This window comes from Nilaparvata lugens, chromosome 10 (genome assembly GCF_014356525.2).
Source record: "Nilaparvata lugens isolate BPH chromosome 10, ASM1435652v1, whole genome shotgun sequence".
In the NCBI taxonomy this organism is placed as follows: domain Eukaryota; kingdom Metazoa; phylum Arthropoda; class Insecta; order Hemiptera; family Delphacidae; genus Nilaparvata; species Nilaparvata lugens.
The window spans coordinates 38240943-38529300 of record NC_052513.1 but is presented as its reverse complement, the minus strand read 5'-3'; the positions used below and the strand labels follow the sequence as shown (position 1 = coordinate 38529300).

The 288358-nt window shown below is 35.0% G+C and overlaps 7 protein-coding genes, 1 long non-coding RNA gene and 1 other non-coding gene across 19 annotated transcripts in view; 4 read left to right on the top strand and 5 right to left on the bottom strand.

Annotated features, from left to right (window-relative positions):
- LOC111053224 (potassium voltage-gated channel subfamily H member 8) overlaps positions 1-35501 on the top strand; it is a 322102-nt gene extending 286601 nt beyond the window's left edge. For all 4 annotated transcript variants that reach the window (XM_039436822.1, XM_039436819.1, XM_039436820.1 and 1 more), the window contains 11 exons: positions 1171-1399; positions 13535-13698; positions 15381-15588; positions 18186-18365; positions 19590-19798; positions 22110-22206; positions 22777-22929; positions 24030-24334; positions 29473-29633; positions 32175-32292; positions 33586-35501. In XM_039436822.1, coding sequence (XP_039292756.1) covers positions 1171-1399; positions 13535-13698; positions 15381-15588; positions 18186-18365; positions 19590-19798; positions 22110-22206; positions 22777-22929; positions 24030-24334; positions 29473-29633; positions 32175-32292; positions 33586-34806 — 3045 coding nt within the window. In that variant the 3' untranslated portion in view covers positions 34807-35501. The remainder of the gene's footprint in view (positions 1-1170; positions 1400-13534; positions 13699-15380; positions 15589-18185; positions 18366-19589; positions 19799-22109; positions 22207-22776; positions 22930-24029; positions 24335-29472; positions 29634-32174; positions 32293-33585) is intronic.
- Positions 4485-11305, bottom strand: LOC111058807 (transcription initiation factor TFIID subunit 9). Its single transcript, XM_022346379.2, has 5 exons — positions 10944-11305; positions 10188-10324; positions 9015-9161; positions 7157-7340; positions 4485-5543 (listed from the first exon to the last, which is right to left on the bottom strand). The coding sequence occupies exons 1-5, from the start codon at positions 11068-11070 to the stop codon at positions 5362-5364; spliced, it is 777 nt and encodes a 258-aa protein (XP_022202071.2). The 5' UTR covers positions 11071-11305; the 3' UTR covers positions 4485-5361.
- On the top strand, positions 21933-22054 carry LOC120353460. Its single transcript, XR_005572417.1, has one exon. It is a non-coding gene; the product is annotated as a U5 spliceosomal RNA (small nuclear RNA).
- A 9473-nt stretch (positions 35502-44974) lies between the features above and the next one.
- Positions 44975-58000, bottom strand: LOC111053214 (immunoglobulin A1 protease). Of its 2 annotated transcripts, none has more exons than XM_022340067.2 (6): positions 57606-58000; positions 54392-54762; positions 52216-52530; positions 47967-49651; positions 47180-47419; positions 44975-45732 (listed from the first exon to the last, which is right to left on the bottom strand). In XM_022340067.2, the coding sequence occupies exons 1-5, from the start codon at positions 57821-57823 to the stop codon at positions 47267-47269; spliced, it is 2742 nt and encodes a 913-aa protein (XP_022195759.2). In that variant the 5' UTR covers positions 57824-58000; the 3' UTR covers positions 44975-45732; positions 47180-47266. The 2 variants fall into 2 exon arrangements, with proteins under 2 accessions (XP_022195759.2, XP_039292751.1); XM_039436817.1 differs by having other exon boundaries at positions 44975-45692.
- A 36222-nt stretch (positions 58001-94222) lies between these two features.
- LOC120353373 lies at positions 94223-111796 on the bottom strand. Of its 2 annotated transcripts, none has more exons than XR_005572318.1 (5): positions 111660-111796; positions 100858-100993; positions 99812-99903; positions 97766-97917; positions 94223-95259 (listed from the first exon to the last, which is right to left on the bottom strand). It is a non-coding gene; the product is annotated as an uncharacterized LOC120353373 (long non-coding RNA). The 2 variants fall into 2 exon arrangements; XR_005572317.1 differs by lacking the exon at positions 111660-111796 and adding an exon at positions 103451-103997.
- On the top strand, positions 108698-109177 carry LOC120353372 (ubiquitin-conjugating enzyme E2 L5-like). Its single transcript, XM_039436816.1, is given in 3 exon segments — positions 108698-108998; positions 109000-109041; positions 109043-109177. Coding segments are annotated over 3 exon segments (378 nt in total). The 5' UTR covers positions 108698-108719; the 3' UTR covers positions 109100-109177.
- Positions 111797-111940: 144 nt separating the features above from the next.
- Positions 111941-115587, top strand: LOC111060654 (PRKR-interacting protein 1 homolog). The gene is made up of 3 exons (XM_022348325.2): positions 111941-112276; positions 113124-113303; positions 114423-115587. The coding sequence occupies exons 1-3, from the start codon at positions 112178-112180 to the stop codon at positions 114615-114617; spliced, it is 474 nt and encodes a 157-aa protein (XP_022204017.1). The 5' UTR covers positions 111941-112177; the 3' UTR covers positions 114618-115587.
- An 11727-nt stretch (positions 115588-127314) lies between these two features.
- Positions 127315-279124, bottom strand: LOC111060655 (trafficking kinesin-binding protein milt). 6 transcript variants are annotated; one of them, XM_039436810.1, is made up of 17 exons: positions 278949-279124; positions 273971-274076; positions 271101-271277; positions 257650-257760; positions 253843-253947; positions 252014-252121; positions 161455-161531; positions 149621-149825; positions 144846-144987; positions 141682-141841; positions 139187-139521; positions 136654-136926; positions 133730-133943; positions 131891-132165; positions 130605-130829; positions 129058-129298; positions 127315-127904 (listed from the first exon to the last, which is right to left on the bottom strand). In XM_039436810.1, exons 4-17 carry the CDS (start codon positions 257741-257743, stop codon positions 127455-127457), a joined length of 2904 nt encoding a protein of 967 aa, XP_039292744.1. In that variant the 5' UTR covers positions 257744-257760; positions 271101-271277; positions 273971-274076; positions 278949-279124; the 3' UTR covers positions 127315-127454. The 6 variants fall into 6 exon arrangements, with proteins under 6 accessions (XP_039292744.1, XP_039292749.1, XP_039292746.1 ...); XM_039436815.1 differs by lacking the exons at positions 257650-257760; positions 273971-274076; positions 278949-279124 and having other exon boundaries at positions 271101-271272; XM_039436812.1 differs by lacking the exons at positions 252014-252121; positions 253843-253947; positions 257650-257760; ... (1 more) ...; positions 273971-274076; positions 278949-279124 and adding exons at positions 166929-168014; positions 196227-196484.
- Positions 279125-287058: 7934 nt separating this feature from the next.
- Positions 287059-288358, bottom strand: part of LOC111055467 — an 11369-nt gene continuing 10069 nt past the window's right edge. Inside the window, exon 5 of the mRNA XM_039436808.1 lies at positions 287059-288358. This exon is cut by the window's right edge and continues 509 nt beyond it. The gene's annotated coding sequence lies outside the window, so the exon portion shown is untranslated.

Genomic DNA, 288358 nt, shown 5'->3' with positions numbered 1-288358 from the left:
CTCTGGGAAGTAATCTCAATCCACTGTGATTAGATAGAACCTTTCTGTATGAATTATAAATATATTATAATTTATTCTTTCGTAATAAATTTTAAATGCTTTTGTACTACAGAGGGGAGCTCGGTGCCCCAATATTAATTATAGAAGCACTATAGTAAGACTTCCTAGCTCCTACAATCTACCCACAATCGTATAAGTCTAAGGGTCAAGCCTTACAAACCATTTTTCCAGGCGTCGGCGGGGCAAAAAGTTCTCCGTTTGGCTGATTGGATTGGCGTTCGGGAATCAGCTGATAATAATTATAGCTAGTCATTAGCTTCCTGCCCTGCCGTTTCGTCTAGAAAAACGCCTGAAAAAACGCTTCGTTTTGACTTGACCTGATCCGGTTTCTAGGACACTTAATTAATGTAATGGACTGATAAGCTATTATAAAATATTATAATATATACAGAACCTGGTTTCGTGGCTTTACCACAACATCACTCACAACACAACTGTGAGGATAAATTCTTGATATTTGTAGACAACAAATAAATTCTTGATATTTGTTGACAGCAAATAAATTCTTGATATTTGTAGACAACAAATAAATTCTTGATATTTGTTGACAACAAATAAATTCTTGATATTTGTAGACAACAAATAAATTCTTGATATTTCTAGACAAAGAATAAATTCTTGATATTTGTAGACAACAAATAAATTCTTGATATTTGTAGACAAAAAATAAATTCTTGATATTTGTAGACAACAAATAAATTCTTGATATTTGTAGATAACAAATGAATTTTTGATATTTCTAGACAACGTACCAATGTTTCATTAAATCTATATACGTCAAAAACTGAGGTCCATAAAAGAAAATGTTGAACATTTTTTGTTGCAAATTTCATCTATGGTAAGGGCTGTTACACCTTTCGAGGGTTACATTGTATATTGTACAAATTAATAAAAACAATATAAAAACTTTTAGTACCCTTTATTATTGAAAACTTTGAAATATTTCAACAACTAGTTTCAACCATAACTTAGGTCATTTTCAAGTTAAAATGTTGAAAATAAAAATAATTTTATAAATAGTTTTTTTACGGTATATTGTATACATTATTCTGTGTAATATGTTTCTTGGAAAACAAATTTAATTTGAATCGAATTTTTCTCTTTTTTTAGACCCTCCTTCAAGCCTCCAACGCACCCTTACCCGAGTACAAAACGGCAGCCATCAAGAAGTCTCGCCTGGTGTTGTCTCACTACGGCGTATTCAAGACGTGCTGGGATTGGCTGATATTGATCGCCACCTTCTATGTGGCCATAGTTGTGCCCTACAATGCCAGCTTCGTCAACTCGGACCGCCCCTCTATGGTCAGCGATGTCGTCGTCGAGGCACTGTTCATCGTAGGTGAGTGACAATTCGTTCATTTATTCATTCACTAGCCGTCAGGCTCGCTTCGCTCGCCATATCCGTCTATCCAGAGGGCTCCCTGGACCCCCGACTGGATCGTCCAAAAATGAGATCAGCGGGCTCGCCTGCATTTTTCATTTGAGCATGCTTCATTCCATCAGAAAGTCAAAGTACTGACAAAACGCAGAAAAGCTGAGAAAAACATTGGAAAAACGCTGATTTTGGGCGTATCTTTGATGAAACATTAAAGTCACCTCATCACAAAATTTTAAGACCCTAACTGAACCTCTGTACCAAATTTGAACATTTTCTGTCTATTACTTGATGAAAGAACGCTAATTTTTGGCGTATCTTTGGCGTTATTTTAAATTCCTTTCAACACAACATTATTACACCCTAGCTTAGCTTCTGTACTAAATTTAAACAATTTCTATTTTATTTGTTCTTGATAAATCTGAGAAAAGGCAAGAAAACGCTGGAAAAACGCTAATTTTAGGCGTATCTTTGACGTTATTGCAAATTCCTTCTATCACATTATTACACCCTAGCTGAGCTTCTGTACTAAGTTTGAACAATTCTGTTCATTTGTCTCGATAAATCTGAGAAAAAGCAAAAAAAACGCTGGAAAACGCAGATTTTGGGTGTATCTTTGGAAATTTTTCCAAATCCGTTCTTAGTGCGCCTCTAAAGGGCCAACTGAACATACCTACCAAATTTGAACGTTTTTGGTCCGGTAGATTTTTAGTTCTGCGAGTGAGTGAGTGCCATTTCGCTTTTATATATTATATAGAATATAGATTAATTTCTCTATTCATCCATTCAGACATAGTATCATTTATTGCAGTAGATTGCAAAGGAAATGTTTTAATGGATTTCATTAAATATTTTTTTGATCATAACCTATGTATATATTTGGACAATTTGAAACTAAATTAAGAAATTGAAGAAGTTTTGGACAATAGCCCGTTTTTTATTTACAATCTTTGTATTGTTTGTGCTAATCTAATAAATGAATAAAAATATTCCCTCTATGGTCAGTGATGTCTTAGAGGCCTTTTTCAATGTAGGTGAGTTGGTCGAAACCATAGAGAAGAAATAAGTAGATATCCCATGATATAGGTCGTTTATGTTCCAAATTTCACTATTAACAAAAGCCCATAGTCCTATAGGAAGGTCAACGTTATAATGGCTGTGTTTGATTAGCAATGGTATTGCTATCCTTGTCTATCATTCATCAAAGCAGATAGCGCTATCACTTTCACGCTTTGCTCTGTTGTCAGATCGTCCTTTAACTATGTAGAATTAATAATTAACAAAATATTTCATCTTAATTATGAAAATATTAAAAAATATAGTTTCTTGGTTAATAAAATATAATTGATTATTTTAAACGAGAATGAACAGTTAATATTACATCAATAAACCTGTATCAGCTACCGTCTATAGAAGGCATTGCCAAGACAGAGGATCAGCAACGTTGTTCTGCTATCTTCCTCCACTGCCATTATAACGTGGACCTCAATATAGTAGCTGTTTTCCATGAAGATATGTGACGCTGGTAGTCTCTCATACTGTGACGTTCTAAGGCTCAACTCACACTTACGCGACTCAGGTCTAGAAGAGACTCGACTCTAGTCGAGAGCATGTGTTTTCAAATGGTGACGTCGCAGAGACTAGAATCGACTGGTCTGTCACCATTTGGAAACACTTGCTCTAGACTAGAGTCGAGTCTCTTCTCGACCTGAGTCGCGTAAGTGTGAGTTGAGCCTTACACTCTCACCCGGCCAAAGCAGTAATAATAGACAGTAGTCGGCTTGAGTAAACTAAAAACCAGCTTGAAATTTGAAACATAAACTACCAATACCATGAGAAACCTTCTTATGTTATCTTTTCTCTATGGCAAAACTCTTCTGAAATGATATATTATTTAACAAATTCCAATTGAAATACTGTCAACCACTATGAATACTTGTGCTACTTCAAATATAGTTAGGCTCAGTCAAGGTTAAGGCTGTCAGTAAACTTTTTTCTATTATTTAAATTGGATAATTTTTTCAATATAATTGTTAAGATCATTATAAGAGTGAGAAAAAGTGGTAACTGAAATTTTTAAGTGGTCTAATAAGCGAGTTATGGGTTGTTGAAGTGCTAACTTTCCAGATTCCGTTTTTTTCCAGATCATAAACGGTTTCGACTACATTATTAGAACTTCTCTTAAAAATTCAAAATGTATCTTTCCAAACTAAAACATTATAATCCCCATATCGTTCATGAATAAAAAGTAACATTTTTGTAAATTCGATCACTTGTTTATTTTGGAATTAATCGCGAAAACCGCATATTAGAACAAAGCCAATGATATACTGAATGTATTAAAAAAAAACTCCAATGGAAAATTCGAAACCGTTTATGATCTGGAAAGAAAACTGAGTTTAGCACTTCAACAACCCATAACTCGCTTATTAGACCACTTAGAAATTTCAGTTGCCACTTTTTCTCACTCTTATAATAATCTGAACAATCATATTGAAAAAGATTTTCCAATTTGAATAAAAATAAAAAGGTGTACCGAACTGCCTTAATAGAAGTCTAGAAACGAGGCCATAATAATTATTGAAGCTCGTTAAAAAGTTTGTTTAATTGCTAGCCTGAGCTGATGAATAGCTCAAGACCTTGAGTGAAATTTGTACAAGAATACAGTCCAGTATAATATTACAGTATACATGGGTCCGTATGCAGATACTCGGTTTAAACGGAGAAATGTCAGCTGTTCGTTTAAACCCCGAATAAAACACCTTATGATAAATGCAACCATATCTACAAGTAAACTTGGGTTAGCGTTGAACGCAGATGGTACATATGGCCCATAGTGTAGTATATTTTTTATGAAATAATTTAACATTATGGAATTGAGACTCGCTCCAAAATTAACATTGGTGTCATGACCTCTATCTAGTATGATCCCCACACGCAGACTTGTTGTCTTTGTGGGGAATATTCATTATGCATATATCGTCTCTGCTGCTGTATTTTTTTCTTGAAAGATTATTTATAACTTGGTTCAGTGTAAAAAATAACACACTTTGAGATAGGATACATTTAATCTCCTTCTTTTTCTAACACATATTTTTAGTCACACAATATCTATAAATAAAAACTAATTGATAAATATTGAAAAATGTTCTACATTCTACAACATTCAGATACATTGATACATTTGAGTTGATAGTAAATACAAAAATTATGATTAAGAAAGATAAGAATATTACAAGCTATCAATTATTCCTTTTAAACTAAATTAACTATGTAGGCTAACAAAAACTAAAGTCAACACTTAATGTAAAAAAATATGGTTTACAAATAATCTGTGAGTATTGAACGGTTGATCAATGACGTTTCAACGATTAATCAACTTAACGGTGGTATCAACAATACTAAAGTACACACTCAATGTAAAAATATATGGTTTCTAAATAATCAGTCAGTTTTAGGATCATTGAACGGTTGATAAATGACATTTAAACGGTTAATCAAATTAACGCGGTCTAAACAAGTTTCAACTGTTTTTTAACGAACCAAGATTTCCACGGTTAATCAACTATAATTCAAAGGTGGTCTAGACAAGTTTCAATTATTTTTAACGAACCAAGATTTCCACGGTTAATCAAAAATAATTCAATGGAGGTCTAGACAAGTTTCAACTACTTTTCAACGAACCAAGATTTCCACGGTTAATCAACTATAATTCAAAGGTGGTCTAGACAAGTTTCAATTATTTTTAACGAACCAAGATTTCCATGGTTAATCGACAATAATTCAACGGAGGTCTAGACAAGTTTCAACTCCATTTTAGCGAACCAACTTCTTTAGAAAATTATTACACACATTACAACAAAGATAACACACAATTACAACACCAATCTTCTTTTTCTCCCTCTTTCTCTTCCTCTTCCCCCTCTTCACACACCTTGGTTGAAATCGTCGAATTGGGACTCATCTTCTCGTTTACGTTTCATCGGGTTGTCTTCGAACTCCATTTTAACGGTCTGCGCCAGCCTTGCAACTTCCACCTGTTGACTACTGGTCGACGGTCCTGCACTGATTTGGATCTTCGGTTTGACCTGCACTTTCTGGGCACCAGCTGGGGAAAAAAGAAGAAAATATACGTTACAATTTATTGGATAGAGCAAACAATACATTATCATCAGTGTTATCCTAGGGCAGGTCCATTCATGATTTCTCCTTCTCGATTCCTCCCTGTCATAGCCTCCTCTAATAAAAGGCCGCGGCCTACGATATTGCAACGTCGCAGTGTGGTGAAAAAGATTTAAAAAAAAAACCAGCTGATCTTTTTCACCAATCATGTATAAGATTCTAGGCCTACGCTACGACGTTGCAATATCGTAGGCCGCGGTCTTGTATTAGAGGTGGCTATGTCTCTGTCCTATGCTATTCTCTTCAGCATGAAGAGAATAATTTTTTGTTTCATCTGCTTCAACTGTAGTAAGTGACAGAACAAGTATTGTTGATGAAAAGTGTAAGTACATGTTTTTCTCATCTTATAAATCGATGAAGTACTTTCCCTCCTCTCAAACAATAGAATAGTCTGAAAACTAAAAACCGGCAATTGCCCAAAACTTCTTCTACTTCTTTTTGTCTGAAATCGTCCAAATATTATGTAGGTTATGTAGACCTACACACCAAATCATTAATCTTGAAATTACAAATTAAACTAGAAAACCCCCATTTTAAATTTAGATAGGTTGATAATTAAACTTTCGTAAAACGATTTATTATAGTTGGATAATAACGCAAACGATGATGAATATGTAGCAGTATGAGAAAATTATTGCATTTATTATTATTTAGCGTATGTCAGATACACAACACATATAAAGCTCATGAGTCTCAAATGTCTACATATACACTATATTTTTTTAATTTCTTCAAGATGTTGGGTAGTTTTTGGTCAGGAGAACATAAGTTTGTCTGACCGCCATTAATTGCTAGTCCATTTAGCGTTACCCAATGTGCACCATGGAGGCGAACTAGCGTTACACATATTCAAGTAAAAAACTTATTACTGGTACAATTTTGAAGTTAAAGAAGGTTAAAACTCAATTTCCAATTTTCACAGAAAAAAAACATTTTCAAAATTATCTTCACCATTACAAGTATCCAAAATTGCTTCAAATTGAAATTTATCACATAAAAACAATCCAAATATAGAATTTCTGTTTGAAATTTGCACCCAAAAAACGTTATTACAAATTTTGAAACATTGAAAAATAGGAAAATATGTAACGGTAGCAATACAGTAACAGTTTATTATTAACGTTATTCTTTATTCATTTATACAATAAGTATATTATAAAAATGATAGGGAGAGGAAAAATAAGGTAACCTTGTGCTATTCTTGATTATTATTAATATTATCAATATTAATATTACTAACTATCGGATTACTATTATTAATTTGATCATGAGAAAGCTTGATATAAATAAGTCTATAATTTATTGTAAGTTTAATGAGAATATTATTCCCATATATGATCTTATGGGATTATTCACACTCGCTGGACCGTGCTGTGTGGGAACAGTCCAATTAGAACTCATGGAAATTATTATTTCCACTGTGCCGGTAACTTTCACTGTCACTGATATGTGGAACCCAGCTTCATGGGCCTACACAAGGTGGGTTCCGAACCACCGGGAAGCAATTGTCAAACTCATAATTGAAACAGAAATACTCACTTGTGCTGAATTTAATCACATTCTTCGGAGTTGTGATGGACTGTGTGCGAGGTATGGTGGTAATATTGCCAGATCGTTTGACAACATTCACAGAAGTCGTCTTGGAGCTCATTTTCATTGATCCTGAGCCTCCGGCTCCACCAGAAAAGCCTCCAGCCATCATTGGTTGACCAAATTTGGTTGGCTAAAAAAACAAAACAAAATTTAAGAAAATTAGAAAATATAATATAGACTGACAGGAGAATACAAAGAATCATATGAGAATCCTTGCTTTTGGAAAAGGCTCTCATGACTTGAAACATGTTTTCCACTGATAAAATATTTATTTATTTAATCATTCAGAGTTACACAACTTACAGAAAATTACCACAGGCTTATAAGCCCAAAACGGTTCCAATTCTAATTTATACAACAGTCCAAATATAGCTAGGTTATGTGTCACCTAACATTCTTCAATTACACACTCAATTTACAATAAAAGGGTACTGAACTATATTTTTACTCTTATTTTTTTTAATAATAGTGTAGACCTGAGTAGAAACAGTGATTACTGACAGTCAAACAGACATCAATTATAAGTTTGGGAGCAATTAGAATCCCTGGAATATTTTGAATGTTGATCAAAATTATAGGATAATTTATTCGTACAAGTGATAAAGGTGTAGAATAAAAGATAAACGAAAAAAAATACGAAAAATTCAATTATCAGATAAATTTCTAAATCAGATGTAAATTTCTAGAATACTCTCTAATTTAAAAACAATTGTACGGTAAAATATCAAAATTCCTCAAAGAGGCAGTAGATTTTGCTTGATAAAGTTGTTTTTCTCCTAATCATGTATATTAGTTCATAATATCGGGGCACCGAGCTTCGCTCGTTATTTTCATTTATTGGTAAACAGAACACAATTCTTTAAAATGATCGTGTTTATATTTTACAGCTGGCTATACGTCAGCTTATGAATTTCGGGGATGAGATATTTTGATTTTCCACAGACGCACTTTTTTACTATCCACAGACGACGAAAGTCTCAGCTGGTTCTCCAAGGATGAATTTTATCCTTTTAATGTCGTTCAGCGAATTTTCCCAGGGATGAGACCTAGTGCAATCGAATTTTTATATCATGAACCTACTATGTTCCAAAGTTCGTGAGACTCTCAAAAGCTTTTAAGACCGAGATCCGGTAAAATACAAACATCTAAACATATAAACAGAAATTGCTCGATTAATAAAGTTCAATATTTTATTAATAGGATATTTTTGCAAGGATTGACATTAGTTTGAAAAACGGCCAATTTTATTCAGTCAGATAACAATATTATATTCAGAGATTTCCCTCATTCTTTATTCCACTTGATCGTTTTCTCCATTATATTGTCATTTTACACGTTCAATTTGTTGGTAAATAATAGTGAAGACTGATTTGGGCGTAATGTCTGTAGTCTTCCTTGACATTGTAAATAAATAAATATTCAATATTAGCCTATTATTGTCATTCACTGTGAATTAGTGTATAAGTCAGCATGTAATTCGCACGAATGAATGAATCTAAACTAATCATTGTGATGAGTCATGAATCATTAAATACATATATTGAGAGCTAACTAATTCAGAAACCATGGAATTATATCATTAAACTCAAGTCGCTTAACTAAGAGTAAATTTCAGGTAGGTAACACAAAACTAGTTTATTAAATTGTGTAAAATTTCATTGAAAATAATAAAAAATTATATTATATTGATGTTTAATTACCTGGGTATGAGAATCTGAAAATCACATATCATTTAATTTTCATGACTTCACATTAGGTGTTTACTTTCTTATATAATATTTTATATTAAATTTTATCAACTTACCTTCTTAGTACTCGTAGTTCCAGTATTTTTAAGCTTGTAATTGCATGAGTTGAGACAGTATCTGTCAGGTGGAAGTCTGATGCCACAGTGTGGCTTCACAACCGGCAAAGGTGTGCTATTTTTTGCCCTTGCAAGTTCCAACAGCATCTGAAATAATCAAATAATTAGGGATCAAAAAGAGGTTAATTTCAAGCATAGTGTTACCTGATTTGCACAAGCAGCATCTTGATTTTAAAAATTGAGGAAGAACAATTTCAAATATTTGAAATTTAGTTATATCTTTTAAATAATCAAATCTTATCACTGATCTGATCATTATCATGAAAATAATATACCCTGAATTCTGTGAATTTTGAGAACTAGGCTAGAAGATTTGAGCAAAACCCTTTTTGAATAAAAAGACAAATATGTTGTCAAATTCTACACAGTTTTATGCGGTACACGACCATGGTTTCGTGACCATACTGGTCACATTTCCAAGTTGACTAAAGCTGTGGTGACGAAACCATGGTCGTGTACCGAATAAAACTGTGTAGAATTTGACAACATATTTGTCTTTTTATTCAATTATGGAACGGTTCTACAATATTGACAATGACTCAGTCGAATTCTTCAAAACCCTTTTGTAGTTTATCAAAAAGTCTTTTTTAATAGTTGGATAAACTTACAGACTAATTGCAAAGACTCCTTAAGTTGGTGCCATTGGAAATAATCAAATAAAATTGAAGATTCAGGAGGTAATTGCACAAAACTTTTCTAACAAATTATTCATTCCTACGTGAATAGTTGGATAATCTAATAGATTCATAGAATAATAAATTGCACACAATTTCCTGGTTAGTGTCATTGGGAATATTAAATTGAATAAAATTAAAGATTCAAGAGTTAATTGCACAAAACGTTTTAACCAATAATTCATGCCCATAAACGGACTACAACATTATCCTCAACAAAATTTGTCAGTTTATTTTATATTATTGAGATAGATAACATGATTATAACCAATAGGTAATAAGTTAGGTTATATGAATCAAATACAAGTCCAATTAATAGTGCTATAAATCACTGAACATTTTAGATAGATGTTGGTATTGGAATTACTTGAAATAGGAATAGGAATGTAGACAATTCCCTGGTAGTTGACTATGGAGAAGACAACTAAGGAAAACTTACATCTCTGGAAGGAGGTGATGTAAAAACTCGATCAAGTTGCAATGTTGTGGCCAGTTTTACATCTTCAAGATCGATTGTTTTCTTCTTGGCATGGTTGGCATACACTCTGGCATCGTCTAGAACGCAGGAGACATAACCTGAAAAAATGTTAAAGTTGAAATTATGAACTGAGTTTTAAAAAATCATAAGTTGACCAGTGTTAATACAATGGATACTCAATTAATTTTATCATAACTCAAGCTGCGTGAATAAAAGGAGTAATTTTTAGGTTTAAATAGACACAACTATGATTTTTTTAGTATAATGAGTTTACTCTAAGCAATTTGTATGAATGTGCATTTTACAATATGAATTACAAATACGGTAGATTTTGATAGACTACATAACTATCACTATGAAAAAATGATTTTTTTTAACGACAAACGGGTAAAATCTGAGCGCTTTGAGCAAGAAATGCAAGTAAAATAACTTGACATTTACAGTATTGTTGACATAACCTAAAAGTTGGTATATCTCAATTTATATAATAGAACGTTGGCAATATCTTATTTTTCAATGTTCTATGCATCATTTATGTAGTTATAATTTTTTACTAGATTTCAATTGATGAAATAAACAGGAAACAAATAAATAATGTGAATTTGATTAACAAAAACATCGTCTTGATATATAGGTTAGGTGCCGGAGAAGGTCTCAACGATACATAGTTATGGAAATACGATAAATCCTACAAATTAGATAATTAAAAATACTTACGATAAATGAATTCAAGCAATTGGTTGATCACTCGAGGTTCATAATCGGTTATGCCCATTTCTTTCAGCATTGAAGTGATAACCCGTTGACTGGGCATCGTCTTATTACTTTGCGTTTTTCCCATCATGATGACTATTTGATAGACTTTTTACTTGTAAAGTGTGAGCAAATTGTTGACCACACTATTCAGTGCAGATAACACGTGAAAACAGATATTACATTTAATTATTACACTAGAAATGACTGCATATTGACAAGTAAACACTGAACAGAAAGCCAAGCCGAATGCAAAGCAACAGGCAACAAACGCCCTACAAATAATCAATAACTGACTGTCCCAGCAAGCAAGCAGCAGCTGAGTTGGTCGCTCATGCAGCCTAGCGGTGTAAATCTGTACTACTGTATAATACGATTCACTTTATACTGTCAGCATATATTGAGTTAGAAGCATCAATGTCGTTCCAAAGAAATACTGCCAGTCTAAAGAGTCATTCTCACTATTTTAGTGAGATTCTCATTATAATGACAGTGGAAAAAAATAGAAGATCAGCATTGCCGAGTCTCTGCCTTGCTACTCAAAGTAGCCAGCTATTTTTTCAACAATGTAGAAATATAATTAATTACAAAATATTCTCAGTTCTTATTTAATAATTGGAAAATAAATGATCTTGAATAGAACATAATTGATTAGGTACTTTAAACAATAATAAACAGTCAATATTACAAGACTTTGGATTATTTCTATTGAGAATAGCTAATACTAGCATATCCAAATATCCAAAGTCTTGTAATATTGAGTGTTTATTCTTGTTTAAAGTATTCAATTTTGTTCTATTCAAGATCATTTTATTTTTCAATTATTGAAAAAAAATTTAATAACTGAGATTGAATATTTTTTAATTAAGTTAATTATATTTATACATTGTTGGAAAAATATCTGACAACTTTTGCGGAGGTAGAAAAGGATAACGCTATCTGTTTTTTCAAATTATAGACAAGAATAACAACACCAATGTCAATCAAATACAGTTCTGCCATTATAACGTGGACCTCACTATAGTCGTTCGTTTTTAATATTGACGATCCATATTTCAAACTTGAACAAAAGGATTTGAAGAAAATGTAAATAAACTCTTCTGTTGAGAGTTTATAAATAATTCTATTGTCTATGAATGACCCCAAATTTCTATTTAAGAATTGGAACAGGTTACATTGTAATCAGTTAGAACAATAAAGTTATGTAATTAAATCTCCTTCTTGTTTTATTTTAATTCATCTAGCACAATTTCGATTCAGAGTTTAGACTTGAAAAGATTACGTTTATTATCTATTCATTCAATTGGTTGATGAGCAAAGGAAGACAGAACATAGAAAACATTATTTCAAATAACAACTAACCACCTAATGACTTACTAAATACTAACTAATTGATAATACACACAAAAAACTAACAAAACCTACTCTAGAACATGGTACGCCATAGTGGAGTAGGTCAATTTCCACACAGAAAAACTAAACAAGTAGAGAACACATTATAAGAATCTTTTGTAACTAACTATTGTATGTAATATTGTAATTTATCTAATATTTTTGTAATTGATGTTGTAGTTTTAGTTTTTTGGGAAATAAACATTTATTATTATTATTAATAATTATTTTATGAGATCAGAGTAGACTTCTTAAGAGTATATTTATTCATTTATTTTACAGAACACTATTTATTTTTCTAGCGTATGGCATTTTTGACAAAATAAAGAAAATTTCACACTATAAGTGCACGTCAAGGGTTGAAATGTACAGCATTGCCTGGGGACTGGCTACAGTAAAGTCGTTAGCCTCGCCAAGGTAGGCACGTCTCTCACATTCAAATATGATGTGGTGCACTGTCTGCTCCATGCTCCATCGCCCCACAGTCACATAGTGTGGAGTATACAAGTCCCCATTTGAAAAATGATGCATTACATCTCCCATATTTAGACCGAATTCTGTTAAAATATTCTAGATATATTCTGAATTCTAGATATATTCGCTGATAATTTGCGCAATTTTAGTGAAAAAATGTTATCAAGCTCTTAAATTATAAATGCTCAATCAATTTTGCAGACCAGAAAAAATTTAATTTCAAATTCTTCTCCTTGAAATAGGTTTGCTACCTATTTTTTTCAAATAATCTATTTTTTTATTATTCCTTTAGTATTTTTTCTATTTTCTATTGTGTCTTGTGTTATTTTCTATTTATAATGTTCCTTCCAAACTATTTTTATTGCTATTTTTCGTTTTTTCTATCTTACTAATTTAGTTTCAGTTTGTGCAAAAAACAATCGATTTTCAATTAGGCTTGTTTTGGCATAAAGCTGTAAGCCTCTATATGTTGTTGTAATTTTTCTATTGATGTAAATAAATAAATAAATAAAATATAAAAATATATTTACAGAACACTCTAATAATTGAGAATGACATAAATGTCCCAGAGATAGAAGCTCATAACTACTCAAAAATGTTATTGAATTGATTACAACTTTGCAATTATTGTATAAGCTATCATGAACTGGGGCGATTGAAAGTAACAGAATATTTTTAATATGTTTCAGATATAATTCTCAACTTTAGGACAACCTATGTGAATAGAAAAGGTGAAGTTGTCTCAAGTTCGAGTTCGATTGCCATCAATTACGGCAAAGGGTGGTTTGTACTTGATCTTCTGGCTGCTATACCATTCGACCTACTCTATGCGTCTGATGTCTATAGTGGCGAGGTAAATAATTGTACTCATCTATTTCACTAGATTAGAAATTAGTCTAACATTAGACTGTAGTGTTGTTGATAATAGCTCATAAAAGAAATATTTATAATTTAATATGATTCTGGAGTGTATCATCATCTACAAAATTTATTGAGATGACGAATATTTTTAAGTTTTATCTATAATATAATCTAAAATAGAGTAAAGAGCTGGCTTATACACGTACGGGATAGGTAAATTGTGTTTGACGCATCATCACGTGTGAACTACTGCACTGATTAACTTGAAATTTTGCATACAGATTCTCAATTAACCAAGGATGGTTATAGGACTATTTTCAAGATTTCTTCAAGATTTGAATTCTTCAAGATTTTATGACGTCAAGTTTTAAAATAGACACTTGTAGAGCACGGATGCTAGTCAATTATAATCTATTATCGACCTATCGCTAACAATATACCTGTAAAAAAGTAAATTCGTATGGCTTTTGTTGGTGGGGAGTCCCTTGCGGGAAGGCCCCACCCGTCTGAATATATAATAATTTAAGCCGTCAATGGGCCTTACGACTGTCATACTTCAGCCGGGACCGACAATTTAACGTGCCCATCCGATAACACGGAAGTGATCTGGTTAAAAAACATTTGGTAATGAGAGGGTTTGAGAACCCAGGATCTCTATGCTGCTACGCAAGCACTCTATCCACTAGACCACGGATCATTCCAATATACCTGTTAATACAGCTTAATAAAAACAATATGAAAACTTGTAGTACCCTTTATTATTAAAAACTTTAAAATAGTTCAACGACTAGTTTCGACAATAACTTAGGTCATTTTCAAGTTGAAATGTACAAAATAAATAAACAAGTTGATACTATATTATATGAACATATAAAGGGTTCTACAAGTTTTTATATTGTTTTTATTAATTTATACAAAAGTAGATCATAGAAGTGAAGTGTTAATACAGGTATAGGCCTACTACCTGTTATACAGATAGACTACTCCAGGGTAGTCCTGTCAATACATAGCTGAGAAGGAGTGATCCGTGGTCTAGTGGATAGAGTGCTTGCGTAGCAGCATAGAGATCCCGGGTTCGAACCCTCTCACAACCAAAAGTTTTTCAACCAGATCACTCCCGTGTTATCGGATGGTCCCTGCTGAAGTATGACAGTCGTAAGGCCCATTGACGGCTCAAATTATATATTCAGGCGGTGGGACCTTCCCGCAAGGGACTCCCCACCAACAAAAGCCATACGAATTTACTTTTTCATAGCTGAGAAGTTGAGACTTGTGCAACCTACAGCAACTATATAACCATGAATATATAGTAGCTGTCAGAACTTCCTCACATCAGGAATAAATTGGAGAATGAAGGCAAGAGATCGTGATGGATGGAGGCGCAGTATTGAGGAGGCCAGGGCTCAATATTTGGGCTGTAGCACCATCAAAGAAGAAAAATATAGTAAATATAGTGCAACTCTGTTGAGTATTATTAGTTATGTTATTATCACATGGGATAACAATAGTCTTCCCAATACATAATAGCCTATGATATATAGATTCTATTTTTGTATGACAGTATGTAATCTACATAACCACCAATCACTGATTTGTTTAAACAATTTGAAATACTAATTATAATTTGAAGTAATAATATAATTTGACAAATTTATTGACTATTTCCGTTCCTAGGAACACGGCCAAATACATCTGTTGAAACTGACTCGACTTCTGCGCTTGGCAAGACTGTTGCAAAAGATGGACCGCTATTCGCAGTACAGCGCCATGATTTTGACGCTTCTCATGCTGTCATTCACGCTGGTCGCTCATTGGCTGGCCTGTATTTGGTTTGTGATTGCTGAGAAGGAGCGATCCAGATACGACAACAAATGGGATCTCGGTGAGTTATAACGAGATAAATTCCTTGGTAGAGGGTGTTTATTATCTTCCAAATTTCAACTTCTTTACAGTTTTGGGCTGTGCCTGTTGATCCTCCACCAAATTATTTTGAAAAATAATTGTGTATCATTAAATCAATAAAAGTAGATCTAAAACTAAAATTGTAATTTTTCACATTATTTATTCATTTGTTACATTTAACAATACACAAATCAAATATATGATTAGAAAAGGATCAACAGGCCTAGCCCAAAACTGTTCCCTTTCCGAATTTTGATAGTAGTAAGCCAATGTCTAAAAGGTAGGTTATGTTGCTTCACTTTATACAGTACGGTAATTCTAAAATCACTTCTAATTAGGAATTAGAACTTTCTGATAATAATCATCCCCAACAGTCTCCAACACGTCATACGAACTATTAAAAAATTTCCGCTCGTTCCAAATGAACGCATCCCGACGTTCCACTCCCGAAATTGTGAAGAAATCCACAGCCAACACATTTGTCCCCAGAGCAACGGCCGGATCTAGAAACCATTCATGAATTTTGTCAGAATTTGCTTCAGCCTGTGTCATCAAATTATTCTTCGGGTGCCCAAGTACAGTCCATGAGGTCGCCGTCAGTTCAGCCATGACAGCTGTCAGGGTTTCCGAATTTTCGCCGATTTTCCAGTTGGGAACCGTGGCGTAGATGTAGTCCTTCAAGTCATCCAGTTTCTGCCTGTTGCCCCAAAATTGGTGGACAGGGGGCCAAACGATGTCTAAATGGTCCCTCTTGTAAAATTCTTCATCAATGTAGAAGATTGGCATATAAGCAATCAATCTATTCGTTATCTATTCTCCTCAAGTTTTCTCTGGTTTCCAGGATGAACTCACTGTTAAGCTAAATCGATTATCAACTTGAGTTTTGTAAATTACTTTCGATAGCACCTTGTGGATTTTTGACAATATTTCAAGTCTCTTCAATATTCTAGAATGAATTGACTCTCAAGGACACTCAAGAGACGTTACCACATAAGAAATGAAACAATTTGAAGTCAGTGCAATGTGCAACCACTAACAGAAATAATAAAAAATATAGATTGAAGTGGACAAATCACCTGCGCCGTATGCCACCAACTCGTCTTCCACTACAAGCTTGGAAGTTGCAGTTGGATGGGAAAAGAGACGTCGGAAGACCGAGGAAGCGGTGGACACCGGAACAGGCTTTACAAGCCTAGTCCATGATGGATGATGATGATGATGATGATTGAGGTTAAGGGCTACCCTTATTTTTCAGGGAATTGAACATTAGTACCCTTTTTAAAAACATCTTTCAACATAATAATTTTTATAATGCTTGGTGAAATACTTTATCAATAATACAAAATAATGCCAAGAGGTTGCATAAATTTTGCCCCTTTTCGCATAAACTATCCGCACTTGCGTGACAAAAGGGAATATTAATAATAATAAGTATTATTCATGCATGTACATTTTACATTCAATGTTTCGCATTTATCAGTTACATAAGAGAATCATACAATTTGTCAGGTCATCAGATGTCCGTGAATATTTGGAGTGAAAAATGAAGATGACACATCATATTAATTATTATAATTTCACTTTGTTCATTTCTCACACTGTGTAATGAGAAAAACTCCAGCAAACTGTAAAAACATATCTTTTGTACATATTAATGGCATTATCAAGTGAGTCCACTCAGTAAGTAAGAAAGCCACTTGATAATGCCATTAATACGTTGAAACATGTTGTGAATAGAAGTTTTTAAAAAGGGTACTTGGATGTTTAATTTCCTGATAGATTGAATGAGTTCTACATCTAGATCCCCAAACATGTAGATGTTTTATCTGAAAAATGAGTTTAAAAATGTTGAATATCTGACATGAAAACCTGAAATTTTTGTGATGTAACCCCAAATTTTATTTCATTTCACAGCCCTAATGCACGCAGTGGTGTTTGGCAACGTGACAGCCATAATCCAGCGCATGTACTCGCGTCGCTCACTCTACCAGACAAAATTGGTGGACAGGGGGCCAAACGATGTCTAAATGGTCCCTCTTGTAAAATTCTTCATCAATGTAGAAGATTGGCATATAAGCAATCAATCTATTCGTTATCTATTCTCCTCAAGTTTTCTCTGGTTTCCAGGATGAACTCACTGTTAAGCTAAATCGATTATCAACTTGAGTTTTGTAAATTACTTTCGATAGCACCTTGTCGATTTTCCTCAAGTTTTCTCTGTTTTTGAGGGCCAAGTGTAAGAGAGGGCCGACTGCGCCCTGACTTTGCCCTCCTAGGTCAAAAATAAAGGCAGTCATACTATTTTATTCTGGAGTGATCCGTGGTCTAGTGGATAGAGTGCTTGCGTAGCAGCATAGAGATCCCGGGTTCAAACCCTCTTAATACCAAACGTTTTTTAACCAGATCACTCCCGTGTTATCGGATGGACACGTCAAACTGTCGGTCCCGGCTGAAGTATGACAGTCGTAAGGCCCATTGACGGCTTAAATTATATATTCAGGCGGTGGGACCTTCCCGCAAGGGATTCCCCACCAACAAAAGCCATACGAATTTACTCATTCTATTCTTTTTTTGCAGGCTGGATTCACACTCTGGCCGAGAAACTGAAAGTGGACATAGGCAATGTGTCCCATTCAGAGGCGTACATCACAGCACTCTACTTCACCTGCTCCAGTCTGACCAGTGTCGGCTTCGGAAATGTCTCGGCCAATACCAGTGCAGAAAAGATATTCAGCATCATCACTATGTTGATTGGAGGTTGGTAGAAACTGATTGAAAATCATCGATAATATTCATTTCTAGCATAAAATAGAATGAATTAATTAAGTTTGTGGCATGAATATTTATTTTGTGTAACTTTCCCATAATTGAAGAGACTTAAAATATTTTCAAAAATCCATTAAAAAGTTACAGTTCATGATGTGTGAGCACACACGAAAGCTTGCTCCTGTAAAATATTAATTTTTATCAAAATAGAGTGGATTTTTGACAATATTTCAAGTCTCTTCAATATTCTAGAATGAATTGACTCTCAAGGACACTCAAGAGACGTTACCACATAAGAAATGAAACAATTTGAAGTCAGTGCAATGTGCAACCACTAACAGAAATAATAAAAAATATAGATTGAAGTGGACAAATCACCTGCGCCGTATGCCACCAACTCGTCTTCCACTACAAGCTTGGAAGTTGCAGTTGGATGGGAAAAGAGACGTCGGAAGACCGAGGAAGCGGTGGACACCGGAACAGGCTTTACAAGCCTAGTCCATGATGGATGATGATGATGATGATGATTGAGGTTAAGGGCTACCCTTATTTTTCAGGGAATTGAACATTAGTACCCTTTTTAAAAACATCTTTCAACATAATAATTTTTATAATGCTTGGTGAAATACTTTATCAATAATACAAAATAATGCCAAGAGGTTGCATAAATTTTGCCCCTTTTCGCATAAACTATCCGCACTTGCGTGACAAAAGGGAATATAATAATAATAAGTATTATTCATGCATGTACATTTTACATTCAATGTTTCGCATTTATCAGTTACATAAGAGAATCATACAATTTGTCAGGTCATCAGATGTCCGTGAATATTTGGAGTGAAAAATGAAGATGACACATCATATTAATTATTATAATTTCACTTTGTTCATTTCTCACACTGTGTAATGAGAAAAACTCCAGCAAACTGTAAAAACATATCTTTTGTACATATTAATGGCATTATCAAGTGAGTCCACTCAGTAAGTAAGAAAGCCACTTGATAATGCCATTAATACGTTGAAACATGTTGTGAATAGAAGTTTTTAAAAAGGGTACTTGGATGTTTAATTTCCTGATAGATTGAATGAGTTCTACATCTAGATCCCCAAACATGTAGATGTTTTATCTGAAAAATGAGTTTAAAAATGTTGAATATCTGACATGAAAACCTGAAATTTTTGTGATGTAACCCCAAATTTTATTTCATTTCACAGCCCTAATGCACGCAGTGGTGTTTGGCAACGTGACAGCCATAATCCAGCGCATGTACTCGCGTCGCTCACTCTACCAGACAAAATGGCGCGACCTGAAGGACTTCCTCACCCTGCACCAGATCCCCAAGGAGTTGAAGCAGAGGATGCAGGACTACTTCCAGACCATGTGGTCGCTCAACCACGGCATTGATATTCACGAGGTGAGAGAGGTAGGTCTGACGTATGCAGGTGTGTGTCTGTCGTCTGTCTGTCGTCTGTCTCTAGTCAGTCGTCTGTTGGCTGTCAGTAGTCTGCCTGACGTCTACCTGTCGTCTGTCTAACGTCTGTCCTGCGTCTGTCTGTAGTATGTCTATCGTGTATCGTCTGTCCGGTGAATAAAGACATGATGATTTCTAAATTTCATTTCATTCATTCGATAAATAATTGAACACAAGAGACCTTATTTCAGGCGAGTCGGCAGGATTTGACAGGATTGTTATCAAGGTTGGTCTATCAAGAATCAGCCAATCGTAGCACTTCCTGTCCTGTTGTACTGTGCCGACTCGTCTGAAAAAACGCCTCGTGTATATCTGCTCTATGATGGAATTATCAATTATTCTATGTAAGTTATACTATAGTCTACAATAAAGTAATTCTATATCCTATTATATTAAGCGAGCAAATTCTGTATATCTGTCCATATTTTTATATCTGGTTATTTATGTTCAACGGATCTCGAAAACGGCTCTAACCATTTTCACGAAATTTGGAACATAGTAGGTTTATGATATAAAGATGGCACTATAGGTCTCGCTGAAGGACATGAAAAGGATAACAGTTATTCATCCTTGGAAAAATAGATGATAATTTCGTCGTCTGTTGAAACAGGAGGATGCGTGTGTGGGAGAAACAGGATTATTTCCAGCTGTGTAATCAATCAGCAAGAAATATCGATAAATTCTAATCGACTTGATCAAAATAATCATTCTAAACTAGAGTATAAATCATAATTTTCAAAGTTATATTCATTATTTGACAGTTTTAAGTGATTAATAAGAATTATTTTGTTATTCAATTTGGTAATTTAAGTAATATAAATTAGAACTTTTTTGTTTTTAAATATTTGGACTGAAAATTGAACCTGAATTCAAGTGTATGGAACATAATCTACTTTTTAGACTATTTATAGTGTATAGGCCTAAATCAAAATTCGGGGAAGAAACAGTTTCGGGCTGTGCCTGTTAGTCCTTTCCCAATCATTGAAAACAAAATTGTGTTCTGTTTTCTCAGTAGTTGTAAATAAATAACTAGCGAAGCTCGGTGCCCCGATATTTTACTTTATAAAGTCAGTGGAAATGTCAGTGGATGCATAGCTGCCAAGTAGACTATTCCTTTTTCCTACAGTTACGTTGAAAAGTGGCCATTGCTGCACTGATTACAGAACGCAAAGAATCACTTTTCCGCTCTAGTGCGGGAAAAATTTTTCTGCACTCCAGATTTGCAACATGGCAACGCAAAATACTTGGTAGGTTATATGGAGCAACAGTGCAGCAAAATGAAAATGAAGTTGGTAACAGTGACTGCTGTGGCTGCTATAGTGAGCAGAGGTGCAACCAAGCACAACGCGCTAATTATTACTATTATATATTATAACCAAGGACAACATTTTTACTCAATCTGACAATAAATTAAGGTTTTTATCAATAATAAAATTACACAGAAAAACATTTGATGGATTTCAGGCAATTTTACCCATAATTACCCACTTTTCATATTCAATGGTAACTCTAGGAAAAACTTAATGTGAAATACGTGCGCAAAGTTCCTCTGCTGCACTCAAGAAACCATTCCGCCCTCGCCTACGGCTCGGGCGTAAACGTTTCTTTCCGTGCAGCAAACTGACACTTTGCGCACTAGTTGCACAAATAACTATTCCACCACCTTCCATATGGTAGATAGCTGGAATATCGGATATTGAAAAAAAATTAAATTAAATAACTATCAGAGATTATATGTGTCAAAAGGATGAGGTCATCAACTCGTGAGACTCACGTTATAAAGTCGGTGAAAATGATAGGACGGCATAGTTGTCATGTATTATTTCTCCACCGCCATCTATATAGTAGACAGCTGTGATTCAAGCAATCCTGATATAGTCTGTCTGATATTATATTGATTGTTGATTCTTGGTTATGATCAATAATAATTATATCTCAAATTAATATATATAATTAAATTCTATAAATGGACCTCTCTATAGACTAAGTGGAAGGTTTGCTTGTTCTTTACAAGACTTAATCGAATGTAAACCTTTAAGGAATAGAGATAACAAAGAGACAATATAAAATTAAGTATTATATTCACCAGCTCTGATTCCACTTGAAAGTCGAATAAATCTTTGGCCTTTTACTAAAGATTTCCGTGGAGTGGAAAACATGATGAGTCTAATCTGAATTTTATCGAGTGCTCGACCTAATGGGTTGGGCCATATTAAACCTATTCACCAGGTAAATGTATCTTTAATTCTGTTTTTGTTTGCAGACGCTAAAAGAGTTTCCCGAAGAGCTCCGTGGTGACGTGTCAATGCATCTGCACCGGGAGATACTGCAGTTGCCAATTTTCGAGGCTGCATCGCAAGGTACCATATTGAAAAATTCATTCAAGTTCATTCATAGATAATTCTGTTATTTAAATGGTACGGAGAACGAAAACTAACTTCTCCCCAACCCATTTTCACTAATCCTAACTATGGTGAGGTCCACGTTACAATGGCAGTATTTGATTAACATTGGTGTTGCTATCATTGCTCATCATTCGATTCAAAATAATAAACTTTGTTATGAAATAATAAATTGAAAATATATGGTCTTAATGGATGAAATATAATTGATCATTTATAATGTGAATGAATGACACCATAACATTGTTTCTGTTATCCTTGTCTATTTAACGAAGCAGATAGTGCTATCTTTTTCTAGCTCCGCAACGTTGCCAAATCGTTTTTCAACATGGAGAAATATCAACAAAATACTCAATCTCAGTTATGAAAATTAATCATTGAATCCTTGAAATGTATCAATTCATAGTGTTGTATATCATCCAAGTTGAGATACCTTTTCTAGCTTGTTCCAATCTAAAAATATGAGTTAAAAGATCAAGTCATGAAATCGAAGCGTATCTGTTTAGTGATTTATTTGTTTGATTCAAGGCTGCCTGAAACTGCTATCACTGCATATTCGCACCAACTTCTGTGCGCCGGGCGAATATCTGATTCACAAGGGTGACGCCCTCAGCTCCATCTATTACCTGTGCAATGGATCCATGGAAGTCGTGCAGAATGGAATGGTCGTCGCCATATTGGGTAAGACTTATTTTGTAATAGTAAAGCCTGGATTCCATTTTGGCAATTTCCAATATCATAACAACATGGTGAGCTGTGTTATCACGTTGAGCGATAGAGCTACGAACTTTTTGTCTATATAGTTTCCATTTAGGCGCAAACTGCATGAGAGTGGTTGCAATGACATCGTAGACACCAACTTACAATAAAGCTCTAAGGACCTTGTACACTATAGAAGTATATAAAAGTGACTAAAACTCCCTTAATTTTTTGTATTTCTATTAATATAAGCTAGAATTGAACCGTTCATTAACCAGTGATTTCAGTCAAATTACATTAAAAATATAAAAGTGACTAAAACTCCCTTAATTTTGTGTATTTCTATTTATTTAAGCTAGAATTGAACCGTTCATTAACCAGTGATTACAGTCAAATAAATAGAATTTTGGGGTATTTTCGGAAACCCAACTCACGCATGTAGAAAGCTTATTTGGATCCGAATCCGAAATTAGAATCTTTCTATCTTTATTCATAAGAAAGTTAGAATTTGAGAGAAAAAGAGATGAGTAGCCTAATCTATTGCAAAATACGGAACCGCAACCACACTTGGATGTAATTACCGTACACAACGGCACATTGGTCTGCCGCAAAAAACTGCTGAGTAGACCGTTTCTATTTCTACGAGTTCCCGTGATTCAATCTATACCCATATTGCTGCGTTAAATCTGTAGTAATGGAACAATCAATCAAGCATGCAACTTTGTGTGATACTTATTATGTAGTAGCCCATTTTTACTATGTTCTATCCATAGGAGCAGTATTTACTATCATCGCTAGATTTATTCATTGATTTCCATTAATATATATTAATAGAACTTAACTAATATGGGAATTTCATTGAAAGAGATTTACTATTCTACATTTACGTTGATTGCCTAGCCTGATTGTATTTTTTATGTATTTTGATTATTTCAGTGTGTTTTTGTGTTGATTTCAATAAATTGATTGATCGAATTTGGAAAATACATTACATTTATTTATAAACTAATTAAAACATTTACGAACATACGTGGCTCTGAAAAATCCTTTTCTCAACCCTCTTCTATTATGTTTGATTACAGGTAAAGGCGACCTAGTCGGCTGCGACATAAGCGGCTACCTGCAGGGTGGCGGGGGAGGTTTGGGGGTGGTCAGCGCTAACGGGGGTGCTTGTACGGGGGCTGGAGGGGCAGGGGGAGGCTCCCCCCTCGACGTGGTCACCAAATCCAGTTGCGACGTGAAGGCGCTCACCTACTGTGACCTCAAATGCATCAACATTCAGGGCCTCGTTGAGGTGTTGAGGCTGTACCCTGAGTACCAGCAACAATTCGCTCACGACATTCAGCATGACCTCACCTATAACCTCAGGGAAGGATATGAGGCTGAGGTAAGTCCAATCACACAAAATAGAAAGAAATTCAAATTTCAAATTGAAATTTATTGGATAAAAAACACTCGCTACTCAATCATTCAAGTAATCTTTATAAATAAAAATCGAGCCTCAAATTTTGACATTCAATAACTTTTTTATAAGTGCACCGAATTTGATGATTTTTTTTATTTGTGTTCGTTATGTTCAGGACCAGGTTTATGGCCTATCAAATTTATTATCCGACTTCAGGACTCTTTCCTACGGTCCTTCAAAGTTTAAATGTAATCCTTATAGGAGAAAATTTGTGAGCTGACCAAACATCTATATAAATAATAAAAATCGAGCCTCAAATTTTGACATTCAATAACTTTTTTATGTATGCACCGAATTTGATGATTCTTTTTAGTTGTGTTCGTTATGTTCAGGGCCAGATTTATGGCCTATCAAATTTATGATCCGACTTCAGGACTCTTTCCTACGGTCCTTCAAAGCTTACATGTAATCCTTATGGGAGAAGATTTGTGAGCTGGCCACGCACAGAAATAAAAATCAGCTGTTATAATCATTGCGTCATCCAACAGCCGTCGCTAGATTTGATTTTCTATTTACTTTCCACTGATTTACAAAATTTTAATTCTAATTTTAATAATAATGCCGCGGTATAAACGACATCCAAACTTGGGTCGAAATGCTGTGATTTTAGAATATGCACAGGAAAATCAGCAGCAAGGAGATATATCCTTCAATTTCTCAGCAAGCTGCATTCAACTATAATTAAAAATACAAACTGCTGCACAACTAACTAAGCACATAGGAAGTCCATATTGAGATATAAAAGTTAATACTGATTGTTGGATAATTTTCATAAAAATATAGTGCATCAGTTTCAGCTAAGGCTAAGCACACCTGAGGAGGCGCGGCCTGGTGATACAACGTGTTGATCTTATGGAGATTGCCTTATCACACCGTTCTACGCCATGCCCGATTCAGTGTGTGTGTGTGTGAATTCTTCCATTCAAACCAATATAAGCAAGAAGCACCTGGATGCAAAATGCCGCATCGCGCCTCCTCAGGTGTGCATCCAGCTAAAGTTTTACATGAGATGCTTGGCGGTACGAAGTTCGCCGGGCCAGTTAGTATCAAATAAATATGATGAGCTCAGAGATGATCCGAGTGGGGCTTTACAATAAAAACATGAAAAAAGAAACGTTGTTCATTACTCCTTGGTCCAATTTACTTAAATGATGATTGTTGTAAAGTTGATTTCAAATTGAACTTTATTAGATAAAAAAGCACTCTCCAATAATTATTCTCAATTATTTATATAACTATTCAATAATAATTTAGGTAACTTCAAATAAATATAATGAACAACCGAGATGATTCGAGTGGGGCTTTACAATAAGAAACAAAAAAGAAGCGTTGTTCATTACTCTGTGGTCCCATTAATATTATGATTGTTGTAAAGTTAATACCGCTTGTATGTAGTTTCAATACCTAATACCGGTAGGTCTATGTAATATCTGATGTAATATTAACTATTTATTTTTGTTTAAAATAATCAATTATATTTTATTCATCAAGAAGATATTTTAATGAATTGATATTAAATATTCATGATTGAGATTCAATATTTTTCGATTAATTATATTTCTAAATTGTTAAAAACTATTTAGCAACGTTGCGAGGTAGAAAAGGATGGCACTATCTGCTCTGTCGATTGATAGACAAGGATAGCAACACCAATGTTTATCAAATACTGCCGTTAAGTAAATTATAACGTGCACCTCTCTATAGATTAAGTAGAAGGTTCACTTGTTCTTTACAAAACGTAATCGGATGTAAACCTCTAAGAAATGTAATATACTTTTTGTGTACTTGAGAATTTGATATTGTGGTGATTATTCATATTGAATAAAAGACTAAGAAATTGTCAAAAATCACAATTGACAAGGACTTTTGACAATTTCTTGGTCTTTTATTTAATTTAAAATGTAATATACAACTAATTGATGTAAGGAGTACAATTTTCCAAAGGACACTAGTTCTATTCGTATATTGTCGATTTCAACGATCAACTTTTGCAGTAATAAGCAGAGTAGCTGAATTGTGAGACATCTTCTACTCTATCTATGAAATTTAAGAATTATCTTATTACTTTAATACTCGCCAACCAAGTTATCAAGTTGTTGTGACTTCATATTTATTACACTACAGTATTCTAATAATAAAAATGAGGTACTTCGGAAATTCGACTGAGTCACTGTCGATGTTGTAGAACCGTTCCATTATGAAATAAAATTTTCAGTCAGCTTGAAAATGTGACCTGTGTGGCCACGAAACCATGCGGTCCTGTACCAAATAAAACTGTAGAATTTGACGATATATGGGTGTTTTTATTTCTTTACTTCGGAAATGTTTGTTGATTTTGTTGAAAGTTTTTGTTGAGTTTGTTGAAAGCTTTTGTTGAGTTTGTTCAAAGTTTTTGTTGAGTTTCTTGAAATATAATATATTTAGGAGTCATAAAAAATGAATTACTTCGCTGGGATAAACACATCTTACATCCAACAGCTAAAATTAGAAAGTTATTTACAAATTCATCCAACTCAAACAGCTACAATAGCCTACTATCAACAGACATGATAAAAAATGTTTATTATGCAATAGTCGAGTCCATAGCACTTGTCGATATGGCATTTTGGCCTGGGGAGCTACAAATTTCTCCCACATCGATCCTATCTTCAAGGTTCAGAAGCTGATTTTGAGGATAATATGACGCAAACATCCACTCTTCCCTTCAGTACTACTATACTCGGAGCTCAGCGTCCTCAGCATCAGACAGATTTACATTCACAGACTTCTAACATTGACCAAAAAGAACCCATCAATCTGAATCACCCGCAAGGAACACGCAGAAGGAACATGGACTTGGCAATTCCCAGGATGACAACATCAGCTGCTCAGAGGTCAGCCCCATATTTAGGACCAAACATTTTAAATAAACTGCCAATAACCATTAATAAAGAAACAGTTCCATTTCATTCAAATCGAAAACAAAAAAGTGGCTCCTGGATAATAGAATCAATTATGGAGATCGATTAAGTTTAGTTCTATAAAAAATTTCTCCATATTCTTTCATTCTTATTTTCTTCATTTAAACGATTTTTTCCCCATTAGTATTATAAATGTTTTTATGTGTAAAATTTCTACATCATAGGTGATCAATTTCCTTTTTTAAATTTGTGTATAGAGATTTTGTTTTCATGAACTTCCAATGACACGCAAGATGTATGTATCTTCATTATAATTTTTACATCTTAAACAATGGCAAAATTAGTGGCATCCCGACACATATTCATATACAGAGTGTTCTGAAGAAAGGTGCCCATAAGTCAGGGCGTGGTTCCTCACATCAAAAGAAAGAAGTTCCAATTTAAATAGGTCCGAAAATGCTATTGGTTACCAAGTTGTACAAACTGGAAGATCTGGTCTGAATTTCAGTTCCCCTGCAGGAACGAAGCCCTACGGGTATTTGTTGCCTGTTAATTAAGATGTACAATTTATTATACTTCATACTTCTTAAGTTCTGTGAAAAAGTATTTTGTGTCTATTGTACACTAGCCGTCAGGCTCGCTTCGCTCGCCATATCCGTCTAGTTAGGGGGCTCCGCCCCCTGGACCCCCAACTGGATCGTCCAAAAATGAGATCAGCAGGCTCGCTTCGCTCGCCTGCATGTAAACCTCAGCGGAACCTCTGTACCGAATGTGAACGTTTTATGTCAATTTCATCTCGAAAATTTGAGAAAACGTAGAAAAACGCTGGTAAAAAACCTTTTACTATATTGGCGTATCTTTGGCGAACAAAATTCTTCCACCTCAGCTAAACCTGTGTACTGAATTTTTTAAAATATATTTCCATCAATTATTGGAAAAGGTGAGAAAACGCAGAAAATCTGAGAAAAACGTTGGAAAAACGCTGATTTTGGGCGTATCTTTGATGAAATATTAAAGTCACCTCATTCCAAAATTTTTAGACCCTAGCTAAACCTCTGTACCAAATTTTAACATTTTCTGTCTATTACTTGATGAAAGGACTGAGAGAACGCTAATTTTGGACGTATCTTTGGCGTTATTTGAAATTCCTTCTAACACAACATTACTACACCCCAGCTGAGCTTCTGTACTTAATTTGAACATTTTCTGTTCATTTGTTCTCGATAAACTGAGAAAGCGCTAAGAAACGCTGGAAAAACGCAGATTTTGGGCGTATCTTTGAAAATTTTTCCAAATCCGTTCTTAGTGCGCCTCTAAAAGGCCAACTGAACATACCTACCAAATTTGAACGTTTATGGTCCGGTAGATTTTTAGTTCTGCGAGTGAGTCAGTGAGTCAGTCAGTCAGTCAGTGAGTGAGTGCCATTTCGCTTTTATATAGATTTAACGTGGTAAATCTGCTCCAGAAACCTTGAAGGAACTTGTTTTTCGGGGCCAAGTTTTGCATATTTTGTCACATATCTTGAAAATTACTGTAGCTACAGATATTTGGAAACGGGTTTATTCAATTTTTCAGTTCATTTTACATAAAGTACGCTAAATTGTACATCTTAATTAACAGCCAACAAATACCCGTAGGGCTTCGTTTCAGCAGGGGAACTGAAATTCAGACCAGATCTTCCACAACTACCACAGCTTGGTAACCAAGCATTCTCCTATATTAATTGGAACTTTTATTCTTCTTTTGATGTGAGGAATCACGCCCTGACTTATGGTCACCTTTTTTCAGAGCACCCTGTTCATGAATATGTGTCGGGATGCCACTAATTTTGCCATTATTTAAGATGTAAAAATTATAATGAAGATTATACATATCTTGGGAGCCATCAGAAGTTCATGAAACAACATTTATAAAAACAAATTTGAAAAAGAAAATTTATAACCTATGATGTAGAAATTTTAGACACATAAAAACATTTATAATACTAAGGGGGAAGAAAATTAAAATCAGCAAATAATCAATCAATATTGTATTAATACTTTGTAAATAATTGTAGCTTATATGTTTTTGTAATCATGTCTATATTTTGAATAAACTCCTCTGATCGTGTTGTACCCTCAACCAGAGAATTTATTATTATTTTGAACTTAATTTTTGCAGCAAGAGTCAGAGGTGAACGGTGTGCCATCTTTGACTCTGCCTTCTATCAGTGAGGACGATGAAAATGTTCCTGAGGAGGGGGAGACATCCCCCCTCTCGCCCCACAAATCTCCCCTGCATCAGTCCAACATCAGTCCCCGCCATGCCAAGTTCAACTCAAGGTACAGTTGTTCAAACTCACTAAAATATCCTTAATTAAAATTTTTAGTACCTATTGGAATTAGTTCTCAATACTCTTGAGCTAGATTCTTACACAACAGTGACAGTGAACAGTGAAAATAAAAATATAAAACTTCAATTCAATTAAATCAATCTCAGAAAAGTTTACACCATTGTTACTAAAATAAGAGTAAACTCAAGATCTTTCTTCAATTCAAAAAATCAAAATCCCAACTATTTGCTAAAATAATTTGATTGTAGAGTTTTGGCTAAGACACTTGACAATATTACGAATATCAATGCTCAACATCCAATCAATGAATTCCTACCTTCTACTAATGATTCCTACCTTTTTCTAATTGGACTATTCCTAATCAACCTAGCCGTATGTGTATGAATAATCCCATTATAACTTTTAGGAATTATATTTTCTACAGATGAAAATTAATGATAAATTGATTTATTCAAATGCTTGTTATCGTGTGCTGTGGGGACGATACATATTGGCCGAGCTAGTGGCGGGAGAGTGATGGATCTTCTCGTATTCCAGTGATAGGAATGCCTACGGGGAGCCTGTTCCTGGGGATGAATGTGTATATAAATGTGTGTATAATTATGTGGCCCTGGAAAGGACCAGGGGGGAGGTAGTGGCGACTATGTCTATAGTTGGAGAGGATGAGAAGGCAGAGGGTGTTTCCGGAGGGATAGCCGGGGGTGGGGACGGCAGATCTAGTGGCAGCAGCCTCCAGGGAACTGGCTGCGTTGTCCTCTTCACTGGGCTACGGATCGGGATGACTGGGACGCCACTGAAGACATGTTCGAAATCGGTCTTCCAATACGCTAGGTCGGCCTCTTCCTCTGGTTATCAGCAGGTCCAGCAACGGCTTCCCCGTCCAACACTTCCCGGGTCTTCCCGGGTTGGCCGAGTCATAGGCCGTCAGAACTTCGGCACCGGCTGGGGAGGTCCCACACTAGCTACACTAGTTTCTAGTTACTAGTTTCTCATAGGTTCCGCCAAACGGTCTTTAGGCCGTGATGCCCCTAAGTTAGGTACCCTTCCGCGATTTGCCGGGTGTGCCTCACTAGGTACCGTACCACCTCGTGGAGCCGTTGGAGACTTCCTTCAGCTTCCTTGTCACCCTTGGATCCTGTCACCAGTGCAGCTGTGCCTCTGGGTTCGGCGTCGCTGACCGGAGTGTAAGCTCCGGTTCGTTTTGGCATATGTGACAGATTAGGAAGGAGAGGAAAACACAAGTTATGCTTCAACTCGGTTTGGCCCTATTTACAACAGGTCATTTCAGAAACAACAAAAGTCATTTTTTGGTTAAAATTGGTTTAATGCAGAATCTTATTCTTTGAAGGTAAATACAAAGTTCTCCTGAGAAACCAAATAAGTCAGGCTTTTCTATATAGGTGTTCTGGCCAGAGAACTCGAATTGTAGCGCCAGAATGCCAGACTGCAGTTCTGCCAATAGCAGGCTTGTGTTTGCGCCGGCGCAGACCGTCCTGCTGCTTTGGCTTTGTCAATTTCTTTGTAAGTCGTCTGTTTTGTTTCGTCAGCCCATCTTGTTGCAAGACCAAAATTGTGTTTGTCATGTAATTTCGATCAGAAATTTCTTGTAAATAATTGTTTGAGTGTCGTGTGTGTGAATTATGAATATAACAGTGTAAATAGTATTGAATTGAATTAATTTGAATCGGATTTGAATTTATAAAGAATCCAGTTTGAGCTTTGTTCAAAACACAGTGCATAGCCTGCAAGTTGAATGCGAAAAGGCAGCCCGGAAGCAAGAACCTATCTTCCCAAATTTCATCCCACCCTGAACCTGACCAAAACACCTAATAAAGGCTTCGAAGGGCAAGTAGTCAAGATTGGAATAAATTTGGTGAGTTTTTGCTCTTTTTTATTGTTCATTAATGCAGAGTTTAACTGTACAAATAACCTGGCTCAAATTGAAGATTAAATTTTGCCCCTTGTTTGTATTTGATTATTTAAATAGTAAATTACAGTCCTCTGGTAGCTCTAGCCTGAGCTTTGTTCAGAACAATAGGTTAGATTACAAGCCTGACTTATGTGGTTTCTCAGGAGAACTTTGTATTTACCTTCAAAGAATAAGATTCTGCATTAAACCAATTTTGACCAAAAAATGACTTACCGTATGTTGTTTCTGAAATGACCCGTTCCTTCCACCAGCTCACCACAAGTAAGAGGGAGCAATCACCATTCGGGTACCTCCACTCTGAGGTCCAACTGGTTCGCCAGGGGAAGAACTGACTTGTCTCGCTGAAGGAGCCCGCTTATAATAACAGGGTCTCCAGCGAGTGAGAGTCAGCTGATTGAGAAGTTGCTGCTCGCTGGAAGTGCGCACCAGCAAGTAATGAGACTGTTAGTTGCCTAGACTAGAGTTCTGCGCTGGGGCAGTGAGCGGTTGGTGCGATCTTGTATTTTCGAGCTGATGCGAGGGTATCATGCTGATTAGTGATTTCTTTAAAAAATCAAACAAACAAATTTTTTCAACCTATATTTTACCAATTTATTGCAGGATTGAACGTCTACGACAAGAGAAGCTGAGAGAAGCTGACCACGCTAAAAGCAACGTGGACCGTCTTGATAATCAGGTCACGTCGTTGCATCATCATGTGGCAACACTTAGCCAAGAGGTAATAATCCGTTTCAAACTTTGAGTTACAATTCTACTTTCTAAAAGGAAGATTCTTATTTTTCTCATAGAGGTTTTGTGTAATTTACTGGATACAGGAAGAGAACTATGCAGGTGTTATGTAAACTTAGTGTTGATTATGTAAAATTATTGACCTGACTTGTCTTATACTATATAACGGGAGTCCTTGGGACGTAATCTTGAACAAAAAAGAAAAACTTATTCAAAATGCCGCTGATATTCTATCAATTGTTCTATTGAGAGCAGTGAAAAATCAAGAGAAATAGTTGCAGTAAATGTACCTGTTATTATTATATTATTAGTAAATTATTTTACTTTATTTATTTTTCATGATACTGATTAAATTAGTATAATCATTCTAGTATATCTTTGAGTAGGCTGTTGAATATTTTGCAGTGAATGTACCTGTTATTATTATATTATCAGTAAATTATTTTACTTTATTTCTTTTTCATGATACTGATTGAATTAGTATAATCATTCTAGTATATCTTTGAGTAGGCTGTTGAATATTTTGTGGGAGAAAATTCTTTAATGATTTGCTGTTATGCATGTAATACAAATGTATTCCAGGTACATTGGTTGCAGTTATTAATTATTGCATACTGATTTATCTAGATTTTTATCTCATGCACTGTCAGTATAGGCCTTCGTCACAAAACACTTTGTGACAGCACTTTCAATGTTATCCCATTATATCCTCAAAAAGGACGAAGGAGTGAGTGAATTTCGTTTGCCAACGAACTCAATCTGTATAATGGATAATGATTAGAGGAGTATTTGATGAATATACTCTACCTTCATTGTATTATCATTCATCTCATCATCATCACCTAGGCTTAAAATACTTCTAGAAAGTCGCCTTTGTAGAATAATAATAAAAAATTGAATTTGATTGATGAGAGCATTAATTTAAACGTTATTGTCGAACAGACAAACAAGTCCACAAAAACAACACAAACTGACAAAGACTCAAACGTGAAGTCAAAAGTAAGAACTCGATACGTTCGTTCAAAAATACATTCAAATAATAGAACAATTAAAGAGCTGTATACTTTCGTTGAAAATACATTCATATATGATAGATCTAATGTATAGGCTACCGTCAGAGAAAAACTTGTTTGTTTTATTCTAGCGTATAGTAAATAGTATACTCATAGAGATCGTCTTTGCTATACTCTTCTAATGCTATTGTTTCTCTATGGTATATGGTATACTTAAGTGCATTACATAGTCAATGTCATTCATATTCTACTTTTTCTGTCTTTTCCAGGTTCAGAATGCCATTCAAGCCCTCCAGGAGCTGGCCACCACCAGCAACACAGTAGTAACTAGTCGCTACCCCTTCCCCCTCCCTGCCCACTCCAACCCCAACCTCCCCCGGGTCAACAACGCAGGCATGCTACCACGCAGCTCCTCCCATCCCCCCGAGATGTTCTGCTGGGACTCCCAGGACGACTCCTACCAACCCACCCTCATCGACTGTGAGACGCAGACCGACGATCTGGTTGAGTTGATACGCCTGTTTGTGACCTTGAACCCGCGCATGACCTTGGTCTGGTTGGGCTTGGACCCGGAACTGGTCTACAAGTGCAGTCAGGTGGTTTTGAGGTTTGCGGAGACTGCAGACCAAGGGCAGTTTTGTTTGAGAGGTGCTAGTGAAGGTTGTGACCAAGGTCAAATGGTTGTGAGATCAGCTGATGATAGTTTCCAAGGTCGAATGGTTGTGAGATCAGCTGATGATAGTTTTCAAGGTCATTCAAATTTGAGAGGTGATAGTGGAGACCAAGTCATTGTTAGACCAGCTGATGATAGTTATCTAGGTTATAGCCAAGGTCAAATGGTTATGAGGCCGACTGAAAATTGTGGACAAGGTCAGAGGATAGAAGGGAATATTAGTCAGGGTTATAATCAAATGCCACAAGCAAGGAAGGGACGTAGTTATAGTCAAGGTCAAATAATGTCAATAGCAAATACTGGCCAAATATTTAGTGGATGTGGCCAAATGCTGATGCCAAGACCTCTGGGAAATACAGGTGTGATTCATGAAGGTCAAAGTTCAAGGTCAACTGACCCCACCACTCACTTCTCAAGGTCAATGGATCAAGGTCGAAGGTCAAGTACAACAGATCAAGGTCACGCTTCAAGGTCAAACCTGCGATCCAGAGTGCCCTCAACTGAAACAGTGGTGTGCTCTGAAGACAATCCAAAGTGTGCCACTACTATTGTACCTATAAACTGTTCTGAATATCCCCACCCCTACGATCAACGAAGCACTCCCCCCACCACTCGTCCAACGCCGCTTCCTGATTGGCTGACCAAACCGTTGACTCCGCCCTCCAGCTACAATTCGAGAAGACATCGATTCAGTACCGGTGATATCGAGCGTACTCTGTCTAGCAGTAGGAATAGCGGCGGTTCCAGTACTTCGTCTAGTCAGCGCGGAAGTCCGCTACCTTCTTCTAAGTCTTTGAAATTCCATCCAAACAGCTGAATTCTAACACTGTTTTTGTGTGTAAAAAGGTGGATGGAGTTTGTCATCCTAGAATTGTTCATCTCTGTACCTATTGTTTTTGATTTCATCACGATTGATGGAGAAGTATATGAGGAGATTTGGATGTATTTCCAATTGATTAAGAAACACAACTGATTGTATTGTCAATTTCATTTTTATCATTTTACTTACAGAACTGTCTGTTTTGTGCTAACATTGTGTTGGTTTTTGAAACTGCAGTCCTGTATGATGCACTTACTCAACTTCCCTAGCTGTTCATGGGAACGACATGAACAAACCAAACCCCAAGGCAACTCCAGAAGTGGCCTTGCCTTCAAACTCATGGGATCTGCCCCATCTGGGCAGGTTCCCTAATCTGAAATGGGTGCTTCAGGAACACAGGAAATTCCGTTTCACTCTTATGTAGAGGCTATCAACATTGAGAAGGCTTTGCTACTGATCACGTCATGTATGATGTAAGCTCTATCACATCATTCCAACTGGAGAGGAAGGATGAGCTTCTCAGACCACTTCTCAAAGAACAAAGAAGGACAGCCATTCACGCAAGACTGATCTTCTTGGGAGAGGTGAGGCTTTCGTCCAAAGTTTAAGAGGGGCAAAAAGGGAAAACCCAAGAGACCAGAGATGGGTGAAACTCCAGGCACAAACGTGGGTCAAGAGGCTGAGTCAAGGGTAGCCAGGCGCCCTAGAGGCAATTTGGCGACCCCTTCCTCAGCGGAAGGACCTACAAAAAGGCCAGGAGTGAAACTCACGTAGGTCACTAGTTTGTGGTTGGAGAGACCAAACCTCACCACTGCTCAAAGAAGGGTGGCCATTCAGGTGAAACTTCTTGGAAGAGGTGAGGCTCTTGACCCTGCAAATTTTCGGAGGGGCAAAAAGGAAAAACCCCAAGAGACCAGAGATGGGTGAAACTCCCAATATGGGTCAAGATTCTGAGTCAAGGATAGCTAGGCGCCCTAGTGGCAACTTGGCAACCCCTTCCTCAGCGGAAGGACCTTCAAAGAAGGCCAGGAGTGGAACTCACTGAGGTCACGAGGACCAATCAGTCTGTAGAGACTGGCAAGCATATCAAACTGGATTGCAACCAGGTGATGAATGGGGTGTTAGCATAGGGAAAAACTCCTGGTTCTTGTAAAGGACACAGGTATTGGTTTGAGTAACATAGCCTACTACTTGGGAACACAATAAGCTTCGGTTGATGTGTGGGGTTTTGAACCTTTGGATCCTTGAATCCATCCCTTATAAAATAACAATAATGATGCACTTTTAAGTATATGACTTTCAATGAATGATGAAACTTAATAGAGCATGTAATTCATTTGAAATCATTGTTGGAATAATATCAAACATAAAATCACTTCATGATTATTCTTCTACTGTGAGTGAACAATTCGAGGGCTAATTCACCACCAAAATTTAATTAATACTTAATTATCAAACAGTGGTTGTACTTTTATTTTTCTACTCTTCAAATACATAATATATTATATTTACACTATATAGGTATATATGTTTATTATATTGGAAGCAAATATAGTTACTTTGATAATGAACAGTGATATTTTTTATAATTGCTGTAAAAATATTTGTTGTTACACTTGTAAAATATAAGCCTACTGATTAAAATAATATTAGGCATCTTCTAGTGAAAGTAAACAGTGTTTTTTCTCAAAAATTTAAACAATATTCTTGACTTTCAGTTGACCTTTTTAAATTGCATGTCATTTTTCGAATATTGTACTACTTTTCAACAAGATGTGAGATAGGCCTAGTAGTTGCTTAATTCTAAGATTCTTGTTGATTATTGATATCTATTACTATAATAGATATAAGCTTTATCGATTATTGTTCTTGGATTAAAAAATATTTCAAGAAATGATAACATTTCTTGTCTTCTTATGACTTTGTATTTGTTAATGGTCAGATCTTGCATTGTTTATTATTTTAGCCTAGCATGACTTAGGCCTAGTCGTCTAACAACAAAGTAGGCTACTATAATCTGCTAAGCAATCAAGATTTACTTAGTCAAAATAAGCATTCATTGATAAATAAGGCCCTTAAAGCTACTGTTAAGCATCTTATTTGTTATTTTTCCAGGCTTGAATCATCAATCATTGCTTTCTAGTGAATTTCTTATCTACTGAGCAGAAACAATTACGTTGAAAACACATTGGCTCTTATGGGAATGTTCATACATTGTGTGAGTGAATACTTCCATATAATAATTTATGGTTAATTTAATATTGTGAGTCTTCCAATGTGTGAATACTCCCATATACTAACCAATGGTTTATTATCTTTCTGCTGAGCAGAACAGAAATTCTATAATGCAGTAAAATAGTTCATGATTGATTAATAAAAAATGAGATGAATCCTAGAGCACATTACAATCTACATAAGAAAATTGAGAAGAGCAAAATTTGGAAATTTACAGGACAATTGAGAGGATCATAATGCAGTCTCGGACATATAATATTATTGTACCGTATACAATTGAAAAGGACAGAATTTAGAAATTTACAGGACAATTATTGAGAGGATTATAAAGCAGTATGGGACATATAATATTATTGTACCTACCCTATACAATTTTCTAATAAAATACGAGGAAAAATCTGAAACTTCTAATTTTTATTGAAAAGAAACTTTGTATCTGGAACATCACCTATGTTTAATAGGAGAATGATTTGAAATCAAATTTATCTATAACAGAACACACATTCAATCACTTTCAATAGTATTTCTTGTAAAGTGAAATCCATCAATCATTCATTACCGCGGTATTTCGATGAAAATAATAGAAAAATCTGCTTCCATAAACCGTGATTCATTACAATAGCCTATAGTCTACTAGCATAGCCACCTCTAATACAAGGCCGCGGCCTACGATATTGCAACGTCGCAGTGTAGGCCTACAATCTAATACATGATTGGTGAAAAAGATTTAAAATAATACCAGCTGATCTTTTTCACCAATCATGTATAAGACTCTAGGCCTACGCTGCGACTTTGCAATATCGTATGCCGCGGCCTTGTATTAGAGGTGGCTATGCTACTAGACGTATTATTTGAAGAAGGTAAATCCAATGCATGAAATGGTTGTGAGCCAAAATTAATCAATAAATGATTATAATTATCATAATTACTCTATGATGAACAGTATAAACAGAATAACCGTTTTCAAAATGCTAAATTTCACATGATCAAGAAAATAAATATTGAAATTTACGCTATGAAAAGAACTTGACGTATATGAAAATTATTATTAAATGTGAGTTACCGTACCTGAATACAATAAAAAGCATTTATGAAGATTAGGAATTCCATGTTAAAGATTTAGTTATCCAACTTTGAAGCTTCTATAGATTTATTTATCTAGCTTGTGTGAAAGTGGGATGATTAATAATATGAGGTTATTCTAAATGAGTAGAGTCAATATTCTAATTAGGCCTACTATTGTGAGTTGTAATAGATCAACGTTTTTGAAGGCCTAAATATTTACAAGACTTCTGAAAGTTGTTTATTGAGTGAAACTCACCATACAATATTATTTTGAAAGAAGATATTCAAAAAAAGTTGATAAATTGAACACTGATTTTGGAGATGTAGAATTTTTCAACACAATATGGACCTTATTGAAACGCAAAATAATTTGTCCATTTGTATTTTCTCTATCGTTATATAATATGTTGAGCTGGAACGTTACCATTGCAAAAAGAAGTTAGTCTAACGGAATTTCAAATACATTTTTTTATCTATACAATCTGTAAATTTTTCCCCTTTTTTCATTCATTATTTCTCATCTCACAGAATAAGCTCACAAAATCATTCTTAAACTTATTAGGAAACTCATAAAATCGTGTAAATAAATATTTTACTTGATATGTTACGGGTAGAAAAGTTGACGATTATTTGAAATTTTAATGATGGTTTACCAAATAAAATATTTAAGCACTGTTAATTAATTCTTCTTATAGACCATAAGTATTCCACAGTTAAAGTTGAGTGACCATTTCTCAAATGAAACTGCAAATTTTGTAGCTGTTTATCGTCTCTATATAAAACCACCATGATAGTAGAGTTATCGTAATCTATTTAGATAGAATGATAGGATTCCAATCTTCGTTTTATGATTCTGCTTTTCAAATAATGTGAGTCAATATCTTCCCAAAATATTAATTGGATAATGTGATGTTTCTATGGCCTACTAGTTCATACATTATATTATAAAACCAAAACTATAAATTTATTTGAAAATGCGTTTTACATATACTTATGATTCAGCGAAACCGTAAAGCCTACCATGAGTCGAATTGAATTTGAGACATTGATATTGAACCCTCTCCATAAATTAAATCAATATTGACAATTTCGTTGGATGAATAAACTTATGTAGGTATACCGTTGAAAAAGTCTCATGTATTTTCAAAATTACTGTCGAATTAATGGAATTAAATTTCAATTGATTATAGCAAGCATATTTAACTGCTCCAATACACAAGTTTTTCATTAATTCAGATGTATGAGCTACCGCAAAAAATGGTTCATTTTACTTGAAATTTTTCTCAGTTCTTCACATAATTTCTTCTTATAACTATTATTATAAATCCATTTTTTTAGAGTTACTCACCAAGTAGCCTAGTGTCGCCAATTACTAATTGGTATCTTCACTTAAAATTTAAAGCATTTTCCAAATTGTATCTTTCTGGATTGATCTTGTAAAGCACATTCTAAGTAGATTTACGTATATTTATAAATCCATCTGTCTTTATTAAACTATTCTGATCTGACCTTACAGTTGAGTTGTGAGTGATGTTGTGGTACTTTTCCATAATGAAAACACAAATTTAAAGAGTGGTTGACAATTTAAATTTGTGTTTTCATTCTGATTTGGTTAATATAGAATTTCACATGGACCCTGTTGCACAAAAGCTAGTTAAATTTTAAACATAATTAAATTCTACGAAAACCAACCATAGAAGGTTATTCTGAGTAGAAAGCATCTCTGATTTGTTCTTGTAGAATTTAATCATACACAAATTTTACATACTTTTGTGCAGCCGGGTGTTTTATATTCAATATTTTTTGAAACTTGGATAATTTGGTATGAATGAGAATTTTTTCTAATGCTGTGAAACAAATTTATAGTCTATAGTGAGGTCCACGTTATAATGGCAGTAGAGAAAGATAGAAGAAAATCGTTGCCGATCCTCTAGCTTGTCAATGCCTTCTATAGACGGTGACTGATACAGGTTTATTGATGTAATTTCAACTGTTCATTCTCGTTTAAAATTAATCAATTATATTTTATAAAGCAATAAATTATATTTTTCAATAGTTTCATAATGAATTTTTATAATAATTGAGATGAAATGTTTTGTTAATTAATGATTAATTGTACATTGTTAAATGACGATCTGGCAACAGAGCAAAGCGAGAAAGAGATAGCGCTCTCCGCTTTGTTGAATGATAGACAAGGATAGCAATACCATTGCTAATCAAACACTGCCATTATAACGTGGACCTCACTATAGTAGTTGTTGAAGTCTCCTTTGGGAGACTGGCTTATTGTTATTAAAGATAGTCAGTCGTTTCCCATTTCTGGAGGAATAGTAATTACACTCTAAAGCTGCGTTTACACCAAAGTTATTAAGAAAATGATAATAACTTAATCCTTATAGACTCTATTAGATTGAAGGGAACTTGACAAACATGTCATATGTTCATCATGTGTACCGTATATATCATAAGTTAATATCGGAGACCGAGCTTCGTTCGCTCTGGAGTACAAAAGCATAAAAATTATATTACGAAAGAAGAAATTTTATTAACATTCATAGTTCATACAGAAATGTTCCAAGTAATCACAGTAAATTGAGATTAATTCCCAGAGGAATACAAAAATTTCCCTCACAAAGGCCCGGTTGCATAAAAGCCGGTTAAATTTTAATCCTGATTAATTTCACGTGAACCAAATCAGAGAAGACCATTTCAAAAAGATGGATCTACTGGAATTAATTAGGATTGAAAATAACCCGGCTTTTTTGCAACCGGTAGTAAGTACCTATGATTACAAAACTTTAACAGCTGAGTAATAATTTTGACACAGTCCCACACACATGAACTCGCTCACTCATTTCCATCATCAACAGACGACGAAATAATTATTATCAGCTGTTTTTCCAAGGATGAATAATAATTATCCTTTTAATGTCCTTCAGCGAGTTTTCCCAGGGATGAGAACTAGTGCAATCGAATCTTTATTTTATAAACCTACTATGTTCTGAATTTCGTGAGAATCGTTAGAGCCGTTTTCGAGATCCGGTGAAATACAAACATATAAACAGAAATAGCTCGTTTAATAGTATAGGATAATCATCACATTTTGTTAATAACTTTGGTGTAAACGCAGCTTAACTGATCAACTGGATGTTATTCAGAAATGTAATGTGCCGTCACTTGGTTACGGAAGTTAGCTTATGGTTGAGAGGATCAACGTGCTAATCACGCATCATCTCTATCCTGGTTGATGATTATTCGCCTCTGCTGTAAGGCAATGGCATTGGCGGCTCGTGCCCGCGGGGCGGGTAAGGTACCCGGCGTATCTTTTACTGTACAGCAATTTGCCTGCTTCGTGGTCGCGGGCCGGCATCCTATACTATTAAACGAGCAACTTCTGTTTAGATGTTTGTATTTCACCGGATCTCGAAAACGGCTCTAACGATTCTCGCGAAATTCAGAACATAGTAGGTTGATAATATGAAGATTCGATTGCACTAGGTTTCATCCCTGGGAAACTCGCTGGAGGACATTAAAAGGTTAATTATTATTCATCCTTGGAAAAACCGCTGTTTTTGTCGTCTGTTGGTGATGGAAGTGAGTGAGCAAGTTCATGTGTGTGAGACTGTGTCAAAATTATGACTCAGCTGTTAAACTTTTGTAATCATTCAATCAGGTACCTAGTGCCGGTTGCAAAAAAGCCGGGTTATTTTCAATCTTGATTAATTCCAGTAGATCCATCTTTTTGAATTGGTCTTCTCTGATTTGGTTCACGTGAAGTTGATCAGGATTAAAATTTAACCGGCTTTTGTGCAACTGGGCCTTTGTGAGGGAAATTTTAGCATTCCTCTGGGAATTAATCTCAATTTACTGTGATTAGATAGAACATTTCTGTATGAATGTTATGAATTTTATTATAATTTCTTCTTTTGTAATAAATTTGTTATGCTTTTGTACTCCAGAGCGAAGCTCGGTCCCCGATATTGTTAAGTGGAGTAAATATGAAACTGGCAACAAGCTGGTAGGCCTTAGGCCCGCCGCAAAGTAGACCGACGGTAATCCACGAAAAGCAACCCACGCCGTGGGGTGTTTTGTAAACCATTGCTAGGCTTCTCCAGACTTCTGTGTGATACATGCAATGAATAATCCACTCATCAGCTGATTGATTATAAATAATTCGATAGCAATGGCTTACAAAACATCCCACGGAGTGGGTCGCTTTTCCTGGATTACTTTGCGGCGGGCCTAAGCCCTTCATGGTTTGTTGAGCCATTGATACAGTTGTTGAAGCCATCTTTTTTAATTAATATTTAATTTATTACTAGCCAATTCAATTCTCCAAACTGAAACAGATTATAAAGCCGCGTTTAAACCAGAGTAGTCAACTAAGTTTTCAACAATTTGTAATTCCAATTTTTCAAAAAGCACAGGAACATTTTTTGTCAACTTGTAGGAATCCTTGTTTTAAACCAAATTTTTCTTTTACACTCAACGTAGGAAACACTGAAAACGTTGCCAACAAAATGTTCTTCGCTTACCCCTCCACAAGTTCATGTCGACTACGCTCTCTTAAGCTGCATTTACACCAAAGTTAATAACAGAATGTTAATAGCTTAATCCTCATAGATTCTATTAGATTGAACGGAACTTGACAAACACATATTTATGTTCATCATGTGTATGATAAGTTATGTTCAATCTAATAAAATCTATAAGGATTAATTTATTAACACTTTTAATAACTTTTGTGTAAACGCAGCTTTAGGGTAGGCAATTAGTCAAGACAAGAGTGACAAGTCACGATAAGTCACAATACTTCACATAGTTGCTTATGAAGACATGTCTAATTGCAATGACTAATCGGTGTGTGTTGCTTCATAAGCAACATGAAGCAACACACATCGATTAGTCATTGCAATTAGACATGTCTTCATAAGCAACTATGTAAAGTATTGTGACTAAACGTGTCTGATCATGTCTTGACTAACTGGTGTTTGCCTACCTTAAAATTAAAAACTTTTGTTTTTCTACATCAATTATTTCAGAGCAACATTTTGTTGACAACTTTATTGTAAACGCAGTTTATAAAAACATCACATGAAAAAAATGACAGCTGTGATTAAATTTACAAACGTCAGTTGAAATTTTTGTGCTGTTTTGTTCTAAACAATTCTCGGGGTTCTTAAATTTTAGTGTTTTGATTAGGTTACAAGTTATTTTGATCAAAATTCTTTAGAGTTTCTGTACTATTCTATCAAATCTTTCAGACAATCAAGTGTTTTTAAATTATAGTGTTAAGTTTTTCTTCAAAATTTATGTAAAACTCTCTTTTAAATCGTTGTGACAATTTATTGCTCTTTGAATTTCAGAGCTCTAAGGTTCTAGTATTCAATTTTTCATTGAAAATTTTATCAAAATGTCCAACGGAAACTCTCATGCCCCGTTCGGAAAACTATTTCTTCTAGAATTTTTCATCGACAACATTGAAATCCGGAATTCGTCACTAATTTTTGGCGAAAACAACAACGGTCAACTCTGCGTGTCGTTTCAGTTCCTCTATTACCCGGTCACAGAAATCTGCGAGGAAGACTTCACTCCCAAAACGCGTGCATTGTCCAAAACTTCCAAAGTAACTTTCAAGAGTGGCAAGTCGTGTTTATTCTCACACAACGATCCACAGATTTCGAATCTGTCTCAGTTCGATTTGAAGATAAACGTTTCCCAAAAACTGTCCAACAATGATGAGGAGAGTTATAAGATACCCGTTGGAACGGCGGTTGTGAGTTTGGGGGGAAGTTTCATGAAAATTATGAGAAATTCCCATAACCATTCCAGTGAAACTTCGCCTTTGTATAGTATAGCTCAGGATGAATTTGTTCTAAGGGACGAACTGGACAAAGAAATTGGAACAATCCTAGCGTTCGTGCGCTTGTCATGTTTTGGACAGTTGATAATCACACAATTTCAACTGGGTACCGAGAAACAATACATGTTCAAAGGGACTGACAAGATTATGTCTGGAAACAACAACAAAATGGCGGGGGATAAAGTTGTGAACTTTGATCACAACGAAGCTAATCATGATGGCGTCTACGACAACACACAAGATATAAATGAGGTGAACTTACCTGGAGACACACCTTACTCAGATTTATTCAACTACAATACAGAACCTACAGCTGAAAACGATTTGACATCCCAACAAATTCTTAACGAAGGAGGAGGAGGAGAAGAGATTTTAGTTGAGGAGGGAAAAGTTGTGAAGGATCAGGGGGTGGAGGAGAAGGAGGAGGAGGATGAGTATAAGGAGTATGGTGCTGAAGTGAATGGAAATTCGATAAAGATAAGGGTGTTGAAGAAGAAGAATAAGCAGAGGAAATCAAAGAAGGAGTCTGATGAGGGTCTGAAAGATGAGTGCTGCATGTCGAATTTCTGTGATTGTGATGTTACAACTCAGCCCCAGATTTCATATCCTGATTGTTCTCAATATTTATGTGAATGCTAACATTAAAATATTGTTACAATATTTATGTTAATTGTTTACAGCAAATACTCAATTTTTCATAATATTCATGTAAATTTTGATAGAAAATGATTGGGCACAATATTTATGTAAATGTTGATAGCAAAATATTGTACACAATATTTATTTAAATGTTGAGAGAAAAATATTCTTCACAATATTTATGTAAATGTTGATAGGAAATACTTAATTGTTTACAATATTTATTTATGTGAATGTTGAAAGCATCAGTCTTTTGATTGGTTTGAGAGTTTTGTTCTACAAAAATGTGAATAAAAATATTGTGATGTCAAAAATGAAATTTATTTGATCAAAGCTAGAAGGAAATAAACAAGACATTGCATTTGTTCAAAATATTTATTTTATATAGGTTTATTGCTAGTGTCAAAAATGAAATCTATTTGATAAAGAAGGTAATAAACAAGACATTGCATCTTCTCAAAATATTTAACTGATAGAGGTTTATTGCTAGCTCATCTCCAGAGTTCTAGCTATTGATATATATTCTATACCGTGATATAGAGTTCTTTACCATGTATATATTCTAGCTCTTGGAGTTACTACAAAATGCATAGGTTATACATAAAAAAGCAGGTACAATCATATTTATAGTTTCGGTGGTAATGCTATAAGACATAAAAATTAGGCATACTTAGGCATATACATAGCCTACAAACAAAAGAGTTTATAGAATAAATTCTATATAACAAAATATAGGTGATATAACAAAATGGCATATATGACTAATCCTGTCAGATTAACGTAAATCTCATAATAGGAGCTCCTAATGGAAAGTGAAGTTGAAGAAGAAGCCTATATCGAGAAGAAGATTTTGTTTAGAGTAAGAGCGAGATATTACCAAAAACGCAAGTTACATACTAACAACAAAGAAACAAAAGCACGATAAGTAGTCTCTTCTTTTTCTTTTGGTCGTATTTGTAGTTATTTTATATATTTTTATTTTTATTCGTTACCGGATCAGTTTTGGTCTGTATCTTATCGTAGCAGTATCGTTCCGTATCGTATCGGAGCACATACGGTCGTACTTCAATAGTGTCGTAATCTGGAAAAAAGTTGACGTTTGTTAGCAACGGAAGTTCTAACTGAAATGAGAGGACTCACAGATATTGAATAGAAATTGAAAGGAGGAATATTTTAATAAAATAAGATGATTCTAATATTGTTGACTAGCTGGTAATCTGTGCTCCCCAAGTGTCTAATTAAAAATTGACAAACTGAAATCTTGAGGAATTGAAGTAGGCCTATAAACATCCTCGGTAAATTAAGAATCTATATGCAAAATTTCAAGTCTATCAGTCAAGTAGTTCAGACGTGATGATGCGTTATTCATGAATATAATACGTGTATAAGCCAATTCTTTCCTTTATTATACAGTATTATAGATACATTATTGTAGGCCTATAGACAAAGTTATTAAATGAAGGTTATAGATTATAATCAAAATGAAGTTGAGTCAACTGTGAAAGTTGAGTAGTTGGAAGTTTACTCTCAAATAAGTTGAGTATTGAGCTTCAAACCGACCAAATATTGGCATTGTTATATTATGTGAAATAGCAACATAGCAACATAACGTTAATATGCATGCAACATGACATTTTCATGAGACAACCTTGGTTGCACAGAAGCCTGTTAGATCTTAAATGTGATTAAAATTCAACAGGCTTTTGTGCAACTGGGCTATGAAATTTTCTATGTGTGACAATGCTGAGACAGCTAACTCCAGCAGGGTTGTCAAATTAAATATATTCAGTCGCCTTTAGTTACACGTAGATTCAGATTATAATGGCATTTGATTAACATTGGATTAACAACTCTCCTTGTCTGTCATTAGACAATGCAGATAGCTCTATCCATTTTAAACGTCGCCAAATTGCTTCAAGAATATATAGAAATATGATAAACTAAACTACAAAAATATATAATCTCAATTATAAGAATTTATTTATTTATTAAGAAAATATAAGCTAAGCTATTTCCAAATTATTGGAGTTTGTAATAAATATAGCATACGAACATCATTCATCAGTTGTTCAGATCTCTGGTTGAGGCCTTTAGTTAATTTGGACATGAAACAATAGTACAATAAAACCTCTATAGTGAGGTCCACGTTATAATGGCTGTATTTTATTGATGTTGCTATCCTTGTATCATCTTATTATAGTTAAGTCCACAATATAATGGTAGTATGAAATGAAGCTTGTAGGAAATCAGCATTATGGTAGTTTATTTTGTTAATTTCAACACACCGATTTTTCGCCAACACGACAACACAGAATGTTCTCTGATGGGTTGATTGGATTGGCGTATCGACGGCAGCCATACCTGATAACAGTGCTCACACTCACATTCCGAGACGACACGTCACGGTACGATAGGACAGAAAGCTCTGTGTTTATTTAGGATTTTTTCTAGACATTTTAAATTGATAAATTATTTATTAATTTTTGAGAAAACATAACAACAGGTCAATGTAACTTACTGAGCGCGAGGTCTACTGTTCACAGAACTACTAGTTTAAAGAATACTTACATCATAGATCAGCTCCTTTAGTAGGCATCATGATATCGCTCCAGGCTAATTGGATCTTACTGCCTGGTGGAAAATCTCTGAACTCATCTATGTAATCGTCAGCATCGTAGCGATTTTTTGGCGGCCCAGTCTCACATTGCCAAACATCACTTCCATTTTCACTTCTCTTCCTATTTCCACAATTTTCGCCACAATTTTATCCGTCACCACCGGTTGCAAATTACTGCTCATGTACATGGTCTGAAAAATTGCATTAACATTAAAATACAACTTATTTTTACATTATTCAAGTATGAAATAAGTACAGCATTGAAACATCAGTTAATCGTCTTCACAATAATTCACAAATCATTCATAGTGAGATTGACTTCAAATTGCATCAGTTTGGTGAGTTAAAAATTTATATCTGCGCATGCTCAAAACATTCTTCAATTGTGTAGAAAGGTTTATAAGCAGCCGTGTATCAAATTTTCTAATCAATACTTCATGATTTACTTTTTGGTGAGAGCTACTCATATACAGAGTGAGACAGAATAACGGGAACTTTTAAAACACAATGAAACATTAGTAGGAAGGTCAAAAATGATTTTATTCAAAACTAATGTTAAGTTCAAGACTTGCCATTTGAGAATTATTAATCACATCTATCACTTTTTGACAATTACTTTTTCAAGATGATTGTTAACTACATTAACAACAAATGCGCCATTTATATTATTCAAAAGAAACACTCACAGTTTGAAGTGAATATCAAATAAAAAAATCTTTAAAATGAAGATATATTTACCTTAAAAGTGATGAAATCCCCATTAGAAAAGTCAGATACAGAATTAATTTTCATCTGATTTTTGGATTTCTTTCGCTTATCCATCTTGTTTCCATTTTCTACAATTTCTCCACTATTTCTATCTCCATTTCTTTCCTTCTCCCCATTTTCGGAAGCGTCGACCTTATTCACACATTCTTTATCTCCGTTTTCGCCATTTTTATTTCTATTCTCCTTCTCATCTTTTTGTATTTTTTCATTATTTCTATCACAATCTCCCTGCCTATGTTCAAAAGTTTGATCAGACTCTTTAATCACCATTTTTTCAACAATTACATGCAGACATTTTTTGTTTCTCAATTTTAATCGTTCATTTGAATCTTCTACGACTTCAGTTTCTCCTTCTTTTTGTTCACCTACTTCTTGTCCTCCTTCATTTTCTATTTTACCCTCTTTATCTTCCAAGTCTGCATCTCCTTCTTCCTTCCCTACATCTCTATTTACTATCTGCGCGTCTTCCATGGCTTTATCTTCTTCTCCTTCACCATTTTTATATTTTTCATGATCTACTCCTCCTTTTTGAACATCTTTATCAGCAGGTTTCATATCTCCTTCATCATCTCCTCCTTCTCCAACATCTTCATCGGCCAGTGTCACATTTTTATCTTCTTTTCCTTCTTCACCATCTTCTCTTTTTTCACCATCATCAGCTGGTTTCACACTTTTCTTCAAGTCTTCATCTCCTCCTCCTCCTTGTTCTTCTCCTCCTCTGTAATTTTCTTCCCCACCGTCTCCTTCTTCCTCCCCTTTTCTTCCATCTCCTCCGTCATTTTCATTTCCTTCTCCACCGATTTCTTTTTCTCCTTCCTTTCCTTCTCCTCTGTCGTCTCCTTTTTCTATCTCTTTTTCTTCCTTTTCCGCCTGTCCTCCTTCGTCGCCTTCATTTTCTTTCTCTTCTGCTTCTTCAACATGCTCTCTATCAGTTTTCTTCTCATTATCATCAACCATTTCCTCAATCAGCAAATTTTCCTTTAAATTATCACCGGCATTTGAAAACTTGACAGAATTTTTTTCAGTTTTTGTAATTGTAGCAACTGTTTCAATATTTCCTTTTACGTCCCACTTTGAGCATTGATTCGAGAACGGCTTTCTCACGAACACAGGCACTTTGTACCGACTTTTCGGATTTAAATTAATGTCTGAGCATAGTGAACTTGAAATTATGGAATCGGATTTCTGTGCAATTCTCGTCTGAGATTCTGTACGATTTGAAAATTTGGAACAGGATTTTTGTGACATTCTAGCCTCAGATTCTGTAGGATTTGAATATTTGGAACCGGATTTCTGTGCGATTTTAGCCTCAGATTTTGCAGGATTTGGAGATGTAGTCTCGAATTTGTGTGCCATTCGAGTTTTATATTTTTGAGGATTTGGAAACGCAGTGACGAGTTCTGATGAGTTGAAGAAATCTGTCTCAGATTCTAGTGAACTTGAAGATTTAGTCTGAAAGTTTTGTAGAATTTTAGCCTCAGATGTAGATGGTTTCGAAAATTTAGTCTCAGGTCTCGGTGAATTCGAAAACTTAGTGTCAGATTCGAGTGAATTCGTTGATGTGCTGGAGGTTCCAGGGTAGCCAACAATGGAGGTAGAAAAGTTGTTTGGAGAGGTTTGAGCAGGAATCTCCATGGGTGGTACAGCAGTCTCTTCTGGGAAAAGAAAATTAATAAAATTAGATTTGATAGAATGAAATAAACAATACTTTATTTAATAGAAAATAACAAGACTATAGTGAGAACCACGTTATAATGGCAGTGGAGAAAGATGATAGAGCAACGTTGGAAATTCTCTGCATTGCTACTGCCTTCTATAGTGGATAACTGATACTGGTAGGCAACTATTAATTCTTGTTTAAAATAATCAATTAAATTTTGTTCGTCAAGAAAATATATTTTTCAATTATCTAATAATAAATTCTCATACAAGATAACATATTCTGTTAAATTTATATTTCTAAATTGTTGAAAAACTTTGCGGACCTAGAGAAGGACAGCGTTATCTGCTTTGTCGAATGATAGACAAGGATAGCATCACCATTGTTAATTAAATATTGCAATTACAACGTGGAATTTACTATAGTAATCTGGACCCACAGCTGAAAGCTTTGGATTCGCTTGTTTTGTTCAAATTTGTCACCGCTTTATTCACAATTCTATTTATCAATTAACCCTTCTTTTATATTGTTTATACAACTGGTTGAAGAGACGCATATAAAGTCTGCATTTATATAGAGAGGCCCACGTTATAATGGCAGTGTTTGATTAGCAATGGTATTGCTATCCTTGTCTATTATTCAACAAAGCGGATAGCACTCTTTCTTGCTTTGCTTTGTTGCCAGATCGTCTTTTAACAATGTGGAATTGATAATTAATTAACAAAATATTCCATCTTAATAATGAAAATCGATTAATAAATTATTGCTCAATAAAATATAATTTATTATTTTAAACGAGAATGAACAGTTAATACTACATCAATAAACCGGTGAGGAGTGATCCGTGGTCTAGTGGATAGAGTGCTTGCTTAGCAACCTAGAGATCACGGGTTCAATCTCACTCAGAGCCAAAAAGTTTTTGAACAGGTCACTCCTGTGTTATCGGATGGGCACGTTAAACTGTCGGTCCCGGCTGAAGTATGACAGTCGTAAGGCCCATTGACGGCTAAAATGATAAATTCAGGCGAGGTGGAACTTTCGTCAGGAACTCCCCACCAATAAAAGCCATTATTAATAAACCGGTATCAGTTACTCTCCATAGAAGAAGGCATTGACAAGAGAGAGGATCGGCAACGTTGTTTTTCTATCTTTCTCCACTTCCATTATAACAAGGACATCCCTATAGGAAGGCCAACCTTCATTTTGCGAAGTTGAGCTGAAAGTCTACTTGGATGTCATAAGTTTTGTAAAAGTATAGTAAACTTTTGTAAAAAAATTTCAAATTGATATCAGAATAGTGAGATTCTAGTTGAAATTTGTTGAATATGAATCGATATTGCGGAATTTCTCCATGATTGAAAAATATGGTTTTATTTTTGTCAAATTTATTAGATTTGTACACAGGACCTCAGTTTCGTGTTGAAACCAACAGTATAGCAGAAGATGTGTTTCAACACAAAATTGCAGTCCTCTGTACAAATGTAATAGATTTGGATGTGACTAAAATAAAACAATTTTTCAATAGTTAGATTCACCTACTTATTTCTTAACTGTTCGGCAGTAGGTCATACATTATTAGAATTGAAATATTGACAATTAAAAATTTATATTGAAGGCTTAGGGATCGGTCTTCCAATCATTAAAAATCTGATGTGGCACACTCACACAACTTTCCTTGCCGTTATGAAAATTTATCTCCTGACGCTAGTGTTCACGCGCATCTCAAGACTACTATTCAAAGATCCAAGCCAGCTGGTGACAGGACAATAACGCTGGAGACACACAAAGTCTGCTATCTCTTCACTTCATAGTGAATGATTCAATAGAATCAGAAGTTGCCAACAGTTTTCAATTGAAATAATAACATTTTCTCGAATGTCGAGCTTATTTTCAATTTTAGGTGAAAATGTTACTGAACATTAATTGTAGAGATTTACATGTTCAATCTTTTCCACTTGAAATTTTTTGTTTAAATTGTATCTGAAGCCTGATAATTGGGAATCTAAAATCAAACTTTGGGTAGATGGGGCGGAATTTTTACAGATATGGGACGTGTGGCAGTTGATAGAGCTTATCAATGACTATATTAGGTATGAATTTGATCAAAATCGTTGGAGCAGTTTTCGAGAAAATCGTGAAAATCCCTGTTTTTGACTACATTTTCGTCATTTTATCCGCCATCTTGAATTGCATTTGATCGAATTGTTCGTGTCGGATCCTTATATTGTAAGGACCTTAAATTCCAAATTTCAAATCATTCCGTCAATTGGGAGATGAGATATCGTGTACACAGGCACACATACACTCAAACACACACACACACACACACACACACAACACACACACACACACACACACACACATACATACAGACCAATACCCAAAAACCACTTTTTTGGTCTCAGGGGACCTCGAAACGTATAGAAATTTAGAAATTGGGGTACCTCAATTTTTTCGGAAAGCAATTTATACTTTCCTTACCTATGGTAGTAGGGCAAGGAAAACAAAAATGTGCTTGCCAATATGAAAAAATGAAATAAGATACATCAATTTATTTACCTTGTTGGTCATCTTCATCGAATCTAATATGAGTCCTTTTAGCCTCTTGGTTGTGCCTCCATCCCACAGAGCCCAGCCTGGAGTTTAAGATGGCCATTGCCTGCTGTTTGGCCTTTTGTAGTATTTCATCACTCAACTCTTTTTCATCTTTTTTCATCTCACTCCTCTTCTTACGGCGACGAATACGCTTCCTCTTTGTCGGCACAATGGAAGCTTCTTCCGACAAATCTTCACTCACTAGAGAGGTGTCTTGAGTGAGAGAGGAGGTCGCCGTTTGTGCTTCTATTGTCGAATCGTTGAGAACAGGAGTTGTAACTGAAAAAAGAAAAAAACATTTTTTTAAAATCTAATAATAAAGAGGATTAAAAGCGATAACCAAGAACAAGATGATTGTTGAAACGTACTCAGTGAAAAAAGTGTGGTTGCAGATTCGTTGACGACTTAAGTTGTAACTAAAGGAAGAAAACAATAATTTAAAAATGTCCAATAATGAAGAGGATTAAACGCAGATGACAATAAACTAGTAGTTCTGTGAACAGTAGACCTCACGCAGTATTCCACTGGTACCTGATTGAAACTATAGACCTTATAGAAATACAGCAATAGACTGGCTTCTCCACACATCTGTGTAACACTTGTCAGCTGATTTATGATGAATAATTCTATAGTCTGAGTTTTACTCTAATATTGGCTTATGGAGGAGGCTCCTTTTCCTTTTATATTATCCTTGAAATGCAAAATTTCTAAAAACCTTGTATATACGTCGCCGCGCAATTAAAAAAGGAACATACCTGTCAAATTTCATGAAAATCTATTACCGCGTTTCGCCGTAAAAGCGCAACATATAAACATTTAAACATTAAGAGAAATGCCAAACCGTCGACTTGAATCTTTTAGACCTCACTTCGCTCGGTCAACAAGATGATTGTGAAAACAACCTTAGTATTACATGTATTCATGTTACAGTTGTTTGTGTAAGTCGATGAACATTAAACTTATAGCTGAAAGAAAAAGACGAAGATGTTGTAAATACCACTATATTTGTTAAAAATTAATTTACATTACCAAACCAGGTTTCATGGTAACACCTACAACATATTCAGCTAAACTACAGTGAGGTCCACGTTATAATGACAGTGTTTGATTGACAATGGTATTGCTGTTTATTTTAAACGAGAATTAACAGTTGATATTACATTTATAAACCTGTATCAGCTACCGTCTTTAGAAGGCATTGACAAGACAGAGGATTGGCAACGTTTTTCTCTCATCTTTCTCCATTGCCATTATAACGTGGACCTCACTATAATGTTTTTTCTTTCAATTATGGAGAAATACCACAATATCTCTTACCATACAATCAAATTAATAAACTTATAGCTGTTACTTTAATAATTAAGAAATATCGGGGCACCGAGCTTTGCTCGTTATTTTTATTTATTGATAAACAGAACACACTTCTCTAAAATGATAGTGTTTATGATTCACAGCTGGCTATACGTCATCTTATGAATTTCGGGGATGCGATATTTTGATTTTTCACATACTCACTTTTTTACTATCCACAGCTATTTTAGCCAAGGATGAATTATCCTTTTAATGTCGTTCAGCGAGTTTTCTCAAGGATGAGACCTAGTGCAATCGAATCTTTATATCATAAACCTACTATGTTCCAAATTTCGTGAAAATCGTTAGAGCCGTTTTTTAGATCCGTTAAACATAAATAACCAGGTATAAAAATAACCAGAAATATAAATACAGAAATTGCTCGCTTAATATAAAAGGATAAAAAGCCTACCATCTTCAAGTGATGAATGTATTTTTTATTTTGAACAAAGGTGAAAATTTCACCTTTTAATTTAATTATATCAATTCATTACTGTAATTTACACACAAGCAGTATTGAGTTTTGAAGGGCTAAAAAATTGTCTATGACTCCAACAACTTCCCTTTGTATCTTGGTGTTAGATTATGAATGGACATAGTGTTTAGGAGAGTACCGGAGCTCACCTCTTCCCCGGTGGTTCGGAAACCACCAAGAAAACCTATATATTCACTCACCATCCCCATGATAAATACAGGACTTAATGTGGGCTCATCATGAATAAAAACTAAGAGACAAATTTTAAAGTCATTGAGAATAACATTTTCAAACTGAATTTGAATCTTTGCTCACCTTGTTCATTCTCGACACATTCAAAACTCTCCTCCTTGTCCTTCCGCTTCTTCTTCTTTTTCTTCTCTGCTTTCTCCTCTTCTTCGTCATTCGTGACCGATGATACATCTAACGTATCCTTCCTCTTCTTTTTCTTTCTCTTTTCCTCCTTCTCCCCATTTTCTGGCAGTGCATCATCTTCAACTACTGATAAAGATGATGCATCCAACTCCTCGGTACTTCTCTTTTTCTTCTTCTTTTTTTTCAACGAAATTTCATCCTCTTGCAAGTCATTAACTTCCGGTTCCGGTTCGAGAGAGTGCTTCCGCTTCTTCTTTTTCTTCTCTCTCTTTCCTTCCGAATCCTCAGATTTCGGATGGATCAGCCTAAGCCTGCAAATTTAAACAAAATATTGAAAAATGTATTTCATATCCTAATTGGAAAATAAAATTAATCTTAACTTTAACTCTTCTACTTAATGACATTTTAGCCTGATAACATTCAAGACAGGTCATCATTCACAAATTCATGGACATCGTAGTAAGCCCTGGTTCCCAGCGAGTTTAGAGAGAGTTGTGACTAGTTTCCTAATAACCAGGGCTTATTACGATGTCCAGGAATTTATGAATGATGACCTGTCTCAAATGGTATCAGGCTAAAGTGCTATTATGTTAAAGAGCACGGCATTGTATGATAAATGATTTTACTTTCCTTTCCCTATTACCACAGGTAAGGAAAGTATTGCTTTCCGAAAAGATTAAGGTACCCCAATTTCTAAATTTCTATACGTTTCATAAGGTCCCCTGAGTCCAAAAAAGTGGTTTTTGGGTATTGGTCTGTATGTATGTATGTATGTATGTATGTATGTATGTATGTGTATGTGTATGTGTGTGTGTGTGTTGTGTGTGTGTGTGTGGTGTGTGTGTGTGTGTGTTGTGTGTGTGTGTGTGTGTGTGTGTGTGTGTGTGTGTATATATACGATATCTCATCTCCCAATTAACGGAATGACTTGAAATTTGGAACTTAAGGTCCTTACAATATAAGGATCCGACACGAACAATTTCAATCAAATGCAATTCAAGATGGCGGCTAAAATGGCGAAAATATTGTCAAAAACAGGGTATTTCACGATTTTCTCGAAAACAGCTCAACGATTTTGATCGAATTCATACCTAAAATAGTCATTGATAAGCTCTATCAACTGCCACAAGTCCCATATCTGTAAAAATGCCAGGAGCTCCGCCCCATCTATGCAAAGTTTGATTTTAGTTTCCCAATTATCAGGCTTCAGATACAGTTTAAAAAAAAAATCAAGTGGAAAAGATTGAGCATAAAAACCTCTACGATTGATGTTCAGTAACATTTTCACCAAAAATTAAAAATAAGCTCGAAATTCGAGAAAATGTGATTATCCAATTGCAAACTGTTGATTCTATTAAATGATTCACTAAGAAGAGATAGCAGACCTCGTATGTCTCCAGCGTTATGTCCTGACAACAGCTTGCTCAGATCTTTGTTTGTAAGTAGACTTGAGATGCGCGGGAACACTAGCGTCAGGTGATCAATGTTCATAACGGCAAGGAAAGTTATGTGAGTGCACCATACCAGATTTTTTTATTTGAACTTGATCACTGTAATCTTGGAAAAAAGAAGTTCTTTCTAAGGGTTAGGATATACCCATATTTGTATAACTCAGTCAACATGACTACAATATTAATAATAATATTGTACAGAATAGTCAATTTGTTACAAAGTGTGATATTCAGTAGCAGACCCCTTCTGTGTGAGCTCAGCAAGGCATTTGACACCCTGGACCATGATACTCTAATGACCAAGCTCACTTTCTATGGAATTGGTAACAGCCTTCTGGTGCTTCTCCCTCCCATCTGGAGGGACGTGCACAGACAGTGCTGGCAAATGGTGTGAGGTCTCAAGCATAGAGAAACGATAGCATAAGTAGATATCCCATGGTATAGGGCGTTTATGTCGCAACTTTTACTGTTATCCCAAGCCAATAGTTCACGTAGTTCTTTCCTATGCAGCTGTGTGATGCTGGTAGTCTCTCAAATTGTACCATTCATACACTATCGTCCCAAAAAAACAGTAAAAATTGACAATAAGTTGCGACATAAATTCCCTATACCGTGGGATATCTACTTACACTATTGTTTCTCTATGGTCTCAAGTTAGATCAGTGAACAGTGTTATGCCGATCACACCTCAATGCTGGATATCAGCGGTGACATGGCTGACCTGCGCAGAATGATGTGCACTTCTGAGAGGCCTGTTACACTCTGGTTTTGGTTAAATATTTTCCTTCTCAATGGAGAGAAAACACAAAAAATTGTGTTTGGCCTCAGGAATGGTGGAATGCTACACGATTTTTCCCCAGTGAAGTTCCTTGGCTTCACTCTGGATTTGGGGGGGGGGAAACACATTCAGGTAGTCTGCTGCAGGTTAAACAAGGTGTTTTTCTTGCTCAGGAGCCTGAGAACATGTATACCAAAATCCAATCTTTATTTTGCCTTCTTTCAAAGTGTGATGGCATCACATTGAGGGGTGGCGCCTTTGAGGTAAAAGATATATACTAATGTTACAGAAAAAAGCCATCCGGAGCAGGATTTTTAGCACTTTGTAGGCCTCTTGTTGTGAGTGAAAAGATTTTCACTGTTTTCAATCTTTTCATTCACAGGTCAGGTATAAATAAGGCCTTCCACAGTGTCCATACTTTGCCTACCAAGGGTGATGTTCATGACAATGTCACCAGAAACAGGTAAGGCTAGACCTGCCATATTGTGGTTTGGGGAGGACCCAGAGCAGTCTCATCTATCAGCCAGTCAGAACTTTGGACAAACTGCGAATTCAGCCAGGAGTCTTGCTGAGAGTGTTTTGAAGAGGAGACTAAGGGCTCTCCTTCAGGAAAACCCCTTTTGTTCTCTGAGGAAGTTTTGTGATCACAGACTGTAAGTAGATACTTCTTGCCTTAGTCTTGCTGCTTGGTATGTTTTATTGAATGCTCTGTGTTTTTTGGCTTGCAACTTTTGTTCGTCAACCTACCTTATGGCAGTTTTTTATTGTCCTTGATTTGTTCACTTGTAGTAGCCGATGCCTATGTAGTATAACTACGCCATGAACAGAAACACCTTCTTATTATTATTACTATGTTTACCATTTTAGAATATCAGTAATGTAAGCCTAGATAATTGAGTCTTATCAAGTCAATCTCTCTACTTACCTCACTTCATCACCTGACTTTAAAATGTTTATCTTTTCAAAGCTTGGTATCCACACATTGTCTAATCTTAATTCCAAGTAAAAATCATCTTTGATATGAAATTTTTCTTTTAAATACTGCTCTAAATCTGCAATAACGTTAAATGATTCAATACTAATTACGGCTTTTTTCCGATAGTCAGTGTATAATTCTTCAAAATTAATAATTAATTTTGCCATAGTATTATAACGGAACGCTGGAGCATAAACTTACTAATTTCACTTAATATAGCAAAAATAAACACAAATATTAACTGATAGAAGCATTGAACTTGAGGAATGGTGTGATTGAGGTTATGTTCAATTTCAAAGTTTAAATTGAGGTTATGTTACCATCACGCCAGCCGGTCAACGCTACAAGATTCCACTCGGTCAAGTATTCAGTTTGTCAAGGTTCAAAATTATTTTTGTCACCTGACCTTGTGTTACCTGATAATATTGACCGAGCGGAGTGAGGTCTAAGATTCAAGTCGACGGTTTGGCTTTTCTCTTAATGTGTCAGATTTCGCACTATGCATTGTGTTCTTGTCCCAACTTGTCGCGTTAGTGCGCAAGTCACTTTGTCATCGGTCCACTTTCACTGTGTTTTCTGCAGTTCACGGATTACATCAGTTTTTTGTCATGCTACATTTGTACATTAATTTTATTGTACATTTTGGTATTATTTAATATTATTTTGGAGTATTTCCTACCGTGTCTAGACGTTTTTTACGCATATCTTTTTCATCGACGTGGCTATGCGTGGCTTCTTGCAGCGCGGTTCGTGCATGCATTTTTCTGTTTCCTTCTTCACACAAAAATGGCGTAGCATATCAACATCAACGTTTTCCAGTTCTTCGGTTTTTTGTCACCTTCAATTCAAAATTTTCAATTCTCAGTTTTAAATTCATGTTTATTCAACGTAGAATGTTTCTTCCAGTGCTTTGATAAAGTTTCAGTATTTTCGGTTCGTTAGTTTGTGAAATATCTTCAATCATCAGTATTTGGTATGTTCCAACACGTTTCATTCGTCACGAGTGCTTCGAATTTTTATCTTCAATTAAATTTATTCACTTCTCAGTGTGAGAACTCAAATCATTTTTATATTACTGATTATGAAAATCAAGTTTCCAGAACATTCAACATTCAGCAACAAGTTTATGATTGAACTGAACATGCATTTAGCGGTAGGCATTTTTGGTAGGGCTTGAGGCCCAATTTCGCATTCATTCGTTTCATTGAAGTAATTCTGGTCTCGCGGGACATTATTACTGGTGTGTTGCTTGCATTCCAAGATCACACTCTCATCATTTCACGGTGCAGTCAGACGTTCTGCTCTGTATCCGTTTTGTTAGGTTAGTCAACTAGCTACCTAATCATTCATTGCTAGATCGAAGTATTAGCAATTTTCATGTCTACCCCGTAGATGGTGTATCAGTTTCAATCAGTTCTTTTAGTGATCTACGAACATTTGTTACATTTCATTCACCATGCCAAGCATTTGGATGGTTGTCTATTCAGACATTCACTTAGCATCAGTGTTGTGATTTTTGGCCGTAGCCAACTCAATTAACTTTGCATTTCATTCACCGTGCCTACCTTTTGGACGGTTCATTCAATTCAAATTCAGTGAATCTTCAGCTACGTTACCTTCAAGTTTATGTGTTGCATATCTCAACTGTGTCACACCGTCATTGTGTCAGTCTTGCCCGTATTGCACTGACAATAGTTAACCTGACATTACCCACTCATCGCTGTGTCGCCGCCGTTCCTGTGTCGTCACCACTGAGCCATCGCTGTTGGCTATCCTGATTCGTCACCATTCCAGTCCGGAGTCTGTCGCTCGGATTGATTCTTGTCCTGCTTGCGGGTCATCCTAGTCGCCGCTCTTCACGGTTCGCCGTCCAGTCCAGCTCCGGTAGCTCGCTCTGGTCCGCTCCACTTCGTGGGTCCATCCAGGTCTCCACCATCGTCCGGTATCATCGAGGGGGTCTCGATGTACTGCCCATCCAATTCAAGATTGGATCTCATGCTCTTCATGCATTTGATAAGTATTCTGTATCAATTTTGAATCATTATCAGCATTTTTCATTATTTGTTCAATTGCCTTGTTTGTTTAATTATTATTTGACCTTTTCAGGGTTTACTTGGAATTATTTATTCTAAAGTCGCGATTCCCATTTGTAGACACAACTTTTTACCAATATTTTTGGAAGTATTGCAAGTATTTGTATTTTACATTTTTCATATTGACTTATTTAAATATCGATCAACTTCCAATTAATTTTTGTTGACTTATTATTCATATTTGACTTATTATATCAGCATTAAGTTAGTCTAAGCCATTGTCAATTACGTTCTTGAATACAGTGTCTGTTTCATTTCACTGTACTACTTATTTTTATATTGTCTTTAAAATTATTAATTACATTGAATATATGCTTTTCAATTGACGTTCAACTCATGATTATTTAGTGTATCTAATAAAACCTATCCAGAACTACAAAGGTTTACATTATGTCCTGAAAGCATTCGTTTTTTTGTTACCTTTAGTATTTACATTTCAATTGTTCTGTTTTGGCAGTTTACCTTTACCTTTTGTACTTTTTGAGATTACTCATTGACCTGACCTTTCTCTATTACTTATTGTCATTTCAAGGTTTATTTTCTCTTTGAATTTTGCACTAGCTCATTACGGAGCATTACATATAGTAGTTTTGTACTTGTTCATTAGTCACAAATTGTTTTGTTTACTAGGAATTTGGTCTTGTACCTAAACTAAATTTTCCTGTTAGCAATTCAACATTTTATCAACTGACAATCTCAATTTTTTACTATGTATTTTTTATTGTTTTGTACTCATGATTATTGAGTCAATTTATCATATTTCAACTGATTGTCTCAATTTTTTATTATGTTATTTTTTATTGTTTTGTACTCCTGACTATTGAGTCAATTATTCGTATCTCGTCAGTCAACTGCCCTGTGTGGCATTTCCTAAATCTAAGACAATATGTCACGTTTCTCAAAGTATACAATAAATCTATTGAACTGTTTTACTTAAACCTTACTTTTATTTGGCGTCTTTCCCAGCTACCAGTTTCATTATAAATTATCATTCATTTTTTGGCATGTTGGATTTGTGCAGTAGTACAATAAATATACAATTCATACATCCTAACAATTTTTATTTACAAAAGCATTTCTTACAGTCCACTATTATTTCATTCAGTAGCACAGATCACACATGTTAAAATGGTCCTCCTTCGGCCAGATCAAGGCCAGTGACCTGGGACAACTCATTCTAATGACCCCTGGTCAACTCAAACTTTTTTAAATTTGTAAAAAAAAAAAAATCATCCTGACCTTTTACATTGACGCCTTAGTTTAGGGTCCAATTTTTGACATTAACTATTGTATTAGCATTGTTTGTATTAATAGATTCTCATTCATTTTCAAGGTTAACTGGACCCCAGACAAGCACGCTGCGCTCGTGTTGGTACCAGTTTCTCAAGACCTGAATCATTGTAAGCTGCCACACTGCATCCTGTGCACAAGTTGCTCGAGCGCCACCATTATCACTTGCTTGGTGTCACATCACTCAGTTCATTTGGCTCTCCACACAAGCCTTGGTGACACATCTTCTTGCAAACGTTTGCGCTTTAACGTGGGCACACGCACAACTACAGTTGGCAGCATTTTAGGGTCGCAAGTATTCTAATTTTAAGTTGTAGTAATCTTTGTAATCATGGCTACTGAAGTTCTTCCAACTGATATCTCGGCGCTAATAGCAAAGAGAAAAAATCTGTTTGATCACCTACAGTGGCTCATTGATCAGTTTAATTTTGAAACGCCTAGAAATCAGCTAGAATATCATGAATTAATCACTGTCAAAGAGGAAATTGATACCCTTCGACATGCCTATGTTAATATCAAGGATAGCTTAGACGAAGGGGATCCCAATGGAGACAAAACTATTCATTATGAAATTTCAAAAAATTTTATTAACATTACTTCTAGAATCAAGGCCAATCTGGCAGCCTTTGAAGAGGCCAATAGGGTTCTCGTTGAACCTGCATTAGTGCATGCCCCCACTCCACGACCTATTCAATTTTCACAAGGTTTCAAATTACCAGAAATACCATTACCTCGTTTTAATGGTGATTTTGAAAATTGGTTGAATTTTCGTTCTGCATTTACTAGTATTATAGTTGATAATGATTCAGTTGATAACAGTGCAAAGTTTCAATATCTCAAACAGGTATTATCCGGCGAAGCGTTGAATAGAATCGCCAATGCACCACCAGGTGATTTCACTTTAGCTTGGAATTTGTTGAAAACCAGGTACGACAATCCAATACTTATTGCTGATCGACATGTTTCGGCAATCTTGAACCCACCGCAACTCAATTCAAAATCAGCACAATCTTGGCGCAGTCTTATTGACCATCAAAAAACAAACATTTTTGCTTTAGAAGCACTTGATTTAGGTATAGATGTTAAAGACCTTCTGTTCATGTATGTCACTGTGTCTCGTTTTGATATTGCTACCCTACGTGATTGGGAGCGATACAACTCTACTATGGATGATGTTTCTATTGACAATCTCTGGAACTTTATGGAGTCCCAACATAAAGTGTCACAAGCTGTGTCACTTAATTTGAATCACTCAGCTCAGGTCAATCCTAGGGCTAACCAGCAGCAGCCCAGCAGATCGGCAGCTCTTTCTTTCCACTCTAACAATCGTAGTATTGGAACATCCAATTCATCATTCAACAACAGTCGCAGTACTGCTACACCCAATTCGGTATTTCAACGTCCCAATGCTTGCTTGTATTGTAACAGCTCAGCACATTCTGTCTTCACTTGTTCTCAGCTGTCAAATCTACAGCCACAAGCTCGTGTTGACGCAGTACGCAAAAAGCACTTGTGCTTCAATTGTCTCCGCCCATTTTCAACAGGACACCAATGCTTTGGTGCATGTAAGCAGTGTGGCAAGGCACATCATTCCATTTTGCACGGTGCATCATTTCAATTTACGTCATCTGGCTCTAAGGCTACAGCAAATGCCAACAGTGTTCAATTAAGGAATACTACAATTTCCTCCAACAGCAGTCGTTCAGCACATCTTCATAGTTGCAGTTGTGGTTCACAGCCGGCAGTCAACCTCCGCACGTCGCCGCTCGCTTCATCATCAGTTGTCGCATCTACTTCTGAACAGTCATTGAATTCAACTGTAGAGTCATCTGCTAGGTCGCCGATTCCAGCCGCTGGTCAAGTAGTTAGTAATTCCAGTCACACATATGATGGCAACAAAAATTCAACAGTATCCATCATGCCTACTGCAGAGGTAGTAGTCTATATAAGGTTGGTCAACCTATTTTGTGTCGCACGTTGTTGGACACAGGTAGTGACACCTGTTTCATTTCCAAACATCTTGCTTCACGGTTGTCTTTAGTTTCAACTTGTCATAACAATACTATACATACAGTTTCTGGCATCAATACAGCACCGATGTATTCCACATCTGTGGAAGTGTTTTCTTCTGATCGCACATGGTCTAGAAAGGTCTCTTGCATTATTGCCGACAAAATTACACCCAGTCTTCCACCAGTAGGAATTGATATTTCAAAACTTAGTTTGCCCACTCACATTCAGCTTGCTGATCCTGCTTTTCACCTTTCTCAGGGAATTGATCTTCTTTTGAGCGTTTCAGTCTATGCTTCCATATTGACATTCGGTCAAATTCAAATTTCATCTGACTGCATTTTGCAAGGCACCAAACTAGGTTGGGTGGTTTGGGGTGCTGTCTTGTCCACGCATTCATCTCAGATAGAACCTTCTGTTCATTCCAACTTCATTTCTACTTGTGAGATTTCCAATCAGATGGAAAAATTTTGGAAGCTTGAAGAAGTTCTTCCTAAGGACAATCTAACAGCTGAGCACCGAAAGATTGAACAGCATTATCTTGCCAATGTCGAGCGTGCCTCAGACGGCAGATTTTCTGTGGCTCTTCCCAAAAAAGAGTCATTTCACACTCTAGGTCAATCTCGTTTCCAAGCTCTTAACCGTTTCCATTCACTGGAAAAAAGATTGGCTGCTAATCCTGAATTGAAGGAGCAGTATACAGCATTCATGGATGAGTATCAATCATTGGGACACATGTCTCCAGTTCCACCCTCAACCTGGAAGGAGATTTCATCGAATGTAATCATTTCACAGCCTAAAATCTCGCTTGTCACTTGTTCAACAACTTCATTGTTTTCAGATTTATCGTCAAAAATTTCATCATATCACAAATTAGTTCGCATTGCTGCTTACATTCTTCGTTTCATTCATAATTTGAAGCATTGCCGTGAACCAGCATCTCAGCAATCTGTTGAACTGTCGGTTCAGGAAATTCAAGCTGCTGAATTGCGCATCATTCAAGACATTCAATCAGATGTTTTTGCCGACGATTTGAAATCTTTGCGTCAGGGTAAGGAGCTGCCCTCCAATAGTTCTATCAAGTCACTCTCTCCATTTATTCATACTGACAATCTTCTGAGAGTAGGTGGTCGTCTTCGGGAGGCAGATATTCCATTCGACTATAAACATCAAATCTTATTGCCAGCTAAACATAGGTTCACGCGTGCGCTCATTGTCTCATTTCATAGACGTCTTCAACATGCTGGCGTTCAGGTCACTATGGCCAGTATTCGACAACGTTTTTGGATACCATCCACCCGTCGCATCATCAAGAGTGTAATAAAGGGTTGCAAAATGTGTTTTCGTTTCTCTACGTTTCGTTCCGAGCAAATCATGGGGCATCTTCCCGCAGTTCGTGTACACCGGATTTTCCATTTTATAATTGTGGAGTTGACTACGCAGGTCCTCTTTCAATTCGTCTTGGTGGCTCAAAGTCGCGCAATTTCTCCAAGGCTTACCTTGCTTTGTTTATTTGCATGGTAACGCGCGCAGTTCACGTAGAGGTGGTCTCTGAGCTTTCAACAAAGGCCTTCATTGCCGCACTCATCAGGTTCTCTGCTCGTCGTGGCATCCCTTTTGCCATTCATTCAGACAATGCTACAACGTTTGTTGGCGCTCACAATGAACTCAATGAGTTACATGCATTTCTTTCAGATTCTGCTATTCAGTCTGAAATTCACAACTTTGCCGCCGTTTTCAACATTGGTTGGCATTTCATCCCTCCCAGGGCTCCTCATTTTGGAGGTCTATGGGAAAACGCTGTAAAAAATTTTAAACGAATTTTCAGAGTGGTCACTTTGAATAAGATTTTGAATTTTGAAGAGCTTTCCACGCTGTCTGCACAGATTGAAGCTATCCTCAACTCCCGGCCTCTTGTGCCTCTGTCTGAGGACCCTCAAGATTTAGCATACTTGTCTCCTGGGCATTTTTTGGTTGGTCGTCCGCTCACCGCACTGCCGTTCCACACACCAACCACCACTCACATCGATCACCGTTCACGCTGGCGTCAGTTAGCACTGATCACTCAGGAACTCTGGGATCGTTGGTCTGCTGAGTTTCTAGTCACACTTCAAAGGAAGAGCAAGTGGAGCTCTGAATCTGAAAACCTGCAGATTGGTGCTGTGGTTATTCTCAAGGACCCAGGTACGTCACCTTCGGTATGGAAACTTGCGCGCATCACGGCCGTTCATCCAGGGAAGGACAACAAGGTACGGGTGGTCACCGTTCGCACCGCATCAGGCACTTTCAAGCGGGCTATTTCTAGCATTGCACCGCTTCCACTCGACGAGGAATTTTCTGATTAATTCAGCATTGCTCATCCGACATAATCTCCGTTTCTTTTTTGTTCTCTCGTATGTCTCTCTTTTGAGACCCTGCAGGCCTCAAGGGGGCCAGGTTTATGTCAGATTTCGCACTATGCATTGTGTTCTTGTCCCAACTTGTCGCGTTAGTGCGCAAGTCACTTTGTCATCGGTCCACTTTCACTGTGTTTTCTGCAGTTCACGGATTACATCAGTTTTTTGTCATGCTACATTTGTACATTAATTTTATTGTACATTTTGGTATTATTTAATATTATTTTGGAGTATTTCCTACCGTGTCTAGACGTTTTTTACGCATATCTTTTTCATCGACGTGGCTATGCGTGGCTTCTTGCAGCGCGGTTCGTGCATGCATTTTTCTGTTTCCTTCTTCACACAAAAATGGCGTAGCATATCAACATCAACGTTTTCCAGTTCTTCGGTTTTTTGTCACCTTCAATTCAAAATTTTCAATTCTCAGTTTTAAATTCATGTTTATTCAACGTAGAATGTTTCTTCCAGTGCTTTGATAAAGTTTCAGTATTTTCGGTTCGTTAGTTTGTGAAATATCTTCAATCATCAGTATTTGGTATGTTCCAACACGTTTCATTCGTCACGAGTGCTTCGAATTTTTATCTTCAATTTAAATTTATTCACTTCTCAGTGTGAGAACTCAAATCATTTTTATATTACTGATTATGAAAATCAAGTTTCCAGAACATTCAACATTCAGCAACAAGTTTATGATTGAACTGAACATGCATTTAGCGGTAGGCATTTTTGGTAGGGCTTGAGGCCCAATTTCGCATTCATTCGTTTCATTGAAGTAATTCTGGTCTCGCGGGACATTATTACTGGTGTGTTGCTTGCATTCCAAGATCACACTCTCATCATTTCACGGTGCAGTCAGACGTTCTGCTCTGTATCCGTTTTGTTAGGTTAGTCAACTAGCTACCTAATCATTCATTGCTAGATCGAAGTATTAGCAATTTTCATGTCTACCCCGTAGATGGTGTATCAGTTTCAATCAGTTCTTTTAGTGATCTACGAACATTTGTTACATTTCATTCACCATGCCAAGCATTTGGATGGTTGTCTATTCAGACATTCACTTAGCATCAGTGTTGTGATTTTTGGCCGTAGCCAACTCAATTAACTTTGCATTTCATTCACCGTGCCTACCTTTTGGACGGTTCATTCAATTCAAATTCAGTGAATCTTCAGCTACGTTACTTCAAGTTTATGTGTTGCATATCTCAACTGTGTCACACCGTCATTGTGTCAGTCTTGCCCGTATTGCACTGACAATAGTTAACCTGACATTACCCACTCATCGCTGTGTCGCCGCCGTTCCTGTGTCGTCACCACTGAGCCATCGCTGTTGGCTATCCTGATTCGTCACCATTCCAGTCCGGAGTCTGTCGCTCGGATTGATTCTTGTCCTGCTTGCGGGTCATCCTAGTCGCCGCTCTTCACGGTTCGCCGTCCAGTCCAGCTCCGGTAGCTCGCTCTGGTCCGCTCCACTTCGTGGGTCCATCCAGGTCTCCACCATCGTCCGGTATCATCGAGGGGGTCTCGATGTACTGCCCATCCAATTCAAGATTGGATCTCATGCTCTTCATGCATTTGATAAGTATTCTGTATCAATTTTGAATCATTATCAGCATTTTTCATTATTTGTTCAATTGCCTTGTTTGTTTAATTATTATTTGACCTTTTCAGGGTTTACTTGGAATTATTTATTCTAAAGTCGCGATTCCCATTTGTAGACACAACTTTTTACCAATATTTTTGGAAGTATTGCAAGTATTTGTATTTTACATTTTTCATATTGACTTATTTAAATATCGATCAACTTCCAATTAATTTTTTGTTGACTTATTATTCATATTTGACTTATTATATCAAGCATTAAGTTAGTCTAAGCCATTGTCAATTACGTTCTTGAATACAGTGTCTGTTTCATTTCACTGTACTACCTATTTTTATATTGTCTTTAAAATTATTAATTACATTGAATATATGCTTTTCAATTGACGTTCAACTCATGATTATTTAGTGTATCTAATAAAACCTATCCAGAACTACAAAGGTTTAAATTATGTCCTGAAAGCATTCGTTTTTTTGTTACCTTTAGTATTTACATTTCAATTGTTCTGTTTTGGCAGTTTACCTTTACCTTTTGTACTTTTTGAGATTACTCATTGACCTGACCTTTCTCTATTACTTATTGTCATTTCAAGGTTTATTTTCTCTTTGAATTTTGCACTAGCTCATTACGGAGCATTACATATAGTAGTTTTGTACTTGTTCATTAGTCACAAATTGTTTTGTTTACTAGGAATTTGGTCTTGTACCTAAACTAAATTTTCCTGTTAGCAATTCAACATTTTATCAACTGACAATCTCAATTTTTTACTATGTATTTTTTATTGTTTTGTACTCATGATTATTGAGTCAATTTATCATATTTCAACTGATTGTCTCAATTTTTTATTATGTTATTTTTTATTGTTTTGTACTCCTGACTATTGAGTCAATTATTCGTATCTCGTCAGTCAACTGCCCTGTGTGGCATTTCCTAAATCTAAGACAATATGTCACGTTTCTCAAAGTATACAATAAATCTATTGAACTGTTTTACTTAAACCTTACTTTTATTTGGCGTCTTTCCCAGCTACCAGTTTCATTATAAATTATCATTCATTTTTTGGCATGTTGGATTTGTGCAGTAGTACAATAAATATACAATTCATACATCCTAACAATTTTTATTTACAAAAGCATTTCTTACAGTCCACTATTATTTCATTCAGTAGCACAGATCACACATAATGTTTGAATGTTTATATGTTGCGCATTTACGGCGAAACGCGGTAATAGATTTTCATGAAATTTGACAGGTATGTTCATTTTTTAATTGCGCGTCGACGTATATACAAAGTTTTTGAAAATGTTGCATTTCAAGGATAATATAAAAGGAAAAAGGAGCCTCCTTCATACGCCAATATCAGAGTAAAAAAAATCATACTATGTATAGAATATTATTCATCATAAATCAGCTGACAAGTGATTACACTGATGTGTGGAGAATTGCTTCAATCTTCAATCTTCATTTGTAGGACCATTAACCAGCCATATGAGCTGGGTTGGTCATCACGTCAAAAAAAAACAATATCAAATGCTGTTTATTAATAATAATGCTGTTTAATAGACTGAACTGCCAGTCTGTTGCTGTATTTCCATAAGGTCTATAGTTTCAATCAGGTACTTGTGAATGAAAATACTGCGTGAGGTCTACTGTTTACAGAGCTACTAGTAGCTCTGAGTTTAGTAGCCCAAATGAGTTTAGTGAGTGCTCTCTCCAGATGTTCTTTACCTCAATGTTGTGAGCAGACGATGCTCATCTGTTTTTCTGTGATGGATGGAATGGCTGTCGGCTTGCTTCCTTGCCGTGTTTACACAGTCAGAAAAGAAATTTAGAAGATTTTTACCGGTTTAATTGCAAAATTAGTTGGTGAGTAGCTACGATATTATGTTATAAGATGTTTATGTTGAAGAAAATCCATTATTCATACGAAATACTTATGAATGCACCTTGTGTTTTCTCACTATTGTCCATGCATACAGACTTATTTTTGAATAGAAATACGTTTATTGTGAATAATTAGTTTATTCCGTCAGATATTGTTTTAGTAGCCAATTATTAGTGGATAAATTACAAATATCCTAAGATGTGTTATTTTACAGGTCGAGGATAAAATGGTTATACTCTATCTCAAATATCTCGCCAGAGTTGCTGAAGGCTTGAAAGCAAAATGTAAGTACACAACTAAGTCATTTTTTTCAATTAATTAGTGAATTATTATGAAAAAACGAACTGGGCATTCATAGCCTACTATACAATAAAATGTCAGCTAAATTATCATGATTTTGAAAACCTTAGATCATTTATCATATTCACCATATTTTTTTTAGATTACTATGGCATGATTGATAAAAGTTTCAATATCAATCTGATAATTAATATCACTCATTTGTTTGCTAATAATCTCTCAAGTATTTTTTCAGGTCTTGCTTGTAAATTGTTTTGCCTGTCATGACCTATTAGCTTATTTCACCTCAGTTCTATCTCAAATTTATTCACAGTGCCTTAACCCTTTTTGCATGATCTAATAATATTATATATCATTATTCTCATACAATATAAATACCGCAACCCATAATTTATTAGAATTCAGCGTATATTTTCAGGTTTTTTAATTTTATTTTCTGGCCATATTGGAATGACCAAATTGGTTGTTATACAATATTTATTATTCATATTCTTTGTTCATGGGAACAATTTCCTCTGCTCGGGAGAAACAAGGTCTGTGATTGGCAGTTCTCTTATTCATTTCGACTCGAGCGTTGTGATTGGTTGATGGTTTTGTGTCGAGTGCTGTGATTGGTCGATGCCAAGTTTACACGGCAGATGGCGTGCGTGCCTTGTACTGCCTTGCACGGCTACCTCCTACCTGTTCAGTCTTGGCAGGTACAGTTCAGATATCATAGTTGTTGCTTTCACTTCGTGTCCCATTAATTTTATTAATATTACCAATGTAAAATCTCAGTTTATTCTCGTGTTTGTGCGCAATACAATGCTATTTAACTGTATTCATCAATAGTGTAATTGATTTACCGGTTGCGTAATTTATTTGTGTCGAAATTTGAAGTGAAAGTTTGCAAGTGATGAAGTTCCATTTTTGAAGCAGGTAGGCCATTGGTCATAACATATTTCACACGTAGGCTATATCCATTTGATCTTATTAGCTGTGATTGTACTTTATTATAACTGATTTTGTTCTTAGTAGGTTCTGTATTCCACTCGTATTTATCTTTAAGAAATTTGACATAATTATGGTCGTGGGATTTCAGAATCTTTTGAGTTGTATAGAGAAAGGCGTATTGTCTTAGTGATTTGCAGTTCATCTTTAAGCAACCTAACTATAAAAATTCAATTATTAAAATAATATTTTTCGGAGATGAGCCAGCTGCAAATTACTAGATGATTCAGGACAAATCTCTTCAAAAATCTGAAATCGTATTCCATATATTTGTCTGGTTCTAGGTTCTAATATTAATTAATAGTCTATAGATTTTAATGTTTACAGTAAAGAAATTATGTCTTCATTTCTCAATTGAAGAATTTTCTATTCTTGTAGGAAGGAAAAGGTTATGAATTTATTAACTATATGATAATTTGTGGCTAAAGTCAAGACTTTCTGACTTCTGGCCGTCTTTTCAAAAACGCCTTCTCTGATTGGTTCTTGTGAAATTCGGTCATCCGATATATCGGGAGCAATATATCAATGGCAAAAAAAATATCGGGGCCAAGACATCGATTTGTAAATTTCGAACCTGAAATATCGATAAATAGGTTATTTATTTTACGCAAGGTTATATTTGCTTTACAGTCTCAATAACGATTTTAAAATAATGAAAATTAAATCAGTCGTATTAAATCTCAACATTTAAATGCAACCTGATTTTATTGATAGATTGAATATCGATATTCGCCCGATATCTCTGAAAGCTGAATCGAATTTCTGATATTACGGAAGCGAAATGTCGATATTTGGTTGTCAATGTTAATTATCCGAGAATCGAGTTGGATCTTGGATGAGAGAATAGAGAAATGGGATCTTGTCTTTTCTTTGTCAACCCGCTTTCCTATTTTTCGTTTTAAAATATTAATCCCTATAGTTTTGGTCTGTTAATTAATAATAGCTTTCTTTTAAAACTTAGGAACAATTTAATGTTTGTTTGTGGTTTCAATATTATAATTGGTGCTATTACGGCATTCTTCTTACCAGGAAACTAGAAGGTAAACTCTGGCTATTTCATTTCCATTTTAGTAGTTAATGATTTCTTCATAAAATTGAATAATAAACACACTGTCGCAGTGGCGGCTCGTCCTATGTGTTCAATGGTTCATTGAACCCCCATAATTGAATCAACTTCCTATACAATGATGAATTTGCAACTCGAATAATTATATATTTTTATTTTATACTCATGAAATTACTTCACAACATTATTTTCATCTACATAAACTTAACGTCGATGTTTTGCGGCCGGTGCCTGAGAGCCCGGAGTGGCTTGCTTGAAACAGCACCAAATGGCATGACGGAACAGCACCGAACTGCATGATCAGACGGGTGGTGGTGGAAAGCAGTGTTCATTCCCCGATGTGAACCAAAAAACAGGGCTGGGTGAGGTAGCGGAACGGAGGAGGGGAATCGGTTTGCTAGCATGGATTTGGTTCACAATCCTGTCTGAACCAAGTTTGCACGAGTTCATCCGAGAGTAGCCGAACCTAGCCGAGGCAAGTGAAGCATTCGGTAAACCTCGGAATGAATCGTGAGTATTCGTGATATGGATACAGTGCCATCTTGAACTTGCTCATAACCCATAAATTTAAATTTGTTGCCAGTAAACAGTAAAAAAGCGGTAAACAAGAAGTAGCCTAAGCGTGACAGTTTTGAGGTTATACGGTATGGTTTCGGGTATACACTGTATACACTGTGATAGATTTCACTGCATTTTTCGTTATATAAATTCGTTTTGCGTGTAGAAGAATATAGTAATTTCTAACGTGTTTCATGTGTATTCGTGAGTATTTCTTGTGTGTCCACTTTCTTTTAGTGAGAGTGTGGATATAATTTGTTGTGTTACCGTAACAGCATTTTGACGAAGAAATATGAATAAGGTTTAGTATTTTTTGTTAAATACAAACAATATTAATATCAAGGATAGGTGTCAAATAAAACATAATTGCAGACCAACTCCCGAAGTAAGAATCAAACAAGAAAAATTTGAACAGGACAAAAAATTTATATTTGTAGAAAATTTATGCTCAATCTTTGGGGTGTAATTCCTTTAAATTATTATTGATCACCTTTACACTTGATTATGCTCAATACTCTATATCCTCTTGAACTTTGTCCCCAATACATGAGGTTGAACCCCCAAGCTAGAAGATCACGAGCCGCTACTGCACTGTCGATGGCTGATTGTCTTCCATTCAGTATTTTTAAATAAGTTACGGTAAATGATTAATGTTGTAGTGGCTAGGCTACATAGATCAACAGGTTTGATCTTGATATCAACAAATCAAATCAAATCTTTATTTGTCCCAAAAACATAATTACAATGACAAAAATGGTTATAAATGAAAAAAGTAAAATACAATATAAAATGAAAAAGAAAAATACCATTAATAGGATTATACATAACTATATTAAAAACGGGAAGTCCCTGCAAGGTTCGAGGAACCTGAGCGCAGAGGCCGAGTGTTCAATGCTTAACAGTATATGAAAATAATAATGGGATATTATTAAGAAATAGGGAAAAGAAAAAGTGAGTAAGGAAGGGAAGAGAAAGAGCAGAGTGAAGGTATAGGGGAGAGTAAAGAATAGTTGAAGATTACATAAAATACATGAGAAGTCTTTATACTAAGCTATGAGGAAATTACATTGCCAAAATTACATTGTTCGAGATTATCCATGTATGAATTTCAATTAGCAGTTTTCTATTCAATTTACTAGTGATAAAATGGTTAGGAATAACATTGATGAGCTTTGATACCTGATATAAAAATTGTTTTCTACAAATTGATAAAATAGTATCTGTAATTTGAAAGGTAATAGATGAGGGACGGAGGTTATATGGTGAAACACGCAGGTTGAAAAGATTCATATGTTTATTTATGTAGATGATTAATTTTTTATGTAAAGCTGCCTGACAGTTAAAACATCTAGCTCACTAAACAGGTACTCACTTGGATAGAGTCTGGGTTTTCCCAATATAGCTCTTATAATGTGTTTTTGAATTACAAAAAGTTTCTCCAAGTGGTTTGAGTATGTTCCACCCCAAATTTTTATTCCATATTGCAGAAATGATTGAATGTAGGCAAAATATATGAGTCTTGAGATTTTTTTATTACTAACTTGGCTGATATTACGGAATTTACTTATCCAATGTCTGAGTTTGTTACATGTACTATTGATGTGAACATCCCAACGCAAATGTTGATCAATCATTACACCCAAATATTTAACACGATGTTCTCTATTAAGCTTTGAGCATGTACAATTTATCCAATCAGACTCTTTGCAATTTACATTATGGATTTTAATGGAATCCAAACCTTGCGGCTGGCCTATAGAATTTGGAGAGAAAGACATGAAATTACTTTTTTTTATGTTCAATGTTAATATATGCTCATCAAACCAGGATTTTACTATTTTAAGTCCGGATTCTGCTGCTTTTTTAGTATCCTCCCAATTCGTTTCACTGAATAACAATGAAGTGTCATCAGCAAAAGCAATTGAGACACCATTTTTTAATTCTAACTTGAGAAGATCATTAATGTAGATTAGGAAGAGAATCGGCGACAAGACTGTTCCTTGTGGAAGACCGTAATCAGTGAGTTGTTCAAGGCTGGTTTTATTATCAATTTTGAGCAATTGGAATCTATTTTTTAAATAGCTCTTAAATAATTCAAGGGCTATTCCTCGAATACCCAACTTTTCCATTTTTATCAGAAGTTTTGAGTGAGGAATAGTGTCAAAAGCTTTAGCAAGGTCTAAAAATATGGCTATTGTTTTATTTTTGTTATTGAAATTTTCTGTAATTTTCTGTGTTAGAAGAGATATTGCATCTACTGTACTTTTTTAGACTGAAAGCCAAATTGATTTTTGTGAATTATATTATGCTTTAGGAGATAGCTAACTAAACGGTATTTTATTAACTTCTCAATAATTTTGGAAAAAGTACTCAACAAGCTGATTGGACGATAATTTGATGGATTAGAAGCATCACCTGATTTATGTAGGGGTATGATATTGGCTAATTTTAAACTATCAGGGAAAAACCCCTCCGCAAAACATTGATTTATTATCACCTTCAATGGTTTTATAATATGTGGTGAAATAGTTTTTAAAATCCTATTGCTAATATTATCAATTCCTGGAGCTGAGTTATTGTTTAGAGAGTTTATTGTAGCAGTAATTTCATTTTCATTGGTAGGTGTCAAGAAGAAAGAGTTGTAATGCTCCACACATGAGTCCTTGAAATGATTACATGTTGTTGCAATGGGATTATTTAACTTCAATTTCTCAGCATAAAGTTTTCCTACGCGAGCAAAATGTTGATTTAGTGTATCAGCTTCTATTTTGGGAATTTTTTTAGTATGTCTTCTACCTAACAATTCATTTAAAGTTTCCCAGATTTTCTTAGAGTTGTTTATATTCTGATTAATTTTATTCTTATAATACTCACATTTATTCTGTTTTATTAATTATTAAGAAGATTTCTGTAATTTTTATACTCATTTCTTAAACGGTCATTGAAAGGCTGCTTTGAAAGTGTTTTAAACAATTTGTCCCGTTTTTTAATGGAATGTACAAGTCCACGCGTAATCCAAGGTTTAAGGGGTTGTAATTTATGCGGAATCTTTACTGTAACTGTTGCAAGTTTAATGTGATTTGATATTTTGTCAGTTAAAATATGCATTGCTTCATTCACATGTAAATTGTCATCTAATAAGTTATCCCAGTTTTCAGTTTCAATGGATAATATTAATTTATTGAAATCTATTTTATTGAAAGAATTATTTTTACTTACAATTTTGTCAGTTGAAAGATCAATGTGGATGCTGACACAAAAGTGATCAGTGATGCTTGTTTTTATTACTGAACTTAATACATTGTCAGGATTGAAAGAGGAATTCTTTAAAAATATGTGATCGATAATCGATTCAGTGCCGTTTTGAACTCTAGTAGGCTTGTTTATGTATGATTTAAAACCATTCAAAGATAAAATTCCGAAATATTCATTAGTCGCAAGCGTAGACTTATTCAGATGTATATTCAAGTCACCGGCAAAAATTATATTGGGCTTATTTTTGATAAAATACAAACAATCATTCAAACAATTGAGAAAATTATCTACATTGGTTGAAGGAGACCTATAAACAGCGATAAGTGTTATCTTATCCTTCGCACCTGGCACTTGTACATCCAAAAGAATTGAGTTAGATTCTTTTATTTCGTAATCCAACTCATCTACTATAAAATTACATTTGAAAAAGACACAAATTCCGTCACATTTATTTGTTTTACATGGCTTGTTAACCACTGAATAACCATTCAAATTAAAATTAAAATCATCCTCTTCAACTATCCAAGTCTCACTGAGGATAATAATATGAAACTCTAATGAACAATTACTGATAATGTATGACAGCTCATCAAAATTCTTTCGCAAACTTCTTATGTTTACGTGGATAATGTTCAGGTAAGATTGATTATCACTACTACCAAACAACTCAATCTGAGATTGAAAAATATCCTCTATTATAATAGTATTGTGAGTCTCAAGAGAAATATGCTCTTCAGGGTCATTTATAAGAACCATACAATAAAAGGAAAAATTAATAGGAAAACGAAAAATAAGCTATTTAAAATCTTGTAATAAAGGAGAAATTTGAAAAGGAATTAAGAAGAAATAGAATTAACTCTGAGAAAAGAATAGGAGAAAGTTAAAGTTAAAGTAGATAAGAAAGTCTATTACTATTAATGAAAGAAAGAAAAAATACAGAGCTCGGTCATCTCGTGACACATATCGCCACATTTAAATATATATATATATATATATATATATATATATATATATATATATATATATATCAGTCTTTAAATAATAGAAACCAGTAATTACAGTGTAGTAATACATTTATTCAAATGGTTTGAGGTCCTCCTCGTTAGTTATACGTTTTACCGGAGAGTCTTGTTGTTTACGAATGAGAATCTTTGCATCACTCACCCAGACATAAGCTAATTTATTGTTCTTTTTAAGATCTCTAGCTTTATTGAGTAGAAATTTGTTGTATGCAGTGAGATGATCGTTCACATAGATATAACCTGGTGGAAGATTACAGTTCAAGTCTCCATTTTTCAAGTGTCCTTTTGCTTTCGCCGCACATTTCCAATTAATTTTGGCAGTTCTTGACGTGAAGCGAACTATTATAGATTTTGTCTTATTTTTAGAAGAAGGAACCCTATGAGCAACAGAGATATCGTCTCTTCTGAACGGAGTATTAATCGCTCTAGCAACAGATTCTAGGATTGTGTACACAATTTCATTTTTTGTCTCCGGAATCCCTGCTATCTCCAAGTTGTCCAAACGAGTGTACTGCTGTATTTCATTAATGTCTCTTCGAAGTTTAATATTTTCAAATTCAAGCTTCTTACACTGCTCTTTCACTGATTTGTTTTCTGCGCGCACAGTTTCCAATGACGATTTCAAACTTTCAACAGTTGAATTAAGAGTCGTAATGATTTTACTCAACTCTTCGAATTTATCATTAAATACCTTGGTAAGGGTGTTTTCGATAGTTTTTGTCAAAGTGGACTCAAGATCGTTGCTGTCGGTTGAAGAAGATTTTTCTTTACATCCGTCGCACTTCCAAGTTGATTTCTTCACTCCGAGTTTTCTAAAATTCTCTAACGTACGAATTTTAGTACATGTTGGATGGAAAAAATTCCTACATCCACAGCATTCTAGGATATCTTTTGAGTTGTTGAAATCCGATTCACACTTGTAACAAACATCAGCCATGGCAAACAAAAAAATTGATTCGAAATACTTAAATAACACAGAAAAATAATTGACGATCGTGTACGAGATGGCACGCTTAACAAACTATCACAGTTATCATACAGATAAGGCAACTCGAAAAGCACGACCGTTCGCTCTGAAAGCTATAGCAACACTGAACAGGTTTATAGATCAACAGGTTTTAACTACTTGTTAAGTTTTAATCCAAATAGCCCAATTGGATATCTTAAAATGGATTATACATGAATATTTTATTAAAATGTGAGGCGTCCAAGGTAGGCTTTGTATATAACTTTGGTTACGGTTCACCTAAACTAGAAAATTGATTCCAATATTTCTGTGTTGATGAGGTTAATTTTTGAGTTCTTATTTGGTTATCTCGTTAAAAATTCCAGTTAGCATGATAATTTTTCCATTTACTTATTGTTTGTTACAGTTAGAGACAAATGAGTCAAATTTAATATTTAAAAAAATGAGGAATTTTATTCGTTATAAGTTGTCTCTGACTGTTTCCTGCAGTTAGGCCTATAGCCCACTGTGTCGATTAATATAGCTCAGTTTATTATACTCTCAGGTTTGACTCAGGGAATTTCAACAAAGAATTAAGAATTTTTTTATAAAAAATTGTCTTTGTAGTGCAGATGAATATTTCAATGTTAACATGGAGTCTATCTAGATCTTTAGGTAATTGCTTATGATGTATGATCTCTAATATAGTTTGTAATATTGACGTGGCCGATACAAATCGTAAAGTGTTTGTCTGTGGCAATAAACTAATTTGATTTGATTGCTTTAGAAATAATTTTCCGATTGTTAACCTGTGGGTTCTTTTGTTTCAAATGTTGATAATCGTCTCCCTCATTTTGCACGCACAAGTCTCATGTGGGCTGCATCATATCAATCATCATCATCTAGCAAAAATAAACTTTTGTCGAATCGATTTAATAATTAATAATCTATTTTATCACCACCAATACTCAATTGTTTTTATTGTATCAAAGTTCTTCCTGGTGATCCATTGTCAGTTCAAATTCAAATCTGATTGTAGAGTTTCAGAAATTTCAATGCTTTTTATTATAATTTGTTTATGCAATTATTTATAGTAATTATTATAGTGTGCGAGTGCAATGCATGGGTGCTGATGTTGATTATTATAGTAAAGGTTAATAGTATAACATAGTAAAGGTAAATAATAAACTTTAAAGAATACAATAGAGATTGCAAAAACTCATAGATAATTGAAAAGAAGAGTTCCATAAATTTCAATGCCTTTTATTATTTGCTTCAGGTAGCAGCAGAGATTGGTGGAGGTGGAGATTGATGACTGCAATGCATGGATGCTGATGTGAGCTGGGCGGGCGGGCATCGTGACGTCATCCCACCCTCCTGTCATCATCCGAAGCCTTCAAGTAGCACATGACAGGTGAGTCTTATCACATACCTTTGTACCTGTCTATTTTGAAATGTTATCAAGTTCTATTGGGTTTTGTAAATTTGTAATACTTTGAAATGTTATCCAGTTCTGTTAAGCTTTGTAAATCTCCTTGGCCTCTCCCAAAGGCCGGGACACATAACCGCACCGAGCCCGTGCCGAGGTACGGCCGAGCTACGCCTGTGACACGGTGATGGTGGTAGAAGAACACACATATCTGTGCGACAGCCGAGCGGTAGCAGTGTCTCAGTTCTGTAGTGCTACTGTGTAGCACTAATATAATACTATTAAAGCTTGTTACATGCGATCTAAATTTATATTTTCCAATTTTAAACTAATTACCTGTGGACACAGAAGATGAGAATCATGGTGCTGGTATACAGGGTCTGTATAATAAGTAACCGGACTGCCCTCGGGAAATTTTTATCGCCAAAATATGTAGGTACACTTTTTCTCTAGAAATCTTCAAAGTAGTTCCCATTGGAGTCGATAACACGCTGATACCAGATTTGCCAATCCCTGAACGCTCCCTGGAAGTCGGCAACCTCTATGCTGTCTAGAGCCCTCATCGTAGCACGTTGAACGTTTTCCACAGTCCCGAACCGCGTCCCCCTTAAATTGTCTTTTGATCTTGGGGAACAAAAAAATGTCCGGTGGTGCCATATCCGGGCTGTAAGGAGGATGTGGCAACGTTACCCTCGACTGTTTGGCCAACTGCTCGGTGATGAGCAGTCAGGTGTGCGTCGGAACATTGTTGTGATGGAAGATCCACGAATCGGCAATCCCCGGACGGACTCGATGAACCGGCCAGTACTACAGAGAGGTGCTCCGTCGACTAACCGCCCGGGTTCATCACGACAATGCTCCGTCAACTAACCACCCGGGTTCATCACGACAATGATCCGTCGCACACCTGCCTGCTCGTCACCGAACAGTTGGCCAAACAGTCGAGGGTAACGTTGCCACATCCTCCTTACAGCCCGGATATGGCACCACCGGACATTTTTTTGTTCCCCAAGATCAAAAGACAACTTAAGGGGACGCGGTTCGGGACTGTGAAAAACGTTCAATGTGCTACGATGAGGGCTCTAGACAGCATAGAGGTTGCCGACTTCCAGAGAGCGTTCAGGGATTGGAAAATCTGGTATCAGCGTGTTATCGACTCCAATGGGAACTAATTTGAAGATTTCTAAAGAAAAAGTGGACCTACATATTTTGCCAATAAAAAATTTTCCGATGGCAGTCCGGTTACTTATTATACAGACCATGTATGTTTCGGTGCATAACAATACCGCGGCGCAGGTTATGTGTGTCCCAGCCATTCGCCAGTATATATTTTATAATACATGAATAAAGAAGTATAATCTAATCTAGGCTAGGCCTAGGCTAATCTAAGCTGTAGGTAACCTTGTTACCATGCTAGATTATAAATAAAATAGTGCTCGTATATTATTGTCATCATACTGCAAAACATCAGTTAAGAAAACCCAGTTAAGAAATTGGCGAATTGCAATAGGCAATGTTTGTTTGATTCCATGTAATATAGTGAGGTCCTTGTTATAATGGCAGTATTTGATTATTATTGGTGTTGCTATCCTCGTCTATCATTTGATATTATCAGTTGCTATCATTTGACAAGGCATAACGCTTTCCTTCTCTAGCTCTTCAATGTTGCCAGAATGTTGTTTAACAATGTAGAATTATAATATTAACAAAATATTCAATTTCAACTATGAAAATTTATTATTGAATTATTGAACATATACTTTCTTGATGAATAAATTGTAATTTATCATTTTTAACAAGGATAAACAGTTTATATCACATCATATAGTATCAGTTATCCTCTATAGAAGACAGTGGCAAGGCAGAGAATCAGCAACGCTGTTCTCTCATCTTTCTCCACTGCAATTATAACGTGGACCTCACTATAGTCTGGTTGACTCAAATAGCTGGCAACAACTCAGCTGGCTCACGACTGATATTGTCATGCATTAACTTATAGCGTATTGATGCTGTGGAAAGGATAAATCGGTCCAGGGATCAACTTGTGAGACCGCGACTGTACTGATAGACTCAGCAGCTTGTAAGCTGGCCGATTTCAGAATACTGCAGACTATGATAGGGAAAGGCATGGTGCTGTCATATATTTCCAATAAATATTTAATCTCAATTATGGAAATTTATGATTAAATCATTGAAAAATATCATAAAGTCATAATACATTATAAAATATTAAATAAACAGACTAAGAAATTATCAAAAAACCACAGATTTATTGAAAGTTATTAGAAAGACCGGTTTCGGTTATTACACCATTATCAATCTCTGATAAACTAAAACAGTTTTAGAATTAAGAGTTTTATTTTATCAAAGATTGATAATGGTGTAATAACCGAAACCGATCTTTCTAAACTTTCAATAAATCTGTGGTTTTTTTTTTTTAATTTCTTAGTCTGTTTATTTAATATGAATAATTACCGAAATATCAACTTCTCAACTACACAAAAAGTTGATTAAAATAAATTCGATTATTTTCAACTAGAAGAACAGTTGATATTACATCGAATATACCGGTATCAGCCATCTTCTATAGAAGACAGTGTCAAGGCAGAGACTCTGCAATGCTGTTCTTCCATCTTTCTCCACTGTCGTTATAAAGTGGACATTACTATAGACTATGAACTTTTTCAAGCGCATAATTCAAGATTTTGTGGAGCCAACCAACAATTTGATGATCTCTCTCTTCTTCAAAATACATTTTTTTTTTGTAATCAGTTAGGCCCACACTTTTTATGGTTTTTAAAAATTTGTTCTGTTTTCTATTGCAAAAAGACCTACGTTTTTTTTGTGCCGTTTAAATTTGCTGGCTGTTTGGCTTGTTGCTCATCTATTCCAATATTCTGTTGATAGAGTTTATGGGTTTTGATATTTAATGTTGTGTTGCAGATGGTCATGAGATGACGTCATGCAAGTGAAGCGGGCAGTGATTGAAGAGTATTTGCAAAGCAGGTTAGTGTCGTTGTCATTATTCATTCAATTTGATCTTGTAACTTATTATTCTAATATTTCATGATCATTGGGGAAATACATGAATAACGAAGAACACACAATCTAATATGCAGAAATAATTAATTCAATGTTACTTGATTGGCTTATAATTTCTACTTAGCCTATTCATAATAACTGAAGTGTGTATTATAAAAGATAATTTCGGTGCATTGGATTGATTGGAAACTTGCAACAAGCTGGTAGGCTTTCATCCTATACTTTACGGGTTGCTGAGTCATTGAGAAAGTGACCAATAATGAATACATGGGATTAATTTCTTTCACTTTCACTGAAGACTTTTTCAAAACCAATTATAGTCTCTGAGGCTGTAAAATTGGATATATAGAGCCCGGCATAAAAACCTGACGATTTTTGAGGGATAATAACTAAAGTTTCTTTCGTACAATTAAATCATATAATATATCAAATTAAAGATCAAATTTTGCAATTTATAGTGAATTACATAGATTACTCACATAGTTTTTTATTTTTAGATTATGTCATCCAAATGATTTCCTCTACTTTCCACCCAGACACTTAATCTAATTCTAAAATTTGTCATTGCTCGCTCAATCATCACTTGTGGAATTTCTTCAATTTCTCGTTGAATGACTTACTTTAGTTCTGTGGATTATTGGCTGCTTAATAACGGTAATTTTGTTTATTAACAAATCCTGAAAAATGAAAATGTTCCTCGTCACTTGACCACGACATACTGGCTACTGAAATGGCAAGAATAGACCTGTCGATGTACAACATTCCCGCCTTTTCAACGATAGTGGTTCAAACATAACAATTACTACAAAATCGTCAGTTTAATATGCCGGTCTCTTTATTTACGTGTGGCTTTCGTCAGTTTTTACAGCTATGTCAATTGTATAGAAATTGGAATAGTATATTTCGCACCTAGGGCCGAAAATGAGACTTTTCCGGCTCGAAATCGGGTTTCAAGTCCGAGGCCGTAGGCCGAGGACTAGAAAAGATTGAGAGCCGGAAACATATTTTTGCCCATGGTGCGAACGCTATTTTTCGCCACACAGAAAAATAAAACAATATACATATATGAGAATAATTGTTTATTAGGCACTTCCAAAAGCAAAACTGGAAGGTCATAGCTCTAGCAAATCTGAGGTTATCTGAATATCATGAGATTGTCCAAGTATTTTTATTTTTTATTCTGATTTGTCTAAATAACCTAAAAGATTATGTTCAATTATGTGGGAGGTTGAGTTTATACTTTTTTATTCTTTCAAATGACAATAAGATGATATTATCATAAATGTTTTAATTATTGAATAATAAACACAAATAATGAAAAGTTTTTGATCAGCTGTTTTAGCACACTTGAAATTTGGCCAATCTGAATGTCAACATCAACAATGCTTGTTGTCATCTATTTCGGAAGTTTAGGTTACAAGTTCTATCCTAGTTTACAATATTTATATCTTATCTGCATTTCATTCATCCAAATAAAATGATAGTATATTATTGCAGAATACTTCATTCAATTCTAGAAGCATAAACTGATTCCGTTTCATAAACTATTTGTAAAAACGTTCAGGTTTTGTGATAAACGATTAAACGCAGGTTTGAGGTTAGATTCTATTATACTCTGAAAATTGAATTTGAATAGTTTATAATATCTTATTTGTATTTCATTTATCCAAATAGAATGATAGTATCTTATTGCAAAATACTTTATTCAATTCTAGAAGCATTTAAACTGATTCAGTTTCATGAACTATTTTGTAAACACGTTCACATCAAATCAGAATCAGCTGACTTCAAGGTTATTTTACAGCCTTAGGGCCGTAAAAATTTTACCGGCCTGGTCAGAAAACAATCATTTTCGGCCTCCATATGACGCACGTAAACCAGCTTATTACATCCAAGTGGGGCAAAAACAATATTGTGACTGCACTATTTCCAAACCACTCCTAAAAAGTGATTGTACTACTAGAAAAATTAATTCTAAAGTGTTTAAGTACTACCTAAAATAAGCTGGATTTCCTCACATCAGTGAATTGTGACCAGTATAGTGAGAATATTATTTCCATAAGTTCAAATGGGATTATTCATACTGCTAGGCTGTGTTGAGTGAGAACAGTCCAATCAGAACTCATGGAAATAATATTTTCACTGTGCCGGCCACTTTCACTGTCACATGGTGTGTGGAAATTCAGTGTAACTTTGCACTATTAGGTTCAAGCTAGATTATTTATGACATATGTTTTATACTTTTCCTACAGTTACGTTGAAAAGTGGCCATTGCTGCACTGATTACAGAACGCAAAGAATCACTTTTCCGCTCTAGTGCAGGAAAAATTTTTCTGCACTCCAGATTTGCAACATGACAACGCAAAATACTTAGGTTATATGGAGCAACAGTGCAGCAAAATCAAAATTAAGTTGGTAATAGTGACTGCTGTGGCTGCTATAGTGAGCAGAGGTGCAACGAAGCACAACGCGCTAATTATTAAGTAGATATTATAATGGAGGACAACGAGGACTTTAGGATTAAGGTTTTTATCAATAATAAAATTTCACAGAAAAACATTAGATGCATTTCAGGCAATTTTACCCATAATTACCCATTTTTCATATTCAATGGTAACTGTAGGAAAACTTAATGTGAAATACGTGCGCAAAGTTCCTCTGCTGCACTCAAGAAACCATTCCGGCTCGGGCGTAAACGTTTCTTTCGGAGCAGCAAACTGTCACTTTGCGCACTAGTTGCACAAATAGCTATTTCGCACTTGTGTATGGTTCCAAGTTGCGACAAGCGCTCGGGACACACTTGGAAGGGTGACCGTTTTGTAATGAGAGCTACTCTATCGTGGCATTGTTTAATGTAATAAAATAGCTGAATCTACTCGGAATAATATTATTGTAACTAGCAGGTAACCCGTGCTCAGCAACGGTCTAATTAAAAACTTGACAAACTGAAGACTTGACCTACTGAAATGTTGAAGATTTTAAAATAGGTCTACTACCATCCTCGGTAAATTAAGAATCTTATTCTTACTTATTCTTTTTTTTTTCTTATTTTTATTGAACTTATTTATATTGTACAATATGAATATAATGGTATAAATAATTAGTATTTTATTCAAAGATTTATCATGTAATTCTGAAGTTTGTTTAATTTCTGTATAAGTTGTTTTTGTTCTCTTATTGTTCTGTATTATTTTGTGTGGAGTGCGGTTTCGGGCAGTGTGCCTGTCGCATCCACACTGATTAACTACATTCTCTACAATGTATCTTTTTTCAAATAAATTGAAATTGAAATCAATATTGAAAATGTCAAGTTAATCAGTCCAGTAGTTCAGACGTGATAATGCGTTTGTTATTCGTGAATTTCCCATCCCGTACGTGTATAAGCCAATTCTTTCCTTTATTTTTTTATAGATTTAATAAAATGGTGCATTTTTGTTGTTTTGCAGTTGGGAATTGGACACAAAATGGACATTGCAGCCACAGAACAACATTAGTAACTTCTCTTCTGCTGCTACTGATTCTGCTGATTCTACTGCTGCTTCTTCTTTGCTGAGAAATCAACACTTTTGGACCTTCGCAGCCGATTGCTGATCGTTAGAGTAATAAGGTGTTACATTATGTGAGTTGATTTAGATCATAATCATTATCTTCTTCTCTTCTTCTTTTTTCCTACTAACTAATTTAGTCTTCTAAATTGATATAGGGTGATTTTAGGTATTGATATCGCCAACATTAGTTTCATTAGTAGCTAATTTTAATATGAAACCTTTTACACTACATTTAAAATATTGGAGGATTCAGGGCAAGGATTTTTTCTCATGTGATTCACGAAATGAAGATTCAATATTCAAACATAGATAATTACAGTAATAGAAATCTGGTTGATTTATGCAGAACTTGAGGTACGTTTAGATGTGTATACAATCTTTAGACATGTGTATGAGATACAAGGTTGTTCGTACAGAAATAGGAAATGCTTACTTTTAAAATACATCACACCTCTGATAAATTATTTTAATAGGGCTACTTAAATGTTTAATTATAGAATATTACTAGTACCATAGCCACCTCTAATACAAAGCCGCGGCCTACGATATTGCAACGTCGCAGTGTAGGCCTAGAATCTAATACATGATTGGTGAAAAATATTTTTAAAAATACCTGCTGATCTTTTTCACCAATCATGTATTAGATTGTAGGCCTACGCTGCGACGTTGCAATATCGTAGGCCGGGGCCTTGTATTAGCGGTGGCTATGGTAGTACCCGTGTTATACTCTTATATAAAACACTGAACATATATTTGTTGTGTTTTACATAAAACTATAAGGGTAGTAATGATTTTCTATAGTAAAACATTACACCCCATACAAAATAATTGAATAAATAAGGAGGTTGATCATACTTGTGACCTTGACAAGTATCTCATACAAATATGTTTTATGTTTGTATACAAGTCTCGACGTACCTTGAAGTTTAGCATTGGAAATGTTGAGATGCGGATGGATACTAAGGTAGGTGCCTATATATGATTGAGCAGAGCTTCGAAACACCGGCGTGTCTACAAATCAACCAGATATCTATTGACAATGCACGAATATCTATACAGAAGAATAAATTTATATTTTGAACAATTTGATACTAAGGTAGGTGCCTATATATGATTAAGCAGAGCATAGAAACACCGGCGTGTCTACAAATCAACCAGATATCTATTGACAATGCACGAATATCTATTAATACAGAAGAATAAATGTATAGTAGTTGATGCCTATACTCTTATAGAGGCCTATGTGCAATTCTGAAAAATAATTAACCAAGTTTTTGGTGACACTTTACAAAAACAAGATTACCAAAAATTGTTATGAACTGAGAAATGCGATTGATCCATTCAAGAAATTTAGCCAATGTATCCAGGTTTTTACAAGTTTTAAACGATAAATTTCTTCTTTTAATTTTATTTCGATTAGCTACTTTTCAAATGCTCTATTCAATGACTTAATTGATATTTGATTACATAGTTTTGGAAGCAAAATCTACTCGTTGATGAAGTGAAATCTCTTGATGGTCGCAAAAAAATATATTTCAGAAACTAATTGTTATGATTTGAGTTTGATTGCTGTAATGTCAATTGAATAGTTATGAAATTTGTCAATCACCTGGGTACAGTAATTGAATTTGGCTTTAGTTGTCTATAGTAAGGTCCACGTTACAATGACTGTATTTGATTATCATTGGTGTTGTCTATCCTTGTCTATCATTCGACAAAGCAGATAGCTAGCATCCTTTTCTAGCTCTGCAACATTGTCAGATCATTTTTAAACAATACAGAATAATTATAATTAATCAACTAAATATTGTCAGATCGTTTTATTGAATATTGTCAGAACGTTTAATATTGTCAGATCCGCAACATTGTCAGATCAAATTTTCAAATTTCAAATTCAAATTTATTTCTAAAAAAACATACACAATTATAATAATCTAATATTATAACATATAAAAATAATACAAGAAAAATACTATTAAATATATAAAATGATCCTAAAACTACAGTATATTATTTTTTTATGTCCATCTATGTTTAAGGAGTAGCCTACAAGGTAAAACCTGTGCGTAGACCTAAGTTGCAGTAATATATTTATTCAATATAAACTAAGAAATTGAACCAAAAAAGAACAAAGATTAGTGGAACTTACACACAAATATAAGTTTGTAGATTAAATTAGAAAAAAAAATTAAATTAGAAAAGATCGTTTTTTAACAATACAGAAATATAATTAATCAACGAATATTGATCTCAATTTAAAGAAATATTATTAAATTATTGAAAAAATGTTTTCTTGACGTAAATATCATAATTGCTTATTTTTAAACAAGAATAATTAGTTGATATGACATCAAATTTGCCGGTATCAGCTATCCTCGATAGAAGGCAGTAGCAAGGCAACACTGTTCTCTTATCTTTCTCAACTGCCATTATAACGTAGACCTCACTATACCAGTGGAGTAATTTAAATTCAATTCGTGGAATGGTTCATTCAGGTTTGGTTCTGTTAATGAAAGCAGTCCTTTCAGGCCACAGTAATGTGTTTCAAATTAATTCCAATACAGTAAAAGTGTTACAATTTTTATTCTCAGAATCCCAGAGTGAATATTGTAGCATTTTTACTGTAAACTCCTTTATCCTTGAAGATGTTGGTGGGAGACAAGAAAATAAACGAATTACTTTTGGTTCTAATTGTTTTGTAATAATTTTTCCTTCATCATGAATCTTTTTGAAACACATTACTGTTTATTCGAAAATGATGAAGAATTGAGTGTTTTTAATTTAGTGCCTTCATTGAAAAATGTATTCAACTACTCCACTGGTATTTTGTCAACTAATTTTTGTTAAATTCGTTGAATGGTTTATCAAGGTTAGACTCTGTAAATGAAAGCAGGCAACAGAAATGCGTTTCAAATTAATTCAAATACAGTAAAAGTGTTACAATTATAGTCTTCATGGGACTATAAAGTGAATATTGTAGCATTTTTAATGTGAATTCCTTTATCCCTGAAGATGTTTGTTGGTTGGAGAGAAGACAATAAATAAATGATTTTTGGTTCTGGTTGTTTTGCAATCATTTTTCCTTCATTATGAATCTGTTTGAAACGCATCACTGTTAATTTTAAAATGTTCAACAATGGAGTTTTCTTATTTTGTCTGCTTTTTAAAATATTGAGAGATATCTAGGATATTTGGTCTACATTCTAAATAATGGTGAGATTCTACTGTTAATAATTTTTACACTTGCCATTTCCAGGATTAGAAATATGGTGTAGAGTTACATTTTTAAATTGAAAAATAGTGTATGTGAAAATTAGGGATATAATTATATTCTGGTTCTGCTCATTATCTCACAAGTAATTGAACAATTAATGAGCAGTTTGTTGTTTTTATATAGCTCTGACGATTGATTTTATTAAGGTGGGTACAGATTTACGCGCCGCGAACATGAGCAATTCACTTTTAATCAGCTGATGCCAAGCTTTTTATATCTGTGTCTGACCGTTTCTGTAAAAATACAGTTTTAATCAGCTGATTAAAAGTGAATTGCTCATGTTCGCGGCGCGTAAATCTGTACGCACCTTTACAATAATTGCTCAACAGACGTAGGCTACTGTTTGAGTGGGTTTTGAAGTATAGTATTACCAATAAAATATTGATGTTTATGTTATAAGTTGAGTGTAATCATTGATGATGATGAATTGTTGAACAGCATTGTTGGGTTGGGATCCCACATGGAGCTGGGTACAACCCAACATGTCTCCTTTGAATCCTCCATTGTTTCAGTTGTAATGAATAAGTGATGCAAAGATTGATTACATAGCTATGTTATAGTTACTTGATAATACCATAGAGAAACAATAGCGTAAGAAAACAGTAAAAATTGACAATAATCGACTTGAGATAACAGTAAAAGTTGCGACATAAATTCCCTATACCATGGGATATCTACTTACGCTATTGTTTCTCTATGATAATACAGTGAGATGAGTTCATAGCAATAGAAATCACCCTATATCAAAATATTAGAAGACTAATATTAGGATATTTTTTGTTAACAGTGTAGCCTTTCTCTGTAGTCTAATTTGTTCTACTTGAACACCTCTTTCAAGTACTATTATTCTATCTTCACTATCTTTATTCTTTTTTCTTACTCTCTCGAGTCTTCTTTCACTAGTATTCTTCGTTCTCGAGTCTAGTATTCTTCTTTCACTTTCATTCTTATGAAAATAAAGAATACTAATTATTTTATCTCTAGTCTAGTATTATTCTTCTTTCTCTAGTATTCCTCTTCTCTTTCTCTAGTATTCTTCTTTCTCTAGTCTAGTATTCTTCTTTCTCTAGTCTAGTATTATTGTTTCTCCAGTCTAGTATTCTTCTTTCTCTTTCATTCTTCTTTCTCTAGTCTAGTATACTTCTTTCTCTAGTCTAGTATTCTTCTTTCTCTAGTCTAGAATTGAAGAGCTCGATTCCAAACGGGCCTAAGTCCATTTTTGTAGAAATTGAGATATCAGCTGATTATTGAACCTTATACATAGACCTTCATTCCTAGCATACTAACTACTCCAAACTATCCTTAGTCACTACAAAATAAATATCACAATATTACGTTTTTTCCAAAGTGTATCTAAGTCCATTGCTGTTCCTTTCCATTCCAACCTTAGTCCTTTGTGCATGCGCAGAGCATCTTTTTCTGTCTGTCGGTCTGTCTACAGATTGAAGCCTAACTACCATTTTTACTTCGAGATCAGCGCGTTTTCAAGGGAAGAGAACAGTGAAAGTCAAGAATACATACCTACACTGGGGATTACCAAGAGCATCAAGAAAATTTATTCAAAAAAATTGGCAAGATATATTCAACTCAGCAAATACAGCACTTGAAGAAACTTAACATATTAGTGACATGAAGAAGGTCCAAGTCCAAGTTTCTTTCCAAAATGTCACCAAGTCCATGGACTTCTAGGATTATTGAATTCTAGGACTTAGTGACATTTTGGAAAAAAAAGCAAGGAAATTAACCTATTACACAGGAATTACTTCAAAATATGCAAAATTATTGTATGGAATTCAAAATACACACTTTATACATTGGATGATAAACATTTTCCAACATTTAAGTGATGACTATCAAAAAATCGATTTCCTGAGAAAAACACTTTTGTGACTTGGGCCCGTTTGGAATAGAGCTCTTCAATTCTTCTTTCTCTTTCATTCTTCTTTCTCTAGTCTAGTATTCTTCTTGTTTCTCTAGTCTAGTATTCTTCTTGTTTCTCTAGTCTAGTATTCTTCTTGTTTCTCTAGTCTAGTATTCTTCTTGTTTCTCTAGTCTAGTATTCTTCTTGTTTCTCTAGTCTAGTATTCTTCTTGTTTCTCTAGTCTAGTATTCTTCTTTCTCTAGTCTAGTATTATTGTTTCTCCAGTCTAGTATTATTCTTTCTCTAGTCTAGTATTATTGTTTCTCCAGTCTAGTATTCTTCTTCTTTCTCTTTCATTCTTCTTTCTCTAGTGTAGTACTTCTTTCTCTAGTCTAGTACTTCTTTCTCTAGTCTAGTACTTCTTTCTCTAGTCTAGTACTTCTTTCTCTAGTCTAGTATTCTTCTTTCTCTATTCTTCTTGTTTCTCTAGTCTAGTATTCTTCTTGTTTCTCTAGTCTAGTATTCTTCTTGTTTCTCTAGTCTAGTATTCTTCTTGTTTCTCTAGTCTAGTATTCTTCTTGTTTCTCTAGTCTAGTATTCTTCTTGTTTCTCTAGTCTAGTATTCTTCTTTCTCTAGTCTAGTATTCTTCTTTCTCTAGTCTAGTATTCTTCTAGTCTAGTATTCTTCTTGTTTCTCTAGTCTAGTATTCTTCTTGTTTCTCTAGTCTAGTATTCTTCTTGTTTCTCTAGTCTAGTATTCTTCTTGTTTCTCTAGTCTAGTATTCTTCTTTCTCTAGTCTAGTATTCTTCTTTCTCTAGTCTAGTATTCTTCTTCTAGTCTAGTATTCTTCTTGTTTCTCTAGTCTAGTATTCTTCTTGTTTCTCTAGTCTAGTATTCTTCTTGTTTCTCTAGTCTAGTATTCTTCTTGTTTCTCTAGTCTAGTATTCTTCTTTCTCTAGTCTAGTATTATTGTTTCTCCAGTCTAGTATTATTCTTTCTCTAGTCTAGTATTATTGTTTCTCCAGTCTAGTATTCTTCTTCTTTCTCTTTCATTCTTCTTTCTCTAGTGTAGTACTTCTTTCTCTAGTCTAGTACTTCTTTCTCTAGTCTAGTACTTCTTTCTCTAGTCTAGTATTCTTCTTTCTCTATCATTCTTGTTTCTCTAGTATAGTATTCTTCTTGTTTCTCTAGTCTAGTATTCTTCTTGTTTCTCTAGTCTAGTATTCTTCTTGTTTCTCTAGTCTAGTATTCTTCTTGTTTCTCTAGTCTAGTATTCTTCTTGTTTCTCTAGTCTAGTATTCTTCTTGTTTCTCTAGTCTAGTATTCTTCTTGTTTCTCTAGTCTAGTATTCTTCTTTCTCTAGTCTAGTATTCTTCTTTCTCTAGTCTAGTATTATTGTTTCTCCAGTCTAGTATTCTTCTTTCTCTTTCATTCTTCTTTCTCTAGTCTAGTATTATTGTTTCTCCAGTCTAGTATTCTTCTTCTTTCTCTTTCATTCTTCTTTCTCTAGTGTAGTACTTCTTTCTCTAGTCTAGTACTTCTTTCTCTAGTCTAGTATTCTTCTTTCTCTATCATTCTTGTTTCTCTAGTATAGTATTCTTCTTGTTTCTCTAGTCTAGTATTCTTCTTGTTTCTCTAGTCTAGTATTCTTTCTCTAATCTTGTATTCTTCTTTCTCTTTATTAATTTATATTATCATTCTTCTTTCTCTAGTATTATATATATAGCATAGGTCATAATATATAGGTCGAAATAAGTAAGTACGCAGGTGTGTGTGTATAAAAGTGTATATTGTGTAACAGACAGTGTATAACAGTATACAGTATAATACATGCATATTGTTTTGTTACCAATAAAGATTGCTTATATATTATACATTGTCCTTCATTTCTATATATACAGTATATATATATATAAAAATTTTTTTTTGCCAAATATATATATATTTATATATAGTATTTATATATATATTTATATATATATTTATATATATATATATATTTTATTTCTCCCTCTTGTCCTAGATTCAGGTTTACAGTGAAACGTTCACTGTCGGATAGGCCCACAAAAAAACCGGGCACTAACCTCAACGTCCAATACTGGCACCTTGTTCCTGTGGTCCTGGCACCCCCCAATGTAGTGAGTGGCCCCACCCACGCCAAAGGGCGCATTGAGCCTTCACTGGACCACAGGAGCCAGGTGACAGTTTTCCCTCCCCGGAAGGGAGAGGGACAAATCCCCCAGAGGGGACAGTTCCCCTGAGGGGGCAAAAAAGAGTGGTGGTTCCCCTTCTCAAGGGACAACTCTCACTTCTACGAATAGAAGAGAGTGGTGCCCCTCCAGTAGAGGAATAAATCAATGGTATTGGTAAGTGCATGTCTAGACCATGAGAGTGGGTGGGGGGGGACAATAATTATAAGCTAAGAGTGCTACCACACTAATGCTGTTGCATCTGTCACAATATTAATGCCAATTATATGAAAATTAAAGAATCATTAAAGCACTTGAAAACATAAGTAGAAAGTGCACAAGAAGCATGCTAAGAAGTAAGATAATACAATATGAAACTTTAACCTAACCATTTAAGCTAGAATTGAATTGTTCATTGCTAGAATTGAATTGTTCATTAACGTTATAATTTGAATTCAACCTAACACAAATATTAATAGGTTGAAGAAAAAAATATGAGGAAAAGTTAACTACAACTGAAAATAATAATTTCATGTAGATGACAGGAAGGGGGAGAATAATATGATTTAGATGGCAGGGGGGGAAAGGCAAGTGATAAATGCAAGGTAATAAGGATTACTATAGTGAGGTCCACGTTATAATGGCAGTGGATAAAGATAGAAGAATAGCAATGCCGATTCTCTGCATTGATTAATTATATTTCTACACTGTCAAAAACATAATTGGCATGGTTGTGGACCTAGAAAAGGATAGTACCACCGGCTTTGTAGAATGATAGACAAATATAGTAAAACCAAAGTTGATCAAATACTGTCATTATAACGTATAGGTATGTGGGGGGATGGCGAGACAAGTGAAATTAGTAAGGAATGGTGGTGAGACAAACAATAATAGTATGAGACAGAATGATAGATGATTGAGAATATTGGTGAACTTGGAATTAGGTAAAGAAACTAATGATTGATGTTAAGTGATTAGACACTACAATGAGAGTAAAGTTAATTACAATGTGGTAGGTGAAAAGAATGTAAATTAGCATTTAAAAATGGATTGAAATTTTGATTTAGAATCATTTTATAATAGATTTTTAAGCAGAATATGATCCCCACATAAGTTACAGACTTGTGCGTGGGTAAAATAGAAAGAATGATGATGGGAGGTAAGTGGACCTAAATAAATCTTCAAGTGGGATTATTATATTATTGATTAGCATTTTAATTATTATTAAATAAGATTAAAATATCATTCTTAGCAGAGACGGCTCTTCAAATAGTCAAAGATTCAGGTTACACTGAAGATTGGGAACTTAATTTAGATTTAGGGGTTTACAATTTGAGAGTAATTAATTTATCAAGTGAGGGAAATAACAGTTTATAGGAAAGGTGGTCAGAAATAGTTAAACAATTGAGGAATTGATAATGACAGTTTTGGATAATGCCCACATGAGCTCTAGGCTTGTGCGTGGGTAGTAGAATGGATAATGATGAGAGATAAGTGGACCTACAGGTTAAGAAGTGGGTTTCGAACATCGGGAAGCCAAGAAATAAGTTGGAGATAAAATTGAGAAAAAAGAAAGAGGAAATAAGTGAATTGAAATTAGAAATATGGATGGATGGTGCAATGAGAAGGAAGGGAGTACATGAAATTACACTTTACAATGTATAAACTTATTACAATTGAAAATAGTTCACTAACAATATTTTGAGAGATGCAACAACACACAACAACGACAAAAACAATAAACAAATAATAATGATGACGATGATGTCCCCCTGAAAAAAAACACAGTGTGGCAGCACCCCAGAAATTTACTCATTACAATAATATATAAAAAATTCTAAGTAGATGGAGATAGTTTCCAAGAAATGAAAAGGAACAACTGAAGAAAAATCCCAAACTGAATATAAAAAACTGAAATAAAATCGGGGACAGTTTTGAAGAAATTAAAAGAACCAAACAAAACATCCCTTATCGACATATACTTTGATATTGAATTTGAACTGAAGGTTCGCCTCCAAAGCAACAGAAAATTAGAAACTGAAACAAATAAAGAGCAGGAAGTTCAAAAAAATAAAAGGAAACAACTAAAGAAAAACTCCAAAGCAATTGAAAATCGAAACAAATTCAAAAGTATAAAAGCTGAGAAAAAACTTAGGGGGTGATGGTCTAGACATGCAATTACCAATTCCACAGAAGTCGCCCAGGACCGATCTAACAGTTCAACAAGAGAAATAATAAAATTTAGGATTTAAATAGATTGAGAAATGAAATTCAAAATTGATTATTTTTCTCCTATTTTAGTGAATTAATAATATGATTAATTCACTGGAATAGGAAACAATGATTCAGATCTGGAAAAAATGAATCAAAATAAAACTTCAAGAAATAAGAATTTAAAAAAGGAACTAGAATGAACTATTAGAATCGGTCGAGAGCTGACTTTTACCTTGATTGAAGTACTGCGTAGTCCGTCCGTCCAGCTGCCTCCGCGATGCCTGAAAATACCCCACTAGGACACCCACCCTACAGGCATTTATTATTTACAGCAAAACATACACAATATCAACAACATCACAAACTAACAAAATATGAAACAATTCAACGTCTTTTGAGAATGAAAGTAAATTCGAGTCCTTTCACTATCTATCACTTCACACCAATAATTCACTTTTCAATATCAATGTTTGTAGTTTTCACTTTATATAAACTCTTACACTAGAGTCCCACTATTTTGTAAAAATGTATCTTCTTAGCTGCGTCGTCTTCTATCTATCTTCTTCTTCTTCTTCCCACTTTTCCGTTTGAGGAGGCCATCCTTTGGCGTTGTCTGTCTGTCTCTCTCCTCCATGTCCTAAAAAAATAGAAACTAACATTAAAATCATAACAAAATAAAAAATCAATATCGTAGTAACAATCACTTTCAACTGTCCGCATAAGTTGAATGGAAAGCATTCATGTTATTTGCTGACAATTGCAAGTGAATCAACATCAGTCAGATCTATCATAAAAATGAGACACCAGTTTCGGTTGTTGCTACACCACAATATTACTCTCAAACAATACATTTGCTGGAGATTGAAAATAAGAAACAAAACTAGCATTAGAGTGGAGTGGTGCTAATAAGCCATTCTGTTCTCAACATTCGTTCACTGAATCTACCACAATATAAAATTTATTATTTCAATATATCATTCATTATTATTATTATTCAAAGCTTGGCCGGCCCATACTACTTGAGCTGGATTCGCACATATCAGTGACCAGCACAGTGAACATATAAATGCCATGAATTGTGATGGGACTATTCACACCCAGCCCAGCAGAGCCAGTATGAACAGTCCCATTGGAATTTATGAGAATAATATTGTCACTGTACTGATATCTGGCAACACTGCTTTTATGCTCACTGTTATGCCAGCGCCACACTTTCGCCAAATCACTTGCCAAGCGGTGGTAGTTATCCACACTCTAGCCAAGTCACTTGACTATATGTTTATAAACATATAAACAGAGATTGCTCGTTAAATAGTATAGGATTTTGAAATGAACACAGAATAAAATGAAGAGAAAATAGTGTAAAGTTTCAGCTATTTTGAATTGTTTAGGAATGTTGCATTTCAAGGAAAAACGTTTTCTTATTAAAGAAATGAGAAAAAAAAGATTATTTTTGCGACTACGCCCCGTTTTGGAAAGCCAATTTTCTGACTCCAGCTGTTCAAAGTCTAGAGCTTAGCTAAATCCGAGCTCGGAAACCGACCCCAAGTGTCCGTGTGTAAAACAAGCCGTCACACCAGCCGGAAACTAAAACCTGGTTCAGGAAACCAAAATGCATGGTGTCCCTAGTGTAATGAGCGCTCGGGCCCCTGGTAACCCACTGGTGTCCTGATGTAATGTGAGTCTGAAGCTTGTATTACATTAGGTCACCAGTGGGTCGCCAGAGAGCAACCATTGTATGGTACACCAGTGAGACACCCAATAACAACTGCAATAACAACGAGTACCCCGTGGACACTTGTGGCCGATACTGGTGTCCTATAGTGAGGTGCACGTTAAGGTGCGTACAGATTTACGCGCCGCGAACATGAGCAATTCACTTTTAATCAGCTGATGCCAAGCTTTTTATATCTGTATTTTACCGGTTCTGTGAAAATACAGATATAGTCAGTCAGCTGATTAAAAGTGAATTGCTCATGTTCGCGGCGCGTATATCTGTACGCACCTTTATAATGACAGTGTTTGATTATCAATGGTATTGCTATCCTTGTCTATCATTCAACAAAGCGGATAGCGCTATCTCTTTCTCGCTTTGCTCTGTTGCCAGATCGTCTTTTAACAATGTAGAATTAATAATTAACAAAATATTTCATCCTTATTATGAAAATTTATTATTAAATTATTTAAAAAAAAATAATTTCTTGCTTAATAAAATATAATTGTTATTGATTATTTTAAACGAGAATGAACAGTTAATTTTACATAAATAAACCTGTATCAGCTGCCGTATATAGAAGGCATTGACAAGACAGAAGGTCGGCAACAATGTTCTCCTATCTTTCTCCACTGCCATTATAACGTGGACCTCAATATAGTGTAATAGGACATTATACACCAAGTACTAGTACTACACTTATTGTGTATTGGTAAAGTTCAAGAAACTGTAGTGAGGTCAAATGGCAGTGGAGAAAGATAGGAAAAGAGCATTGCTGATTCTCTGCCTTGCCACTTCCTTCTATAGAGGATTGCTGATACCGGTGTAACTGATGTAATATTGAATGTCCATTCTAGTTTATAAAATAATCAATTAAGTTATATCATAGAGAACCATTAGCATAAGTAGATATCCCATGGTATAGGGCGTTTATGTCGCAATTTTTACTGTTATCTCAAGCCGATAGTCCACGTAGCTCTTTCCTGTAAAGCTATGTGACGCTGGTAGTCTCTCATAGTGTGCCGTTCATACTCTTTCACCCCCCCCCCCAAAAAAACAGTAATAATCTACAATAATCGACAGTAATCGGCTTGAGATAACAGTAAAAATTGCGACATAAACGCCCTATACCATGGGATATCTACTTATGCTATTGTTTCTCCATGGTTATATTCTATTCGCCAAGAAAATATATTTTGTCATTGATTTAATAAGAGTTTTCCATAATTGAGATTAAATATTCAATTGATTGATAATATTTCTACATTGTTTAAAACAATCTGGCAACTTTGCGGAGCTAGAAAAGGATAGCGCTATCAGCTTTGTCGAATGATAGACAAGGATAGCAAAACAATGTTAATCATATACTGCCATTATAACGTGGACCTCACTATAGTATAGAATATCTAATAATATTGACGTCACTGACCTGATGATGAAGCAGCTCTCCTTCTCTCATCTCTCACTCTAGCAACAGCGACCCAGTCTGCAAATGAGTAACAATCCTTCTCCAAGCACCTCTCAGAGCTCACTTCGCTATTCTCACTGTTCTCCTATCCTCTTTCCTTCTCACTCTTCTCACTGCAAACAAAAATCAGCAACGTTATGATCCAGTTTAGTAATTCAAACAGTCAAACAATCATAATAGTCAATTACACATTATAATCCATCTTCAAATCTTCTCAAGTTTCCAAGTTACAGTGCTGGTTGCACAAATCTGTTAAATTTTAACCGTGATTAAAATTTCAAGAGAAATTCCAATCAGAGAAGCCTTCTTTCCAAAATAGCGTTCTCTGATTGGTTCTCATGGATTTAAACATGATTAAAATTTAACAGGCTTCTGTACAACCGGGCTCTAGACTAGCGTCTGTTATAATTTTTAATCAATTATTGATACATAAATGAAAAATGAAGTGACAGTCAAGAAGCTTAGCTTGTCAGCAAATGACACATGCAAAAATTTTGCATAAATTGTTGAAAAACTACATTTTTTGATAAACCCAAACTAACCCCAAAAATTGTGTTCGAAGCCTTTCGCAGTGATGACACAATAATGCCTGACGACATGTGTGTACAAACATGTTCATCATACATGTGTTGTCGTTAGTGGCTAGCCTTTGTACTGTACAATAATGCTATGATGTAAACAATCATCAAGGCATAAAAAAATCAATATTATCACATACCAATCATATCCAATATTCTGGTACGACTAACATCAGGTCACAATATTATAAGAATAGTCATACCTACATCAATTTAATGTCGACCAATTTTATCGGCTTTATAATATTCATGTTAATAACCAATCCTTAAATTTTTAAATAATATAATAGTTATTTGTATATCTAGAGTGAAAAGTACGACTTTTTCTCCCTATGGGAAAAAGTTTGAAGCCCGAGGCGAAGCCGAGGGCAGCAATTTTCCTGAGGGAGAAAAAGTATTTTTTGCTCGTGATGTACACAACATTTTTCCTCCATCTACATTTTTTTATAGAAACTGCAAATAAAATCATTCTAATAACTTACGTATTGGTGACAATGATTCCTAACAACATAACCTAAATCTAAAACCTAAAAACTGGTCGTCTGATTGGCACTGCCGATTGCGCTATCTATCGGCAAAAGTTGTAACAATTATATCAGCTGAGCAGCTACCAAAAATGGCTGACTCCAGATCACGCGGTTCAGATTTGAATTGCAGATCAAAAATATTTGTTGGCTGGTATTTTGAATAGAATAAAATATTTTAAAAATTGTATACATTTTTATCGTCTACTAATATTAAGAATATAATAATTATCATACAAACATATATTTCATGAGTTAATCAAATTTCTGGTTGTGGTATTGAATTCAGTTGACTCAATGACATACACCTCTATTATGCTTTCTCATCTGAGCTTAGACCTTCTAACCTATTACAATGTAAGTTTCAAAATAGAGATGCTCCACATGTTATTTAAATGGAGTCACTTTTACTCCCTAGGGAGTTTTTCTGTTTTTTACTACCGAGAGCGAAAAAGTGACACTTTAGTATTAGGTTTTAGGGAGTAAAGTAAGTACTTTAGAGACAGTAGGTGGAGGAAAAAGTAATTTTCCAAATAGAGTACACTATAATGTTCAGTTACTGTGCTTGTTTAGAGCTACTTCTATTTACATTAAAATAAAAAATGGACTTCAAAGTTGAAAAATGGTTTTAAAAAATAGAAGAGGATGTTAGAAAAGGTACTTTGATTTTCATTTTTCATGTAGATAGTACACCATAATTATTGAAGTCTACAGACATGGAACTGTTAATTCAACTATTAACCATATTAACTTCTAACTATCAACTATTAACCCTAGGACGCTGGCACTAAAAAGGTTAAACAATATAAAAAGGAGTCTAGTGTAAAAATTTAGAAGTGAAATTTCAAATGAATTATACACATTATATTAAAAATAGATGAAATGCACTAGATTATGTGACCTACCTGATTGGAACTAGTCTGGAGCTTCGTCCCACAGCGGTGAAGAGGGGAGGAGGTGTAAGGCTGGATCCCCATTTATCAATCACTCGTTCAACCTGAAAACATGAAACAACGAATGAGAAAAGAAAATATTAACTTACAAACCATAATAAAACAGGATTGAAATGAACCAATCAAAAATCAGTAAACTTCAATTGGAAACTAAAAACAGAATAATATTATATGAAAAACAAGTTGTTTCCAAAATTATAGCAAAGCACTGGCATTCCATAAACACCTCCAGAATAATTATAACATTAATTTATTGTAGAGGAACGTATGCGCCACTAACACGCGCGTTTCACTTTTCATCAGCTGATGCTTTTCTTATTATATCTGTATTTGTATAGAAACAATAATAAGCATAGCATGAGCTGATGAAAAAGTGAAATGCTCGTGTACATGGTGCATAAGTCTGTACGCACCTTGAAACAAAAAAAAAACTTTGCATATCTCACTACTGTCATGCTCTCAACACTTGACTTAGGATCACAGTGAGCAAATGTGTATGTGCTGAATACAAGTGCACCATCTATAGATTAGATTAGCTATTCTACTATAGTGAGATCCAAGTTATAATGGCAATATTTGATTAGCATAGGTGTTGCTATCCCTGTCCATTCGACAAAGCAGATAGCGCTATCCTTTTCCACCTTATCAACGTTGCCATGTTGTTTTTCAACAATGTAGAAATATAATTAATCAACATAATATTTAAACTCAATTTTGAAAAAAATATTATTTAATCATTGAGAAATATATTCCCTTGCTGAGTAAAATATAATTAATTATTTTCAACAAGATTGAACAGTTACCATTAAATCAGATATAACGATATCAGTTATCCTCTATAGGAGGCATTGGCAAGAAAGAGAATCGGCAACGCTGTTCTTCTATCTTCCTCCATTATCATTATAACGTGGTCCGCACTATAGGAGTTTTTACATAACTGAATAGAACTGGATAACATTTCAAAACAGTCAGGTACAAAGGTATGTGACAAGACTGACCTGTCATATCCTACTAGAAGTCTTCGGGTGATGACAGGAGGGTGGGATGACGTCACGATGCCCGCCCGCCCAGCTCACATCAGCATCCATGCATTGCAGTCATCAATCTCCATCTCCACCAACCTCTGCTGCATACCTGAATTTTTCAAGTGAGATATAGAAATAAGAATTAAACTTTTTTTAATTCCTAACCTTTAAGAAAAACAATCGTATTCACTACACGCATCGACTAACGATGTGCAACAGGTAGAATAGAGTGACAGACCAGTGGCTGTCCTCGGAACTACAAAACTGAACCAGCTGACTTGTGATCAATCATGAGAGCACTGGAATTTTATGAAGATGAAATTTACGATTCACTACAACCACGGAATAAGCATACAGTAGTGTTTCTTTCCTCTGTGCTACAACTAACCTCAATCAAAATATTAATTAGTTGAATACAAACTTTTTCCCAACTAGCTCTTTCCCAACCTAAGCTCTTTTCCTAATATAAGCTTTTCCTAAACTAAGTTCTCCCTAACCTTATCTTTCCCTGACCCTATCTTCTCCTAACCTAAGCTTTCCCTAATCTAAGCTTTTCCTAACCTAAGATTCCCCTAACCTAATATTTTCCTGATCCAAGCTCCTCCTAACCTAAGCTTTTTCTAACCTAAGTTCTCCCTAGGTAGCAAAACATGGAGTTGCAATATTTTTATTTGCCAAAATATCTCGAACAATTTTGAGTTTAGGCAATCAAGTGACTGGACATTTTTTCTTTAGAATTTATCATTCTACTGAATCCAATAGTTTAAAATACCTATTAATCATCATGAAAACAAGTTAACCTTTTTTAAAGCAAAAAATTTGCATTTTTCTGCACATTTTTTGCAATATCTCAAAAACTACTGAAGTTACGAACCTGAAATTAGTTTCATTGGATTCCTCGTCAAATTTTACATAATATTGCACTAGTTTTAAACATATTTTAGCCATAAAAAAATTATTAAAAATAAAAATTGATATAAAAATTTTGAACTCTCCGCCATGTTTTTTCAGCTAATCCTTGGAAATCGACAACAATGTTATACATGGTTGATCTCGTCTTGATCTCCTCTATCGATCTATGTAGGTCTCAATGCTAGATTCTGCGGCCCATAGACTAAAGTGCCCCCGAAATATGATAGTCATAAATTCAATAGACTTGAAAGAATAAACGCTGAAATCCATTTAACTAATTGAATAGACCGCATAGTGACAAATTAATACAAGTTTACAATGGAGAATAAATAGTTGACTAATAACCCCAGCAAGAATCTAAGATTTTTAGTAGGCTATCACTTCACGAAATTAACCAATTTAATTGCCTCTTACTTGAGTGATAGATATCAAACTGTTTTTTACGATGGCTGTTTTTCTAATTATTTAAAAGTATCATCAGGTGTTCCACAGGGTTCCACACTTGGCCCTATCCTCTTCATTATATACGTTAATGATCTTCCTGCAGCAATCAGTTGTAAAAATGTAAAACCTTTTATGTTTGCTGATGATTTAGCTGTTCAAATAAAAAATAATAGTCTTTCTGGTAGCTTGCATACGGTTAATGAGATAATTGAAGATTGGACAGCTTCTAATTCATTGTGTCTTAATAAGGACAAAACTCAACTTTTGGAATTTGGATTTAGATTACAACCTGACAATGCAAAGTTTCTTGGTATAACAGTTCAAAGCAATTTAAAATGGGACCTACATCAAAATATTATGTGGCAAACTATCGAAGGGAATTTTTTTATTGAATAAATTGAAGTTCATTGTTGATAAGAGTGTTTTAATTTCAATGTATTTTGCTTATCTTCATTCTCATTTGTATTATGGTGTAATGATACGAATGTAAAGAAACTATTTGTGTTACAGAAACGAGCAGTAAGGGTTAGGTTTAGGTTAGCAGTTTTTTAGGTTAGCAGGTTTTTAGGTTAGCAGTAAGGTTTATTGCTAATGTGAGTAGTCGTTTTCATTGTGTGGATTTATTTAGAAAATTCAACATTTTGACAGTACCAGCTATTTACATTCTTGAATGTCTTATGTATGTAAAAATTAATTTAGCAAGTATTTCTGTAAATAGCAACGTTCACAACCATTACACAAGAAATTCTGAATCTCTTAGAGTGAACCAGTGCAATTATGCAAATACATTGAACTGCTTTAAGGAGTTTGGTATAAGAGCTTATAATAAGCTTCCTGCACATTTGAAGGAGCTAGAAGTGGGTAAATTTAAGAGAACCATGAAAAATATTTTAATAGAAAAATGCCCGTATAGAAAAGAGGAGTTTTTAATTTGAGGGTATTTTTGTTTGCTGTTTGTATGCTTGTGTTTGAATTTTTATTTCTATGAATGTAAATACTTTTTATTTACCATGTTAAATTTATTATGACGATGCTATGCATTTGTATATAAATGTTTTTCGCAATAAAGAAATCTTGAATCTTAAATCCAATCTATGGTGAATATTTGAATAAACATAGAACGTCATAAATTTAAATTATTGAATGAATATTGATACATGGAAACTGATGAAACAGTATAAATATATTATTTATTATATTCGGATCTCACCTTGTGATATCAAAATGGTTTTCTGCTAAGTTCGTTCTATAAAGTCGATTTCAAATACGAGAACTTATGAGCACAATCATTACAAATCTCATTCTACAACCGATAAAATTAAGAATAAACCACATTTCACCACTTTCTAGCACTGAATTGATAATTTAATACGTTAAATTACAATAAAATAAGCACAAGTCACGACAAGAAACCAGCTACAACACACCAACAGGTCAAATCTCAAATGAAGAAGGAACAAGGAAGTTGAAATTTGGAAGAACAAAGACACGAATAGATACGAACAAACACGAAGCAAGAAAGGTTTCGGGTTTGAGACTATCCACAACCCATACCACTGTACAAAGATTCATTTTCAACTGTCAGCATTGATTTCACGGGACGCATTGATGTTTCTCAGAAAGTCATTCTGCCAGTATGAAGAGAATAGCACTATTTCAATTCCCCTTCCCCTATCAAGGTGACACACCTCGAACTACGAAATCAAAAAACGCAATTACAGAAACAACTTCAAGTTAACCTCAAATTATGGCTGAAAAATCTTTAAATGTCATAAAATAGCAAACAAACTAGTAAAATTGATTAATATCAGGCGAAATATCAAATTTAATACGAAAAACAACTCAAGTCAAAACCCCTACCACAACTTGCATAAGTCACGTAGCCCCTACCCCCACCACGTCCTTATTTTATTACAAACCATAGAAATTTGGAAATCTCTCAAATTTAACCATAAATCAGAAATCACTGTTCGAAAATCATTAAGATTCCCAGCTAAGCTCACAGAACAATGAAAGTTATATGAAGCGAAAAATATCATGAGTAGGCCAAAATTCACATCACACATCATAATCGTCATCATCAAGGCAAGGCGAGCTGATTTGCTAAGACAAATATGGCTGCCTCCATGCATTCATAATTTTCAAATTCCAAATTATGATAGGCCTAAATAGCCTAAGTCAATCAAGACTATAAGACTGAAAAAGCTGAGCCAGTTTTGAATTTTGAAGGTTTGAAAATAAAACCAGTGAATACAAATCAATTCCTAAGTTTCATTAAAATATTAAAATTAATTTGAAAATTAAGAACCGAAAATTACTCATTCACTGAGTAATATTGTACTACATTTATGTATCGTATAGGAATACATGAATAGTAAGGAATTCTTTGAAGCTCGAAATTAATTGTCAAATAATAAGGGCTAAAGTTATTTTTGTAAGACATTACTTGAGCAGTTGAATTAAGTATGGAGGTAGGTACTTGATACTTGACTCATAACTTATAACTGAGTAAATTGGACAATATTTTATTTAAAAATATCGATAATACATGGAGGAAAATGAAGGGGCAGAAATTGCAATATGAAACGAATATCATTTTATCGAAATGAATCTTACCTTGAACTGATGTTAGGTGTTCTAAATATTTCAAACTTTTTCTAGTAATATCAAATTTCGTACAGCACTATACACTACTCGACACATTAATAATTGTAAATATACTGTAATTGAACGATTGAAATCACAAAATAACGAGTAAATTTCTCCATTCATCAGACAGCATAGAACAAGTTGACTGGCTTCAACACGAAAAGGTCAAAAATCAAAAATGTAATAAAGTGAACGAATCCTTGTACTCCCCACCACAACCCTTAAAGTCAAGTAAACTCCCAACACGTCCTTATTTATTTCACAATTAATAGAAATTTGAATAAAAATATCGGGTTAAAACTCAAAATTCAAAACTAAGCTCAAAACGATTAAAAGTTGTTAATATCATGAGGTAAACAATTCACAGCACATCAATCATCATCATCACCACAGTAATCAATGGTATAGCAAATATGGCTGCACCCTAATTTCATAATTAGAAATTAATTATGAAGATATAAAGAAAATTCAAGATATGGGGTTTCAACGCAAGTTACGAGATTTAAAAAGGAGATACCAAAACAAAATTTAATAAGAAAACTCCTCCTCCAGCTTTAATTTTTGCTGGATTTCTGGATAGGCCTAAATATTAATTTACAAAATTTGGTAACAAGGACAATTTTACTACAGTACTAAAAATGTTATAATAAATTTCATAAGATTGAATACGGTACCAGTTTTTAAACCAATCCTACTCACTTCTGTAGACTACTAATAATATTAATGTAAATCAGCAAATTACAATGAGTTACCAACATGGAAATTTTTACCTACCTTAAATTACGACCATGGGACGAGAATGTCATTATATTCATTTGTTTAGCTCAAAATACACCAATTTTATGAACTGGCGATAAGTACATAACAAAGAGATTGACAAACGATACGTGATAATTTAAGGAGTGCAGACTACTTTGGGAAACAATTCTAATTTTGACCAATCATTGTACTAATATTAAGGAGGGAGGCATATACGAAAGACTGTCTGCAGGCAGATAGTATAACCTGACCAGTACACAGTTACATAATAATTTATTATGCTAAGTTAGGAAATAAATGATGCTACATAAAGGGCAGATAGTCTGCAAACTATTTTATACTAACCATCATAGCTCCTTTCATAAATAATTATATACACAAGTTGCTGATGTGTTTAAAAAATCTGGTGTGGTGCACTCACACAACTTTCCTTGCCGTTATGAAAATTGATCACCTGACGCTAATGCTCCCGCGCATCTCAAGTCTACTATTCAAAGATTTGAGCCAGCTGGTGACAGGGCAATAACGCTGGAGACACACGAGGTCTGCTATCTCTTCATAGTGAATCATTTAATAGAATCAACAGTTGCCAACAATTTGCAATTGGATAAACACATTTTCTCGAATTTCGAGCTCATTTTCAATTTTAGGTGGAAATGATTGCTGAACATTAATTGTAAAGATTTTCATGCTCAATCTTTTCCACTCGAAATTTTTTTTCTAAATTGTATCTGAAGCCTGATAATTGGGAATCTAAAATCAAACTTCGCATTGATGGGGCGGAGCTCCAGAAAGTTTTGCAGATATGGGACTGGTGACAGTTGATAGAGCTCATCAATCACTATTCTAGGTATAAATTTAATCAAAATCGTTGGAGCAGTTTTAGAGAAAATCGCGAAAAACCCTGTTTTTGACAACATTTCCTCTATTTTAGCCGCCATCTTGAATTGCATTTGATCGAAATTGTTCGTGTCGGATCCTTATATTGTAAGGACCTTAAGTTTCAAATTTCAAGTCATTCCGCTAATTGGAAGATGAGATACCTTAATTTTTTTCGGAAAGCAATACTTTCCTTATCTATGGTAATAGGGCAAGGAAAGTAAAAATTAATTCGGATTCATAGGGTCAAAGATGTTGAAGCGACAGAGCAATTCTTTAATTGTAATTCTCAATCTCAAATATACCCAATGAAACCTACTGTCATATTATTCTTGTTAGAGAAATATTTAGCTGTTCTATGATTTTCATCAACTCTGTATAACTAAAAGTTGCTGGTCTTGAGAGTACAATACAACAGTTCTGTTCTTGAGCGAGTCCCCCAACCCAGGGGTCACTAGTTGAAAAAATAACAAATGCACTTATTTACAAATGCTGTTATTGTTTTTCTTCGTTTGCAATATCTCACAGGCCTCAAATTCTTACTGCTAAAAAATGTGAAACATTCTCAATCATATTGATTAAGGCTTTCCGGTACACTTTTTTAAATTGGATAATCTTTCCAAAATAATTGTCAAGATCATTATAAGAGTGAGAAAAAGTGGCAACTGAAATTTTTAAGTGGTCTAATAAACGAGTTATGGGTTGTTGAAAGTGCTAACTCCGTTTTCTTCCGAGATCATAAACGGTTCGAATTATTTTCCATTGGAGTTTTTTTAATACATTCAGTACATCATTGGCTTTGTTATAGTATGCGTTTTTTGCTATTTATGTCAGAATAACAAGGTATCGAATTTACAAAAAATGTTACTTTCTTAGTTATGAACGATATGGGGAATAAAATGTTTTAGTTTGGAAAGATACATTTTTTGAATTTTCAGGAGAAGTTCTGTTAATATAGTCGAAACCGTTTATGATCTGGAACGAAAACGGAATCTGGAAAATTAGCACTTCAACAACCCATAACTCGCTTATAGTCCAGTCACTATATACATTGTGCATGCAATTTATATTGTAGTTCTGATTTTTTTAAATATTATTTGGGTACATAAGAGAAGTCCAGAACCAACTTCTTCATGCAAAATTTCCTTGCCCTATTAACATAGGTAAGGAAAGTATTGCTTTCCGAAAAAAATCAAGATACCCCAATTTCTAAATTTCTATACGTTTCAAGGTCCCCTGAGTCCGAAAAAGTGGTTTTTGGGTATTGGTCTGTATGTGTGTGTGTGTGTGTGTGTGTGTGTGTGTGTGTGTGTGTGTGTGTGTGTGTGTGTGTGTGTGTGTGTGTGTGTGTGTGTGTGTGTGTGTGTGTGTATGAGAGTATGTGCGTCTGTGTACACGATATCTCATCTCCCAGTTAACGGAATGACTTGAAATTTGGAACGTAAGGTCCTTACTTACACTATAAGGATCCGACACGAACAATTTCGATCAAATGCAATCCAAGATGGCGGTTAAAATGGCGAAAATGTTGTCAAAAACAGGGTTTTTCGCGATTTTCTCGAAAACGGCTTCAACGATTTTGATCAAATTCATACCCGAAATAGTCATTGATAAGCTCTATCAACTTTAACAAGTCCTATATCTGTAAAAATTTCAGGAGCTTTGCTCCATCTATGCAAAGTTTGATTTTAGATTCTCAATTATCAGCCTTCATATACAATTGAAACAAAAAATTTCAAGTGAAAAAGATTGAGCATGAACTCTGCAATTAATATCCAGTAGCATTTCCATCTAAAATTGAAGCTTGAAATACGAGAAGATGTGATTATTAAATTGCAAACTGTTGGCAACTGTTGTTTCAATTAAATCATTCACTACGAAGAGATAGCAGATCTCGTGTGTCTCCAGCGTTATTGACCTATCACCAGCTGTCTCATATCTTTGAATAGTAGACTTGAGATGCGCGAGAACACTAGCGTCAGGTGATCAATTTTCATAACGGCAAGGAAAGTTGTGTGAGTGTGCCACACCAGATTTTTCCTGTAGACTCTTTGATCATATTAAACACGTGGCATTTCTTTCATTGTTGTGCAGTGAGCGTGCTAAAAGCTTGAACACATGTTTCAATTTGTAATGTTATTATAATTTCTACCAAGTATTGAAAATAAACACAGAAAAAAATAAGTTTCTATATGGCTTCCAAAAGAAGATTGCAGAAAGAAGTAATGGATATTAAATCTTCAAATACAAAACAGTTTCAGGACATTGAAATGGACGAGATGAATATGTCTTCACTGCAAGGTCTGTTCATTCCGGCCACTCATCCATTCAACTTGGCAGCTTTTCGGATTGAGATAACGTTTCCAGCTGAGTATCCTTTTAAGCCTCCGCAATTAATTTTCAAGACGAAAATCAATCACCCAAATGTCGATGAGAACGGCAACGTGTGTTTGTCGATTATAAGGCCTGACAGACAACTGGAAGCCGGCCACCAGATTGTCGCAGATCATCGACTCAGTCGTCGGTCGCTCTTATTGACAACCCTGATGCAGAGCACCTCTACATTAAATAAAGACTACATCAAAGACCGCAACAAGTCGGATGCAAGAAGGATGCCGAACAATTCACCAAAAATCACAGTGAAAAATTGCCGTCGAATTAAGAAGTTTGGTTTAGTTTTTAGTTTATGTAAGTGCTGAATCAAACATACCGTTCTTGATAATGACCGTTTTTGTACATCAAAAGCCTAACTTATAAAGTATCCAAGAGATGTTTCAGTGTTAACAAAATACTTTATCAAGAGCTAAAATACGTAGGCCTAATCTACAAAGAATTGATAAATATATTTGTCCTGATAAGCTAAGTAGCCTATTGTGTTTTGTATTTGAAAAAATAATAGCCTAACGCAACTAAGTTTTTTATTATTGTTTAAAAATCAGTTTCTATGAATTATTTTATAATGTTTGTTTCAAGTTATATTTGTGAATGGTCTAGAAAATAACATTGTGAAGCTAATCTTCTATAAAATAATTATAACAGATTAAAAAGAAAACTTTATGAGAGTTTTGCTTTGTAGATTAGGGAATAATAGGCTAATTCTATGGTTTCTTGTGCATGAATAGTAAATCCATCATTTTGATAAAGAAAAGCAACTGATATTAACTTATAAGATATTCTTTTAAAAATAGCACACGCGCTAACCAATCTTATCAATTAAAATTATAGAAAAACCTTTAAATTAAACAATAAGTAAGACTACATGGAAAATGAAATTTTTTTTTAATATGATACAATTTTGGGCTTTGCCTTCAGTTTTTTAAAAGTGCTTGGTGAGTACCTACCTATTAGGTCTGTAGCAGAATTTTATACCATAGATTTCTGGACTTACGATTTTTTTACGGTCTTTATAAATTCTATCATATTGAACATTACTTACTATTCTTGATTTAATGTTTATAATAATTTGAATGAGACTTTACTAGCCACGCAGCTAGTATAGGTATATTTCTATTTGATAAAAATTTGTGTAGCCTAGAGTTTAATTCTTGAACTGAAATGTTTAAGTTATGAACCCCAATTTATTTGTAAAATTTAATTACTTGATGATCCTAGAAATTATGTAGTCATCTTAAAATTATGTTCCATTCTATTAATTACGTATATATTATTTTCATCTACATAATAGGTAAATGAAATATAATATTCATTAATAAAATCTGGTGTGGCGCACTCACACAACTTTCCTTGCTCATATTTGAAACTACGATCAAACTTCTGTATATGTGTATATATAAAATTATTGTTTTCAGAGTACTTTTTCCTTAGTGTAAATTGTGAAATTCGATTATTTTTTTAGTCGTAATTTTTTTAAAGTCGTCAAAACAGCTGTTCTACAGATGAAATATCTCGACTATGTGTTATTTTTATGAACTGCGCTACCTACCTACCTCATGCACGAGAAGGAGGTTACTAAGTCCATTTCTCAAGGATGGGGTGGACCCCCCATTAGTTTCCCAGAGAGGAGAATCATGCCAGTTGATAGAGCTGATAAAAAGCTATCCATTTAATAAATTTGAAGAAAATCGTTACAGCCGTTTTCGAGAAAACCGTGAAAAACATGGTTTTTTAGTGATTATCCACCATTTTTCTCAAAAATATTACGGAACTCCTGCAATTTTCCCAGAAATGAGACTCATGTCAGTTGATAGGGCTTATAAATAGCTATCCATGGTATAAATTTGAAGAAAATCGTTAGAGCCGTTTTCGAGAAAACCGTGAAAAACATGGGTTTTTAGTAATTATCCGCCATTTTTCTCGAGAATATTACGCAGCTCCTGCAATTTTCCCAGAAATGAGACTTATGTCAGTTGATAGGGCTCATAAATAGCTATCCATGGTATAAATTTAAAGAAAATCGTTAGAGCCGTTTTTGAGAAAATCGTGAAAAACATGGTTTTTTAGTAATTATCCGCCATTTTTTCCGCCATCTTGAATTGAATTTTATTGAATTTCTTATTGTCGGGTCCTCATGGTATAAGGACCTTAAGTTTAAAATTTCAAGTCAATTGGTTAATTAGGAATGGAGTTATCGTGTTCACAGACATACACACATACACACACACACACACACACAGACCAACACCCAAAAATCATGTTTTTGGACTCAGGGGAACTTGAAACGTATAGAAAACTTGAAATTGGGGTACCTTAATTTTTTTTGGAAAGCAATACTTTCCTTACCTATGGTAGTAGGGCAAGGAAAGTAAAAAAGGAGACTCTGGCTCCTTTTCAAAGTGAATCAACTGAATAATAATAATAACTTATGTGACTAATAATTAAAAGAGTAAAGAAAATAAATAAAGTTACTTCAAAAGTTTGTCAGTAACGAATCAAAAGATTAATCAGGATCAAAAGATCTCTAGAAGTACTTAGCTCTCGGTTTTGCGACAAATAATAGTACCTAATAAAATCAAATTAATCTAAGAAATTGAATTAAAATAGCTCAGCATTTTAGCAACTATATACTTCAATTTAAATATTAGAAATTGACAAAATATCAAATAAACTAACTGCGATTCGAGTTACCGTACAGTATTGTAATCAAAATTTTAATAATTATTTCTATCACTTACCGAGCTGCTAGCTTGAATAACTAGTTGCCAAAATAATTATGGAATGTTTAGCTACAAATTGTTTAGTTAAATTTGTTATTAATTAAAATATCACAAGAAATTTGACCCAGAACATCTACTTCACAACGGAAGGAAGAGCGAACTACTACAATGTACAAACTACAAAGCAGAAACGGTACCATACATGTGTGCTGGGCTGGGAAAACAGCTGGTCACTGACAGAGGCCTTTCGAATGCAAAGGGTTAAATTTCATATTATACATAATTAACAAATATAGAGAGTTAATTGTTGGATTATTCGTTATTGATAATGAATTATATTTTGAATTTTAGTTCAAGGATATTAAATTTAAAATTACACTCTCTGAAGACATATTTTTATTCAGAAGGCTATGGCTGGCTACTCGAAATGAAAAAGTGAGGTTATGTTTACTGTTTACTTTTTTCAGCTTCAAACTTCAAATTACTTTTAAATATTGTACTTGGCTAAATAAATCAACTAAATATCATTCTTTAAAATGTCAGAAGATAATAAAAAAGAAACTCCAAAACCTGCTGTCGCAAGAACTGCCACCGAACTTCAGAGAATGAAACTTGAAAAACTAATGAAAAATCCTGTAAGTAAAACTATTTCATGCACAATAATTTGTTACCTATTTTCTCTAGATCTAATGCCGCATCCTCATATTAGCTCAGTAAGCTCTAAGCTGGCCTAGCCCGCAATAGGCAGCGGATATTTGACGATTCCCCGGTCACCAATCTGCGGGGTAGAGTCTTCTCAGAAGACGAGACAAGTATCAAGTAAGTAATATGTCCATTACCTATGTGTCCAATAAAGGCCAGCGTTGGAAAACCACCCATTCACACACTGGCGCTGGCCGACATGGCCTTTATTAGCCAACGTGTAGGTGCGCCATAAAGCTAGTAATACTTTAGTTCTAGGTTGGACTCAACCACATTACTGGTAATCATGATTTAAATTCAACAAATCTAGATTAGAATCTAACTAATCAAGTTCACAGGTTTTCAAAGTCATTAATGCAACTGTTACTATAAAATACGGATTTGCCGAGGGTAATGACAAATAGTAAATGTCTCTACTTGTAGATTTGCTCATATTAGTCACAATCCTAAAAACATCTTCACAAGGCACCAGATCAAGAACTAATAGTCCGGAGGGTGAACTGAGGCAGCAGATTCACTGTCTCTAAGGAGGAAGCTCCACAATGGTTTTGTAATTTTAATAAGGTATTGTATTTTTTATATAGGATAATGCTGTTAAACCATTCCTTTTTTCCAATACAAATAATAAACAATTTAGTTCTTGTTGACCCATAGTTTACTGTTTACGAAGAGACAACCATGCTTTCTCCATGCTTTACTAACCTCCACACAATCATGATGAGTCTAAAAACTGTTCATTAAATTTTTTATAATAATATTATAATGTTTTTTTATTTACAGGATAAACTAGTAATCATTCCAGAACGTTCTAAAGAGAAGAAAAGTCCCCATGTTCCCGAATTCGTGAGGAACGTAATGGGTTCCAGTGCCGGAGCCGGGAGTGGGGAGTTCCATGTATATAGACACCTGAGGAGAAAGGAGTATTCACGCCAAAAATTCATTCAAGAAAAAGCTGAAAAGGTATTATTAGTCTTGGAAAAAACTTTAGAACAATTTTATTTCAATGTACAATACTAAGCCATGAGTAAAGATATAGCCTACTTTAAATATACTTGTATGTATTTTTTTTGTAAATAAATGAATAAATGTTTTAAAAAATAACATAATCGAATAAATAAATAATAAAACTGTGTTTCTGTTCATGGTGTGGTCATAATATATATATGGACACAAGTGAACAAGTCAAGATATAAAAAAAACTGTCATAAGACAGGTCAAACTTCCAGCATTTCGCCTTTGTTATGATAGAAATGACCCCAACGCACATTGATAGATAGATAATTGCCTTTATCACAATTTGAAATATTATAAGTGTTGTGGACGAAGTTGAGTTAATAAGAGCCCCCACTTCCACATAACTCAAAGGTCTAAAGGTTTTATAACTGGGAAGAGACACATAAGAAGTAGCAGTGATAAAAGTGGTGGTCCCATTATTTTAGGTGGGCTCCGAACCACCGATTAACTGCTTTCCTAGAGCAGCAAACTTGAGTCTCAAGGTCAGCTACAAAATCACTCCTTGGTGGTGCATAATTGACCGAGCGAAGTGAGGTCTAGGATTCAAGTCGACGGTTTGGCATTTCTCTAAATGTTGCGCATTTACAGCAAAACGCGGTAATAGATTTTCATGAAATTTGACAGGTATGTTCCTTTTTTAATTGCACGTCGACGTATATACAAGGTTTTTGGAAATTTTGCATTTCAATGATAATATAAAAGGAAAAAGGAGCCTCCCTCATACACCAATATTAGAGTAAAAATCAGATTATAGAATTATTCAACTTAAATCAGTTGACAAGTGATTACACAGATGTGTGGAGAAGCCAGTCTATTGCTGTATTTCCATAAGGTCTATAGTTTCAGTCAGGTTCTTGTGGATGAGAATACTGCGTGAGGTCTACTGTTCACAGGACTACTAGTATATAATATGCATTCAAATATGTAAAAAGTTCATCATTTTGAATTGAATTGAAAATTTTGGAGTATTAAAAATGAGAGAATTGCACAACCGCAGTGCATTTATTTAGATATCTTCTCAGCAGAAAATGAGTCAAATTTTATAAATTTTTGTTCTTATTACAGGAGCTGCTAGAGGAAGCTTACCATCAGAAAATTTTGGAAAACAAACTGGCAAGTGAAGAGAAAACTGCTAAAAAGAGAGCGAAGAGGCAGAAAAATAAAGCGAAAAAGAAACAAAAGAGATTGGAAAATAAATTGAAAGGTAAAAGTGATAAAAGCGAATCAGAATCACAGAGTGAAAGTGAAAAAGACGATTAAATTTTTGTTAATTTATTGTGATATTTTTCAATCTAGGACCTGATTCATAAAAGAACTAATGTACATACATCATATAGATATAAGGCTCCCTACTCTAGACATAAATATTACGGCTGGGGTGTGGTTTACTAACTTAAATCGTACCAGCATTCCTCTTAAATTCAAATTCACTTATTTGCCCTAAAATTATATACAATGTTTATGTAAAAAATAAATGTTTCCCATCCAATCAATAGTGGCAGCCTTAGTTGAATCTATAGCCATGCGATAACTTTATACAGAGTGTTTCAGAAGTAGTGTCGAACATTTTAGGGTATTGTCATAGCCACCTCTAATACAAGGCCCCGGCCTACGATATTGCAACGTCACAGCGTAGGCCTAGAATCCAATACATGATTGGTTAAAAAGATCAGCTGGTATTTTTTTAAAAATATTTTTCACCAATCATGTATTAGATTCTAGGCCTACACTGCAACGTTGCAATGTCGTAGGCCGGGGCCTTGTATTAGAGGTGGCTATGGTATTGTTCCTGGATGATAGGAAACTACAATGTCGTATTTCAAGTGCCCAGTGAGATAAAAATTCCTAAGTGAAAAAAACAAAATGGCAGCCATAAGGATAACCACTGAATTTTGGACACTTAAAATACGGCATTTGTAGTCTCTTATCATCCCGGAACAATACACTAAAATGTTCAACATTACTTACTTCTGAAACACTCTGTTTAGGCCTATGTCTAGAGTATGGTGTCTTTTTTTTCTTTATCAAGTGACTCGATCATACAGTTTATAATATAGTGTAAATAATATTTGGAGTATATAATGTTGGTGACAAGTAATTTATTCTCATGATACTGTACTGTACATCTAATTATCATAATTGAAAGTGTAATTATTATACTTGTAATTTCTCTAATAATAGTTCATTGAAATCAATATTGATGCAATGTGTAATAAATTGATTTAAAGCAGCTCTCTTATTGTCAATCAATACTCCTTCCCCAATTCTTCAATTTAAGGGTCATATTTATAAACGATTTCAAGAACTAACTCAGTTAGGCATGCTTTGGTTACCTTTCAATGACTATAATTATTATATTTAGACATTGACACTACTCAGGTTTAACACTACTCATAATTTTGACACTACTCAGATTTGACACTACTCACATTGACACTACTCAGATTGACACTACTCAGATTTGACACTACTTACATTGACACTACTCAGATTTGACACTCCTACGTCTTCAAACTGTGATCGTTAGTTAATGGGTAGCATTCATGCTATTCATGAAGAATGTTGACAGTTTTAAATGAATTTCACTAGCATATAACAGGAAGCATATGACTCTTCCCATGTTTTATTGCATGGAACTATTAAACATCCTAAAGACTATCTCTGTTTTAACTCGAACTTCACAGACAATTATTGATAATATCCTCACAAATATAGAAAGTTGTAATGTCAGGTTAGGTAGCTCAGATCTATCAGATCATAACTATCAAATTTTAGATGTTAAGTTGCAGGGCCAGAATCCAAGCAGAAAAAAACTTTTGTGAAAGAAATTCAGCAATATGAGCTAGGAAATATAAATTGTTTGAAGCAGGAACTGCTTCAAGAAAATTGGAGTAGTGTTTATAACAGTTGTAACCTAACTTACAAATATAAGCAATTCATTGATACTCTAAGATTTCACATTAGTGTATGCTGTCCGATAAAAAAGTCAAAGTAAAAAGTAAATTAAACAAAGTAGATGAATAGTAGTGGATGGGAATGAAATAGTAAAAATTAAATCTCAAAAACTGGAGGTCCAGGCTGGAGTACCTCAAGGCTCAATTCTGGGTCCCTTACTGTTTCTGTTGTATGTGAACCAATTACCGAAAGAGTTTAAAGATCACAGAGCTCTGTTGTTTGCTGATGACACATCGCTTATCTTTAACAATTATTTATTAGATAGTCTAGAAATAAATGCTTTCACTGGAGTACAGTCAATTGTCCAATTCTTGAAGCAAAGGCAATTAACAATAAATAGTAAGAAATGTCAATTCCTACAATTCAAAAGTAAATATAATTCAGTAGAGGATAGAGAAATAAATGTGTTTGTAGAGGAAAATTAATTAGACCAAGAAGAGAATTTTCTTTCTCAAAAAGAGCATTCTTGGGAATTTTATTGGACAGGAAATTAACATGGCATCCTTACATTGAGAGGATATGTAATAAGATATCATCTGGGGTATTTGTCCTGCGGCAGCTTGCTAGGCTGAATGATAAAAAACTACTGTTAACTGCTTACCATGGACTTATACTATCTCATATTAGGTATGCTATTTTAGTATGGGGTAATTCATCTCAACAAAATATGGACAGAGTGTTTAAGATTCAAAAGAAGGCACTCAGATGTATAGAGAAAGTGAATAGGTTAGACTCTTGTAGGCCTTTATTTAAAAAGCTTGGTCTATTAACTGTGCCATCTTTGTATGTATATGAAGTTGTAATGCATGTGAAAACGAGTGGTGTGATCCAGAATTCAGATGTTCATGAGTATAATACGCGAAACAGAGCAGATTATCATATAATGGGTCACAATAGTAGGTTATTTGAACAAAAACCAGATTATATTGGTAGGAAATTTTATAACAAGCTACCTCAAATCTTGAAAAGTAATGATGATTTGAAGATTTTCAAAAAACAAATGAAAAAATATTTAGTTGATAGAGCTTTTTATAGTGTACAAGAATTCCTTTCAAACCTAAACTAGGTTGAACTACTTAGTGTTAGAATTATTATGTAATAACATGACTTGTCTTATACTCCATGACTGGAGTCTTTAGGACGTAAAAAAAAAAATAAAAAAAAAATAAAAAAAAAATCTTGAATAAAGCTATCTATTTGAATTTATTGCAGACCGTTGCGAAGCACGGTATGCACATATTCATAATATAATTTTCATTTATTACAATAAGTAGTACAAAAATTTGTGGGAATGATCAACCGGCCCATGCCTAGAACTTAAATTTGAATTGTCTCTATTTTGAAATGAAAGGAGAAAGGTAGAGTGTTTAGAGTTTTACAAAACAAAATAAATTGCAACATTTAAAGCACATTTGCGTCATTGTTTTAATGAGCGAATTTCAACTTTACAAATAACATAATTATGTACAATAAATTTGATAAATCGATATAATCTACAATAAATGAACTAATCAATTTATTTGAGTATTTGTTTAATGATTTTAATTGAGAATGCGAGTTTCTAATATTGATAAACCATTATTGCGAGTTTCTGATGTAAATTAACTACCGTATTTCTAATTTCAATTTAATTCAAAATCATCGAGATATACGAAAACTCCCTGATTTTTCACCCTTATTCTATAATGCAAATTATTACAGTTACATGACTGTAATCAGTTATAACTAGTAAATCAAGTTGTAGTTATACAGTAAGTTTTCATATTATGTAGGTTTACTACTAACGGTTCCAAAAATACAGGCATCATATTGTCTATTTTAAAAATATATTTATGTATCTTATGAAGGGCAAGTTACAATCAAAACTTGCAAACTTTCAGAAAGTTAGTAACCAACTTTTTTCTCACAAAATACAGCCTATCCCACTCAATACTTTTTGACCAAAGTATTAGAAAAGTATCATTCTTCTATCACAAAATAATTATTAAAAATTCAATATGAGTTTTACATGAATACCATAATACCAATTAAATTTCTTGAAACGGTTGGATTTGTAAATTTTGTTAAACCCCCATTAATGAACCGCTAGGTACTCAATACCTTCTGACCAAATACCATTCATTTATCAAAAAATAAAGGTACTGTAGTGATATATTTGAAGAATGTAAAAATTGCTTATTCAAGAATTGAAAATGAAAAACAAAATATTCTTAAAGGATTAACTAAGAGAAAGGTGATTAAAACGTAAATAAATGATTGTTTAAAGAAAGAAAAAATGTATTTGAAACTGAAAACTTTGAGTTTTACATCGGTTTTTGGTAAAATATAGAGATTTTCATAAGTTTCACAAAATAGTACAATTATGATGATAGTTGTCAGTTATTTGAGAAATTTCACGAATTTAGTACAACGTTTACATAAAAAGTTGAGTGATTGTTTCAGTACATGATTCTGAGAAATCACAGCCACCTAAAGCAATTAAAAACGAAAATCCGATTAAAAATTATAATTATACACAGTAATAATTACCATAGTTATACCCAGTTATCACAATACAAACAACAATTACATCAGTAATACTAGAAACAAAATAACTGCCAAATAATAGAACCAAATTTTATGAATAAATTAAAGCACCTTCTTAGAATCATCTTTTTTGTTCCTCAAAATCAAACATAAAACATTTAAATTAGCATTTTCAGTTCAAGTAATTCTCTACATGTACTCCTACAGAATTCTTACATTATTTACATAGGCTACTATAACTATAATAACAATATTTTACAGCTATTTTATCTATCTACATCGAAAATATATAATATATAGTTTGAGTGATAATGACTCAATTGCATTTATTATTTGCATTAACAATAATTGCTGTTTAATATTGCAGCTTGAGTAGTCACCGAAATAGATAACTGATCAATGCCATAGTAGATGAATGAAATATTTAGATCTATTCTAATAAAGGATTCTATTCTAATAATAATAATAACACTATTGTACAACGTAACTGCATAATGTCTAATTATGGAGAAAAATTCTTAATCCAAAATAATATTAGGGGATAAGTTAAGTTAAAAGTTGACTTAATAATTGAATTGATTTTAAAAATGATGTGTGAATAATATTTTCGAATATGTCGTGACAATCATTTTTTGCTGATAGGTACGACTAAGGCGTTCCATCCTTGAGTCTGCCAGCGGTTACCTGGTCCTGGGTTCGAATCCCGCACGTAAGCATGGAGGTTTGATCATCTCATCAAACCACCAAGCACTTTCCATTACCCACGCACAAGCTAGGAAACTATTGTGGGCATCATCCGTAATAGAAGAAAAAAGTAATAAACGGTTAAAACCTTTAGTTTCTGTAATTAAAAAATAAATCAGGTTTGAGCCACTCAAAGAAACTTTCCACTAAGTAAAGTTTCAAGAGATTAATCAAACAAATTTGAGACAGTTTTTATGTTTTCTTCGCTCACAAGATTTATATTAAATTCTATCTTGAACAATAAAATATAAATTCTATCTTGAACAAAAAATATATTCTCACTTCAAGTTATCTAGTCAATGCAGAATAAGTACACCTTACAAGTATTCAAGTAACCTTAAGTAACTATACTAAACAGTACCGTATGGCTGTATAGCTTTTAAACATTACTTCAATGCATTGTATTTCAACTACTCTGTGTTCTTGAATATTTGTTCAATATTATTTAATGAATACCTACCATGAATAAAAATTAATTTCGTTCCAAGGGTGAAAAGTGCTTCTTTAGTATTAAGTTCCAGGGAATGAGAAGTAAGTACTTTAGACATTAGGTGGAGGAAAAATTAATTGAATTGTTAAATATGTTCAAAAGTCTTCTTCATCAAACGCTACTAATAATCAATTATTAAACAAAAACTTTTTCAAAATTTTATTTTCATTGTTACGGTTACAAAATGTTTATGTATTGATAGTGCGTTAATAAAAAACCAAAAGAATAGGTCTGAAATAGAGTATCCGGAATTTCAACATAAATAATAGAATAAAACAAATAAATGAATAAAACTAGGCGTCAAATATGCAAACCGTAGAAACCAATAAAAAAACATGAAAGAGTGAATAGACTAATTTAAATTCGTTAAAATGAAAAACTGAGACGGATTCACAATTAACTTGAGGTAAACATTTAAAAACTAAGAAAACATTAAATTTATGAAAATAAGTTTGAAAAATTATAGCCAACTTGAATATAACATTTTAAGGATGATTAGAAACTTACATTTATAACCTTCGTTGGGACTATGTCAAGGAAAAATATGAACACAATAGATCAGGGGATGCTTTAAAACCGACAAAAATGTTTTGATGAAAAGAGAGAATGGTTTTGGAGTAAATGAATGACATAAATACAATTATATGGAGAGTAATTAAAACACTGTCAAAATCTTCTTTATAATAATGACAAGAACAATAAATAGAATACGATTCAAATGATGATATAGATACATAAAAACTTGAAGAGGTTATTACAAAACTGATTCTGAATACATATAAGGCACAATGAGAATTATGAGTAGAATAACTTACAGTTGCAGAATATTTATAATAATTTATTTAATAATCACATTCCACTAACAAATAGCTACAAAATAATTCAATAATAGATCTGGCGTTTAATCAGTATCTTCTATCATTGTTCGGTGACTCTCTTTTTATTTTTCCTGTCTATCTTCTCAAGTTAATTTGTTCTACACAAAGCTGCAATCTAAAGCTATTATCAATCGTCAATCTAGGCCTCATAATGTAGTCTAATCATTTGTCTCGACCACAGATAATGGAGTATTAAACCACAGATCTAGTGCCGGTTGCACAAAAGCCGGTTATAATCGTGATTAATTCCACGAGAACCAGTCAGAGAAGCGGTCTTATCAAAAAGGCCATCTCCGATTGATTCTTGTGAAATTAATCACGGTTAAAATTTATCCGGCTTCTGTGCAACCGGGCACTAGAGTATTCAACCACAGATCTAGAGTATTAATACTAATTTACCTCTGAAAATGATGAAATATCGTATGAGTATTAATACCGCTTTAGCTGTGCTCTAGTATTATTCACACACAGAATTAACACGTTGTGATGAGATAGTTAGTATTATTCATAAAATATAAGAGTATTAATACTCCTTCATCTGAGTCAAGACAGGTGTCAATTCGGTAATCTACAACCCATAAGTACGTCTAGTAAGAGTCAAATAGATTGGCAGCAAAGAGTCTATAATTTATTACGTTATCTAGTCTATGCTCCGCGCCCTTCCAAATAATATAGTTTCACTAAAGTAGAGCTTTCCTTCATGAATCTTTTCCCTCCTTATTGATCAATAATATAGTGTCATTAAACATTTCGTTCGTGCGTGTTCGTTCGTTCTTAATTAAACATTCAATGATAGAATGCAGCAACCGATACTTGGCAAAATTTTATTTCAGAGTTAGAAACTTGAATCTTTTCCCTCCTTATTGATCAATAATTAAACATTTAATGATGATAGAATACATCATCCGATACTTGGCAAAAATTTATTTCAAAGTTAGAAACTTTAAAGCGAGAAATTCTCATCAATTTACATTGCTAAGAAAATCCAACTAATATTCAAATTGATCTAAACTTTGTTTATTACTATATTATTGATCCCCAGTCGTCGTTAAATCGCATCGTTACAACCGCATTGTAATTTCCTCGGTCCTCCATATTTTGTAAACCCTCAAAGTTACCCCGCGTTGTTCCCTAATCCATCAATGATAATAATATAAATCCTGATAGTATATCAAACCAATTGTATAACTAGAATCACAGCCATCCACTATAGAAAGTGGTTGTAAAAGAAAATTGTCAACTCTCCCGTTCTATCATTTCTAAATATTTTATAACGTGAATCTCACAATAAACGGTTTGGTTGTATTGAGGGATCTCTCACTAGAGAGAGTCAAATCTGCAAAACCAAAGAAACCAAAAAAAAAAAAAAAAGATTGACGCTGAATCCCCACATTTTAGTGACAGTGAAAGTATACAGTGAAAATAAAATTCCCATGCGTTATAATTGGAGTATTCACACCCAGCGCGGTCGAGCGAGTATGAATAGTCCCATTAGAGCATATAGGAATGATATTATCACTGAACCGAGTACGTTCACTTTCACTAAAGCAGCGTAAAGCAGATACTTGTAGTGATTGCTGATGGCCCGTTTTCTGCAGATCTCTAACTTGGCTACTTGACTCTAAAAAGCTTGAAAGGCTAGGTATCGACGTAGTAACTAACAACAATTTAGGCAAAAATCACCCCATTTGTGAATAGTGTCCCCTTCAGTCGCAACCGTTTTCCGAGGAAGAGATGCACACTACAGAAGATGTTGTAAGGACGATTCAGCCGGTTGCCAGAATCGAAGCTGACGGAATGATGTTGCGGAAAAGGCTCCCTGAGCTTCCGGTAAACCGGTCTAAGCGATATTCCGCACAAAGGCAGCGATCGCTGCCAGAGACAAATATGACTTACAGTCCGCCAGTGTCCCCCAACCGCACCACCGTTCTATCACCAGAATCACACGCACCGCCTCCCACAAATCAACCGCCGGCAGACAGATGGTATCCACCGGCACCTCGTCGCGGTAATAGAAAATCCGCCTCCAAAAAATTCCTTATCAGAGATGAACCTACTTGGAATCTAGATAAGACAATGTCTGGATACCAAGCTTTGAGAAAATGAACCTTTTGAAGTCTGGAGAAGAAGTGTGGTAAGTAAAGAAATAACTTCAAGAACTTTTTGTGTAGTTGAGAAGTTGATATTGTGGTAATTATTCATATTGAATGAAAAAGACTAAGAAATTGTCAAAAAAACACTGATTTCTTGAAAAAAATCAGTGGTTTTTTGACAATTTCTTAGTCTTTTTCATTCAATAACTTCAAGAAATTCACCAGTTTTTAAAATTTAAATTCGCTATGCTGTCTGAACACACTCTATATTCTTTTGAATTGGAACTTATAATATCGGCTCTCGATTGATATAGCTCACCCTTTCAATATCATTATATTTTTCCTTTTCATCAGTAATTTCTCAATCAGTCACTCCATTTGCAGATTCCCTGAGGGTGGAAGGCTAAGAGCTAAGATCATTGTACTTTTCATAGTCTCTCAGTCAACTAAAACGATCAAAATAATCCATTAACTAAAATGTCTCTTTCTAATCGTTCTGAACTCTGAAAAATATATAAATTATAAAAATGTATATAATTTTCAAGAATAATTTACTGAGACACAATGGAAAGTACAATGATCTGGGCTCTGAGCCTTCCACCATTGGGGAATCTCAAAATTGTGTACGAATTATCATTTAAGTTACGCAAGTAGCATAACCTTTAGACAGTGTATTCCAAATTAAGGTTTGAAGCAGTTTTGGTCAAATGCCTGTTGGTTTTACCTGAATTGTATTTGCATATAAATAAATAAATAATAATCTTCAAATGGAGTGACTGATTGAGAAATTACTGATGAAAAGGGAAAATATAATGATATTGAAAGGGTAAGCTATATCAATTGAGAGCCGATGTTGGAAGTTCCAATTCAAAATAATCAAAGAGTGCACAGAGAGCATAAAGAATTTAAATTTCAAAAAATGGTGAGTTTAAAAACGTAGCCTAATACTTTCTATGTTTCTTAAACTTGATACTTATATAAATATTATCTAATTTTCTAAAATGGCAAAAATAGTGCATTTTGTAACTTGTTCATGAAAACTAAGTAATCACTTGTAATAAATACAATTCACTGGTCGTCATCATATTCATGGAAAAAATGTATTTAAAAGTCGGAAAGTTAGCGGCGGAAAGGGTGGAAACGCATAGGCATAAGAGGCAGATAATCTGTTACCGCGACGAGGTGCCGGTGGATACCATCTGTCTGCCGGCGGTTGATTTGTGGGAGGCGGTGCGTGTGATTCTGGTGATAGAACGGTGGGGCGGTTGGGGACACTGGCGGACTATGAGTCATATTTGTCTCTGGCAGCGATCGCTGCCTCGGTGCGGAATATCTCTTAGACCGGTTTACCGGCAACTCAGGGGGCCTTTTCCGCAACTTCATTTCGTCAGCTTCGATTATGGCAACCGGCTGAATCATCCTTGCAACATCTTCTGTAGTGTGCATCTCTTCCTCGGAAAACAGTTGCGACTGAAGATGACAATATTCAGAAATGGCGTTATTTTTGCCTAAATTGTTGTTAGATAATAAGTAGATACCTAGCCTTTCAAACTTTCAGAGTCAAGTAGCCAAGCTACAGATTTGCAAAAAAACGGGCCATCAACAACCATAACATGCATCTGTTTTACGCTGCTTTAGTCCAAAACTAACTAACTAATCTACTAAATATTACACCGATTTACTCTCCAGTACTATACAATTACTCAATATTGCGGTCAAGTTGACTCAGTTATCCAAATTTAACCCTAAAATAGTTTGACGATAAATATTCATCTTGTTTACAAGCGATTGTGGAAAAGCTGGATTCCAACATATCAGTGAAAGTGAACGTACTCGGTTCAGTGATAATATTATTCCTATATGTTATAATGGGACTATTCAAACTCGCTCGACCGCGCTGGGTGTGAATAGTCCAATTATAACTCATGGGAATTATATCCTTACTGAGCCGGCCACTGATAGGTCAGGATTCAGCTTTAATCTGTTCTGGTCTCCAATACAACCAAACCGTCTATTGTCAGATTCGCGTTATAATGATAGGGCGGCAGAGTTGACAATTTCCTTCACAACCACTTTCTATACAGTAGATGGCTGTGATTTCAGTTATTCCGTTGTATCTGATATCAGGATTATTTATATTATTATTATTGGATTAGGGAAGTACAAGTTTGTGAATCACCACCATAAACAACGTATTGATAAATTTGAATAATTGGTTGTATTTATTTCCTTAGCAAAATCGGCCCGGGCCATTGATGGGCGTGCTCGCTTAGGGGTGGAGGTCAAGCGGATTTTGTTGGCGGGTCTGCGGGGGTAGCGTGTGGTTGGCGCTTGGAACTGGTCTGGTGGGCTGTGTGAATGATTATATTAATAATTCCTTTTTTTACTATTGTTTCTTGAATTATTCAATTGATTTTTTTAGTCTAAATGCAGATTGACTGTTTTGATCCAACTATGTTTCTACCGGGCAATCAAAAAGTCTCTCCGCAGTACCTGCGTTTTGTTTTAGCTGAAGATTGTGTTCTGTTTAGAAACCCGTTCGAAAAGTTACTCCCACTTCCCCCCCCCCACTCTACAGCAATGAATGAACACGTAAATTCAATAAATTAAAACCTTGCTATTGTTATACTCTTGTTTTTGAGTGATTGAGTGTTTTAGGTTATTATAGTTCACTGCGGAGGAGCTTCTTGATCACCCTGTATTTTGTAGCGATATTATTTAATGTATTTTCATTTATAAATCAAGTTACACTGTATTTTTTATTCAATTGCATTTGTTATGTTGAGGTTGAATGGTAGAGAGGACTTAAAAGTCCTAACTCCGCCTAATAAAGAATTTTTTTCATTTTCATTCTCAATACCAATTGATGAGAATTTTCAACTTTCAAGTTTCCAACTTTGAAATAAATGTTTGCCATATAATATAATTGACGACCCCTGATTTTTATATTTTTTAAGAGATGACTTCGTGTTTCTATGAACAATTACAAAATGCACTATCTTTACCATTTTAGAAAATTAGTAGAATAGATAAAATTTATATAAGTATAAAATATTTCTTCACTTACCTCACTCCATCACCTGACTTCCAAAGGATAATCTTTTCAAAGCTTGGTATCCAGACATTGTCTTGTCTAGAATCAAAGTAGAATCATTTCTGATACGGAATTTTTCTTTCAAATACTGCTCTATATCTGCGATAACGTTGAACGATTCAAGACTGATCAAGTTTTTTTTGAAAATTTTAGAGAATTAGTAACGTAAACAATATTTATATGAGTATCAATTAATTTCTTTACTTACCGCACTTCATCAACCGACTTTAAAATGCTTATATTTTCAAAGCTTAGTATCCACACATTGTCTTGTCTCTATTCCAAGTAGATATCATCTCTGATTAGAAATGTTTCTTTAAATTTATCAACTTTACAAGATGTATATTATTTACGATCAAAGTTCAATTTACTGCTTATGATTTCCCAATGATCTCATTAAACCTTTCATAATCCATAAATCAATTCCAGACTAAACCAGAGAATCATCCATTATTGAACAGTGTCTATTACAACATTAAACTGCAGATTCTGTCAAAATTTACCTTTATCGAATCACACTTCCCCATTTTCCCAATTCAAACGTTTTTTCATCTTTATAATTGACTGAATCGTAGATAATTATTATGAATATTTGATATTATTAATTTCAAAAGCATAGGAGATAGACCTAGCCCTGTTGCCAAAATAATTGAACCATACTACCCGTTCACACAACATCTTCCCCTAAATATTGATTATGCTCAATCTATAATATTACTCATCAAGAATTTCTATTGCAGTAACTTCAAATCACTAATCAAGTTGTTCTATTGCATTAACACGACCTAAAATTGAGCATACAAATATCCTTCATATACTGCCAACTTACTTGAAATTTACTGGTCGTCCAGAATTAATTAGGTACTTTTGATGGATAGTTCCCAAGTATAGTGAAATTCACTTCAATCTGTCATCATTTATCATAAGTAACATTAATGCCTCCCATCTAATCAATAATGACAGTCTGAAAGTCAACCCCACCTCAGTCGTTTACACCTTTTAATGTTAATCGATAATATTCGATACATCGATATATTAATATATCGATAATATTCGATACATCGATATATTAAAATATCGATATATCGATAATATTCGATACATCGATATATTAATATATCGATATTAATCGATTATATTATTCATCAAGGAGTTCTATTGCAGTAAATCAACCTGAAACTGAGCATACATAATATATTCTTCATATACTGCCAACTTACTTGAATCTTATTAGTCGTTCACAATTAATTACCTTTTATGGATGATAATTACTCAATCAATAACTCATTACTCAACAACACTACCTGACTATTGCTATTAGAGTAGACCTCCTTTACGGCCGAACAGCATAGAACTAAGCGTACCCAGCGACGTCTGCTGAGGTTGACGATCCTGCTGCTGGGAGGGTCCGGGTGCCCCCCTAACTTTGCCCAAATCGGGCCGGGTTGGACCCCCCCTGACCGTGCCCAAATCGGGCCGCGTTCGCAGTTTACGGCCGTTGAGGGGCGTTTGACCGCCGCTGTTAAGGGGGCTAGCACCCCTCAGCCGGGCCTGTAGCACGCTGGTACCCGGTCGACCGGGAACCCCCATTCCCGTTGTGATGACGTCATCGACTAGGGGGGGAACCCGGGAGGGTTGGCTGCGTTCGGTGAGCACACCCTGTAGCTGAGCGGGGGTTGAGGAGGTGGAGGAGGAGGCAGAGGAGGCCGGAGACATGATGGTTTCAAGGCCGATCCGTTCTAGGGTTTCGACTAGGCCGATGTTCGTCTGTCGAAAGAAAACAATAAATTAATTATCATCATCATCATCATCCATCATTGACTACGCTTATAAACATAAAGCCTGTTCCGGTGTCCAACGCTTCCTCGGTCTTCCGACGTCTCTTTTCCCATCCAACTGCAACTTCCAAGCTTGTAAAGGAAAACGCGTTGGTTTATTCTTTTTCTTCTTCTTCTTCTTCTTCTTCTCTTCTTCTTCTTCTTCTTCTTGTAGTGGGTGACATAAGACGCAGGTGATTTGTCCACTTCAACCTGTGTTTTTTTATATGATGTCTGTTAGTGGTTGCACATTGCACTTACTTCGGATTGTTTCATTTCTTATGTGGTCTCGTCTCGAGTATCCTTGAATGCTGCGCGGAAACCTCATTTCTGATGCCTGAATTCGTGAGTCATCATTCTTGGTCTTTGTCCATACCTCACTACCGTATGTCATTAAAGGGATAGCCATCCTATAGAACTTAATCTCTGTTTCTTTTCTGGCCTTACCCTTTAATGTTCGGCGAATAAATTAATTATCTTTTTTTTGTGTAGTTGAGAAGTTGATATTGTGGTAATTATTCATATTGAATGAAAAAGACTAAGAAATTGTCAAAAAACCACTGATTTATTGATAATTAGAAAGACCGGTTTCGGTTATTACAACATTGTCAATCTTGTATTTAGTTTTAGTTTATCAGAGATTGACAATGGTGTAATAACCGAAACCGGCCTTTCTAATTATCAATAAAAAAATTATCAAAAATCAGTGGTTTTTTGACAATTTCTTAGTCTTTTTCATTCAATTCATAATATTTTATATAGCCTAATTGTTTTTTGTTCTTTTGTATAGCCTACATCTTAATGGAAATAAAAATTATTATTATTATATTATTATTATTTAATATTCATGGAGAGCAATAACATGGCGGAGACTCCAGGAAGCGACAGTCCCCAAACGCCGACCCCACCTGAGTGGGAAGAGGCTGAGAGTATCTTCTATCATTGTTTAGCTCGATATAATTTTCCTGACAAACCAATTTGCTAAATCTATATGCTATAAAACATTTTGTGAGTGAGACTCATACGCCAAAACCTGAAACTAGAATTCACTTTATTCATGAATGCCAACAATAAAATAAATGAGAATTAAAAGTTCATCTCACCTTCTTATTCTGACAAACAAGCGCTCTAGTCCTCTCTCGGCTACGACGCTGATGATGCCTCTCCTGCTGCCGAGAATTGTGCGTGCCAACCAGAGTTCTGCGCAACAGTTCTGCGCCGCTACTCATGAGGAAGCCGGGCAGGCCGAGGGGGGACGAGTAGCCGCCGCCTGGGGCGGTGACCCCGCCCCCGGGCGAGGGAGACCGCGAACGGTCCGGGCTGGAAGGTGGTGAATGGTCTGGGCTGCAAACACAAACACCAAATCGTATTAATGTGCAACTAAAACTATCATTAAATTTTTGTGTAGTTGAGAAGTTGATATTGTGGTAATTATTCATATTGAATGAAAAAGACTAAGAAATTGTCAAAAACCACAGATTTATTGATACTTAGAAAGACCGGTTTCGGTTATTACACCATTGTCATTACACCGGTTATTCCATTGTTATTACACCATGGTTATTACACCGGTCTCTCCAAGTATCAATAAATCTGTGGTTTTTGACAATTTTTTAGTCTTTTTCATTCACTATCATTAAATATTGATAGATAATAAAAAGTAAAAACATAGGTTCCTTAACATTATTCTCCTTGTGAAGAGTGCACTCGAGTATTCTATTCTGTCTATTCATTTACCATTCATTCTCTATTTAACCAGATCTTATAGGCAGGCTTTGATCTTCCTGTTTTCGAATTCAAATTCTCTAAAATATAATATAATATTGTCAATTGAATTTCTCAATCTTTTGTTACATTTATCAGTTAGTTTCAACTAAAGTTTATTAAACGAAGTTTCAGGGTGCGATCACATTGAATGTCTGTAAGTTTACTTGTACAATAATTATGTATATAAGTTAAAAATCTAATTAATCTCACAGTTTTCTTCTTCATACATAGTTTTATTTTGCATCATACTCCTTTATGTAGTTGTTTTTATACATTCCACATTGACTGACAAATGACAACTGTTTTTATCTCATTTTCCCATTTGCAGGTTGGACTGTACCTTCAAGATTGAAGTTTAATCCAAAAGTCAAACATGCTCAACATCTACAAAACTTGGAGGAGGGTCTTCATTGGTATGATGGATTCAAGTTTCTGTTCTTGAAACTTGAATCCAAGTTTTTAAATTACTGTTGAATGAAAAAGACTAAGAAATTGTCAAAAACCACAGATTTATTGATACTTAGAAAGACCGGTTTCGGTTATTACACCATTGTCAATCTCTGATAAACAGTCTGATAAACGGAGTTTATCAGAGACTGACAATAACCGAAACCGGTCTTTCTAAGTATCAATAAATCTGTGGTTTTTGTCAACTTCTTAGTCTTTTTCATTCAATATGAATAATTACTACAATATCAAATTCTCAACTACACAAAAAAATTTTAAATTACATTAATTTTATACAAAACTTGACCAATTTAAACGCCCATTTAGAGTTTTTCAGAGAAATCATACCAATTTGACTGTATCTGAAGTGATCGCTAAGAAAATCGTTAATTGCGGCCACAGCTGTGATTCTGTATAATAAGGCTATTAGCCTTACCTGTTAGCCGGTGTGGCGGTGGGCGAATAGACAGGTGACCCGAGGGTGGAGGGCGTGGCCGCCTTGATGCCTCGCTCGTTGAGCATCTTGGCGAGGCCGAGGGCGGTGGAGAACGTCGACGTCGAGTTGCGACGCGAGCGACTGCTGATGGGCGTCGCGACGGCACTAGACACGCGGCTCGAGACGCGGCTAGACATCGCTGAGCACATTTGGCTGCCGACAATACTGCAAAAAAGACAAACATAGATTTATTATTACCATTGAAAATAAAGGATTGATAAGTGGTGAGAGTGCGGATGGTATTAAGTTGAACCGTTCTTAGATCTTTCCATTTACATCTAATATCACAGTTAACAAAATTTTCTTCTTATTTCTTCCTCTTCATCCTGTTTTTCTTTTTCTTCTTCTTCTTCGAGCGAAACGTCCTCTTGTTTTGAGTTAATGGTCATTGTAAGTGCTGCCACCTACCGACTACTATGTCAAACAGCTTTGACCAATCACAAGCGAGAACGAGACACCCATTCTCGATTCTGATTGGTTGACTTTGTAGTCTGCATAATGTAGACGCCATTTTGTGGGTGCACCTAGATGTTCCAAATAATAAACTGTCCAGTTGTTTGATTGTCAAATTTTGTACTCTCCATAAACATATCCTGTCTTCTTTTTTTTCTTCTCCTTCATCCTCTTTTTGTAATATTTTACATTTCATCTTCTTCTATGCACAAAACTAGTCATTATTATCATAGCCACCTCTAATACAAGGCCGCGGCCTACGATATTGCAACGTCGCAATGTAGGCCTACAATACATGATTGGTGAAAAAGATCAGCTGGTATTTTTTAAAATCTTTTTAAATCTTATGTTCTTTTAAAATCTTTTTATATGTCCACATCAACAGCTGGTATTTTTAAAAATATTTTTCACCAATCATGTATTAGATTCAAGGCCTACACTGCGACGTTGCAATATCGTAGGCCGCGGCCTTGTATTGGAGGTGGCTATGTTATTATGAATATTGGGAACGGTTTGCAGCTGATTCTTAGTTTTCTAAATTTCATACAGTTAAATTTTCCTAAAGTGAGATCCATCTTTTATAATGTCAGTGTAAATCATGGGACATTAATTGTACATTATTTGACCCGTTAGCAATGTGATACTGGTAGTCTCTCATGGTGTGCCGTCTCTCATATTATGTTCTTACTAGGAGAATCTCCAGGATTCTTCTAGAGGAGAATCTTACTATAGCAGATTTATCTGCCAAGTAAGAAGTTTGAAGTACCCGTTACCTGGGTGTAACACTGGTGCAATCATCCGGATGCATGACAGTCGAGTTGGTCCACGTTGTGATGTGATGACTGCCCTGAAAGCTCTTGCCCGGGTGCACCACTTCCTCATCCTCCTCCACATCGTCGAGCGAGTACGTCTGCAGGCCGAGTGCTTCGAGGCCGGTGCCCCCCTGCACGCGCACCCCCGGGTTGTCGTCGAGCAGACCCCCCAAACTGGGCGTGGCCAGTTGGCTCCAGTGATGCAGTGTGAGTGAGCCTTCCAGCGGTTTCACGATCTGTGGACAGACACACACACAAAACATTAAAACAACTGTAATAAGTTATAACATAGAGAAAATATAGCATAAGAAGATATGCATGGTATAGGGCATTTATGTCCAAAATGTTCACTGTTAATTCAACCCAATGTTAGTCCAAGTAGTTCTTCTCGTGAAGCTATGAGACGATGGTAGTCTGTCATACTGTGCCGTTCTTACACTCTCACACGGCCAAACGTTTATGTTCCAAATTTCATGCCAATCTTTTTTATATATTGCAGATGATGCCCACATCAACTTTTTGCTTGTGCGTGGGTAATGTAAAGTTTTTTGGGGTACTAAACTAAATTTGTGATACTGTAGCCACTGAACTGTTTCAAAACATCAGGAAATTGACAAACTGAAAACTTGAATTACTAAAGTTACCAACCTGAAGCTGATTCGTGATCAACTGAGATCTCGACAAAGTGGATATCATCCAATAGTGAGATCCACGTTATAAAGTTAGTGAGTGTTCATTCATTCATTCATTCGTTCGTTCGTTCGTTCGTTCATTCATTCGTTCATTCGTTCGTTCGTTCGTTCATTAGTTAGTATAGAACTGGATGACACCCATACAATTACCAATTCTTGTCAGTACAGTAGGATCTATATTTTCCTATCTATGAATATTCTATTACATCAAGTAATGTATACAGATGGAAATAAATTGGAAATTGCATTTATTCAAATGCTAATTAATGAATAATTATTATTAAACGAATTTCCAATTCTAATTAATAATTATTCATTAAATTAGCATTTGAATAAATGCAATTTCCAATTTATTTCCATCTGTAGACTGACTGGCCGCTATGGCTTTGTATAAAATGAGCGCTGCTATCCAGAGATTGTCAGTTTGGTGTAAGGGTAAACATTCCTGACCGGCAATTAGGAGATACTGGGTTCGATTCCCGGGCTGACAAATAATTTTTGTATAGTAGCGCTCATCGAATTTCCACCTAGCTGTTTACCTAGACTGAAGTCTAGGTAACCTAGACTAGTTTAACCTAAACTGAAGATGACACTGAAGATTTAACACCATACGTTGTTTCATTGATTGATTACCCTGTTGTCAATATTTGCAGTAGCAGAAGTCTTCGGGGGTGATTTACAGCATTTAATTGGAAATTCGTTTAATAATAATTATTAATTTATTTATGTTTTATTGCATCAACTTGCCAGTTTTCATCTAAACAAATTAGGATTTTCAGTTTTCAACCTTCCAACAAACACAAAACATTTAGTGCAAAATTCAAACTATTCAGTACAGTAGAACATGGATCGATAATTGCATACTTTTGAATATTCTATTACATCAATATTAATTTGTCTTCTGATACTGTTTTGGTGAGATATAGTGATATTTATCCATAATGAAACACTAGAATATTGTATAATAATATCACGACTTTATTGAAAAGTTACATACATGTTTCAACGCCTACGGTATCATCTTCAAAGATGTCACTAAAAATGACACCATAAACTGAAGATGACACTGAAGATTTAACACCATATGATTGATTGATGTGTGAAATACCTTTAACTTGTCAGGCATCTTCCATGACATCTGACTGATGCTGCCTGTGGACATGATGGAGTCCGGTGTTCTAATGTCACCACTGTCACCCGCCACCAGATCTGAGCCCAGGGCGGCCCGTCGCGCCTGAATGGCCGAGGGCGTCAACCGGCGCAGAGCCGCCTCCAAATCGGTGCAGGCTGGCGTGCCGCCTCGTGTGGCCCGCGAACCGGTCCTGGGAACAAGACAAAATTGAAAAAATTCAACAGATGTCGATTGATATAGTAAGGTTCAAATACTATATTATTTTCTTACATTTGCACAAGCTGTTTGTTTATTTTGTTCTTTTCTTGTTTGTGGAAATGAATATATTATTATTTTAATATAGTATGTAACATCTACGTCCAAGGTTTAACATCTAGATTTATTTATGAAGATACGGTCGCATTCATTTGTTGCCTCGACCTAAACCTCCTCGCCTCAGCTTCTCCACAGAGCTGATTGTTGTTATAGTGAGGTCCACGTTATAATGGCAGTATTTGATTAGCATTGATGTTGCTATCCTTATCTATCATTCCACAAAGCAGATATAGCTATCACATTCTAGTTCCGCAATGTTGCCAGATCGTTTTTGAACAGTCAATATTACATAAGATGTACCAGTGTCAGTGTTACAACTAGTTCAATCTATATATATATAAAAGCGAAATGGCACTCACTCACTGACTGACTGACTCACTCACTCACTCACTCACTCGCAGAACTAAAAATCTACCGGACCAGCCCTTTAGAGGAGCACTAAGAAATCTCTTGGCAATATTTTAACTCTAAGGGTTGTTTTTAAGGGTTAAAGTTCGTCTTTTAGCATGTATATTCTTCTTCTCCCAATCTCTATTATAATTGAAATTTCCATATCATATGTTATTATAGAACTATAATCTAGATAGAGTACCTCTTCGAAACAGTTGTTAACTGGCAACTAAATTAATAATTTTGTCAGGTTAGCATTTAGTTGAGTTGACTTTGTTAGGTTGGCACCAAGTAGAAGATTTAAATGCATTTATCGCGGAAAAATTGATTGGGCACTGCTACTTCAATCCTGGGTATATTATATTACTAGCAGTCAGGCTCGCTTCGCTCGCCATATCCGTTTAGCCAGCCGTTTAGTCTGGACCCCCAACTGGATTGTCCTAACATATGATAAAAATGCAGGCGAGCGAAGCGAGCCTGCTGATCTCATTCTTCGACGATCCAGTCGGGGGTCCAGGGGGCGGAGCCCTCTGGCTAGACGGATATGGCGAGCGAAGCGAGCCTGACGGCTAGTAATAAACTATTTGCAAACCATAGGAAGTGAACAGTAAACCCCAGAGTCGGCGGATCATGCCAGCAGCCCAACATCAAAGAAAGACATTAGGTTAAAGTAAAATTCGGTATTTGATAGAGCCAAGAAAAATTCATTTAAAGTTCATGAACTATTGGAAGTAGCGCTACTCCATAATAAAATGTTTCACTCGACGTTTTGAAATATTTCGAAGTTATTAATTTTGCGAAGAGAATATGTTGATGAAGAAAATGTAGAAATTTGATGATGCAGATTACCGAAATTAAGTAGAATACATTACTATTCATGGTCGTTGTATCCTCCTATGTAGGTAGTAATATTGGGTTAGCCCAGTTTACATAAATTCCATGATCCAGAAGTTAAATTCGTTGTAATAAGCTAGGTAGTGTAGTTGTGCTTTAATTCATCTTCAAGGTATTCATATTTAAAGTAAAATCAAAAAACCCAACTGGGTTAAAAAATACTCTATCAATTATCGAATTTTAACTAATTTCTTTCTTTGATGTTGGGCTGTTGGCATGATCCACCGATTCTGGGGTTCACTGCAGACTTCCTATGGTTTACAGTTAGTTTATTATTAAACTAGTTGTAACATCAGCTATCCCCTATAGCAGGCAGTGGCAAGGCAGAGAATCGGCAAAACTATCTGTCATCCTCGCATGCTTGAGTCCGGTGGAGGAAGCCATTTTTAATTCAACTACCGCTAGCACTTGTTGGGACGCAATTTTGCACAATCAAACTATTATTATAACTTCTACGTTGTCTTTAAGGGATTCAAATAACTGAAAAGTTAAGAAAAGACTATTCATAGATAGCAAAAGTCTGTCAAAATTCCAAAATTGAAGCACTATCTATTGCAAAAACCTTACTACACATTTCGAAATGACATATTGTCCAAGAACATATTGAATGAAAAAGACTACGAGATTGTCAAAAACCACAGATTAATTGATACTTAGAAAGACCGGTTTCGGTTATTACACCATTGTCAATCTCTGATAAACTCTATGGGTGAGATTGGCAATGGTGTAATAACAGAAACTGGTCTTTCTAAGTATCAATAAATCTGTGGTTTTTGACAATTTCTTAGTCTTTTTCATTCAATATGAATAATTACCACAATATCAACTTCTCAACTACACAAAAAGTCCAAGAACATACTCTTCAGCATTTGAGATAGCCCTTTTGAGGTTCAAGTGCTATGATCAGTTGATCATATTTTTGTTACCCCACTGCAGCATATTATGGGTGAAGCAATAATTTGACAATTCCTCAGTCAATAGACGGGCGAAGAATAAAAAAAACTAGTTTTAAATACTGCAAATATTTTCCTTTGAAACAACACTAATTTCTATATCTGCAATCAGGTTCCTCGAACCTTGCAGGTACTTCCCGTTTTTAATATAGTTATGTATAATCCTATTTTTCTTTTTTTCTTTTTATATTGTATTTTACTTTGTCTTCTATAACCATTTTTGTCATTGTAATTATGTTTATGTATTAAACATAACATAATGTATTATGTCCTTTTTGAAACACTATATATATTGCATATCAAGTTTTTTAATCTCAAGCAACCAACAGTATTGAGAAAAATACTCACATATAAGTGAAATCTTCACTGCCCTCCGAATCACTTCCCCCAACCGAATCCAATCTACGCGTGCGTACAAGATGCGCTGGTAGCTGCTGGTTGGATGACGTCATCATTACCCCACTTGACATGCGCGCCTGCTGAGATGACGTCATCATGGTGCTGGCACCGCCCCCAATTCGCGCCAGTGGCGGAATGGGGGAGCTGCCCGCCGTGCTGCCTCCCAAACTGCTGCCGCCCGAGGCACAGCGAACGGTTTCGAAGACTTTGCGGTAGCTCGGCCTGAGAAGAAAACAAACAAATCACCATTGAAATCACAAAATTATCTCTTTTAGAATGGCGTGTCTAACCATTACCACCTAGATTCATGAAGCCATAGGCTGTGACGTCATCAGTACCCAATAAAATTATCCAATCAGAAAACTGATTGTAATCAGGTGAATTAAAAATCTAAATTAGCAGATTTCTGTTTGGATAATTCAATTGACTATTTATGATATTAATTAGCCTGGCGCTAAATAACTAGCTTTGTGAATTTATTTAGGTGGTAGTGTCCAAACGAGTTGGCAGTGTGATGAGCATAGCCCTACTTTGGACAATTGTCTGTTCTGGGAGCTGAGAAACAATGTAAAGAATCTCATGTACGAGAGTGAATCTTCAAATCAAATCAAATCAAATAAGCTTTATTCCTCAAAAATATACATTACAGGAAATTAAACACACTTCTTGGTGCAGCAACACCGATTCACAGTAACAATCCAAACATCTTTCTCATATACTAATGAATTATTACAGTACCTCTCTAGTGTCAACTAACGCATTGTGAATTATTCTAAAAGTTCAGTAATAATTATTAACAACAGAATTTATTGATTCATCACTACTTTAACACGCATACAAGCGCACACTTCTTTTTATTGAAATTAGTAAACAATATTGTATTTGTTTTTTGGGATGTATTTGCTTGTTTATTACTTTTGAATAAAGAATATTGTTGACTCTCCTTTTGATAGACTAGGTGCCGGTTGCACAAAAGCCGTTCAAGTTTCAATCGTGATTAATTCCACAAGAACCAATCAGAGAAGCTGTCTTTTCAAAAAAGCCTTCTCTGATTGGTTCTCGTGGAATTGATCACGGTTATAAAATTTAACCGACATTCGTGCAACCGGGCCTACAGATTTAGGAAGAGAAGAAGATTTGGGCCAGTGCCTGTTTCTTCTTTCCAATATAACAACTCTGTTTTATTATGAGTAAGTTTGAGCTTCTTTTCAAGTTTTAAAATGTTCAATTATTAATAGCCTACAGTATTTTCCAGTTATCAGTGATGATTTAGTAAAGCATTCTTATTTAATTTGGTTTTCAATTTTTTTAAATTCTAAATTCCTAGTTTATATTATATTTTGGACTCAAAATTGGACAAAAATCATGAAGTGATAAACATAACCTATTTTTGGACAATTTCTATCTAAATTTGGGAAAGGACAGTTTTGGGCTTTAAGCCTGTTGTTCCTCTTCCCAATCATTCATAGTTGAGAATAATATTGCATGTATCAATGTATCAAATAAATAAATAAATATTGTAATGGTTTTGATGTGATGAGTATGATTATAAATTATTCTGAGAAGTGAGCGCCTTCACTCTGACCGTATAGATATCGAGGCACCGAGCTTCGCTCGTTATTTTTATCTATTGATAAACAGAACACAATTCTCTAAAATGATCGTGTTTATATTTCATAGCTGGGCTATATGCATAGCCACCTCTAATACAAGGCCCCGGCCTACGATATTGCAACGTCGCAGTGTAGGCCTAGAATCTAATACATGATTGGTGAAAAAGATTTTAAAAAATATCAGCTGATCTTTTTCACCAATCATGTATTAGATTATAGGTCTACTCTGCGACGTTGCAATATCGTAGGCCGGGGCCTTGTATTAGAGGTGAAACAGATTTAAAAAAACACCAGCTGATCTTTTTCACCAATCATGTATTAGATTCTAGGTCTACTCTGCGACGTTGCAATATCGTAGGCCGGGGCCTTGTATTAGAGGTGGCTATGCTATATGACATCACTTATGAATTTCGGGGATGCGATATTTTGATTTTTCACATACTCACTCGCTCACTCACTTTTTTATATCCACAGCTGTTTCAGCCAAGGATGAATTATACTTTTAATGTCGTTCAGCGAGTTTTCCCAAGGATGAGACCTAGTGCAGTCGAATTTTTATATCATAAACTTACTATGTTACAAATTTCGTGGAAATCGTTAGAGCCGTTTTCGAGATCCGTTGAGCATAAATAACCAGATATAAATATATATAAATACAGAAATTGCTCGCTTAATATGATAGGATACAGCGAGCCGCTTGGCACACCACTTGACCAGTGACTTGGCGAGAGTGCGGAGCTGGCATAAGAGATGAATCAATATTAAAATGAATAAAAATAATATTATTATAAAATTTGAATTATTATTAATTAATCACATTAATTCAAATTCAACTATTTGTACTATTTTCAATTTTACTTCCAACTTACACGGATCCACTAGCCCCTATCCCAGAATCGAGGCTCAACTCGGAGAACAACGAACACTCCAATTCAGACGCGAGCGAGTCATGCTGCAACATGGTGCTGGCCTGACACGTGATAGGGGCCGCCACGTGCGAGTGCAGCGATGGAAACAGGGGGCCTCCCCTCGCCTGGGGCGTGCCCCGTTTCCGTTGTCGTTTCAGGCCCTCTTGCGCCTCCTGCAGCAGACTGAGCACCTCCTGGTAGCGGTCCTTCACATCGGCCAACTCGCTGGCTAGCTCCGACTGGGTTTCACGTGAGATGGTCACCATACAGGAAAGTTCTTCGTTTTCTTTCGTCACCTATGAGAAACATATTTTCCAATATTTTTAACTCAAAATTGGACAAAAATCATGAAGTGTAAACTTTGTGATTCATGTCAGTATATTCCAGATTCATCTCTTCCTCATAATTTTTCCACAGAAATATCTAGAATTTATTCTCACTACCTATTTTTGGACAATTTCTATCTAAATTTGGGAAAGGAACAGTTTTGGGCTTTAACCCTATTGTTCCTTTCCCAATCATTCATAATTCAGAATGATATTGTATGTATCAATGTATAAATAAATGAACATAGTAAAAAATGTTAATTATCAACCTAAAAAAACACTGAAACAGGCCCAAGTATTATAAATACGACTCAGAATGAAGATTCAAATTCAAATTTATTTGTTCCTTATACAATTTAATACACACAACAAGTAGTCCGACACTCAAGTAGGTAGACAACTTTAAAGGTCATGCCAGTCACCAACCAATAATATCAAATACAGAGTGTTTCAGAGAAACAGGACATTTTGAAAGTTGAATAATTTCAAGTAAAACAAATCTTAAAATAAAGTTTTTCATATCATTCAATAGTAAAAATGATGCCATTTTAGAATAAATAATACCATAACATTTATTTTTTGAAGATGACATCTTGCAGGTGTATCTCTTTCCTACACAAACATTCCTGTAGTCTCTTCATCACATTGTCCATGGTTTGACGTAACATTACAACTGGAATTTGAAATCGCTTCTCGAATCATGGCTTTCAATTCTTCCGTTGTCGCAGAATTGAAAGCCAAGATTCGAGAAGCGATTTCAAATTCCAGTTGGTATGTTACGTCAAACCATGCATGGACAATGTGATGAAGAGACTACAGGATGTTTGCGTAGAAAAGAGATACACCTGCAAGATGTCATCTTCAAAAATAAATGATACGGAATTATTTATTCTAAAATGCCATTATTTTTACTATTGAATGATATGAAAAACGTTATTTAAATATTTGTTTTAGTTGAAATTATTCAACTTTCAAAATTTCCAGTTTCTCTGAAACACTCTGTATAATTTAATTTATTGTGTAATAAATTATACCTAATTATCACTAAGTTTAGTTTATTGTGTAATAAATTATTTATTGTGTATAAATTATAGTGTAATAATTATATTGTGTAATAAATTATTGTATTGTATTGTTTACTATAATTTTGTTAATAAAGGTTGTTTTACTACTACTATACAACAATTATTAGCAGTAGCTACAAAAGAACTTAGAACTCACAAGACTAATGACTGATCTTGAGCTTGAGTTAAGTCAGCGTAGTGCTTCGTTTTCCTTGATAACATTTTATCGCTTGTCAAGTGAAATTTTCAATATTTCTTACACTTTTGATAGTTTTTTGTACAGTTTCGTGATCAAAAGTAAATAGATGTGACGAATTCAGAATTTTAGTTGATACATTTCTGAACATGGGACTGTATGTTAAAAAAAATCATAAACTCTACATCACCTCTAGACTAAATTGAGGTTCAAACTAGTTTTGGGTGAATGCCTGTAATTTAGGCTCAACTCACACTTACGCGACTCTGGTCGAGAAGAGACTCGACTCTAGTCGAGAGCATGTGTTTTCAAATGGTGACAGTCGCGGAGACTAGAATCGACTGGTCTGAGTGTCACCATTTGGAAACACATGCTCTCGACTGGAGTCGAGTCTCTTCTCTACCTGAGTCGCGTAAGTGTGAGTTGATCTGAATTGTATGTATTGTCTATGAATGAATCTATAGTAAGATTTACGTTATAATATCAGTGGAAATGATAGGACAGCATAGTTGACAATTTCATTTCTCCACCGCCATCTATAGTAGATAACTGTGATTCAAGTTATCAAAATTCAAAATTTTCAAATCATTATTCCTGGGCCGAAAATTAAGTGACGAAGCAGTACATAAGCTCAACTTTTGGACAACATCAACATTTTATCAAAATTTTTGGAGAGAAATAGTACAGGCTCAGCCTATTTTTTCCTCCAATGACATAATTGTATTATGATTATAGTGTTTTATACAATAAATGAATGAATGAATGAAGTCATCCCGGTATATCTGATATATATATATATTTAAATCACGAATCTCACAATAGATAAACATAATTTAAACTGATTTATCAATAGTTTTAATGAATAGTTACCCCAGTCAACTTCTGTTCGGCTACAGTAAGTCGCTCCTGAAGGCTGTCAGCCAACGTCTTGTACTGCAGGCTCTGGTCTCTCCATTTGTCCGCGTCAGACGCCACGCTACTCAGGTCACCTCTCACTAGCGACAGTTGGGCGCTTAGGTCACTCATCAACCTGAGAACACAAAATCAATCATTAGATAAATGAGGAATTTGAGATAAAACACATTACGGAATAGATTGAAGCATATTACCAACTTGTATATAAGTTTATGTAGTATGTGAGTTTGTATGTTTTCCAACTTGTATGTAAGAGTACATAGAGAAAACTGTCCCATAATGTTCCCACAACAATGCTCCAATTGCACAATAATTGGAGAATGCACAACAATTAAATAAAGGAGGAATATGAGATAAAACTCATTACGGAATAGATTGAAGCATATTACCAACTTGTTTCTAAGTTTATGTAGTATGTAGGTTTGTATGTTTTCCAACTTGAATGTAAGAATAAACTGTAAGAGAAAACTGTCCCATAATGTTCCCACAACAATGCAACTGTCCAGCTCTAGAGAGGGTACAGAAAGTGAGGTATCTAGGGATAACATGTGATCCTCATGAGTTGGAAACACCATATCAATGATAAATGCCAAAATCTGAAATATATCTTATTTTCAATATTAATAAATATTAAATAATAAAAATATGATACGATTGATATATTTTGCCTATGCACAGTCCGTGCTCCAATATGGAATCTTGATTTGGGGTGGGGCTTTCAACTGTCATTTCAATTTAATGTTTATTGTCCAAAAACATATACTTAGAGCTGCCTTTGGGTAAGCCTTGGCTGTATCCCAGTGCCGAGCTTTTCTAAGAAATGAGCGTTCTCACTCTAAAACAGCTTTATGTCAAGAGCTTAATCCTATTCATAATAAGAATTAGATATCAATAATATCTAAAATCAAAAATTAATAAGAATTCAGAATCATTTTACCACCCACCCAAATCCATACAATATCCGAAGCCTAAGAGTAGAATGTCCCCGAACTGATCTATCCATTTGCAGAAAACAATATATAATTGTAATAGAATTTCACAAAATTTCATCACATCCAGACCGGTTGGACATGTCAAAAAACGTATAGAAAATTGGATCCGCACCGATCTGAACTCTGTCATGTCTCTCATTAACCGAGCTCAACACTTATATTTTTCTATTACCATTAATTGTATCTTCATGCTTTTATCAAGTCTTCTTCTTCTGCACAACCTCATATCTTCTTTCGTACTACCACATTATCATATCAAATATTCAAGTTTTACATTGTTATACTATGGAAATCTTCGAGTATATCTCCAGTCTAAGAATGTTTTTGCTAAAAATTTATGTAAAAATCTTCAACACTCGGCCTCTGCGCACAGGTTTTTCTACATTGCAGGGACCCTCATAAATATGATTACTAATTATAATACCTACTGTATATATAACTATCAAGTGATGTTTATACTTTAAGTTTTAAACTTTGTAATTATCATTAAGGATAAATAAATTTGAATTTGATATGGAGAGAAGGGGGGTAGACAAACAATGAAGAGAGGAAAACTTACATAAATACAGCCCTAAGGACCATATGTACCTTCTACGTTCAACGCTAAACCACGTTTACTTGTAGATATGGTTGCATTTATCATAATGTATTTCATTCGGGGTTTAAACAAACAGCTGACATTTCTCTGTTTAAACCGAGTACCTGCATAAGGTATTAAGAGTTACAAGTCCAATGCCTGAGAAATGCATTGACATGACATGAGGAATGCATGCCCAAAAACGATGAGAATATTACTTTGGATGAGATACTTCAGTATCACAACACACAAAAAAAGGGGAATATCTTCAAAAATAGCCTAGAAACTAGTAAATAAACTAGTGATCCCCTTTCGGGCTCGAGAAGTCGCTCATAACGCCGCTGATATTCTGTCAGCTGTTCTACTGAAATTCCTGTTGGATTCGATTTACAATATTCCATATACTGAAAAGTGGACTCAAATCAATTCAAGTGGATAGCATATAACCTATAATTTTTATTCATTTATAACTCTACCTTCATTGTATTATCATTCATCCCAACATAATCACCTAGGCTTAAAATATTCTAGAAAGTCGCCTTTGTAAAATAATAAATATTACTTTCAAATTATTTTTTCTTACTCGTAATTATTGATTGTATATATTTTATAGCATAACCTAATTGCAATTAAATATTCTGGTAGTTCAGTGAAACTTGATAGCCTGCAAACAATATGGCAACGGTGTGGAACTAGAAATGATAGACAGCTATCTGTCAAATTACATACAAGATCAAATCGAATGCTATTATTCAATATATCTATCATATTCAATGATATCACTTACATGACAATTATACAAATGCTATTACATATCATTCAATACAATACTGCTTGCTTAAGGGAAATCTTGTCTGCAAACAGAAGTGAAATACAAGGATAACATGAGCCAATGTTGATCAGTTGTTGACTTTATAACATGAGCCTCACTATAGTATTCAACCTGCGAGAGATATGTATCGTATTATGTGCTGTAAGCCTCTATATGTTGTTGTGATTTTTCTATTAATGTAAATAAATAAATAAATACATAAATAAGAACAGAATTAGAAAAGTTCTGAAATCTTTTCTGCATCGTTGTCAAAAACATCTGTATAGTACAGCTTCACTACAGCCCGAGTTGCAAGCTACAAACCCCACTTTCGGGTGGCCCTTATTTAATCCTAGGAGGGCGAAGTTAGGGCACAGCCGACCCTCTCTTACACTTAACCCTCCAATACAATAACTACTTCACAAGCTAAAAGAATAGTGGTTCGAAGTAGTGGTTATAAAATCAACCTTCAACATTCAAAATTTTAAATCATCATTCCTGGACCGAAAATCAAGTAACGAAGCAGTGTGTTATTACATAACCTTATCTTTTGGACAACATTAACATTTTATCAAAATTTTTGGAGAGAAATAGTACAGGCTCAGCCTAGTTTTTCCTCCAATGTCATAATTGTATTATGATTATAGAATTTTATACAATAAATGAATGAATGAAGTACACAGCTTCACAGAGTGTCAAGCTACAAAAGCCACTTTCTAGTGGTTCGGAGTCCACCCACCTTTTCTCCTGCTCCTCACACTCATCTGTGGCGGCCGCCAGTTGACATGCCTCCTTTCTGAGTGAGACGTTCTCCTCCTCCAGGCGACTGATGCGGTGTTGCAGCATCTCAAAGTTGATCTGGCCACTGCCCACTGGCGTACCTATCACACAACACAAAACACAATGCATTAATACTAAACTAAACACTGAAAATAACACCACAAAAAAAATCAATGCATCAATACTAAACTAAACATTGAAAATAACACCACAAAAAACAATCAATGCATCAATACTAAACTAAACATCGAAGACATTGAAGAAGACGCCATATGTTTTGCAACAACTTCAAGTTAATCGGACAATGTTCACTGGCATACCTAAAGGTGCGTAAAGAGTTAGGCTTAAATCACACTTACGCGACTCAAGTCGAGAAGAGACTACGAATCTAATTTCAGCTATGTGAAACATATGTGACTAACCGTGACTAGTCTTGTCTTGACTAATCTGTGTGTGACCAGCCTAAGAGTGGGTTAGTCAAGACAAGACTAGTCACGATCAGTCACAATAATTCACATAGTTGCTTATGAAGCAACACACACCGATTAGCCATTGCAATTAGACATGTCTTCATAAGCAACTATGTGTAACATTGTGACTAACCGTGACTAGTCTTGTCTTGACTAATCGGTATGTGACCAGCCTAAGAGTGGGTTAGTCAAGACAAGACTAGTCACGATCAGTCACAATACTTCATTTAGTTGCTTATGAAGCAACACACACCGATTAGCCATTGCAATTAGACATATCTTCATAAGCAACTATGTGAAACATTGTGACTAACCGTGACTAGTCTTGTCTTGACTAATCGGTGTGTGACTAGCCTAAGGGTGGGTTAGTCAAGACAAGACTAGTCACGATTAGTCACAATAATTCACATAGTTGCTTAATATGAAGCAACACACACCGATTAGTCATTGCAATTAGACATGTCTTCATAAGCAACTATGTGAATTATTGTGACTAACCGTGACTAGTCTTGTCTTTACTAATCGGTGTGTGACCAGCCTAAGGGGGTGGGTTAGTCAAGACAAGACTAGTCACGATTAGTCACAATAATTCACATAGTTGCTTATGAAGCAACACACACCGATCAGTCATTGCAATTAGACATGTCTTCATAAGCAACTATGTGAAGTATTGTGACTAAACGAGTCTTGCCTTGTCTTGACTATTTGGCGTGTGCCTAGCCTAAGTGTGTAAGCACTTCAACGCACAACACAGCACAACACAATGCATTAATACAACACATGTGTGTATACAAACATGTTTTAAATATGTTCGTGTTTTTCTCAGAGAGAAGAAGAACAAATCATGCACTCAACACAACCATTCCACACGTAAACTTATTTTCAAGGAGTATGTTCCATGTTCCATCAGCAACTCTACATTTCCACCTCATGATCGCTTCCCAAACTGCACCAGCTCACACAAGCCACAGCCTAGTGGATACTACCTTATGTAGTGAATTTTACCTTATATAGTCAATACTACTTTATAGTGAATAATATTTCACAGTTGAAATGAATATATTGTTGTAGCTAGTAAATACTTCAAGTGTGCTGATACTGTATAGGATCAGGAAACGCGGCTTGCGTCTACAGAAAGTGAGTTTGCACTAGATAAAAAATCTGGTGTGGCGCACTCACACAACTTTCCTTGCCATTATGAAAATTGATCACCTGACGCTAGTGTTCACGCGCATCTCAAGTCTACTATTAAAGATCTGAGCCAGCTGGTGACAGGATAATAACGCTGGAGACACACGAGGTCTGCTATCTCCTCATAGTGAATGATTTAATAGAATCAACAGTTTGCAATATTGAAAATCACATTTTCTCGAATTTCGAGCTTATTTTCAATTTTAGGTGAAACTGTTACTGAATATTAATTGTACAGATTTTCATGCTCAATCTTTTCCAATTGATTTTTTTTTTAAATTGTACCCGAAGCCTGATAATAGGGAATCTGAAATCCATCTTTGCATAGATGGGGCGGAGCTCGTGAGATGTTTACAGATATGGGACTTGTGGCAGAGAGCTTATCAATTTTAGGTATAAATTTGATCAAAATCGTTGAAGCCGTTTTCGAGAAAATCGCGAAAAACCATGTTTTAGTCAACATTTTCGCCATTTTTGCCGCCATCTTAAATTGCATTTAATCGAAATTGTTCGTGTCGGATCCTTATAGTGTAAGGACCTTAAGTTCAAAATTTCAAGTCATTCCGTTAATTGGGAGATGAGATATCGTGAACACACACACACACACACACACACACCACACACACACACACACACACACACACACACACACACACACAAACACACACACACACAGACCAATACTCAAAAACCACTTTTTTTGGACTCAGGGGACCTTGAAACGTATAGAAATTTGGAAATTGAGGTACCTTAATTTTTTTGGAAAGCAATCCTTTCCTTACCTATGGTAATAGGGCAAGGGAAGTAAAAATAGCTTAAGAAGGTATCCCATGGTTTGTAGACTTGACTTGTTGCTTAGTATATTGCATGTGGCAATTGGAAGGGATGTAGTGAGCTTCACTTCAACTGTGTCAGTATTCCTCATAAATAGCACCAATGCTACCAATTCAACGTCTACTGACAGTTTGACGAGAATCTCACAGTAGACAACTCACGCAATAGCCCACTTTACACCACTCGTATTCTCAAAAAGCATTCACTTTGAGAAGTAAGTCAACTTCAACTACTTGCCAATAGCATGTTCATCCCCTAACTGCTATAGAACACTCAGTGGAAGAATGTCTCACGTTGTTTCCCAAGCTTCAAATCTACTTTCCTCTCTAGCATATACATCGATTTCCCATCATCATTCCTAATTTTTCTACAATTTTAACGCATGATCAACTGCGGTAGCCAGTACACAACTGACCACTTGAAAGTACTTACATTCACACAATATTTAAAAAAATATTGAAAGTGTTAATCGATGAATGTTTGTATACCGTACATGACTATTTTCGAATAGATTGGAATCGTTTCATGTGATTCATATATTTTATTGTATTGTACTGATACTGATCTTAGTGCTTTTGACTCACTTTAGTGTTAAAAAATTGAACCAAAACCATACCTCCCTAACCTTTCCTTATCAAATCAAATCAATTCAAAATTTTTATTCACAATACAAACAGTTGAGGGTCCTGCCAAACCCAAAGGTTTTTCGGCGGGTGCCCAGTTACAGAAAAAAAAATGAAATACAAAAGATAAATAAACTTAGACAAAATAAATATTACACTTCAAAGATTTCAAGTAACAAATGAAAGAAAACTAATACAAAATGCAAAAATAAAATAAGAAATATACATCAGATTTTGACACAGAATTAATAAAAAAAGGGAAACCTTTAAAATCTAATTGAACAGATTTTGATACAGAATTAATAAAAAAAGGGAAAAACCTTTAAAATCTTTATACCTTTAAAATCTAATTGAACAGAGCAGAGCCTCTTAGGTATGTTTGCTTCTATTAATGTTGTTATACCTCAAGAGACAACCAAGTTGTACAAGGGACAATCAAGTCTTTGAAAGGGTATGAAATGATAAGGAGAGAATGAGTTCAATAAAGTTGATGGGACGAAAGATTAGAGAAAATAGGTATGTCATAGCGGTAATCATGAGATATCCAGCAAAAATAATTATTCCGATTAGTGAGGTCCACGTTATTAATGGCAGTGTTTGATTAGCAATGGTATTGCTATCCTTGTCTATCATTCAACAAAGCGGATTGCGCTATCTCTCGCTCTGTTGCCAGATCGTCTTTAACAATGTAGAATTAATAATTAATTAACAAAATATTTCATCTTAATTATGAAAATTCATTATGAAATTTAATTTCTTGCTTAATAAAATATAATTTATTATTTTAAACGAGAATGAACAGTTAATATTACATCAATAAACCTGTATCAGCTACCGTCTATAGAAGCATTGACAAGACAGAAGATCGGCAACGTTTTTCTCCTATCTTTCTCCACTGCCATTATAACGTGGACCTCATTATAGGTAGAGCCTTTTGGTCATGTTTATAAACTATAGTGGGGTCCACGTTATAATGACAGTGAATAAAGATAGAAGAATAGCGATGCCGATTCTCTTAATCAAATTTCTACACTGTCAAAACATAATTATTGGCACCGTTGTGGACCTAGAAAAGGATAGTACTACCGGCTTTGTCGAAAGATATACAAGGATAGCACCAAAGTTGATCAAATACTGTCATTATAACGTGGACCTCACTATAGATAGTTCTGAGGCACTCCCATTCAAAACAGCGGATTTTAAACTTTTGTTTTCAGTGTTGCTAATTCGTTGGGCATGACATTTATTTTATTTGAGGTGGCTGTGGTAAAATTATTCCTGTGTTAGACTCTGTAGAACAGTCACCTATGATAAAGTTCATGCCCAACGAGTAGACAAAACTTACAACACCGTTGATTATGAAGCAATTACTGTAGAAGATGTAGATAGAAAATACGATCGTTTTTTCCTTCTAGATTTATTTTTCTACAAGATACTCACTGGCCTCAGATCCGAACTCTTCTACATCGTTTGTGAGTATATGAATGAATGAACTCATGAATGAATGAATGAATGGAAAATTACTCACTGGCCTCAGATCCGAACTCTTCTACATCGTTTGTGAGTATATGAATGAATGAACTCATGAATGAATGAATGAATGGAAAATTACTCACTGGCCTCGGATCCAAACTCCTCGACATCGTTGGTGAGTATCTGGATGAGCTCTGTCTTCTTGGTGAGCTCATGCGCCAACTGGGTGATTTTCTCGTTGGCAGTGCGCAGCTCTGTCTCCAGTGAGGCCACATTGCTCTCCAACTTTTGGTTGTGCGCTAGCAGCTCTTTGCCAATGCGAGCGGTTAATTCGATGTCCTTCTCTTTCTGAAAAAAACAAACACACAAAATTAGGAATTAATCAATCAAAATTGACTACAGATGTAAGACTGAAATATAGTGAAGAGATAGTAAACATAGATAAGAAGATAGTGAAGATAGTGATAAATAAATATAGTAAAAAGGATATGAGTAATAAAATTAACTGCAGATAAAATGAGTGGTAGATTGAACGATTATTTCATTTTTGTTTTATTGATATAATTTGACAATAGTTTCCAGGTTCAAGCCTATTGAAACAAAACTCATTTAACAGTAAAAATGTAAAGAAAACAACAAAATCTTATACCTAGAGAAACATATTTATATTTATTTATTTATTAGTGGACAAAATCACAAATCATATAAATATGATTAGGAAGGAACAACAGGCTTGGCCCAAATCTATTCCATTCCCCAATTTTGATAAATTAATAAAATGTCCAAAAAATAGGTTATGTTTCTACTGTAAAACGTTCAAGTTCAATTTTCGTCCAAAAAATATAATCTATACTAGACAATATAAAACATCAATCTATACTAGATAAAGGATGGGATTGGCTTATACCGGGTGACCCAGAATAACGGGAAAATTTAAAACGCCATAAAGCATTAGTGGGAAGGGCAAAAATGATTCTATTCAAACTAATGTAAAGTTCAAGACTTGCCATTTGAGAATTATTAATAACATCTATCACTTTTTGACAATTACTTCTTCAAGATGGCTTCCTCCTGCACGAATACACACTTGAAATCTGTGTTGAGATTCCTGAACGATTGCTGCAACATTTGAATTATAAACTCGTGTTTACGAGTTTGTGTTTCTTGAATAGTTCCAAATTTTCTCAAATAACTCAATATTATTCGTTAAAAGTGGCAATTGAGTGGAATATTTCTAATTAATTTATCAATTCAAGCCATCTAAGTTCAAAATTTATAGTTTTAATGTTTATTTTGGACCAAAATTTTATAAAAATTGTACCCGTGAAATTCTAACCTTATCTTGGACTTTGTCACCTATAAATTTGGAACAAAAATAGCACAAGGACTACCTTATTATTCTATCTTTCAATGTTATTACATTAGTGTCATTTGTATTTTAAATAAATAAATAAAATAAATTTCAGCTAGGATATTGTTAATTTCATTTTGAATTGTCTGTTATGATTCAACTACAGTTGTGAAAACGTTTGATTTGAAATAGCCCCACAAACAGCAAATCGCAGGTGGACAGATCATGGGACCAGGAAACGCAGATGTTGCAGCGATCAATGAGGAATCGTCAACACAGATTTCAAGAGTGTATTTGTGCAGGAGGAAGCCATCTTGAAGAAGTAATTGTCTAAAAGTGATTGGTGTTATTAATAATTCTCAAATGGCAAGTCTTGAACTTTACATTAGTTTGAATAAAATCATTTTTGCCCTTCCCAGTAGTGATTTATGGCTTTTTTTTAAAGTTCCCGTTATTCTTGTGTCACCCTATATGTACGGGTTACGAAATACAGGTTTCACACATCTTCACGTCTGAACTACTGAACTGATTAACTGGAAATTTTGCATATAGATTCTTAATTTACTGAGGATGGTTATAGGCTAATATTTTAATTTCAATTAATCAAATGAAAAGAATCTATTCGTGCATTCAACTGCCCTTGCGAAGCACGGGTAACTCCTGCTCGTAGTTAATAAACATATCCAGAATCGCTCTTCTAGGCTCATTTTCCTAGGAAGCTTGTCATTTCCTAATTCTATGTCTATTCCTATGCTCAAAAGGATTCCTATCTTCAAAAAGTTTTTTACAAGTTCATACTAGAATTTGAAAGAATTGAGATTTAATAAAAACATTTGAAAGATAGTCAACATTTTCAAACATGAAGAAAGCTGAAATTACCAAGCATTCTTTTCTCAGTAGAGGAAGTAAACGATTCAAGTCTTCAAGATAAGAAGGAAGAAGCCATCTGGAATTACGATGGCTCACATATAAACGCTATTTAGAAATTTAGAAGGGAAGAAGCTGATAAGATAGACACTCTGAATAAGATGCTTGTTTATGTAAAAGCTTCATCCATCTTAAAGCTGTAAAGCTGGATGCTATCTGAATGAATAAACATTTACATTTTACTTTAAATTTCCCTATTCATTTTCTTCAACTAAAACTTATCTTCCTCTTTAATTATCAATATTCTGTTCGCTTTTATTGACCGAGCGAAGTGAGGTCTAAGATTCAAGTCGACGGTTTGGCATTTCTCTTAATGTTTAAATGTTTAAATGTTGCGCATTTACGGCGAAACGCGGTAATAGATTTTCATGAAATTTGACAGGTATGTTCCTTCTTTAATTGCGCGTCGATGTATATACAAGGTTTTTGGAAGTTTTGCATTTCAAGGATGATATAAAAGGAAAAAGGAGCCTTCTTCATACGCCAATATTAGAGTAAAATTCAGACTATAGAATTATTCATCACAAATCAGCTGACAATTGATTACACAGATGTGTGGAGAAGCCAGTCTATTACTGTATTTCTATAATGTCTATAGTTTCAATCACGGTATATAGAAGAAGACGGTAGATGTCACGCGCATGTTTGTGCTAAATTTCCGGTGTAGCTGACGTCATTTTATATCCAATCATCTGTTTTTAGCAAATAGGTGTTGAAAACCTCGGTTGGTGGCGATGACGCAATCTAGCTGGCTGGCCACTGCGCACACATTTCATGACCACTACCGTTTTTATCTAAATACCGTGGTTTCAATCAGTTACTTGTGGATGAAAATACTGCGTGAGGTCTACTGTTCACATAACTACTAGTTCTATTCCGAAAGTGATGCACTTTTTCTTCTCTTCTTTCCAAACATATTCATCGTCTCCTGATCCTCTCTTCTCCTTCTTCTTCACCCTTTTCTTCTTCTTCTTCTTCTTCTTCTTCTTCTCATTTCTCTCTTCTTCTACTGTTCTCCTTCTTCAAGAAGAATAAGAGGCAAAGACAACTAGGCCAGAATAGAATTTACTAGTAACAATAAATAATCTTGTAATGAATGATGTTTAGACATGCAAAGACGAGACCCTCGTGCCAAATTAATTATCTCAAACCCATACTTCAGTCAATCACGTGCTCTTCCATCTACTTCTATCTATTCATCTTCCTTCACGACAATCTAATCAACTGCCAATATTCTTCTTCTCCTTCTCCTCCTCCTCATCCTCCATCCTTCTCCTCTCTTCTTCTACTACTACTTCTTCACCTCTTCGTCATCCATCTTCTCCTCCGATATTATCCACTCATCATCATTATCAGTTTCCTTTTCCTTCTTCATTCTCATTTTTCCCATTATCATGTTTTCTATTTTTTTAATCCTTTCTCTCTCCTCCTACGTCACCACCAACCAATTCCTCACACCTATATTCTTCTTTTTCTCTTCATTCTTCTTCTACTACTACCATTTTTTACTCTTTTTGATCTCATATAAAGACGTCATCTTCCTCTTCATAAACATATCCTGTCTTCTTTTCCTTCCTTCTTCTTCTTTTTTTTTATCAATCAATTCATTTATTTCACACGCACACCATAGAAAATAACAAAGAAAGATATAAAAATGTTGAATAAAATTGGACAAACCAAGGCATAAGCCCGATTGGTGTGTGTACTACTCCTAATAAAACAACTTAAAATACTTAGATGAGTAAGGCTTTCTTCTTCTTCTTCTTCTTCTTATGCTTCTCCCGTCTTCTTCTTTTCCCTCTTCTCTTTTTGTCTTCTCTTCTTATTTCTCTTATTCTTCGAGAGAAAATTTCTCTTGTATTGTGGTTCGTCATTGTAAGTGCTGTCATCTACCGACTACTGTGTCAAACAGCTTCGACCAATCACAAGCGAGAAAGATGCATGCAGTAGGCCTACACGCCCATTCTCGATTTTGATTGGTCGTCGCACAATGTAGAGGCCGCCATATTGTGGGTTCAACTCATTATTAAATAATAAGTTATTGAATAATAACTTATTAAATAATAATGTATTATAAAATAATAACTTATTATTTTTAAATAATATTCTTGCATTATTTTGCCTTTTTAATATTAACGTGTTGGCCAATACATAAATAATTTGAAGAATTCTAATAAATTTATTGTATAGTATCTAAAATTGATTATCCCACATGCATTCTTTCTCCCATTACTACATTTAGAAAATTTCTCCTACTTCTACCTTCTTCTCCTTCTTCTGTTTTCTTCTGCTTCCTCTTCTATTAATGTCGTTCTCTTCTAACTCCCTTCTTCTTTTTCTTCCACGTGTTTTACAATAACAAAACATCAAAGATAAGATTGATGAACATCAATAGTTGATAATAGTGGTATTTGTGCCGGTTGCACAAAAGCCGGTTAAATTTTAACCATGATTAATTCAGAGGATTCATTGAAAAGACGGCTTCTCTGATTGGTTTTCGTGAAATTAATAGCGGTTAAAATTTAACCGACTTTTGTGCAACCGGGCCTTTATCTTCTTTTAGCTTCTTCAACGAATTATGCAGAACTACAACTAATCAGAGAGAAGTTAGTACTTCTCTCTAGATCCTCCCTTATCTCTGATCTAACTTTCTGTATCTCTTGGTAGAGAGTTACTGGGAAGGATATTTTTAATATTCTTTCCAAAGAATGGACATTGATATGACCAAAGCTCCACCAATTTTTGTAGATGCATTACAATATTAATTATTCCAAATTGATTTTTTTTCATATCATTGTACAGTTCAATAATTATTTTCTTAGTTTATGTTATGTAAATTCATCTAAAACTTTGCTGTATTGTAAGCTATTGTATAAGTGCATAAGCCAGTATATATTGTAATCTACATAAATAAAGTACTCAATCAATCCAATACCGAAAAATCATCAAATTGCAGACAATAAAGCCTTATCTATTTATCGATCCCTCGAGTTTTGATGTTTCGTAATCATTTTTAGCTGAAGCTCAGAGCTACAGTAATATTTGCTTTACAATGACGATATTCCTTGAATGAAAGCGTCAGATTGTTGTCAGTTTGAAATGAATATTATTGTATTCTCCGATAAGCGAATCTCACTAAAGCTAAATCCTCTGATAAAATCTGTCTAGTTGATAAACATCAGGAGGTAGGTCAATGATCCTTAAATAAAGTAAAAATACTTGCAATAGCCAGATAAGTAAACTTCTTTTAGTACAACATTATCAAAAAGCTTAGTAAATTCTGTTCCTCATGAAGATTGGGTAGTGGGGAATTCTGTTTCCACAACTTGATAGCTTTGACTATATTTTCCAATACTACGATTGTTCCAAACTGTAATGTTTCTTCACAATAAAGAATCGATTGACATCATCTTACAGTGGTGTGATAAAATTTAATTGGATTTTCGTACAACTGATCCCAAGACTACAAAGGTTGATAATCAAATAATTGACCGAGGGAAGTGTGGTCTAAGATTCAAGTCGACGGTTTCGCATTTTTTTATGTTTATATTTTTGTTTGTATTTAAGTTTTTATGTCCTGCATTTACAGCGAAACGCAGCAATAGATTTTTATGAAATTTGACAGATATGCTCCTTTTTGAATTTCGCGTCGACGTATACATAAGGTTTTTTGTAATTTTGCATTTTAAGGATGATGCAAAAGGAAAAAGAGTCCTTCGAACGCCAATATTGCCGTAAAAATCAGACTTTAGAATTATACATCATAAATCAGCTGTCGAGTGGATTATAAATTGTATGCAATGACGCATGCAATTCAATATCTCAATGTAACTTGGTGAAGAAACAACTGTTGTGTGGACTATTAATTGCACACAGTGAGGCATGCAATTGATAACTTGAAGTAGCTTAGTATTTTTTCCCGACTTTTCTCTGCTTTCAACTCGGTAAGCTTTTGATGATAGTAGCATAGCTGTTCACATCAAATTATTAGCATTGTCGAAACAACAACCCAAACAGCCATTAGTCGTTCATACACCGATATCTCGCCAACAGAACAGAATTTACTCTGATGGACAGTATTAGAGGAGACTGTGGTTTATAACTACGCGAGGTCTACTGTTCACTGAACTACTAGTATTATTGATTATAGAACTACTACTTTGCCCGCCGCAAAGTAGACCCACGATAATCCACGAAAAGCAACCCACGCCGTGGGATGTTTTTAAACCATTGCTATAGAAATAGTCATAATCAAGCAAACCATTGCTATAGAAATAGTCATAATCAATCAGCTGACAGTGGATTATTCATTGCATGTATTACACAGATGTCTGGAGAAGCCTAGCAATGGTTTACAAAACATCCCACGGCGTTGGTTGCTTTTCGTGGATTAGCGTGGGTCTACTTTGCGGCGGGCCTAAAAATTCAGAAGACTATAAAGGTTGATAATTAAATAATATTATTGTGCTGAATAAGAAGACTAATATTCAGTATGGATAATTTACCACCGTATCATCTTCACTACAACTCAGAAAATACTACCGTTTTAAATCAGCTTTTGGACTAGAAACTTTCAAAAGAAACTAGGAAAGCTACATTTATACTATCCATTATGTACCCATCTAAACCCAGGTAACATTCTTATACATGGATCTTGATAAATCATGAGAAAACTTGGAAAAAGTCGGTGATTTACAACCCAGTTAATGCAATAACATACCCATAAACTTGCTACATTCCTCATACTTTCCCCAGTTAATAGCATAGCAATCAATAGATTCAGCACGCGAACTATAGTGAGGTCCACGTTATAATGACAGTATTTGATCAACTTTGGTTTTGCTATCCTTGTCTATCATTCGACAAAGCCGGTGGTACTATCGTTTTATAGGTCCACAACGACGCCAATTATGTTTCTGACGGTGTAGAAATATAATTAATTCATGTAGAGAATCAGCATCGCTATTCTTCTATCTTTATATACTGCCATTATAACGTGAACCTCACTATAGTAGGCTATTGCAGTTATTTAGTACATAAAACAATGCTTTTACTTTGTGACCTAATTTCAACAAGAATTGACTCGATCATTTCTGAAATGAAGGTTATTATTGATTGAGCAGGTGTAACCCGTGCTCCGCGAAGGTCTGTGATAACATAGGTAGATAGAATTATTTTTATAGTTCCATGGTGGATATTAGAAGTATTGTCCTATCAAATTTACTATAGAAATATTGATTGAAGAAATATACAAAGATAGAATTATGAATTATTATTTTGTCAAAATTAGATGGATAATCTTTATTGAAGTTGAAAATTCGTAGCATAGAAAATATGGGCTCAGAGCGGCTTCAAGCCGGGCACCTTCTCATCGAGCACGTCGTGTCGTCTCTAAAGGTGCGTACAGATATACGCGCCGCGAACATGAGCAATTCACTTTTAATCAGCTGATGCCAAGCTTTTTATATCTGTATCTTACCGTTTCTTTAAAAATACAGATATAGTCAGCTGATTAAAAGTGAATTGCTCATGTTCGCGGCGCGTATATCTGTACGCACCTTAAAGGTGCGATTTCAACCAGCTGACTATATCTGTATTTTCACAGAAACGGTAAGATACAGATATAAAAAGCTTGGCATCAGCTGATTAAAAGTGAATTGCTAATGTTCGCGGCGCGTATATCTGTACGCACCTTAACATGCAGATCCATATGTTTTGGCTTTTATTTTTCTTTACGTAACTTTGAATAACAAATTGAATAAATTTGGTTCAATTATTAAAAAAAGAGGAGATTGCTTCATAAAAATGTAGATAAGCATATATCCATCCTCAGTAAATTGAGAATATTTATGTAAAAATTTAAGTTAATCAGATCAGACGTTTAGAAGTGACAATACGTCTAAAGGTGCGTACAGACTTTCGCTCTGCTCCGCAATCGAACGTCACTCGAGCAGATCAATTGATGATCGACCGGGGAGCAAGAGTGGAAGAGCTAACATCTCCCGTAACGTTCATGATCGGAGCGATGGCGGAGCGTGTTGGAGGCGCATATATCTGTACGCACCTTTAGGCTCAACTCACACTACGCGACTCAGGTCGAGAAGAGACTCGACTCTAGTGGAGAGCATGTGTTTCCAAATGGTGACACTCAGACCAGTCAATTCTAGTCTCCGCGACGTCACCATTTTAAAACACATGCTCTCGACTAGAGTCGAGTCGCTTCTCGACCTGAGTCGCGTAAGTGTGAGTTGAGCCAAACATGTATTCCTATCACGTCCATGAATTTTTTAATATTCTATTAATAGTATAGATAAATTGTCTAATTCATTTGAATTTGTCAATACTTGATCAAAGCATGTGAAAACCTTTCCTTACATAAACTCATGAATACGATATTTATTAGCGAAGAACCATGGCTTCTATACAGAGAATTTTAGTTCACGATAGTTTTAGATTTTTTCCAAGTAGTTTGCTAGAGGCCATACACCGTACTTTCCATCAATTTAGAATGCTAACGATTCCAACAACTGTGATTATTGGAAATTGAAACAAAGAACGATAAAATTTGAGAGTTGCCTAAATTAAATCACTATTAATTGACACACCCATAGCCGCTAATCTCAGAATTTCTACTTGAGTGAGATTAATCTCAATCTGTCCCTTCTTTTTCTCCTCCTATCGTCTTCTTCTTCTTCTTCTTTTCCTCCTCCTTCTCCTCCTGTCTTCTTCTTCTTTTTCTCTTGTCTTCTTCTTCTCCTCCCCCTTCTTTTTCTTCCTCTTCTCCTTTCTTCTTCTTCTTAATCATCCCCGTCTTCTTCTTCTTCATCACCGTCGTCTTCTTCTTCTTCTCCTCCTGGCTTCTTCTTCTCAATCACAATCTGCCACTTATTTTTCTTCTCGTGTCTTCTTCTTCTTCTTTTTCTCTTGTCTTCGTCTTCTTCTCCCCCTTCTTTTTCTTCCTCTTCTCCTTTCTACTTCTTCTTAATCATCCCCGTCTTCTTCTTCTTGTTTTCCTTCTTCTTCTCTTGTCTTCTTCTTCTTTTCCATCTTCTTCTTCTTCTTCTCCCCCTTCTTTTTCTTCCTCTTCTCCTTTCTTCTTCTTCTTCTTAATCATCCTCGTCTTCTTCTTCATCCCCGTCGTCTTCTTCTTCTTTTCCTTCTTCTTCTCTTGTCTTGTTCTTCTTTTCCTTCTTCTTCTCCTCCTGGCTTCTTCTTCTCAATCACAATCTGCCACTCATTTTTCTTCTCCTGTCTTCTTCTTCTTCTCTTGTCTTCTTCTTCTTCTTCTTCTTCTTCTTCTCCCTCTTCTTTTTCTTCCTCTTCTCCTTTCTTCTTCTTCTTAATCATCCCCGTCTTCTTCTTCATCCCTGTCGTCTTCTTCTTTTCCTTCTTCTCTTGTCTTCTTCTTCTTCTTCTTCCTCTTTTTCCTGTCACTACTCGGCTCAATACTAAACCCATGCTACCCATCTAACCAATGTTTACAGATTTTTGTGAATGCCGCCATTTTAATTGTAAATTCTAATATAATAAAAGACAGTTTGTTCAATTGTTCGTCGAAATGAAAGAAATTCATTTAAATTGAGTCATTCGATAGTACAGAACAATAGGCAATAGAAAGGTACAGTTGTTACTATTGTGAGATCCACTTTAAACTGTCAGCATTGGTTGAATGGAGAGCATTGGTGTTGTTACATAAGGAATGCTGACAATAAGAAGTGAGTCTTATTGCAGCTTTCTTGAGAGATAGTGAAGATAGTGAATGAAATGGTAATAACAAGATTAATAGAATACTGTGGTAGGTAGCATTTCTGGGTGGCATTCACTTTATCAAGATTTCAGATGACCAAGAATCAGCCCAGGTAGGCAACTTGATGCCGTGAAAAATTGACGTACTGAATGGCTTAACTTCCTATTTCTCTTAGTATCTCAAGGACTGGTTAAAATAGGTTCTTGAACTTGACGAACTGATGCGATACCCGGCTAAATCTGCATTTTTCAGACCGAAATTCTAATTCATATACCGTACTTTTTTGACACTATCCTACATTCCTACAATGATTTATTAGTAAACTGAGATAGGAAGCAGAACCAGTGCTGCTTGATAAATTTTTGACATGAAATTGGAACTTTCAATTATTTTCGCCACACTGCACAGAAAACAGCTGTTTTCCAGTCCCTACGTAGATCTAAAAGACATTGTTTGCAGACGAATCTTCTCTGACGTCAAAACAGGCTTCTTTCCGGCCGCTTTTTGGAAATTTTTGAAAATGTGTTTGGACAACTGTGCCATACGGTGCATTGTGTTCAGGAGGGTGAGATCGGAAATTTTCACCCCACTTTGAGTACCCAACGACGTCTGGTTCTTGAGATATGAGACATCAAAGTTTCCCCCCCCCTCCTAAAAAATTCTTATTCGATTTATTATTCTTATATAGTTGATGCCAAAAAGTTAGGGGGCTTCGTGGGTCACATGGTGTAACCTACTCACAGCTGATGCAATGCATCCATTTATTGTCTCTTTTGAATTAAAAACCATCACCTAGCCAAGCTAGATGACAACTCTACTTGACAACATCAGCTGTTGGGACCCACAAGAGACCCACGAAACCGCCTAACTTTTTGGCGTCAGCTATACCTGTAGTGTGGCAAAAAATGGTATTCGGATAACATATTCCCGACTATCCTCATACCGTAAACACTAACTTTCTGTGCTTGTAGCGTAATATACTATAATATGAAATTGGAACTCAAACTTAATTAAATTATTAACAGAAAGTGAACTGGAAAGTTTAAAAAATGTCAAACTTGAAAGTTCACAATGTAAAACTTGAGAAGGAGAACTCAAACAACGGTTAAACTCAACCAGTAGTTGAACCTCGAACTTCATTACATAGGTAGGTAAAGACATAGATGAACAATAGCGTAAGTAGATATCCCATGTATAGGGCGTTTATGTCGCAACTTTTACCGATTATTATCGATTACGGTCGGTTTTTACTGTTTTGTTGGGGTGAGAGTGTAAGAAGGGCACAGTATGACAGACTACAAGCGTCACACAGCTACACGGGAAAGAACTACGTGGACTATCGGCTTGAGATAACAGTAGAAGTTGCGACATAAACGCCCTATACCATGGGATATCTACTCATGCTGTATTTATCTATGGTAAAGATTACAACAGAACCAACTTTTCCGATATGGTATAGTAGCCCAATCTATAATACTGTATAACAAAAGAGAGAATTGGCTTATACACATACAGGATAGGAAATTCACATATGCCGCATTATCACGTCTGAATTACTGGACTGATCATCTTGAAATTTTGCTTATAGATTCCTAATTTACCGAGGATGATTATAGGCCAATTTTAAATTCTTCAACATTTCAATATGTCGTGTTTTCAGTTTGTGAAGTGTCAATTAGACCCTTCCAGAGCACTGGTTACCTGCTAGTGTTACATAAAATAGATATCAAATAAAATAAAATGATTGTATAAAGGTGCGTACAGATATACGCGCCGCGAACATGAGCAATTTACTTTTAATCATCTGATGCCAAGCTTTTTATATCTGTATCTTACCGTTTCTGTAAAAATACAGATATAGTCAGCTGATTAAAAGTGAATTGCTCATGTTCGCGGCGCGTATATCTGTACGCACATTTAGATAATGATGTAATAAATTGAATTCGACTTACTTCTTCAAGAAGCCTTGTAACTGCCTCTATATCATTGTAGGTCTTTGTCATTTGGCTTACGCGGTTACTGCATAGGACTGTAACAGACAAAGAAAAAAGATTTCATTAATAAAAAGAAAATTTAAAAATAATTAAGGAATTCAAATAATACACAGATAGTTGGAGAATAATTGAGGAATTCAATAAGATAGAAGAGATTTCAAGATGAAAATAATCAACATCCTTCCAACAATACATTTTATTGCTATCAATTATACTCTGTGGGACTTTGAATTTGTACCATAATTTTTACACCAAATTTGAAAAGAAGCCGATTTGGCGGAGCCTGTTGTGCTTATCTTGAAGAGTAAAATGTAAGTGATAAATAAAAAAGCACATACATTAAATATAAGAAGTAATAAATAGACATAGAAAAACAAACATAGAACGTATCAAGATACTACCATAGAGAAACAATAGCATAAGTAGATATCCCATGGTATAGGGCGTTTATGTCGCAACTTTTACTGTTATTTCAAGCTGATAGTCCACGTAGTTCTTTCCCGTGTAGCTTTATGATGCTGGTAGTCTCTCTTATTGTGCCGTTCATACACTCTTACCCGGTCAAAACAGTAAAAATCGACAATAATCGACAGTAATCGGCTTGAGATAACAGTAAAAGTTGCGACATACACGGTATAGGGAAAAAACCGATATTGTTTTAAATCATTAGTGAGCGTTTTAATGAATATAAATACAAACTACACATAACAAAAACTACATTGACGATTGGCAAGCTAAAATTCAAATTCATTGATATTTCAAATCAATGAAAATCAATTTATTTGATTCAAATCAATTTTGAATCAATATTTATTCAATCATGAACAATTTTTGAAGGCTACACCAAAAAATAAATCAAATTGAATTGGTTGTGATAAGTAGTATGCTTTACAAGAATACGCTATAACTTCAGTTTATTATGAAATTATGGAATGAATAAAATTCACCAAAAATATCGAACTATTTTAGAATCTTAAGGGAAATGGAACAATAAATCTCCTATTCATGATTAATACTGATAAACACGATGTAAATAGCCTATCTTGATTTTAAAATTTATCAAAGACAAAATATAGACCTAAAATTTTTAAAAATAGAATTATTGTTGGAGGATTTAACACTGTTATGGATTGTAATTCTATGGAAAAATATATGTTTGAAATTGTTCTAGATTGATATTGTTCGTTTTTAATTTTGTATAATATTGTATAATAATTGATTATATGTATAACTATGAATAATATGGCTCAATAATTTTGTAAAAATGTAAATAAATGTCAAAATGTCAAATATCACTCGGATTGAGTTGAACAAATTGTATAATTTTGAGTATGTTGAACAAGATTCTTGAATAGGTATTGAATCAAAATAGAGAAAATATTCTCTCTCAAATCATGCAATTAATTACACTACTGGAATCATTATCAGATAATATATGAAGTGAGAAAACATGCTTGAACCTTATTAATCCTTGCAAATAGAGAAAATGAGCAATTATTATAAATTACCAATATTTGATCAATTATTATCAACATGCTTGATTAATCACAACATCAATTAATCACATGCTTGGACTATACGCCTATTTTTAAATCCTTGGAGATGAAAATAAATCTTAATGAATTACCAATATTTGAGTAATAATGGATGAACATCCACATAATTTCAACAGAATCTTCTTCTACAAAAAACACACTACAATACATGAATGGATTGGAATTAGAATTGCAAAATATAGTAATAACCCTACATTTCACATTCAACAAAAATAGTGTCTTCAAGGTTGCTCTTGAATGATAAGCTTCAGAGCACAAAACATTCATTTCCATCCAAATTAAACGAAAAAGCCCACGAAAATAAACAAGATAAAAAACAATCAAAGCGCCTAAATTCTACAACAATGACTTCAAAACATATAATGACCATTCAAAGTTATTATTCTACCAAGTGGAACATTACAGAGAAATTAGGCATCCTTTGAGAATGACTAAATTTGAACCACATGACAAGTGAACGTATTATTTATTATGTAAGCAAGTTAGGTAGACTAACTTAGGTAGGTAACTTCCGAAACTAGACGACTGAAACAGTCATTAACATTTGAAATGTCACCAAATGTATGGCTTCCCTCTCTCTCACTACACAACTTAACAGAGAGAGGAAGATGAAAAGGTAGTGAGAGATAGAATTTTGAGAATTGAGAAGAATTTAGGAGGATAGAGTGATAGGAGAAGGATGGCAGGAAGAGAGAGAGAGAGAGAGAGAGAGAGAGAGAGAGAGAGAAAAAAAATAATGTTAATGTTGAAGACAGTGTTGCTGGAAACCACGATTTTAAGAATTGAGGATAATTAAGGAAGATAGTGTGATAGAAAGGTTGTGGAGAAGAAGGAGGAGGATGATTGATTGATTGATTGATTGAGTACTTTATGTAGATTACAATATATACTGGCTTATACACTTATATACAATAGCTTACAATACAGCAAAATTATAGATGAATTTACATAATATAAACTAAGAAAATAATTATTGAACTGTATATGATATGAAAAAGTAATTTGTAATATAATAACTATAGATAATTATATTGTTATGCATCTACATAAATTGGCGGAGCTAATAGAGAGATAGATGATAGAGAGAAAGAAAGAAAGAAAAAAAGAGAGAGAGAAATTTAGTGTGAATGTTATTGGAACTGAAAAACATGATTTTGAGAATTGAGGTGAATTAGGGAAGATAGTGTGATAGAAAGGTTGAGGAGGATGTGGAGGAGGAGGAGGAGGAAGAGGAGGAGGAGGAGGAGGAAGAGGGGAAGGAGGATGATAGGAAGGGAGAAGAAGAGAGAGAAATAGTGTGAATGTTGAATAAATTTGAACTGAAAAACAAGATTTTCAGAATTGAGGAGAATTAAGGAAGTTAGTGTGATAGAAAGACTGTGAGAGGTTAAGGAGGAAAAGGAGGAGGAGGAGAAGGAGAAGGAGGATGAAGAGGTAGATGAGAGAGAAAGAAAGAAAGAAAAGAACTTTATTTACATGACGATATTATAGCAGTATTGATATTAAATGTATATAATACGTCGTAGATGAGAGAGAAAAAGAGATAGTGGGTGTGAGTGAGAGACAGATAGTGAATGCTTGAGAGAATGAGGGAGGGAGGAAGAGAGAAGTGTGTGAGAGAAAGAGAGATAAAGAATGCATGAGAGACACAAGAACAGACTAAAACACACAAACTCATAAAATCTACAGTAAATAAACTCTCAATCAGTTTTTCTCTAATCTCCCACCAGTTTTCAATACTATTGTCAAATTAGACCACGTGATAACAAACAGTTAATGGTCAATTATTGTGGCTGTGTGCTGGTTTGGTTTAATGTCTCCTGTCAAATTGTGTGTGTGTTTGTGTTTGAAATGCCTTTCAAAGCCGCGTCACGCAGCTATATTGTGGAATTCATTTGTCATCATAGTTTAGATGAGGAACATTGATGTTATATTGAAGGAATGTGCTGACAATTTGAACTGAATCTCACAACAGAAGCTTCAAGGATAACGTCATCATTCCGTGTCACAGTCAATATAATGATAACCTTTAAAAGGCTTTTTGAAGCTACCTTTTTAGAAGCAAATCTACAATACAGCTAAAGGTTTATTGAATAGTCAGAATTATAACATTAATTCAAAGTGCTTAAAGATTGATACATAGAATATTTGGAGCGATTTTTTTAAAGTGAAGAAACAATTATTACTCTACCTCACTTTTAAATATCGATACAATTATTGTACTTTGATTTCAAATTCGATTCTTCACTTTTAAATACTTGCGATACGCACCTTTCTGACAATGGACAATGTAGCCAACATTATATTGTTGAGGCTATGGATATATCATCGTATTCTATTGTTTGATATCAAAAACACAATAATAAATATTAAATTATGAAACAGTAATTTATAAAATATATTATTATAGACATAATACCGCGATTCACGATACATAATTATATAGATTATTACAGTCATTATGAGATTATCTCTCCATGATTTTTGTGAGATCGGACACGATCAGCTGTTATTCAAGGTCATTTTACAGCCCTAGGGCTGTAAAGTTTTACCGGCCTGGTCGGAAAACAATCACTTTTGGCCTCCATATGACGCACGTAAACCAGCTCATTACATCCAAGTGTGGCGAAAAAATTTTTCTGCACTCCAGATTTGCAACATGGCAACGCAAAATACTTAGTAGGTTATATGGAGCAACAGTGCAGCAAAATCAAAATGAAGTTGGTAACAGTGACTGCTGTGGCTGCTATAGTGAGCAGAGGTGCAACGAAGCACAACGCGCTAATTATTATTCATTATATATTATAACCAAGGACAACGAGGACTTTAGGATTTTAGGATTAAGGTTTTTATCAATAATAAAATTACACAGAAAAACATTTGATGCATTTCAGGCAATTTTACCCATAATTACCCACTTTTCATATTCAATGGTAACTGTAGGAAAAATTTAATGTGAAATACGTGCGCAAAGTTCCTCTGCTGCACTCAAGAAACCATTCCGCCCTCGCCTACGGCTCGGGCGTAAACGTTTCTTTCGGTGCAGCAAACTGTCACTTTGCGCACTAGTTGCACAAATAACTAGTTTGAGACCCAAATCATAAGCTTCAAGCACACTAATCAGGCCTTGTTTGTATTACAACAGATACCCGAGATAAGTTGCAAAGTTTCAACTCTTGAAAACATATTGTTTAAAAACTCATAATTCCTAAACTTGCGAACTTATTATTATTAATATCAACAAATATAATATACATATTCGCAAAGTCAAGTCATATCTTCGTAGATATCCACAAAGTTAGGCCTTCACAGATACAATAGCTGGAAAAACGTGGAAATCTAAATGAAATGAAATAGATTTCAGTTTTGCTACTTATAATAGGGTTCTGTTGTAATAATAACAAGCCACATAAGCCCTACTTTCGAATGAATTTCTGCTTTGCTGAGCCATAAATTTAATAATACATTGATTCTTATGGGAGTATTCACACTTTCGCAGTCTGCTAATGTGTGAAAACACCTATAAGAAACAATGATATTCTTTTTTATCCAGCAAGAAATTAATTAAAATGTAATATCATTGGTTCTTATGTAATTATTCACACCTGGCAGTCTACCAACGTGTAAAACTTCCCATAAAAGCCAAAATAGGAGAGGGATACATTGATTCTCATGAGAGTATTCACGCTTTGCAGTCAACCAACGTGTGAAACCTTTCATCAGAATCAATGGTATTCTTCTTTCTAACACAGCAGAGATTCATTGGAAAGCTGATCTTTATACAGATTGTACCCAGAAAGTAAATAATGTAATTAATTATAGAATGGAATTACATTATTCACTCTCTGATTGTACTACCAACTTTAGTTTCTGTACCTTCCAACAGAATGTGCTCCTGTTCCCCGGGCTCCGTAGCCCAGGTGACGTCATACTCATCTTCGCTGCTCCAATCACAGCCGCTGATTTTCACACTACGATCCACCACGTCAACCAATCACAGCGCACGCTCAACACAAGTCTCGCTACTTATGGGATGTGCCTTGTACGTTTCACTTAATAGTCATTTATTTGTGTTGCTACTTATGGGATGAGTCTCGTACGTTTCACTTAATCGTCATCTATTTTTATTGCTACTTATGGGATGTGTCTCGTACGTTTCACTTAATTGTCATCTATTTTTATTGCTACTTTTGGGATGTGTCTCGTACGTTTCACTTAATCGTCATTTATTTGTATATAGGTCTACTTTTTGGAGTTTGGTAAAAATTTGTAGAATTGATTGAAAGTCACTCGAAACTTAGTCTCACTACTTCTGGGATGTGCCTCGTACGTTCCAAATTTGTATAATTGATTGAAAGTCACTCGAAACTTAGTCTCACTACTTCTGGGATGTGCCTCGTACGTTCCAAATTTGTATAATTGATTGAAAGTAACTCAAAACTCAGTCTCACTACTTCTGGAATGAGTGCCTCGTAAATTCCAAATTTGTATAATTGATTGAAAGTCACTCAAATTAGTCTCACTACTTCTGGTTTGTGCCTCGTACGTTCCAATCAACTGTCATTCCATTTGGTGACTGGTTTGGAGTTTGACAATCGTTATGCCAATTTTGTGTGGAATATAGATTACAGGTCACACTCAACTATTAAATAGTGTGATCCCAATTAAATCATAGGATGTGTGATTCAAACATAGGATGTACAATTTGTAGTAAAGGTTTTTCTTATCGTCACCGTCAAATGTCATACAAGGTAACTGGCAAATGGAATTGGTCAACTGCTGTATCCGAGAACATAGAAAGAAAATTCTCGTCGACAAAAAACATTCAATCAGAGTTTGTTGATAGGATATCGCAATACACAACTGATGACTTTGAAGTAAAACAGTTCATTTTTTTTAGTAGTTTTTGATTTTTTCACTTTTCGAAAGATCATTCACATAGATTCAAGTCCATACAAAGTTCTATGAAAATAAACCAATATCTATTGAGAATCCCTTAACTATTCAATGTGTTTTCAATGAAAACCAATACGATATTCAAAAGATATGAGAACCCCTCTACTATTAAAATTATTTTCAATGAAAATGAGTTTGATCTTCAAGATAGTTGGAGTTTTGAGCAAACACTTTTTGGGCCGTTTGCACAGTCAAGACTTAAACTGGATTTAATCAGGCTTAGGGCCGTTTGCAGAGTGACAGAATTAATCCTGTTTGAGTTGATATTCCGTTTAAACTGGCGCTTGTTTACCACCCTAAGGGCCGATTGCACAGTGACAGTTTAAACTAAATTTCATTTTAAAATGGATTAAATCCGTATCAAATCTCGATTGTTATAATGTTTTACATTCTGAGTTTAAGCCACCAGCTGATTAAATTCAGTTTAAGCTTTGACTGTGCAAACGGCCCTTAAACTTAAAGTGAGCCACATTATAAAGAACGATACTTGATACGGATTCAATCCAGTTTAAAATGAAATTTAGTTTAAACTGTCACTGTGCAATCGGCCCTTAGGGTGGTAAACAAAGTGCCAGTTTAAACGGAATATCAACTCAAACAGGATTAATTCAATGTTCAGTTTCGTTTGCTATAATATGATTCATATTTAAGATTAAACCACCAGCTGATTCAATTCAGTTTAAGCTTTCATACTGTGCAATCGACAGTGAGCCAAATGCTAACACTACTACGTTCGACGCTAAACCACGTTTACTTGTAGATATGGTTGCATTTATCATAATGTTTTTCATTCGGGGTTTAAATGAACAGCTGACATTTATCCGTTTAAACCGAGTATCTGCATACGGGCCTAAGAAATGTCAGCTGTTCGTTTAAACCCCGAATGAAAAACATTATGATAAATGCAACCATATCTACAAGTAAACGTGGTTTAGCGTCGACCTTAGCGTTAGCATATTATGGCCTCAGTGAACCAAAGCAGAGGTTAACGAACGGTGTCAACAATCTCAACAATCTACACAAAATGCGAACAATCTAACCAGATCTCAATAATCCACACAAAATCTCCATAATCTATAGACACAGAATCTCAATGATCTACACGAAATCTCAATAGAGATAAAACATCCTGCACAAGAATTTAGCAATCAAATCTACCGTCACTTAATAGAGAAATCTCAACTCTAAAGCCTAATTAGTTCCGAACATTGGACAAGGAAACAAAAAACAGGACATGAAAAATTGCATTATGAATTATCATTATTATCAGGCCTAATCGTTGTTATCTTCCAATATTGGACCTTGAAGCTAATACCAGCCGGCTTGCAGTGAATTAACGCATCATTAACATGGAAAGAAAACCTGAGCAATTGCTTCCTTCTAAGATGAAAAATATTGAATTTCAAAGATGAAGAATTAGGGGAAGAATGGAGATTGATCTTCCTCTTCCACAAAGATTCGTATGACTTCGATTTTAGAATGAATATATCAAGATTTGATTCACTATAAGATTCGAAGACTACTAGATTTAGGCTCAACTCACTGATGCGACTCAGGTCGAGAAGAGACTCGACTCTAGTCGAGAGCAGGTGTATTCAAATGGTGACAGTCGCGGAGACTGGAATCGACTGGTCTGAGTGTCACCATTTGGAAGCACATGCTCTCGACTAGAGTCGAGTCTCTTTCTCGACCTGAGTCGCGTCAAGTGTGAGTTGAGCCTTAGAAGACAACTAAAGCAACAAATAAGTAACTCAATGAAGTAACTCAAGTAGGTATGTTCACTCAATATCAAACAGAATAAAATAAAGGAGTTGTTGCTCAGAAATTTGACTAATACTGCTGAAGATTATTTTTGAAGAAATCGACTACAGAGAAAGTATTTACAGAAAAACCAACAGCTAAACAAAGCTACTCAATATTATTCGTTACAAGTAGGCTAATAATTGAGTGGAATATTTCTAATCAATTTATTAATTCAAACCATCTGAATTCAAAATTTATAGTTTTAATGTTTATTTTGGACTAAAATTTTATAATAATTGTACACGTGAAATTCTAACCTTATCTTGGACTTTGTCACCTATAAAATTGGAAGAAAAATAGCACAAGGAATACCTTATTATTTTATCTATCAATGTTATTACATAAGTGTCATTTGCATTGTAAATAAATTAAATAAATAGAAGTTAAAGAAAATATTGTGTCTCAGTGATAAGATTTATTTTACAAGTAGTATGATGTCACATTGGAAAATTTCAGATTGGAATTAGAAAATAGTGTTAAATGTGGCAATGAATCAATAAATGAGATTAGATTGGAAGACGTGAAGTGATTACATTCAAACAGCAATATAATAATACGTGCTTTGAAGCTCAATATTTAACAAAACTTTGATCTCTGATTTTTCTTCATAGACTTCTCAATTCAACTGGTTCAGTGTTGGATATATAGATACATACATTGATAGATACAATATCATTCTAAACTATGAACGATTGGGAAAGGAACAGCAGAGTGATTCACATGAATTGAATGAATAAATATTGATCAAAATTGATTTGAATGAATCAGAGTGTAACTTCATATCATGATGAAACTCTCAATCGACAAAACAGTTCAATCCTTTCCAATGATTATTCAATGCATAAAACTTCATTGTTCTAATTGTATTAATTATTATAGTATTCTAATTTGTATTGTAATTGTTTTTGATGAATAAACTTTGATTTGTAACTTTTATTAACCACACACATGGAGAATATTCATAAATTTGCCATTGAGTATTCATGAAGCAACTATAAAACATTCATAGACAACCAATTTCTCTCTACTTTCAAACCACAGTAGGAGAATAGGTCAGTTCTAAGCCAGACACTAACCAACAATACACAGGATACAAGAATAGTTTATTCAATGCAATGATGACTGTCTTTTATCGATTTGAAGCAGCCACAACAAACCTCTTTCCAGACTGTCAGCACTGATTGGATGGGAAACATTGATGTTATACATGAGTAATACTGACAGTTCGTAGTGAATCTCTAACTGTAGACAGCGATTTGGACTTATTCTGACGACTTTTGTGCTTTACTTGAATTATTACAGTGGGAGTGGTACAGTGTGGTCTAAGGGGTTCAAGGTTACCAACAGAAGAATGATAGAAGATAGGATAAGATAAATTTTATATTATTCTTGTGAACTCGAAACGATTTTTATGTTTCTTATATCATAGTTAAGCAGAGTTGATAATGATGATTTTATTAACCAAAAATAATTTTGGTGTAAGTGCACGTCCAGTGCCAACATACCTGTCATCAAATTTTTGGTTGGGATCGATTTAGTATGTTATTTTGAGCACAAAATCACAAAAAATAAACCGCGGTCACTATTGTTTTTAAAATAAACTAAGTTCAAAGTAGCACAATTTTACATGCATTTAACCTATGAGTAGCAGCCATTCTGATCATTGAAATCATCAAATTATGATATTTCTAATCTGAGTTTTCCTAACCCAAAGCTTTTCCTAACCTGAAGCTTTTCCTAACCTAAAGCTTTTCCTAACCTTAGCTACTTATGGTTGCCACTTTTAGGTTAAATGCATGTAAAGTTGTGCTACTTTGAACTTAGTTTATTTCAAAAACAATAGTGACCGCCGTTTAATTTTTGTTATTTTGTGCTCAAAATAACATACTAAATCGATCCCAACCAAAAATTTGATAATAGGTATGTTGGCACTGGACGTGCACTTACACCAAAATTATTTTTGGTTAATAAAATCATCATTATCAACTCTGCTTATCTATGATATAAGAAACATAAAAATCGTTTCGAACCAATAATATTATTGTTATAATAAATTTTTATTAATATAATAAAAATATAATAAATATTATTGTTGTAATAAATATTGTAATTATTATTACAATAATAATTATTGTAATAGAAAGAATTAAAAACGAAGACGTGAATAAATGTATGTAAATACTCACAAGGAGAATTGTATTTCTCGTCACTCATGTACATCACATGAACTGATACAAGATAAGTCACAAGACAGATACTGATTAAAAAATTGTCAACGTGACAGTCTTTAATCTTGAAATGTATAGAAACTTGAAATCTTCCAAAAGATTTAAAAACCTTGAAAAAGTTGTGAGAATTTAAAATTGCGGTTAAACAGAAACGCGGTTAAAAACTTGAAATTAGGATTTGTAAATTTTAAAATGATTAATATATTATCGATTGGAATTAAATAGAGACGCGAATCACAATTAAAAACTCACAGAAACCGAATAATCTCACGGATTAAAATATTTATAAAAACTGGATCAAATACTGAAACGACTTTAATCAAAACACAAAATTATATGATTTTTTACAAGATGTACACAAAGAGAGAGTTTTCTGATAACTTCATCAGCTGTCTTCACAGAAGCCTACTAGATTATAATAATATAGAATTTTCAATTTTAGGGTACAAAATTATTTTTTATTCATGGGATCGAAAAGTTTATAAAAATCAATCAGGGGGCCTCTTCCAAAGTTTATCAGGTTCATAAAAAGTTCCAAGGCAGGAGGACCTAATTTCATGTCAATAACATCCAAAATACTACAGTCGAAAATGAATAGTTAGCCTCAAGTCTCAACTTGTTTTATTCAGAGTAGTAGGACCAGACTATAGTTGAATCGCTAATTGCAGAAAGGGAACATGTCCAGTTTTCATAATTTTACAGGAGAGACAAAAAACTTATTTAAACCTGGATCTAAACCTGTAGTAAACGATATATTCAAAACGTCGTCATTACAATGCATTCAGTTGGACATGTATCCTTCCTACAGTAAACGATGTATCTTACATTAAATAGTTGATTTAAAAAAAAAAACAATTTTTGAAAAAGTTGGACATGTTCCCTTTCTGCAATTAGCGTTTCAGTTGGGTCTGGAAGGAAGAAAAAGAGTTTTTTAAAAGAAGGCTTCTCTGTTTGGTTTACGTGGCATTTAATCAGAATTAAAACTTAAGAGGCTTTTGAGCAACCAGGACTAAGTTTCATAAGACTTGACAAGACGAACATGGATTATAATATTCAAACTTACTCTTCATCATTCCAACTGCCAAAGTTATTTGAATTGAATCGACAAGTCTCGTAGCTTTAGCTTTCATGATAGCAATGTGGCAACTCGTGAATAATCATAGTCAAGTCCATATATTTAAACTCTCCTTCAATGAATCCAGTATACACTTTCAACGATAAGCTATTGTATTTCTTTTGAGAACAAAGTCACTCTGATAAAGTTATACCCGGTAAGTTACATGGTAGGTAGAGTACATAGTTATGTAAATATGATTCATAAGATCATAACGATAATTCTGATAACAATATCAGTCTGATAAAGTTAAACCCCGTAAGTTATATGGTAGGTAAAGTACATAGTTATGTAAATATGATTCATAAGATCATAATTCATATAATGATAATTCTGATAACAATATCACTCCGATAAAATTATTTATATAGTAGCCATAGTACATAGTTATGTAAATATGATGCATGAGAAATTTTCCTTGTCCAATCTCCTCTATAGCCGATAAGCTTTCAACTATGCACAATCAACTATTTTCTACAGCAACATAAATTTGAAACAATTGTGCTACAAACTAAATAGTATGACCTGCTTTCAACCGCCTATAGACCTACTTTCGGATAGCTTTAATCTCTAATCTGGCCACTAATTAATGTAATGTTGTCCACAGCCTGTGATCTACGCTGCAACCGATTTAATCACCCAGTGTTGAAACCTTGAAGTGAAACGCTGTTACAATCGTTTTGTATGGAACAGAAAGTTTTCAGGATATATAAAGGTGCGTACAGATTCACGCGCCGCGAACATGAGAAATTCACATTTAATCAGCTGATGCCAAGCTTTTTATATCTGTTTCTTACCGTTTCTGTAAAAATACAGATATAGTCAGCTGTTTAAAAGTGAAATGCTCATGTTCGCGGCGCGTATATCTGTAGACACCTTTTTAGAGGCAGTTTTAGGCGAATGCCTGTTGTTTTCACCTGGATTGTCTTCGAATAAATAAATACAATCTGTTTCATCTACTACACTTGTTTCTCCGCAGAAACGAGCAAAGTCTTATCGATTGTGTCAAGAAATAAATAGAAAAGTTTATAATTTTCGAGCCTCGTTCACAACAAATTTAAGCTATCAAATGTATTTCTTGCTTGTCTATTATTTTTATAATTCATAGTCTACATTGTATTGTTTTCAATTTGACAAAATAAGTTTGATTTTGATTTTTTTAATGTTTTGGGGAAAAGTTATGTTTTGTAAAAAGACTTCATAGAATATGAGAAATGTATCTTGTCCGGGCAAGATTTTTTCTCGGGTCACACCCGTGTTTCGGATGAACACGTTGAACCGTCGGTCCCTACTGCCTAAAAACTATCGTTAGGTCATGTGAGATGCCCTGAAATTGAACAGGTGCGACCTGAAATCTCTGTCACCAGACCTGAGCCAGATGATGCTGATGATATTCCACATAACTTGTTGTTTTAAAGTAAGCTTGAGTATCTTTTCAAGTTTTAACATTTTCAATTATTAATACTGTATTTTTCAGTTATCAGTGATGATTAAGTGAATTATTTGATCTTTTATTCATTCTTATAAAAGAAACTTATCATTTTGTTACATCATTATTACTGTACATTTCTATGTTTGGATGATAAAGAAACAGAGATTTTCCTGTTATTGTACTAGTTTTTGGATGAATGAAATCTTTTTCATTTCATTATATTTAATTTGGGTTTCAACTTTTCTAAATTCCTAGTTTATATATATTTTGGACTCAAAATTGAACAAAAATCATGAAGTGTAAACATAACCTATTTTTGGACAATTTCTAGCTAAATTTGGGAAAGGAACAGTTTTTGGGCTTTAAGCCTGTTGTTCCTCTCCCAATCATTCATAGTTGAGAATTATATTGTATCTATCAATGTATAAATAAATGATAATGATTTATGATTTATTTATTTATGATTTATTTATTTCATTGGCAATTACAGATCATAATTATTATAATATGATTGGGGAGAAGACAACAGGCATAGTCCAAAACTGTCTTCTCCCAAATTTTTACAAATAAAAGTTTCAAAAAAGAATAAGGTTAAGATTTCACTTTCACTTCAAAAAGTCCAATTTCCACTTCGAAACTAATGACTAATGATGAGATATGAATGAACATAACCAACTTTAGGAACAGAAGAACCAATGGCAAGTGATTTTGAAACTCAAACTAGTCAGTAGGTGAAGCTGTACTCACGTAGTAACCCTTCCAACTTGAGTACCAAGAGCACGTTACTTATAAAAAATAACTGACTAAATTAGATGATAGATATGAGAACCACTTCTATTGCTTCTAGATTTTCAGAAAAAAAGAATAAAAGAGAAAAAAATACCTAGGAATAATAAGTATTCTGAAGTACTCCTTCGAAATTCATCAATCTATCTATGATAATAATACAGTATTGTCACCACAATTTTTTCTCTGCCAGAGTATAAGTTTTATTTAACACAATCTATCCAAGAATCTATCCAAGGATCATCACCAAGTGACGATTTTCTAAATAGATCCACTATTTTTTTAATCAAACCAAGCTAAAACTGCATGAACGTCAAACAGGCTCTCGACATGTTATTCCCGATCGTAATTGACTTCCAAACAGCCAATTAAACACAACGTATGAGTTGTTCAACTCTAACCCAACTAAAAATAACTGTATACATCTTCCCACTACCTCGACTCCCCCAGATGAAATTCATCAGATATACTGAGAGCAAGAATTCAAGTACCTACTGTACTTCCAAAATTATGATTCATTTCCAAATCATCATCCAATGTATGAATTCTGAAATATGGGTATAATAATATGTATATGATAAATTCAAATTTCAATGAAACATTATCTTAGTAGCCAGCTTAGCAACATAGCTAAACGATTTTCGGGTGTTATGTAGTTTTGGGTCAGGAGAACATAAGTTTGTCTGACCGCCATTATTTGCTAGTCCATTTAGCATTACCCAATGTGCACCGTGGAAATTTCAAACAAAACTTCTATATTTGGATTGTTTTTATGTGATAAATTACAATTTGAAGCAATTTTGGACATTTGTAATGATGAAGATGATTTTGAAAATGTTTTTTTCCTACAGTTACGTTGAAAAGTGGCCATTGCTGCACTGATTACAGAACGCAAAGAATCACTTTTCCGCTCTAGTGCGGCAAAAATTTTTCTGCACTCCAGATTTGCAACATGGCAACGCAAAATACTTAGTAGGTTATATGGAGCAACAGTGCAGCAAAATCAAAATGAAGTTGGTAACAGTGACTGGGCTGCTATAGTGAGCAGAGGTGCAACGAAGCACAACGAGCACAGCATCAATTAGATATTAATAACCAAGGACAACATTTTTATTCAATTTGACAATAAATTAAGGTTTTTATCAATAATAAAATTACACAGAGAAACATTTGATGCATTTCAGGCAATTTTACCCATAATTACCCACTTTTCATATTCAATGGTAACTGTAGGAAAAACTTAATGTGAAATACGTGCGCAAAGTTCCTCTGCTGCACTCAACAAACCATTCCGCCCTCGCCTACGGCTCGGGCGTAAACGTTTCTTTCGGTGCAGCAAACTGTCACTTTGCGCACTAGTTGCACAAATAACTATTTTCTGTGAAATTTGAAAATTGAGTTTCAACCTTCTTCAACCTCAGAATTGTTCCAGCAATCAGATTTTTAACTTAATTATGTGTAACGCTAGTTCGCCTCCATGGTGCACATTGGGTAACGCTAAATGGTCTAGCAAATGATGGCGGTCAGACAAACTTATGTTCTCCTGACCGAAAACTACACAACATCTCAAAGAATTTGGAAATATACAGTATATATCTAGGCGTTTGAGACTCATGAGCTATATATTTGTTGTGTATCTGCCATACGCTAAATAAATAAATCAATGAAACATTTTCCTTGTAATTCTGATTTCTATAAGTTCCTTGATTTCTATTTCCCTTGTATTCTATAACGTATCCCTGGTTTCAAAGTATTTCTAGACTTGTCTTAAACATAGAACATACAAACATTCTTTACTCCTGCCTATTATAGTAGAAGAGTTTCTACTGGCTCGTTTTGAACTTAGGCTAGGCGCACACCCCTTAGTCAAGACAAGACATGGACAAGACAAGACATTTCTTCTTCTTCTTCCTCTTCTCCGACATCATCTTCTTCTTCTTTCCTTTTTGTCTTCTATTTCTTCTTCACCATCACTGTAGACATGATCAGACACGTTTAGTCACACTACTTCACATAGATGCTTATGAAAACATGTCTAATTGCAATGACGAATCAGTGTGAGTTGCGTCACAAGCAACAATGTGAAGTATTGTGACTAAACGTGTCTGTTCTTGTTTTGACTAACTGGTGTGCGCCTAGCCTTAGAACAAATCAAAATATTTACTCTTCATCACAGAAAAAGGAACCCTTGTCCTAGATGTTCTCTACTCCATGCTCTTATCTATTATAGTAGGCCTACTGTAGAAGAAATTTTATAACATAAAAGAGTCTCTCGTCTCTTATTTAGATTATGACAGGATTATGAAACGTATTTAAGAATACAAGATATTGTCAAATATCTTGAAATTAATTATCTGGAGCATTGAAACTATCTCAAATCGTCAACAGATTACAACTTACTAACATTTATGAGTTAACAATAATCATATCAATTTTCAGTTATACAGAAGCCTCCCATGTCACAAGAAGCTATACGAATTGTTTTTTTACACAAATTTTATTCAACTATTCATTTCCCATGACGGATCATAAGAATGGTATGAATCATTACAACTACCAATATGGATTAGACATTAGAATATTGACTCCATCAGATATATAGAAGAATAAAAGTAGCATACCAGACAACCAAATGCAATTACTAGTATGGACTAATACAGTAAGAGGAAATTGCCCATACAAATCTACTGAATACTACAAAATAGCAGAACAAATAGCATGGATTCCGTGGGAAGATTGCTTATACATTCGTACAATATACATGAAAAAATCAATGATTGGATAATAACCATGCAATGCAGATTCGTCCCCCATATTTTATGAAGCATCTTTTTCAACATTATAATTTTTTCTTCTCATTCAACACTATTTTTTCCCTTCTTCTTATTCTTCCTCTTCTCCAACATCATCTTCTTCTTCTTTCCTTTTCGTCCTCTATTTCTACCCGTACTTCTACTTCTACTACTACATCACTTTCTATTTCTTCTTCTTCTTCTTCTTCACCATCAATTTATTCTACTACTTTCCCTCCTTCACCTCCTTCTCCTTCTTCAACCTCGTCTCATGCTCCTCAATTTCCTCCTCATCGCTTCTTCCTCTTCTCACTTCTCAGTCATCTCCATCTTCGTCTTGAACTTTATCCAACATCTACTTCTACTTCTCTTTCCTTATCTTCAGTCTTCCTCTTTCCCTGCTCTTCCACTCTCAAATAATTCCTCTTCCTCTTCTTCTTCTTCTTCTTTTTTCCTTCTTCTTCTTCTTCATCACCATCTCCTCCTCCTTCTCCTTCTTCATCATTTTATTCTTCTACTTTTTCTGCTTCGCCTCATTTTCATTCTCTTTCTTCAACCTCTTCTCATGCCCCTCATCGCTTCTCTTCTCACTTATCAGTCACCTCCATCTTCGTCTTGAACTTTATCCAAAATCTACTTCTCTTCAGTCTTTCCTCTTTCCCTGCACTTCCACTCTTTCAAATAATTCATCTTCTTCTTCTTCTTCTTCTTCTTCTTCTTCTTCTTCTTCTCCTCCTCCTGTCTTCTTCTTCTCCTATCTTCTCCCTATTCTTCTTGTCCTATCTTCTCCCTCTTCTTCTTCTTCTTCCGCTTCTCCTTCTCCTTCTATTTCTTCTTCTTCTTCTTCTTCTTCTTCTTCTTCTTCTTCTCTTCTTCTTCTCTTCTTCTTCTTCTCTTCTCTTCTTCTTCTTCTTCTTCCTCTTCTTCTTCTTCTTCTTTTCTTCTTCTTCTTCTTCTTCTTCTTCTTCTTCTTCTTCTTCTTCTTCTCTTCTTTCTTCTTCTTCTTTTCTTCTTCTTATTCTTCTTCTTCTTCTTCTTCTACTACTACTACTCATTCTCGTACCCTTTAATCCTCATCTCATCTACTCCTATTCGTCCTCCTTCCCTTCCTTTTCCGTCTTCTTCTCATTCATTCTTCATCCTCTTCCTCCTCACCCTCATCCTTCTCCTACACCTCCTCCTCAATTTCAACTCATATCCTAATACTCCTTTACTTCCTATCAATACCATCTTCCTTCCTCCCTCGCTTCCTCTCTCATTCAACAACCAAAATATTTTCCCACAGCCTTTTTTCACCAACAAAAATAACTCCTATATTCATAATCTCTCTATCTATCCTCAATCATCTTTTGGTAGAGAGTTAGTGGGGAGGATATTTTGAATATTCTTTCCGAAGAATGGACATTGATATGTCCAAAGCTCCGCCAATTTATGTAGATGCATAACAATATGATTATTATCTATAGTTATTATATTACAAACTGCTTTTTCATATCATATACAGTTCAATAATTATTTTCTTAGTCTATATTATGTAAATTCATCTATAATTTTGCTGTATTGTAAGCTATTGTATATAAGTGTATAAGCCAGTATATATTGTAATCTACATAAATAAAGTACTCAATCAATCAATCAACAACCAAAATATTTTCCCATAGTCTTTTTTCACCAACAAAAATAACTCCTATATTCATAATCTCTCTATCTATCCCCAATCATCAAAATATTCATAAATCTCACGTTTCAAAAATTTAAAAACCAAGACATATTCATATAGATTATATTAAAGTCGATATAGCAAGATCCACATTATTCAGTCAGCATTGGTTGGATGAGAAGCATTGATCTTATTCAAAAGTAATTTATTCTCACAATATGACCACAGAATAGATACAGAATGGAAACTTGTAATCAAACGCCTATCTACCAATGCTTTTTTACGACCCCAATACTAAACACGTCACTTGACCTTGGGAAGTTCCAATCCTGGTCTTCTGATTGGCTCGTGGCAGTGAACGAGATCAATTGATCCGGATCATAAAGTGATCCGAACCTACCATCAAAACTATTACAATGCGGCGCTTCCTAACAAGATGGCGGATTTTGGCGTCAGGGTATAGCCAAGTTTCCGTACTGTATGTATACTGTGATATGACGTCTGTCTCACTATTTCAATATTACATTTGTAGAGAGCTCAACAGATTTTGTCTATTTTTCATGCGTTTGTATGTGATTAAGAATTATTCTTTCACAGGTTGCGTTTGTCTATTATAGACTTGTTTTACATATTTCTCTTCGAAATTGAATTTCCTACAAGTTCTGTAAAAAAATATTCTATATTTATTGTACATTTATTGTAAATCAGCTTCAAACCTTAAAGAAACTTGTTTTCAGGGACCAAGTTTCACGTATTTCATCACATATATTAAAAATTAGCATACACTTTCGAAAAAGAAGAAGAAGAAGAAATCTGGTGTGGTGCACTCACACAACTTTCCTTGCCGTTATGAAAATTGATTAACTGACGATAGTGTTCCCGCGCATCTCAGGTCTACTTTTCTATCTGAGCCAGCTAGTGACAGGACAATAGCGCTGCAGACACACGAAGTCTGCTATCTCTTCATAGTGAATTATTTAATAGAATCAACAGTTTGCAATTGAATAATCTTATTTTCTCGAATTTCGAGCTTATTTTCAATTTAAGGTGAAAATGCTACTGAACATTTTAGAGATTTTCATGCTCAATCTTTTCCAATTAAAATTTGTCGTTTAAATTATATCTGAGACCTGATAATCAGAAATCTAAAATGAAACTTTGCATAGATGGGGCGGAGCTCCTGAAATTTTTACAGATATGGGACTTGTGGCAGTTGATATAGCTTATCAATTACTATTTTAGGTATAAATTTGATCAAAATCGTTGGAGCCGTTTTCGAGAAAGTCGCGAAAAACCCTGTTTTTTACAACATTTTAGCCGCCATCTTGAATTGGATTTGTTCGAAATTGTTCGTGTCGGATCCCTATAGTGTAAGGACCTTGAGTTCCAAATTTCAAGTCATTCCGTTAATTGGGAGATGAGATATCGTGTACACAGACGCACATACACTCATACACACACACACACACACACACACACACACACACACACACACACACACACACACACACACACACACACATACAGACCAATACCCAAAAATCACTTTTTTGGACTCAGGGGACCTTGAAACGTATGGAAATTTAGAAATTGGGGTACCTTATTTTTTTCGGAAAGCAATACTTTCCTTACCTATGGTAATAGGGCAAGGAAAGTAAAAATTACTAAAGCTACAGGTCTGGAAACGGTTTTATTCAATTTTTCAGTTCATTTTACATAAAGTACGATGAATTGTACATCTTAATTAACAGCCAACAAATACCCGTAGGGCTTCGTTTCAGCAGGGTAACTGAAATTCAGACGAAATCTTTCACCCGGTTTAACTTGGTAACTAAGCATGTTCGGACCTATGTTAGTTAATAATTAGTACTTCTTTCTTTTTTTTTTTGATGTGAGGAATCACGTCCTGACTAATGGGCACCTTTTTCCAGAACACTGTATATTATTATCCATTGAATAGTACCATCCTTCATCCCCCACTACTTTACATTAACATGGAAAACCCTCAAAACACAATAAATTTAGGCTGCCTATGTTCTGCTCCGAATTCACGAGACAAACACACCACAAAAACTCCACAAACACAAAAGATGGCCGACAATGACAACACACCAAAAAACAACACAAAATTCGAAAAAATAACACCGCAACGAATTGCAAATATCCAACTACAGTGAGACATTCACTTCAAACTGTCAGCATTGGTTAAATAGGAAGCAACTATGCTACTCATATAAGGATTACTGACAGGTTGATGTGATACATACACTGAAGACGCAACTCGTGAGGTGAGAAAGAGAAAAAATCTTCTTTCGCCAACAATGGATCTAGCCGGTAACAATGACCTTGAATGAGTAATTTGGCAGTCAGCTGATTATGAGTCGTGCGGTGAAAATTATACAGACCGTGTGCAAAATTAAGGCTCATCATATCCGAGATTCGGGAAGAAATTATTAGCTCACATAATCCGTACTGCATCGAATAGAATTGATGAATAATAACAATAATATCACTATTTCGTTTTTTTCCTTTTTTTTATTAATTCTGTATCAAAATCTGATGTATATTTCTTATTTTATTTTTGCATTTTGTAATAGTTTTTTTTTCATTTTATACTTAAAATCTTTGAAGTGTAATATTTATTTTGTTCAAGTTTATTTATCTTTTGTGACTCGTTTTTTTCTGTAACTGGGCACCCGCCGAAAAACCTTTCGGTTTGGCAGGATCCTCAATTGTTTGTATTGTGAATAAAAAATTTGATTTGATATTGGAGACGCGGGTCCAATATTCTTGACCCAAGAAATGTTGGACGCGGGTCCAAGAATATTGATTGGTTCTATAGAAAATTATCTGTCTGTACAGAATATAGTCTCGAGATGAGTATACTTTAAAATGTCAGGAAAAATTGTTGTAATGAAGTGAAAATCACTTCAAACTCATTTCCCAAGTTTTCAATTTATTGGTTTCTATGGTACATTTATTTATTTCTATATATTACGTCAACCTTCAAAATTTTCAAATAACTATTCCTGGACCAAAAATTAAGTAGCAGAGCAGTGATGTATGATTCCATAACCTAATAATACTTTGAAAAACATCAACTTTCTATAAAAAATTGGGTGGGAAATGGTACAGGCTCAGCCTAGCTTTCCTTCCATGGTAATAATTATATTATGATTCTAGTGTTTTGAACAATAAATGAATATATAAACATGAATAATGAGATCTTTTCGCTGAGGATGATGCCCACATGAGCTCTAGGCTTGTGCATGGGTAATGACACGGATGACGATGAGAGATAAGTAGACCTACAGTTTTAGGTGGGTTCAGAACCACCCGGGAAGCGATTTTACAACTCATGAATCATTTTCACAGGAGTTGACTCAAGCGGTCACCCTTCCAACAGGAGTAGCAGACGTTGACGCAGTAGTTGAGATTATAGACGGTGGGCAGATGGCAGCACTTACAACGACATTAATAGTAGCTAGCTTCTGATTGGCTGAAGCTATCTTGCTTCTGATTGAACGCTGACGTTCTCGCTTCTAATTGGACTGAGCTATGCGACGAGAACTAGTGGATGGAATGGACAATAAATTGTAAATGTAACATCATTGTTCAATTTTGGAAATATTCTCCAGATTTCAACAACTTTAACATCATTGTTCACTTCTGAAAATAATATCCAGATTTCTCATGAGAAATTGTTTTATTCAATTATCGAGCAGAAGCTTTTTCATTAAAGATGTTTAGGAAGTTTAGCAGTTACAGGGATCTCTTAATATAACAGATTATGTTGCCACATTATTAGTTCATTTTATAATTGCCCGTTCAATTTAAGGTTTAATATATTAGTTACTAGCCGTCAGGCTCGCTTCGCTCGCCATATCCGTCTAGCCAGTGGGCTCCGCCCCCTGGACCCCCGACTGGATCGTCATGAAGAATGAGATAAGCAGGCTCGCTTCGCTCGCCTGCATTTTTCATTTGAGCATTTTTATCATATGTTAGGACGATCCAGTCGGGGGCCCAGATTAAACGTCTGGCTAAACGGATATGACGAGCGAAGCGAGCCTGACGGCTAGTAATATAATATTCCCAGGAATAACTCTGATTGAAGTAGCAGTGCCCAATCAATTTTTCCGCGATAAATGCATTTCGATCTTCAACTTGGTGCCAACCTAACAAAGTCAACTCAACCTGACAAAATTATTTATTTAGTTACCAGTAGTTAACAACTGTTTCGTAGAGGTACTCTCTCTAGATTATAGTTCTATATTAACATATGGTATGCACATTTTTCAATTATAATTAACCCTTAGAGTTAAAATATTGCCAAAAGATTTCTCAGTGCGCCTCTAAAGGGCCAACTGAACATACCTACCAAATTTGAACGTTTTTGGTCCGGTAGTTTTTGAGTTCTGCGAGTGAGTGAGTGAGTCAGTCAATGAGTGAGTGCCATTTCGCTTATATATATATATATATATATATATTATATATATATTATATATATATATATATATAGAGAGAGAGAGAGAGAGAGAGATTGAAATTATCTCAAAATCATCTAATGTATGTATATTATATATGTATAGTATATACTCACTGTCAGCATTCATTTCTGTTGTAATGAGTAAAATTTGGATTCTACCTTAGTGAATATGTGAGTAATTTTTACTGTCATTACAATAATAAATTTTTCGGCTAATAAGCACCAATATTTTTCTGCCGATAAGAATAAATAGTGTCTAGTTGAAACTCAATTATCTTGTAGAATTTAGATCTGAGATTCAATTCCTTCGAAAATAACTAGATATTTTCATTACAGTTTGTAGGGGAAGTGTCATGGCCCCCAATAGATCTCTGTATCTCCACTGATTTATTATGCAAATTTTTAAAACTAGCAACACACCTTAAGAGATGCTAATTTGTAGCTCTAACAAACAATGAGACCTCATTATCCAAAACCTCATTCCAAGACTGACATTCAAAGCATTTTTACAAGTAATGAGATTCCTTAATACCTTTCAAGAAATCTCATACATATCACACCTAATTAGTACACTATTCAACTCAACACGTATCAAGTATGTCATTTGCAACATCTAACATCTAACATCTGGTGTATTTAGTATGCATTTATACTTGGATATATTCTAACAAAAGGCAATCGTTTGCCATGTTAGTAAAATAGTATAATTGAAATCAGGGCTATTCGTATCAATCCTAACTCTGAAGTCATTTGTATAAATTTTTACTTCCTGAATTCACATCTTTTATTCTCAATTAAAATTTTCAAATACGTTGATACTGCCACAAGTTTTTCCACTTCTACTTCCAAGTAGGTGACTAGCATTTAAAATATATACTTCACTACTTGTATTCCCAATTTATATTTTCAATTTCAATTCAATTAAATTTCATATTTATCAAATTGCTTTATAACACAAATAATAGAGTCAGTCATTCTATTCACTTTACTAAAAACGTTTTCTCACAGACAAGTGTTTAAGATAGATACTTCTACTTTTATCTCATTTTTTCATCTACATCAATGTGTCTCACCGCCGTGTACTGTTTAAATTAATTTGTCATCAGCGGTCACCAAAACACACCGTGAACCGGGCCACCGTGACAAAATTGTGTCCTGTGTCCACAGAGGCTATAAATTCATTACCACGTCAACCTCTCTTACAAAACTATTGTAATTTAGAACGTTAATTTCAGTCTTTCTCTCTCAGTTCTCTACTCTTTGACAGTCACTCATTCACTCACTCTCTCTCTCACTCCCTCCCTCACACACTCTCTCTCTAATCTGTCGCACTATTCCTCTGTCTCTCTCTAGTCAGACTCCTGAAAACCCTCTATCAATCTATCTATCTTCATCTCTTTTCACTAGAACACGGCATGTGACAACATAGCTTAAAGTTATTTGATTAATGGACCAAAAATAATGAATTATTAGTCAGTGGAATGATATGCAACGAATTGAATGTTATTGTAAGTTTATTTTTCACTGAAGGAGTAAGTGACTGTATACAGGTTTACAAAAATATTATGCTTTTTTCATAGAGCACGCCAGGGGTTGAAAACCTGAATACAGGGAAACTATACACAAATAATCAAATGAAAAGAGACATAATTGGCTTGAAAATGGCATTAGTAGCCGAAATATGTCGACGAAATAATTTAAAAAGGGTATTCAGATTTATATTTTTATTTATACAAAAAAAAATCATTTGTCTAGTTAAGAAATTAAAAAAAATGTTATAAATACTACCTAATGCATACATCAAGATTCTCTTATCAATGAATTTTCACAAAGATGATTAGTAGTTAGCTGACGTATCAAGCTGGGAAAGTTGAGATAAAACACGCCTATTATACAACAGCAGTAGTATATGAAAGCCCCGCCTACTGTGGGTGTATCTTGTCTCGGCCAATAGCAGGATTTCACCTTGACAGGTCAGCCCAAAACAAAATTTTCGGCTCTGTTCACAGTGCATATTCTACTAAACCATTGTCTCTTTTCTTTAGGGCTACTTCCAAATATGAATATAAATCTGAGTACCATTTTCAAATTATTTTGTCACGACATGTTATGGCTACTAAACATGTATTTATCTACTACTCCATGTTTGTGATTTCGGTTAACTAGAGGTTGAAAATGAAATTGAATTGAACTGAACAATAAAAAAAGTTCATATCATCACAACATAAACAGCAAAATCATTGAGTATAAAATTCTACAAATTAAGGAAAGCCCGTCTTGCATGAAAGTTAGCAATGAAATAGACTCAAGATTAAAATAACTGGATCTGGAACAAGTGAACTAAATTCAGAAATTAGAAAGAAGAAAAACGTCAGTGAATCAACCAATAAATTACAACAATTAAAAAGACAAAAAAAAGAAGAACAAGAAGAAGAAGTAACGACTTATGAACAACAAATTACTGTAGCATAAAAGTCGGGTAGAGGAGATATTCATGAACAATAAACAACAGGATAATATAAGGAGTAGATGAACTACTTTTGGCCTAGTCATGAGTAGCTTTAAAAAAATGAAAATTTATAAGAAAAAACGAATACAAGGGAGCTGTAATGGGACAGAAATATAGGTAGAAGATCATATTTTTAAGCTACACTCAACTATAATGCGTCTAATATAAACGGTGAACTACATTCAACAAAATGAAATTAGAAACACAAACTTAATGAACCAACCAATAAATCACGAAAATAATTGGGAGCATCAGAGTGAGAAAAAAAGTGAACCCAACTCAACAACAATTAATTCCAATTGAGAACAAAGAAATTGAGAACAAAATACAGAGAATAGCCCACTGAAATTCTTCCAGACTGAGCAATTAGTTCAATTAAAAACTGAAGAATTAAGAGCAAATCTACAGTGAATGAACCAATAAATCACAACAAACTTCTCTGACATAAATGTGGAAACTGTAGGTATTTTAACGGTAGGTGGATTTCTGATATATACGACACGTTATAAGCACTGATATATTTCCGCCAGTTATATACTTCCGTTCTGCCACAAGGAAGTACCAATTTTCGAATGGAATGCGTGTAGAGGATTGATTGATTGATTGATTGAGTACTTTATTTATGTAGATTACAATATATACTGGCTTATACACTTATATACAATAGCTTACAATACAGCAAAATTATGGATGAATTTACATAATATAGACTAGGAAAAATAACTATAGAACTGTATATGATATGAAAAAGCAATTTGTAATATAATAACTATAGATAATAATCATATTGTTATGCATCTACATAAATTGGCGGAGCTTTGGACATATCAATGTCCATTCTTTGGGAAGAATAATAAAAATATCCTCCCCACTAACTCTCTACCAAATGGTAGAGAGAGGAGGAAGGAGAGTGGAAAGGAAATGGAGAGAAGAGAAAGAGGATGAGGGGAATGAAGAGATAGAACAATATTACTCTATAATAATTAAACCGTAATCATTTAAAAACTCTTTACAGATGAGAAAAATGAGAAATTCCATTTGTTCAAATACTTTTAATAATATACCTATCGTGTCCACATTTATGTGAGAGAAGTTTGTTGTTATATATTGGTTCCACTTCTTGTGTAGTTGGGAAGTTGATATTGTGGTATTTATTCATATTGAATGAAAAAGACTAAGAAATTGTCAAAAACCACTGATTTATTGATATTTAGAAAGTTTCGGTTATTACACCATTGTCAATCTCTGATAAACCGAAACCGGTCTTTCTAATTATCAATAAATCAGTGGTTTTTGACAATTTCTTAGTCTTTTTCATTCAATATATTGGTTCATTCACTGTAGATTTGCTCTTAATTCTCAAGTTTTTAATTGAAGTAAATGCTTAGTTTAGAAGAATTTTAGTGGACTATTCACCATATTTTGTTCTCAATTTCACTGTTCTTAAATGGAATCAATTGTTGAGCTTGGTTCACTTTTTTCCCACTCTGATGCTCCCAAATTATTTTGATGTATTGGTTGGTTCATTAAGTTAGTGTTTCCATTTGTTCAAATACTGTTATTAATAATTCTGAATGATTAAATAAATAATAAATAAATAAATATACAGTATATCAAATACGCTATATTTTGTATTCAATTTCACTGTTCTTAATTGGAATCAATTGTTGAGCTTGGTTCAATTTTTTCTCACTCTGATGCTCCCAAATTATATTCGTGATTTATTTGGTTGGTTCATTTAGTTTGTGTTTCCATTTTTTCAAATAGAGTCTACTGTTATTAATAATTCTGAATGAATAAATAAATAAATATAAATAAATAAATATACAGTACCTATATCAAATAAAGATTCATTTTCTCACAGAAAAATATAAACTTTTTAAATTTAATAAACTATACAAACTTAGAATAAAAAGTCAAAGTTATCTTTGACAAAATTGAGAAAATAGTTTCTCAGAGTGTTCAATACAGATCGATAATGGTGGAGTAGAACCCATTACTATTTTCTGTAATAAAACTAATAGAATGTGAAAATTCCAAGTCGTTTCATTAAGAATCTATGTAAACAATAGCGTCAACTTCAGTATTAGGCCCGGTTGCACAAAAGCTGGTTAAATTATAACCGTGATTAATTTCACGAGAATCAATCAGAGAAGGCGGTTTTGAAAAGACGGCTTCCTTGATTGGTTCTCGTGGAATTAATCACGATTAAAATTTAATCGGCTTTTGTGCAACCGGGCCTATGTGTAAAAGATTTATATTTAATGAAAAAGGCTAAGAAATGTCAAAAACCACAGATTTATTGATACTTAGAAAGACCGGTTTCGGTTATTACACCATTGTCAATCTCTGATAAGCTTATCACACCATTGTCAATTATTACACCATTGTCAATCTCTGATAAGCTTAACAATGGTGTTATTATTGACAATGGTCAAAAATATATTTATAATTGACAATGGTGTAATAACCGAGACCGGTCTTTCTAAGTATCAATAAATCTGTGGTTTTTGACAATTTCTTAGTCTTTTTCATTCAATATGAATAATTACCACAATATCAACTTCTCAACTACACAAAAAGTATAATATCACCATTATGAAACAGAAATTTATCCTTTTATATTGTATGTTTTGTTGGCAGGTAGCACCGAAAGGCCTAGGTCACGTGACGACAATGATGTGCGGTTCCTGTTCGAACGAGAACGCCTACAAGAACATCTTCATCTGGTACCATTACCACAATATCAACTTCTCAACTACACAAAAAGTGAAAGATTGATGTTCAGTTCACTATAACCATTGACGAAGAGATGAAGTTTTTAATCAATCTTATCTCTACCCTACAACACAGAAAGGTATTCTCTAAAAGTGTATGTTCAATAGCCATAGAATCCTGAATAAATAGGATTCAGTTCCTTACAGAAAGAAAGGTATTCTATTAAATTGTCATAAAGAATGTTCAATCGTTTTAGAATCCTGAATAAATAGGATTCAGTTCCTGACAGAAAGAAAGGTATTCTATAAAATTGTCATAAAGAATGTTCAATCGTTTTAGAATCCTGAATAAATAGGATAAAGTTCCTTACAGAAAGAAAGGTATTCTATAAAATTGTCATAAAGAATGTTCAATCGTTTTAGAATCCTGAATAAATAGGATACAGTTCCTCATCAAGCTTTGTCCCATTAGCGAGTTCCATCCTCTATGGATAATGACAAAGTATTTCAAATACGCGTTTGGCGGGGAGAGAATTCCGTAATACGGTTTACGAATACCGTATTACGGTATACCAAATCATTATACATACAACAATAGTGCTAGAAACACGTGCGTATCATACTAGAATTTAACTGATGAATTGATAGTACATGGCTAATATATGGCGCCAAATTACAGTCCTCTGTTTCTCATAATAAAGCAACAACCAACATTAATCTTGAGACTGGTGGACATCTGAATGGAATATGTGAGGCATAGAATTCAACTGTAGAATTGCTACTGAAATTATTAGTGAGGAAGAAGAGAGAGAAAGAGTGAGTGAGAGAGAGAGAACGTGAAGAAATTGAGAGGAAGGGAAGAGGGAGAAGCAGAGCAAAGATTTCAAGTGTAGAACAGCTACCAGATAGAATGTAGAGTGGAATAGGAAAGATGATGAATAAGAAAGAGAAGAAGAATGAAAAAAGAGAAGGAAGAAAGACGAGGATAAAGAGCAGAGAGGAATGAAGAAGAATTAGTTCAACGGCTAATGGAATAATGAGTGAGAATTATAAGAATTATGAGAAGAAGAAAGAAGAGGAAGTAACAAAGAACAAGGAGGACGAAGAGAGAACATAGTAGTAAAATTAATCATATTCATTATAATAGATTGAAAGAGAAGGAGTTGGAAGGAAAGAGCAATTGACATGGGAACGAGAATAGCTTGCAACAGGAATAAGGAAATAATATGATGAGCAAGACTGATGAAAATATCGAAGAGTTTTAAGGTAGGCCTACTGTAATGACGAATGTGATAAGAGAGAGATGGAAAATTTGAGAGAAGAAAATAAGATGAAATAATAATGGAGAAGAAGAAGAATAAGATTATGAGAGGATCTCAGATTGGAAAGGAGCAATGAAGCAAGAAAAACAAGGAAAGTATAAACATGGCTTCATAAAAATGACAAAATGTTGTAGAAAAACGACGTTTTGTCAATCCAAAACAGAGATGATGAACAACAAGAAGAGGGAGAAATCGAAGAATGAAAGCAGACGAAAGCGAGGAGAAAAGGATAACAAAAAGCAAGGTTAACAGGAACGAAATGAGAAAGATGACGAGAGAGAGAGTGATATGTACGTGGTAAGTGAAATAATAACGAGTTTTGGCCAATCTAGAGCAAGTGTCTCTCTTGATTAATTGAAATACCGAGAGAAAAGAAAAAAAGAGTAGTCAGCAGATGAGAGAAGAGAAGAAGAGAAGGAAAGAGAAGATGATGATGATGATGAAGAATAAGAATAAGAAGAAGAAGAAGAAGAAGAAGAAGAAGAAGAAGAGAAGAAAGAAGAAGAAGAAGAAAAAAAGAAGAAAAAGAAGAAGAAGAAGAAGAGAAGAAGAAGAAGAAGAAGAAGAAGAAGAAGAAGAAGAAGAAGAAGAAGAAGAAGAAGAGAAAGAAAGAGAAGATGATGATGATGATGAAGAAGAAGAATAAGAAGAAGAAGAATAAGAAGAAGAAGAAGAAAAGAAGAAGAAGAAGAAGAAGAAGAAGAAGAAGAAAAGAAGAAGAAGAAGATGATGATGATGATGGAGAAGAAGAAGAAAAAGAAGAAGAAGAAGAAAAAGAAGAAGAAGGAGGAGGTGATGATGAAGATGATGAAGAAAAAGGAGAACAAGTGTGTGAGAAATTAATGGCAGAGAAAGACAGAGACAAACAGAGAGAGAGTAAGAGAAGATTTCGTTCCTCTCTTGGAGATACGGAACAAAGACTATCCTCAGCTAAGAAGCTCTTCACACAAGATTGTTGGATTGGACAACAATTGTCGGAGAAGAATGAGAAGAATGGAGAAAGAGAAGAAGAGTGCGGTTCTAATTTGACACTGTCTGAGCTGTAATTCAATTTCAGAGCTCCTGGGTTTTCTATAAAACATGAATGAGGGAGGATATTACTCAAGCCACCACTCCAAGGGAAAATGTCTAGAGGTATCAAAGTTGAGGGAGATTTTCTATTCACAAAACTTTTCATAAAGTAGTAAGATAATTTACTGAATAGTAGTTGAGGTGATATTCATAATATAAAGGAAGACTTAAAATTCCCTGAACAAGATCTAGTGAACCACATTACTAAAATTAGTAAATTTGTAATGATGGATCACTATCAAAACTGAAACTACTTCATAACTTTAATAAATTGGAGGTGAAGACAATTTCAAATCTGAAACTCAATAGTGAAACTGTGAATATGTAAGAGAATAGTGATAGACTAGTGTCACTACTCAGTACTTACTTTGAGGGTTAAGTGTAAGAGAGGGCCGACTGCACCCTAACTTCGCCCTCCTAGGTCAAAATAAAAGCAGTCATTCAATTGCACTTCAGTACTACACAGAAAATCTGGTTTACCAAGTGTTTCCTAGGTCAAGGTAGATCTTGAAGGTGTCTTTTTCAATTAATTAGGTCATGAAATAAGCCAGTCATTGATCATTATCATAGAGTAAAGATACTGCTTAATTTATTTGTCTCTGGCAATACTCTTTTCAATTAGGCCTATACTTCCTTCCCAAACTACCAAAACACGACGACATTCTTAGTGATATAAAAAAGCATTACAGTTGAAGCAAGAGAAGGATGTTATAAGTGTGAAAGAAGGATATGAAGAAAGAAGAAGAAAAAGATTAAGAAGATGTTTGAGACAATCAATCAAGAAGGTGGAAAAAATACTTAAGAATACAGAGAAGAAAACAAGAAGAAAAGGAGTGAAAGAAGAAGAAAATCAGAAGAAAATCTAACTAGGCTAAATAAAAAGTAATGATAAAAATCCATAGATAACAAACAAGCGAGAGACAAGGACGTAAGATTCAGTGATAATACAAGGACGCCCTCTTTCTCTTTCTCTCTCAAAACACTGTTAACACCTGGAATGAATGACTGTGTTCCAAATAGAGAGGGTAGAGCAGAGGAGAGAGGGGGTTTCGTCACGTGACACAAGAAAAACGCAGCCTGACATTGAGTGGCTCAACTCGTGATCTGCAGTGAGGTTCATTTCAAAATGTCAGCATTTCTTATAGATAACATCAATGCTGCCCATTCAAACAATACTGACAGCCTGCAGTGAATCTTACTTTAATTACGTTTGTAGAGTGGATATTGATGTTGTGGAAATAAATTAAAATAAAGTGGATTTTTTGACAATATTTCAAGTCTCTCTTCAATCTCACTTTATAAACAAAATGGTAATATGCAGCACAGTGCAGTAAGACAATCTTCAGTACTATACTGTCATCTTCAATGACCTCAGCAGTCAATTTGATGTCATTTCAAGCACAATTTGTATGGGATATAAGTGGAGGCGTCTGTCACATGCTTTGTTATACCGGACACAAACTAGGTTGCAGAATTGTCATATCTGTGGTACCGTAATAGCGATGGTAATAGTATCATATATACAGTATAAAATATAGCAGTAGTATAACATATTATGATAATAATGTGATGGCATAGTGTTTGAAGATTTTATGGTATAACAGTAAAATAATATGTGGCACCTGTCATCTTTTTTTTGTTCATTCATCTTTTTCTCTCTCTCTCTCTCTCTTTATTCATTCATCTTTCTTTCTTTCATCTGGAGTCATTTTATTCTGTAACCTGGTTTCAAGTACAGAGAGGGCAACACGGATTCTAATATTATTTTCAGAATACTACATACTCTTGAAAACGGTTCATGATACAGAAATAGAGAATATATATATATATATTATATATTATATATATATATATATATATATATATATATATATATATATATATAGGTTCCTATGATACAGAAAACAGCAGACGTCTTGCTTCCCAACCTTTAATAACTGTACATATTATATATTCTATCTGATACATTCAAATATACGGATTGTAATACTGGTTCGAGAACAGAGCTATTACGGCGATACCGTATTGAAGATGTCCTGCTGTACAATTTTTACTGTACTGTATTATATTGAAATGTATTATATTTTCTGATATTCTTTGTTGGCCTCAATTTCGTACAATACGTTGTAGATCATCTTCATTCTTGCAGAGGGAAACTGTTATCTTTTCTTTAAAAAATGGATAGAGTTTTTGTAAGAAGAGAGTTCTTTATCTCATTACTATTACCAGAAGCTACATGGATTTGGTAGGATACTGTCACACTTATCGATATTATAATATTACGATATTAAGACCATCGATATACTGTAAACTATATTCTGAGAAAGTACTGAGTACAATTCGCAATAGATCTTCAATACATTAAGGTGCGTACAGACGGTCGCTCTGCTCCGCAACCGAACGTCACTCCAGCAGAGCGATTGATGATCGACCGGCGAGCAACAATGGTTCGACCAGGGAACGCGAGAAGATGTAACATCTTCCGTAACGTTCATGATGGGTGCGTGGGCGGTGCGACTGTGGTTCGATGGTGGTACGAGGGCGGTACGAGGGAGCAGCGTGCTCGGTGCGGGTTGGAAGCACGAATATGTGTACGCAGCTTTACGTTTATTAGTATCAATAATACATAGGGAAGATTTCAAGACTTTCAAGTCACATGGTATTCCGTTATTTTGTACTGTATAATCAATCCCGGTAGCTTAATATTCAGTTTACTCGATACAATGATCAGCAATATAGAATAAATAAAGATAATATAAAGAAAATAAAAATCTCAGTACCCTTTTTTTAAAATATTTTATCACTACATGTTTCGGACATTTATGCCATTTTTCATAAATGTCCGAAACATGTAGTGATAAAATATTTCAAAAAAAGGGTACTGAGATTTTTATTTTCTTTATATTATATTACAAGTAGCCCTATACAGAAAAGAGATAATAAATAAAGAGTATTCAGTTGAAAAAAGAGCTAGCCTGGAAACAGTTCTAGCTGAGTAAGTTACAAGAATCAAAGTCTTGTTTCTGAGCCGAAATACCTCTTATAATCTTCTAATCTATGTACTTCTAGCTCTCATTCGGAGGATAAATTATTCATTCATAGCCTATGATTCATAGGCTAGGACAATATATTACAGGCCAAGAGTATCAAAGCAAGAATTTCGATCGACCAATGAGTAAGATAGAAAGATTAGCAGTAACAAAGCAAGAATGTAGTTTCCCTATTAATCAAGTAATCAGAGTCAGTATTAGAAGTGGGTACTTGACAAAGTAATTAATGCAAGTTGAATAAGAGAAATAAATTGAATCAATTATTAGTCTTAAACATGTGATATCTCTCAACAAATCTCTTGAAATCAATTGAATTCAACAACAAACATGGATGTTCAAATGTTGTATCAAAATATAATTCAATATGAGACAAGAATAGAATCTAAGAAATATTCTAAGAATCTAAAGAAGTACTGTAGCATAAATAGAAGAAAAATACGACTGTTTCAAAGAAACTTAGCAATCTACTGTACATCAATAACTCATGCACAAGATATAACGACTCAATCCACGAACTATTTCATAAATCGAAAAGAAATGTTAGTGAGAAAATATTGGCCAAAAATAGTAGAGTCTCAACCAAATCTATATCAACAACCTACAGAAATAAGTCATGCACAGATTTGACCGGCGTTGTAATATTGCCAGATCATTAATAAACCAGTTGCCAGATCACCAATAAAATCATACAAAACCGTAAAACAGTACTATCCTGCAGTAGACTAAATCACTAAATACTAGAGACATTTCCAAAATTAAAGAGTTGAAGAATTGTAAAAGAACATTTTTTTCTAGAATATCGCACACTTCTACAAACGAGAAACTAACTAGACAATTCAATAAAAGAGTTCTAAAGAATGTATCTGATTTTAGAAAATATCAAGAACAATTTAAAATCATGTATAAATATACTGAAAGAGACATTCTCTACAGTGTTGACGAAAAAACTAGCAAACATACTACATTTCAGAGCAACCAACAGAAACTTGAAGTAGAGATGTAAGTTTGGTTCCTCATAAAACAATAAATGTTGTCTAATCACATCCGGAGATGCTGCTATCAACATCAACATCATCTTGAAAACAAATCGATACAATGCCCACGCCTAAGCACAACATTAGGTTAGGATCTCAGACATCATCTTCCATACAAAATCCTAACGAAACTGAAGAAGTTTTCAACAATGATAATTGATGGGAAGGGGGTTTAGACATGCAGCATCCAGAATATAGACAGTAAATAACAAACCTAATGCACTAAAACTGCAACAATTTATATCGTTGCTGCACTTTATTGCATCATAGATGCAACCGCACTCATTAAACCTGGTTTAGTTTAGCATTAAACCCGGCTTTAAAAACAAATGTGGATCAATATAGCGCCGCAATTTCACTTGAATTACACTGGCTGGGGGAGTACTAACTGTACCTACTCCATATTTCACATAGCACTGTAAAGCCGATTTTGTTTGGTAAATTGATGTAGAAAACACTTAAAAATTGTAACCAATTGATCACTGTAACCAAAACTACTCACTACAAAACACACCACAAATATTTGGCCACATTTCGTGACGTAACTTGACAAAGACGGTATAACAGGATGGATGAGATAATATTTAATCCGATTCTACACTGGCTCTAGCATCATACAATGTTGAAGACCATCTTCCTTTCGCAACTCCCCTCTTATCAGTGCCAACTGCTCATGCGCTGAAAAACAAAACAGCTAGCGCTGTCTGGTGGCGACTCGGTGGAACTAGCAGAGCGTTGACGTCATACGCGCCCGCCAGTGATTCAAAGTTGTAGACTATTATTTGTGAAAATTTGCCGGCTATTTTTGTAACCGTCGTTTGAAAGATTGATAAGCTGTTATCAGAATTGGTTCAGAGGTCGAGCGGAGGGTGAAGGTCGTAAGTGGGATGGATGGAGGAAATTTGAATAGTTTGAGCAAATATTTAGAAGATTGGAGTTTAGAATACATAATATAAATATTTATTTATAGTTTAGAATAAAAGATAAATATCTAGAATATTATTCATTGATAATGTTGCATGAGAATATTTAAATGAAATTTACTTGATTTTACAAAAACCTGAAAACTGATAATGGAATAATAGAAACTGATTTGATTTAACAATATCAAGAATAATTGAGATTCAATTCGACGGTTTGGCATTTCTCTTAATGTTTAAATGTTTGTATATGTTCATATGTTTACATGTTGCACATTTACGGCGAAACTCGGTAATAGATTTTCATGAAATTTGACAGGTATGTTCCTTTTTTAATTGCGCGTCGACGTATATACAAGGTTTTTTGAAATTTTACATTTCAAGGATAATATAAAAGGAAAAGGAGCCTCCTTCATACGCCAATATTAGAGTAAAAATCAGACTATAGAATTATTCATCATAAATCAGCTGACAAGTGATTACACAGATGTGTGGAGAAGCCAGTCTATTGGTGTATTTCCATAAGGTCTGTAGTTCCAATCAGGCACTTGTGGATGAGAATACTGCGTGAGGTCTACTGTTCACAGAACTACTAGTTATAGAGAATTCATTCCAGTTTAATTATAGATTTTCAAGTTTTACAAGAGTCTGATTCCAAGAAGGTTACTATAGAGCTAAACACTCTGAACAACAACAGCATCAGGCGTCCCATAATAAATTCCTCTTTATTGAGTAGTAATATGAATGAATTTGGGTTTACTAATAGAATAAAGATTCTATAGTGAGGTCCACGTTATAATGGCAGTTTTTGATTAGCAATGGTATTGCTATCCTTGTCTATCATTCAACAAAGTAGACAGCGCTATCTCTTTTTCGCTTTGCTCTGTTTTGAGATCGTTTTTCAACAATGTAGGATTGATAATTAATTAACAAAATATTCTATATTAATTATAAAAATTCATTATGAAATTATTGAAAAATATGATTTCTTGCTCAATAAAATATAATTGATTATTTTAAACGAGAATGAAAAGTTAATATTACATCAATAAACCTGTATCAGCTACCGTCTATAGAAGGCATTGAGAAAGGTACTGCCTACCGTCAGCTACGAGAATATTTACGTCAGCTACCGTCTATATAGTGAGGTCCACGTTATAATGACAGTATTTGATCAACTTCGGTTTTGCTATCCTTGTCTATCATTTGACAAAGCCGGTGGTACTATCCTTTTCTAGGTCCACAACGATGACAATTATGTTTTTGACAGTGTAAAAACATAATTAATTAATGCAGAGAATCGGCATCGCTATTCTTCTATCTTTATCCACTGCCATTATAAGGTGGACCACACTATAGAAGACAAGAGAAAGGATCGGCAACGTTAATCTTCTATCTTTCTCCACTACCATTATAACGTGGACCTCACTATAGAATCAGAGACAAACCAATATCAAACGAGTATAATGTTCTCTCTGCTAGAATTAACCTAATAATTTGTTCAATCATGATGAAACAAAGATGGTGGTGAAGATATGAAGAGGAATGAGGGAAGAAAAAGAGAAGTTGGAAGAAAACTGAGAGTTTATTCAGATGGAGTTGAAGTTAAACTAATAATGTAGGAATTTCTTGGATACTTTCTGAGAGCACTGTAGAAATAAAATGATTTTGAATGAGTGTTACAAAAGGGAAAATCGGACATTGATGGGCGAATGCACCATCTCAGTTCAAATGTAGTTATAGTGAGGTCCACGTTATAATGGCAGTGGAGAAAGATAGGAAAACAACGTTGCCGAACCTGTCTTGTCAATGTCTTCTATAGGAGGTAGCTGATACAGGTTTATTGATGTAATATTAAATGTTTATCGTTTAAAATAATCTATTACATTTTATTAAGCAATAAATTATATTTCTCAATAATTTCATAATGAACTTACATAATTAAGATGAAGTATTTTGTTAATTATTAATTCTACATTGCTAAAAGACGATCTGGCAACAGAGCAAAGCGAGAAAGAGATAGCGCTATCCGCTTTGTTGAATGATAGACAAGGATAGCAATACCATTGCTAATCAAACACTGCCATTATAACGTGTACCTCACTAAAGATCTGGTGTACATACACATAGCATCGGAGGAGGAAAAGGATGACGTCAGAGCTCAAAGGAACAAATTTATAATAAAATGATTGTAAATGAGGGAAATGATACCATGAGGGAATGATTGTGAATGATACCATTGCTAATCAAACACTGTCATTATAACGTGGACCTCACTAAAGATCAGGTGTACATACACAATCGGAGGAGGAAAAATATGACGTCAGAGCTCAGAGGAACAAATTTCCAATAAAATGATTGTGAATGAGGGAAAAATCGGACATTGATGCACCATCACAGTTTAAACAGAGTTGGATCAGATGTAGTACACACCCAATCAGATGAGGAAAAGAATGACGTCAGAGGAACAAATTTCCTGCAATTCTACTGCACTCAAACCACTTTGTCACGGACCAGTTGGCTAATAATCTCGGCCTTGCTCGGAGTCTGCGACTACAGTCACAGTCAAAGACTGACTAAGTGACCAGGAATGTCGCTAGAGTTGACTATATTTATACAGTTGACTCTACAGAGTGGTATATACAGTTAACTATACAGCACTTCAAACTCATTCTGTCTTGGATAATCCATTCGACTTGACAAAAGCCGTAGTCTGTTAAGACATGGCTACAATTTACTGGCAAAACTTGAGAAAAGATTCAATATTCCAACAAACGAGTTTGAATTTGAGATTGGAACTATGGGAACATATATCTCACAATATTTTTCTTCTTTTCAGTTTTCAATTTGATTTTAAATTTTAGTTTGTATATTTCTGGACTCGGAATTTGATTCAAAGTGAAGCAACATAACCTTTTAGACATTCATTGGCTGACTACTATCAAAATTCGGAAAGAGGGCAGTTTTGGGCTAGCCTGTTGATCCTTTTCTATGATTTCATTGTTTTTAGTTGAGTGTCTAAAGGTGCGTACAGATATACGCGCCGCGAACATGAGCAATTCACTTTTAATCAGTGAATTGCTCAAGTTCGCGGTGCGTATATCTGTACGTACCTTAATAAATAAATCGAAATTCATAATATTCATTGAAGCTTGCCTGACCTGGATGCTACAAGAATGACATGCATGAATAAGATGGCTATAAATTAGAAAACAAGATTGTTATGAATGAATGAGATATGGTGAAAATTTACTTTGTTCCTGTAAACAGCAAACAAAAAATTGAATAAGAATATAGTATTGTTGAATTTACCTCGGTTAAGAGCCGGCAGGTACATCCTAAGTCTCGGACTTTTTCCATGCGTTCCACCCTGGGCCACATGATAGAGACAGTCGGACACTTCCCCTCTTGCTTCCAGGTACACTTCCCCCTCCACCTGACCCCCCTTGCACCCCCCACCATCCTGATTGCCATGGCACCCGGTGAGGGGACGAGGTGGAGGGGAAGAAAGCGATGCACTAGCTGATGCATCTGTCGCCGTTGTGGGGTGATGCAGTTTGCAACGATGCACTTTTAGCAGCAGCTGTTTGAGATTCAGTTTGCAGGGATGCACTTTTGGATGCAGTTTTAGCATCAACTAAATGCAATTACTGAGATGCAGTTGGTTGGTGGATGCAGGTGATGAGATGCAGTTTGCAATGATGCACTTTTGGACGCAGTTCTAGCAGCAGCTGTTTGATGCAATTGAGATGCAGTTTGCAACGATGCACTTTTGAATGGAGTTTGTTGATGAATAACGTTTAGAACGATGCAAGTCTAGCAGCAGATGTTTGATGCAATTATCGAGATGCAGTTTGCACCGATGCACTTTTGGATGCAGTTCTAGCGACAGCTGTTTGATGCAAATACTGAGATGCAGTTTCCTGGTGGATGCATATGTTGAGATGCAGTTTGCAACGATGCATTTAATGGATGAAGTTCCAGCAGCAGATTTTTTATACAACTTTTGAGATGCAGTTTGCTGGTGAATGCAGTTGTTGAAATGTTTGGTATAGGCCTACAGTTTGCGAGGATGCACTTTTAAATGCAGTTAACTGCTAATGAAGGTGTTGAGTTTCAGTTTGAGATACAGTTTCACACATTAGGTCCTGTTTCGTATGTTCCTCACATAAAACATAGTACTAATTCGTTGAAATCAGTCTTTTCATTGAGTGTTCTCTTAAAACTTGTCAAGTATTTTCGATGAATACGACACTCCACAAACCTTCGTCGTCTTTATCTCCTGTTATTTAATTGCATGATTTCACAGTTCTATTATGTATCATCGCACAGTTGAATGAAACTTCCTTCTCATTCCTTTGAATGAAAGTTCAATTTTTGTAGCTTAGTAGTCTATCAGGTACTACACAATGAGTATTATATCCTAAATTGTAGAATAGTCACTTAGATAAAACATAATTTTCTATATCCATTTGATTCCGTTTTTGAGCAAATTCGTTTCGTTGCAGAAGATGAAAAAAGTCTTCACTGTTCCAAATCACATTTCACACCTCAATTCGATCGTTCAATATCATTCCACATTAATTTTTGGTGCATATATGTTTCAAGTATGCTAGAGTTCTTTAGGATGCAGTCTTTCAACTTGTTTAAGAAGTTCTTGTTTACCATATTATCTACATTGAAAACAAATGGATTCAGATTCACCTAACATGTTCTAGAACTTCATGATATGAACTTTCGCACACCACTGCGATTCGCATGACAGAAGCGGAAGAATTTTCAAGCTGTGGTTAAACGGTCTCATGCGATTCGCAGTGGTATGCGAAAGGCTTATAGCGATGACCTAACAGCATATATAATTTATTCCTACAACTCAAGATTGTGTGATTCAAACAGATCGAGTTAAATTTTGGCAATTAATCGAGCCTACTTTAAATTATAGCATTACTATCGAGTCAGACATTTATAAGATCAGAAATGAGATACTTAATGCAGTTTTAGCTTGAATTAATTTAGCTCTACTTGATTCAAATCTTCATCTTCGTGCATGAATATATCCTCACTGTACGACCTAACATTCGATTCAATCATATCATATCCAGATCACAAGCCCTTGGAGGAATTCATGCCAATTTCAAATTGTGGTCAAACTATCAAACTGAAAGACCAGGATCCTTTCAAACCTGATATATACTGTACATATGCAATTCCAGTTCAATATGCAGTTCCAGCATAGAATTAACTAGCTGTTAATCTATCTTGTTGTTGTTTATCTTTAGTTGTTGGTCTTAATTCAAATGAATCCTCATCATAATCGACATCCATAAACATGAACCTAACATCCTAAAAATGCTAAAACTATACATACAATATATGAAGACGATATATGAAAGTATCATAATACAGTCGAAATTCCGAAATAGTGAAGAGCCCCGTGATGAAGTAGTCAATCCATTTATTACGAACTAGATGATGTATTTTCCAAATATTGTTTCATGATAAGTTTTTCATCTATGAAAACGTTGAATAGATGACAGCAAGGAGTACTTGATGCCGTGAAAACTTGACATACAGTACTTCATTTCAGAATCTCAAGGATTGGTCAAAATATATACTTGATGGACTGAAAAATTGACGAACTGATGTACGAAACTCCGTTAAGTGAAAGACACGACTTCCATCTTCTAAACAATATCACCATCCTTTGTCAGTTCGACAAAAGACGACTATCACACATTCTATGATGCACTTCTTTTCTTACAAACTTTCCTGTTGTCAACTGGCCTCCACACATTCTATACAATGCAACAGGAATTCAATTCATTTCTGGAGTGAGGCTCAAACTGTCATCACTTCAATTACACGGTTGCACTTCAATTAGCCAGCAATTGACACGAATCTGATGTGAAAGTGGTTTGATAAAAGTATGTGGACAAAGAAAAGAAAGTTGAGATAATTGGAGTAACTGGTGTCACGATGTATATCGTAACTAGAGAAAGGCATTGAATTTAGGGCTCATTTATTCGACGCTCGGCTATCTTTCATAGAATCTGAGGGGTCAACGTTCAAGCCAGCCACTGGCCTTCCGCTCAGCGTTGCTGCGCATCCTCTCTCCCCTCCCTCTCGGTCACTGAGGGAGGCTCGAGAAAGGCCAGCAAGAGGCAGTCGGGTTCGGAGAGCCAAGTCGAGCGGTCGAGAGAGGTGAGAAGGAAGCAGCGAGCAGCTAGCAACGTCACAGTACACCCGTACTACGTGAACTCCGATTTCTTCAGCGACCGGGAGTTGTGTCGAGGCTAAAGTTGATTAGCCTCTCACACAGTGAACTCCACTGCTCTACACTCGTTTGGGGCGAGTGTTAAACGACACTTAACCTGTTTGGACGACGGGTTGCCAGTTTCGACCAACGACAACACGTCAGGTTTGGTCGAAACCTGACTCCCCATTGGTAGGCCACCAGTGGGGCATCGAGGCGAGATAGGACATCCAGGAAGGTCAGGAAAGACCTTTCCCGCAACTCCGCGGACGATCCGGACCCCAGGAGGACAGCTAGTGCCCGCCAGTAGGACTTAGGAAAGTCTAGAGTGCTGGCCGCCGCAGCGTGCTGGTCCAGTGCGGGATCGAAAGAGGACGTCTAGGAAGGCCAGGAAAAGCCTTTCCCGCAACTCCGCGGACGATCCGGACCCCAGGAGGACAACTAGTGCCCGGCCAGTAGGACTTAGGAAAGTCTAGAGTGCTGGCCGCCGCAGCGTGCTGGTCCAGTGCGGGATCGAAAGAGGACGTCTAGGAAGGCCAGAAAAGCCTTTCCCGCAACTCCGCGGACGATCCGGACCCCAGGAGGACAGCTAGTGCCCGGCTAGTAGGACTTAGGAAAGTCTAGAGTGCTGGCCGCCGCAGCGTGCTGGTCCAGTGCGGGATCGAAAGAGGACGTCTAGGAAGGCCAGGAAAAGCCTTCCCGCAACTCCGCGGACGACCCGGACCCCAGGAGGACAGCTAGTGCCCGGCCAGTAGGACTTAGGAAAGTCTAGAGTGCTGGCCGCCGCAGCGTGCTGGTCCAGTGCGGGATCGAAAGAGGACGTCTAGGAAGGCCAAGAAAAGCCTTTCCCGCAACTCGGCGGACGATCCGGACCCCAGGAGGACAGCTAGTGCCCGGCTAGTAGGACTTAGGAAAGTCTAGAGTGCTGGCCGCCGCAGCGTGCTGGTCCAGTGCGGGATCGAAAGAGGACGTCTAGGAAGGCCAGAAAAGCCTTTCCCGCAACTCCGCGGACGACCCGGACCCCAGGAGGACAGCTAGTGCCCGGCCAGTAGGACTTAGGAAAGTCTAGAGTGCTGGCCGCCGCAGCGTGCTGGTCCAGTGCGGGATCGAAAGAGGACGTCTAGGAAGGCCAGGAAAAGCCTTTCCCGCAACTCCGCGGACGATCCGGACCCCAGGAGGACAGCTAGTGCCCGGCCAGTAGGACTTAGGAAAGTCTAGAGTGCTGGCCGCCGCAGCGCACTGGTCCAGTGCGGGATCGCAAAAGGACGTCTAGGAAGGCCAGGAAAAGCCTTTCCCGCAACTCCGCGGACGATCCGGGCCCCAGGAGGACAGCTAGTGCCCGGCCAGTAGGACTTAGGAAAGTCCAGAGTGCTGGCCGCCGCAGCGCAGTAGTCCAGTGCGGGATCGCAAGAGGACGTCCAGGAAGGCCAGGGAAAACCTTTCCCGCAACTCCGCGGACGATCCGGACCCCGGGAGGACAGCTAGTGCCCGGCCAGTAGGACTTAGGAAAGTCCAGAGTACTGGCCGCCGCAGCGCACTAGTCTAGTGCGGGATCACAAGAGGACCTCTGGGAAGGCCAGGGAAAGCCTTTACCAGAGCCCCGCAACCAACCCGGACCCCGGGAAGACACCCGGTGCCCGAGGACTAAGACTTAGTCCCGACACGAAGCCCTTTCTCACGACTAACACTGCAAGGTTCCTGTTCCCTTCTTTCCGCGACCAACCCTGTTTGGCAGTGCGAAAGCACGGCCCCTCTTTCCTAAAAGAGGGAAACATTTCTCCAAAGCACTCAAAACCCTGTTTCAACCCCCAACCCGAACGAGGGTGGTTGACGGACGCCCCACCAAGACTCCCGTCCCCTGCCGCGGCCCTCCCCAGTCGCCGACTGAGTTTAGCCGGCCCAGAGCGACACTGGGAATTCTGATAGAGACAGGTGTGGGCAAAAATCTACTCAGAAGATTGGCACACGAACGTGGGGCCCAAGGCAGGAGGAGAAAAGCAGCAATGAGTGCAGAAGAGAAATGTATTCGCGCCGGAGAAGACCAGGAGGCGCGAGAGGATAACAGCGATCCAGGAGTGTCCTGGATTTACAAACTCCACCGGAATGAAGCAGTGGATCTAGCAGCATCAGCAGGGCTACCTACAACAGGTACCATGGCAGAGCTCAGGAGAGCTCTTGTCGAAAACCACCGGAGGACAATGGTGGAGGCCGCCGGTCTAAACAGGATCGGTGGCGGAGCTGGCACAGGTCAGGAAGAGGAAGGAGCTGCAGCTTTGTGGCCACCAGTCGCGGAGGCCACTGCATGTTCCAGACTGGAAGAAATACCCAAGGAGACGTCTCCAGAGTTTGATGGAGACTCCAACAACTCCTGGGTGTACAGAGTGCACGATCAGGGCTTAATTGATCTAATACTCGACTCAGTGCTGACAGATAGCACAAGTACGAGCCTGAGGAGGGCTCTACTGGAGCAACGACGGCGGATTGTTGCGATGCTCCCCGTTCTGGATAATGGGGAGGAGGCGCTTCGTCGAGGAGCGCGAAGGCCAGCACCAGTTAGCGAGGAGGCAGAGCCTGCGCTGGTGAGGCCGGAGATGCCGGAGAGGCATAATAACATGCCTAGGCATGTGTTGAGGTCACCTACCAGGTCAGCGGTGCCTGCTACATCCTGTATGGACCCGGGTGCCGTGTGTGACAAGGTTCGAGGGTGGCGGCTCTCATATGATGGGAGTGGAGATGCTCCAAGTTTTATGGAGCGGCTCGAGGAGCTGCAACAAGCATATGGCTTGTCTGGCAGACAGTTATTTCCAGCGCTACCTGAAATGTTAGCGGGGAAATGTTCCTTATGGATGAGGAATAGGAGAGAACAGTGGAGACACTGGGACGATTTCCTGAGAGACTTTCGGTCTCGTTACTATCCACCTACTTATGTGGAGGATCTTGAGAATGAAATTCTCGACAGGCGGCAGAAAGAAGGCGAGCTCATAGACGACTATGTTGAGGAGCTGCTAACGCTGATGAGGAGAAGAGGTGGTTTTTCAGAGAGTAGCCAGGTACAGAGATTGTACAAAAATCTTTTACCACGCTACAAGCTCTACATCAGGGAGGCTGAAGTGTACAACACCGACGACTTGCTACACTTAGCGAGACAATATGAACGAATTAAATTCGAGGAGAAGAGTGCTCAACAGAGACAACGAGCTGTGAAGCAGGAGGAGGTGAGGAAGCAGACCAAGCCTCGACAGGAGACTACTACTACACGGCGTCAGAGTGAACAACCTCCAGAAGGCCCCGTGTGTTGGCAGTGCAAGAAGGTGGGACACTGGAGATCAGAGTGTCCGGAGGCTTCACTCTGCTCAAAGTGTGGGAAGCCACGACCAAATTGTTCCTGTGAGAGAGAGCAGAAGAAGACTTCTGATAAAACAGCTGGGGTTAAAACAAGGCTTCAAATCCAGCTAGAGCCAGAGCTCCAGGATGACAACCGTCTTTTCACTACAGTGGAAATAGGAAGCAGACAGTATAGTGCTCTTCTCGACACAGGAGCAGAGTCCAACTATATTAGCTCTAAAGCTTTTAATAGTTTGGAAGCAGTGGAACGAGAGCCTGTGCAGCGCGGCGCTGTTATGGCTAACGGAGCGGCTGCACGACTGCGAGGTGGTGTTATAACCAACCTGAAAATTGGCAGAATATCCCTATCAACAACACTCACAATAATGGATGGGCTTTCTCCAGATGTTCTGCTTGGTATGGAGTTTCTTCGTGAGCACCGGGTGAAAATAGACCCCTATTCCCGGTCAGTGGAATGGGATCCTCATCTCGTCAAAAAGCACATTGGAGACGATATTTCCACTCCAAAAGTGGGAAAAGGAGCTGTCAACTCGAGGCTGGCTACTGTTAAAACCCAGCCTGACATAGGGAGGTCAAGGAAGCCACCTGTAATTATTCCTGTGAAGAAGCAGGAGAAGGAGAAATTTCCTCAAGTCCAGAAACACGTAGGAGCCGTGTGGAAGACTGGAAAAGAGGAATTTATTTCTCAGAAAATTTCTCCAGCCCGTGGAAAGTTCATTTGCTGGCACTGTAAACGAGCTGGGCACTGGAGGTTCAACTGTCCGGAAAAGCGGTACCGGAGGCGGAAGAAGGAGGATTATTTTCAGCAAGGCGCTGGAGATATTCGTCGAGCAGTGCAGTCTAGAAGACTGCCGGTGCTGGAAACTACACAGAAAGTAGTTTCAGTTATTGGAAACGAGAATTATAATGCCAACCGGTATTATAATTGGAAAAGGAGGACAAGGAAGGTGAACTCTGGACAGCTAGTCTACAGGAAGGAGTGTCACCTGTCCTCGAGTGCTAATCAGCTCGCCGCGAAGTTAGCGCCGGAATTTTCTGGCCCATATGAGGTCGAGGAAATGTTGAGTGCCGGTAAGAGGTTTACTGTGCACGAGAAGGGCACCAAGCTCCAGCCACACCTGCCCGATGATGAGGAAGAGGATGGCGCTGGAGCAGTTGCGGAAAAGGTGGACGGAATTCGAGCGGATGGACAGCAGGAGGCCGAGCGAGTCTATAGAGGGTCGCTGCCTATCCGGAGGATGGGATACCAGAGAGGTGTCACGCGCCGCCAATAAGGAGGTAAGAGGCGAGAAGGGGTGAATATCATAAGAGTTCAATCATATCACAGCTTTAGAGCTATTTCTGATTAATATTTTATCCCATTTAAAATGAGGAAATTAAATTTTGTTATCAAAGACAAAATTGTATAGAAATTGAAGAAAATTAATTCAGAATTATTAGCACGAATTTATTAGCCGAATTTTGAAAATTGATAGCATTAGCACGATTCCGAAAATAATGAAAATATTAAAAGACTGACATTATTATTGTTATTGAAAGAAATTGGTCAATAGTTTATTAAAAGGAAACGGCATATTCCGTTTAATTTTTCTCATGAAATGGAGTTCTACTTAAACTAAATGGCAACTCAACCATTACAGTTTAATTATTATAATCAGTCATAAAGCACTGGCTGAATTAGATGGAGAAAATTATTATTGACAAATTAATGCATTTCTTTTGATCTGAAGGCAATCTCAATAATTTCAGTTTGAAATATATTATGATGTGACCAAGCAAGGGTAATCAAGAAAATTTTCTACAGTCTATGACTAGCTAATAACAGCCAAAGTCAATTCCAACTAGACTAAATTTTCTTGATCGGTATATTACCGATATTGTTGTAACCAGGTACAGGTTAACAAACAAAACTTGCAGTAGCTTGTTTTCTATTTGCCATAAATAGTTGATGGCGAAATGAGTGGATAGAGAATATTAGAAAATATTATAGATCAGTATGATCTGACTAATATTTTAACCATGAGGTAATGGTTATAATAATTGAAATCATTTAATGAAGCTGGTGGTAATTGCTTTAATCCGTGTAAAGTGTTACGATGCAGTTGATTAACAGATGTTATTATACTGTGGGATAAAAGTGAATTACGTTGCAATTAATTATTCATGTGGAATGAATAAATTGCGTTTGATTGTGAGTCGAGATGTACTGCAATCGGAGGTTATTAGCTTCAGATTATGATTAAAATTTTCTAATATTCCACTTGAAAATTAAGTCGGAGGACTTACTGTAAATTGGAATAAAATAATTATTATTTCAATTGGAATTAATTCTATGTTGGATCGAGAAGTTACTTGTGTTGTGCTGTGCTGTGCAGATAAGATAAACGTTATCTCAACTAGCTAACTGCTATCGCCAAGCTTCTAGTCTGTAGAAGAGAATTACTTCTCCTTTTCAATAACAATTTATAAAATTGAATTCATAGAATTCTAGTTTTTCCAGATATTCTACTGTTATTGAGTCAGTCTGTGTTTGATCGTGCTATTGTTAGTTTGGAATTAGATCACGTCTCGAGAGTGAACCTAATTTTTACTCAGCCTACCATCATGAGTTTATTGACGGTGCATTAGCTCATTCAATTATTACTATTTTTGTGCTGATTGTTGTGATTATTTTTCGGAAAATCAATACTTCCAGAGTATGAATTAATTAACAGCTGTTGTGTCATTATACACACCTTGTGTGAATAATTACTTTGAAAAAGTAAATTAAGATTTATTTCGGGGTGAAATAAGTCTTGAAATGAGAAAGAGAGATTGAACAATGAATGTTCACGGATTGTGAATTAATTAGCAGATGTTATCTGTTATAATAAACACACTGTCATTTATATCCAATGGATGGTTACTTTGCATAAGTAAATCATGTGATTGATTTCATTATTGAAATGAACAGTGAGAAGTGGAATATTGAGTTGAAATTTATAGTTTCGATTTTATTATTGTGATATAATGAGAAGGCTGTGATCCTCATACCAGATCGAAGATGAATTATTATTTCGACCACATTTAATTGTGATATAAAATCGAAATATGTGGTGTAACATCACAACTAGTGGCTTCATGTCAACCATATAATTCAGTATTCCTCATCATATTATCATCTCTCATATTTTATTGTGAACAATAAGTTGCTGATACACTGAACTAACTGAGAGTATCCATCACTCTGACACTTGGTAATTTTCCTGGACTCCAATTCACCTCTATCAACTTCTGCCTCCTGTGAAGTGGTACAATGTTGTGTATCACGTTTCTTCTTGAGGATGGAGACTGCAACTTGAGTCTACTTCCTCGACGAGCTCCTGGAATTATTGGAGCTGTATCTCAGCTGACTATTGCTGAGACCTCGACGGGTTCCTGGTCGTGTTGGAGATTCATCCCAGCTGTCTGATGCTGGAAGTTGGGCAGTGTGAAAACACGGCCATGCAGGGCGAAAGCCCGGCACATGCAGTGCGCAAGCACGGCGAAGCAAGGCAGTGTGAAAACACGGCCATGCAGGGCGAAAGCCCGGCACATGCAGTGCGAGAGCACGGCGACTCATTGCAGTGCGGAAGCACGGCGTTTCCCTTGCAATGTTATTTAGGTTCTCAGAACCTGCCTGAGGTGTTGTTCACCTCGTTTTTTTTTTGTGTTACCCGCCCTTCCTGGCAGTGCGAAAGCACCGCGATTCTCATCTGCAGTGCGGAAGCACGGCGTCCTCGGCAGTGTGGAAACACGGCAACTCTGCAGTGCGGGAGCACGGCGTCCTTTTCGCGATGCGAAGCATAGCGTTCCTGGCAGTGCGGAAGCACGGCGCCCCGGGCAGTGCGAAAGCACGGCGTTCCTTTTGCAGTGCGCAAGCACCGCGTCCTTATTTTTGCAGTGCGAGAGCACGGCGACTCATTGCAGTGCGGAAGCACGGCGTTTCCCTTGCAATGTTATTTAGGTTCTCAGAACCTGTCTGAGGTGTTGTCCACCTCGTTTTTTTTGTGTGTTACCCGCCCTTCCTGGCAGTGCGAGAGCACCGCGACTCTCATCTGCAGTGCGGAAGCACGGCGTCCCCGGCAGTGTGGAAACACGGCAACTCTGCAGTGCGGGAGCACGGCGTCCTTTTCGCGATGCGGAAGCATAGCGTTCCTGGCAGTGCGGAAGCACGGCGCTCCGGGCAGTGCGAAAGCACGGCATTCCTTTGGCAGTGCGAAAGCACCGCGTCCTTATTTTTGCAGTGCGAAAGCACGGCGCTTCTTGCAGTGCGAAAGCACGGCGTCCCCCATCGCAGTGCGCAAGCACGGCATGCAGGGCGAAAGCCCGGCCCGCAGGGCGAAAGCCCGGCAAAGGTAGTGCGCGAGCTTGACCAAGGCAGTGTGGGAACACGGCAGCCAGATTGCGAGCTCGTCCGAACGTTGTGCGCAAGCATGACACATCGGTCAGTGAGTGTCTGGATTGTCATTACGCGGACGCACACCTTCGCGGTGTGGGAACACCGCGGCAGTGTGAAAACACGGCACGCAGTGCGCAAGCACGGCCCGCAGGGCGAAAGCCGGCGATTTGTTTCTGTGTTTGTGTGTTTCTGTGTTTTTGTGTTTCTGTGTTTTTGTGTTTCTGTGTTTTTTGTGTGTTTTGTGTACCCTGTGTTGTCCCTCCTGGCAGTGCGAGAGCACGGCGCTCTTACCTGCAGTGCGACAGCACGGCGTCCTTCTGCAGTGTGAAAACACGGCGACTCGGCAGTGCGAAAGCACGGCGTCCATTTATGTACAGTGCGAAGCACGACACTTCCCGGCAGTGTCCTGCAAGTGTGACACGGCGCTCCCCGGCAGTGCGAAAGCACGGCGCTCTCACCTGCAGTGCGGAAGCACGGCGTCCTGGGCAGTGCGGAAGCACGGCGACTCGGCAGTGCGAAAGCACCGCGTCCTTATTTTTGCAGTGCGAGAGCACGGCGACTCTTTGCAGTGCGGAAGCACGGCGTTTCCCTTGCAATGCTACTTAGGTTCTCAGAACCTGTCTGAGGTGTGTTCACCTCGTTTTTTTTTTGTGTGTTACCCGCCCTTCCTGGCAGTGCGAGAGCACGGCGCTCTCATCTGCAGTGCGGAAGCACGGCGTCCTCGGCAGTGTGGAAACACGGCAACTCTGCAGTGCGGGAGCACGGCGTCCTTTTCGTGATGCGAAAGCATGGTGTTCCTGGCAGTGCGGAAGCACGGCGCCCCGGGCAGTGCGAGAGCACGGCATTCCTTTTGCAGTGCGAAAGCACCGCGTCCTTATTTTTGCAGTGCGAAAGCACGGCGTTTCTTGCAGTGCGAAAGCAGGGTGTCCCCCCATCGCAGTGCGGAAGCACGGCGGCCTCTTGCAGTGTGCAAACACGGCGTCCCCCATCGCAGTGCGGAAGCACGGCGGCCTCTTGCAGTGTGCAAACACGGCGTCCCCCATTGCAGTGCGGAAGCACGGCGGTCCTTTGCAGTGCGAAAGCACGGCGTTTCTTGCAGTGCGAAAGCACGGCGTCCCCCATCGCAGTGCGGAAGCACGGCGGCCTCTTGCAGTGTGCAAACACGGCGTCCCCCATTGCAGTGCGGAAGCACGGCGGTCCTTTGCAGTGCGAAAGCACGGCGTTTCTTGCAGTGCGAAAGCACGGCGTCCCCCATCGCAGTGCGGAAGCACGGCGGCCTCTTGCAGTGTGCAAACACGGCGTCCCCCATTGCAGTGCGGAAGCACGGCGGTCCTTTGCAGTGCGAAAGCACGGCGTTTCTTGCAGTGCGAAAGCACGGCGTCCCCCATCGCAGTGCGGAAGCACGGCGGCCTCTTGCAGTGTGCAAACACGGCGGTCTCTTGCAGTGTGCAAACACGGCGTCTCAACGCAGTGCGAAAGCACGGCGCAGATCTTCAAGATCTTCTCTGAAGCTAGGCCTAGGATCTGGCCGGGTAGCTTGCTCATTTCTTCGGATAGTGCCGACGCATCACCACCGGTTGGCGAGGAACCAACCTGGCGCCCAGTTTATGTTCGGTCTACGTTGACCGGCGGAGAGGCGGCAGAATGTACTCAGGCATTTGGGACATTCTGTCTGCCGTTTACCCCTTCCATCCTCACCCCCCCCCCTTTCCTCCCCCTCTCTCTTTTCCCCCCCCTTCCCTTAGTAGGAACAGTGTGTCACGATGTATATCGTAACTAGAGAAAGGCATTGAATTTAGGGCTCATTTATTCGACGCTCGGCTATCTTTCATAGAATCTGAGGGGTCAACGTTCAAGCCAGCCACTGGCCTTCCGCTCAGCGTTGCTGCGCATCCTCTCTCCCCTCCCTCTCGGTCACTGAGGGAGGCTCGAGAAAGGCCAGCAAGAGGCAGTCGGGTTCGGAGAGCCAAGTCGAGCGGTCGAGAGAGGTGAGAAGGAAGCAGCGAGCAGCTAGCAATGTCACAGTACACCCGTACTACGTGAACTCCGATTTCTTCAGCGACCGGGAGTTGTGTCGAGGCTAAAGTTGATTAGCCTCTCACACAGTGAACTCCACTGCTCTACACTCGTTTGGGGCGAGTGTTAAACGACACTTAACCTGTTTGGACGACGGGTTGCCAGTTTCGACCAACGACAACACGTCAGGTTTGGTCGAAACCTGACTCCCCATTGGTAGGCCACCAGTGGGGCATCGAGGCGAGATAGGACATCCAGGAAGGTCAGGAAAGACCTTTCCCGCAACTCCGCGGACGATCCGGACCCCAGGAGGACAGCCAGTGCCCGGCCAGTAGGACTTAGGAAAGTCTAGAGTGCTGGCCGCCGCAGCGTGCTGGTCCAGTGCGGGATCGAAAGAGGACGTCTAGGAAGGCCAGGAAAAGCCTTTCCCGCAACTCCGCGGACGATCCGGACCCCAGGAGGACAACTAGTGCCCGGCCAGTAGGACTTAGGAAAGTCTAGAGTGCTGGCCGCCGCAGCGTGCTGGTCCAGTGCGGGATCGAAAGAGGACGTCTAGGAAGGCCAAGAAAAGCCTTTCCCGCAACTCCGCGGACGATCCGGACCCCAGGAGGACAGCTAGTGCCCGGCTAGTAGGACTTAGGAAAGTCTAGAGTGCTGGCCGCCGCAGCGTGCTGGTCCAGTGCGGGATCGAAAGAGGACGTCTAGGAAGGCCAGGAAAAGCCTTTCCCGCAACTCCGCGGACGACCCGGACCCCAGGAGGACAGCTAGTGCCCGGCCAGTAGGACTTAGGAAAGTCTAGAGTGCTGGCCGCCGCAGCGTGCTGGTCCAGTGCGGGATCGAAAGAGGACGTCTAGGAAGGCCAGGAAAAGCCTTTCCCGCAACTCCGCGGACGATCCGGACCCCAGGAGGACAGCTAGTGCCCGGCCAGTAGGACTTAGGAAAGTCTAGAGTGCTGGCCGCCGCAGCGCACTGGTCCAGTGCGGGATCGCAAAAGGACGTCTAGGAAGGCCAGGAAAAGCCTTTCCCGCAACTCCGCGGACGATCCGGGCCCCAGGAGGACAGCTAGTGCCCGGCCAGTAGGACTTAGGAAAGTCCAGAGTGCTGGCCGCCGCAGCGCAGTAGTCCAGTGCGGGATCGCAAGAGGACGTCCAGGAAGGCCAGGGAAAACCTTTCCCGCAACTCCGCGGACGATCCGGACCCCGGGAGGACAGCTAGTGCCCGGCCAGTAGGACTTAGGAAAGTCCAGAGTACTGGCCGCCGCAGCGCACTAGTCTAGTGCGGGATCACAAGAGGACCTCTGGGAAGGCCAGGGAAAGCCTTTACCAGAGCCCCGCAACCAACCCGGACCCCGGGAAGACACCCGGTGCCCGAGGACTAAGACTTAGTCCCGACACGAAGCCCTTTCTCACGACTAACACTGCAAGGTTCCTGTTCCCTTCTTTCCGCGACCAACCCTGTTTGGCAGTGCGAAAGCACGGCCCCTCTTTCCTAAAAGAGGGAAACATTTCTCCAAAGCACTCAAAACCCTGTTTCAACCCCCAACCCGAGCGAGGGTGGTTGACGGACGCCCCACCAAGACTCCCGTCCCCTGCCGCGGCCCTCCCCAGTCGCCGACTGAGTTTAGCCGGCCCAGAGCGACACTGGGAATTCTGATAGAGACAGGTGTGGGCAAAAATCTACTCAGACTGGACATAAAGGAAGATAATGTCTATAATATGGTGGAAGTGTATTGATAAGCTGCAATTGTAGTAAAATTGCTCCAAGATTGTACATTGGAGTGTATATAGGTATATTGAGAGAGTTTATTGAAGAGTATATTTAGAGAATTTTGATAAGAGGAGTGTGTCATTTCATGAAGTCATGAGTATATATAAATATATATATATATATATATAATATATATATATATATATATATTCCTGGTATTAATATAAGTATATACAGCAAGGTTGTCCCACCAAGGTTGTAACAGACGTTGACAATAGATTCTACTCAACATTTCTAACAAAAAATGATCAGTAAACGTTTTTCCTATCGACCTTTGTTTTCGAGATGTATAGATTTTTCGATATTTCGATAAATTCGACCAGTAGTTTTCGAGTTATCGAGTATTTAATGACCAGAAGTGGGCATTTCTGGTCATTAAATACTCAATAACTCGAAAACTACTGGTCGAATTTCAATTTCAAGGGTATTTTTGGAAAGAGAAAAACATTTCAAACAAGATAAATGTAATTTTATTTGTTTTCAGATATTTTGTAGTTTTTATTAGGGCTCAAACTTGAAAAATGCTAATCTTCAAATTCAAAGTCAGATTTCAAACTGTTTTTTCTCGATTTTCCTCTGGGTGATTATAATGGTTTCAATATTTTAAAAACTCTCCATTTCATAAGCTTTCGAATGAGCATAAATTCGAAGAGGTAAGTTTCATGGTAAAGTGTTCAAAACTGCTAATATCTGGAATGAGCACACCTTCAAAATTAGGAGATTCACAAACAGCCAGTTCGACCAGTAGTTTTCGAGTTATTGAGTATTTAATGACCAGAAGTGGGCATATTCTGAAAATATCGAAAAATCGATATATCTAGAAAACTAAGGTCGATAGAAAAAAAGTTTACTGAACATTTTTTGTCAGAAATGTCGAGTAGAATATATGGTCAACGGCTGTTACAACCTTGGTGGGACACCCTGTATATACTCATATTGATACCAGGAATATAATATATTATATATTAATATAATATATATTATATACTTGACTTCATGAAATTACACTCTCCTCTTATCAATATTGTCTAAATATACTCTTCAATAAACTCTCTCAATATACCTAAATACACATCAATGTACAATCTTGGAGCAATTTTACTATGGTCAACGGCTGTTACAACCTTGGTGGGACACCCTGGATACCAGGAATACACGATCGGTTGGAGTAGTTGGGGAATATTAATAAGAAGAGAAAAGTAATTATTGTATCGAGTTAGATTACCAGGTAGTTTTCAATTCAACTAACTGTATTTCATGTCTTGAATAACCCGAAGAATATTACTAAAATGTTGTTTTTTTTATACAGAAATCTGTGGTCGAGTGTAGATCATCCATCGAATTCAATTTTATGAACTGTATGGAGAGACCTGATTCCATTAAACACACTTTTCTACACTTAATCCAAAACAAACTATAGATCTGAGAAGAAGAAACCTCAACGTCAATAAGTACATTTATAATCCCACTGTCATACAACAATTCCGGAAAGGTTGCAATAAATATGTAACTGTCAAAATATTATTTACTTTCATGCTAAGGGCTACTCGTATTTATGTGGTGATTCAAAAATCAAAGTACACTTTATTCAACTTTATTCTATTTCTCACAAGTCTCAAATTATAATGACTCACTCACTCACTCACATGAGAATGACATTATACCTCGGAACATGTTGTGAAAAAAAATAAAGTTAAAAAATCGTACTTCAGATACAGTTGCTGGTGAGATACTGTGATATCTATCCATAATGAAAATACTGAGTTGTTGTCAAAAATATAACTTATTTATATATTTACTTATTTACTTAAATAAGTGATATTTTTGTCAACAACCCAATGTTTTCATTGAAAATGGTACTTTGATTTTTTAACTTTCATTTGTCAAAATATTAACGTCAAAACATTCAAATATATTACTGAAATGAAGAAAGGACCTGAAAGAAAAATCAATGTCCATCACAGCTAACATACGCCAAACGACAGCTACAAACTTGTCCTTAGAAGACAAGCTTTTAAACAAGTTTAAAACCAATTAAATTGATGACTAAACTGGTACCTGAATACGTAAATTCATTCATGAAACCGGCTTCCAATACATAATTTTACGACGAAATAATGTAGAGAAGCTTCTGATGCATCATTTCTATCAACACAGATAGCTATTACATCAACCGGTTACGGAAGAAATTAAAGTTCCCGTTCCTCAAGTTCTTATCAGGGTTTATAATGAAGAATGAATAAAATGACTTCAAGTTATCATAATCAATCATTTATAAAAAATGATTGATTGATTGAGTACTTTATTTATGTAGATTACAATATACTGGCTTATACACTTATATACAATAGCTTACAATACAGCAAAATTATAGATGAATTTACATAATATAGACTAAGAAAATAATTATTGAACTGTATATGATATGAAAAAGTAATTTGTAATATAATAACTATAGATATTATATTGTTATTTTCATACTTTCAAGTTTTGATCGAAGAGTGTTAATAATAAAGAATGAATAAAACGACTTCAAGTTATCATAATCAATCATTTAAAAAAATGAGAGAAACTTTCGAGTTCTGATCGAAGAGTGTCTATAATAATGCATTTTTAAAACGACTTTGAATTATCATAATAGATTATTTATTGAGAATGAAAGAACCTAGAACGAATAAAAAGACTAAGTTATCATAATCAAACATTTATAAAAAACTGAGAGAAACTTTCAAGTTCTAATCTGAAAGTATTTACATTTACTATTTACAAAGTCTTTAAATTATCATAATCAATTATTTATTGAAAATGAGAGAAACTGTTTCGGTTGTTAGACTGCTATCAATCCCTAGAAGTGAACCAAACTCTCAAATATAGAGCAGTAGAATGAATACTACAAAAGCCATAAGATTGGTAGTTGGCTGGCCTATCAAGGTGAAAGGCTGTCATTGGCCGAGACAAGACACGCCCATCGTGGGCGGAGCATTCATAATTCAGGAAAAAGGCAAGATACCCTCACAATTCATAATCAACACAGTAGAAGTACAGGGTTTCAAGTTTAGGATGAAGGGATTATATCAGGATTTTCATTTATACTTTTGTTTTATTAGATAACTACTAAACCAGGAAACAGAATAACTAGATTCATTTTCAATGTTAACTATTTTAATTGAATTTATTAATTTAATAAATGAAAAACCTATAATATTATTTTATTAACATATTTTTTTTTTACATTAACTATGATAATTTAAACCTATAATTTTAACCTATATTATTTTTTAACATAATTTTTTTTACATCAACTATAATAATTAACCTAACTCAATGATGACGTGATGTGAAACGAGAATCTTCAATTAAAGGTGACCATACAAAAATTGTCAAAGAAATAATTAAAATAGGAATAATAGACAAGTACCAGAATAACTACACAACTAAGAAACCAGGTTCTGTGTATATTATAATATTTTTTTAAAAATAAAAAGTGGTTGACAATTTCAATTTATGTTTTCATAACTACTAATGTCTCCCTCATTGATATAATATTAATCTCAGCTAGGGTCATTTACTCAAGATAGGCTATTCTTGTCTCCGTCAATGAGAGCCTTTTTTCTTGTTAGGTCAGCCAATCGTACGGCTTCATTCATACTATAATACACTCACTACTCCTACATCCTCAAGATTCTTGGTTTCTCGAGATTGAAAATGATGCAAGAACCGGAAATAGTGTATCGAATAATCAATACATAAATTTGATTTATTTAAGGCTGTGCAAAGGCTAATAAAAAACTTTCTACTGGTGATATTTTTCAAAGTTTTTCGATTTGTATATCATCAAGCTATCAAAATGTAAAATTCTTCTCAGGGAAACATTTTTTTTCCTATCATTACTTTTTGAGATATGAGCGCCTAAAGATAACATTTTGGGGACAGAACATTTCAAATAACTTTCTCAAGAATTTATATTTTCAATTAAATCAACAATACCAAGAAGAATTTATCATCGAAATCTCATGGATTTATCTCTTAACGGATTTGAAATGTTCTGTCCCAAAAATTTAAACTTTAGGCTCTCATATCTCAAAAAGTAATGATCGGAGAAAAATGATGTAATGATGTGAGTAATGATGTTTTCCTAAGAAAACTTTTTCGTTTTGATAGTTTGATGATATACAAACCGAAAAACTTTAAAAAATATCACCAGTGGGAAGTTTTTTTATTAGCCTTTGCACAGCCTTAAATAAATGGATCAAATTTATGTATTGAATATTTGATACACTATTTCCGGTTGTTACATAATTTCCAATCTTGAGAAATATCACCAGTAGAAAGTTAAATTTTAGCTTTTGCACAGCCTCAACCCCTTTAACGAATAAGTGAGTCTGAAAACGTAAAATCGTTCATGGATATCGAAAAATATTTTCAGTTACTTGGGTTTTTCCCATGAAAAATCCACAATTTCACACAATCTGGCAACACCAATAATTGGACGTCTAGAAGCTCAAGTTACAACTTATTTTATTTTATTCAGTCTACAGAGGAGGTAGGAGGAAGCAACGAGCACTAGAATCATAGAGTACTACACACCGTCACAAGGCCGCCACTCCAGGTGCTATCTGTCGATGATACAGTGAGATTCATCTCAAACTGTCAGCCGAGTTGAATGAGAAGCATCGCAGTTATTTACAAGGAATACTGACAATATAAACTGAATCTGACTGTAGTCAGCATTAGTAGAATTGAAAGTATTAATTCTATCTATAAGAAATACTGACATCTTGAAATGAATCGCACTCTGACAGTTCAAAGGTCACCGCAGAAATTTCTATAACCTTTGCCAGACGAATCTTGCCTTGCTCCTGCGCGTCAGTGCCTATTACGCGTCACTGGTTTTTCCGAAATCTTTTCCGCCGACAGGAAAATCGAGGAAAACTGTCACAGGTTTCCACGAAAAGTGCAGCGGTGTGAATTACAGTGGGAGATGCATTATCGGAAATGCATAATATAATGCAGCTACAACATCAGGAGTTATTCAAGCATATCTCGTAGTGTAAAAATTATTAAAAACACTTCACTTAATAATGTAATTATTAAGTTTAATAATTTAATTATATAATAATTTTTCACTCGTAGTGTAAAAATTATTAAAAACACTTCACTTAATAATAAGAAAACAAAGATATTGTCAAATTTCACTAAAAATTTATTAAAAACTTTAAAACAGAACCATGGTTTCACGTAGTTAACCAACGCATCATCAGCTGTACTGAGGAATACTTCACTTACATAAGCTACTTTTGTACAAATTAATAAAAACAATAACAACACCCTGTAGTACCCTTTATTATTAAAAACTTTTAATAAAAATTTTACTTTTACAAGTTTAAATTTTTACTAGTAGTGTAATTATTAATTTGTAGGGTTACTATAGTTGGCTAATTTACAATAGGATTACAATGGGAATGAATTGAATTGAAAAAATACAAGTACAACAGGAGCAGCGTCAATATAATGCAGACAAACATAACATAGATACGTTGAGGTTGAGTGGTAGAAAGGACTTAAAAGTCCTAACTCCGCCTAATAAAGAATTATTTCATTTCATTCATTTCATTTCATAGAAAGTGGTAGAAAATAGTCTTCTCTTAATAGTGTATGACGGGTAACGAGTATTAAGTAGTAGGCTTATTGAAATAGAAAAATAAAGTCATGTTCTGAGTATTAATAAATTCGGAAAATATGTTGTATTGGTGATAGCAAAGAGGATACAATACTCTAGCACTCTTTGTAGTTTCTATTTTTATAAAAATAGATACTTCAAAGCCAAAACATAGAAGAAATATTTTAAAAAAATATAGAAGATCTATAACAAATAGAGAGAAAAATCCTACTCATGTGGAATCTTATCGCAAATCTAATATCAAATGAAAATCAGTAGTCACATTGACCAAATGATCTGAAGAGAAAGAAAATTGAAATGTTTCTCAAAGATGAATGCTAAATCCAACACATATCTTAATGCACTATCATAAGAAATGACTTGCTTCCGGTTTAATCCCCTAATGTGTTTCATAAAAGAGTCAACACACGTCCGTTACAAAACTGTGTTCTATTTGCGCTAAACATCAAATCAATTTTTCCTACAGTTACGTTGAAAAGTGGCCAATGCTGCACTGATTACAGAACGCAAAGAATCACTTTTCCGCTCTAGTGCGGGAAAAATTTTTCTGCACTCCAGATTTGCAACATGGCAACGCAAAATACTTAGTAGGTTATATGGAGCAACAGTGCAGCAAAATCAAAATGAAGTTGGTAACAGTGACTGCTGTGGCTGCTATAGTGAGCAGAGGTGCAACCAAGCACAACGCGCTAATTATTATTCATTATATTATAACCAAGGACAACGAGGACTTTAGGATTTTAGGATTAAGGTTTTTATCAATAATAAAATTACACAGAAAAACATTTGATGCATTTCAGGCAATTTTACCTATAATTACCCACTTTTCATATTCAATGGTAACTGTAGGAAAAACTTAATGTGAAATACGTGCGCAAAGTTCTTCTGCTGCACTCAAGAAACCATTCCGCCCTCGCCTCCGGCTCGGGCGTTAACGTTTCTTTCGGTGCAGCAAACTGTCACTTTGCGCACTAGTTGCACAAATAACTATTCCAAGACACGTAACACGAAAAAAAATTACCTGAAAGCAATATCATCTCTACTTTCCACAACAGTACGGAGATTTCAGTACTGATCCTAGAATTTACCAACAAACTAATAGATTATTACGGAAAACATTACAGGACATGAAAGTCCCAATCCTAGAATTCAACTCTACAAACTGCAATATAATTACGGAGCTGTATATATTACTTAGAGAGTATATAATACTCTATACTATTTTTCCCCTTTTTGTGTAGTTGAGAGGTTGATATTGTGGTGATTATTCATATTAAATACGATAATATATATGTTTTGTATGCTTGTTTTATGACGAACCAATCGCTACAATTAGCTTACATGGTTATAAAGATTATTCATATTAAATATTACAGAATCCACCTAATAGAAGTACCTAATTACATATTACTCTACACTATATACTAGAATATCATATACTCTCCAATATTATCATCTCTTCATAACACAACTATCAGTATTCTTCATAACACTTCCTATACTATGAAAATATTACATGATATGAAACTCGTGATCCTTCAATACACTGACAAACTAATGAATCATTACGGGACATAAGGATCTAACGACCAAGCAATTTGAACATTCCTGAAGAAACTATTACATCCAAACATTATAAAAACAACCGTCGAATGTATAACTACAGACATTAGTATACCTTCAAAAGTACATTCCAGACAAAAAAGGGGAATGTACATTGAGATAAACAGTAATGACTATGCAGTGTGCATTCCAACAAAAACCATTACATCCGAAGATCAGAACACTATAGAAACAAACGAAAAAAAGTTAGCTATAGGATAAGGACCGCAACTCATAAACAAATTTAAGAACACTCCTAGACTACAGCATTATAACCTTCTCAATATGAGCTATATACAATACAGTATAGATATTGACCTGCTATGCATTCAACTATACAAAGATTGAAGTGAGAAGTCTTTCTCTCTTGAAGTAAGAGAAAGACAACAACTAGCAAAACCACACAGCCTCACAAAATGAATTAGAAAACTCTGAGTGAAGATGTTGTGACACTTATCCATTTTTAATTAACGACTTGAAATTTTCACAAACAATTTTTATTGAGTACATGAAGAAAATGGTAGTTAACTTTGATGGACAACTTTGATCTCTAGTAAAAAGAGCTTGAACATTAAACAGCAAAATAAAATTAGTGAAAATGGAGAATTGGCCATGTGATTGGTATTTTTTAAATAATTAGAAACTGGTAGATCAATTTGTAGTAAACAAAAATCTCGATCATGAAGCAACTGAATCTATCGTGTGAAAGGAGGAATATGATTTATAGCTGACTGGCCTAACAAGGTAGAATAAATGTGAAAAATGCTATTGCCGTGATGTAAAATAAATCAGCTAACAATGTTGGACGTCTTTTGGGTGACGTTCATCGTAAATGTGTGTTTTTCAATGGTCGGGACAAGACATGGTAGGAGGGACACCCTATCAGTTTATCAGTGCCTTCAAGCTATAGAATGAACGCTCCACCCACAATGGGCGTCTCGACCAATCACATCCTTTCACCGTAATAGGCCAGCCAGCTACAAATCATATTACTCCTTTCACACGATATATATTCACCTGCTGCAAGCTGTTCAAAATTTTTGTTCACGATAAATGGATGGTTTTGTAACAACTGAAACCACTAATGTGTTAATAGATAACAATTTGTTACAATATCAAATCGTTTTAACGACATTCTGAAGTGAAAACCAAAAATATGCGGTAATATTTTAATATTCTCCTCAACAGTGCGTTATGTGATAAACATGAATGTAAATACGCAGCAGTCTTGACAGAGGAAGTAATTTTATCAAGACTTCATAACAATAATTGGAGGGAAAGTATCCTGCACCGTACTGCAGCAAGGATATTAATTCCAATATTTCCAAATTAAAATAATAGTTTTACCAAGTTCCCAACAGCAGTTTGTGATTATTCTTCAATAAAACAAAATTTTTATTACAAGTAGCATACAATTTCAATTAGAAAATAATTATGGTTTTATGGAGTTTACGGTACTAAGTAATGACTTATGAAAAAATTAGAGGGAGTTATTGTCAGGTTTACTGTTGAGAAGAAGTGGAAGGTCTATGAACAAGAGATGAAGATAGGGAGGAGAAGAAAGAGAATTGGTATATGAGAAGTAATGAACGGGAAGGGAACTGAAAACTTGACAAAGATGAAGAATTAAAAGAAGCTAAGAAATACCGTGGCAGAAAAATCAAGGATTACCGAAGATGAACGAGCTAGTTCTCCAATTTTCACTACAATTGGAATTCCTTAAGTCAATGGGGCTTATGGAAGTCCCAACTAACCTACTCTAGCACATGGTACGCCATAGTGGAGTAGGTCAATTTCCACACAGAAAAACTAAACATGTAGAAGACACATTATACGAAATTTCTGAAACTAACTATTTTGCCACACTGCACAGAAAGCAGCTGTTCTCCAGTCCCTACGTAGATCTGAAAGACATTGTTTGCAGACGACTCTCATCTGACGTCAGAACAGGTTTCTTTCCGGCCTAGGCCGGAAAGTGTACCCTTTCCAGCCGCTAACATGGAACTAAGAAAAGTGATCAAAAAACAGCTGATCGAAAAACTTTTCATTATTTGTGTTCATTATTCAATAATTAAAACATTTATAATAATATCATCTTATTGACATTTGAAAGAATAAAAAAGTATAAACTCAACCTCCCACATAATTGAACATCATCTTTTAGGTTATTTAGACAAATCAAAATAAAAAATAAAAATACTTGTACAATTTCCTGATATAATAATAATTACCTCAGATTTGCTAGAGCTATCACCTTCCACTTCTGCTTTCGGGAGTGCTTAGTAAACAACTATTCCTTTATATATATATATATATATATATATTGTTTATTTTTGTGTGTGGCGAAAAATGGCGTTCGCACCACGGGCAAAAATGTTTTTCCGGCTCTCAATCTTTTCTAGTCCTCGGCCTACGGCCTCGGACTTGAAACCCGATTTCGAGCCGGAAAAATATCATTTTCTGCTGTAGGTGCGAAATATACTATTCTATGTAATTATAAACTATCTAATATTTTCTGTACTGATGTAGTAATTTTAGGTTTTTGGGGAAGTCTAGAAACCATATCTCAGTTATTATTCACTTTACAGGTGGAAATTAATGAGAAATTGCATTTATTCAATTATATTCACTATGATAAACCAATATATGAAAATATTTTTTATTGCCTATGTTGCCCAAATAAGCGATTTGCTTCGATGGGTGGGTAATTCGCTTGTGGGTAATTCATTCATTTGTATAATCAAGTGATGATCAAGTAAGAATAAATAATAAGTTCAACCCAAAAATTATTCCTCCCCCGAATTTTGATAATTAATACAGTCCAAATAAGTTTATGTTAATTATAAATCAATGTAATATTCTAGTTGAATTTCCTCCTCAGTTATAGTAAGTACTAACTACATTGTCATGTAAAATTATTGACCGGGCGAAGTGAGGTCTAAGATTTAAGTCGACGGTTTGGAATTTCTCTTATAGTTCAAGTGTTTATATGTTTATATGTTGCGCATTAACAGCGAAACGCGGTGATAGATTTTCATGAAATTTGACAGGTATGTCCCTTTTTTAATTGCGCGTCGACGTATATACAAGGTTTTTGGAAATTTTACATTTCAAGGATAATATAAAATGAAAAAGGAGCCTCCTTCATAGGCCAATATTAGTGTAAAAATCAGACTATAGAATTATTCATCATAAATCAGCTGACAAGTGATTACACAGATGTGTGGAGAAGCCAAGCAGTCTATTGCTGTATTTCCATAAGGTCTATAGTTTCAATCAGGTACTTGTGGATGAGAATACTGCGTGAGGTCTTCTGTTCACAGAACTACTAGTGTAAAGTCAATATATTCTAGAATCTACCAGCTGAATTACAGCAAAATTGGATCAAATTTATTTATTCACTTCATTGTAAAATAATTATTCTATTGGTAAACTAGCACCAAATACAATGTCAAGAAAAATTATTGTACCACTGAAAAAACGCAACTTTCCACAAGTTTTAAAAGCTTTCAAGCAGCAAAATTGTCCTGAGAACTCGAAAAGTTGTTGTCTGAACTTAGTTAGTGACTCGTTGTCTAGAGTCTAGACCAATTGCCAACCAAAGCTAACTTCTTTATTAGTATGCTGTCCATGTACTAACACACTCTCACATTGAATCTCATTTACTTCCACACCAACACACACATACACTGTCTAAAGTCAACGAGCTCTTTTCTGGCTAGTATCCATTCTGGCGTTCTATTCATGTGTGTATCCGTTTTCAAGTCACTTCCTTATTCTCTTCTTCTTCTCCTGTCTTCTTCTTCTTCTTCACCTCCATCTAGTGCCTTCTTCTTCTACTACTTCCTCTTCTTCTCTTCTTCTTCTCCTATTCTTCTCGTGCCTTCTTTTTCTTCTTCTTATTCTTTTTCTTCTCCTTCTTCTTCTTCTTCTTCTCCTGTCTTCTTCTTCTTCACCTCCATCTAGTGCCTTCTTCTTCTACTACTTCCTCTTCTTCTCTTCTTCTTCTCCTATTCTTCTCGTGCCTTCTTTTTCTTCTTCTTATTCTTTTTCTTCTCCTGTCTTCTTCTTCTTCTTCTTCCACGTTCTTCATACTTCTTCATAACATTATGCTTGTCTTCTTTACATACTCGTTGATAGTTATTCCGTCTTCTTTTTTTGGTAGTCAGAGAGAGAGTGAGAGAAAGACTTTCCCTATCTCTGTTCAGCTATCCCAATTGAACGTAGTTCGAAAATCTTGCTCGTGTACAGCAGACAAAGAGCCTATTTTTGTATTTCAAGTTTTTCGAATATTTTTGTTCTTGCATTTGGGTTGTGATATACCAAACAGCATTCTGGTACTTAAAAACTGTCTTGAGCTTTAGGATTTATATATTGAATGAAATAACGTTGCAATAGATAATGTAGGCTGTTAATGTAAATTATACAGTGATAACTAAGTTATCAAGTAACTTCCTTATTATCTTCTTATAATAATTTATCTTCTTCTTCTTCTTCTTCTTCTTCCTTCTTCTTCTCTTCTTCTTCTTCTCTTCTTCTTCTTCTTCTCTTCTTCTTCTTCTTCTTCTTCTTCTTCTTCTTCTCTTCTTCTTCTTCTTCTTCTTCTCTCTTCTTCTTCTTCTTCTTCTTCTTCTCCTCCTCCTCCTCCTCATGTCTTCGTCAGCTGTCTTCTTCATTTATAATTATTCATTTATAAGTCTTCAGAAGAATTCATTTATAAGTCATAACAGTAAGTTATACTGTATCTGTAATACTACTCTATCAAATTATACAATATTATATCACGTACAGTATGACTGTATAATCAACACAATTGTAAATATTGTCAGACACAAGATATAGCTTATGCTTATCCTTTATCTATGATATTGTACAGCTAAAATATAGCTAAATCTCATATAGCTATCCTAGGTACCTCTGTATACTACTGTATACTGTATATCAGTATTATCACTGAATCTAATGAATCATCTGTTGAATTCATGGAATTGTGGTATATTAAAATTCAACACTCTTACCGAATTTATTAAGCGAAGAATTCAAATAATTACCTCATGTTGTCAACTACGAAATTGGATTTATCATTGAGAACTATTTTAACGGAGTCATTTTTCATGTGAATCCACTGATTATTGATGATTTAGACGTTTAATTATTGAATGACTCTGCAAATACGATTCTATTCTTTTTCATGAACTATAATACATAGATTTTTGCTAAACTCTACAATTGAATTAGATTCAACCGAGGTCAAAAATGAATGAGTCATTTATTAGAATAAAATATCACAAAATAGAATTAGTCAACAATATAATTCAGCCAGAATTTCTTCATTTCCTTCTAAACTTGTCAATTGAATTTGATTTATCGGAAGTGGAAATTAATTGGAAATTAATTCATTGATTAGAACATATTACCACAATATAGAATTAAACTACAGTTAAATTCAGCCAATTAAACTACAGTTAAATTCAACCACAGTTTTTTCTTCTAAACTTGTTAATTGAATTTTATCAACCGAAGTGAAAATTGATTGATTGATTCATTGATTACATTATATATCATAATATAGAATTAAACGACAGTTCCATCCAACCACAGTTAAACTGGTATCGAACCGTGACTAACCCCCTTTAATCTACTATTAAACCGACGATCACAGAACAAACCTGTTCTAGAAATCGAAAGTGGTCTGAGAAGAGTTTAGAGTCGTGAAAGGTTACAAGCATATGGCTGTGGTTCTAATCTGACAGACAATTTATTAAAACTAATGAAATGTTAGTTTCTGTTTAGTGCCAAGGACTTCAAGCGAAAGGAGTTTAGATTCGGAAAGGTTTTTGAACTCTTTAAGATACTGAACTAGTTAGAAAATCCAACTATCAGTTTAAATTCAAGTGACAATTTAGACTATGGAGAGATTCAGTTTCAAGTATTAGCATTTATTAGTTGAAGGGGAAGCAGTTATGTTATTTGTGAGGAATAAGGAATGCTGTAAGGAATAAGGGATGCTGCAAGGAATAAGGAATGCTGCAAGGAATAAGGAATGCTGCAAGGAATAAGGAATGCTGCAAGGAATAAGAAATGTTGTAAGGAATATGAAATGCTGTAAAGAATAAGGAATGCTATAAGGAATAAGGAATGCTGTAAAGAGTAAGGAATGTTGCAAGGAATAAGGAATGCTTCAAGGAATAAGGAATGCTGTAAAGAATAAAGAATGTTGCAAGGAATAAGGAATGCTGCAAGGAATAAGGAATGTTGTAAGGAATATGAAATGCAGTAAAGAATAAGGAATGCTGTAAGGAATAAGGAATGCTGTAAGGAATAAGGAATGCTGTAAAGAATAAAGAATGTTGCAAGGAATAAGGAATGATGCAAGGAATAAGAAATGTTGTAAGGAATAATGAATGCTGTAAGGAATAAGGAATGCTGCAAGGAACAAGGGATGCTGCAAGGAATAAGGAATGCTGCAATGAATAAGAAATGTTGTAAGGAATATGAAATGCTGTAAAGAATAAGGAATGCTGTAAGGAATAAGGAATGCTGCAAGGAATAAGGGATGCTGCAAGGAATAAGGAATGCTGCAAGGATTAAGAAATGTTGTAAGGAATATGAAATGCTGTAAAGAATAAGGAATGCTGTAAGGAATAAGGAATGCTGTAAGGAATAAGGAATGCTGTAAGGAATAAGGAATGCTGTAAGGAATAAGGAATGCTGCAAGGAATAAGGAATGATGCAAGGAATAAGAAATGTTGTAAGGAATAAGGAATGCTTTAAGGAATAAGGAATGCTGTAAAGAATAAGGAATGCTGTAAGGAGTAAGGAATGGTGAAAAATAATAGTATCTAGTGATATAGTTGAATAAGCACTGATGCTTATTTATAAGAAATGATGACAGTTTAAAATGAATATCTCACTGTAGTAAACAAGAGACTGGTTTGTAAGGAGTTTGGATTGATTTTAGAAGGTTTTTGAACTGTTTCTCACATTAAACAAATGAGAACATTCTGTTAAAACTGGAATAATACTGTTAATTATTGAATAGTAAGTGACCCTTTATTTCAGTGAGATAGAGAGTTTTGTAATAATATTCTGGTTCAAATTGAATGAATGATGCTAATGAATGGACCTGATTATAATAAAATTTTGTAAAGTGACCAACAAGACTAAATTCTATTTCGGACTATGTGTAACCATATCTAAATTTGCGAGAGGAATATCACAAGGTTACCTTATTTTTTCAATTTAAGGACTGAAATTTTTGTGAAGTGAACTACAAGACTTGACCTATTTCTGACTATGTGTAGTAACCTATCTAAAATTGCGAGAGGAATATCACAAGGTTACTTATTTTTTCAATTTAAGGACTGAAATTTTTTGTGAAGTGAACTACAAGACTTGACCTATTTCTGACTATGTGTAGTAACTTATCTAAATTGCGAGAGGATAGCAAGGTTACCTTATTTTTTCTCTCCCTATCATTTTGATGATGTACTCATCGTATGAATCAATAAAATGAATGCTGAATAATAAACCTCAAATTAAACAACGATTAACGTTCATCTGAAGTTACCATGCTATCCTTATTTACATCAATGTTGACGTAAGATTTAAAATTCTCATTTCACTGATGATACAACTCCTGGTCCAGAAAACTAGATATTACGTAGAAAAAAATTTAAAATCCATCTACGATATGATTTGAACTACCTGATTAAATTTAGGAACATATTGAATAGAAAGCCTACCTACCGGTCATTCTCAGCTATTTCTTTATATTTTCTAAAAATCTAACATCTGTGCCTAGTGGAAAGTTGTGTGTATTTTTGGCTTCAAAATTTTCTGAAATAACTTAATTTTTCAAGTCGGTAATATTAAATGCATATGACTACATTCGGTATTTAATCATTCTAAATTCAAAATTTCTAGCTCATATATGTTTTTGGACAAAATTGAACTTTAAATTTTTTCAGTAAGAGCAAACCTATTTTTTGGACATGTATTATTTTATCAAAATTTGGGACAGAATAGTTTTGGGCTATCCTGTTGTTCTATCCCGATCATATTCATATGATTTGTAATTCTATCAACAAATAAATAAATAAAAATAAAAATTTTCTAATGAAGCAGAAAATATAGAGTTCAGAGTCGATTGAATGGGATTAGCCTATAACATCTAATTCTTACATCTAAATTCAACATCTGAAAGTGCATTTTCGTTAGTACGTAAACTTCCGCAGTCGACGACGACGACAAGCATTGTTGACCAATTCATATTGTCCAACAAATTTCAAGTGTGCTAAAACAGCTGATCAAATAACTTTTCATTATGTGTTTATTATTCAAGAATCAAAGCATTTCTAATAATATCAACATACTTCCATTTAAAATATCATAAAAAAGTATAAACTCAACCTCCCCCATTAAAACATAATTGAACATAATTTTTTAGTCTATTTAGAGAAATTGAAATCTACCCAATGTGAGATCCTCACCCTGTCATGATCGACGACGGCATTCACGCACAAACGAAAACCCAGCTTAAATACAGTACCTATTATAATCTGCTGATAATCGAATAGGGTTTTGAGTTCATGAACCAGATTCAGTGACACTACAATAATACTGTCTTTGTAAAGGCGAAGACTAGACGAATATAAAGGTGGTGGATAGTATTCAATAATACTGTCTTTGTAAAGGCGAAGACTAGACGAATATAAAGGTGGTGGATAATATTGTCTTTGTAAGGGCAACACAAATATTAAGGTGGTGTCCCCATTCCCGTATAATAAATGGTTTTATCAGATCGATCACGTGACACTCATAAATTATCGTGGTATTGTACCCTCACTTCCATTCTAGCAAATCTGTATCGTGTGCAAAACTAATGGCCGCTTGCGAAATGTAATAATAATTGTGCCAACTTTTGCAGAATAGGTTTTGTTTGTCAGAATTGGTTTTTGTAGGACTGTACTAAGAGATTGGTTTTGTTGAGCGTGGTTTATATCCCTTCATGTGCACCCTTATATATTACTAGCCGTCAGGCTCGCTTCGCTCGCCATATCCGTCTAGCCAGGGGGCTCCGCCCCCTGGACCCCCGACTGGATCGTCCAAGAATGAGATCAGCAGGCTCGCTTCGCTCCTGCATTTTTCATTGAGAATTTTTATCATATGTTAGGACAATCCAGTCGGGGGTCCAGACTAAACGTATGGCGAGCGAAGCGAGCCTGACGGCCAGTAATAATAATATTTCCAGGATTGAAGTAGCAGTGCCCAATCAATTTTTCCGCGATAAATGCATTTAAATCTTCAACTTGGTGCCAACCTAACAAAGTCAACTCAACTTAATGCCAACCTGACAAAATTATTATTTAGTTGCCAGTTACAAATGTTCGAAGAGGTACTCTATCTAGATTATAGTTCTATAGTAACATATGATATGGAAAATTCAATTATAATTAAGAGATGGGGAGAAGAAGAATATACATGCTAAAAGACGAACTTAAACCCTTAAAAACAACCCTTAGAGTTAAAATATTGCCAAAAGATTTCTTAGTGCGCCTCTAAAGGGCCAACTGAACATACCTACCAAATTTGAACGTTTTTGGTCCGGTAGATTTTTAGTTATGCGAGTGAGTGAGTGAGTGAGTCAGTCAGTGAGTGAGTGCCATTTCGCTTTTATATATATAGATGCATACATCGGTGGCTATAGAATAATTCATATTTTTCATTTCAGTGTTAGAGGTGATTATTATAGTATAAATTCATGACAGAATAATCCATAATACAATAAAAAGAATACAGGAATACATCTTAGAGAGTTAGGCCCGGTTGCACAACAGCCGGTTAAATTTTAACCGTGATTAATTTCACGAGAGCCAATCAGAAAAGGCGTTTTTGTAAAAACAGCTTCTCTGATTGGTTCTCGTGGAATTAATCACGATTAAAATTTAACCGGCTGTTGTGCAACCGGCACTTAGTGGGAAGAATACTTCGAATATTCTTTCCAAAGAGTGGACATTGATATGTCCAAAGCTCCGCCAATTTATGTAGATGCATAACAATATTATCTATTTTATCTATAGTTATTACAAATTTTTTTCTTCATATTATATACAACTCAAAAATAATTTTCTTAATTTATATTTTGTAAATTCATCCATAATTTTGCTGTATTGTCATCTATTGTATATAAGTGTATAAGCCAGTATATATTGTAATCTACATAAATAAAGTACTCAATCAATCAGTCAATCTTACGTAATTTGAACTTTAATAATTATTGTGGTAGTAAATGTGTCATATTGAGATGCAAATCCATCACAAGTGAAAAGAATTGTAACCATAAATTATTTATATAAAATTTTTCGAGAATCCATTTTTTGTAACGTCAAAATCAACTACTAAAATGCATTATCAACTGGTAATATTCATTATCAATATTAATATCATCATCATCAACTGATAAACTAAAATTTGAACCTTTTGCATCAGAATATATATTATTAGTGTAGAGTGAATGAAGTCATAAGACTCGTAGTTAGCTGAAATATCAAGGTGAAAGTCTCTCATTGGCCGAGACAAGACACGCCCACGGAGTATTCAAACTACATTCATGAGACAGAGTTTAACAACAGCAAAGAATGTGATTGAAGTACAAGGAAGATTGTACAATGATTGTAATTCACTGAAAACTAAACGATAAAAATATAAATTTAACACCAATACTTTTCTGTGTGCATATTCAATGATGAATTGATTCATGCAGTAGTATGGTGGGCCTACGATGGGAGTGTCTTGTCTCGACCAATGACAGTGGTTTACCTCCATAGGTAGTCAACTGCCAATCATATGGCTCCACTCATCACACTATATAACTGCTGGTAAATGCTAAACGTGTTAGTTTACTTTGTTCAAAAACAAAACAAAAATTCCTTGAACTTTTCGAAAAATTGGTACAACTAATGATTAATGATTTGATTTGACTTCTGTAAGATTTCTGCTTCAGTTTGAAACAAAAACCACTCAGAATGTCAACGATTTAAAAACTGAGCCCTCTAGCTTCGAAACTAGAAAATCATTTCTCCGTTAAAAAATTACAAACAATTCTTTTTCAAAACCTCAATACGATTGTCTTCATTATAGGCCAAGAACGCATGAACGAAAAAATACAAGTGCAAGTCATGATGGTTCAGTCAAAGCCAATTATTGTAAAGCTCATAAATAATAGGCGATTTCAAGACTATAGAACGATGAAGCCTTGATAACAATGATGATAAGCCTCAAGAAATACCTTCACTGTCAATGCTTTATTGAATTCCTATCAGTCCTACAATCAATTAAATAAGAGTGGTTGAAGAAGAAGGAAGATAAGTAGAAGAAAAAGAAGAGAAAGAAGAAGAAGAAGAAGGAGAAGGAGAAGAAGAAGAATAAGAAGAAGAATGAGGAGGTGGTGGAGGAGGAGGAAGAGAAGTAGGAGTAAAAGAAGAAGGAGGAGGTGGAGGAGAATGAGAAGGAGAAGAAGTTGAAAAAGAACAAGAAGAAGAAAAACAAGAACACAGAGGAGAGAATGAGAAGATGAAGAAGAAATACAAGAAGACGGGGAACGAGAAGGTGAAGAAGAAGAAGATGATGTTGATGGAGAAAAACAAGAAAACAACTGAAAAGAAGCAGACGATGAAGAAGAATAATAACGTTAATAACAAGAAGAAAAAGAATAAGTGTAAGAGGAAGAAGAAAACAGAAAAAAGACGAAGATGAGAGAGAAATGAAGAAGAGAGTGAAAGAAGATGAACGAGGTGAGAGGCAGAACACACAAATAGGAAACAGAGAAAGGTAATAAGCCCCTTCAAATATACCTTTCTGCCTTGCAGCTTTCATTGGTTCTTCAACACACCTACACTGCAATTCTGCCAAGTCTCAAGTTCCTAGTAGAGTCAGACCAAGTTCAACTTTTCATAGCCAACGGCGCTAAGCTCTGAATTATTACTTGGTGAGTGAGTGAGAGAGAAAATTCCGATACAAGCTGGAGAGAGAGTGAGAGAAAGAGAGAGATAGAGCGTGGAAGAAAGAGTGATTGAATGAGTGAGTGAGAGAAACAGATAGTGTGTGAGAGAAAGAGAGATTAGATTAGTTCTTTATTTATGGATTTTACAATAGGGAGAGAGAGAGAGATTGAATGAGTGAGTGAGAGAGAAACAGATAGTGTGTGAGAGAAAGAGAGATTGTATTAGTTCGTTATTTATGTATTTTACAATAGGGAGAGAGAGAGAGAGAGATTGAATGAGTGAGTGAGAGAGAAACAGATAGTGTGTGAGAGAAAGCGAGATTGTATTAGTTCTTTATTTATGTATTTTACAATAGGGAGAGAGAGAGAGAAGAAACTAAAACTGAGCAGCAAAAGAAAAAACAGTTTGAAGTTATGCAGTGTCCAGTTGTAGGAGTGAAGAAGTTATTGTCCTCCAATGAATTTCTTCCCTATACTTTGAGTGCTTTTTGCACTGCTTTTACTCTACAACACACGCCCATTCATAATTTATTATATATTGTAGAAATTCCAGAGATTTAGTTAGGGATTGGACAAGAGTTATGTCATGAATGTAAGAATGTTCAATTTATTGACAATATTCATTGTCAAGTATGACACATGATACTTATATTATTTATTCATTTAATTAATGAACTAGAATAAGGAACAAGAAAGAGACGGAATCCAAAATCTGCTCACCTAATTTTGATGATTGTTAAAATGAGGGATGAAAATTCATGCAACTTTTGAAAAATGTGTAGTTGATATAAATGAAACTGTGAAAGACAGTTTATACACTAGGTTCACTTTCATAAAATTCACTAGTAGAACTGGACAAGGTAGAATACTTGAAAGAGTAAAAATTAATAAAAACAATATAAAAACTTGTAGTAACCTTCATAGAAATACAAAATAATAAATAATGTATTTTTTACATTTCAACTTGAAAATGACCTATGGTCGGAATTAGTCGAAATATTTTAAAGTTTTTTAATAAAGGGTACTACAAGTTTTTAAATTGTTTTTATTAATTTGAACAAAAGTAGCCCATATAAGTGAAGTGATTTTTTGAAAGAGTAAATATATCACGGAAAAATTGATGATACCTGTGATGTTGTGCAACTCTCTCAATTTATAGTTGATATGAAATGGCAACAATCTAACAAAAGATACGGCAAAAATTCACAAAGGGGAGATTCACGTTTCAAAGTCAGTATCTGATCAGTACTAGTTTGCTATCCGTGATTGTCATTGAACGAAGCAGTTTCCAACTGCACACCGTTGCCATATTGCCAGGAATGTTTGTAGGCTATGTAGAAATGTAATGAACTATCAGAATATTCAAAATTAATTATTAGACTACAAAAAGGTGTTATTAAATCATGGAAAGATATAATATTTTCTTGATGAATAACACATCATATTTGAGGTATTATTGATCATAATATTTTATCATCGAATTGATCATTATTAATACGATAGTAAGAAAGATTTAATATTAGATCAGATATACCATTTTGGTTATATTTTAATACTGGAACAGTTTTGGGCGTGGTGAACCTGTGGAACTTTTCTGTAAGTTTTGTAATTCTGAATGATTAAATAAATTAAATTAAAAATTAAATATACCGGGATACCGAAATCACGATTATTATCATCAAATAGAGTAGAATTACTTAAGGGATTTCGTGGACACTTCGTGAAGATGGAAACAGACCCAAATATTCTGATTTTAGGGTATAGAAGGTGGTGGAAAAGGGACAGCTATGCTTTTCTATGGAATTCACAGACTTTAGATATCCAAAAGCGAAATGGCACTCACTCACTGACTCACTCACTCACTCGCAGAACTGAAAATCTACCAGACCAAAAACGTTCAAATTTGGTAGGTATGTTCAGTTTGCCCTTTAGAGGCGCACTAAGAATGGATTTGTAAAAATTTCCAAAGATACGCCCAAAATCAGCGTTTTTCCAGCGTTTTTTTTGCGTTTCTCAGCTTTATCGAGAACAAATGAACAGAAAATGTTCAAATTTAGAACAGAAGCTTAGCTAGGGTGTAATAATGTTGTGTTGGAAGGAATTTGAAATAACGCCCAGAATTAGCTTTTTTCCAACGTTTTTCTCAGCTTTTCTCCGTTTTCTCACCTTTTTCAATAATTGAGGAAATATATTGAAAAAAATTCAGTACACAGTACTTTGACTTTCTGATGGAATGAAGTATGCTGAAATGAAAAATGCAAGCGAGCGAAGCGAGCCCATCTCATTTTTGGACGATCCAGTCGGGGGTCCAGGGGACGGAGCCCCCTGGCTAGACGGATATGGCGAGCGAAGCGAGCCTGACGGCTAGTAATTGAATATATGATACTGTATAGAATACACTTGAATTACATGGACCGGACATTAATATTGTTGTATAATATTGGCATTGGTATACTGGACCAGACAAAAAATCAAGATATCTTTATGATACATAAAATTAAACGATATCTTCATGACGACTTTCTGAAAGCAACAGGAACTTGACGAACTTAAAACTTGATGTAATGAAGTTGCCTACCCGGGCTGATTCTTGATCACCTGAGATCTTGATGAAGTAAATGTTCCTCAATCTCACTATAATCAAAGCTGTATTCGCATACAACAGTGACAGTGAACAGAAAAAATATAATTCCTATAAGTTCTAATAGCATTATCCATACTTAGTCTGAGTGGGAATAGCCCAATTAAAAATCGTGGGAATCAAATAATTATCACTATTCACTGTCACTGTCTAGTACGAGTAGTGCAAGGTACAATACTTGATAGTGTGAATACATCAGGAAAAGAGTGAAAATTCCTGAGCTATTGTGTAACTCTCTCTCTCTCACTCTCTTACTTTTTCTCTCACTTGCTCTCTCTCAGAGAACATAATTTGTGTTAGCCAACCAGAGTGCAACGGATTTATAGCACATGTATTACACTAGATAGAGCAAAAGAAACAGCCCGCATTACACAAGAGCCGATAAATAATTCAATTGCATTGTCTCAATACGCAGTAGTCGATAAAAGTCAAGTGGGACTAACGGCTACTGATAAAAATAAACTTCACACCAGAAACAATTCAGACAATAAAATAGAAATTGAGAGTGATAAGGGTAAATTTGAGAGACAGACAAAGTTATATACATGTACTTGAAGATAATATTTCATTCTCAAGTTATTGTACAAAACACTAAGTGTTGTTGCACAACAGCCGGTTAAATTTTAACCGTGATTAATACCACGAGAACCAATCAGAGATGCCGTCTTTTCAAAAACGCCTTCTCTGATTGGTTCTCGTGAAATTAATCACGGTTAAAATTTAACCGGCTGTTGTGCAACCGGACCTAGATATAATTATATACATAATATAATTATGACCATGCAGGAAAGACTAGTCTGTACCATTTCTCTTCCAAATTTTTACAAAAAGTTGCTGTTTGTCCAAAGTATCATACTAATATAATGTATTGAAAGAATTTATTAAAATAAAGAGAGTATTGAATGTAAAACTTCAAGTCAGTAACATATAAATTGAGAATGATGGGAATAAATTTGATTGATAATATTGTATGCTTGAAAATAATATAATAAACTAATATATAATTTTTACTATAATTATGTAGCATGAAGTAGGCTTAGGTAGTTAAACTGCATGGGATTGATCCATGAGTACTGTACTACACTGATAGTAAAAAGTACAAGATTTATTAATTCATTTATGGAAGTGAGCTACTGATAAGAATGAACTAAATACAAAAGATAACGAGACTATTTTAGAAACTGTAAAGTTTGTTTTTGACAATTTGAGACAATCTTAAAGGCTGTATGTTTGTTTTTCAATTGAATTTGTGATAATTGAAAACAGGATTTGTTTATTCACCAATAAATAGCCTACAGATGAAAATAAACTCTTCAAATCAGAGAGACTTTTACGGAACAAGGTTCAATTGAGACTAAGTTAGGGACTGAAATTATGTTTTTGTTTAATTGAATGAAATTAGACTATGAATACAGTAATAAAGTCATGAACAAGATTCATGAATGCAAAAATACTTATCAGTAAGCAGTAATTGTAAACACTGATAAGAATAAATAACAAATTTAAGACGAAAAAAGTTGATGATTTTTGATTGACTGCGTGCAATTGGACCAGAGATTCCGATTATGAGGAATTATTCAATGAAAATATTTACGACTTATGTTTCATTTGATTGGAGATTTTTACTGATAGTTCATCAAGGCTTGTGAAACATTTCAATATCAGAGTTTTTATTCAAATATTTTGTACTCACTAGGAACGAATTCTAATCATGTTTGATCAATAAAATGACCATTCCATTTTTAAATTTCATGTAATGTGTAAAATCATAAAAATCTGAGATAAATATGACGTATTTATTTATACTTATAAGTATAATATGTACATATTTTTTACTTATAAGTAATATGATGTATAAGTAGATAATATTATGTATTTAATACATTCTAAGCTTTGAATCTAATTTACTTATAAGTAAATATGATGTATAAGTAGATAAATATTATGTATTTAATACATTCTAAGCTTTGAATCTAATTCGAAGAGTTTTATTGCTACCAATAACTGTTCTAACGAGATTAGCCATATGAAATCTCTATTTCATTGAGCTATTAATCAACTGTACAAAACTAGTAGATTTAACTCTTTTCTGTAGAGGGCTACTTGTAATATAAATATAAAGAAAATAAAAATCTCAGTACCCTTTTTTGAAATATTTTATCACTACATGTTTCGGACAATGGAAAATGGCATAAATGTCCGAAACATGTAGTGATAAAATATTTCAAAAAAGGGTACTGAGATTTTTATTTTCTTTATATTTATAGTAGATTTAAATACGTCACAACAACATGTTTCCTCGATTATCGATCAAAATTTTCACACTTCATCCTCAGAACCTATCACCTATCAACTATCAGTTTTCAATTTCAAGGCATGAAAAACTCTAATAAAACTTCAACATCTCATCATTTTCTTCAAGAAATAATTACACTACTTCATCAAGATTCCTGAAACACGTATCTATCATCGAAATCAAGTTTTTTAATAAGTAACTGGATATTCTTGATATTATCTAGCTCTCGAATAATTAATAGACCATGTAGAGTATGGAATGCAGCAAGGGATCCATATCATCAACTTCCAAACTGAGAACTATCAGATTCCACTGAGATAGACAATCGCTCTTTCTCTCTTTCTGGTCTTTTCCTTGTTAGATTATTTCTTTTTTCCATATTTAGTTACCTTGTTGCATTACAGTACTTCTCAATATTCTCTCAACCACTCACTCACTCTCTCTCCCTCAGGTTATGTGGTAAAGTGAACCTAGACATCAAACTTAATGAATTTAATGGAGGCAAATAATAAATCAAATCAGTCTCTTACACTTTTTCACTCAGTCACTCTATCTCTCTCTCTCTCTCGCTCTCTCTCTCTATCTCACTCACTCTCTCTCTCTTCCTCCATCTCTATTTTCTCTGGAAAAAGGAATCTGACTCTTTCTTTCTCTCTCTTTTTTTATCTATCTATATTTTCTCTCTCAAACTATATACCGTAGTGTAGTACTACAATATTCTTCATTGATTCATACAACCAGTACATCATCAAAAATGATGAGGAGTGAAAAAATAAGAATAATTATGATAATTATTAATAATTATAAGATAATAATTATCACATTTCTTCAATATAGCAGCATAAACTATACAATCTTCCAAATATCAACGTCATAATGCCAAAAATTACAACACAACACACAAGCTATTTTATTTCTACAGTACTTTTGTCATTTTCTACATTTTTACCTCTTTATCGTCCTTTTTCATTCTTTTCCACTTTCTATATACCACTTCCTCAAATACATCTTTTTCTCTCTCTTATTTTGCTACATCTCTAACTAAAATAATTTACATTCTTCTTCTCTTTCACACACCCACTCTTCTCTATTATTACCCCAACCATTCACCTCTTTCTAATACTCTTTTTCCTCTTTTCATACTTCTCTCTTTCCAGATTCTCTCCCTCTCTCAGTTTATTTTTCATGGTCACCGACACACACTACTCAGCCTTATCTAAAAAGGTCTGGTAATTTTCAACTCTTATCAAAGCAATACATATAGTGCTACATGGCACGTATCTCAGCATTCGATAAAATATATAAATATATATTACACCAAGAAGCACACTAGCTCACTGCTGTTTAAAATCTATCCTGTAATTACGGAGAAAGGCGATAAAGTCAACTGGTTAACACGTCAACTAGTTATGATAATATGTACCGACAGTTTCGATTAACTAGTTACGTTAACACATTAACTACTGGTTAACACATCAACTAGTCAAGATAAATATGTACCTACAGTCATAGAGAAACAATAGAGTAAGTAGATATCCCATGGTATGGGGAATTTATGTCGCAACTTTTACTGTTATCTCAAACCGATTACTATAGATTATTGTCAATTTTTACTGTTTTGTTAGGGTGATAGTGTATGAACGGCACAATTTGAGAGACTACCAGCGTTACACAGCTGCATAGGAAAGAACTACGTGAATTATCGGCTTGGGTTAACAGTATAAGTTGCGACATAAACGCCCTATACCATGAGATATCTACTTATGCTATCGTTTCTCTATGCTACAGTTTAGTACTGTAGTGAAATCCACTTCAAACCGTCATCATTCCTTTTGAATCACACCAATTCTTCCCGTTCAACTAATACTGACAGTTGATCTCACAGTAGCCTACTGATATTTTAAACCGTTTTTCTAATCTACTAAGGAGAAAGGGAAAAACGTCAACTAGTTAACACATCATCTAGTTAACTAGTTAACACATCAACTAGTTAACTAGTTAACACATCAACTAGTCGTGCAGGGCTGCAATTTTATATCGGTAGATATCACGAGGAGGCGATTAAATATTCACACGGAACGGCCATTAAATTGTCAACTCCAAGTGGTTCGGAACACACTTTAACTCCTTTCTCTAGACTACTGACAGTAGTTTCCAATCAAGATACGTCCAAGAGGAGGTAAACAATAATTATTATCTTCAAGAACATTGGGAGTGTACTGACAATACTGAGTTATAATACATATTATGGTCTAGACTAGAAACGAAAGGGTAGATGTCTGGGTGTCATCAAGTCATCTGGTTATCCCGTCAGGATGTCACCTCTAAAACCGGTTCTTGATACTGTAATGTAGTCAAAAATGGTTTGACTATTATTGAAATAGTAAAAAATAGTCAAAAGTTGCAGTGTAAGCGAAACGATGTTTGGAATCAACCTAATCCTTTCATCCATCACAAATCTTAGTGCCGGTTGCACAAAAGCCGGTTGTATTTTAATCAGAGAAACCGTCTTCTCTGATTGTTTCTCGTGAAATTAATTACGGTAATAATAATATCGAGTGACCTGGCTGACTCAGGTCTGGTGTCAGAGTTTTCAGGTCGGAACTGATCAATTTCAGGGATTTTGACATCACCTAACGACTGCTTTTTAGGCAAAAAATTATTTAATTTTTTTTTTTAATTTAATCGGCTTTTGCGCAACCGGGCCTTACAGTTTCTAACAATCAGCACGAATTGAACCAACAGAATATGAAGGTATTCAAGTAGCTTACATAAATAAAGCCGCCCAAAATGTTAATAATGATAAGTGACTCCAATAACAAAGAAGGACTCAAATAGCATTCAAGCATTGTTCTGATAACTGGATGAATATTTGATAAATATTTATCAATATTGATGAATATTACATGAAACGTGATTACGTTCCAATGAAATAGGAAACTAGAACATCAATAGAATAATCCAACTATCCACCAAATATGGAATTCACCGACATCAGCATATCAAATAAATTACTACTCCAATTTCGTTCCCTTCCATTATTCAAAGCGATTTCACCAAGGAATAAAATTATGCATATTTGAGTTAAACCTTTTTCTAAAACATCGACCACTTCTAAATATTTCGATATTGCACCAAAGATACAGTGATAGTTCTAATCCAGACAGCGTTCAATTCACAATAATTTACTTTTCAATGAATTAGGAAACTAGAACATCAATAGAATATTCCAACTATCAACCAAATATGAAATCATCGACATCAGCATATCAAATAAATTACTACTCCAATTTCGTTCCCTTCCATTATTCAAAGCGATTTCACCAAGGAATAAAATTTATACATATTTGAGTTGAACCTTTTTCTAAAACATCGACCACTTCTAAATATTTCTATATTGTACTAAAGATACAGTGATAGTTTTAATCCAAACGGCGTTCAATACACAATTTTCACAACTTGTAATCCAAATAATTGCCTACACACACAACTTATACTGAAGAAAAGAACAATTCCAAGAATATTAAATGACACATTCAAGGAAAAACGCAGGAAACCAGATTTCAATTCACATTTATCCCCATTCACACACTGATATCCAAGTTTGCACAGTTTTCACTCAAATTATACACAATTTACCATAGAAAAACGCGATGTAGAGATAAACATAATCTCTAATTTTGAAACAAAATAAGTGAAATATTATTTCAAATCAATCTAATTCATCTCCAGCTTGTATCAACGCATATAACGGACTACACACTATATTATCTTCGCAGAACAAATCCATATCCTACATTATAAAAAGAAATAGAATAGAATAGAATGGCTGCCTTTATTTTTTCTAGATAGCGAAGTAAGGGCGCAGTAGAATAGAATCGAATAACTGCCTTTTTTCTAGAGAGCGAAGTTAGGGCGCAGTTGACCCTCTCTTACACTATTCTTTCAATCTCACTATTCTCTTACTAACTCTCAATAGAAGTAAAACACACTATTCGAAGAAAAACGAAGCTTTCAAATCTAATATAATTAGAAACATATGAAACACTTTAATTTTTTAGGGCGCAGAAGGCGCAGAAGAGCAAATTCATATCCTACATTATAACAAGAAGTAGAATAGAATAGAATGACTGCCTTCATTTTTCTAGAGAGCGATGTTAGGGCGCAGTAGACCCTCTCTTACACTATTCTTTCAATCTCACTATTCTCTTACTAACTCTCAATAGAAGTAAAACAATATTCAAAGAAAAACTAGGCCTTCAATTCTAGTATGATAAGAAACAAATTTTCTATCACAACATTCACCTTAAACTTAATTTATCACATTTTTAAAGAACTCAAACAATTAGAAGCAGATTTTCAATCATGACATTCACCTTCAACTCGATTTATCACATTTTTACAAAACTCAAACAATTTTCACCAATCGTAGAACAGATCCAAACACATTAGTACACAAATTTAAATCCACAAAACAACAGTAGAAGTGATAGAAAACAACAACTACACCGAAAAACGAAAAAGTGAGGTTAAGTACACCGAGAAAAACCGCTTCACACTTAAAGACAACCGCACGGTGCAAGCTTCCGCACTAGACGACTAGACTGACTGACCTCGCGAGGAACGCGTCTACTAGTCATGGTGGGAGGGGAGGTAGGGGGCTAGTCTGGAAGGTGAGGTGGAGAGGGAACTGATAAGGAGAAGAAGGAAGAGAGGGGAAGGGAGTGCCAGATCGATACAACGGTGATTTCTGTGAATTTTATTCATGATTAGTTGGACTAGGTTGTCAGGGGGAAGGTTACTATAGAGGTATACTATATGGCTCAAAAGATTTATATAACAAAACTAAATGAGCGCTAGGCTCATAATTAAATCAAATCATGATTTATTTAAATCATCCTAGGCCTGGGTGATGATTAAATCAGATAAATAATTATTACAGTGAATAATAACGTTTATATGTATAACCTGAGAGTTACATCTCATAACATTTATAATATTAACTATTCAGATTTGACAATAGTGCGAAGACAATTGGGGTATCTTAGCTCAAAAATAATAAATATCATGCCAAATGCATTGTCAGAATATCTCTCTAATAGGGGTAGACAGAGGATGGAACAGATAAATAAGTGGGTGATACAAAAATTTTTCTTCGACATCAGTCAAATATTATAATTACTAGTAATTTATTGTTAACTTCGATTTTTTGTAGCTTTGATTATTAGTAAATAAATTTTAATATTGTCTAAACAGCTGATACTCTCACTCAGCGGTCAGGGTTTTGCCCTTGCTGGGTGGTGCCATCCATGTAATTTTAATTTATTTGTAAAATAGCATAATATTATAATCTAGAATATTTCTTTTGTAAGTTTTTTATTTTGTATTTTGTTTTTATGGGCAATAAAGATGTTTAAAAAAAATGGACACAAACCATAACGTGGGTTCCAAAATGTAAGACAGGACTAGAAATTATATTTTGTACCTCTCAAAACATTCAAACTTCTGGAAATTAATCAATTCTTTATTTGAATGAGGATAGTACTAAAAATAATAATAATATCGAGTGACCTGGCTAACTCAGGTCTGGTGTAAGTTTTCATGTCGCACCTGATCAATCTCAGGGCCTCTGACATGAATGAGGATTAAGCCCACATAACCCTTAGACTTGTGCGTTAATACCGACATAGAGAAGCGATGAATCACTCATAGCAGTACAATCAAAGGTCTTCACCCTGAGATTCACTTGAAACTGTCAGTATACCTAATGTATTACACCAATGCTTCCCATTCAAACAATGCTGACAGTTCGTAATGAATCTCACTTCACCAAGCTGAATGACGTCACAAGGTGACTATTGATGCTATTTCTCAATCACTGATCAATCGATAGAATAACAAACTCCACTTCCTGTCTCAGTCATACTAATTATTATCGAATTATCATTGCTGTCTACTCTTTATAGGTCTACTCTTTAGGTCCACGTTATAATGGCAGTGGAGAAAGATAGGAGAACATCGTTGTCGATCCTCTGTCTTGTCAATGCCTTCTATAGACGGTAGCTGATACACGTTTATTAATGTAATATTAACTGTTCATTCTCGTTTAAAAATAATCAATTATATTTTATTAAGCAAGAAATAATATTTTTCAATATTTCATAATGAGTTTTCATAATTTAAGATGAACTATTTTGTTCATTAAATTATTAATTCTACATCGTTAAAAGACGATTTGGCAACAGAGCAAAGCGAGAAAAAGATAGCGCTATCCGCTTTGTTGAATGATAGAGAAGGATCGCAATACCATTGCTAATCAAACACTACCATTATAACGTGGACCTCACTATACTGTATATATAAATCACTCTATATATACTAAATAAAGATATATAGGTAGTGAGACTCATTTAAAACTGACAGCATTGTTTGGATTAGAAGCATTGATGTTATTTAAAAGGTATACTGACAGTTTGAAGTAAAATAACTACAGTACTGAATTACTGTATATACTATATAGAGAGCCACACTATTTGGGTTAATATTATAATATAGAATTATAGTACCCTTTGAAATTAATAATATAATAGATTAAGAATACAAATTATAATAACTAGTTTTAGTGTTCACACCATCCTCAGGTTATAAAAATAAATTTGGGTTAATTAATTATTCTTCTATAGAATATAAAAGTTTAAAAGATTGGATTTCAATGAAGAAAAGTACAATATAATTTAAAAAATTTTGTTGAGCGAACAACTACAAGACTTAACCTATTTCGGACTATGTGTAACCTTATCTAAATTTGGGAGAGGAATAGCACAAGGTTACCTTATTTTTTCTCTCCCTATCATTTTGATGATGTACTTATTGTATGAATCAATAAAGAATTTAGGTATGATGGTTCATCAGTGTTTCAATATTATTTGATGCTCATTATTTTAGTATTCTTTAGAGGTCAATCATTATTACTATGAAGTAATGACTTAACCTATTTCGGACTATGTGTAACCTTATCTAAATTTGGGAGAGGAATAGCCCAAGGTTACCTTATTTTTTCTCTCCCTATCATTTTGATGATGTACTTATTGTATGAATCAATAAAGAATAAAGAATTGTAGGTATGATGCTTCAGATCAGGTTTTAATATTATTTGATGCTCATTATTTTAGTATTCTTTAGAGGTCAATCATTATTATTACTATAAAAGTATATTATCACTATTGCTGTATAAATTATACTCTATAGTGAGCCACTATTTCAGTTAATTAATTGACCGAGCGAAGTGAGGTCTAAGATTCAAGTCGACGGTTTGGCATTTCTCTTAATGTTTAAATGTTTATATGTTGCGCATTTACGGCGAAACGCGGTAATAGATTTTCATGAAATTTGACAGGTATGTTCCTTTTTTAATTGCCCGTCGACGTATATAAAAGGTTTTTGGAAATTTTGAATTTCAAGGATAATATAAAAGGAAAAAGGAGCCTCCTTCATACGCCAATATTAGAGTAAAAATTAGACTATAGAATTATTCATCATAAATCAGCTGACAAGTGATTACACAGATGAGTGGAGAAGCCAGTCTATTGCTGTATTTCCATAAGGTCTATAGTTTCAATCAGGTATTTGTGGATGAGAATACTGCGTGAGGTCTACTGTTCACAGAACTACTAGTTCTATAGAATATAAAATGTTAAGAAGTATTCAACTTCTATCATTATTACTATGTATAACATAGCTTATATACTGTGTATACTGCATAGCCCTGTATTACTATATTTACTGTACATATAGTAATACCTTACTTTTATTTCATGACCTTTGGAGGACAAGTGAGGTAAGGACGCTGGTGACGTAATTATTCAACTGTCAATCTTGTCAAATTAATTGAGCTGACGTTAATGGAATATTTTACACTTTACGGTGAAAACTATAATAATTCAAAACTCTGATCCTAATTATTTTTGACCACTTTTTGTGGATGATTAGCACCAAAACCATTAACACCTGCTAAATAAATTAAGAAGAATTGCAAATTTCAATTACATGAACTTCTACAGTTTTATTGTAACTGCAGATGTATTTTATTTTGTGAATAAAGATTTATTTGTTTTGATTTGATCATAGATACCCTTGATCACTCAAGTTGACTAAAACACTATTTTTCTTCACCTATTCAACTTCTTATAGAACTTCTATCTAATTGAATCTAACTTGAATGTCTTAATGCTGTTAGTACACCTTTTTATTTTTATTTAAATTGGATAATCTTTTTCAATATAATTGTTAAGATCATTATAAGAGTGAGAAAAAGTGGCAACTGAAATTTTTAAGTGGTCTAATAAGCGAGAGGTTGTTGAAGTGCTAAACTCCGTTTTCTTTCCAGATCATAAACGGTTTCGAATTTTCCATTGGTGTTTTTTTTAATACATTCAGAATATCATTGGTTTTTTTCTAATATGCGTTTTTTCGCGATCAATGCCAAAATAAACAAGTTATCGAATTTACAAAAAAATGTTTCATTTCTATTCATGAACGATATGGGGGAATAAAATGTTTTAGTTTGGAAAGATACATTTTTGAATTTTCAAGAGAAGTTCTAATAATATAGTCGAAACCGTTTATGATCTGGAAAGAAAACGGAGTTAGCACTTCAACAGCCCATAACTCGCTAATTAGACCACTTCAAAATTTCAGTTTCCACTTTTTCTCACTCTTATAATGATCTTAACAATTATATTGAGAAAGATTATCCAATTTAAATAAAAATAAAAATGTGTTCCGAACAGCCGTAAGTAAATCACTCGCTTTATAATAATATTTAGTGATCAGTCTAACCAGACTGGAAACGACGAAAAACAATATTAATACATTTCAAAAAGGGAGGTAGTATCTTCTCTGATATTAATTTCTGATATCTGATATAAATTATGTAGAAACGTTCCCAATCATTTAAAACAGTCTGAAAATTACAGTATTAACACCTACAAGCAACATTTGAGTAGATGGTTATTAGAAAGAAATTGGCAGGGATGCTGCAGAGCAACCGATTCAATCCGCCTTCTTATTCAGAACTTGGTGAATTTGCCGTTTATAATGATTAAGTATAGCCTTTAAGCTACTATTTATATATTTGTCTGTATATACTTATTACCAGTATGGAATTTCATTGTGTGCAATTTATATTCTTGATTTGCTGATGAATGTTAGTTGATTCAATTGAAATAGTTTCAATTATTATATGTACAAAACATGAGAACATAATCTCAACTTGAAAGACCTCACTCTCCTCTCACAGACTCAAGTCTTTGTGGAGAGTATTCACTGTTGAATGTGTAAATGAATTTCATAAATTTGTATTATGTTTTGTGAATAAAAAGCTATTTGATTTGATTTGATCTGCTCTAAAACAAACAGCAGTGAGCTCCAAAGTAATTTCCCAGTGATTCGCAACCCACATACCCTTTATAGCAATTGGTAAGGATTAACCAAGAATATTGTCAATATCATCTCATCACCATCTTTCTCATTACTCACAAGCAAGCACAGAGCTTAAGAGAAAATCATTTCCAGCAGAAATAAATTAATTAATGTTAGCCTATATTATTCTGAGTTTGCAGAACGCAGATTCGACGAGGTACAAACTAGTAGTTCTGTGAACAGTAGACCTCGTGCTCAGTAAGTTACATTTACCTGTTGTTATGTTTTCTCAAAAATTAATAGATAATTTATAAATTTAAAATGTCTAGAAAAAATCCTAAATAAATATAGAGCTTTCTGTCCTATCGTACCGTGACGTGTCGTCCCGGAATGTGAGTGTGAGCGCTGTTATCAGGTCTGGCTGCAACTGTCTACAAGGTTGATGGAAAGATACATTTTCAAGATGTTCGATGTTTTTGAACGGGTAGTATTATAGTCCACTAGACAGCTGATTTATGATAAATAATTCTATAGTCTGATTTTTACGGTAATATTGGCGTATGAAGGAGGCTCCTTTTTCATTTTATATTATCCTTAAAATGAAAAATTTCCAAAAACCTTGTATATACGTCGACGCGCAATTTAAAAAGGAAAATACCTGTCAAATTTTATGAAAATCTATTACCGCGTTTCGCCGTAAATGCGCAACATATAAACATTTAAACATTAAGAGAAATGCCAAACCGTCGACTTGAATCTTAGACCTCACTTCGCTCGGTCAAAAATAAGACTGTAATTGAATGGATTATTCTATCAGTCAATAAATGATTGAAGAACATTGATGACCACTTTGTGACGTCATACATCTGGTGTCTAAAATAACCCTAATAGACAAGACAAGGCTTTCAAAAAGTGACAGCTCAGCAATAAAACAATGTCGGCGCGATATTTGAATGGGAACCGCCCTGACAAACATTGCAAGGCCTATAGTGAGATAGATTCAGTTCAAACTGTCAGCATTCCTTATGAATAACACCAAAGCTACCCATTCAAACAATGCTGACAGTTTAAAGTAAATCTCACGAGAGTTGTAAGGGCTAAGGGAGACGCCATTATTTACAAAGGGTTGAACGCGTTCCATTAGAGACCCTTGACCTTATTAAGGTCTCTCCTACCTGACCTTGATTTGATACGAGATCAGTGGGGTTGACTCTACAAGACCTTGATTTAGATCAGTGGGTTCCTAAAGTGTAAATAAAAATTGAGGAATAGATAAATAAATGGTTTATTTCCTGATATATGATAGTATAAACATTTACAGAATTTTTTTGCAGTGAATTTGATTGGAAATTACACTAATGTGACTGAACGAACATTGGATAAATTCAAATTTAGATCAGTGGGTTCCTGAAGTGTAAATAAAAATTGAGGAATAGAAAATAAATGGTTCATTTCCTGATATATGATAGCATAAACATTTACAGAATTTTTTGCAGTAAATTTGATGGAAAATTTCACTAATGTGAATGAATATTGGATAAATTCAAATTCAAATTTACACTGTCTTCAGAAAAGTTGTGGAACTTCCCCATGATGAGGTGGAAAAGTGATTACACAAATATTGTCAAATCCACAAAAATAAGTTTATTTAAAACCAGACTCGAGTTGCAACACCAAACTAGGCATCATCTGTTTCGATTGAAGATGATGGCAAGTATTGCGTTGAAACTTGAGTCTGGTTTCAAATAAACATATTTTTGTGGATTTGACAATATTTGTGTAATCACTTTATCACCTCAAATTCAAATTTATTGAATAAAAACACACAAAGTGTAATTTCTAACAATTCAATACAAAAAAATCAATATTGATGAGATTACAGCTGCGTTTACACCAAAGTTATTAACAAAATGTTAATAACTTAATCCTTATAGATTCTATTAGATTGAACGGAACTTAACAAACACATATGTTCATCATGTGTATGATAAGTTATGTTCAATCTAATAGAATCTATAAGGATTAAGTTATTAACATTTTGTTAATAACTTTGGTGTAAACGCAGCTTAAGATTAATTAAGAAAGATTTCAATCTTGAAGTTCCAAGTTTTATAGAGAAGAGTATTAGTCAATACTGAATATTGACTAGCCTCCATTACCTTTAACAAGTACCTTCTACCATTTAACAGGTACCAATTAATTTTGTAACAATTTTTTCAGGTTAGCGAATGGACATCTTCATACCACAACAGGGGAACAATACCAGTATCACATACAATATACAACGGCAAGAGATGTGGAAGAAAAAGAAACTATATCTTTTAAATAGAAACAGCAAATTCATGTTAGATATGCATCAAAATAGTCCTTAAACCCTTGTAGAAGAATATGTCTACAAGTTAATTAGCATAGTTTAATCAATCATTTTTAACTAACACGATCTTCTGTCTTCTTCAATTTATTACCTTCTACCATAGACTAACTAAACAAAGGTTAGATCTGTGCTTCAACCTATGTCATTCAACTATTCAACCATTTTAAATATTCTCTCCATATGCTATTCTCTATACTAAAACACAAGCAGATAGCATAATCTTCAATCTATCATATTCTATCTCCTACAATATATTTCCTACAAACTTATGTCATCCAACTATTCAACCATTTAAAATATTCTCTCCATTCATTAATTCATTTATTTATTTCATTGGCAATTACAGATCATAATTATAATAAATATAATATGATTGGGAGAAGACAACAGGCATAGCCCAAAACTGTCTTCTCCCAAATTTTAACAAATAAAAGTTTCAAAAGAATAAGGTTAAGATTTCACTTTCACTTCAAAAAGTCCAATTTCCACTTCAAACTAATGACAAAACTAAAAATTTTGAATTTTGATATTTAAAAACTGATTAAAAACAAAAATATTTCACTCAAAACTCTACAAATTAGAAATTGTTGAGTAATTTTGCAAAATTTCGAGCCTGAAAAGAAACACAACTTTACACACACTCCATATGCTTTTCTCTAATCTAAAAAAAATGCAGATAGCATAATCTTCAATCTATCATATTCTATCTTCTACAATATATTTCCTACAAACTTATGTCATCCAACTATTCAACCATTTCAAATATTCTCTCCATATGCTTTTCTCTAATCTAAAACAAATGCAGATAGCATAATCTTCAATCTATCATATTCTATCTCCTACAATATATTTCCAACAAATAACCTCTATTTTTAGACTGCAGATGATGCTTCAAATCAGACACCAAATTCTGAGAAATTAATCTGAAAACACTACACAGAGATCCCAATCTATTTCAAGATATTCGATACTCTTCAGATGAAATCTCAATTCCACCAAAATTAAACTGAAACGATGACATTTAAATGACACATTCAATTAAACGCTGCAAGTCAATACTCTTCAGATTAAATCCCAATTTCACCAAATTAAACTGTAACGATGAAATTTAAATACCACAATCTATTTGGGTATTGCAGAGATATCCTTAAAATCGAACAGAGACCAATTTTACAAAAAAAAAAAACATATAAACACACTATAAAAAGCATGCAAACACAACAAACTAGATATGAAAATAATTTGAAATTTTGAAAAACTCACGGAAATAATTCAAGGTCTCTCGGATCTGATCAGTGGTAAGAGCGGCTGTATTGGAGTCCTCAGGCTTCAGTGCAGGTGACGGAATGAACCAATCCTGATTCTCATAACCTAAAAGTCAATTAAAAATTTAATTAAATTGATATTATAAGATGCAATAAAGAAACCTTAGACTGTGAAGCTAGAAATTTGTCCACTCGGCTACGATACTCTAATTCAATTTATACTAATAGTTCTGTGAACAGTAGACCTCGCGCAGTTATAAACTACAGCCTCCTCTAATACTGTCCATTAGAGTAAATCCTGTCCTGTAGTTTCGGCGAGATATCGGCGTGAAAACGACTAATAGCTGTTGGGGTTGGTGTATCAAAAAATGCAAACATCAAAAGCTAATCTCCTTCAACTGGCAACGTCAACATACTGGCAACAGGTCAGCCCGAGTTGAAAGCAGAAAGGTCGATAGAAAATTATACTATGTTATTATCAGTTATTAATTGCATGCAACTAATAGTCCACACCAAGAGCTGATTTTTTACCAAGTTACATTGAGATATTAATTGCATGCAATTAATAATCCACTCGACAGCTGATTCATGATGAATAGTTCTATAGTGTGATTTTTACGGTAATATCGGCGTTCCTCCTTTTCCTTTTGTATTATCCTTAAAATGAAAAATGTCAAAAACCTTATATATACGTCGACGCGCCTTGTTTCAAAGTACTTGTATACCAAATTTCATCCAAATCGGACAATGGCTGCGACTGTAAATGCGGTACAAACAAACAGACAAAAGCCGATCAATTCGAAACTGAGACCTTCTGCTTCGCTTCGGTCAATCAACATTTGACACTCATTGATTATTTCAAGTTCTACTTTCAATTGGGATTGGGACAGTTTTGGGCTGAGTCTGTTGATCCTATCGCAATCCTAATCATTCAAGTGATTTGTATACTTATTCAATGCAAGATAAGTAAATGAGACGATTGACACTCTATAAAGGGTACAGTATTCACATTGTTCTCAACGTTTTTTGTTGTAGTGTTGTGGTGTAAGACGAATTTTAACAACTGATAAAACTGAGACAACTAATACGAACTTGTGATATCTTTTCATGGTTTTATTAAAACATTGAATTGCTAGTGTAGGGCGTTATGAAATGCCGGTTTTGTTTCCAATTTATTATGAAAACCAATACCGATTTCAAAAAGCATTTTTTGTCATAGTCATTCAATATCAGCTGTATTCCATGCATGAAATCGAGCCGATAAACAGCTGTTTGCAGAACAAATAAACATATGATTCTCATTACATCATACTCTACTGTAATGAAACCATATATGTTTTCTTTACAGTCGATAATGTTTCCTAGTTCCGAAATAGGAACAGCAAAAGTGCTAAAAAAAACACCTTCAGCGCTCCAGGTGGAAGTTTTGTCAACTTCTGCAAAATTCCTTATTCGGAATTTGTAAACTAGGTTATGTTTATAGAATGCATGCAGTAAATTCAGCACAAGCAGGTAATGTTTTCTATTTCTCAATTATTATTCTTTAGATTGTTATGACAAAAAATAGTGTACGTTACTTGGACGTGAATGTCTTATGCAGGGCTCGAATGAAATTCTAGTATCGGCTAACGCCTCAACTAGAAACATCATTCTCGACTGCAAAAGATCCCTTCCCGTCCATGTGACGTAAGATACTATTATGTAACTGTATTGGATAAACCTCTGGGAAAAATGTTCCTTCTTTTGTTAGAGGCCCTTCATTTATAAAATCCTAATGACTATATAAATAATAATAGTTTGAAATAGAAATTATATAGTCATACTAACCAATGAATTGAGTAAGGGTGTCGGCCCTGAGTTTGTATTGAGGTATTTGCTCTTCAAGAAGACTGATTATCTCAACTTCAGGCAACTCCCCACCGCCGCATAAATCTGCAAAAATGGAGAAAAAACAAATTAGTGAAAAAATAATATAAAATTTAAGAGAGAAGTGAAATAATAATAATAATAATAGTTCATCATGACAGACTACTGAAAAAAGCTACTAAAAAAACTATGTTAATGAAAATAAGAAATTGAAACATGGAAAACGTTATGGCCATCAAAATAATAAACGGGAACTTAAAAAAAACAGTTTATCATAATTAAATATGTCTTGAAATTTGTGGATTTTTTCCTCGTCATGATAATATTGGAATCTACTAAAGTAGATTCATATTGTACATGAAATCAGTTCATTTGATTAATATTATAGATATTACATTACAATAGGCACCTGCTGTAAAATCTATTTAGGTTTAGCGGGACCAATTTTGTAATGCACTTCATTGAATAAAATGATTGATTGAATATATACAAAGCTTGAACATTTGGTACAGAAATATGGATTACTTTCATTTCTTATATCTGTGACGTATTCATGAACATATTCATGTATTTTCTGGATAAAAGGATGATTGATTGATAAATATGAAAATATTATATATATATATAACTGAACTGATTGATATTACAGATGGAAATTACTGAGATGTTGCAATTATTCAAATGCTAATGAGTTAATAATTATTATTAAACAAAAATCCAAATTAAATGCTGCAATTCAAGAAGAAGAAGAAGAAGAAGAAGAAGAAGAAGTCTTCGGGGTGAATTGTAGCATTTAATTTGGATTTTCGTTTAATAATAATTATTATGATTCATATTAGGCAGCTTATATAATGAATGGATATAAAAAATCATATCAACATATTAATAACAAAAACTAAATAGAAAAATCAAATTGGTGTGAATAAGAAAATGTTACTACTACATATTCATTTCTTCAGGTGCAAAAGCATTCGAGAATTTACTCATTCACAATGGAAATCATAATACAATAGTTCAAAACATAAATATTGTTCTGAAAAAAAGCAAATGAGATGACAAAAAAATCAATGTACGAAAAAATCGACTCCAAGTTGAGACATTCACTGAACTTTTTATTATTAACAGAACTAAGAACATAACACAAATAGTTATTAATTTGTTAATACAGTAGTAGACACTTTAGAAAGTAAAATTTAATTACATGCCCAAAGCATTTTATGATATCAGCTTGCATAATTAAACGAAAAAAAAAACAAAAACGGATTAAAAGCAATGCAATTACAAAAATAAAGAAGGCTAATACAATAAGTGTCCAAAACTAGAGCAAAAATTTATTTTTTGGAACTGAAGTATCATCCTAGAATGTAAACATCTTTTATCCTACTATAACGAGGTTTAGTTGCTTTTATCAAGCGAAGTCATAAAAGAAAGACGATATTGGCTCTGGAATATTCTAATATTTCATTCAATATGTAACGATAGAAGCCTGACCAGAGCTATCTAGAGCTACTTTTTAGTGAAAAGAATATAGTACCCTCTTTATATCATAAAACACCTTAACGACTATATAGACGATCATTTAAAATGAAGTGTACAAGTTTAATATTTTCATAATATTATATTTCCTTTCTACCCATATAGCTAGCTTACAGACATAGTACGATAAGCAAAATATACAACAATCACACCAGAACGAATAAAAAACCTCTTACATAGTTCTTTCAGTAAAATCTGTGCTCAGAATAATCTATTAGACATTAGACTAAGAAATAGCTGAAAACTTCTATAAACAGTATTCCTAGTGAATTGTCCAAATATTTTTTACAATAATTGAAGACGAACACATAATCAACTGTCAGAATCACACATATTCGATGCAGTTATTTCATAATTTTAATTTTTAGACTTCGTTTTCTTTAGACTTTCTTAAGGGTAAGATTAGACTTCACAGACGACTCTACATAAACCAAGAGAACTTATTGTTCCTCTTGCAGTATGTAGAAAGATTCCACATTCCAGACAATGACACAGATGAAATTATGTATCTGATACACATAGATGACGATGATACAGATAAAATAATGTATCTGATACATATAGATGACAATGATACAGATAAAATTATTTATTTGATACACATGCAGACGACAATTTCATCAAACCATGGACAGCAAATCAGACAATACAACGCAGCTAGGAGAGGGAATCTTGAGAGGTAAATCCGACAAACTTGTTAATATATTTGTCAAAACATATCATGATTCTCTAACCAACTTTATAATGTTCATGTACTCCATACTTTTATATGACTATTACATGACTTAATTTCGTGAAATGTGAATCCAACAATCTGCAGAAAAGTTATTTCTGAAGGCCAACGCACACAGTGAGCGACAGACGTGTGCAGACGGAAAAAAGTCTGCCTGCACACGTGAGCAGACATATGAAGACAGGAGAACGTCTATGTGCGTTGCAACATTCGAAAACCTTGGAAGAGATTTTTCCTCCATCTCTCTATTATTGTACGCGTTCGCCTAAAATATTTTTTTTCATTTATTGTATAAAATACTATAATCATAATACAATTATGTATTATAATATATAACGTATGCATACGCAAACTTCATCCAACAGAATCTCACTTTCTAATTCAATTTCAACAAAAAATGTGACTGATTTGATTTGTTAGTATATTCAATTCATTTAATTTCACAATCACTTTACACGACATTTATCATATTATTTTATTAGTTTGGAACACTTATAGTACAATTACTATTAGCTACAGCACGCCAAACCAAGCACAACTTGTTAGAAAAGGAAAATGTGACATTAATTTCATCCTGTATTTCAGTTCATCTATAATCAGCTGTTTCATCAACGTTTTCGTTCTTTGGCCCGGTTGCACAAAAGCCGGTTAAAGTTTCATCATGATTTAATGCCAAGAGAACCAATAAGAGAAGGCTTTTCCAAGAAGAAGTCTTCTCTGATTGGTTCTCGTGGGGTTGGTAGAATTGGCTAACTCGGAACTCGCTGACTCATTGTTAAACTGCCGTATGAATAAAAATTTCTCTGATCGGTGTAGTATTGATTCATGTGGCAGTTTAACATGGATTCAGCGAGTTCCGAGTTAGCCAATTCTATCAACCCGTTCTCGTGACAATCAGAGTTTAACAGGCTTTTGTGCAACCGAGTGTTTATTATACAAACATTTCTAATAATAACACAATATTACCTTTTAAAATCAAAAACCCTAACCTCCCTAACCTGACATTTTACCTTTGAAACACAATTGAACAGAACCTATTAGGTTGGATGAACTGAAATCCAGAAGAACTGAGACCCTTCCTTAGAGAGGACACACATGAGGCCTGGTGAAGGTAGGGCAAGCAACGCTATCTTGCGGGTGCGACTAGCACTTTCAAAGTCTTTGTAGAAACAAAGTCCACTGAGTTGAGGTTAGGTTAGGTCAAGATCTATAGAAAGAGGTCAAGACACGATCCCATGATGCATTGCAACGGCCATATTGAAGCTATCTAGTTTACTAGTTTTTAAGTTTGTTTACTGGTTTAGAAGCTCATTTACTAGTTTTTAAATTGAAATAATAAGAAGAGGGATGATGTTTTGCATAATCCATGATTTTGCTACAAACAATTTCTTCCTATTTGATTAGAGTTTAAAATTTGCTGCCAAAATAGCCTCAATATGGCCGTTCCACAACCATTGGTGTCAAGACCTCTTTTTATAGAACTTAGGTTAGGTTGGTACCTTTGTGCCATGCGTCGAGTAGCCGTTCCTCATCGCTAAGCCGACGTCTACGGCGCATGCGCTGTGACTGACTCGTTTCCGACCACGGAAACATAACCTCCACTGATCAATCTACACAACATTACACACCACAGTCAACAACACTCGATGCCTCGTTTTCGACTAGTTTTATCAATTCTGTGATAGCTTATAAATCACTAATAATTTACAAATTACAAGTTACAACTCCTGCTTTCTATCACTAGCCTATTGGCTGGTTTAATAGATTCAGTGACAATTTATAAATCACTAATAAATTACAAATTACAAAATACAACTCCTGTTTTCTATCATTAGCCTCCTATTGGCTGTTTTTTCAATTCTGTGATAGCTTACCAACCACTATTAACTTACAAGTTACAACTGCTGCTTTCCATCACTAACATATTGGCTATTTTTTCCAATTCTGTGATAGCTTACCAATCACTAATAAGTTACAAATTACAAGTTACAACTCCTGCTTTTTATCACTAGCATATTGGCTGTTTTTCAATTCTGCGATATCTTCAAATAAATCACTTATAATTTACAAATAACAAGTTACAACTCCTGCTTTTCATCACTAGACTATTGGCTGGTTTCATGGAAACAATGACAACTTATATATCACTAAAGAAGTTACAAATAAAGGTAGGCGTACACAGATCGTCATCGGACGGGCGGCACGCATCGGACGATTAGATTGGATGCATTGTTTTCAATTGGAGTGCGCATACCTATCCGCATCATATCGGTATGCGCACTCCAATTGAAAACAATGTATCAAATCTAATCGTCCGATGCATGCCGTCCGTCCGATGACGATCTGTGTGCGCCTACCTTGAAGTAGTATTATTCATTCATTTCAGTGGGGCTACTTGAAAGTGTTATTACATAGAATTACTATGTAAGAACATGAAAAAGTAGTAGCCTACTAAAGTGTGGTCTAGTGTTTGATATAGTGGTCTAGAGGTATAGTGTTGGAGAACATTTTTTATGAAGGTAGATCAAAATATCTTACATAAGGAAACTAGTAGAAAGAGCATAAAGTGACTCGTTCATGAATGAGGCTGAATAAGGCGTGGCAGATAATTGAGTTTATGAATTGAGTATTAAATTAATGAGGAATTTAAGTAGTAGTTGTTTTTTAAAAATTTAACAAGGTATGATGTACAATTTTTAGTGTTTGATTAGCACTGGTGTTGCTAGTCTAGTCTATCATTCAATAAAGCGGATAGCCAAATCGTCTTTTAAAAATGTAGAAATTATAATTAACAAAATATTTCATTTTAACTATGAAAATTCATTATGAAATTATTGAAAAAAAAATTTCTTGCTTAATAAAATATAATTTAATATTTTAAACGAGAATGAACCGTAATATTATATTAATAAACCTGTATCAGCTACCGTCTATAGAAGGCATTGACAAGTCGGAGGATCGACAACGTTGTTCTCCTATCTTTCTTCACTGCCATTATAACGTGGACCTCACTATAGCATTTCTGATATTTTCATGTTGTCTGAAATCGTTCTATGTTATCTGCATTATTTCATCTTTGTGGTAACCTATCTCTTTCCTTTGTAACTGACCTACTTGACAAGATCCAAGTATAAATTATATTTATGTAATATATGTGTTGATCAATGAAACTACGGTATTCTATTCTATTGGCTGGTTTTATAAATGGGCCTACAGTGACAGTTTATAAATAACCAATAAGCAACAAATTAATATAAGTTACAGTTAATATTCAATGTGTCCTATTGACAGGTGTTTTTTCATCACTATTGGCTGGGTTTATAGATTAATAATTAATCAATTATCAATTATTGATAATTTATAAATCACTGATACGTTGCCAATATAAAGTTATAATTATTATTAATCGATGTATTAAAGATTCCCCTAAAAAAACTACTTAATTTGATCTTGAACCATAAAGTAAGCGACTCCCTTTATTTTATTTTATTTTTTATTTATTTATTTATAAAATACTATAATCATAATACAATTATGACATTGGAGGAAAAACTAGGCTAAGCCTGTACTATTTCTCTCCAAAAATTTTGATAAAATGTTAATGTTGTCCAAAAGATAAGGTTATATAGTCACACACTGCTTCGTCACTTGATTTTTGGTCCAGAAATGATGATTTAAAATTTTGAATTTTGAAGGTTGATTTTATACTCTAAATGAATCACAATAAATTAAAAACTTTAGAAATATTGCACTTATATAAAAAATTTGAATACAAAATCAAAAACCTACTCACTCAAATAGTTTAATTGAAGTCATCAATGAATAAAACAAAATTAAATTATAGAATGAATAAAAAAGTAATTTTACATTCCTTGGTTCCTATAATACCTTCAACTGTTCCCATAACAATCAAAGTATTTACCGTTTTTGATTGAACATAACAAAGAAATAGTCATCATGTTTTCACAAGTAAATCAAGAGGGTACGATTTCAAGAAGTAACAAATTTTTATTTTAAAAAAATCAACAGGTTTCCCACCAAATGTCACACAAGAAACCCAATCCAAGTTCAAGATTTCACAAGTGGCCAATTAATTTGAATAGATCAACGGTCCCAACAAACATTTGGAGAAAATCCAACGCAAGAGAAAATCTAGCAATTTAGAATGAAAGGAATCCGTTCAAATTTCGCTAAACGTTTCTCTGTGATAATGACACTGGGTAGTTTGTTTGTTTATTTTTTAGTAGGGAAATGTCCCAAAGTCTCACTCAGAGGAACATCTCATTCATCTAAATCATTTCATTCATCTAAATCATTTCATTCATAACAATCCCGAAACATTTTACAACTGTAATTTGTCTGGTTCATTCATTAGTTGAGTTATGAGTAGTAATTTCTAGCAAGAGAAAATCTAGCAATTGAGGAATAAGGGAGTTCATTTAAATTTTTCTAATTCTCATCTCTGTGATGATGATACAGGTGATGACACATGTCTACACACATTTTACCTCTGTGATTTGTCTGGTTCATTCATTAGATGAGTTATAAGCAGTAATTTCTAAAAAGAGAAAATCTAGCAATTTAGGATTAAAGGAACCCATTTGAATTTTGTTAATCCTTATCTCTGTGATAAAGACACAGGGTAGTTTTGTTTATTTGTTTGTTTTTTATTAGGAAAATGTCCCAATGTCTTACCAAGTGGAACAGCACATCATCTCATTTATCTAATTCATTTTTATTAACTCATTCCTACAAAATAACAATCCTGACACATTTTACCACTGTGATTTGTCTGTTTCATTCATTAGTTGAGTTACAAGTAGTAATTTATATAGTAATAATTCATCAGTTTCAATTCACAAGTTGTTTCTTGAGTTACTTATTACAATAGTGAGGTTCACGTTATAACGGCAGTGGAGAAAGATAGGCGAACAACGTTGCCGATCCTCACTGTCTTGTCAATGCCTTCTTGGCGGTAGCTGATACAGGTCTATTAATGGAATATTAATTCACTTTTTTCTATGTATTTAAACACGACATGCAGTCAAATATTTAAGCAAATAATTAAAAACTTTTACTTACTGACTGTAGTACTTTCAACCGTCTAGCGATCATTTTCAAAACCATCACCTTTAATATTAATTGTTCATTCTCGATTAAAATAATAAATTATATTTTATTGAGCAAGAAATCATATTTTTCGATAATTTCATAATGAGTTTTCATCATTAAGATGAAATATTTTGTTAATTAATTATTAATTCTACATTGCTAAAAGCCGATCTGGCAACAAAGCAATGCGGGAAAAAGATATCCGCTTTGTTGAATGATAGACTAGGATAGCATTACCATTGCTAATCAAACACTGCCATTACAACGTGGACCTCACTATAGTGATAATTTGGTGCACTTTGTTCCAATATTTTTCTATTTCGATAGTTTAATAGTAATTATTTATCTTGTATTGCAGTATTTTGTAGTTTATTTGATAGTTTTTTTTTATTCACTCCAATCTTATAGTACCGTATTTCTTTTTGAAAGATATTGCTCTCATGTTACAAAAAATAAAACTTAATGAGTTAAAATATGTACAAAAAATAAAACTAGAACCCTTCTACTGAACTTCTATTTATGAAGTAAAAAATAATATGTAAATAGAATTTTAGTAGAAGGGTTCTAGTTTTATTGTTGGTTCATATTTTCTAGATGGGAGTCCCAAATAACTTTTCAAATCTTCCGACCAAATTATCATAATTCGAAACAGAAATAGTAAACTAAATTCAATAGTACTGTTATATTTTCTGTCAGTTAAATCTATATATTTTACTACATTTTGTGCAAAATTAAGATTGAATAATCCCAAAAATACATTTCTGATCTATCTTATCTCATTTCATTTCAAAAGAAATCTAGAAAGTAGTATGGTGTGGAGAATAAAATAATATGTATATTCCCACAGTCTGATGATGACCAAAAACAGGTCGAACCGATCGTCACTGCCAATGTAAGTGCATTTTCACTCCATAAGTGTTTTTAAAATTCAAGTGTAAATAGAAGTTTAGTAGAAGGGTTCTAGTTACATTTTTGGTTTATATTTTCTAGATGGAGTCTCAAAATTTTTTTAAATCTTCAGACCAAATAAGCAGAAGTATAAAACAAAAATAGTGAACTGAATCACAAACAAAAGCGAAAAGTAACTTATCTACAGACCGGCATCTAATCTACCTAAAAAATCAATTTGATCTGAAACAAAAATAGAGAACTGAATTACAAAAGCGAAAACTAAGTCATCTACAGACCGGGATCTAATCTACCTAAAAATCATTTGGATCTGAAGATTCCACAACAAAACAGTTTGAATACTACTCATTTAAACGGATAGATTCATTAATAGATGAATATGTATTTTTTATTTGCACTTAATAACATTACAAGTGATGTGGGCGTAGTTGCGGCAATAAGATCTCCCTCTTCCACTTAACCCACAAAGTTAGAGAGATTCCACACAAAACAATTTCACTAATTTAACGGATAGATCCAAGTGGCATTGAATATCTGGTCTAAAGGTTAAGAGCAGATATTTAAGCTGCGTTTACACCAAAGTTGTTAACAAAATGTTAATAACTTAATCCTTATAGATTCTATTAGATTGAACGGAACTTGACAAACACATAAATGTTCATCATGTGTATGATAAGTTATATTCAATCTAATAGAATCTACAAGGATTAAGTTATTAACATTTTGTTGACAACTTCGAATATAACTTATCATACACATGATGAACATATGTGTTTGTCAAGTTCCGTTCAATCTAATAGAATCTATAAGGATTAAGACATTTTGTTAATAACTTTGGTGTAAACCTAGCTTTAAATATTATCCCTATTCAAATACCCCCCCACACAAACACCCCAACACAGACGACAAGATTTGCCCAACAAATAAGCTCTTAAAAACCACATACGGTATTCCAACACCGGGAATAATTTCCCCGGGATTATTTCACATAATTTAACACTGGGACAATTAGCCAGCACAAATTTAAAACAGAAAAACTTGTACTCAGAACTAAAAAACTAGTACTAGCACATTTACGGGATTACTTCACATAATCCAACACCGGGACGATTGACCAGCACAATTTGAAAATCGAAAATCAAAAACTCAATACTAAAAAACTACTAGCACATTTGAGAACTAGCTGCAGTGAGATTTTCTTCAAACTGCCAGCATTGTTCACAGATCATACCAATGCTTCATATTCAACCAATACTGATAGTTTCAAAGTGAACTGCACTATAGTATTTGTAGTAAAGCACACAGAGAGCGCCACCAACTCTAACTGTGAATGAAGTACATCGCTATAATTAGACAGTCACAAATAGATCAGGAGACCGAGTCGAAGGCTGACGGCTGAAGGAGGCTCAGTGCAAAAGATCGCATCACAATAGACAATTGTCAATATCTTCAGAGATCTACTCTCCTAGAAAACGATGGAGCTATCAGCTGTGACAGGTTAAAGACAAGGATAGCAACTCCGATATGAATCAGCTCTCCGTTTACTGACTAGACGTATATTATTTTTGTGTAGAAGCATAAAAAATAGATACTCTTGTATCCTCTTTGGTAAAGGTGAAGATGATAAAGGTAGCAGCAGATGTTAGTATTGAATAAAAATACTAGAAGTTATCACAATGAAAAATTATTGGTATTTCAAGATATTTGTTTCACGGATGTTACACCATTTCCAATCTCTGTTCTAGTCACTTACTGCGTTAAACCATAGAGAAACATTAGCGTAAGTAGATAACCCATGGTATAGGGAATTTATGTCGCAACTTTTACTGTTATCTCAAGCCGATTACTGTCGATTATTGTAAATTTTTACTGTTTTTGGGGGTGAGAGTGTATGAACGGCACAATTGAGAGACTACCAGCGTCACACAGCTTCATGGAAAGAACTAGTGAACTATCGGTTTGGGATAACATTAAAAGTTGCGACATAAACGCCCTATACCATGGGATATCTACTTATGCTATCGTTTCTCTATGGTTAAACAGAGACTGATGAAACAAACGAAACCAGTCTATTGAAGTTTCAATAGATTTTTTATTATGATAACTTCTAGTATTTTTATTCAATATTACCTTTACTGAAGAGGATAAAAGAGTCTATCTATTGTTCTATGCTACCACACAAAATAATATACGCCTAGTCAGTAAACCGACAGCATATCATTCAAGTAGATATTTAAAATCAATTATGACTCTACATTGAAAGAGTAATAATGAGAATGAAAGTCAGAACTGGATAAAAATTATCATGTATAATCGAATAACTGAAAAATTTGAAAAAATGATGAACTGTAAACATAATCTACTTCATCAAACATTAAACCCAAATTCAAAAAATAAAAACTTTGGACTGAGCTTGTTGTTCATTATCAACCATTTATGTGTCTTATTTATTATTAAATGTACTTTTAAATAAATGAATGAATGAACAACATCAGCACAATTGAATGTTTAGAACGAACCATTCAACACTATTGTTGATTACATTGATAATTTGGGTTTCGCCTTAGGCCCGCCGCAAAGTAGACCAACGCTAATCCACGAAAAGCAACCCACGCCGTGGGATGATTTGTAACCATTGCTATAGAACTATTCATAATCAATCAGCTGACAAGTGGATTATTCATTGCATGCATTACACAGATGTCTAGAGAAGCCTAGACATGGTTGGACGGCGTGGGTTGCTTTTCTTGGATTAGCGTGGGTCTACTTTGCGGCGGGCCTTAGTAGAAGAAAAACTCATTTGATGATATTATTAAAAAGAATACTATTTTCACCTTTTCCTAATACTCTTTCAGATAAGAAATAAAGCAACCAAAGAAAACGCTAACATGCCGTGTGAAAAAGAGATTAAAGTGGAAAATTGACACAAAAAGATAACAAGAAGGTGGGTGAGTCCTAGCTGATAAGGCTAAAACAGAATTGATAAGAAATTGCAACTTTCCGACACCGAAAGGTGTTTATCATCACATGAAACACACCAAAACATTGACAATAAAAAATTGACGTCAACATTCATTAGACTTCAATTTTCCTCATCCTGACCTTGAATTTAATTCTGAAATTTACTGACTAGTCATGGAGAGAATATACTTTAATCACAATATTTCTCCCATATAAAGCCTTAGATAGCTACAGTCTAGGTGCATTATAGAGATGATCAAACCCATATAACACGTGATTGCTACAGTGAGGCAGCGATTGAATTTTCTTCACAGAATTATGACCTTGCGATGGTTAGAGTTAAATATTTTTCAGTAAGTGACCGAGCGAAGTGAGGTCGACGGTTTGACATTTCTGTTTAAATGTTTATATGTTGCGCATTTACGGCGAAACGCGGTAATAGATTTTCATGAAATTTTGACAGGTATGTTCCTTTTTTAATTGCGCGTCGACGTATATACGAGGTTTTTGGAAATTTTGCATGTCAAGGATAATATAAAAGGAAAAAGAAGCCTCCTTCATACGCCAATATTACCGTAAAAATCAGACTATAGAATTATTCATCATATATCAGCTGACAAGTGATTACACAGATGTGTGGAGAAGCCAGTCTATTGCTGTATTTCCATAAGGTCTATAGTTTCAATCAGGTACTTGTAGATGAGAATACTGCGTGAGGTCTACTGTTCACAGAGCTACTACTAGTAAGACCAGCAATATGGATTCTCTTTAAAGCCTGGTTTTCACTAGTAGAGTTAGTGGTCGAGTAACTGGCATACTAACTCTACCGAGCTAACTCTTCTCTACTTACTTGGTCGAGTAACTGTTTTCACTACAATTAAGAATAGTAGGTAAAGTGTGTTGTCCAGAGAACAGAAGTAACCTTAAAATGTCAATACTTTTTAATAAATTAACACTTAAATAAACACGTTTTAATAAATTTTAATGAACTAGTACTTTTTAATAAAAAAACAATACTTCTTGAACTTGATAGCCTAGGGCACGACTCTACTCTACTAGCTCGAGACTGTTTTCATTAGCATAGTAGTGGTAGAGTGTTTAAAAGTTTGTATTTCTTCAATGGTTCCAAATTTTTTAAAATAACTCGATAGTATTAGTTTCAAGTGGTAATTGAGTGGAATATTACTTATCAATTAATTAATTCAAGTCATCTAAATTCAAAATTTATAGTTTTCATGTTTATTTTGGACTAAAATTTTATAAATGTACACGTGAAATTCTAACCTTATCTTGGACTTAGTCACCTATAAATTTGGAAGAAAAATAGCACAAGGACTACCTTATTATTTTATCTTATATAATGTTATTGCATTAGTGTCATTTGAATTGTAAATGAATAAATAAATAAATGAGTAGAGTGAGAAGCGGTGGTGGGGAAGGCAAGTGGTAGAGTACTATCCCACGGTACTATCCCACTCTACTGAAAACTAGTACTCTACCATGAACGTTTTCATTGGGAGAGTTCACAAGATAGTTAGTACTTGCCCAGGAAACTCTACCACTAACTCTACTAATAAAAACCAGGCATTATTGAAGCATGAGATGGGCTAGCCAGTGCCCATTCAAACCCAAATCTATTAGGTGTCATCTGACTTTTAATACCAAAATTTTTTTCGATGTGGGAAAATAATATTACCTGACTTACACCCGGTTGCACAAAAAATCCTGTTAACTTTTAATCCCGATTAATGCCACAAGAACCAATCAGAAAAGCCTTCTTCTCAAGAGAAACAACCCCCTTCTCTGGTTGGTTCTCGTGAAGTTTAATCATGATTAAAATTCAACAGGCTTCTGTGCAACAGAGCCTATTTATTTATACAATCATTCAGAATTACTCAATTTACAGAAAAGTATCACAGGCTTAAGCCTAAAACGGTTCCAATTCTAATTTATACAACAGTACAAATGTAGCTAGGTTATGTGTCACTTCAAAATTCTTCAATTACACACTAAATTTACAATTAAAAACATACAAAAATCTTTTCTAAATTAAAAAAATACTTGATGAATTAAATTAATTACAAATAATTAAAAAAATCCAAACTTTGAAAAAACTATAACATTTTGAGACCGAAAGACAAACACACCAATGACCTGAAACTACCAGACTATGACCTGAAATTATGTGACCTCATCAAACAGAACAGACTTCAATACCTATAACTTGCAATTGGGAAATAGTAGACTTTCAAACCGCAAGATCTTACTATAGTATTCAAAAATTCCCAACCTAGAACTTGAATATTTATCAAGTAATTAATTTGATATAATGGATGATATAGTGATTGGGACGAGGAGAAGAGGAAGGGCAAGGAGGAGATGGACTGGTGACGTGATGGGTGATCTGCGTGTGCTGGGAGTAACAAACTGGCGGCAGAGAGCACAAGATAGAGAGACGTGGAGGCGACATGTTGAGGAGGCCAAAGTTCATCATGGACTGTAGAGCCACATAAAGTAAGTAATTAATTTGATAAATATTGCGTTAGCGAATCTCTAAACACAAACCAAAGTCAATTCATGTTTCACAAATACATACATAGATCACTATCTCTAAGCTATGCCAAACGTTTTTCAAAAAGCTTATACAATTTCAAAATATCAAGTCGAGTTCAACAGACCAAATACCGCGTACAGTTTCAAGGACAAACTTATGTTTCAACTTCAAGACCCAACTTCAAGTTCATTATCAAGTATTTATTATGTAACTTTCTACAACAGCCAACCAACAAACTCAACCTAGAACAAAGGAAAATTTACCCAGCTATTGTTGTAGTGTGAAAGACATTGAAAGAGCGAAAATATTTATGTCTTCAAATTAGACAATGTAACAAGTAACAATGTAAATAAACATCAGTAGATGACTCTTCTTTCCCACAAATGAGATGTTATGAAGAGGACAGTATTCCCTAAATTTCAAGTAATTCTTTACCGATTTCACGAATATAAAATATGGATAACAATTCTTTTTCATGAATGAGCTCTAGAAAATGAAATATTAAATGATGAATAAAATATTCATGTCTTCAAATTAGACAATGTAACAAAACATCAGTAGATGACTCTTCTTTTCAACAATTGAGATGTTATGAAGAGGACAGTATTCCCTAAATTTCAAGTACTGTAATTCTTTACCGATTTCACGAATATAAAAAGTGGATGACAATTCTTTTTCATAAATGAGATCTAGAAAATGAAATATTTAAATGATGAATAAAATATCATGTCTTCAAATTAGACAATGTAACATGACATCACTAGATGACTCATCTTTTCCACAAATGAGATCTTATGAAGAGGACAGTATACCCTAAATTTCAAGTAATTCTTTACCGATTTCACGAATATAAAATGTGTATGACAATTGAATGAAAAATAGGCTCTAGAAAATGAGATATTTCACACTAATTATCACAAATGAGTTCTAGAAAGAAGTTCTTATGAAGAGGACAGTATTCCCTAAATTTCAAGTAATTCTTTACCGATTTCACGAATATGAAATGTGAATGACAATTGAATGAAAATAGGCTCTAGAAAATGAGATATTTTACATTCTTTACCGCAAATGAGTTCTAGAAAGAAGATCTTATGAAGAGGACAGTATTCCCTAAATTTCAAGTAATTCTTTACCGATTTCACGAATATAAAATATGGATGACTATTTTTTTTCATAAATGAGCTCTAGAAAATTAGATATTTTACATTCTTTATCACAAATGAGTTCTAGAAAAAAGATCTTATGAAGAGAACAATAATCCCTAAATTTTAAGTAATTTTTACCGATTTCACGAATATAAACAGTGGATAACAATTATTTTTCATAAATGAGCTCTAGAAAATGAGATATTTCACATTCTTTATCACAAATGAGTTCTAGAAAGAAGATATTATGAAGAGGACAGTATTCCCTAAATATCAAGTAATTCTTTACCGATTTCACGAATATAAAATGTGGATGACAATTGAATGAAAAATAGGCTCTATAAAATGAGATATTTTACATTCTTTATCACAAATGAGTTCTAGAAAGAATTAGAAAACATTCCTTAGATTTCAAGTAATTTTGCATCCTCTCTGCACGTCATTCTTTATCGAAAATTCAAGAGCCTCATTTTACAATAAAATTCAAGAGCCTATGCATCATTACCTAAGCGTCTTTATACCAGCCACTTGAAATTTTGAAAGGAAGAATCGCAATTTTACTAATTTCTGCTTGATAAGACACCAACAACGCATCAATCAAAGCTGCAATTAAACGTTTTTCAAGCATTTTTATAACAGATTTATTGTAGCCCAAGATAACGACGATATTGGCAAATAAGCACATTACGTACTTTATTATTTCTCAATGAATCAGAATTAATCATCAATAAATTGTCTAGTCATTCTGCGAAAGTGAAGGAGGAGAGCAAGGATAGAGAGAAAGAGAGGAAGAGAAGAAAATAATAAGAGAGAGGAGGAAGAAGAAGGAGAATGGAAAGAGAAGGGGATGAGACTAAGAAGACGAATAACAGGACAATGGGGGGAGAAGATAGTAAAAAAGGAAGATTGAGGACTGTGCAGAGAAGAAACAGAGACAGGAGAAGAGAAAAAGAAAGAAGAATGAAAGCAAGGAAGACGAGGAAGAGGAAGAACAGAAGATTAAGTCATAATATTGTTATGATGACAGTATATTGTACAATAAATGAATGAGTAATGAGTAAGAATAAAAAGAAAAACAAAGTGAGAATAAGAGGAACTTGAGAAGGAGGAGATATCGCAGTGAGAAAAGGAAGATAGAGGACTATGCAGAGAAGAAATAGGAGGGAGATAAGGAGAATAAACGGATGAAAGCAAGGATGACAAGGAAGAGAAAGAACAGAAAAAGAAAAAAATAAATTTAGAATGAGAGGAACATGAGGAGAAGATGGTGAAAAAATGATTAAGAGGGATTTTACAGGGTAGAAACAGGAGGAGGAGAGTGAGGAACAGAAGGATGAAAGAAAAGAGGACGAGGAAGAGAAAGAATAGAAGGAGAAATATGAGAACCAGAGTGAGAAGGAGGAGAAGGAGGAAGAAGAGAAGGATGAGAACGAGGACTGGGGGAATGAATTGAAACTACAAATGTTCAAACAGTCTTCAGTTTGTTACCAGTCGAAGGAACAAGAAGAAGCAGGAGGAGGGGAGATGGAAAGAAATCTGAGAACGAGGAGGACAAGGTTAGGATGAGAATAAAAAGCAGAAGGAGAAAGAGAAGGTGTAGCAAAAAGAGAATAATCAAAACCTTATAGCTAGTAGCTGGAAGAGTAGGTAGAACGAGGTACAGAAGTAGAACTAGGAAAAGGAGGAGGAGGTGGAGGAGGAGGAGGAGGAGGAGGAGGAGGAGTAGGAGGACAGGCATGATTACAAGGAAAAGAGAGAACAGTAGGATAAATAGAATGTTGAAAACAAAAAAGAATTGGACAGAGGATTTGATGAACTAATCTATTTCTAGTCACCAGAGGAGACTTGTCGACTAGTCGGGAAAAGAAGAAGCCCTAGGAAAAGAAGGAGGAGGAGGAGAAGGAGAAGGATCAGGAGGACGGGACCGGAATGATTTCCAGGAAAACAAAGAACCGTAGGATAAACAGAATGTTAGCAACCAAAAAAGACTCGTACAGAGGATTTAAACAACCAATCTATTTCTAATCTCCAGAGGAAACTCGTGAAAAGAAGAAGAACTAGGAAGATGATGACAACAAGATGATGAAGATGATGACACTGAAGATGATGATGATGATGATAAGGAGAAGGAGGAGGAGGAGGAAGAAGAATCAGAAGGACGAGAACGGAAATGATTCCAATAAAAAGGAAAAAAGTAATGTTGACAACAAAAAAGGACTCGGATAGAGGATTTGATGAACCGATCTATTTCTAGTGTGTGGTCACTCACCAGTCAACGTGTGCGCGTCAGAATAGAAGCCGAGCGACGAGGGCCTGCGAGGCAGAGTGCGCTTGGAGCTGCCCCTCCTCAGTGAGGAGGAGGAGGGGAAGGTGCTGGCAGAGGGAGAGGAGGAGGAGGGAGAACTCCCCGCCTCCTCACGGGCCGCCAGCTTGGCAGACACAACACCTACAACAACAATTAATCAAAATTAGTTGAAAAAAAATGAAATTTGAAACACAGAATTTATTGATGATTGGTTGAAAATATTTCTAAATAAGAATGTATTTCATCACAATCATAAAAATCCATGATCAGTTCATAAGTAAGATCCATTTTCTTGATGAATGTAGTCTTCAAATACATGTATTCAATCAAAAACAACAATCGATACACCAACAATTAATCGAAATTAGTAGAAAATACAATATTTGTTAAAAATACAGTAGGTTAAGTGATTGTTTGATAGTATTGCCTTAGAAAAAAGATAGCATGGGATAGATATCCCATGATATAGGTCATTTATGTTCCAACTTTCAAGCCGATTCCTGTCGACTACTGTCCATTATTACTGTTTTGGCAAGGTGTAAGAACGGCACAGTATGAGAGACTACAAGCGTCACATTGCTTCACGAGCAGTGGCGGCGCTTCCATAAGGTCCAAGTCGGCCGGGCCCACCCAAATGAAACAGTAAAATACATTTTAAAATGCTTTAGGTTATGTGGCTAATTATTATTGAATAAAATACAATATACATTAATTTTGAACTGTCAACTGGTAAAAATTCTCGTTGAAATACCATGCAAATGCATCCGTGGCCATCGTAGAATACGTACGAGTTCAACGATGGCCACGAATCATTACGTAGCACATTGAAGGGCCCTAGAAATCTGGCCCTTCTAGCTCTCATAAGAACGTATTGGCAAGACAACGCAAGCCGGCGGCGCTAGACTGGCTGGGAGCAATGCATTGATATACGGAGCAAGCAATGCATTGATATACGGAGCAAGTGGGCCAGATTGAGCTGGCCCATTGCACGTTGATTCACACTATTCTCGCTGAGACTGCTGAGCGCTAGTATAGCTTTGTTTACATGCCAGCCATCATGTGAAATGTGAATTGCATCCGAATTGGCAACAGGTTTTTTTATTATTTTATAAAGTTAACAAGTTAATACTTTCAACTACTTTTGTGCTAATATTTGCATAGATTAATTAGCAATAATCCAACTGTAGTGATTGCGGTTGTGAATTTAAAGGCGTGATTTTATTGTGAAGTGCTATATTAGTGTGTGGTGATCATGATTTAAATGAGGTTAGGTGTACTTTGACAAGTCTTTTGGTGGGTTGCATATTATGTTGTTTCAATTATATAGAATAATGAAGTTTAGTTTTTAGAAGAATGGGCTGCGAGGGTGGTCTCGCTAACTAACAATGGCAACAAGGTAACTAATCGAATTCACTCAATCGAAAAACATGAAACTCATCTTCTTGCCTCCAAATAGAATAATAAAGTTTAATTTAGCTTACTTTAAACTAAAGTTTAGTTTATAGACTACCTGCGTAACAACTTGTAAAGCTGAATATGCTTTATAAAGCACCCCCCTTCCCATCCACACACCCAACAATTCCCACCACTGGCCCACCCAACTGTTCAGGTCAAGCGCCGCCACTGTTCACGGGAAAAAAGAACTACTTGGAATATCGGCTTGAGTTAACAGTGAAATATGGAACATTAATGCCTTATACCATGGTATATCTTCTTAAGCTATCTTTCCTCTGTGGTATCGCGAAATAACTCAGGTTGAAACTCAAGCAGATGGGTAACTTCCACTTCATCAAGATCTCAATTGATCAAGAACCAGCCCGGGTAGGCAATTTCAGGATGTCCAGTTTTCAGATCGACAAGTTCCTATTGCTTTCAGAAAGTTCAGTGGACACAGTATCATGTTACAAAATCATATATTTTTAATTCCAGGAAAATCGAAACTCTACTGCATTCCTGTTCGTATCTTAATCTATTTTGATTTGCTGCAGAAAATTTGCAGACCAGCGTGGCCGAGTGAAGTCTTCGCAACTTCAGTCTGTTTCTTTGCGCCTGGTAGTGGGTTCGAGCCCCACCCAGGGCATAGGTATTCTATCATCAAATCTCGCCCACACAGAAGTACAAAATAGTACACACAAGATAGTACAAGGGCAAAATCGTTTGTACTGTGTAATTTTTCAACCTGGAATATTGCACGTATTTTGTATTTAATGTCCACTATGTAAAATATGTACAAAACCATAATACAATAATAGAAGAATATCAATGAATTAATAACTAAATAGTACATTAAACTAAACATGTATTGGGTGTGTAATTAGTGAAGTTTGTTGTCTTGATAGGCAGAACTTTATTCAGTTTGAAATTTCAAGTAACAGAATGATTCAAAAGTGTTATCTATCACAAATTGACATCGTAAGTGATGTAGTATTTCTCCATAATAAATAAACACAAAGTAAATGTTGTCAAACACATTTTAAAAGAGTATATAAATTTTTATAAAGTTTGAATATACATTGAATAAAGTGGTTAACAACATTCACTTTGTGTTTATTCATTATCATCATTTCTCCATAATGAATAAACACAAAGTAAATGTTGGCAAACACATTTTAAAAGTTTATAATTTTTATAAAGTTTGAATATACATTGAAAAAAGTGGTCAACAACATTCACTTTGTGTTTATTCATTATCATCATTTCTCTATAACGAATAAACACAAAGTAAATGTTGGCAAACACATTTTAAAAGTGTATAATTTTTATAAAGTTTGAATATACATTGAAAAAAGTGGTTAACAACATTTACATTGTGTTAATTCACTATAACAACTTACTTTAGTTTCGTTGAAATTCGAACAGCTTTCCAAGACTAGAGAACACAGGTTGCAGTTGTTGAGGAACACGATAGCAGGAAGCATTGATTGTGTAGAAAAGACATAACTGAAACAAAAAATAAAATATACATAGAATAAAATCCGTGTATGCTATAAACAAGTTAACAAGTTAAATTAAACAATTAACGAAAAGAAGTCCAATCTTCACATTCTTGTTGGATAGGCTACTCGATTTTTTTTCAAAAATAGGTAGGAATGATATTACGACCCTGTGATCAATCAATTACTATAGTGAGGTCCATGTTATAACAGCAGTATTTGATTAGCATTAGTGTTGCTATACTTGTCTATCATTCAACAAGGCAGATACCTCTATCCTTCTCTAGCTCCGTTTTTTAATAATGTGGAAATAAAATTAATTTACAAAATATTCTATCTTAATCATCTTCTTACAATGTATGAAATCAGTTAATTAATTTACAAAATACTCTATCTCATTAACATGTAACTTGATAGTTGATCTCTCATGTAACTTGATAGTTTAAACTGAATAAAGTTTTGCCAACAAAATTCACCAATTACACACTCAAACACAATACATATTGTGTTTAATGTAATATTCATTTATCCATTCCTCGATATTTATCCATAATCATTAAATCTCAATTATTAAACTTTATTATTTTATCAATGAAAAATATATTTTCTTGGAAAATATAATTGATGATTTCAACAAGAATGAACAGTCATCCTCCTGAATTCCATCCTCTTGTTAAATACTATAATATTTTTTCTAAAATAGGTAGGAATTATTTTTGGAATCTTTGATCAATCAATTACTACTTATTATTGTGATAAACTGATATGTATTATAATACTATATTATAGTTATAATGAGATATTAAGAAATATGATTATTGTATGTACTGTAACAATAATTCAACTGCCTTTAAGGAGTGTGCAATGCAAGTGAAATATCGGGGCACCGAGCTTCGCTCGTAATTTTTATTTATTGATAAACATAACACAATTCTCTAAAATGATCGTGTTTATATTTTACAGCTGGCTATACGTCAGCTTATGAATTTCGGGGATTCGATATTTTGATTTTCCACAGAATCACTCGCTCACTTTTTACTATCCACAGACGACGAAAGTCTCAGCTGTTTCAGCCAAGGATGAATTATCCTTTTAATGTCGTTCAGCGAGTTTTCCCAAGGATGAGACCTAGTGCAATCGAATTTTTATATCATAAACCAACAAGGTTTCAAATTTCGTGAAAATCGTTGATGCCGTTTTCGAGATCCGTTGAACATAAATAACCAGATATAAACATATATACAGAAATTGCTCGCTTAATATAATAGGATTTGATTGTGGATTAGATTCTTGACAACACATAAGTGATTCATGTTATCAATCTAACAACAAAATTGATGTCAAACCACTAATATGTCTACAACTAATATACTGAGATACGACTTTTTAGTTGTCAAACAACTAAGAAACAACAAACGTTTTCACAAACCAACATTTTTTCTGTCAAACTAACAACTCGGTTCCCCTAATTCCACATGACCGACCTCCGTCTCACTGCAATTCTAGCGCGAATTTTATTAGCTTGATTGCCAAATTGACCAGCGTTTCAAGGTTCGGCATAAAATCTCCAACCGACCGTCGTCATTATCTGGCTCAGCTCCATGTTCCCGGCTTCGAACCCCAAACGTCACAAAAATCGTCAAATCACGGGAAATATATTATGTGAGCCAAATCACAAGACACGACCACTCTAGGTGCCTACTTGACGTCGCTAACAACATCCATCATACACGGCAACTCTACACATCTGGTGTCTGTCGTAGATCACCCAATAATATAGAGCTCACGTTCATCATGTTTAAAATTAACTGACAGGAAACGTTTGCTGATTTCGTTCTCTCTCAGCTAGCAAATGAGACACTCACGTTAAGTAAATATATTTTTCATTCGTTGTAGTGGATTAAATGACATTGAATTAGACATCAATATTTAATAAAATGAGATGTTTGCTGAAAAAAAGCATTTGAAATGTTAAGAAAGATGTAAAACTGGGTTTTCGTTTTTGCGTAAATGCCGTCGTCAACCACGACAGGGTGGGTATCTCAGATTGGGTAGATTCAATTTGTCTAAAAAACCTGAAAGATTATGTTCAATTATGTTTTAATGGGGGAGGTTAAGCTTATACTTTTAAATGGCATATGTTGATATTATTTTAAATGTTTTGATTCTTGAATCTTGAATAATAAACACAAATGAATGAAGTATTTGATCAGCTGTTTTAGCACACTTGAAATTTAGACAAAATGAATGTCAACAATGCTTGTTGTCGTCGACTGCCAAAGTTTAAGCACAAACGAAAATGCACCATAACAAAGGAAACTAGTTTATCTATTTCTTAAGAAAAATATAATTATTGTGACTAGTTTTTTTTATTGAAAAACGGTATTAGTACCTAGGCCTACTTGATTAACACAAATTATCAATCATATTCTTCTTATAAATTTTAGGAGAAAATGAAATTTAAGGAAACGTTGAAGAAATCTAGGATATTTCTTGAGAAGAATAGAATTTCACAAATAGAATCCTCTCATTGGAAAATCTTTGAATACAGTAAAACTCTTATAATTTAGAAGCCGAATCTATAATTTATTTAGTTAAAGCACGGAATAAGCATACCAGTGCTCCTGTGTAGTTAAGTGTTACTCTGTGGTTAAAGTCTAAAACTCTTATAATTTAGACCCATAGAGCAATAAGATTCTATATCTATCTTTATCCTCCTAATATATTCTGACCAGAGATCGCTCTCTGTGTGGCTGGTGAAAGAATCAACACTTGATTAGTTACAAAGTCCCTATGTGAGGAAACACAAAATCCTGTTAAATTTTAACCGGGATTAATTCCAAGAGAACCAATCGGAGAAAAATTCTTTTCAAAATAGCCTTCTCTGATTGGTTTTCGTGGATTTAATCATGTTTAAAATTTAACAGGCTTTTGTGCAACCGGGCTATGGACTTTCTCATCCCATCTCATGTTTTAACGAGATAATTCAAAAACAGTTAATTGAAAGCAAGGAGGTTGTTAGCAAGTACTTATTATCTCTAATAAAATCCACTCATTGAAGGCAGTAAATTCCCTGAGATATGGAGTACACTTGACGGTTGATTAAATTGGTTGGTAAGAAGTAGGCTATTTAGTGGTTGATCAAAATTATTAAAACTATTTTCTTTAGTTAAAGAGAAAAAATTAAAAATTCTTAGGAAGATTTAAGAAATGTATGACGTTTATTGTAACAATTCTTGTTATCTATAGTGTAATGTAGTCTATTATTTGCCATAGCCTACATTTTTTAGTCCAATTTTACTTGTCATGAATTTTTACGGTCGTCGACACTTTTAATTTTTAAACAATGAGTACTCTCGAATTGTGAAAATGCATGTCAAATAATCTGCTACATTACAATAGGCATTAATCTTTTTAGCCTATAGTATTAGCATAGCACTTTTACTTCTGCTCTTACATAGTTCAAAAAAAAAAAGATTAAAGAGAAGGTTGAAGAGATTTAGAATACTTGTTAGAGGATACAAGAATGAATGCTCAAATTGTCAGTTTCCTATGATTCATCATTGTATGCGGCATCTCAATTCCAGGATTTACTGAAAATGATTATTTCTTCATTGATTTTTTTCTTTCTACAATCAACACATATTCAATAATAGTTAGGCTATTGAGTACTGTAACTTGATTGAAATTTGTTGATTATTAATTAATATCGAAGGCTACTATCAATAGCCATCAATGTATTTGAAAGGAATAAGAGTTTTAAGAAGAATTTTAAGAGGATTTTTGGCCTTTCGGGGCAAATAAGTTACCCAATCTTTCATAGACTATTTTGAAAACCTTATGTCTAGTTTGTTTCACCAAGCGCAGTAGCTCGTTCAAGACAATAGAACATGGTTGAACAGGGCACGCTTTAGGGAGATACCATATTAGGAGATTGTTTAGACGTTTTCAGAGTCGGCAGGACAAGAAGCACTCAGATTGGCTGATTGGGTGGGCGCCTGAAAAATCACCTAATATGGTTTCGCCTTTATAATATGATAGTGTGCACTAAAATCATAGATAGAAGATATCTACATAAAAATGGTATTATGCTCCAGTACACTTGTTTTAATCGTAGGAGATTTGTCCATGGTGAAATCTCTTGACCAAGCTTGGTAAAACTGGTCACTACTGTTTCAAAAACCTTTTGTTTCAATACAAAATCATACAGGTCAAAATCATTTACAAGACATTAGCCATATCTATGTCTTGTAATTTACAACAAATAGTTATAGGTCTTGACCAAGCTTGGTAAAACTGGTCAGTACTGTTCCAAAAACCTTTTGTTTCAATACAAAATCATACAGGTCAAAATCATTTACAAGACATTAGCCATATCTATATCTTGTCATTTACAGGACATAGTTATAGGTTTTGAGAAAAATAGTAATAATTCTTTGCATTATTGCGAAAACTTAAAAGAAAGTTTATTCTATTAGAAAAATTGATTATTTTTTCTATCTAGGAAACTGTATTACGGAAAGCAAATCATTGAATAGTTAGAATAGAAGAATTATAATTCAGAAGTTTAAAATGTGAGAGCAATCCTTGATAAGAGTAACCAAGAAGGCGTTTAATGCAAAAACATTATGTTGCAAAACGGTTAGGTTAATACAATGTTACAGCAATTGGTTCTAGGTCATTGAGCAGAGATTACGTTGAAAAGGTTATGCTCATAACCTCATGTAGTTTTTATTAATTTTAAACTTTTGAAAATATGAATAAAGCAATATAAATGAATGACTCACCAAAATTTACAAACATAAAGAGATACAAAACACGACCTCTAATCTAGAGTGACTCACTCAAGGGAACACAGTCTGTTAGATTTTCTACTTACTTTAATTTGCACTTTGGAAGATCAGAGAAACAAATACAATGACGAGATAGCACAAACTGGATACTTTATTGCAAATAAATAAGAGATAAACTTCTAATTTCTACTGGAAAATACGCGGATAACGATTCAACTGCAAAATTACGAATATGACTGCTTCCTTCAGAAGCACTGCTTACCTAATCTTGAAAATCTTGGCATCACAAGATTGATCTGTAACAGCTGTGTGGGAGGACGCCATAATTAATCGCGGCAAAATTCAAATTGACATTGCTCTCTCTCATTTTGTTACGGTACTTGTGTCGTATAATATCATTATATTATAAAATAATAGTATAGTACTATATATTTTATTGAACACCATATTATTTTGTTTTCAGTATTCAATGAAAATTGAGTTTAAAGTTGAAGTAACAAAACAATAAAAGTAAAAAACTGTTGTATTCAAGTTTTCCAATACTCCAATATCATTGCACAAAAAATCAGCTTGTTCAGATTTATTTATTTTATGTCAAGTCCATTAGGTGGGCATAAAACCCCCAGGGACATGTCATGAGAACAAAAAAGAAACAAGTAGGCCAGTCGACCTACTAGTCAAAACAAGCAAAAGAAAAGAACAGTAATCAAAAATATGCGCTTACCAAGCTGCTGTCCAACATGAAATACTCACGGAGTGAGTACAAAGGATTATCCAATAATAAGCCTTTCAAGGCCCTCCGAAATTTGCTGGCAGGCAGATTCCTTGCCATCTAAAGATTGCTAAGACTGTACCCATTTACAAGAAGGGTTCAACTGATCTACCGGGTAACTTCAGGCCTATTGCAATCTTAACTGTGTTCTCCAAAATCTTTGAGAGCATAATCAAGAAACAGTTATGCTTGTATTTTGAGAGTTCTGGACTGTTGGTGGATGCTCAGTACGGGTTTAGGGCTGGAAGAACAACAACCCAGGCAGTGGAAAGTCTTTTAAAGGTCGTGCTTGAGAGCTTTGAGAGCAGGGGTTTCACAGGCTTGACATTGTGTGATTTGAGCCGTGCTTTTGACACAGTGGACCACCAGATTCTGCTGTCCAAGTTGGAGTTTTATGGGGTCACTGATGTCTCATTAGGACTCCTGAAATCTTACCTATCAGGTCGTCGCCAGGTAGTCCAGGTGAATGGTAGGGTTTCTGCAATGAAGGCTATTCCACATGGGGTCCCACAAGGGTCCATACTCGGCCCCCTGCTCTTCATAATAATGACAAATGATCTACCTTGTCCACTAGGTAATAGGTTGTTAGCCTATGCAGATGATAACACCATTTTTGATGTGAGCAGCTCGCTTCAACAGATCTGGCGGAGAAGATGAGTGAGTCCTTTGATGCTGCATCGGTGTGGTTCAAGTCAAACTTCCTCAAGCTAAATGCGGAGAAAACCCAAAGATTAATTTTCAGTTTGAGGAATATTGTGGATCAGGAGAGAAGTGTATAACTTCTTGGTTTTCACCTTGATCCAAAATTAACCTGGAACCCCCACATTGAAGTCATCTGCAAGAAACTATCACGGGTGATTTTCTTATTAAGGCAGCTTATGCTCAGTGTGCCAAAGGACTATGTCAAGACAGCCTATTTCTCATTCTTCCAAGGAATCATGTTGTATGGCCTTGAATATTGGGGTGCAGCTAGTGGAGTTAATAGAATTCTCCTGCTTCAAAAGAAGGCCATACGAATTATTACTGGCTCAGGAATTATTGACCACTGTCGTCCTCTCTTATGTGCCGAATCCATCATGACAGAGATATGCCTCTACATCTTCGTATCACTGAAAAAATTCAAGATTTCTGTGGAGAGTATGCGACTGCATAGTGACATCCACAACTTTGACACAGGGGCAGGTACCAGGTCGACATTCCATTCACAAGGCTGAGCAGAGTGAGGAATAGCCCTAGCAACCTAAATGCCATACTTTTCAACAGGCTTCCGGCAGCAGCTAGGTCTCTACCAACCAAGGAGTTTCTCCGGGGCACTTATAATTTTCTGATACAAACTCCTATGTATGAAATGAATGAGTTTTTCAGTGTTCCTAAAAGGACTATCAATGTGTTTTACAAAAGTACCTACCTGAATCTTACTGTGATATTTCTGTATTTTGATACACGTATTTAGATGAAAACGGTAGTGGTCATGAAATGTGTGCGCACTGGCCAGCCAGCTAGATTGCGTCATCGCCACCAACCGAGGTATTAACACCTATTGGCAATTTATGAAACTTATTTATTAAAAACAGATGTTTGGATATTATAAAATGACGTCAGCTACACCGGAATTTAGCACAAACATGCGCGTGACACCTACCGTCTTCTTCTATATACCGTGTTTTGATAGACTGAACTCTATATTCATTAAAAACCAATTTTAGTACCTTGTAAACTTTGACGAACCAATTGCTGTATTTGATGGCTTAAAATCATCACCGGCAGCTTGTTGAATAGCCTGTCAGACAGATGGGCATAGCCCGATCGAGTCCTGCTCAGTCTTTGGTAGGGCTCGTCCAGCCTCTGTCTCCCTCTAGTCTCATGTGGGTGTATACTTCACAAACGGTAATAATTTCAGTAACTAGACTATTTTATAGAGAATTGAAAAACATTAATTTTGTCAATACTACTACAATAAAACCACTACAGTAGTGGTGTTGACAACGCCAATAATTCATTCAATTATGGAGAAATACCACACATCTCTTCCTATACAATCAAATTATTACAATAGAAGATTGATAAATTGAAAAAATCTGGTGTGGCACACTCACACAACTTCCCTTGCCGTTATGAAAATTGATCTCCTGACGCTAGTGTTCCCGCGCTCTCGAGAGTCTACTACCGTATTTAAAGATCTGAGCCAGGTGGTGACAGGACAATAACACGGATACACACGAGATCTGCTATCTCTTCATAGTGAATGATTTAATAGAATCAACAGTTGCCAACAGTTTGCAATTGAATAATCACATTTTCTCAAATTTCAAGCTTATTTTCAATTTTAGGTGAAAATCTTACAGGACATTAATTAAAGAGATTTTCATGCTCAATGTTTTCTACTCGAAACTTTCCGTTTAAATTATATCTGATACCTGATAATTGGAAATCTAAAATCAAACTTTGTATAGATGGGGCGGAGCTCCTGAAATTTTTACAGATATTGGGACTTGTGGCAGTTGATATAGCTTATCAATGACTATTTGAGGAATGAATTTGATCAAAATCGTTGGAGCTATTTTCGAGAAAATCGCGAAAAACCCTGTTTTTGACAACATCTTTGCCATTTTAGCCGCCATCTTGAATTGCATTTGATCGAAATTGTTCGTGTCGGATCTTCATAGTGTAAGGACCTTAAGTTCCAAACTTCAAGTCATTCCGTTAATTGGGAGATGAGATATCGTGTACACAGACGCACATACACTCATACAGACCAATACCCAAAAACCACTTTTTTGGACTTAGGAGACCTTGAAACGTATAGAGATTTAGAAATTGGGGTACATTAATTTTTTTCGGAAAGCAATACTTTCCTTACCTATGGTAATAGGGCAAGGAAAGTAAAAATACAGAGAGATTAATTTGTATTCAATGTAGAATTCATAACTATAGAAATAAAGTACTAAAATTGAAATAGAATTAAGATTAAAATTCAATCAAGAAGCTTAGACTCTGAAAGTAAAAGCATAGATAAGTTCTAGAGATTACTGCTATTGTTCCGTTGAAAATAGATTAAGTAATGAATTAGTTGGTAATTAAATTTATATTGACAGACACAGGAAAATTATGTGCTGAAGATTAACCTCAGTGCTTTGAATTGAGGTTAATCTTCAGCACAGTACCCTAGGGACAAGGCAATACATCTATCAAAAAATTCCACACATTTTTCACAAAACAAAAACTTTAATTGGTCCATTTATAAAAAGTTATAAAATATAAGTATATTTACAGTTTGTCAAGGAAGGATAAAATGAGTACGTCATCTAATAAAGCTATTATTTACAATGTTAGTTAAGGTAGTAAAATACAATTCATTCTTCACAAAAGAGTTACAATAATAAATGTCAGAGAATCAAAACAGTTTTGTGGATAAGTTCTAGAAATTACTGCTATAGCTCAGTTGAAAATAGATTCACTTATGAATAATATAATGATTTAGTCAGTAATTAAATTCATATTGACAGACAAGGGAGCACAATTTAGGCTAACAAATATGTGACAACAATTTTTTTTTCAATACAGTACAATTGTAGTTTCAGTTACTGTAGTATAGTTACTATATTACTATCTATACAGAAACTGTTGTTCCTACCACTGGAATTCAGATTTGGAACGTTAGCTGATATCAGCAAAACAACAGACAAAACGTTTACCACAGAGGTGAAGATAAACAGTCTGAACCATCGGCGGATAAAGATCCATGGAATTAGTGGAACAGAGTGCACACAATGACCACCTCACATAAACGCGTCTGCTTGGGTTTGGAGGTGACTGCTGACTTGCCTGGTGATATTGCCTAAGATAAAGTGCTACGCTGGCTAGCCGAACCTGTGCGTGCGTTGGTGCTGCATACACGTTTGTTTTAGCCAACAAGAATGAAGGTCCCCTGGTGGTGATTTGCTATCACCAAGGATTCGAAGAGGCCGTTGTACTAAACTGTGATAAGAATGTGTACTATGTTATCACCAGCGCCCGCCGGCATAACACCTACGAACTGTATCGCAAATATATTGAGTATCTTGTGGTGAAGACGATGAAAGATGCTGTGGATGAAAGAAACCCTACTCAAACGAAACGGTATGAGGATGTACTGCAGTACCCAATCCAGACAATAGCAGGATACAGGGACTGGCAGACCTACGAGGTATTTGAAAAAGATCACGCGAAGTACGACAAATACCAGGAAACAATTTACCAGACATTAAAGGATCGTGTCTAAAAAGAAGAGGACGACACTAAAGTACAAGTGGTAATGGTATTAAGTGAGGGATGCGCACCACTTGTGTCAACGAGGCATGCGTCAAAGTGTATGAGGCAGAGAAAAACCTAAACTCAATCCTAACTCTGGAGACAAGGCAGATGTACATCTGCCATTGTTAACAAAGGCAATATGCTCAATTTCCTGGCGATTTCGCTGACATAGTAGTCAGCAAACTGTTGGGATCTTTTGGTGACAACAATTTGTTTTCCAAGTCTCTCAACAGTATGCGCATCTTATGAAGGAGACTTTCAGCATCCACCAACTAACTGAATATGGTACAGTCGATGAAAATTCACAACATGGCACAAACCTGCACATCAAAGGATAGCTTGTACGATAATGGCTAGCACTTGGAGACAAAAACTGCTTTGTTATTGACAATCCGTAACCACTGTTCACATTTGAACACACAAATCTACAGAGACAAGCAGATGAGGACAACACACGATACGAATTACTCACATTTGAAGTCAAGTCAAGATGTGTATTGCACGGATTCGAGGGATACTTTTCAACAGGATTGTGCGCAAAGACATCATTCTCAACATCCACCCAGATTCGCATTTGCCAGGATTGTTCACATGGTTTCCCATGTATTTCCCAATTAATGAGCCTGTTCAACTCTATATTGGTGACAAGTTGGAGGTAAACTAATCCTAATCTACAGAGACAAGCAGATACGGAAAAAACACGACACCAATCATTCACATTCGAAGTCAAGATGCATGCTGCACGGATTTGCTGGATACTTCAAACAGAATTGTACCCAGAGACATCGTTCTCAGCATTCACCTCGCCGAGCATGTTGACATGGTTCCCCAGGTATTTCTCAATTATGAGCCAATGTTATGCGGGTGATAACAAATTGAAGGTAAATTTCTGGAGACTAGTGGACAATAAAGAAGTTGGCTATGAATGGAACACATCTGAGGCAATGCCTATTGAAATCCACAATTTTAACGGCAACTCTAAACTCTACGAAATTGTAGCGGAAGCAGCTGTAACCTAACTATATTTTTGTAGTGAGTTTGGGCACTACATCCGTAAAAAAAGCCCTAGTGTGACGTCAGCACAGGAATAGAAAGCACAAGTAGGGCTCCTACACCAATAAAAATTCGTTGATTTCAGCTGATCCATATCAGCTAGTATTTCTATTGGTGTAGGAGCCCTACCTGTGCTGACGTCACACGAATGCACTACGGCTTTGTATACGGAGGTAGTGGTTTGGTCCATTGTGAATCCACAAATCTGTTGTAACTAATGGCAGGTCTATGTGAATGTATGCATATATTGTAATATATATATAATTTTGTAGGGTAAGAGTTGCCGTATGAGTTGTGGATTAGAAACAGCATTGGCTCAGATATGTTCCATTCATATCAAACCATTTCATTGTCCACAAGTCTACCTCCAACTTGTCACCAATATTGAGTTGGCCAGGCTCCTTAATTGGGAAATACATGGGAATTAAATGAGTTTTATGACATTCAAAAATATCACTGCATATAAAATTCTAAATAACCCCATACACCTGCAATGTTATTTTATGAAGTACCTACTTATTACAAAAGGCCACACACTTGTTGTAAACAGCTGCAACAATCTCTCTAGTGTGTTCTATATTCTACAAAAATATTGTTGGTGGATGGGCTGCTTTTGAATTTTTTGTACAGTAAAATTTTCAAATGAAAGAAATCGTTTAATAATATTAAAATTTGCATAGGCTGCCATTGGTTAGAACAGATTTACTTATTCACAGTGACCTAAACTCACTAAAAAATACAGGTCAGGTTACAGAAATTTCTATCGCAATTTTGTAGAGTAAGGGTTGCGGATTACAATAGGCATCGGCTCATATATGCTCCATTCATATCAACCGTTACGTTTACCAGAAGTATACCTCCAACTTGTCACCAATATAGAGTTGAACAGGCTCATTAATTGGGAAATACATGGGAAACCATGTGAACATGCCTGGCAAATAGGAATCTGGGTGGATGTTGAGAATGATGTCTTTGCGCACAATCCTGTTGAAAAGTATCCCACGAATCCGTGCAATACACATCTTGACTTGACTTCAAATGTGAGTAATTCGTATCGTGTGTTGTCCTCATCTGCTTGTCTCTGTAGATTTGGGTGTTCAAATGTGAACAGTGGTTACGGATTGTCAATAACAAAACAGTTTTCGTCTCCAAGTGCAAGCCACTATCATACCAGCTATCCTTTTGATGTGTGCAGGTTTTTGCCTTGTTGTGTAGTTTCATCGACTGTTGTGTAGTTTCATCGACTGTCGTTGTGTAGTTTCATCGACTGTTGTTGTTTAGTTTCATCGACTGTTGTTTGTGTAGTTTCATCGACTGTTGTGTAGTTTCATCGACTGTTGTTGTGTAGTTTCATCGACTGTACCAGACTCTGATACTGATAGTGTCCTTTATAAGATACGCAGCACTGTTGAGAGACTGAATACAAATTGTTGTTGTCACCAAAAGATCCAAAACAGTTTGCAGACAACTATGTCAGCGAAATCGGCAGGAAATGGCGCATATTGCCTTTGATAACAGTGGCAGTCGTGCACCCGCCTTGTCTCCAGAGCTAGGAATGCGTTTGAGTTTTTCTCCCCCACATACACTTTGACGCATGCCTTTGCGCATGCCTCGTTGACACAACAAGTGGTCCGCATCCCTCACCCAATACAATTACCACTTGGTCTTCAGTGTGGTCCTCTTTCTTGGAGATACGATCCCTTAGTGCCTGGAAGATTGCCTCCTGGTATTTGTTGTACTTGACATCATCTTTCTCAAATACCTCGGTCTGCAAGTCCATGTATCTTGGACATCCTCATACCGTTTCGTTTGAGGAGGATATCTTTCATCATCTTCACCATAAGATACTCGATGTATTTGCGGTACAGATCGTAGGTGTTATGCAGGCGAGCGCTGATGATAACATAGTTCACATTATTGTCACAGTTTAGTGCAACGTCCTCTTCGAATCCTTGGTACTAGTGGTTCACCACCAGGGGAACTCCCTTCTTGTTGGTCAAAAACAAATGTGTACGCAGCTCCGACGTTAGCACAAGCTCGTCTAGCCAGCGTAACACTTTACCTGAGGTAATATCACCAGGAAAGTTAGCAGTCACCTCCAATGTCAAGCAGACGCGTTTATGCAAGTTGGTCATTGTGTGCACGCAGTTCCACCAATCCCATGGATCTTCTTCCTCTGACGGCTCGGACTGTTCATCTCCACCTTTGTAGAAACGTTTCCTCTGTTGTTTTGCGGGTATTAAGAGAGCTTCATCTAAATCTGAATGGGGCAGTGGTAGGGACTACTAATCAAAAGCCCTTCAAACTGTATATGGATGCCAAGTTGATGGTCGACATTTAGACAACAAAAAGGTTTGGTATGAATAGGATATTACTGATTGTAGAAACATTTATTTTGTTGTTTTTCGGCCGTATTAAGAGAGCTTCATCTAAATCTGAATGGGACAGTGGTAAGGACTTCCAATCAAACTGAATATGTATGCCAAGTTCATGGTCGGCATTTGGACAACGACATCGTTTGCTATGAATGGAATATATCTGAGCCAATGCCTATTAAAATTCACAACTAAAACGGCCTACTCTACAAAAATTTGATAGAAATTGCTGTAACTCAACCTAACTGTATTTTTATTTAGTGGGTTTAAGCTACTGTAAAACTGCAAATCTGTTCTAACTAATGGCTACATACTAACTATGTGAATGTATGCATATATTATAGAGCAATTTTTCAAGAAATTTGCAAATATTACTGAATTTAAAATTCTTAAGCAGCACTTGAACACAATAACATGAAACATTTTACAATTCAAATCTAAATAATACATTACAATTTCAGTAAAACTGCAAATCTGTTCTAATGGCAGTTCTATGTGAATGTATCATATATTATAATATTATTGAACAATTTTTCAAGAAATTTGCAAATATTACTGAATTTAAAATTCTTAAGCAGCTCTTGAACACAATAATCATGAAACATTTTACAATTCAAATCTAAATAGTACTTTACAATTTCAGTAAAACTGCAAATCTGTTCTAATGACAGTTCTATGTGAATGTGTCTATATATTGTAATATTATTGAGCATTAACAATTAAAAATGTTACTGAATGTAAAATTCTTGAGCAGCCCTTGAAAACCTCAATCATGAATCATTGAAAAATTCAAAACTGAATAAATACTTTACAATTTCAGTGATGCAACTTAATGGATAATACATTACATACATTTCAATGGATGAAAAAGGAAACAAGAAATATTAAAGACATATCTACAAGAAAAAAAAGAAATATTAAAGTATAATAAGATTCACTTCAAACTGACAGTTACATCTTAAATATTAACAAGAAAGTGTCATCTAGGATCAGGCTGTGTCAA

Excerpts from the sequence above, each read along its gene's own strand:
- LOC111060655 (XM_039436809.1), bottom strand. The coding sequence starts at position 200,566 with ATGCTAAAACTGCATCCAAAAGTGCATCCCTGCAAACTGAATCTCAAA. Across the intron at positions 133,944-136,653 it reads AGTGAAGATTTCACTTATAT|GACCGGTTCGCGGGCCACAC; the intron begins GTGAGTATTTTT and ends TCTTGTTCCCAG. Across the intron at positions 132,166-133,729 it reads AGATGCCTGACAAGTTAAAG|ATCGTGAAACCGCTGGAAGG; the intron begins GTATTTCACACA and ends GTCTGTCCACAG.
- LOC111053214 (XM_022340067.2), bottom strand. The coding sequence starts at position 57,823 with ATGGCAAAATTAATTATTAATTTTGAAGAATTATACACTGACTATCGG. Across the intron at positions 49,652-52,215 it reads CGATGAAGATGACCAACAAG|AAGAGACTGCTGTACCACCC; the intron begins GTAAATAAATTG and ends TTCTTTTCCCAG. Across the intron at positions 47,420-47,966 it reads GGGATTTCATCACTTTTAAG|ACCATGTACATGAGCAGTAA; the intron begins GTAAATATATCT and ends GCAATTTTTCAG.
- LOC111058807 (XM_022346379.2), bottom strand. The coding sequence starts at position 11,070 with ATGATGGGAAAAACGCAAAGTAATAAGACGATGCCCAGTCAACGGGTT. Across the intron at positions 9,162-10,187 it reads CATCACCTCCTTCCAGAGAT|ATGCTGTTGGAACTTGCAAG; the intron begins GTAAGTTTTCCT and ends TGATTATTTCAG. Across the intron at positions 5,544-7,156 it reads TGTGATTAAATTCAGCACAA|CTGGTGCCCAGAAAGTGCAG; the intron begins GTGAGTATTTCT and ends TTTTTTCCCCAG.
- LOC111060654 (XM_022348325.2), top strand. The coding sequence starts at position 112,178 with ATGTCAGAAGATAATAAAAAAGAAACTCCAAAACCTGCTGTCGCAAGA. Across the intron at positions 112,277-113,123 it reads AAAAACTAATGAAAAATCCT|GATAAACTAGTAATCATTCC; the intron begins GTAAGTAAAACT and ends TTTTATTTACAG. Across the intron at positions 113,304-114,422 it reads TTCAAGAAAAAGCTGAAAAG|GAGCTGCTAGAGGAAGCTTA; the intron begins GTATTATTAGTC and ends TTCTTATTACAG.